This window comes from Schistocerca nitens, chromosome 10 (assembly GCF_023898315.1).
Source record: "Schistocerca nitens isolate TAMUIC-IGC-003100 chromosome 10, iqSchNite1.1, whole genome shotgun sequence".
NCBI lineage: Eukaryota > Metazoa > Arthropoda > Insecta > Orthoptera > Acrididae > Schistocerca > Schistocerca nitens.
The window spans coordinates 201,139,224-201,427,581 of record NC_064623.1 but is presented as its reverse complement, the minus strand read 5'-3'; the positions used below and the strand labels follow the sequence as shown (position 1 = coordinate 201,427,581).

Genomic DNA, 288,358 nt, shown 5'->3' with positions numbered 1-288,358 from the left:
CCCCACTCGATCAGTTTTCTTATTTCCTTAGCTACTATTTCCTTCTTGGACCAAGGAATGGAGTATGAGGCTCGACAGTAAGTTTTGTGAGGCTTTACCTCGATCTTGTATTGATATCCCTTAACAACTCCTGGTCGTTCAGAAAATACATCTGCATAATTAGATGATAACTGTACTATTTCCTTCTGTTGAATTGAATTTAAATTTTCGGACTGTGATACTTTGTTCACTAATATATCCATATTCGCCTTTGATTGATCACCTTGTACGTCAGGATAATAGAGATTCTGCCCTGGACAATAATTGTCTAATTGTAGTATCGATTGATTCCTACATTTTATATTTATGGCGTTACAATTAGGTACAGGTACCTCTTCAGATCTAAGCATGGAAAATTCTATTCTCCTACCAGCATTCATCAAACTTAATTTTCCCCGAGAAAGGTCTATTATTGCGTCCCTCTCTCTCAAAAAATCTACCCCCAAAATGCAGGCTACCTTTAAACCCTTTACTACCAGGAATGAGCTCGTTATGGCTTCTTCCCCTATATACATCTCTACCCGCACTTGGAGCTTAATTATTTGTCGCTGTGCACTTATGGCTCCAGTGACTCTACAATTATTCACGGGAAAAGTCAGCATACGCCTTTCCTTCCCCAGTACCTTGAATAAGTCCATACTCATAACACTAACAGTAGCACCTGTATCTATGACCACTTGCACATCAATATTGTTAATTTTAACTTCTATTATCACTTGTACATTGTCCTTGTGTTCCTTTATGCACGTGGATGGTTCGGTTATTAATTCATCTCCCATCTGTACCCCGTCATTATACCTAAGGATACAGATTGTTTTCGGTGTTTTGTTTTGTGTCGGGCTGCTCTCACTCCAAACCGTAGCCGACGATGGAGAGCGTATCTCGGCCGCATCTAGTTTGTTGAATTATTGCTAGTGGATGGGTGTGGCTGCTCTGTGTCATTGACCTCCACTATGTGCACGTTGTGTTGCGTCGGCCGCCACGGCTGCGCAATTGGCGCATTTTGTGGTGGCGGTCGGTTATTGTCATATCTATCACTGTTTTGCCGGTCCGGACTGGGCCTCTGGTTCTGTGGCCAAGTTCGGTTTGCATCATTATAAGTATTAGTGTTGTACGGCCCCCTGGCATTTTTCCATCTATGACTGCTTGGTGGGCCTGTTTCATACCGGTCATCGAACCTCCTTTTCCTATCATTATTCCCCGGTGGTCTATTTCCGTTCCGGTCTCTATCTCTATTTCCGTTTTGTGTATACCCTTGTCTCCTATTATTACCTCCGCCGTTTCTATTACTGGTTAGAGGCGTTTTATTTCTACCATTTCTATAACTATTTCCGTTACTTCTAATCTGTTCAGAGGCCGCCTTAATGTCCTCCTGAATCAGGTCAATTGCGTCCAGAATAGACAAGAAATGTTCCATATCATTTTCGGGCACGTGTATAAGCTTTTCCTTTACATCTATCGGCAAGTGTGATTTCAAAAGTCTGATCAAATCCCGAGATGAAATCTGTTCGTCCCAGTAACGGGTCTTATTAATGTACTTCTCAAAATATTTTCGCAAATTGCCTAATCGAGAATACGGCTCTGGATTATATACTTCCTTCCGTAATCTCTCCTGAATACATGTTGACCAATATTTGGCCAAGAATGCCTTTTCGAATTGCTCATATGTATCGCAACTGTCAGCTGCTTCGGTTGCCCATAACGCAGCATCTCCCTGTATGTAAGACATAACAAACTGTATTTTCTGGGTATGACTCCAAACGCTAGGCAAAATGTTTCTAAATCCCTTGATAAACACTACAGGGTGAACAGATTTCTTCTCCGTTGTAAAGATCTGAAACTGTCGGTTCCTAATCAGACTTTCTTCAATCACTACTTTGGAATGACATTTATTTGTTCCGCTTACATCGGTTGCCTGTCCTGTCTTGCAGTCACAATTGTGTACTGCTGTATTTATATGCCTATCATTGTTGGACTTGGCTGGCGTGACATACGCCAGCGCATCGTCTTGCCGCAAACTTAGCTCCATTTCGGCAAGACGGCGGTCCACACTCCGCTGCCACAGCGGAATGTCCTTTTGCACTATCTTTTTAAGATCTTGCACATCCGCAGTAGAATCCATCTCTCTGGCCTCAATTGCGGCGTGCACTTTCTCATCTAATTCCTTTATGAAGTTACGTTCTACTTTGTGCACATGTTCGATCACTTTGTTCTCAATTACGTGGGTTGTGTTAAGTTCTAGTTGTTCGACCCTATTAGTCAGGACACTGACTTCCTCTACGATATTGGCATTAGCCATTTGAATACTATTTAGTCCTTCGCTTAATGCTTGCACCGTTTTGGGCATGGTTTCATATTTTTGTTTCAAGTTAACAATGTCACTTTGCATAACTTCTAAAGCTTGCATCAACTGCAAGTCCCTCTCATGCATGCGTCGGTCACGCTCTGCTTGTTTGGCATCACGTTCTTTATCACGCTCTGCTTGTTTACATGCAAATTCAGCTACCAATCTCTGGTCACGCTTTGCTTGTTCGGCATCACGTTCTTTATCACGCTCTGCTTGCATTTGTACAAATTCAGCTTGGAAAGTGATCATGCGCTCAAACATATCTTTTAATGATTGCACTTCTGACATCACACCACTCTCTGGTCCGTGCCCAGTGCTTGCGGATGGCTCACTATTTACGCTATCAACTGAATCACTGGGTGGCAGTGGCAACATTTCTTGCCCTTCTGCCCCCAGATTCTCACATTGTACTTCCTGAGCTACGTCACTAACATTACTTTGTGTCCCATTTTCTAACTCGGTATCACTATTAACTAACTGTTGCTCATTATCCATGTGGATATCTTTCTGACTACGCAATCTAACCATAGTAAACAAAAGAAATAAAATCTGAACTAAGTATCCTAACACTTCAGGTTTCACTCACATAAGCACACAAGAAATGGACATTACCCAATACATACGTACTATATACTACAATGACTAACTACTTAAATGTCCTGTTATTTTAAAACAAAGTACTAACAACAAGCACACCACTAATGATCCGAGGACACTGCACGGAGGCTACCTTACTACCTACAGGACAACTACACTGTAGCTTTACCTTTTGGTGATCTATCTTGGGTGCTGCTGCCCCCTGGTATTGTGGAAGGTTATTAATTTTTCAAAATAATGAGCTCTCTGCTTCAGCTCCGGATACATAGTGTTCTCATGCAAAAAATCATACACAGGTATTACCACACAATATTGGTTAAGCAATACATGCAGTACATGACAAAATTATTAAATGTCCTGCAACAAAGTTCGACTATATTAATTCCCTAGGTATCTCAAGGGTATTTCGTGGCCACTGCATATTCGGGCCCCACGCTGGGCGCCATTTTAATGATATTTTCTTAAAATTGAATCGAGCTTCACGCTGGGTGCCATTTTAACGAAATTCCTGGAATGAATGATTTGAAATTTCGTAGAAATAAAAAAATAGAAATAATAATTTTATTTCTTGCTTAAAAGTTAATTTGCCTTAGTGCGAACTTTGTTGTAGAACCACTCTCTTCATTACGTGTGGTAATAAAAAAACAAATTTTACTTTCTTAAGGATTACGTACATTTAAAGGAAATTATTACGTGCACTCATATTAATTGGATAGTACTATCTGGATAAGAACTGAGTCTCTTAAATCATTCAGCCTTGGCATACACTTTCCAGAATGCAGTGGGTTTTTCTTTTTGTGAAATATTTTTACTGACTTTTATCCCGGCACTAGCCATAGAACACAAGAATATTTTAATTAACAGAAAATGTCTTAATTATTGCCAAGCCGACATTTATCACTGATCAAACCTACTACATTACGCATGTGATTTATAGATGACGTGGGCATGCTCATTTACATAAATAATTCACACTTTTAATGAATACTAATATATTTAGCCCAAACAACAAGTCAACTCACATTAATTCGTACGCTTTGATTAAAGGCGGCAAAGTCCCGACAGATACAAAAGAAGTACATCTTAACTCTGCTGGATAACCACGATGCATACACAACCTTTAGTGCCCACAATGCGGGTTAATGAATCAGGCGCGTCTAATGGGCGCGAGCGTAGCTGCACATCGCGTCTGCTAGAGCGATCAAGGATTAACACTTCCTCACTTCTTCCTCACTTCAGCTGCTCTGTCCACAACTGACCCTTCCTCACTCTAGCGGCTCTGTCCACACACTGACTCTTCCACACACTAGCTGCTCTGTCCACAACTGACCCTTCCTCACTCTAGCGGCTCTGTCCACACAACTAGCTGCTCTGTCCACAACTGACCCTTCCTCACTCTAGCGGCTCTGTCCACACAACTACAGAGAGTCTCCACATGCCAAAGATAAACAACGGCACGACTATTACGATTATTAACATTTCTTTGTAAATCGATTTCCAGCAAATATCGCTGATACCGCAAATACTGACACTTTTACATTCACATAATAAATATAGAAATTTCCTATCCTAATACAGAGAAATGTTACAAAAAAATATAATAAAAATAACAAACATATTTCATACCACATTCAGTAATATTAAGATATATATATATATATATATAACTTGCCCAGATCGGCGTATATGTTACAAATAAATTGTGAAAATGCCAGGGAACGTTACAACTGCTAGGAATATAGTCACAGCACTCCAAAGTAGATAATTGGTGTCGTGCCTGGAACTTGGATTGGGTGGTGCTCCACTCTGCAGTGACCTATAAAGGCTGACCATTGGAGGACTGCTTGAAAGTTGTCCAGTGTCACATGGCTCAAGGATGGGAGCTATGCCGTGGCTGTCACAGGCAAGATCATAGGCATTGAGTTTGGATTTCAGGCTTCTTAACATGGCAGCAACAGACAGCCGTCTGTTGTGTGGTGTAAGGATGGATTTTAAGGCAGCAGTCAGATGGTACATCACCCACTTGCACCTCAATCCTATTGCGTCTCCTATTCCGTCATGTTGTCATAACCATCCGCTTTTCTTCCTGCCCCACTTCTACAAAGAATCCAGCTGAGAAATATCCCACCCATTTGTCACTCATTCTCCTGGCTGCATCTACTCATCAGTAACTAAAGAAAGGAGAGTTACATTGCATGTGTTTGGTGTGGCAATTTTACTGTGTGAACAGCAAAAATCTTGTAAGCGATAAACATTTTTCCTATAACTTTGTGTTGGGTATACCTGAGAAAAATTCATGATAGTTTGAAATTGTGAGTGAAGCTTTTTGCTAGTCACTATGTTCTCTCTTTGCAAAAGACTGGATTAATATAGTGTGAGTATATGCCTGCAGTGAGTGAGGCTGCATATACAGTCTTATTCACTGTTTGTAACTGTAGAACTTGGCACAGTGAGTTAACTCTGTAACATAAGGTTGTGTGTTTTAATAAGCAGATGACTACAAGATTTAAAATTTTAAAATTTGTTCAGTAATGTTTTGAAATGTTGATGGTAAATGTTTGTTTGCCTTGAAGGTCTTCAGATAGCCAGCCTCCAACTGGAGTAAAGTTCTGGCTTTCTGGAAGTTTGTTAGTAATGTTGATTCTTGTGCATAATTGAGTAGATTAGATGCTGATCATTCACTTATCAGTAGGGATTTGAAAAGACTGACATAAATGATTCCATTCTCTTTCATTTTGTTTTGAAACGATCTTATTTTATTTGGTTGCTTTATGTTTGCAGGTAAAATGTTCGTTGCATTAACTGCAAATTTCTTTTTCTGTCAATCAGGACCTCTTCAAGAGGAGCTGTCCCCGATACTGGGGAATAGGGGACAGTCAGGCAGCACCCCTGAGCCTGGCAGAACACATGTGAGTTTCACCAGGAGCAAGAAAGTTAGATTTTGTAGCATATAATTCACATCACATTGCTTCCTGACCTCTTTCCACAAATTTAATCAGCCTAGAGGTTTCAGCCATTACAATACTTCCTCTTTTTGTGTGCTGTCCTGCACACTTCCAACTTACTTAATGAAGTAAACTCCTTTCTGCTCATCCTATTTACCACAACTTCAGTAACATTATGTCCAGCACTCCAGTTGGTTTCCTGACCCCAGAACCTTTGCAACTCCTTCTGCACTGGTAACTGAAATGTTACCTAAAGTCTAAATTCTCTATGAACAATCCAAAATGTTTATCAAAGAATACTGACATACTGCATCTTCATCTAGAAGAGAATCTCTCCTTAATAACTAAAGGCTGTACATAGTATATGGAATCTTAATGACAATAAACTTCATTTTCATTCTATTGATGTAATGGCAGTACTCACAGTGCTCACAGGTCTAAGGGCATGGCACATAACTGAACCAGATTGAGACGGCATGGAATAAACAACTCAAATCAGCTGATACAGTGAAGCACGATAAAGCAGCTATTGTCCCACCTTGCAGAAATGCTTCATTCACCTGCACCAGATTTCATGCACAAGAGAGAGAGAACTCCAAAAGCATATAAAAGTGTAAATCATTTATTTGAACTTAAAATTAACTTTATGGTAGCCACTGTCATTCATACGTACTATACACATTGTGAAATACATAACGTTACCAAAGTAATAGGTTATATGACAGTTTGTGTTATATATACACAGATTACAACCCATGAGCGAACAAAAAATTTTATTAGGTGGAACTAGGCCACCACTTAATTTTACAGAAAGATAAACTTTCTTCAAAACCAAAAGGCTTCTTCTCCTTCCAAAATTTTATAACAAGCCAAAGAATATGCCACCTTATTGAATCAAAATATTAGCAACTGAACTGAATTTCCATTCTTTTGTTGGGGTTTTCTCACAATGTTTTCTGGCAGATGACAAGGAAGTACAGGGGTGCAGTGTCTGGGGTCAGTGGCTGGCATAGTAAAGACGTGGCACCTGGATGTTCTGGCTGCATTGAAGTATATTCCAGGTGGCAGTCTGCGGCAGGTTGAAGGACGCCAGTTTCCCTTTCTTGCGGCTATTTAAGCCAGCAGCTCCAGTCTTCCTCCGCTGATTCCAGAGTGATGATTGGCAGCCGTTGGTGATCCCTGACTGGCAGATGGTCATATCATAGTGTGACCATCCGCGCCTGAAAAAGGCTCGTGCACATGCTTAGTTGGCGGATGATTGAATGTTTGGCGGGAACGCCTGTAGTGCTGGATGGCGAAAGGTGCCGGCAGTAAGTTGCAGGCGCCACTTAACTGTGCTGCGGTAGCCAACTGTTGTGTTTGTGTGCCTGCGCACGTCACGACAGTTAATATTCATTAAACATGCCAATTTCCACTTACAGTTCACAAAAATATTTATATGTATTGCAATTACACATCCAAGTACTTTGACAGAAGAGCCACTCCTCTTGATACAATTGTGGCCGGACAAACTTCCTAAAATCTTCTTAAAATACTTCACTGGTTTTTAAATCAATATCGCACACACTTCATAGACAGGTCTTATTGTCTCTGGGTATCAAGAGTTTCACACACATGTTGCTTAGTAATTCAATAAAACTGACTTCATGTTTTTAAGCTCATGTATCACAGCTTGTGCAGTGTAATGTAAAAGTAACTTTGTAGCTATGTAATATTCAGATAGGTCTCTGGTACATGAAACAGAATCAAATGATAATTCTTTTGACAATCTGACAGTTCTTGTACTGACTTCTTTATGCTGACAGGTGTCCCTCCAGCAATGACGCTATGATCAACACAGCTGCTGTCTGTCATAAAAATTACACTGTATAGTATCTGCCACAAGGAGTGCAATTCTAAAGGCAAGGGCTCATTCCACATTAACTTAAATTGCCATAGTCAATGTCAAATGTCTTGCATGTACTCACAATGGGCCTAATTAATCCAAATGAATAAAAATGTGATGAAGTGACAAACAATACAGTGCATTTTATGAAGCTGTAGACATCAGGGGCTGGTTTTACACTGTTCACAAGATGCTGGATGCTAGAGTAAACCTAAAGTTTTAACATCCTCATTGTTGTCAAGCAGTAGAGGTAATTGTGTTTCTTGCGCCACTGAGGGGATATTTTCGAGTAGTCACACTGTTGCTGCACCATTTCTATAGTGAGGATCCACCTTTCATAAATATCCTTGTGAGATCTTGCTGGAGCTTGATTGCTGGCCCTACTGAATCACAACGAAAGATTGTCCACAGAGAAACAATTAGTGATGATGTTTGCTGCTTCAATGTGGTCACTCTCTTTGTGAGCTGGTTGTAACAGACACCATTCTGCAAGAAAGGTTGCACAAGCCGTTTGTCATGTGACTGTCTTCAGTTGGTATTCCTCAAGTGTTGCACATACCACTATTCCACAATATTTGTTGGTAAGCATGATCTTAACCTGCTCCCAGAACTTTTCAATATGTCTTCTCTATATCTGCTGTGAAGGCAATGCAGTGCATTCAGAAACACAATATTATGGATTACAATTCCTGTTGAATGATTGGTCCTGTCATTAACAAACTGTTTAGTTACTGTCCCATGTTCAATATGGTAGAAAAATCAAACACTACTCTGTCAGTAGTCGATCTGCCACCGGTGCATGCACAATTGCTTGGAGCCTTGTTAAGCAGTGCATGAAATGCACTTGCACATGCCCTTGTCATTGATGGGAGTGCTAAGTTTCTTCCCACGTGTTTATACAAGAAACTGAGTGTTATTGTATCTGTTGCAAACCATATTAAAGGCCACATTAAAGTAAGTGCTAGTCACTAGAATATGAGCAGTGGCATTGTGAGCTTCACATTACTTAACTAAGCAAATGATAATGCTTAGCAGTGCCCTGTAATTCCTCATTATTTACCACAAGACTCAAAAATGTCATAAAAATGCCTGAACTGCATTACATCATCATTAAATGGTGGCAGTTAAGTGAATGGCAACTTGATGGTACTTTTGATGTACTCAAGTCAGATCCACCATCTAACGGAACCTTGTCACATGCATTGGCACATCACACTCACTGCAGTCTCAGGCAACTGAGACCACTCTCATACCATTACATCCTACCCTGGATTTTCATTGTTTGAATGTAGATCTCTAATAAGACCCCGATGGTTCATTGTAATAATAATAATTATGTTTCTTTTACTGAGGATTTCTTCATATTGTGCTCTGCCATAATTAATTGTTGTTTTTGAGACAGCTGACACCTGTGAACACCTCATTAGCAGGTTCATATGGGTAGATCCACAATATAAACCTTGGAACCAGAACATATCTTTTGGCAGATTGTTTAGCTTTTGCTAAATGAATAATATTTAAATAACATTCAAAACGATAAATTACTAGCTTGCAGAACATGGCTGACAATATTTATTTCACTGATATTGCCAAAAAGTTGGCACAAGTTGCAAATTTAATAAAACATTTATTGGTTAACACTAAAAAATATTTAGTGTGGACAAGGTGGATAGCCACTTGACCCTTTTTCAGAGACAAAAAGAGTTCAGATTATTGCTGGTGATTATGGTGAGAATGTAACAATAGTTGAATGTGGAGATGCTGTAATTGCAAGTATCCCACCTATAATTCTGTTCAGAGGAATGCTGTGTAAAGATGAAAGGCATTAAAAGTTCTGTGATGACACCTGTTTCAAAATAACAGAAAAAGCTCAATGACGGCCAGTATCCATGCAAAACCTTCCTACTTCTTAATGGAGCTAAATCACATCATGATGCCTAGTATTGTTGCTGCTGCTTGAGAAAACAAAATATTCTATTGCCTATAAAGGAATTAAATGTGAATGTATGCCAATTGATAAATATGTTTTCAAAACATGTGAATATTTTGGGATGTTGCTGACCTAATTCCTGGACATCTGGAGAAGTTGAGAGTTATAGATGTGATATTTGTAAGTGCCTGGCTGAGAGAAATGACACAAATGAGCCTGACTGCTGTTTCGAAGAAACAGAAATGTTTCCTTCCAATCTCTAAGTGATTCACAAGTCTAGATTTGCACCTTCAGTTTTTGCTGAGCATTCTATTGAAACAAATTTCAGCCATGATGCATCAAACTTATCATGTGATGATGAAGCAGTTGACAGTTCTCCCTAAGCTATTGATCTAATGTAGGGGGTACTTAATAGAATCACGTAGGGAATACTACCAAAGTAGTAGTAGTAGTAGTAGTAGTAGTAGTAGTATTTAGTAGTATGGTATTCTGCCTTACAGCAGCTCTTATCGTGGATTAAGCCTCTTGCACCTTTGTCCGTCCATAGCCAGTCTATTCATTTCTGAATATTTGCCTCCTTTCATATTGTCCAACATTTGAAATCTTCTTTTTCCTCTTCCCCTGGTTCCCTCAACTATTCCTTCTATTCCTTCCTTCAATAAACAGTCCCTCCTTAAACAATGTCCAATCCAGTTCTGTTTTCTCTTTCAGCTGACTTTGAGCATGTTTCTTTCTTCTCCAACTCACCTTAATACTTCTTCATTCCTTACTCGGTCTTCCCAGTTCACTTTTTCCTTTCTTCTCCATATCCAGATCTATAGTGCCTCCAATCTTCTTTCATCTTCCTTCCTCAATGTCCAGGTCTTTGCACCATATAGTGCAATGCTCCAGATGTGACATTTGGCAAGTCTTTTCCTCAGATCTTTGTTGAGTGGTCCATAAAGTAATTTGTTTCCTCTTGAATCCTTCTTTTGCCATTGCAATTCTTTTCCTAATTTCTGTTGAGCAATGCATATCATCCATTATTACAGTTTCCAAGTAATTGAAGTTATTCACTTGCTCTACTTCCTCTCCCCCTATTTCCATACAGAGTTTTGTCCCCTTTTCTCCAATTACCATGCTTCTTGTTTCCTTCTTGTTAATTTTCATTTGATATTCTTCTAATTCTGTGTTTAGATCATATAACATTTATTCCATCTCTCTTGTACTCTCTGCCATCACAACCATGTCATCTGCAAATCTTATATGCTCCGCTCTCTGACCCCATATATAAACTCCTCCCCTTCCATCATAACTTTCATTAATAATTTCCTTCAGGTATATACTGAACAGTGTTTGTGTTAAGCAACCACCTAGTCTTACACCTCTTCAGAGTTCAATTTATTCATTCATCACACCTCCTACTTTTACTCTTGCTCTCTGGTTCAAATATAGATTTTAATTAGCCATCTATCCATTCAGTCAGCTCCATGTTTCCCTAAGATTTCCATCAGTTAGTCCCATCTGACAGTGTCAATAGGCTTCTCAAGATCAATGAATGCAATATACACCTTCCTTTTCCTCTCCATGTACGTTTTCCCGATCACCTTCAGTAGCCCAATGGCACCTGTAGTCCCCACTCCTCACCTGAAACCAAATTGTTCATCTCCTAGTATGCAATTCAACTGTCCACATAGCTTTGTGCTGAGCATCCTCAGCAAGACTTCCGCTGTGTGTGTATCAGCCACACTGTTCTATGTTTCTCACACTTTTTGCTGTTCTTTTTCTTTTCTACAGGTATTAAGATTCTTTCTGTAAAGTCCATTGGTTATTTTCCTGTCATGAATATTTGATTACACAATTCAGTCAACTCCCTTTTCCCTTCTTTCTCCAATGACTTTATAGACTCTTAAATCTCACTAGTTAGTATTGCATTTCCTTTGTCATCATCTGCAACTTCATCTTCTTCTTCTTCTTCTATCCCAGTGTCTACTCCACTTGGTCAGCTGTTTACAGCATATAGCCATTTTATATATTCTTCCCATCTTATCAAAATTTCTTGGGGTTCACTCACCATTTTACCATCTGCTGCCTCTACTTCCTTCAGTCCATTGTCGTTTCTCTTTTCCCCTGAATGTCAAATCCATTGCTTCTTTGTACATGAAATCATATTTTCCTTCTTTCTCTAATTTCACTGTCTTGTCACACTCTCCTGTCAGCCATTTGTCCTTTGCTTCTTCTGTCTCCCTTCTTAATTCATTATTTAAACTTCTGTAGTTATGCTTCCCTTCTTCTGTGTCTACAGTTTTCCATTTCCTGCAATCACCGATCTTGGTTATCATAACTGGTGTTACCCATTCTTTTTTTATTATTTTCCTCTCCTTGACTCAGTGTTTCCTTAGCTGCATTTCTGATACTATTTTTAAAACGATCCTGCCTTCCTTCTGTGCATTCCATTTCCTGACTTTTCATTATGATTTCACAATATGCATTCTCCAATTTTTCACAATTGCCTTTGTCTTTGTTTCTCAAAGTTAATGTGCTCTCTCTTCTGTCCTTCCCAGGTTCCTTTCAATTAAACTAGAACATCAGCTATTACTAATATATGATATGAATAAGTATCTGCCCATGGATAGCTTTTGAGACTCTTTAGGCAATTTTGGTGGCTTTGTTGTATCATTATGTAATCAATTTGATATCTTTTGTTGTCAAATCGAGGTATCCAAGTACACTGTCATCTTTTGTGGTTACCAAATAGAGTATTTCCAACTACCATGAAATTTTCATTGCAGTATTCCAAAAACATTTGCCTTTTCTCATTTCTTTCACCCAGTCCATATTTTCCCAGAGCTTCTCCTTCTGGTCCTTCACCAACTACCACATTCCAATCACCCATTATAACAATACATGCATTTCTTTTCTCTCTGCTAAGTTTTCTATCATCTCACAACATTCTTATACCTCTTCATCTGAATGATTACTTGTTGGCATATAGACATGGATGATAAGTAAGTCTTTCTTTTTCTCTCTGTCTCATCATCAATATTCTTCCACTAACATATTTAACCTTGATTACCTTGTCCTCCACCTGTCAAAATTTCAACCTTATTCATTCCATTTTTATCTTCACCTGAATAGTACAATCAGAAGTCATCACTTCCTAGTTTTCCACAACCACCCCATCTCACCTCACACATACAGAGTATAACCAATTCGTTTCTTGTCACTTCATGTTTGGCGTTGCCTAATTTCCCTTCCTGGAGAAGGGTTAAAACATTCCAACTACCAAACCTCAATAAGTCTTCCTTCTTCTCCTTCCTTCCTTTTCCATTTTCCCAAATCTCTGGACTCCTCATTGTATTCGCCTCCTGGAGAACCGATTGAGGGGAAGCTTTACCTCTGGAATATTTTACGAAGAGATCAAGCCCATGAACATCTAGGGAAGTAATTCCAGTAGTGGTTTCCCATTTCCTTCCACTGTCCTCCATATCCTGTCAGCTTGCTGACCCAGTTCCCCATTGGCGTTGGTTACCCAACCGTCTACTGAGTTGCTCAGCTTAACAGGACCATGATGTGTAGGTAGGATTGTGGAGAATTAAGAGGAGAGAGGCTAAGAGAACTCTCTTGTTGTGTTCTTGTATTTGCATCTCACCCACATTTTTAGCCAGAGTTACAAGGTTGTAGCAGCGATCGGCCCAAGTAATCTCCCAGGCCTACCAAAGGATGACAGATAACTTCACTTCTCCTGATAATGAGGATGACCTATAAAATAAAGTTGCACATTGCGTTATCAACTTAACCTGGAACTTTCATTTTTCTGCTTGCATAATTATTTTCCTCTGTAAATTCTAACTGAAATTAGTATTCTTTAAGTAAGGGCCATGTGATGAATAACTCTGTTATTTGTACCGGAACAACTATGAAGTTCATAATTCACCTTCTCTACCCATCAAAGAGAGAGAGAAATTGACTGGCTAGTACTGTAGGAGGATTGCCATGAATTTCTAAATTAAAGAGTCAGAATGTACTGGCCTCAAAGTTCCTTGCTGTATAATGTCGAGAGTTACAGAAGGGATAGATTGCTGCTCATTGTAAATGTGACACATGACCTACTACAGGAAAGTGGAACACCCTGCACAACATGGAGATAAACATAACATGCCCAATTTCAATGGCTGCTTCACAACCCAGGCAATATGTGTTGTCGCATACACCACCAGCTTTTCTGAACTCTTGAGACTGGAGTTACCCTTAAAACACATACTCTGCTCCTGAAACCATCCCTGCCTCAACCTACAGTAACCTACTGTCTCCCTTCTTCTGCCAAAATGTTCCCTCCCACCCTCACCCCACTGTTCTATCATCTCCCAATTCACATCCCCACTGTGCACGGCTCTCTGCAAGTGCACCAACCAGTCCCTTCTCCTTTTGTGTGCTACTTTCCTTTCTGCTCCATTTTTCCCCTTCCTTTCCTCCCTCCCTCCCACCCAAAATCCCTCCCGATTCTAAACCAGATAGCCTCATCTGCCACCTCTAGTCCCTGCACACTCTGCTAAGTTGCACTGTTTCCTCCTCTTCAACCTGTATGGGATGTCCCTCTACCTGCTCTGCTCCACTATGGATTGTTAGTTCTGTTTAATATATTGGTCTGGCCTGAGCAGCTACAGATATGGTGGTGGTGGTGGTGGTGGTGGTGGTGGTGGTGGTGGTGTAGCTTCTTTTTCAGTAGTTGTAGTGGCAACTGCCTGTAACACAAGTTTGTTCTTGTAACATCTGTGAAAATGGCCTTGATGTGCTGGTACCATGAACAGCTGAAATCGTGGAGAAACTACAGCCATTCTTTTCTTGTTGCTGTGTAGCTCTTCTGTGTGACTTAACCCATCAAACCCAATTTATTTTTAGTCATTATATATTCTGTATTTTTGGGAAACTGTGTCCTCGCAAAAAGGTACCAGTAACACTTTCTATCTTGATGACCTCATTGTTGGACACCCATAAGATTCGCACACACGAGGGGACCAGAGTAAGTGTTCAAACTCAATGCAGTGTTTCCGGAGGCACTCGGCAGCAATTCTGGATATGTGGAGTGTCGCATTTACCTGCTGGAATTGCTGAAGTCTGTTGAAATGCACAATGGACATGAATGGATGCAAGTGGTCAGCCAGGATTCTTAAGTACATGTCACCTGTCTATCACATCTAGACATATTAGGGGTGTCCATCCCTGGTATTTGAGTGTTCAGTTCGACAGAATATCATACTTAACGGCCCAGATTCGATTCCTGGCTGCGTTGGGGATTTTCTTTGCTCAGGGACTGGATGTTGGGTTGTCCTTACATTCATAATTTCATCCCCATCAACACGCAAGTCACCAAAGTGGTGTCAACTCGCAAGACTTGCACCAGGCTAACTGTCTACTTGATGGGAGGCACTAGCTACGTGGCATTTCCATATCAGGGGTTCAATATCACTCAAATTGCACATGCCCCACACCATTACAGAGATTCCACCTCCTGTCTTGTGGGGTCTATGGATCCGTGAGGTTGTCTCCATACCCATACACTTTCATCCAAGTGATACAGCTTGAGATGACTCATCCAACAAGGCAATAAGTTTCCAGTCAAGTCCAAAACCAAGGTTTGAAGTGCAATTACTGATGTAGACGTATGATGCATTTTCACTTTTATATAACTTGTTGAACATAAACCAAACATCATGGTAAAGAATAGAAACACTAAAACCAATAATTCACAGTATCATTCAGTCGCTGGCCTAATTAAGCAAAATGATGCAACAAAATACTTGATTATATTCCAACAGGTCTCATCTGTCACAAGTGCCAAACTATTAGTTTACTTTCCATTACCCTGCTTGTGTATGACCCAGTGCAATATAGACATTGTGAAGTCCAGATCCACAGACAATTTTATGGCAAAAATGTCCAATTTCTTCACAGGATTTACAATATTATTCAGGTCACACATGGTTTGTACTGAACGACAGTTCTAGCATACTGTATATCATGTGGATGTGTGTACAATTATTTACAAGCAAATTAACAACAGACTAATTGCTCCAAAAAGAAACAATGAAAAAGCGAAGATCAGGAATATGATGGCGAAGTGAGCAGTCTTGCGATGGACCATCATACCAACAATAGTTTGTGGCACAGAGGAGTGAAGATGTCATGGGAGGGCTTTGAACACCTGCAAGGCCCTAATTACTAGTGACAAACATAACAAATAAACATAGATGAACAAATACACCATTGGCTGTCATCACTCATGACTTGGGTACAAATCAAACTGCTGATGTCTGCTTCACTGCGATATCCTTTTGGTGCTGATGGTGAATGGATGATTGTAACTGAGGTATTGTCAAAGGTGATTGACTTACATACAACAAATAGCATATTGATCCAGTTTTGATTTTGCTCGCATCATGCTAATAATGTTGAAAACAATTAAAGAAATTTTCTTGCCCAAATGGCCTGACCTCTATTGTAAGCTGTTACGGATTCGGCAAACATCTGAAGTATGCAGATGAATTGACTTTCGATCAATGCAGGTCATATATCTGGCACATTAATGAATTTCTAGGTACCCTCCATTCACACAAATACTATTATTTGGTGGGGACAGGTAATGTTAAAGCTATACAAATTCATCTCAAGGTCCCCCTGCAGGTACGGGGGTTAGAATAGGCCCACAGTATTCCTGCCTGTCATAAGAGGTGACTAAAAGGAGTCTCAAATGCTTCAACCTATATGTGATGGTCCCCTCTCGGGTTTGACCTCCATATTTCCAATTCTTCTGAAGAGCGAACCAATTGGGGAAGGGCACCTTACATGGTACATTGTGCCCATTGTGCATAGAGACCTCTAGCCAGCCTTCTCATCGTTGCACTGCCATTCTGTTCGTTCCCCATCTCTTCGGTGAGGATACATTCCTAGGTGCAATTTCCACCATGCACTGTACATTGTTGCTTTTTGCGGAGCTGATGACCAAGGACTTCCTTGCACCTAATATCCAGCATAGTAGCCAGTCAATTGTGGTGGAGCTGCCATGTACCCTGTTGGTTGTAGCCCCCTTACAACACAGGGATCACTCTGCTGATACTTGCGCCAACTCCCCACGTATGCCAAGGAGTAGAGGCCTATCTCCCTGGGGTGTCGGGACTCCCGGCGATGGCCATCCTGCCAGGTGGCCTAGAGGCTGGGTGGTGACCGTGGGGAGGGCCCTTGGTCGGAGTGGGTGGCGTCAGTGCAGATGACCCACAATGAAGCGTGGTACATCATCTCTTGCTGGTGGCCATCTACCAGCAGTCTCTAAGCATTCTTGGGCTCAGTTCAATGCTCAGAAATACAATCCCAAATCATTCCCCTCCCTGGCCACAGTGTGGGAGGAGTGTCTCAGGATGGCAGTGACACTTATTTGCTCTGGTTCCTAGTTTGTACAAGAGCTGAAGTCTTTCATGTCAAAAAAGTCTAAATTCTTCATAGGGCATTTAGAGTACATGTTTGGGGAGGTGGAGGGCTTGTCCAAAATGCGCTCTTGGTCAGTATTGACAAAAACAGCATTCTATGCCCAGTCCTGGAGATTACTTGCTTGTGACAAGTTGAGGGATGTTTCAGTTACTATAACACACCATAAGAGTTTAAATATGGTCCAGGATATTATTTTCCGTAGGGACCACCTTTTTAGTCAAATGACTAGCTGCACACCAATTAAGAACATCAAGGTGTTCATTTCATCTGGCACATACATTGGGGTCTGAAGGATAATCAGATCACTACTGGTGCCTTCATCTTAGCCTTCAAGGGTGATACATGACTGGAGAAGGTCAAGGTGATAGTCTACCACTGTGACATCAAGCCTTATATCCCTCCCCTGACAAAGTGCTTTACATGCTGCAATGTCGGCCATATGTCTTCCTGCTGTACTTCCAGCCTCACATGTCGAGATTGTCCAAACACCCCCTTGACCATGGGGGCACTACCCACCCTGCTGCTCCTGCTCCACCTACTTTGGGAGCAACCATCCCCTCCCCACACACCTATTGGATATTGGGGATGTTCGTCCCCACTTCTAAGCTAGAGAAATGTCCAACTTGTTCAGTTGCTCTCACTTGCAAGGGGTCCCTTGGGTCCCTCCCTTCCCAGTTTTCCACAAGTGGGAAAGATGACGCCCGGCAATGGCATAAGTGCCCACAAGCAGCTGGTTGTAGGGCTTTGTGATCCTACTCCATGCCGGAGACTGAATTGGTGAAGCCCTCCCAGCCAGTGAAACCCAAGGGGCAGAGAGAAAAATCCAAGAAGACCTCTAAGATGAAGGAACTTGTGATGGCATCTAGCCCACCGCAACCTACAAGCTCTGCATCTGAGGGCGAGGTAGAGACTCTGGCATACGCTGCGGACCTAGATCTGGCCTGACTCTGACACAATGGATGTCACTCACACAGGTGCTCAATCGGTGGCAGCAGGTGACCCAGTGGCGTAATCTGCCTCTTCGGTCCCTTCACACCTTTCTCAGCCAGGGGCAATGTCAGCCTCCGTTGGAACTGCAGTGGTTTTTTCCGCCATCTTGCTGAGCTCGGTCAACTTCTCAGCCTTGACCCTTTCTTCTACATTGTTCTTCAGGAATCTTGATTTCCGGTGACACGTACCCCTGCCCTCCATAGCTACAGGGATTATTATAGGAACAGGGTAGCTTATGAGAGGGTACCTGGTGGTGTCTGCATCTACTTCCATCACTCCCTTTACAGTGAGTCTGTCCCTCTACAAATGCCTTTAGAGGTTGTCACTGTTCGGGTGTGGATGCCTCTGGCTGTTACTATCTGCAGTCTCTCTCTTCCACCAGATGGTGATGACCTGCAGCATGTCCTGGCTGCGCTGATAGTCCAATTAATGCCATCTATCTGTTACTCGGCGACTTCAATGCCAATAAACCTCTGTGGGGTGGATCAGTGGCAACAGGCTGAGGCACCATCGTTGAACAAGTATTGGTACAGCTCGACCTTTCTCTTTTAAATAGTGGTACCTTCACACATTTCAGTGTGGCACATGGCACATAGTCAGCAAACGACCTTACCAGCTGCAGCCCTAGCCTATTACCATCTGTCCCATTGAGTGCGCTTGACAACTTGTGCAGTAGTGACCACTTTCCAATATTTCTGTCACAGCCACAGCATCACTCCTCTGGGCGCACCTGCAGATGGACTATGAATAAGGCTGACTGGGACCTGTTCACCTCCATTGCCACTATTGAGACTCATTCCAATGATGCCCTTGACGCCGTGGTTCACTCGGTCACCACCGGCATCATTACTGCCGCAGAATGTGCCATTCTGTGTTCTTCTGGGGCCCCTTGGTGGAGGACTGTGCCTTGGTGGTCGCCCGAGATGGCTGAGGGGATTAAAGATCTCAGGCGGGCACTCCAGCATCACAAGTGGCATCCCTCATTGGAACACCTCATTGCCTTTAAACGGCTTTGTGCGCAAGCTCACAGCCTAATTCGCCGATGCAAGCAGGAGTGCTGGGAAAGGTATGTCTCCACCATTGGCCTCCGTACCTCTCCATTGTGGGTTTGGGCCAAGATTAGGAGACTCTGGCTATCATACCCTCGTCAGTGTACCTGCACTTCCACTTATTGGAACAGTCTGCACTGACTCAGACACAATTGCAAACCACTTAGCAGAGCATTTTGCTCAGCGTTCCACTTCTGTGAATTACCCACTGTCCTTTTACTCCCTGAAGGAGTCGTTGGATCGTCGGAGCCTTTCATTTCACACGCGCCACCCTGAATCGTACAATGCTCCGTTCAGTGAAAGGAAATTCCAAAGTGCCTTAGCCACTTGCCCTGATACGGCTCCCGGGCCAAATGGCATCCACTGTCAGATGCTCAAACACCTCTCAGTGGACTGCCAGAGATTCCTCCTAGACCTTTTCAATCATATCTGCATTGAGGGTTAGTTCCTGTCACAATGGTGAGAAAGCATCGTAATCCCCATGTTGAAACCTGGCAAGAACCCACTGGAGTTGGACAGCTACCGCCCATTAACCTCACCTACTTTCTTTGCAAGTTGCTCGAACCCATGATGAGCCGGAGGTTGAGTTGGCTAGTTGAGTCTCAGGGGCTTCTGGCTCCATCTCAGGGTGGGTTCCGTAAGGGCCGCTCTGCCACCAATAATCTCGTATGCCTGTTGTCTGCCATCTGTACAACCTTTGCCCACCATCAGCATCTGGTCACCATCTTTTTTGACATGTGGAAGGCATACGATATGACATTGCAACATCACATCCTCTCTACACTTCATGGTTACGATATTTGGGGTCCCCTCCCAATTTTAATACAAAATTTTCTGTCGCTTGGTTCCTTCCGTGTGCAAGTTGTGGCCTCCTATAGTTCCTCCTGTGTTCAGGAGAATGGGGTCCCACAAGTATCTGTATTAAGAGGCTGCCTCTTTTTGATAGCAATTAATGGGCTTGCTGTGGCGGTGGAATGCCTGTCTCATCTTCCTTGTAGGCTGACGACTTGTGCCTGTACTATAGCTCCACTGGCATTGCAGCTGCTGAACAGCAGCTTCAGGGTGCTACCCAAAATGAGCAGTCTTGGGCTATAGCACATGTCTTACAGTTTTCGGCTGCCAAGACCTGCATTATGCATTTGTCAGTGACACGCTGTTCAACGTGAGCCATGGCTTTATCTTGACACCAAACCTCTCGTGTTGTGGAGACGCATCAGTTTTTGGGATCGGTTTTCGATACCTGGTTGACTTGGCTGCCTCATATTTGGCAGCTTAAACAAATGTGCTGTCGGCATCTTAATGCTCTTCATTGCTCGAGTCACACCAACTGAGGTGCCGATCGGTCTACCCTTCTACGGCTGTACCAGGCATTAATTCAGTCCTGCCTAGATTATGGAAGCCTGGCTTATGGTTCGGTAACACCTTCCGCATAGTGGTTGCTGGGCCCAATATTTCACAACGGGGACTGACTCACCACTGGTGCTTCCCTGACAAGCCCTGTCAACAGTGTACTTGTGGAGGCAGTTGTCCCTCCATTGTGGTTCTGACACCAACAATTACTGGCCACTTATGCTACACACATCTGTAGCTTGCCCGGGCATCCCACTTATCGTCTTCTGTTCCCTCATTCAATCGTCCACCTTCCGGAATGGTAGCACAGGTCAGGATGTACGCTCACAGTTTCCGTCAGAGCTCTTCTCTCTGGGCTTGATGTTTTTCGTCTTCCATTCTTTTCTGGGCCCCTCAGTGTATACCCCCAGGATGTGTGTGCCACCCATGGTGTTGGCTCGATTTGGCACTGGGCCTGAAGGACTCAGTCCTTCCTGAGGCCCTCTGTTGCAGCTTTCTCTCAATTCTTGCCACGGTTCAAGGCTGTGACATTGTCTATACTGATGGTTCAATGGTTGCTGGTCATGTCGGTCATGCTCTTATTCTACAGGAACATTATGAACAACACTCACTGCCAGCTGGCTGCAGTGTTTTCACTGCCAAGATGGTCACCATCTCTCGCACTCTAGAGTATTTACGCTTCTGCTCAGGTGAGTACTGCATTATCTGTAGTGACTCCCTGAGCGGTTTACGAGCTATCGACCAGTGTTTCCCTCACTCTCGTCTGGTGATGGCTATCCAGGCGTCACTTCACACTCTTGCCAGTAGTGGCCGCTCTGTGGTCTTTGTGTGGACCCTGGGTCCTGTACGCATGCTGGGAAATGAATGTGTTGACACAGTGACCAAACAGGCTGTCGGTGCACCAGCCATGGAGATTGGCCTTTTGGAGTGTGACCTCTGGTCAGTTTTGTGGCAGAAGGTACCTGGCACCTGGGGTGAAGAATGGCACGCCCTTCCTTCAGCCAACAAACTTCGGGCCATCGAGGAGGCTACCGGTGTGTGGCACTCCTCCTTGTGGGTCTCTCACATGGACTCTGTTGTCCTCTGCTGGCTGAGCATTGGTCACACCTGGATAACGCACAGCTATTTATTGCAGCATGAGGACCCACCTTTGTCGCTGTGGGTCACCTTTGACTGTGGTCCTCATCTTGTTGGACTGTTAGCTTTTAACACTGCTCAGGCAGATGTTTGCACTTCCTGATATGCTTCCTAAACTTTTATCAGATGATGTTGTGATGGCACAGTTAGTTTTGAGTTTAATGGATGCAGGGGGTTTTTATCGCTTGATCTAAGTGTGTGTCTTTTTTTTTTTTTTTTGTATGTGTAGAGTCTGGCATTTGGTCTACGATTTTAGACTGGGGTTTTTAGTGGGTTTCTTGGTGGTTGGCCTTTCGTTTTCCTTTTCCTTTTTTTTTTGTTTTTTTTTTGTTTTTATGGTCGGCCAACCACTGTCACACTCCGTGTGATTCTAATTCCTTTTGTCAGGTCTCTGTCTGTGTCTTTCCTGTCCTGTGTTGTTGTCTCTTGTCATCTCCATTGTTTGTTTTTATTCCTTGTGGTGGTTTCAAGTTCATGGAAAAAGGGACATATGGCCCTAGTAGTCTGGTCCCTTCAATCCCACAAACCAACCAATCATCTCAAGGATGACAATAGGAATGGAAGTTGCTGGAGTATTGGGAACTGTAGATTAATATCAACTTGTGTGATGGATGAATCTTTGGAATGTCAGACTCGTGACCCAATAAATGGATGGTATTAAGGACAAGCCATCAGCAACTAACATACATTACATGGGTTACATTACATGTGTATCTGCTGTAGCTGCTTCCGTTCTTCCTTTTGCTTAAGAATTCAAAATTGGACACATGTATATTAAAATGGTTCATCCTTGGATCAAATTCAAACTAGCTGCCTATGTCTTCTCAACTTAGTTCCATTTGCAACAAGGGAACAAGACAAACTTTTTCCCTTTATCTATATATCTTCTGAAGCATCAGACTCGGACACATCTGCTATAGTCACTGGCATTCAGAGACTCATCAGTACGGTTATCAAGTAATTATTCAAGGTAAGATAAGTTTCTTAAGAACTGGTTCATAAATTTTTATTTAGGGACACAGATACGAATAGATGTGCAAAAACTCAAGGAAGCATCACCTCTGTCAGAGGTGGGATTAAGACCTACAACCCCTGGGAAAGCATCTGTCTTGCCCTACACAGCCTCCACAGGCAGGCACCACAGCGGTTATGACCAGACAGTGATCAGCCTGTCACCACAGTCACACCTTTTCATGGCAGCATATTTACTTCTTCCCCAGGCATCAGCATGAAAGTGACAAGAAGAAATAACATTGCGAGCAAGTAGTTGCAATGGCTCACTGGTAGCATTCAGTTGGAGACAGTTGACACTCTGATTCAAGAATACAAGTTTTTGGTTTCAGATGCATGTGGGAGATATGGCACGCCACTGACTACTGTAGAGATATTGGAAGAATTATGTTGAAACAGGCACTACCAGCAGAATTCCTTGCTCGAGCAGGAAGAGACTGAGTGCAAAGCAGGGCCATATGGAGCTTGTGTGTAAGAGCTGTCCTCTCGTTTCCTAAATATGAAGCAGTTGAAGTGAGTGACGAACTTCAGTTCGAATGACACAGTTAACTGAAGGCTGAGGAAAGCTGTACTGCTTGCCCAACGATCAACTGTAAAACAGGAACTCAGTGAGGAAAATGTGCTACATTGGCTGGCAGTTGCAGAGTTCTGTCTGAATGCAGCATGGGAAGATTATTTTTCACACATAAGTATCTAATGATTTTTCATCTTCTGCTGATTACTTTTCTGTCCGAGAGCCAGTGGAAAATCCCTTGGTGACGGGAAAACATCAAACATGAGATGAGAAAATTTGAGCTACTTCTAGTTCACTTCATTCTTGTAACTGAAATAAACTACTTCCAAGTTATGTTTTGATTATTACATTCTGTTTACTTAATCTGTGCTTGCTCCATATCTTGATAAAGCACAGCATTGTTAAGAGGCCATCTGATCTCAACAATTGATCATTTTGCCTAGTTAGTGCTACATAACAATAGCAAGAGCAGGCACTAAATTTCCTTGCTAAGTGGCAATCTGTCTTACATTCCTGCACCTTTCAATAGGAGCAAATGATATGAGTAGTGGGGAGTAACCATAATGCCACTTGTCTCTGACACTTCATACCCTCATCTCTCCAAAAACATTGTTAAATTGATTATCATATATGTGAATCTGGCAGGAGGCATAGTATGATCACATCACAGCACACAGAGTTGGCTCCCACAAGGAAAGAGCACACCATTGGAGATGCTAGTAACCATGGGACATACTTCTGCAAGGGTTTCATCATCATCTACTATGTCTGCTCACAAGCGAACATTGAATGAGTTACAGCCACAGACAATTCTTCCATCAATGCCACAGTTCCTTGTTGTTTCTCATTTGGACGAAGGTCAAGACTCCTCGAAAGTCAACCCTTTCATTATTCAGAAAGGTGTCGACATGATTAATTGCAGTTCCTGTAAAGTCTTGTTCCCGATGACGAAATGGCACATTTTTGTTAGAAGCAGTCAGTGCCATTCAGGCACAAAAGTTGCTCTGAACTTCACTGCTACACACCTTCTCTGTCTGGGTGGAAGTGCAATGCACTTTAAATTCATCATGCAGCGTGGTTTATACACACTCACTCGATGGATTGTCCAATGAGGAAATACGATCTTGTCAGACTGGTAGTTTTGTAACAACTGTACATAGTCATGAAAAGGGTTGACAAGGACTTGGTACCAACCTGTACTATCTTCTTGATATTTGACAGAGTTCAACTTCAATCAAACATTAAAGTGGGCTACAAGATAATTTCATTTCACCCTTACATCCCAAACCTAGGCATTGCTAACAGTGTCAGTGGTTTAATCATACCAGCCAGTCGTGTTCAAATCCGGGCAAATGCTTTTCATGAGGCAAGGATGACCATGCTGCTTCCTCTCATGATTGCCCCATTTTCAAAGATGAACATCTTTTTCAGGAAATCAGAGGGAAGGAAAAGGTGTTGACACTTGCTGCTCGTAAGTTACTCTCAAGTCACAAGCCCACTGTGCCTCCCACAGGTAAATATAGCACTGTCCTTGCATCTCCTCAGCCTACTAAGGAGGGAGCCCCGCAGACTTGTGATCTCACCTTTGATGCCACAGTCATCAGATCGGCCAGCGCAAATATCGTCCATTCAACCTCCCCATTATCACCTGCTCACTCTAGTGACATTCGATGACCGTCACTTTCATAGCATCGACGATCAGGTCACTCATATTAAAGAAGTTATTCTTACAGCCATGGAATGTTAAATACCTCAGACATCCGATTTATCTTGGCAATTCCTTGGTTGAACGAGGCGTGAGTGGCAACATGCTCTTTGGGTTTTCCGCCACCATCCTACTTTGGCCAACTGTATCCACTATAAGCAGTTATGTGTGTGATTCTGTCGCATCATCCGCAATAGCAAGAAGGCAAGCTAGGACTTCTTTTCTAGCTCTTTTGACACCATCACTCCCTCCTCTGAAGTTTGGAGTCAAATTCGACAGTTATCTGGTGCACCTAGTTTCTCCCCGATCTCTGGGCTCACTGTCATGCGTGATACCTTAGTGGACCCTGTCGCTATTTCTAACTCATTGGGTCAACACTTTGCTGATATTTCAAGCTCTTTAAATTACCCACCAGCCTTTACCCTGAAGAAATGTATAGCAGAAGATCGACCCCTTGCCATCTCCTCTTTAAATGGCGAAATACTGTTTTCTCCATGCGGTAACTCCAGCACACACTCTCTTCCTCTCTCTCTTCCACCCCGGGACCAAATGGTATCGACATCCAAATGTTGCTGCATTTACCAGACCACAGTCTGTGCTACCTCCTTCGCCTTTATAATCGAATTTGGACCGAGAGTACTTTTCCCAGAAGATGGCAGGAAGCTATTGTCGTTATTGTTCTGAAACCTAGAAGGGACAAACATCTCCCCTCTAGCTATCCCCCATTCCTCTCACGAGTAGTGTAAATAAGGTTTCAGAGCATATGGTGGATTGCCGTTCAGCCTGGTGGCTAGAGCCCTGAAGTCTTTTAACACCTGCCCAGTGCAGTTTGAAAAAGCATCGTTATGCAGTTGACCACCTTGTTGCTCTCTCCACTTCATCATGAAAAATTTTCTCAGGAAACTCCAAACAGTAGCAATATTTTTGTATCTGGAGAGAGCATAAGATACCTGTTTGAGGACAGGCATCCTCCGCACACTGTTCTCTTGGGGCTTTCGAGGTCAGCTGCCCATTTGTACTCCCGAATTTATGGCAGAGCGAATATTTAAAGTGCGATTGAACACTACGCTCTCCCGTACTTTCTCCCAAGAAAACGGGGTACCCCAGGGCTCCATGCTAAGTGTTGTACTGTTTGCCATTGCCATAAATCCAATTATGGATTGTCTACTTCCCGATGTCGCGGGCTCCTTCTTTGTGGGCCATTTTGCATTCTACTACAGCTCTCAATGGACCAGCCTTCATGAACGAAGTCTTCAAGGATGTCTCAATCGCCTCCACTCTTCGAGCATCGAAACCGGCTTCCACTTTACTCCCAGTATGACCGTTTGTCAATTTCTGCCGTCGTACAGAGGTTCTCCGGCCTTCCCCACATCTAGGTCCTGTCAACAAACCATTTGCGGAGGTCGCTAATTCTTGGTTCTTACATTTGACAGGAAACTGAGCTGGTCCTCTCACATATCCTATCTTACGGCTCACAGTCTGTGATCCCTCAACATCCACTGTGTCCTGAATGGTACCTCCTGGGGAGCGGACTGAGTCGTCCTTCTCTGCCCCTATCGCACCTTAGTACGCTCTAGTACACTTGAAATTGGTCTGTAGAAGCATAGTTTACTCCTCTGCTGGGACGTCTATTCTTCTGCGTCTCTACTCTGTCCACCACTGTGGATTGCGTTTAGCATCTGGAGCTTTTTACTCCAGCCCTGTGGAAAGCCTTTATGCTGAGACTGCTGAACCTCTGCTGTCCAATAGGTGAGCTGTCCTTCTGACAATGAGTCATTATGCTAGCCATCTGCCTTCCATGACTGCTAATCTGGCCCATGACATTTGTTTTTGGCAGCTTCTTGGATTTAGGGTATGCAGGCCGCCCTTACTCTCTATTACCACCAGGAGTCCGCTTCTGTCAATTGCTATGTTCTCTTCCCTTCCACTTTCCTAAAACTTTGTTGACAATTAGGGGTAGAGCACCACCTTGGCTTCGCCCTGGACCTGCCTGCTCAGTGACCTTTGTCGGTTTCCCAAGGAAGGTACCCCTCCGTCTCTTGTTTATCATCAGGCATTTGCTGCTCTATGTGTACAAATGAAGGATGCCACATTTATTTACACTGACGGCTCCAAAACATCATTTGGTGTAGGGAGTGCTAATATTGTTGGTGACACCCCTAATAAATTTCGGCTTCCCGACCAGTGTTCAGTTTTAACTGCGGAATTTTACGCTGTTCTCCAGGCTGTCCAATACATCTGTTGCCATCATCAGATACTGTATATTATATGCTCAGATTCACTCGGCTCTCTCCTCAGTCTCAAAGCCCTCTACCCTGTCCACCCTCTGGTCCATCAGTTTAAGGACTGTCTTCACTTGTTCCATTTGAGGGCCATCTCTGTGGTGTTCCTCTGAATGCCAGGCCACGTTGGTATCCATGGAAATGAGGTGGCTCATATAGCAGCCAAGGCTGCAGTCTCTCTTCTTCAGCCTGCTGTTCGCACGGTTCTCTTAACTGATCTACAGAAGGTTTTATGTCATTGTGTTGCTCTTTTATGGCACTCACATTGGTCTGCAGTTCCCAATAATAAATTGTGGGACGTGAAAGCTCTTCCTTGTGCTTTGACCTGTTTCTCCAGACCTCATCATCAGGAGAAGGTAATTTTAACTAGACTCTGGATAGGGCACTGTCTTTTTAGCCATCGACATCTGTTAAGTGGTGGTTCTCCCATGCTTTGTCCCCACTGCTCTCAACTGTGGACGGTGAGACACCTTTTACTTGAGTGCCCCTATTTTACTCTGTTATGCATCCGTCTACAGCTGTCACCTGATATGTCTGCCATTTTAGCAGATGACACGAGCTCAGCTGATTGCAATCTCGAGTTTATTAGTATCAGTGAGATGACATCAGCCATCTGAAGCTCTTTTTGGGGACAAACAACCCACCTTGTATAGTGGTTTCCTAAGCTTCCCCTCTGTTTCTTAGTTTACCTACATTTTTGAGTTTCTACTCTCATTGCTCCTGATTTCCAGTTTGGTTCTTTACCTTTTCCTAAGCCACAGATTGGGCACTAACGACCGTAGCAGTTTTGCATCCTAAAACCATAACAAAACAGGCTGTTACAACCAAAATGGATATGCTTCCCATTCAGAGGATTAATAACTTACCACTGCTGTAACCCCACGGCAAACTGTGGACATTCATGGACCTGGTTAAGATATGTTGCTTTTATCTATTTCTCCAATTTTTGTTCCCATTTTAATTTTTCTCATTTTATTTATTGTGAATGTCATTGAGACCCCTAGCCCTTTGCCTGCCCCAGTCCACTTATGCCCCTGCTCATGTCACTACTCCACAAGCATTTCTTACTTGCAGTTTTGTGTTTATTGGACATGTTCACATTGGTCACATTGTGCTGCTGCTTCACATCACCTTCCATCTGTATTAGTGATGATCACAGAGGATACACCAGGCCAAAATACAAAGAAGCTTCGAAATTGCCCACATCAACTGCTCTAGCATCTTCCTGATAAAATGCTACAGTGTATCAAAAATGGAGTATGAATGCATTGTCTGTAGCTCTATCGAACAGTGATCTTACAGACTATTTTAAGCCTTCCATTTTGACACTTTGTATCTCCTCCAGGTGATGTAAGATTTCCCTTTTGCACATCACAGAATCCAAAATTACATTGCAGTTGGATTTTGTATAAATGTTTAATTAGCTATTTGTAATAGTTCTAACTACATATAAGGACTGCCTAATGTTAAATCATGACTACTGAGTACCACACTTGTTCATGGTAATTTGCTGGATAAGCTGGGTATCCACATGGACATGTGGATCATTTTGTTGCAAGATATAAAATTTTGGAGATGTTGGAACTCGCATACTGGTGTGCTGTTTCCTCACTCCCACTGTTCCTCTCTGCAGTGTCAATATGAATACATGTTAAGCTGTCACAATACTTTTGCATTGTGATGCCTATATCATCGATCCCACTGTCACATAGTCAACTCAAAGACATGTACACTATCTTCTTTGTAAATTAGACATACATTTCTCCATAGCACCTTAACGCCATCCACAGTATTAAGTGTTTGCTATGAAACACACAAGTCTCACTTCTTTATGTGTACAGCTACAATGCAGTGAGGCTGGTTCACTGATGCCAGTGGCCACAGATGAATGCCATCAACAGCTATTTGGATGCCCACAGTGCTATGTTTGTCACATTTGCAGTCTGCTGTAGCCACTTGAACTGCAGTAATTCACACACACACACACACACACACACACACACACACACACACACACACACACACACACAAAATACATATTTTCACATAGCGGGAAAATAACTTTCTGGATCCGAACCAACACTGTACCTTGTACTGTCTACGTGCATCAGTAAGAAGCAACCTAAAAGGGTTGCATGGCCCTCTATCTTAAGTATCCGTGACCACATCATCAACATGCTCCAAGACAGGTAATAGCATGTTAGATTCAAACATATGAACCCTGACAATGAATTATTCTAAGATGCAATTCTCTGGGACAGGTCAGTCTGTCCATAAATAGACAAATCTTATAAAATAATAATGTACAGTTGAGGTCAGTGTCCTCCAGTTGCATAGGTATGCAGTCATTACATTATTTGCAAAAAGATAACATTGCTATGATCGGGATTCACAGTGATCATGTGACCTTCAGTGCTTCTTCTCAGCATCACACTGCCAATAAAAAAGAAAGGGATTCATATATGAAGTTACAGTTCTAAGCTACCACAACTCTGCTACACAGTGTGGCGTATGTCTTGTGATGTCTGCTAAATGGGACTAGAACCACCAAGCCTCAAAAGTTGGGGATCTGTTGGTGATCAGTAACCTGGAATACAATGGAGACAATTATGTGCCATATCATCTCCTACCTCCTACCTCCTGACTGACAACCTGTAATTTTATAATGGTCTTTTACTCCTTTCCCTTTTCATGATCTCTTGGAGTATTTCACCAGGTCATAGCTGAGGTAGTGTTCATTTTTGCAAACTATACTGTATTTGTCACTGGGAGTATGCTTACACCAACCTTCAAACATCTGGCAGCTGAGGTTTGCATTCCCACCATGCAGACTTGCATTTCCTGGCCACCTTTGTCTGCTCTGTGACAGTGGCTGTACGTGGCAGCTGGCAGCTCTAGTGAATTCACATAATTGAGCTCACTTCAAACTCAAATATTTTGTGATTATTCACTTGGATCATTATGCAGTTTTCATAAATGTCACTTCAATAAACTTTCACATCTATCTACTTGTATCTGCACCTGATTTGTTATCTCCAATACTATTTTAATTTACCATCTTAGTAATACAGAGATGAGCATTGCAGTGACACGACATACTACTGCCATGTTCAAAGGCGTTTGATTTACACTTAAATTCAGTTCATATATATTATTGTTGTTGTTGTTATTATTATTATTATTATTATTATTATTATCTTTACTTTCTCAGACGTTAAGTCTGGTGAGGAATGGAGTGACGCGGACCTTTATCAAGCGTCACTTCCTTTTTGCTGTACGGTATATGTTATATTGCATTTAGGAACTTTCGGGTAATTGAACATGTATCAATAATTACGGATTTCTGTAATTGTATATATATGTTTGGATGTAGCTGTATTGCATTGATGTATTGGTGGATATTGTGTGGTATGACTCCTGTAGTTGATAGTATAATTGGTATGATGTCAACTTTATCCTGATGCCACATGCCTTTGACTTCCTCAGCCAGTTGGATGTATTTTTCAATTTTTTCTCCTGTTTTCTTTTGTATATTTGTTGTATTGGGTATGGATATTTCGATTAGTTGTGTTAATTTCTTCTTTTTATTGGTGAGTATGATGTCAGGTTTGTTATGTGGCGTTGTTTTATCTGTTATAATGGTTCTGTTCCAGTATAATTTGTATTCATCATTCTCCAGTACATTTTGTGGTGCATACTTGTATGTAGGAACGTGTTGTTTTATAAGTTTATGTTGTAAGGCAAGCTGTTGATGTATTATTTTTGCGACATTGTCATGTCTTCTGGGGTATTCTGTATTTGCTAGTATTGTACATCCGCTTGTGATGTGATCTACTGTTTCTATTTGTTGTTTACAAAGTCTGCATTTATCTGTTGTGGTATTGGGATCTTTAATAATATGCTTGCTGAAATACCTGGTGTTTATTGTTTGATCCTGTATTGCAATCATGAATCCTTCTGTCTCACTGTATATATTGCCTTTTCTTAGCCATGTGTTGGATGCGTCTTGATCGATGTGTGGCTGTGTTAGATGATATGGGTGCTTGCCATGAAGTGTTTTCTTTTTCCAATTTGCTTTCTTCGTATCTGTTGATGTTATGTGATCTAAAGGGTTGTAGAAGTGGTTATGAAATTGCAGTGGTGTAGCCGATGTATTTATATGAGTGATTGCCTTATGTATTTTGCTAGTTTCTGCTCGTTCTAGAAAGAATTTTCTTAAATTGTCTACCTGTCCATAATGTAGGTTTTTTATGTCGATAAATCCCCTTCCTCCTTCCTTTCTGCTTAATGTGAATCTTTCTGTTGCTGAATGTATGTGATGTATTCTATATTTGTGGCATTGTGATCGTGTAAGTGTATTGAGTGCTTCTAGGTCTGTGTTACTCCATTTCACTACTCCAAATGAGTAGGTCAATATTGGAATGGCATAAGTATTTATAGCTTTTGTCTTGTTTCTTGCTGTCAGTTCTGTTTTCAGTATTTTTGTTAGTCTTTGTCTATATTTTTCTTTTAGTTCTTCTTTAATATTTGTATTATCTATTCCTATTTTTTGTCTGTATCCTAGATATTTATAGGCATCCGTTTCTTCCATCGCTTCTATGCAGTCGCTGTGGTTATCCAATATGTACTCTTCTTGTTTAGTGTGTTTTCCCTTGACTATGCTATTTTTCTTACATTTGTCTGTTCCAAAAGCCATACTTATATCATTGCTGAATCCTTCTGTTATCTTTAGTAATTGGTTGAGTTGTTGATTGGTTGCTGCCTGTAGTTTTAGATCATCCATGTATAGCAAATGTGTGATTTTGTGTGGGTATGTTATTATTATTATTATTATTATTATTATTATTATTATCTTTTTTTTTCAGCTCCCTAAAAAGATAAGACTCGAGGAGCTGTTGGCAGGTGAGATTTTTGCTTTCTTCAGTAGCTTAATTATACATTAATAATAGCATGTAAATGTTTTCTTCTGTGGTACTTTCCTTTTAGTCGTCTTCTTTGACTTTAATCCTTTATTTGTGGTATGCTAAATTAGTTTAGTGAAACAGTTGTTCAAAATTTTATACTTGAACTTGACACTGGATATTAATTATCTAGTGCATAATTTATAGTGTATAATTGGCAGTGTCATCATAACTACAACAGATAGTTGTGTTCAAAATGTATTCTGTGGTAGACTGCGAGGGGAATGTGATCAAATATAAAGAAGACAAATTGTTAAGTATCAAACTGACATTTAAAAATAGCTCACAATGAAGATAAGTAATGATTGCTAATTGGCACACTACGATAAGCAGCAATGTTTAGACCCCACACACTTTATTCTGTAGTCATGGGGACTGGAAAAAGTCAACCACATTCACAGCTAGTGATTTGAAACCTCATTGCCATGTCTTGAAATGAAGAATAGTGTCCCTGTAATCTTTCTCCTCTCCCCCAAACCAGTATTTTTCCACGTGACTGATGTCTGAAATAGCCTGGTCCATTTGGGAACCACAATTGCTCTCAATCCGCATACGGCAAGCATGCAATTGACTACGCCGTGACAACATGCTGTTGTGCACAAGATGCCTGACTTGTTGGCAGCTTCACAACCTGTGGCCTGGAGACTCCACTCCCATACCAGCTTTCCTTATTTAAACATATGGGAATTCCCCTTAACTCATCCTTAAGTTACACAATCCTCCTTGCCTCAGTACTCACTAGCACCTATCCTGACCTTTCCTGCAAATAGCTCCATCCTGACCTCAGCTGATCTGCCCAACACAGGTCCTCACCCAGTTGGCCTGAAGGTTTAAGACGATATATCTGATTTGCAGATGGACACACAGTGGCAAATGTTATTCCAGGCTTAGCCTTTTACTGCCTGTTCCCATGTTAACCCTTTCATGACCAATGGAACATACTAAGTTGACGTATAAGACTATAGTACTGTCTTAAAGATCAGTAATAAACATGAAGGTTATGTATAATGGAGACTTCAGTCATCATTGGTAACATAATCTGCTTCACTGTTTACTACAGTCTGTAAATACTGGGGTAACATTCTGAATTAGCAGCTCTAGAAATAATATGGTTTTGTAGTGAAGAACTCGTGCAACAATGTTCACAATGTATTTTCACCCTGAGAGGAAGTTTAGTGAAGGTCATTCGACAGAGCAGAAAAGGTGAAAAAGGTGGGTGCAGAATGACTTCTGAACCCTACTCTGGTATAGTGTTTCTTGTCAATCTAGTAGAATGCTGGTGCGTGTTATTGTGGACTAGCATCACTTCACGTAGCCTTGCTGGTTGTTGTTCTTGATTGCATCTGCCAGAGGTCTGTTGTTGACAATAAATGTCAGCAGTGAAGATAACAACTCAGGGAAGAAATTTGTGGAACATCACATGATCTCAGTTCCACCAGTTGCGTAACATTATCTTTGGTGGTTGCACACATGTCTTTGTATGGGGATTTTCTGCTTTGTTTGGACTCGAGCATTCCTTTCCATTTTTCCTCTTACTTAAGCATAAATACATAATTTTTGGTCATCATTAATAATAGAGGATAGGAATGGTCAGTGCTGTTCAAATCCTAATCAACAACAAGCAAGCAGATCGGGCAAATACTGCCACCCTTAGCAATCAGAATACCAACCTGCCAAACAGAAACTATATGAACTTGGGTACCATCCTAATATTTCTAATTTTTTGTGGCTGGAACTAAAAGGCAATTAACATTTTAAAGTCATGTTTATCTCTTACCATTAAATCATCTTATTCATAAACACCACTGTTCTCATTTTACCCATTCAGCCATTTTAAATTAAAACCTAGCAGTGCTTTGTCAACATAATATCCATAGGTTGACTATTTGCTGAAGACAATATGTCCACATTATGTGAGAACAAGGTAATGTAATTTATAAAAATAGTGGAAAAGCACACTGTAACCTTTGGACAGTAGGCATATGAACTTGTGTTAGATCATGTGTAATGCCCCTAACAATAAAAGCACAAAGAATGGAAAGGCTGACTTCAGGCATGAATAATTTGCTCACCATTATTGGTATCAGGCTGCATAAATACCAATAACAGGGTTAATAGGATGCGCTAAAGATGTATCTCTTCTGTGTTCCAAAACTTGTCAATCTAATGGTGTACCAGCATCATAAAATATTGATGTTTTTTTCCACTAAGATATGTACAAAGGAAATAAAATTTGTGACCAGACTGAGGATATATTGGTAGATAGGACTCCGCCTAGAGCTTCACAGAACGTATTAGAAGTAACTTCAGCTGTGCTCCAGAGAAGTGTGTGGCCCTTGCTGGGGATGTATATTAATGATTTGGCAGACATTATTCTCCCACTTTTCTTTTTCCATCTGGGTCCACCAGTGACCACATGCAGTCTTAATGCTTCCACCTTTGTTCTTCTTCTTTCTTCTTCCTCCTGGTTTCATTCATCGTCTCGCTATGTATCCTTTTATCTCCTCAGGCAGTTACGACCCTGTTCTCTTCTCCCTCCTGCCTTGAATCCTTCAATTTGCAACATTTTCTTCTTAAGACTGTCTTGATGTTTCATCTCTTTACTTATACATCTTTGAAAATCTTTGCCAACTTCTTGAATCCATGCTGTTGTTGCTTTCTTGTTACAAATATATTTAAAAATCTATTTGGTTTACTTGTTGCTGTTTATTCAATACAAATGTCAACAAAATAGCAGTCATCTCTTCTGTAGCATTTGAACTAAGTTTCCTAATATCTACACCTCCATATTTCTTAGCACAGTGACTGTTTCAAATGATTCTTCTTTCTAGGACTTACAATTTGTGTAATTTGTAATTCAACACTAAACGTTCACATGGCTTTCCTACTGGGTTGTAGTGCTATATTTTCAAATTGTTAGACAGAGACCTTGTGTTGTAAACATTCATGGTTATACCACATGCTTTTTCCATTTATCGTCTCTCCCAAATATTTAAATTCATTAACCCTCCTTATCTCTCCATCTGTTTCTCGGGTTTCAGCGGCATTTCTCATGCTTGTCAGAATTTTTTTTTTCTACAGAAACTCTTAATGCTGCTTTGTTGCCTGTTTCTCTTGAGAGTCTGATTTGTATTTCTACATTTGTTGGATTTTTATGTACAATGGCATAATCATTTCCAAATGCTAGACAGTGAATTTCACTATTTATTTTCTTAGCATCTAGTCTTACTGGTAATACGTTGTGTTCTGTCAGTTTTTGTTTGCATTATCTTACTATTTTCTCTAGGATGAAGTTAAAGAGGAGTGGAGACAGGCTGTACCTTGCATTACACCTGTTTTTATTTAGAGTGCCTTCAATACTACACACCAAAACTGTACTTTTGCTTCATTGTCATTGTGAGTGTTTCATGAATAAGGTAGTTTAGCTTTAATGCCAAATTCTTGAGTCATTTTGTCTAGTGATTCCCTGTCAATCGAATCGATTGCCTTTTAAAAATATATAAATGTTAAAACTATGTCTTCTGAGTTTGTAGGTATGTGGCAGATTATGGACTTGATGCTGAAATTCTGATCTGAGCGAGTTCTGCCCTTTCTAAATCCACTCTGATATTCTCACAAGTAGCTATCAAGTGTTGCTTCTACCTGCTCACTGACAGTAGAGATATATCTCTGAAACTGTTTGCATCATGCCCATCGCCATTTTTGTGCACAGGATGGGTAAGAGTCACTTTCCAGTTTCCCATATTTCTTAAAATATGGTCTGAAGTTGTTATTTTTGGTTGGGACATTTTATAACTTTGTCCACTGGCTTTGTTGTTTTCCACAGTATTTATTAAGTTTTTTAAAATTTCCTTAGCTGTGGGAGGTAGATTTGCTTCTGTGTTTCCATGAAGATCTGGAAATCCTAGCTAATAGTTCATTTGTCCACAGTTGCAGAGTTGTTGAAAGTACCAAACTTTCTTATTAATTTACAGGTCTGGTTATTTGCTTATTTTACCATTTTCATCTCTGAAGTACACTACTGGCCATTAAAATTGCTACACCAAGAAGAAATGCAGATGATAAATGGGTATTCGTTGGATAACTATATTATACTAGAACTGACATGTGATTACATTTTCACGCAATTTGGGTGCATAAATCCTGAGAAATCAGTACCCAGAACAATCACCTGTGGCCGTTATAACAACCTTGATATGCCTGGGCATTGAGTCATACAGAGCTTGGATGGCATGTACAGGTACAGCTGTCCATGCAGCTTCAACACGATATCACAGTTAATCAAGAGTAGTGACTGGCGTATTGTGATGAGCCAGTTGCTCGGCCACCATTGACCAGATGTTCTCAATTGGTGAGAGATCTGGAGAATTTGCTGGCCAGGGAAGCAGTTGAACATTTTCTGTATCCAGAAAGGCCCGTACAGGACCTGCAACATGCGGTCGTGCATTATCCTGCTGAAATGTATGGTTTTGCAGGAATCGAATGAAGGGTAGAGCCATGGGTCGTAACGCATCTGAAATGTAACGTCCACTGTTCAAAGTGTTGTCAATGCAAACAAGAGGTGACTGAGATGTGTAACCAATGGCACCCCATGCCAACATGACGGGTGATAAGCCAGTATGGTGCTGATAAATACACGCTTCCAATGTGCATTCACTGCGGTGTCGCCAAACATGGATGCGATCATCATGATGCTGTAAATAGAACCTGAACTCATCCGAAAAATGACATTTTACCATTCGTGTACCCAGGTTCATCATTGAGTACTCCATCACTGGTGCACCTGTCTGTTAGGCAGCATCAAGGGTAATTTCAGCCATGGTCTCCGGGCTGATAGTACATGCTGCTGCAAATGTTGTGAAACTGTTTGTGCAGATGGTTGTTGTCTTGCTGACTCAGGGTTCGAGACATTGCTGCAAGATCTGTTACAGCCATGTGGATAAGATACCTGTCGTCGTGACTGCTAGTGATACGAGTCTGTTGGGATTCAGCACGGCATTCCATATTACACTCCTGAACCCACTGATTCCATATTCTGCTAACAGTCATTTGATCTCGACCAACGCGAGCAGCAATGTCGCGATGCGATAAACCGCAATCACGATAGGCAGCAAACCGACCTTTATCAAAGTCAGAAACATGATGGTACGCATTTCTACTCCTTACACAAGGCATCACAACAGCATTTCACCAGGCAATGCCGGACAACTGCTGTTTGTGTATGGGAAATCAGTTGGAAACTTTACTCATGTCAGCACGTTATAGGTGTCGCCACCGGTGCTAACATTGTGTGAATGCTCTGAAAAGCTAATAATTTCCATATCACAGCATCAGTTTCCTGTTGGTTAAATTTCACGTCTGTAAGATGTCCTCTTTGTGATGTAGCAATTTTAATGACCAGTAGTGTAAACACTTGAAGCTTGGTAGCCCTTTACGTGATTTTTAAAAATCCTACAGAAATTCTGGGTGTGATTTCTAACAAAGTTGTTTTGTATGTCAAGAAGTTTACATTCCCCAAAAGACCATTTAGCACCCTTAATTATTCTTTCAGTTTCTTTCCTTTGCACTTCAAATTCATCAAAGTGCTTAGTCTTCCGAGAACAATACCTTTTTTTCCTTTCTTTTGTTCTTTCTACAACTGCTTTTTCACACGTTTCATTCCACCAGAGTATCTTCATTTGTGTTGTTCCAATACATTCTTCACTTCCTTCTTGATTGCTTTGGATAATTCTTCCCATTTTCCTCATTTTTCTATTTTAATTTCTTCTTGAAAATGTTGTATTGTCTCTCTTTTGATGTTGAGCCTCTCTGTGTTGTATTTAATCAATTTTTGCTGTCTCTTGTGGTTTTTATTAGGGAGAAGTTACAGTTTAATTTGTCATGTAATGATCAGAGACAAATTCCCTCATTGTTACTTCCACATTCGTGATATCTTTAGTATTGTTTTGAGAAATAGCCACTTCATCTCATTGCAGTGCATCTAGTATTATATTTGGAGATATCCACCATTTTGCTTTCCTTGGCATTTTATGAAAGAAGTTGACATAAACTTCAACTGAGTTGTTTTATGAAGATTAGTAAGTCCTGAGCCATTTTTGTTCATTCTTTTATGCAATGGATATTCTCTTAAAATACTCTAGAAGCATCACAAAATTGGCTTTTGTAGCTTTTGATATTTTGTCTTCCAAAAGTTATCAGATACTGCTACTGCACTCGTATTTTTCTTATCGTCATCATTAAAAGGAATGTGGCAATTAAAGGGTATACTGTTTATTTTTGCAATTTCACTGTCAGAAGTGTGTCTTTCTGAATGAGATTGAAATTGTCACATTATATTCAAACATTTTATGAATGTAGAGGGCAGTAGCAAGTATTGGCATTCCTTTTATAATTTTTATTGCTGGTTTCTCCTCAATAAATTTAGTGTTTGTTTTCGATTCTGTATCATTTTTCTCCAAAAATTTTCTTGTACTGCTAAAATTTGTATGTCATGCTTGTCTAAGAGAATTTAAAGTTCTTCCTGTTTACCAAATTTTAATAATGAGTTCACATTCAAGGTGTCTGAAGAGTTTCCTTTTGAACTTGAATTTGGAAGACTACGAAGGTTGCTCTGACACATTCTTCCTGCTATCGTTGTTGTTGTTGTTGATGATGATTATAGTGGCAAACAGATGAGTTTGAGAACTAACTCTTTCATGTACCAAATTATTTGTATCCTTGGTTTACACCACAAGGCGCTTCTTTGTCGATATTCAACAAAATATCCCTGATTTCCAACAGTCACTGTTTTCAAGGACTAAAAAATTTTAATTTTCAATAATTCCTTTGAGCTAAATTATTTAGGGAACTTGAGAATGGCACCATGTACAGAAAATTTCAGACTGTCAGTTACGAGAATTTTAGAAAAGTGACAGTGTGCAGGAATAAGTGGTGTCACGAAATAGTATCTTAAGTAATTAATGATTTTGAACCACATAAATAATGTATAAATAATTACTTATTCAGTGTCTGGAACAACTGGTCTACAAAGCTGACTAGCTTATTGTTCTGTAAGTTTAAATTGCGACACATGTATTTTTACTTATTAATCAATGTACAGTATACTGAAATTGTATCTTAGATGATGAAACTGCAAAAAGGTGGGAATTTAACGAGATGGGAACTGAGGATAAATGGACTAAACCAGAGGTTGTAGAGAGTTTCAGGAAGAGCATAAGGGAACAATTGACAGGAATGGGGGAAAGAAATACAGTAGAAGAAGAATGGGTAGCTTTGAGGGATGAAGTAGTGAAGGCAGCAGAGGATCAAGTAGGTAAAAGGACAAGGGCTGGTAGAAATCCTTGGGTAACAGAAGATACATTGAATTTAATTGATGGAAGGAGAAAATATAAAAATGCAGTAAATGAAGCAGGCAAAAAGGAATACAAACGTCTCAAAAATGAGATCGACAGGAAATGCAATAGTGCTAAGCAGGGATGGCTAGAGGACAAATGTAAGGATGTAGAGGGTTATCTCAGTAGGGGTAAGATAGATACTGCCTACAGGAAAATTAAAGAGACCTTTGGAGAAAAGAGAGCCACTTATATGAATATCAAGAGTGCAGTTCTAAGCAAAGAAGGGGAAGCAGAAAGATGGAAGGAGTATGTAGAGGGTCTATACAGGGCGATGTTCTTGAGGACAATATTATGGAAATGGAAGAGGATGTAGATGAAAATGAAATGGGAGATGTAATACTGCGTGAAGAGTTTGACAGAGCACTGAAAGACCTGAGTCTAAACAAGGCCCCGGGAGTAGACAACATTCCATTAGAACTACTGGCGGCCTTGGGAGAATCAGTCCTGACAAAACTATACCATCTGGTGAGCAAGATGTATGAGACAGGCAAAATAACCCCAAACTTCAAGAGTAATATAATAATTCCAATCCCAAAGAAAGCAGGTGTTGACAGATGTGAAAATAACAAAACTATCAGTTTAGTAAATCATGGCTACAAAATACTAACTGGTAGAAATCGACCTCGGGGAAGATCATTTTGGATTCTGTAGAAATGTTGGAACACATGAGGCAATAATGACCTTACGACTTATCTTAGAAGAAAGATTAAGGAAAGGCAAACCTTCGTTTCTAGCATTTGTAGACTTAGAGAAACCTTTTGACAATGTTGACTGGAATATTCTCTTTCAAATTCTAAATGTGGCAGGGCTAAAATACAGTGAGCAACAGTCTATTTACAATTTGTATAGAAACCAGATGGCAGTAATAAGAGCCGATGGACATGAAAGGGAAGCAGTGGTTGAGATGGGAATGAGACAGGGTTGTAGCCTGTCCCCGATGTTATTCAATCTGTATATTGAGCAAGCATTAAAGGAAACAAAAGAAAAATTCCGAGTAGGTATTGAAATCCATGGACAAGAAATAAAAACTTCAAGGTTTGCCGATGACATTGTAATTCTGTCAGAGACAGCAAAGGACTTGGAAGAGCAGTTGAACAGAATGGACAGTGTCTTGAAAGGAGGATATAAGATGAACATCAACAAAAGCAAAATGAGGATAATGGAATGTAGTCGAATTAAGTCGAGGTGATTCTGAGGGAATTAGATTAGGTAATGAGACACTTAAAGTAGTAAAGGAGTTTTGCTGTTTGGGGAGCAAAATAACCGATGATGGTCAAAGTAGAGAGGATATAAAATGTAGACTGGCAATGGCAAGGAAAGCATTTCTGAAGAAGAGTAATTTGTTAACATCAAGTATAGATTTAAGTGTCAGGAAGTCATTTCTGAAAGTATCTGTATATAGTGTAGCCATGTATGGAAGTGAAACATGGCCGATAAATAGTTTGGACAAGAAGAGAATAGAAGCTTTTGAAATGTGGTGCTACAGAAGAATGCTGAAGATTAGACGGGTAGATCACATAACTAATGAAGTATTGAATAGAATTGGGGAGAAGAGGAGTTTGTGGCACAACTTGACTATAAGAAGGGACCGGTTGGTAGGTCATGTTCTGAGGTATCAAGGGATCACAAATTTAGCATTGGAGGACAGCATGGAAGGCAAAAATCGTAGAGGGAGACCAAGAGATGAATACACTAAGCAGATTCAGAAGGATGTAGGTTGCAGTAAGTACTGGGAGATGTGGAAGCTTGCACAGGGTAGAGTAGCATGGAGAGCTGCATCAAAGCAGTCTCAGGACTGAAGACTACAACAACAACATCTGGGATGAACTAATTAACAAAACTGGAAAACAATGTCACAAAATATGCAGAGTTGAAGGAAGTACAAATAGTGAACCAGAACTCCACAGACAAATGTCTAGACATTGTTCAGGGGTCCCTAAGTATTTTGGTATAAGGAACACACTGTCTACAGCAGCTTGTCACACAGTAAGTTTAATTGATTTAGTCTGTTACCCATATTACAATGGTTTCTATGAGAAACTTTTGCAAAAATGGCAGAGTTTGCGTATTTAAACATCAAAACACAAAACGCAGGTTAATGCCACTACACATTGATGAAACTGTGGTGTGGCAGCCTTTGCTGCAGGAATAATTCAGCACATTGTAATCATTCCACAGCATTCAATGAACCCATACCAAAACTACATATCGGCCAATTCTAAGTGAGCTATGTTATCCATAGTTTTGTGTGTCACTGCTCATGTAGAACTAATAGGGGTGGAAGAACAATCCTGAGACAGAACTGAGCAGTACTGAATGCAAGCTCAAAGATGAAGAGTAAGATATGCATTATGTTGCTAACAGTAACTACTGTTAATGAATGGAACAGATTTGTTTCCAAACACAAGACATGGTAGACACCATTGATATTTGTCGTGTTGTGCTGATGTATTCAGTACATATGAAGTGCTGAATGTGCACCTGTATCTATTAATCATTGGCCTAGTTCTTTGAAACCTTCACCAGAAACAGCATTAGAAGGACCTGTACCTTCAGCACACATGGCTACGAACTTTGTTGTTATACTGTTGTTTAATATGTTCAGTATCACTGAAATAGCTGTGTCAATTTGGGTTTTCTTACAAATGCATTGCTTTAAGTGAGTAGTTCCTGACTGGAAACAGAATAATGCAAAACAGTATATGCACATAGTTGACTTTCTGCTTTCATCCACAACCAATCATAATGTATTCCAAGCTTCACTGTTCAGATCCTCCCAATATAATTCATCAGTGTGTATGTATTGATACTAGTCTTTTCACAGCATTTTTCTCTCATGCTGCAGGATTATTTGCACACAAATGTGAAGATAGGGATGGTGATGGTTAAGGACTGTAGATACATTCAACATGTTCGGAATGAACCATTATCCAGGACTGACAAAAGAAATTTGACTTCTATGTGAATATGGCATTGATACTATTCAATAGTGGCAGTGAAAATTTCTTCTGTACCGGGATTTGGATAGTGATTTCTCACTTTACATGAGTGGTCACCTTAATCGCTGTTGGTGTCGGAGCATGTTTCCTATCTAGCCCAAATCTCCATATTACGTACCCAGTATGTTTTCTTCTTTGCTTGCAGGTCTACTGTATTTCTGCAGAATAGCACACAACATAATGCATCAGGACTGAAAGGCAAATATGCCATTAGGCATCTGTATTTATAAAGGTATGGTGTCTGTTGTTATGGATGTTGGACCAAAAGAACAGGCACTATATCTATACATTTTCTAGGTTCGTCACATTTTCTGTGCTTTGCTATGACAAGTGGTGTGGGCAGACTATAAATTTAGCCTCTGGTCACTTAATCTCACATTTTGTGCTTCCTTGTTGAGTTGTGGAAGACTTCAACACCTGTCAACCACAGCTTCTGTTTCATGTCTTTCTTTCTCCTAACACTACAGCCAGATGTTGCAGTGTAGCTATTTAATCAAATGACAAATTATCTTCTATACCTTATCTTCTATACTTTTCTGAAACTCTTTTATAATTACTTTAAAATTCATAATTAATGTCTTTGCTACACCACATTTTTATAAATAACTTACTATATTACTTTTGATTTAACAAATTATACTTTCCCTCAAAAAACCACACACACACACACACACACACACACACACACACACACACTCTTTCTCACACAAAAATGCTGCGATAGCTGTCCAGTGCAATTTGTGCACATTATTCCCTGACATACGTCACCACATACAAAATAGAAATAAATCTAATGAACAATATATGTACATTTATGTATGATATATTGTTTAATATCACTATTCTCATACTGTAATAATAATATTAAAAAAAATTAATTTATTTTTAAGAGGGCATAGGTCTGTGCATCACTCCTCTGGAGTGTCACATATAATCACAGTTCATAAAATTTCTGTCGCAAGGACAATGCTGGAAGCTTTCTTTCTTTCTTACTTTCTTTCTTTCTTTCTTTCTTTCTTTCTTCCTTCCTTTCTTTCTGTTGTACAAACATGCAATGAACATGGGTTTCTGTTTCTTAATAATGGCTGCTGAAATCTGTTGTGGGTTCAGTACAGCTCTGTGTATGTTAAAATACCCTTATATGCCAGTCATTGCAGTTATAATAGGAACACAGCATTAAAGCAGTAGATAAAGATTTTTAAAAGAAGTTTTCCTCTCTGTGTATTTACAGCTGGAGGTACTGGGGGTAAGGCCAGTCATCGTGATCGGGAACCGGAGGCCGGCCCCAGTACCAGGTCTCCAGCTGCAGACTCACCAGGTGAGTAAGAGCCCACAGTTGGAGGTTGGTGTTCCTATTCTACTCTACTCCTACTCCTACTCTGGAATCTAATGTATATGGGCACCTATTAATGGATTTCAAGATGGGGTGTGTCCACACTTCTCCTTTAAATGATTGAACTCATGTGGGGAAACTTTCATCCATTCTTCCTCGATAGTCGATACTGGAGAAGATGGAAATAGTGGACATTGGGTTTGGAGTGGAGCCACCTTTATATCTCATCCCTAAGATGAACCTTTGCTTTCAGGCTGGAACTTGGGCAGACAGGCACACTTCAGGAATGTCTCCGTCCATAAATAATTTCCTCGCAATTCCGCTTCATGACGGGTGGCATTGTTGAACTGATTCAAATGGTCATTGTCTCTGCAATCTTCCTCTGCTGTAGACAGTACACAGTACTGTCAAATATATGCTTATCCTTCTGCATTTAGCATTTTTTAAAGTGCCATAAGGGGAGAACAAGTTAACGAGGAGGACTGGCATATTGTATGACATGCCTCCTGTGCATGTCATTGATGGCACTAAGATGATGGCAGGTAAAGTAAGCATAGGGTTTCGCAAACTGAATCCAGCCATCAGATTGCCATGGAGGAGAGAATAATTTGTCACTTCACTCCAAAACACTAGAATATTACCGAGCGAGGTGGCGCAGTGGTTAGACACTGGACTCTAATTCGGGAGGACGACGGTTCAACCCCACGTCCGGCCATCCTGATTTAGGTTTTCTGTGATTGCCCTAAATCGCTCCAGGCAAATGCTGGGATGGTTGCTTTCAAAGGGCACAGCCGATTACTTCCTCGTCCTTCCCTAATCCGATGAGACCGATGACCTCGCTGTCTGGTCTCCTTCCCCAAAACAACCCCAACTAGAATATTGGAGATAAAAAATATGTGCTCATTGGGATAAAATACAGAGTAAATGTAGTTTCTTATTAAACACTAACCACATCTTTAAAATTGTAATTGGTTAATGCATGACTGTGTGCTGCACCCGTATGTTTGAAAAAGCTGTGTGTAAAAATGCAATTTTTGTGGGTCATATCTCAGGTTATGTTGATGAATGAACTAATGGTCCTGTGTTTTGGACAGACATCACTCTAGTGACATTTCCTATACCTGTAGGAAAAATTGTGATACTGCTACTATCCTACAGTACAGGGTAAAAAAGTAAATGTTAGCCAGCCGGGAACATCAAAACATTTATTTATAACATGACATGTTACTAAGAACCACTGGTTCAAAGTTGTCTTACTTTTGCTGCAAAATATGCTTGTAATTACTGGTCTTATGCATAAATGTAGTTTTGTCTGATGCCATTGCATGTGGCAAGGGTTCTAGGGCCAATTAATGATTTCTCAGGTCACAAAATTATGATTTCAGTCAGACTTTTTTCACTATGAAGCTTTACGATCACTCACTCTAAACAATGGTCACTTGATACCTATACAGATATGGTCAAAGTGGTATTGCAGTAAAAAGTAGGGTAACTAGGATCTTAATATATCTGGAAAGAAAAAGATGGCAAAAATCTTTTAAAACTAGAAAGACTGGAAATTCCATAAAATATTTCTAACAGTTTTACTCTTTTATGGTACAAATCACAAGCCAGATATTTTCAATGAATCGCAGTTGATGAGCAAAATATTGGAAAAAGTAAAACATTTGATAAAATGTTTTGTAACAAATGTCCTTCATTTGACTCCTGAGTGTGCTTTTATTTTGCACAATAATGATGTTGGGTTTATAGCCATTCTTGTGTGTATGTTGAAATGTTAAAATATGTCTGTCCTGCTGTGACATGTCATCACTGAAAAAACATATTTCTAGCTCCATAGACCAGTTGTGGTTTTCAACTGTGCACAATGTCATCCAGATTTCATATCTTAGACCAGTACTCACATCCTGCAATAAAACTCATCTTTTAAGACAAAAAATATTTTTTCGATAAGTCACAGACAGGTCACAGATATTTTAACATTTCAACATGATCTTGAAAAAGGTTATGAAGCTGAAATCATGACTGTGTAAAACAAATGAACAATTAACATTCAGGTGATGGAAATTTCTTTAGAGAAGTAGAAAAGGAGATATTAGTAGTCAGTGTGACAGTGGCAGTAAACACGGAGGAGAGGTAAATGGAGACAGTCAGTGGGAGAAAGAGAGATATGAGACCGTGTAGACAAAACAAAAGATGTGTGTGGACACAATATACAGGCTGTGTGGATGATGGAGGGGCAGATTCGGGACCCTCTAAGATCAGGGGGCTTGAACACATCGTTGTCGGAGAGCATATTTTCAGCTGAAACTTCACACACTAGTGCTTAAGAGGAAAAATAACTTGGATGCCCCAGAATTTTTGAACTGTTAATGTGTTGTGGAGAGTGTGGGAGTATCAAAGAAAGACAAAAGGAGACAGTGTAATTGAGAGAGTTGACAGTGATAGTAACAGTGGGATAAACTGTAAATCAGTGGGAGAAAATTGGAAAGTGGTAGAGAGAGACAGTATTTTTTGCATGAGATAATTTGCTCTAATTTTGCCAGCATTAACAGTTTGTGTTGCAGTAGGTTGATTCAGAGAATGTGGTAGTATACAAATGTGTGTCATCAACCCACTCTCAACAATACTAACTTGTGTTGTGTGTTACGTGCAATGCTCTCCTGTATTGCAGAACATGTGAACATTGAAGTTTGTCACTTTCCCCATTGGATAGAGGACAGGAATGAATAAATTACTTACCAATAATACAGTTTCTCCTAATGCTTCGTTTTCTGTGCTAAATCCAGTGCTCACCACCCTCATTTTAGATGCTTTTGCTTCACCTGCATTTTGTCCCACAGAAAAAAGGATTACTGATATTAGTCTCTTCCATGTGAAATTTGTTTACTTCATTTCAGGCATTAAAATACAGAACAATGTTCTTTTATGAAAGTAAGGAAATACAGAATTCCAAATTACAGAACTGACACGGCAAGTTAAATTTGCTGCCTCATAATATTATATTCCCCAAGCAGATTTTCTGAAACCATATTTGTGGTACTCCACACACATTTTCAGTCAGAATTTGAGTACACTGTGCTATCTACAAATTTAAATAACATTTATAAGTATATTTGCAATTTTCCTTGTATTTAATTATAATTAATTCACTGAAAAAAAACAACAAAAAAACTAGCATATCTGTGGTGAGCTTTTGCTAAGGACACACTCTAAATTTCACATTTGTTTTGCAGTGAAGTGCTTAAGGCCCTTTCACCACATCCCAGTGTAAGTGCGAGGGTTGGAACTTACAGTGGAAACACTACTGTGGAGGCACTAACGCATTACATTCATCCAAAGCAGACCATCAATGAACAGTATTACTGTTCATTTTTGGAGCATAGCCTGCAACCAGCATCACTAAAGAAGGAGCGACACTTTCTACACAACCCAACCATAATTTTGCACAACAATGCACAGGCACATAGGGTGCAAGTTCTGGCTGCTCTGTTCAGTCGGTGGAACTCGGACTTACTGTACCGTCCACCATACTCCCCAGTCACAAGTCCTTGTGACTTTGATTTGATTCTGAAGATGAAGGAACCACTTTGTGGCTTTCACTTCAGAACTATTACAGCGATTAGACAGGCAGTACACCACTCCATTCACACCATCAACAGAACAGGCTCTTCCAACAGTATACTATGCCTTCCGCATAGCTGGCAACAGGGGATACACGATGCTGGTGACTACTTAGGTCAGGTGCAAACGCGCAACTCTTTTGTATCAGTTGTGAACAAATAGTTGCCACTATTTAACATTGTGTTATTAAACAAAATGTTTAATTTTATGCCCCCATCATTTGAGAAAACTAGTAAGAGCTATTGTGATATGTCTTGTCTAATGTGTTACTACAATCAAAAATATTTGGAATTTAGTAAAACAAAACAAAAATCATAAACCATATCTCCAGTTTCCCCCAGTGGTCAATAGTGACATAAAATATATTTAACTTGAATAAATAAGTTTCTGGTTTTAACAAGAAATAATTTCCTTCCTTTAATGCACACCTAATGTAATTCAAGATTGATAAGAATTGCACTCGCAACGACTTTAGATCAGGGGGAATGGTGCCCAAGTTTCCACAAAGATACTGAAATTCAATTAATAATAGCTGAGTGTCTCACCTCAACATCAGTGGTAATATTTTGAGCTTCTAGTAATTAGCTTCTCCACTCAGTTGATGCCAAAAACTTTAGCTAAACAGATGGCATGATCAAACACCTGAAAGATCTCACATAGAACTCCCCATACCACAAGATGTTTCAGCTGACAAATTTAGCTTACTGAGAGTTTAAACAGCAATGGCAAGTGTACCAAAGTGAGCATCAATTGGTATTGCAGTGTCAAACTGAGCATTCCAGTGGGTATCAGATGTGGAATATAGTGTTTCAGAATTCCCTAATAATGTGGACTGCTACTGAACTTGTTTTAAATGTCAGATCTCTCCAATTGAAGTATACGGTAATGGCAACACTCAGTCACATAAGGTTAAGAAAAGCACATAAAGAAAATTTCACAAGAGGATTTCACTGAAGAAAATGTCAGAGCAACTTCATATGATCCTCTAATATTACTTCCCTTGCCATAACCATGTCTTCTGCCCAGGGGGCTCGCCACTCTTTGGCGGGTTTGTGCTTCGCTACCACGGGGCCCCAGCATTATCAATGTCTTTTTCCCTTCTGTTCTGCATGTCTGTTGTCTTGTTATTCTTTGCACTCTCCCTTGGGGAACATTTATTTCGTGTTACTGGGAATGTTCCTCATTGCTTGTCGCTGACATAAGAACCGTCTCACCACTGTTTTTCATTTCCTTTCCATTTCTTCATTTCCCTACCCCCTCTCGTTCCTCTGATTTGGCTTTTGAGGTTAATCTCCTCCTCCTCCTCCTCCTCCTCCTCCTCCTCCTCCTCTGTGTGCTCCTGATCGCTAGCACATGCATCCGACATGTAACATGTGACTTGGTACTGCATAATTCACAGGTCGACAGGAAGGCTTCGCACATAAACCCTGGTACAGGCCAGGCCCAGGGAGGGGTGATTGCCTGCGCTGCAACCTTCCCAAATTGCTGATTGGGCCATCTGTAAGGTGTTCAGTAGGTGTGACCTGAGGTTCAACCAATCACCTAAGGCGGGTGTGCTCCCTTGTGAAGGTGGCCCCCCAGTTCGAAGGAGCGTGCCATTGGAGACGCTATCAGTCATTCAGGATTTTGTCACAATGAGCCAGTCATCTTCACAATAAGTGTATACAAAAACCTAGACAGAATGAGGCTAATGATTCAATGACCTTTCCAGCTGCACCACGGTACCTCGTGGTCTCGCATACTGAAGACTATCAGCCCTTTGCCATGATACATCTGTTCATTATTCATAAGGGTATTTATGCAGTTGTTAACACTGTGAATCCTGCTCTCATTTATGGAATGGCTCTTTGCTTTTAGAGACTAATTCTGATTTTGAAGCACAACAATTGCTTCCGCCTCACTTCTCCACACCTATCCTGTTCATGTCCAGGCCCATAGAACTGAATACTTCCATTGGTGCTATTTACACTAGGCTGCTCTGTGGTCTGATTGAGGCTGAAATCCAATCTTACCTCTCTGATCATGGTATCATAGCTGTCCATCACCCAGCAAAATGTGTAACCTGTGGCAGGGATGTGCATGAGGGCAACTGTCTGCCCCCTTCTCCCCACTGTATAAACTGCAATGGTGGCCATGCCACCTCCTCTCTAGATTGTCCCATGTATCTTGAAGAGTGGGCTATCTGGGAGATCTGGGTAAAGGAAAAAGTGTCTTACTCAGTTTCTTGTAAGTTCTTGGCTAATCGGAAACTGTACAGTCTCCCATCTGGTACCTACAGTTTTTTCTTTTTACCCCTCGATCCATGAAGGACATGGCCATGCAGACATGAGATGACAAGTTCAGCTATCGGGTTGTGAAATCGCCCAGTTCAAAGGTAGCATCCCCATCTGCTGTCCAGCTGTGCATCAAGCCATCAAACTCACCTTCTACACAACCAGTAGGCTCGGAGGGACGGGATGAGTACTCTCCCGTGAAGACTTCCTCCGTCCCTCCAGCCAGACAACAACTGATTCTTCTTCTGCTAATTGGAAAGTCTTGAAGTCTACCAAAGGCAAATGGCCTTATCCTTCTCAGACTCAAAGATCCTCTTTGACAGTGTTGCCACATGAAGTCTTTGTCCAGATGGTCTCTGTGTTGCTGGTGCGCACTGCCAAATGCTTTCCTGTGTTGCACTCTACATACCGACATCACAAGCATACTGATGCTTCGGTGGACCCCACGGAGCAGGATCCTGCTGTTTTTGTGCCCTGTGGCAGCGACTATTTGCAGGCTGTCACTCGGTAGTCGCTGAGGTTATGCCCTTTCATCTCTTCTTTATCATGACTCTCCTCCAATGAAAAGTTTGTGACCTTTTGTCCCACAAAGGGGGCTTGTGGCTACTCTTAGCAACACAGCATCCCCTTGTACTCTGCCTTCAGGAAACACAATTGTGTCCTCACGACTGCTTTGAGCTTTCACATTTCTTCCCAGTTCCTTTTAACGTTTCCCTGGGTGTCATGCTGGTCATACTGGATGCTGGTCATACTGGATGATGATCATAGTCAACCTATTTAACTGATTACCCATCTTCAAGCTGTTGCAGTTCACCTTTTCCTTCCTCACCTGACTTTTTCCCTTCTAGCATTTATGTCCCTCCATCATTTAATGTCATCAGGGCAGGCTTCCTTCATCTTGTTGGGCAGGTACCTCACCCATTTCTGCTACTTGGTGACATAAATGTGCATCATCATCTTTGAGGTTCTCACAGAACCCGTCAGAGGGGTGCCCTCTTGGCTGATCATCTTAATAAAGTCAACCTCTTCTGCCTTAGAACTGGAGCGCCCATATTCCTTTCTGACTCTTCACACATCTATTCCCATTTGGACCTATCCTTCTGCACTGCCCAGTTTGCCCATCATCTTGAGTGGTACATTATTTCTGACACCTACTCAAGCCCAATTTCCCATGTGCTATCAATTTGCTGAATCCTACCCCACTTGCGTGCACACCCAAATTGCAGCTTACTAAGGCCACCTGGAGTCTTCACTCCTACCTGCCGACCTATGAAGAACAGGAATTGCCAGGTGTGATGACCATAAGGACTTATAAACATTAACCTTACTGCTGCAGAATGTCCCATTCCTCACACTTCGTCTTTATCTCGTTGTGTCCTAGTCCCTTGGTGAACTGAGGCAAGCTGCAATGCAATTTGCACACAGAGACGTACCCTCTGCCTTTTTGAAAGTAATCCTACGATGGCTAACTGTTCATTGTAAACAAATGTGTGCAGACTGTTGTCACATTCTTTAGGATAGCAAAGTAAACTTTATGATTTAATTCACTAGATATTTTAATAGTTGTCCACATTCAGATGTTGCAGCACCTTACTCTTATGGACAAGCCCTTTCTGCTTAACACATACAATTGCATCTGGGCATAGGGCATGTTTCCTGGATACTGGTGTGAAGCCACTGTCATGCCCATACCTAAGCACAGTGAGGACAAACAGTTCCCTTCTAGCCACCACCCCATCTCTCTTACCAGCTGCATTTTCAAGGTGATGGAACATAGGATTCATACATGGCTGGTATGGTGGCTCGTGTCTCACAATTTACTTATGATTGCCCAGTGTGGATTTTGAGCATGGTATTCTGTCATTGACCTTCTCATTACTTAGTCCACCCATGTCATGAATGGTTTTCTGCAGAAATCCCAGACTGTGACCATATATTTAGATTTTGAGATGGCCTAAGACAGCTCCACACACTTTATAGGTTGGGCTTCCATGGCCACCTGCCCTGTTTCCTCCAGTAAGTTTTTAAAGACAGTGTTTTCAAGGTGAGTGTGGGTCCTGCCTTGTCGGACACCTTTATCCAGGACAGTGTTCCATTCTTTGTGTCGTCCACTTTGCTATTGCCATTAACTCTATAATCGCCTGCCTCCCACTGGGCATCTCCAGCTCACTTTTTGTTGACGATTTTGCCATCTGTTTAAGTTCTCCACTGAGCTGGGTCACTGAGCAGTGTCTTCAGTGATGTCTTGATCATCTTTACTCCTGGAGTGTTGCTAATGGCTTTAAGTTTTAACTGACAAAACTGTCTGCACGAATTTCTGGCGGAACAAATGGTTTCTCCGTCCATTTTTATATCTTGGGCCTCTTGTCCTTTCATTCATTGAAACTGTGAAATTCCTGGGGCTCATGCTCAATAGGAAACACTCTTGGTCCTCCCATGTGTCTTACCTGGCAGCCTGCTGTGTGTGGTTCCTCAATATCCTAAAAGTCCTCTATGGTACTTCCTGGGGTTCTGATCGAACCACCCTCCTCCACTTGTTCCGGTCCATTGTCCGTTCAAAATTTGACTATGTGTGTTTTGTTTATGCATCTGCACATCCATCTGTCTTACGACTTCTCAGCACTATCCACCACCATGACATTCATTTGGCCATTGGTGCCTTTTACACTAGCGCAATTGTGTCTGTATGCTGAAGCAGCTGAAGTACCACTGTTCTACCGCCGTTACTTTCTCCTCAGCGGGTATGCGTGCCGTTTGTTTGTTATGTGTGGCCACCCATCCTATGCCTCCTTCTTTGATGATATCTTTGATCGCCAATATTGTTTGGGTCCCTATCCCGGAGTCCAATTTTGGCACTTGCTTAGTCAGCTTAACTTGACACTACCTGTAACTTTCCCAGTTGGAGTGCACCCTTCGCCACCACAGCTTCATGAAGTGGCCCATGTTAACCTTGGCATTCATTCACTTCGAAAGGTCACTACTCCAGCCTCGTTCTATCAGCTTCAGTGTTATGACCTATGCATGGAATTTTGCAACAGTTCCTTTGCGTACACTGATGGCTCTGTCAGACCATGGTGTTGGGTGTGCCTTCATTATTGGCACCCACATCTTTAGATATCAGCTTCTGGCACACTTCAGTATTTATAGCAGAGCTCTTTGCCCTGTATCAGGTGACGGAGTACATCCAGTGACACGGGCTTTCAATTGTTCTCTGCTCAGACAATCTCAGTTCCCTTTTTCTTTTCTTTCAATTTTTCCCAGGCTCTTCAACAATTCTGCTGGCAAATAATCAATTCCATATGCCTTCCTATTCATCATCCCCTTCAGCACCTTTTCTACTTCTGCTTCCAAGACTGTGAATCCCTTCCGATCTTCTGGCACATATTGTGCCCTGTACACCAACCATCCCTTAGTGCAATGGGTCCAGGGTAACTGTCACTTCCTCACTCCTTGTGGAGCCACTGTAATGTTTATGTGGGTTCCTGGTCATCTTAGTCTGCCAGGAAATGCAGCTGCTGACACTGCTGCCAATGCTGCAGTCCTCATGCCTCAGCCCACTAGTTCCTATATTCTTTCCAATGATATCTGTGTTGCTGTCAATCAGTCGGTGCTTTTTCCATTGGTCCTCCCTTTATGGGAATAAGCTCAGTACTAGTAAGCCTCTCCCAGGAGCTTGGACAACCACCTCCCAGCCCTCCTACAGGAGGAGGTCATTTTAACTAGGTTTCATATTCATCATTAGTGTTGTGCCAAAAGGAAGGTTTTCACATTGTAGTTCTCCAGGCTGTCCGGTCTTCTGTGTTCCTCTTCAAGTCCACATTATTTCCTCTCCCGTTCGTCATGTATCATCTTCTATCTCCTCCTTCCACTGTCTTCTCCCACAAACTAGTCCTTCCAAAGCATCTGCTAGAAAGCGCTCCCTTCTGCGTGAAGTCCCAACAAGTTCTTTTCCTTTCTCTTATAACCTTCAGCAGACATCCTCTCTCACTAACCCTCTCCAATACTCTTTGATTACTCACACTTTCATCCAGTTTTTTCTCTCCATTCTACTCCACACCAACATCTCAAATGCTTATAACCTTTTTTCATCCTCCCATCTCAGTGTCCATGTTTTTGCCCTATACTCCAGAGAAAACATTTGCCAAGCATTTTCCTTAGACCTGTACCTAATTTGCCACATAATCCTCTGTTTTCTTTTGAATGCATCCTTCACTATGGCAATTAGAGTTTTCATCTCCTGGTGACATCTGAAGTCTTCAGTTATTGTGCTTCCAAGATATTTAAATGCACTTACTTGGCTAATGGTAGTGTCCTATTTTAATATTTGACAGTCTGTGTCTTGCACTGATGACCATACTCTTTGCTTTTTCTGTGTTCATTTGCATCCCATATTCCACACAAGCTTCATATAGATCTTTCAGCATATTATTCACTGTCCACTCACTGTCTACCACTAATTCCATGTCATCAGCAATTCTATTCTCTTTCCACCAATACATATTCTTCTTTTGTATTTGAGAGTTATGCAAAAATCTCTTAAAGGTATGCATTAAACATTAGTGGGGAAAGGCAACAACCTTGTCTAATACCTTGTCCAATGCTGCTTCCTTCTGACATTTCATTTCCAATCCTTATTCTTACTCTCTTGTGTAAATACAGATTCTTTATCAGTTGTCTGTCTGTTTGTCCAATCTGCTCCTTTCTTCTTGAAGATGTCCAACAACTTGTTCCACTGAACTCTGTCAAAAGTTGTTGTCTAAATCTATAAAAACAGCAAAGATTTCTCTACCGTTCTCCATATATCTTTCCGCTATAGTTCTTAGCAGACCAATAGCATCTCTTGTTCCTTTTCCTATTCTAAATCTGAATTGCTCCTCTGCTGTCCCTCTATCCAGCTAGCCGTATACCCTTCTGTTAAACACTCTCAGCAACATGAGAAATTAGACTGATTGTCCTATGCTCTTTGCATTTTTTACTGTTTCTCTTTTTCTCTATTAGTATCATAACTGTTGCAAGGTAGTCCTCAGGCCATTCCCCCTTCTCATGTATCTCATTACAGACGTAGACCTTTTCTTTTCTTGCCTTGTTTCCCAAAATCTTAAACAGTTCTGCTGGCAAATCATCAATTCCACATGCCTTCCTATTCTTCATCTCCTTCAGTGTCTTTGCTACTTCCACTTCTAAGACACTGAATCCCTTTCAATCTTCTGGCATATATTGCTCCTCTTTAACTTAATTTCATTTTGTTTTTCATACCCCTTATACAGACATTAAATATAATCTTGCCATCTGTTCAAAGCCTCCTGAGTTTCTTCTGCTAGAGTACCATCTGCTCTTTCTATTTCCATCTTATTCCTCTTTCTCTTATGTTCAAAACCTCTCTCACTAACCAGTCTATACATCGTTTTATACTTCCCTCTTTCTCCATTTTCTCTATTTTGTTGCATTTCTGTGTTATCCATTTTTTCCTTGCTTCTTCAGTTTCCTGTACCTATTTCAGTTCCTACATTTTTCCACATTCTCCGTTCTTCTAACTTTTTTCAACATGTCTTCTGTTACCCATTCTTTCCTGGTACTTTGGGATGCTCTAATCCTACTACTTCTTAGGCAGAGTCCATGAGTCCTTCCCTCATTTTTATTCATTTGTCATTAACACTTTCATCAACACTACCTCTTTCATATTTTTCCATCAATCTGTTTTCTAAATCTGATGCCTTTCCTACCTCTTTGAATCTTTCTATGTTTATTTTACCTTTTGCTTTACCTCTCTAGACATTTATCAACTTCATTTGCATTTCTCCCACTACTAGGTAGTGGTCTGAATTTATATCCGCTCCTGGATAAGCTTTGGCATTCTTCAAACAGTTCTTAAACTCTTTTGTGTCAGGATGTAGTCCAACTGATATCTTTCCCTATTCAAATTTGATAGCCATGTGTAACATCTCCTTTTGTGGTGTTCAAATAATGTGTTAGACCACTACTAATGAATTATCTTTACAGAAACTCATAAGTCACTCACCTCTAATTTCACATTGCTAATTCAAATTTTCCTACTGTATATTCATCACTCCTCTACCTACCACTGCATTCCAGTCCATCCTTGATGATGAAGCAGGCATTTCTATTTTCTTTATTGATGAGTTCTTGTGTTTTCTCAAAATATTTTTCACAAACATGTGGTTCCTGAAGAGGGGCAGCAGCCTTTTCAGTAGTTTCAAGGGCGACAGTCTGGATGATTGACTGATACAGCCTTGTAACACTAATCAAAACGGCCTTACTGTGCTGGTACTGCGACCGGATGAAAGCAAGGGGAAACTACAGCCGTAATTTTTCCTGAGGGCATGAAGCTGTACTGTATGGTTAAATGATGATGGCGTCCTCTTGGGTAAAATATTCCGGAGGTAAAATAGTCCCCCATTAGGATCTCCGGGCGGGGACTACTCAAGAGGATGTCGTTATCAGGAAAAATAAAACTGGCATTCTACGGATCGGAGCGTGGAATGTCAGATCCCTTAATCAGGTAGGTAGGTTAGAAAATTTAAAAAGGGAAATGGATAGGTTAAAGTAAGATATAGTGGGAATTAGTGAAGTTTGGTGGCAGGAGGAACAAGACTTCTGGTCAGGTGACTACAGGGTTATAAGCACAAAATCAAATAGGGGTAATGCAGGAGTAGGTTTAATAATGAATAGGAAAACAGGAATGCAAGTAAGGTACTACAAACAGCATAGTGAATGCATCATTGTGGCAAAGATAGATACGAAGCCCATGCCTACTAGAGTAGTAAAAGTTTATTTGCCAACTAGCTCTGCAGATGATGATGAAATTGAAGAAATGTATGATGAAATGAAATTATTCAGATAGTGAAGGGTGACGAAAATTTGATAGTCATGGGTGACTGGAATTACAGAGTAGGAAAAGGAACAGAAGGAAACAAAGTAGGTGAATTTGGATTGGGGCTAAGAAATGAAAGAGGAAACCACCTGGTAGAATTTTGCGAAGAACATAACTTAATCATAGCTAACACTTGGTTCAAGGATCATGAAAGAAGGTTGTATACATGGAAGAACCCTGGAGATACTAAAAGGTATCAGATAGGTTATATAATGGCACGACAGAAATTTAGGAACCAGGTTTTAAATTGTAAAACATTTCCAGGGGCAGATGTGTACTCTGACCACAATCTATTGGTTATGACCTGTAGATCTAAACTGAAGACACTGCAAAAAGGTGGGAATTTAAGGAGATGGGACCTGGATAAACTGAAAGAACCGGAGATTGTAGAGAGTTTCAGGGAAAGCATAAGGGAACAATTGACAGGAATGGGGGAAAGAAATACAGTAGATGAAGAATGGGTAGCTTTGAGGGATGAAGTACTGAAGGTAGCAGAGGATCAAGTAGGTAAAAAGACAAGGGCTAGTAGAAATCCTCAGGTAACAGAAGATATATTGAATTTAATTGATGAAAGGAGAAAATATAAAAATGCGGTAAATGAAGCAAGCAAAAAGGAATACAAAAGTCTCAAAAATGAGATTGACAGGAAGTGCAAAATGGCTAAGGACAAATGTAAGGATGTAGAGGCTTATCTCACTAGGGATAAGATAGATACTGCCTAGAGGAAATTTAAAGAGACTTGGAGATAAGAGAACCACTTGCATGAACATAAAGAGCTCAGATGGAAACCTAGTTCTAAGCAAAGAAGGGAAAGCAGAAAGGTGGAAGGAGTATATAGAAGGTCTATACAAGGGCGATGTACTTGAGGACAATATTATGGAAATGGAAGAGGATGTCGATGAAGATAAAATGGAGATAAGATACTGCGTGAAGAGTTTGACAGAGCACTGAAAGACCTGAGTCGAAACAAGGCCCTCGGAGTAGACAACATTCCATTGGAACTACTGACGGCCTTGGGAGAGACAGTCCTGACAAAACTCTACCATCTGGTGAGCAAGATGTATGAAACAGGTGAAATACCCTCAGACTTCAAGAAGAATATAATAATTCCAATCCCAAAGAAAGCAGGTGTTGACAGATGTGAAAATTACTGAGCTGTCAGTTTAATACGTCACAGCTGCAAAATACTAACACACATTCTTTACAGAAGAATGGAAAAAATAATAGAAGCCTACCTCGGGGAAGATCACTTTGGATTCCGTAGAAATACTGGAACACGTGAGGCAATACTGACCCTACGACTCATCTTAGAAGCTAGATTAAGGAAGGGCAAGCCTATGTTTCTAGCACTTGTGGACTTGGAGAAGACTTTTGACAATGTTGAATGGAATACTCTCTTTCAAATTCTGAAGGCGGCAGGGGTAAAATACAGGGAGCAAAATTCTATTTACAGTTTGTACAGAAACCAGATATCAGTAATAAGAGTCGATGGACATGAAAGGGAAGGCAGTGGTTGAGAAGGGAGTGAGACAGGGTTATAGCCTGTCCCCGATGTTATTCAATCTGTATATTGAGCAAGCAGTGAAGGAAACAACAGAAAAATTTGGAGTAGGTATTAAAATCCATGGAGAAGAAATAAAAACTTTGAGGTTCGCCGATGACATTGTAATTCTGTCAGAGACAGGAAAGGACTTGGAAGAGCAGTTGAACGGAATGGACAGTGTCCTGAAAGGAGGATATAAGATGAACATCAGCAAAAGCAAAACGAGGATAATGGAATGTAGTCAAATTAAATCGGGTGATGCTGAGGGATTTTGATTAGGAAATCAGACATTTAAAGCAGTAAAGGAGATTTGCTATTTGGGGAGCAAAATAACTGATGATGGTCAAAGTAGAGAGGATATAAAATGTAGACTGGCAATGGCAAGGAAAGTGTTTTGTGAAGAAGAAAAATTTGTTATCATAGAGTATAGATTTGTCAGGAAGTCGTTTCTGAAAGTATTTGTATGGAGTGTAGCCATGTATGGAAGTGAAACATGGATGATAAATAGTTTGGACAAGAAGAGAATAGAAGCTCTTGAAATGTGGTGCTACAGAAGAATGCTGAAGATTAGATGGGTAGATCACATAACTAATGATGAAGTATTGAATAGAATTGGGAATAAGAGGAATATGTGGCACAACTTGACGAAAAGAAGGGACCGGCTAGTAGGACATGTTCTGAGGCATCAAGGGATCACAAATTTAGCATTGGAGGGCAGCATGGAGGGTAAAACTCGTAGAGGGAGACCAAGAGATGAATACACTAAGCAGATTCAGAAGGATGTAGGTTGAGGTAGGTACTGGGGGATGAAGAGGCTTGTACAGGATAGAGCAGCATGGAGAGCTGCATCAAACCAGTCTCAGGACTGAAGTCCACAACAACAACAACAACAACAACAACAACAACAACAACAATATTCTTCAACTTTCTCTAATGCTGGCTGGTTGAAATATATATCTGTATTAACCCCAAATCTTTTGAACTACCCTTCAGTCATATCATCAGTCTTCCATCAATATATTGTACCTTCATTACGTTTTTCACCTTTTGTCCTATCAATATGTCTATTTAGTTTTCATCACTCTTGATTTCCCCTGAGTAAAAGAGCTTATAATCTCCACTTCCAAAATCCCCATTCTTTGCCCATCTCATTTCACATAAACCAAGGGCATCTAATCTGTTGCTTTCATCTCCTGTTTTGCATTCTCTAGCTTTCCTGCTTTTCATATTGGGCACTGCCTTTTTAGTCATAGTCATATGATAAGGGCTGCTGCCCCACCACTATGTACAGCTGTCTCCTACTTACTGACGGGATGTTCATTTTTGAACAATTTATGTTCCCGTTTGGGTTTCCCATCCAAGACGATTTAGCAAATGAGGTGTAGGCTATCAACAGAGTTTCACTTTTTATCCACCAAAGCAATATGGTGAAGGTCCTCTGTTTCTGTAAGGTGTCTTCTGTAGCCCATTCTCCATGCCCATGCTTTTAGCTGTCTTGTTCTATATCATTTGGGATTGATGTTCAGTGGTGCAACTCCTCTGTTTTTGTGTTTCATAGTTTCAATGTGGGTGCTTATGACCTCCGGTGTTTTAAGTTTCCTAAAACAAAACAAAACAATCATGTCTGTGGCATTCATTAGTAGGAATTGAATGTTCCACATGCGTTGATTGAAATATGTGTGGAATAGTATTTCTTGTTTTTTGATTACAATCTACAAATTCCAAAAATCAGTCATGTGTTTGACATTTATCACACTCCTTATCACAGAAAAGGTAATTCAGGGTGAATATTGTTTTCCAGTGTGATTTGAATCAGGAATGGCAGCAACAGTAATTGAGAAATATGTTTTATTTTCTCTCTGTTCCAATATGGCACCAGTGACATGACGACTAGAAATAGGTTCATTGTGAGCATCACATATCAGATAATGCACATGTAAACACTTTCCACGCACTTATTGGCATCTGACCATGCTTATGTATTGGATTATTGTTTGTATCTTCAATTTTCTGAGCTGAACCTTTGCATGCCAAGCCTCTTCAACCAATAAATAATATCGCATCAAGTAACATGAGAGCTCCAATGCAAGTTGGCTATTCTACAGATGAACAGAAAGCATTACCTCTCCATTACCAAGCACTCTTTCATGTCATTTCATACCTTCACTTTCATGATTCTTCCGTGAAAAGTATTTACAAATGCAGGTATTCCATTTGATGTTTGCTCTTGAATGAAAAATATATTCTATGTACTTGTTTTTCATTCATTGAGGATGTTTAGAATTTCAAAACTGAATACCTTTGTACGGCCTATTAGAGTAGAAACTGAAATGAAATATTGGGGGTGTGAATCTAGTTTATCACAAGCTGTAGCTGATAATTTCAGCACTACCCTATGAACTATTTGCTACAAAGATTTTCAGAGGCTCCCTTAAACCTTCTGTGAACCATTGGACTTAAGGGACCTGCCAGAATGTTTGTTTCACAGTCCCTGCATCTGAAGGAATGTCTAATTTCTGTGTGGCATTGTGATGTGTTGAGTTTTAATACTATTTGACCACAGAGGCTGACAGCTGGTGTTAGAAATGTATATTTCTGGTGTATTTCTACAAAACTGAGCACTGTATGTTTTGTGGAAGGAGCTTCTTATCTTTCCCTTCTTTGTGGGTGGCAAAGTCAGTGAAGGTATTATACTGCAATATTTGCTACACTTCTAGTCATGGATGTATATGTTCACTGATGACTTATTCTGGAAGAGAACTTACGTCTGTGTCTTGTAAGTACACTGTTCAGAAAAATTAACATTCTGACCATTTCTTTACATCAAAAACTGTTCCTACATTTCTCATAGCTACCACAGCTAACACTAAGTAACAATGGCTGGACATGTCTGGCATTGCGGTAATAGGTTATAAAAACCAACCTTGCTAATTAACCCGTGTGTCTATTAATGAAAACCATGTGAAAGTCCTGACTGTAGTTTTAGATTAGCCCTCACAAATGTACAGATACTGTACTCCAATGTTCTATTTTTTCTTTCTTCTTATGAGATGGTGTAGTGGAGACAATTGTATTTTTCCATTATTTTGTCTTGGATGTCATGGTAGTTTCTTGGAATTGCATCAGTCTTGACAGTCCTTTATGGAGCAGTCTTTTGAATAATGGGTAGGGCTTATGAAGAATCCAATCACAAGAAATAAGATATCTATGATCTACCTTATGATTCATGAGAGCTCATCACCTCTGCAATGAAGACGTTGGGAGTAAGTAGTATAGTAGTAACAACTGACGCACATAGGATAAAAGTGTTCACACATGAGAAGAGAATGGCTGATAAGAAGTATCCAAAGATAATGTACATACAGTAACACTTCTTTCCATCTTGATTTATCTGGGATGCCACTGGATTTGCTCATAAAATTTTTCCAATTTTGCCTTTCATATACATCTACATCTACATTTACATTTATATTCCACAAGCCACCCAACGGTGTGTGGCAGAGGGCACTTTACATGCCACTGACATTACCTCCCTTTCCTCTTCCACTCGCGTATGTTTCGCGGGATGTATGACTGCCAGAAAGCCTCCGTGCGCCCACGAATCTCTCTAATTTTACATTCATGATCTCCTTGGGAGGTATAAGTAGGGGGAAGCGATATACTAGATACCTCATCCAGAAACACACCCTCTCAAAACATGGACAGCAAGCTACACCGTGATACAGAGCGCCTCACTTGAAGAGTCTGCCACTTGTGTTTTCTAAACATCTCTGTAATGCAATCATACTTACCAAATAACCCTGTGATGAAATGCACCACTCTTCTTTGATCTTCTCTATCTCTGTCAACTCGACCTGATACGGATCCCACACTGGTGAGCACTAATCAAGTATAGGCCAAACGAGTGTTTTGTAAGCCACTTCCTTTGTTGATGGACTACATTTTCTAAGGACTCTCCCAATGAATCCCAACCTGGCACCCACCTTACCAACAATTAATTTTATATGATCATTCTGCTTCAAATCATTCTGCACGCATACTCAAAGATATTTTTCAGAAGTATCTGCTACCAGTGTTTGTTCCACTGTAATATAACCGTACAATAAAGGATCCTTCTTTCTATGCATTCACAATACATTACATTTGTCTATGTTAAGGGTTAGTTTCCACTCCCTGCACAAAGTGCCTATCCACTGCATATCTTGATGTGTTGGCAGAAGAGCCAACACCGTGCTGCTAGAGGAGGCCGAAATTCACGCGTTTAATTACACGCAGACTGGCGTGTGGTCTGGAACAGGTCAGAGAAATAAGACTAGCAAAACAGGAGGTAACTGGTATAATACTTAACTTTAATCCACAATTGGTGAACATCAGTCTGACAGTACAGGCATCACAAGTTAAATATCTATTGATAATGGCGCTTTGCTAGGTCGTAGCAAATGAGAGCGTAATTTCTCAGTTAACCGTCGCTAGCAAAGTCGGCTGTACAACTGGGGCGAGTGCCAGGACGTCTCTCTAGACCTGCCGTGTGGTGGCGCTCGGTCTGCAATCACTGACAGTGGCGACACGCGGGTCCGGCGTATACTAGCGGACCACGGCCGATTTAAAGGCTACCACCTAGCAAGTGTGGTGTCTGGCGGTGACACCACATATCTTCCTGCATTTTCTGCAATATTCTAATATTGCAACTTCTCTGTATACTACAGCATCATCCGCAAAAAGCTGCATGGATCTTCAGACACTATCTACTAGGTCGTATATATATATATATATATATATATATATATATATATATATATATATAGTGAAAAGAAATGGTCTCACAACACTCCCCTGTGGCACGCCAGAGGTTTCTTTAACGTCTGTAGGTGTCTCCATTGAGAACACCATGCTGTGTTCTGTTTGCTAAAAACTTTTCGATCCAGCCACACAGCTGGTCTGAGATTCCATCGGCTCTTACTTTATCAGGCGACAGTGTGGAAGTGTATCGAACACCTTCTGGAAGTCAAGGAAAATGGCATCTACCTGGGAGCCTGTATCTAATATTTTCTGGGTCTCGTGAACAAATAAAGCGAGTTGGGTCTCACATGATCGCTGCTTCTGGAACCCATGTTCATTCCTACAGTGCAGTTTCTGGGTTTCCAGAAGTGACATGATACACGAGCAAGAAACATGTTCTAAAATTCTTCAACAGATCGATGCCAGAGATATAGGTCTACAGTTTTGCACTTCTGCTCGACAACCCTTCTTGAAATCTGGGACTACCTGTGCTCTTTTCCAATCATTTGGAACCTTCCATTCCTCTAGAGACTTGCAGTACATGGATGTTAGAAGGTAAGCAGTTTCTTTCACATACTCTGTGCAGAATCGAATTGGTATTCCTTCATGTCCAGTGGACTTTCCTCTGTTGAGTGATTTCAGTTGCTTTTCTATTCCTTGGCCACTTATTTCGATGTCAGCCATATTTTCATACGTGCAAGGATTTAGAGAAGGAACTGCAGGGAAGTCTGCCTCTGTGAAACAGCTTTGTAAAAAGGTGTTTAATATTTCAGCTTTACGTGTGTCATCATCTGTTTCAATGCCATCACCATCCCAGAGTGTCTGGATATGCTGTTTCAAGCCACTTACTGATTTAACATAAGACCAAAACTTCCTAGGGTTTTCTGTTAAAGTTGGTACATAGAATTTTACTTTCGAATTCACTGAACGCTTCACGCATAACCCTCCTTACGCCAACTTTGACATCATTTAGCTTCTGTTTGTCTGAGAGGTTTTCGTTCGTTTACACTTGCAGTGAAGCTCTTTCCTTTCGCCATAGTTTCCTAACTTTGTCGTTGAACCACGGTGGGTTTTTCCTGTCCCTCAGAGTTTTACTCTGCATGTACCTGTCTGAAACGCATTTTACGATTGCATTGAACTTTTTCCATAAACACTCAACATTGTCAGTGTCGGAACAGAGATTTTTGTTTTGATCTGTTAGGTAATCTGAAATCTGCCTTCTATTACTCTTGCTAAACAAATAAACCTTCCTCCATTTTTTTTATATTCCTATTTACTTCCATATTCAGGGATGCTGCAATGGCCTTATGATCACTGATTCCCTGTTCTGCGCTTGCAGAGTCAAAAAGTTCAGGTCTGTTTGTTATCAGTAGGTCCAAACTGTTATCTCCATGAGTCAGTTCTCTGTTCAATTGCTCGAGATAATTTTCGGATAGTGCACTCAGTATAATGTCACTCGATGCTCTGTCCCTACCATCCGTTCTAAACATCTGAGTGTCCCAGTCTATATCTGGTAAATTGAAATCTCCACTTAAGACTATAACATGCTGAGGAAATTTATGTGAAAGGTATTCCAGATTTTCTCTCAGTTGTTCTGCCACTAATGCTGCTGAGTCAGAGGTCGGTAAAAAGAGCCAATTATTAGCCTAGCTCGGTTGTTGAGTGTAACCTCCACCCATAATAATTCACCGGAACTTGTAACGTAGGCGTGGGGCACACAATACTCTTTAAAGCCTGTATTATGGTAAGTGAGCGGCGTTCACTTTATGAGAAAGAAATTTTGCATAGATATTGACCACGTGTACCTGAATGGTGGCAAATCAGACTTACACCCACTTTGTAATAACAACGATCTGTCAAGTGAGTTCGAAATGCAATTACACATCAGGATGGACCAAAAGCAACCCAGAAGATGCTACCAATTAGATAATAATATGGTCAACAGCCTAATTAGGCAATAACTGAGTTTATTCCCTGTACAAGTTGGTAAATATTCATGCAAAACAACAAGTAGTAACACTTGCATAATATCGTAGAATTTTAGAACCAGAAAATCTATTGAACTGATAGTTTCACATTCTGTACTGATATGGAAAAACCATGAATACATAACACTACACTATAATGTATACTACAAAACTTCGTACTGTCTATTGATTTGATTAAAATCGGGCATAGGTTACCCTAGAATTGAGCTTTCATGCCACACACAAAATGTAAATTTTGATAAAGATAAAACACTGATAAATTTTGACTTTTATATTGACTTTAACTTTTGCTGGTCAAACCAGTTTAGAAAACTTCAGAATTCAAATGAATAAAAAACTGTATTTAAAAAAATTGATTACTGAAATTATTATGCGTTCAAGATTTCCAGTATATGAGTTACTACTTTTTTTTTTTTCTTTCTCTCTTATTTACTGTTTATCTAAATACCTTTATATCTGTCTCGAAATAATTAAACTTCATTACTATATCAATATTAAAGTTATCTTTCAATTTCCATAGACCTTCGTAATTCATTAACTGGTTCATTAACAAAACAGTTCTTTAAACACCATTCTAACATAGCTAAGTCTCAAAGTAATTATTATTAACACAAAATTCAATTTTTCATTTCGGGACACTCGGATTGCACAACATTTGGACAGGACCCTGTTTAGGTTAGTTGTGAGGATAATTAAATGATGGGAAAGTTCTGGTAAAATTTAGGTTATTATTGAACCGTTCACTCTCTGGTCCATACGAATACAGTACTAACAGTTTCAACCTGCTTGTATCGATGCGGCAGTTGGCGGACAGCGAAATGGCAAGGCATGGAGCACACATACAACCACAGCTATGGCTCCTGACGTATCGGCACTTTAATTCTTTATAGCGTCACAATACTTTACCATTTATGACCTATGGAATTTGGCCATGCTGTGTGAGCATTGGAATGGCATACCCGAGGCTCAGTGATACTAGATCTTCCAGGAGGAGTTGTTCAAACCGGTGCTAAACTCCAACTAAGCCTGTTGTGGCTTGCAGTGCCCGCGTGCATTTACCCGCGCTCGCCTGCCATCCACCTTTTACCGCTCCCTTACAGACAGGGTATTCACCCAAGGTTTTGCATTCTACATATCCTAACACATTGCCTACGTATGGACCAGATGCACAGTTACAATTTTAAACATCTTACAACAGTCTCAACATTTGTGACATTTCAATTCTATTACAATATTGCTTGACATTTGAAATAAACATTAATATTCACTTTGAAACTTATTTACAGTTTTCTTAACATAATGACATGAAACAAAAAAAGAAATGAAATCAGAACATCAATTACACAAGTTTGTCGAAAAATCAGAAGAAAAATAATTATTTATATGTACAATAGTACAGCATCATTGTTGTGACAAACTATTGACTTCTACTTCACTACAGGATAAACTACTACTAACAGTGACAAACACACCACCATTGGTTGCATGCAATCTATCCTTTCTAAACACCGTCTGTGCCTTTGTAAAAATTTTGGCAAAATTCATCTCTGGCTTCAGCTAGCTTTCCGTATCTATAACGATTTCAGCTTCGGTGCTTTCTATCAATGCTTGAAGTTCTGGTACTTCACCAATGCAACTTCAACAGTTTACAATTACAATACTGATTTCTGCTTGGTCCCCGCATGTCCTGACTTTGCCCCGCAACCGTTGAGGCTGTTGCCCTTTCTATACTTGCCCGAGGCCATGTAACCTAAAAAACCGCCCAATCCACACCAAACAACCCCTGCTAGCCGTGTAGCCACGTGCTGTGTGTAGTGGACTCCTGACCTATCCAGCAGACCTGAAACCCCACCACCCTATGGGGCAAGTCGAGGAATCTGCAGCCCACACGGCGGTCGCAGAACTGTCTCGGCCTCTGATTCAGACCATCCACTCCGCTCTGTACCAAAGGTACGCAGTCAGTCCTGTCGACGATGCTGCAGATGGTGAGCTCTGCTTTCATCTTGCTAGCGAGACCGGCAGTCTTCACCAAATCAGATAGCCACCGGAAGTCAGAGAGGAATTCCTCCAATCCATAGCGACACACATTATTGGTGCCGACATGAGCGACCACCTGAAGATGGGTGCACCCTGTACCCTTCATGGTACCTGGTAGGACCCTTTCCACATCTGGAATGACTCCGCCTGGTATGCACAGGGAGTGCACATTGGTCTTCTTCCCCTCTCTTGCTGCCATATCCCTAAGGGGCCCAATTACGCACCTGATGTTGGAGCACCCAACTACCAGTAAGCCCAACCTATGTGATCGCCCAGATCTTGCAGACTGAGGGGCAACCTCTGGAACAGGACAAGCAGCTATGTCCAGCTGAAGATCAGTATCCGCTGGAGACAGAGCCTGAAACCGGTTCGCCAGACAAACTGGAGAGGCCTTCCGTTCAGCCCTCCGGAATGTCTTTCACCCCCCTGCCACACCTCGAGACGACCTCCCACTCTACCATGGGTGAGGGGTCAATGTGGGCAGTATCCCAGGCAGCTACAGCCATAGTCGCTGGCCGCGGTGGTCTCGCGGTTCTAGGCGCTCAGTCCGGAACCGCGCGACTACTACGGTACTACGGTCCTACGGTCGCAGGTTCGAATCCTGCCTCGGGCATGGATGTGTGTAATGTCCTTAGGTTAGTTAGGTTTAAGTAGTCCTAGGTTCTATGGGACTGATAACTACAGATGTTAAGTCCTATAGTGCTCAGAGCCATTTTGAGCTACAGCAATAGTCAAATTGGGGGATGCATGGGACGAGCTGGCCGTCCCAGACAAATCCCCATCTGGACCCCTACAGTGATGCCCATTGGCAACAGCTTCAAGCTGTGAGACCAAAGCCAACACTGCCTGAAGCTGGGAGCAAAGGGATGCCAAATCAGCCCGCATCCGAACACAGCAGTCACAGTCCCTATTCATGCTAAGAACATCTGAACTAATCTACAGAGAGCACAAACAATTTGACACAAAATTTAAACGGTTATCAAAATACAAGACTGCCTAGTGAATGCAGTAATGCTGCTACTTGCACACTGCTGACACACTGCTTGGTGGCAGAAGGAGACTTCGCAATTTTACACTATTCAGATACAAAAACGTGATGCTACAACTCTCAAATACTGTAATACACCTGAAATTTATGAATTAAACAATGCAAGTACCCAAAAACGCACAAATAAATTAAGAATTGAACTATGTAACAAATTAGTGAGCTAAGAGTATGAGTTGCTGCTGGCAGCTGCTTATCCAATGGCAGCAGCCTTTCACTACAGCCTGTTACCAGACCAATGTATTTGTCATCCTGCCTCACCTTCCTATAGGGAGTCCAACAGGGAACTCCCTTGCCCAACCTGTCACCTACACTCATGGTCCTATGTACCACCAATTGTGGATGATCCATGCACAAGAAGAGAAATGTGCTCAGGTAGCCATGAACATCAGAACTTTATTGTAATATGGAAGGTAAATCAGTAAACACTTCCGGGCTAAGTTGCCATGGTCGATCTGTAGAACTTCTTCCCCCCTGACGTTCGTTCTCAACTACAGAGAACATCTTCCGAGGTGAGTCGACTCACCTCGGAAGATGTTCCCCGTAGTTGAGAACGAAACGTCAGGGAGAAGAAGTTCTACAGATCGACCATGGCAAATTAGCCCGGAAGTGTTTACTGATGAAGACGCCGGCTGTGAAAGACTACATGGAATGATGGAAGGTAAATGATAACTCAGCAAGTGAAACAGCTTCCTAATGAAAGCAATATATGAATACTCCAGACAGGCTGTAAGGTTGTCACTAATGAGAATCATTCTTGAAGGTGCAAGCTGAGCACTGCAATGTGCACTGGTTGTGTCCTATATTCCAATGTTGTGTGCTGTACTCAGGGGTAAAGTTTTCACTGTAACAGCAGCAAAAAATATGAAAACTGTTATTCCCATGGAGGAGATGGCAGTGACATGAAGGAGGTACAGACCTGGAAGAAAAATACAGCAATCAGGCCAGGACATCTTGAAGGAGGGATTATGTGGTGGAATGACACTGGCAGAAAGATACCAGAATGAAGGAATGAAGTGGCACAAGACACACACAAGATAAAACAGGTGAAAATGAGGCAAAGAATCACAGAACATGAGAAAACAAAAGTGTATAGTCATCTGCAACCCAAAGGAAACAGAAGCAATGTTACTTAAACATGGAGCAAAACCATGTAAACTTGGTGTGGATGCACATGAACACAGATAAGTAGGTTACCTGATGGAATACAAGACACTGGTAATAAATTTTCAGAGATGGAAAAGTAAAGAAAAATGCACAAGAAAAGAGATGTTGCCGAGTAGCCAAGAAGAATAGAGCTTCATTGCAACACACATTGTATATGGTAAAGTGCAGCAAATGAAACAGCTTTCTAGTGAAGGCAAGGTAGACATCCTGATCCACTAAAAGATTGGCACTAATATGAGAACTATTGCTGAAGCTTACAGTCCCACACTCTGTCATCTAACATCTGACAATCACTGCTGTAGGCACCATCATTATAGGTTGGACTTGAAATACCAATATTGTGTTAAGCACTCCTAGGAATATAGTCATGACACTCCAAAGTAGATAATTGGTGTAATGTCTGGAACTTGGATTGGGTGGTGCTCCACTCTGCAGTGACCTATAAAGACTGACCATTGGAGGAATGCTTGAAAGTTGTCCAGTGTCACATGGCTCATGGATGGAACTACGCCGTGGCTGTCACAGGCAAGATGATATGCACTGAGTTTGGGTTTCAGGCTTCTTAACATGGCAGCAACAGACAGCCGTCTGTTGTGTGGTATAAGGATGGATTTTAAGGCAGCAGCCAGATGCCAAATCACCCACTTGCACCTTAATCCAATTGTGTCTCCTATTCCGTCATGTTGCCATAACCATCCGCTTTTCTTCCTGCCCCACATCTACAAACAATCCAGCTGAGATACACCCCACCCATTTGCCACTCATTCTCCTGGCTGCATATACTTATCTGTAAGTAAAGAAAGGAGAGTTACATTGTATGTGTTTGCTGTGGTAATTTTACTGCGTGAATAGCAAAAATGTTGTAAGCGATAAACATTTATCCTATAACTTTGTGTCAGGTATTCCTGAGAAAAATTCATGATAGTTTGAAATTATGGGTGAAGCATTTTGGTACTTGCTATGTGCTCTCTTTGCAAGAGACTGGATTAATATAGTGTGAGTATATGCCTGCAGTGAGTGAGGCTGCATATACAGTCCTCCTCGCAGTTTGTAACTTTAGAACATGCCACAGTGAGTTAACACTGTAACATAAGGTTGTATGTTTTAATAGGCAGATGACTACAGGATTTAAAATTTTAAAATTTGTTCAGTAATGTTTCGAAATGTTGACGGTAAATGTTTGTTTGCCACTGAAGGTCTTCAGATAGCCAGCCTCCAACTGGAGTTAAGTTCTGGCTTTCTGGAAGTTTGTTAGTAATGTTGATTCTTGTGCATAATTGAGTAATTATATGCTCATTATTCACTTATCAGTAGGGATTTGAAAATACTGAAATAATTTATTACATTCTCTTTCATTTCATGTTGAAACAATCTTATTTTATTTGGTTGTTTTACTTTTGCAGATAAAATGTTCGTTACATAACTCAAAATTTCTTTTTCTGTCAATCAGGACCTCTTCAAGAGGAGCTGGCCCCAATACTGGAGGAGGGCGGAAGTCCAAGCAGCACCCCTGAGCCTGGCAGAGCACATGTGAGTTTCACCAGGAGAAAGAAAGTTAGATTTTGTAGCATATAATTCACCTCAATTCCTTCCTGGCCTCTTTCCAGGGTGCTCACAAATTTCATCAGCCCAGGGGTTTCAGCCATTACAATACTTCCTTATTTTGTGTGCTGCCCTGCACACTTCCAACTTACTTAATGAAGTAAACTCCTTCCTACACATCCTGTTTACCACAATGTCTTTATCAATATGTCCTGAACTCCAGTTGGTTTCCTGACCCCACAACCTTTGCAACTTCTTCTGCACTGGTAACTGAAATGTTACCTAATGTCTTAATTTTCTATGAACAATCCAAAATGTTTCTCAAAGAATACCCACAAACTGACTCTTCATTTAGAAGATAGGCTTCCCTTAACACATTGGAGACTAATGTGTTGGCAAACCAATTGATACCCATATCATGAGGAAATTTGCTATATGTTTTTTTTTTTTTTTTTCTTTTTTCAAATTTACTAATCAATTTACCTCTTTAGGCAGTATATCAGCTTAACCTACCATCCTTCCTCTTTATGGATATGTATAGGCCTATGGTTAGCACAAATAAATGACACAGTGATTTGTAGATATTAGTCTAAGGATACCAAATTATCAGTATTTTTATTTTTCTGAGAGGTGGACAAAATTTTCATAATTCATAGGAAATAATAGGCTATTGATTTAAAATCATTTGTCAGCAGGAAATACTAAGTAATTCAGTTATATGTAAAGTGTTTTGTTGTGAAGTACTTCTCATTTTTATGAAGTAGAGAGAACTTCACTCAGATATAAAATCTTTCCACACACACTATAATACAAATGCCTCTTTTTACATGGGCTATAGTAGTATCTGGTCTCTTTAGTCACTACCTTTCCTGCAGCTTTCCCTTGTTCCAAACAGACATTGCATCTTCTATCTGGTTTTGTTTTCTTTTCTGTTGGTGGCAGTATCTCATGAAAATGTCATGTTGTGAGCTTATTTGCCATTGCAACTCAAGATGCTGAATGTGTGTCTCTTAGTTTCCCCCCTCCTTATTGGACCAATTGCTTTGCTAATTTACAGACAAAATCTGCAAATTTTTGATGTTTTGATATTTTGAATAATGTTGGCATCCACTACTGCCCTCTGTAAAATGGTGGAAAAAGATTTTCTTCCACATTTTTGTCTTTCACTCGAAGGGATAGTAACTCATCAGCTGGTCTTCTGTCAACATGTGTTTCAGACAAGTTGTAGTCTAGTACAATGTCTGGCTTTAATATCGTAACATATCCTCTCTTGGGTATTACACTGACATGCAAAGCAGTCATTTTATGCTGTGTTGACAACATCTGTACATCACATCTTTCTTCCAGTTAAAGCAGAAAAGGTGTCCTCTGCAACAAAATGTCATTTCTCCTTTCTTTAGTTTTTGATTTATTTCATATCTAGGCAAGCCCATCCTGTTCATCACCACAGTTCCGTCTCCCAATGTATTTCATTCCCATAGTTTAAGAACTGCTTGACTTTCATAAAATCTGTCCATGTATACCACATGTCCTTTTCCCAAGTAAGAGGACCATAGCCTCTGCAGCAGGGATTTGACAGAATCATCAACATTTCCTTTTCCTACATTTAAACTTCAACATTGCACATATAACCTGTTTGAGCATCACTTAAAAGATACAGATTTATCCCCTATTTTTCTGGTTTGTCTTTCATATAAATATGGCACCCAATTCTTCCCCAAAAAGGACATACTGCTTCATCCACAGTCAGATTTTGAGATGGTAAGAATTTTATGCATCTTTCTGTGAAAAAGTCCCAAACAGGTCTTATTTTATGCAGAGGGTCATCTCCTGGTACTTGTTGAGATATCCATAGTGCATTATTATTCACATGCAGCTTCCTGAATATGGCAAATATTCTGTCTTGTGACATTGACTGAGAAGCAAATGATGAAGCAGCACAGGGTCTTCAGACAAATAATCCCTACATTTAGGTTTCTTAAAATGATTGCAAAAAATTGATGTACTTCATGTATCCTCTCTACTGTCCATTTCTTCCATAAAGATTTTAGTTTGATTCTGTTCTGACAGTGAAGTTCAGAAACAGTATCAGTAGCATAAATATTTGTCTCTGACTTTACTTTTACAAACATTCTGTGATCAAATAATCGCAACAAACAGTCTAGTTCTCTTGATAACCTGAATCCGTCACTTCTTCAACTGGAGGTAATTCAGGGAGGGCATCAAAATCACACCATTTATTGTCAAGGGCAGGCGGTTGTACCAAATTACAAACATGATTAATAGACACTTGTCCATTAGCTTCTTCATACTCACTACCATTGTTCCTATAAGCAGCACAGGTTTCACTCTACAGCTCACGTCAATCATTGTCTGCTTCCGAAAAATTGCCTATGTATTGCCATTACACATCCAAGTACCATTCTAAAATGATAGAAGAGCCACTTCTGTTGTTACAGTTGTGCCAGATGAACTTCCTAACATCTTCTTAAAATACTTCACTGGTTTTTAAATCAATGTCACACACATTTCATAGACAGGTCTTATTGTCTCTGGGTATCAACAGTTTGACACACATGTTGCTTAGTAATTCAATAAAACTGACTTCATGTTTTTAAGCTCATGTATCACAGCTTGTGCAGTGTAATGTAAAAGTAACTTTGTAGCTATGTAATATTCAGATAGGTCTCTGGTACATGAAACAGAATCAAATGATGATTCTTTTGACAATCCGCCAGTTCTTGTACTGACTTCTTTATGCTGACAGGTGTCACTCCAGCAATGACTCTATGATCAACACAACTGCTGTCTGTCATACAAATTTCACTCTATAGTGTCTGCCACAAGGAGTGCAACTCTTAAGGTGAGGCTTTATTCCACATTAACTTCCATTGCCATAGTCATTGCAAAATATCTTGTATGTGGTCACAATGGGCCTAATTAATCCAAATGAATAAAAATTGGATTATGTGACAGACAATACAGTGCATTTTGTGAAGCTATAGACATCAGGGGCTGGTTTGACACTGTTCACAAGATACTGGATTCTAGAGAAGCCTAAAGTTTTAACATCCTCATTGTTATCAAGCAGTAGAGGTAATTGTGTTCCTTGCACCACTGAGGGGATATTTTCAAGTAGTCACATTGTTGCTGCACCATTTCCATAGTGAGGATCCACCTTTGATTAATATCCTTGTGAGATCTTGCTGGAGTTTGATTGCTGGCCCTACTGAATCACAACAAAAGATTGTCCACTGAGAAACAATTAGTGATGACGTTTGCTGCTTCACTGTGGTCACTCTCTTTGTGAGCTGCTTGTAACAGACACAATTCTGCAAGAAAGGTTGCACAAGCCGTTTGTCATGTGACTGTCTTCAGTTGGTATTCCTCAAGTGTTGCACATACCACTATTCCACAATATTTGTTGGTAAGCATGATCTTAACCTGCTACCAGAACTTGTCAATATGTCTTCTCTATATCTGCTGTGAAGGCAATGCAGTGCATGCAGGAACACAATATTATGGATTAGAAGTCCTGTTGAATGATTGGTCCTGTCATTAACAAACTGTTTAGTTACTAATCCATGTTCAATATGGTAGAAAAATCACACACATTCTCATTCAGTAGTCGATCTACCTTTCTCAGAGACAGTACTATGTGCCATGTAATACGAAATGGCATCTGTAATGACTACTGGTTGCTAAGTCTTTGTAGACCCTCATAAACTCTGCATAGCTTTCTTTAAACTTTGGTTGTCTCACTAGTTTCTATTCAGTCTGAGAGAAGCATTTTGCTGCAGTGTGAAAAGAATTGAGTACTGACTCATCTCTTCCCAAAACAGAAGACAAGCAATGAACCGACCTGTGGAATCTATATTTGTGTGTTTAACAAAGTGTGCTTTTGCTTTGCTGCTCTTCTCATCATTACAATATGATTTAGATCTTCTGTCTCCAAGAATCTGTTCAAGGAAGTTTGAGCATCAGTGTAAGTTTTTTCAAAGCATAACATGACTGAATACCCTGATGTGCTCTACCATTTGACACTGCCCTGACATATTCTGAAGCACAGGATGATCACTTCCTATGGAGACAATCCTTGCCTTCTAATAGCAATTTAGATTTGTCTCCAAGGACCTAAGTGCTTGGCATTGGAGGGAGACTGCTGTTTGTTCCCAGGTGTGCTGTGCCATGGTGGTACTGTAGTCTTGTGATTTGCAATGATTCACATTTATTTTTGAGGAAAGCACTCTCTCTTCAGCTGACAGGGAGCTATTGGGATCAAACTAGCTTCAGATTTTGTTCTTACAGACTGGTCAACTTTTTCTTTCAGGGGCTGTAACATAGTCATGTCTTGCATGGATGCATCTAGTTGTTATGCCACCAGTGCATGCAACAGTTGCTTGGAGCCTTGTTAAGCAGTGCATGAAGTTCACTTGCACATGCCCTTGTCATTGATGGGAGTGCTACGTTTCCTCCCATGTGTTGATGCAAGAAATTGAGGCTTATTGTATCTGTTGCAAACCATATTAAAGGCCACATTAAAATAATTGCTAGTCACTAGAAGATGAGCAGTTATGTTGTGAGCTGCACGTGATACTTATGTAAGCGAGTGATAATACTTAGCAATGTCCTGTAACTCCACATTATTTACCACAAGACACAAAAATGTTGTACAAATGGCTGAACTGCATTACATCATCATAAAATTGTGGCAATTAAGTGATGGGCAACTTGATGGTACTTCTGAAGTACTCCAGTCAGATCCACCATCGAATGAAACCTTGTCACATGCATTGGTATGATTGATCTTCATTGCTATGTTTTTCTCCAAAACATCAAAGATCACATTTTCAAAGACTTCACTGTTGTCAGCAATATATCCTGTGTTTGTGTTACCCCCTGATCCCAAAATTTTTCATCCACCTACCTCCTTGTTTGCTCCCAATCCAGCACTACACAACTTTCTATTCCACCAGTGCACCCACTGTTTCCTCCCCCCCCCCCCCACCCCCAACTGCACTACCCTGTCCCCAGCACATCTCTGTATGCTCTCACAACCAGCACTTCAGTCACCCACCTCTACCCTGCCAGCCCTCCCGCTCCCCAGCTCAGCCTCCTCTGTACCTTTACCACCGAGACTGCTTCTCCTATCCTGCACAGCTGCTTGCAGTATGATCTCGGGGCTGAGTAAAGTTGTAGGGGTGTGTGTGTGTGTGTGTGTGTGTGTGTGTGTGTGTGTGTGTGTGTGTGTGTGTGTATATAATATATCAGTGTGGTGCCTGTCTCACATGTTTATCAGTGTGGTGCCTGTCTCACATGTTTATCAGTGTGGTGCCTGTCTGATTCATCTCCACTCTCTAGTGAGTAGCAATCTACTGTTTTCATATTATCATCATTATTCCATCCTGGATTTTCCATTGTTCAAATATTTGCTTATGAATATACTGACATGTCTTGCTGATAACAAAAATTGTTGATCTATGTTGGTAGTGATACTGTAGTAGATAGAGATACTGTGAAATGTTGTTTGGTAGCATGTGCAATAAAATGTGTAATTTCATCATTCTCAAAATTTTCAGCCAGAGTCTGGTTTTATCAATTGAAATGAATTGCCTCCTGTTTCACTTCAATTCCTTTTCCCAAATTTTTATCCAGCTCTTATCTTCCATTTGCCTTTGTTTGGTCTTTCCTTATTTTAGCCTTGTTTGTGGATTATGCATCTGATTTTTTCAGTATCTTCAGTTGCAGTTTTTTGTGTAAAACATAAATCGGAGAAAAACTGTTGGCGTATTACTGAATGGTGTCTCCTCTTTTTGGGACATAAAATGTGTATTTATAGTTGCTGGAAATCAATGTTTCACCTAATTTGTGGCCACCAGGGGCTCAGCATTCATCTGCTGAGTACGGGCTTGGCGACCCCGGGGTCCTGAGCTGGGGACTGGTCAGCACCGCCAGTCTCCTGTCACCGTAACCCCCGGAAATGCTTCAGCGACCACCGTATGGTGTGGCGGTGGAATGTTGTGTGCTGCGGGGAATGGTAATCCTGGATTGAGCAACTGGATTTTGAGGAAGGCGAACCTCTATAAAAACCCCTCAATCTTATGGTGTGTTCCGCACCTGTAAGATGCATGGCTGTTGGGCTGGAACAGTAGCAAGCGGGAAACGTCTGGGGCACCTGCCGCACCCCAGTTGTATAAGGCTTACTCAGGCACGCGGGGCTCTGTCTGAGTGGACCTTTAGTTCCCTAGCTGCTTGTGGGACTGCAATGGACCCCCTTGACCTCTACATTTCCCCCTACCAGTGGATCGGATGGGCCACTGGTAGGAAAACACACCCCATCAAAAAAGCGACTTAGTGCTACGAGTCCTCCAGCGCCTGGTGTGCTGGAGATTCATCAGACTTTCGTAACAGAGCACATGCTGATAATCAGAATGTGTTTTTGATTATTAAACGGAAGGAGGGTAGCTTTGAGAGGGTTTCTCCCTTTTACATCCACAAGGGTCTTGATGGAATTGCAGGAACACTGAAATCTGTGAAGCGACTGTGCAGTGGGACTCTGTAAGTTGAGACTTCTAGTTTCTGTCAAGTCACTTCTCTTCGGAAAGCAACCGGTCTCGGAGAGTATGCTATCGAGACCGAGCTCCACTCCACTTTGAATTATAGTAAGGGTGTTATGACATGCAGGGACTTTGTGGATATTCCCACAGACAAGTTAAAATCTGAGTGGGCTGACGACGGTATTGTTGACGTGCAGCATATTATGAAAAGAGTCGATGGGGACCTCGTCAAATCCGACTTGTTTATTCTCACGTTCAGTTGCCCGAGACTCCCAGAGCATGTTAAAGTGGGGTTCTTACATTTGCCAGTACAACCATATTTCCCCAACCCAATGCGCTGTTTTAAATGTCAGTGCTTTGGGCATACTACGTTGGGGTGCAATGGGATAGCCACTTGTGGTAAATGTGGTCAGCCTGCCCATGAAGGAGCCGATTGTTCATCGCCTGTGAAGTGCGTGAATTGCTCTGGGAGTCACACTGTCTGGAGCTGGGTCTGCCCCATCTATCTTGAAGAACAGAAGATACAGGAGATTAAAACATCTAAGTGCATCCCCTGTGGTGAGGCCAAGAAGCTCTTTAAGGCCATGCAACCTCCGGTGTTTACAACATCTTTCGCTTCCGCTCTGAAAAACCCGGTACAAATGGCCACTGTTGCTATACAAACAGAGTTTGCTAGTGTTAGTACTAATATGTGCATTTGCCAGTGCACTTGTGCTGCTGCGGTTGTTTTGAAACCTGTGGCTCTTGCCGCAATGTCGGACAAGGCCGTGGTTGCTGACATTGGGGTACTTCCTGCCTCTCCCATGTGGCGCCATCTGCCCAGGCGAGTACAGCTCCAACTGTTGATATGGCTCTGCATTCTAAGCCCCCCAAGACAAAGATGCCGAAGGTGAAGGTTTTGTCACCTGAGGAGACTAGTCAGGGTAGGTCTGATGACGAGGCCATCATACTGACTGACATCTCCCGTGGGTCATCATCGGAGCTGATGGACATTGATGTCGACCGGGGGTGATCTTCTCGCCCCAGGAATAAATCTCTGGCCAGTACGGGCTCTCCTCCAAAGCACAGAGGCAGGGTGAAAGTTCAGCGACCCTGATCACTGGCTCCCATATTACAGTGGAACCTGAATGGGTTCAGGACACATGTGGCCGAATTACAACTCCTTGTACGAGAGTGCCCTTTGTGCATATGTCTCCAAGAGACACATTTTTGGGCCACTGCTGCTCCTTTTTTACAGGGCTATACCGTATATCGAAAAGATGCTCTGACAGAACAAAGGGCAAAGGGTGGTGGTGTGGTTTTTGTCTGTGACATGCACCACTCATCTGAACTCCCTCTCATTACAGACTTGCAAACAGTTGCAGTTGATCTTCTTGTGGGTCGGAGGCTCACAGTCTGTTCAGTTTATTTACCGCCTCAGGATGCAATAGACCCTGATGCTCTCACTGACCTTATTAGCCAACTCCCCCCCCCCATTTCTTCTTCTTCTTCTGGGGGACTTCAATGCTCATAATGTCTTATGGGGATCTTCGAATACTTGCCCCAGGGGTCGCATTCTGGAAACCCTCATGACGTCTGAAGAAATGTGCATCCTCAACTCTGGTGCTCCCACTCTTTTCTGTACTGTTTCCAGATCGTCATCAGCTATTGACCTTTCCTTTTGCTCTCCAGCACTCGTGGATTCTGCTCTGTGGGAGGTTGCTGCTGACCTCCATTCTAGTGACCACTTCGGCCTTTGGATTTGCCTCCTGGATGAGGCTGTGGCATTACCACTGGCGCCCCGGTGGCACCTCTGCAGAGCCGTGCCAGTGTCCACGAATGGGTAGATCATGTTACAGCTGTGATCTCCCATGCTGCTGAATTGTCAATCCCACCCTCATCCGGTCATCCCAAGAGGCGTCCTGTCCCTTGGTGGACCACTGAGTGCCGCTCAGCCATCCGAGACCGCCGTGCCACTCTGCGCCGCTTCAAGTGCCGTCCCTCAGCTGACAATCTTGTGACCTTTCGGGTGGCAAGGGCCAAAGCACGCAAGTGATTAAAGAGAGCAAATGATGGTCATGGCAATCGTTCTTGAACTCCATCTCCCGCTCCACTAGTTCTACGAAAGTATGGGAATCCATCAGGAGGATTTCCGGGAAGCTCGGCCAGCTACCTGTCACGGCATTGCTGCATCAAGGATGTCTCCTCACGGCGCCAAGAGACATTGCCCAGACACTGGCCATGCGTTTTGCAGAATCTATTAACTGTGATCCAGATTTCTGCCGCTACTGCACTGCCATCAAGAGGGGTCACTTGGACTTGGCTCATGATACTGCGCCTGGTCATGATCAAATCCGGTACAGAATGTTGGAGCACTTGTTGCTGCCATCCAAGGAAGTTCTCCTGAATTGTTTTAATATGATTTGGTTATCCGGCACATACCCTGACTCGTGGAGGGAGGCGATTTTGATTCCCCTCCTCAAACCGGGGAAGGAACGAATGCATCCCAGTAATGATCAAAGTATTGCTTTGACGAGCTGTGTCAGGAAGATGTTGGAACACATGGTCAATCGTCGCCTGGTTTGGCTGCTCGAGACCAGGCAGCTCCTTAGCCCCTCTCAGTGTGGCTTTCGGAGATGTCGTTCCACTATAGACAACTTGACACTGCTTGAGGCGGCCATACAGCAGGCCTTCCTGTGTAACCAGCATTGTCTAGGTGTATTCTTTGACATTAATAAGGTGTATGACACTACCTGGCGCCGCCTTATCCTCAATCAACGTCATCAGTGGGGCTTTCGTGGCCGTTTCCCCATCTTCATTCGGTCCTTTCTTTCCCACCGCCTCTTTCGATATCAGGTTGGCAATGTGCTATCTGATTTTTACGTGCAGGGGAATGGTGTTCCTCAAGGAAGTGTTTTAAGTGTCACCCTCTTTGCTGTCGCCCTTAACAGTATCACGTCCACTATCCGGAGTCCTGCCCAATGCTCCTTGTTTGTGGACGATTTTGCTGTTTTCTGTTCTTCCTCCAGTCTTGTCGCTGCTAGTCAGCAGTTGTAGCTTACGATAAAGTGATTAGAGGCATGGGCTGCGAAGATGGGTTTTACCTTTTCTGCAGACAAATGTGTGTGTGTGTGTTTTCATTTTAATCATTCTCGACGTCTTTTTACCTCCCCTGAATTGTGTCTGAGGGCCACCATTCTTCCTTTTAGAGACACTGTGAAGTTCCTGGGCCTCACTTTTGATTCCAAGTTGTCATGGTTGCCTCACTTTAAAGACCTCAAGGTGCGGGCCCTGAAGGCACTGAATATTTTGAAGTGTCTGAGCCATCGGTCCTGGGGAACGGATCGGCCGTGTCTGCTGTAGTTTTATAGGGCTTTCGTCCTATCGCGTCTTGACTATGGTTGCACCATGTATGGGTCAGCAAGGCCTTCATATCTGAAGATCCTTGACGCAGTACACCATGAGGGTATCAGGCTGGCCACTGGTGCCTTCCGTACCAGTCCCATCCCCAGCCTGTATGCTGAGGCAGGGGAACCGCCGCTCGCCATCTGGCGGAAACTCCTCATGGTGTGACAGGTGTGTCAATTCCTTGCCTGTCTTACCTCCCCTGCATACCCTACCATTGCCTGACCGCGTATGGAACGTCTCTTCTACAGTTGTCCCAGGGCAACGAGACCATTTGGGATTCGTGCCAAGCATTTGCTTGAGTACCTTGGTGTGGAGCGTGTGCCCCCCTCCCCCCCCCACTCCAGGTGGGACAAAAAGAGTGTGTACATAAGAGAAGAAACTTGAGGATTATGTTATAGAAAGAGAGAAGAAAGGAGGTGAACATGATATGAGGGATATGCGGAAGCTAGAAGAATTTGACAAGGCACTGAAAGACCTAATTGGAAACAAAGTTCATGGAGTAGATGAGTCAACCCAAATAATTGAGACCCATAGGAGAGCTAGCTAGGTGCTTACAGATATCAATAATACTGAACCATCACTCTGTCACAGTACAGAAGAATCAAAAGCTGATAGAACATTATCTCTGGGAGGGATCACTTTGTTACTGAATAAATGTCAGTGCTGGCCTTAAAACTTACCAAAAAAGTAACTTGAAGGAAGACAAACCCACATTTTTATCATTAATAGATTTAGAGAAAGCTTTAAAAATGTTGATGGGACTAGACTCCTTGAAATTTGGAAGGTATCAGGGATAAAATACAGCAAGCAAAAACTAATTTGCAACTTCAGAAACAAACTGTAGTTATGAGAGAAGGAGATAAAGAGGGGCATTGTACATCATAAGAGAGCCTACTCCCAATGTTGTTCAGTATACATCCACAGTTATTCTTTCTGCAAAAATCTGGGTAGTGCATGGTGGAAGGTACTTTCCATTAGACCAGGTTTATGGCTTTTGCCTGTTCCATTCATGTATAGATCTTGGGAACAATGATTGCTTAAATCATATGCATCTATTTTAACTAGTCTAACTTTGTCTACATGATTTCTATGGTAGTGATATGTAAGAGGTTGTAACATTTTTCTAGCAACATTTTAAGAGGGTTTTTATGAGGTAGTCCTTATGTCTTCAAGCATCAGCCAGTTCAATTCTTTCAGCATCTTTGTGACACTCTCCAGTGGGTTGAACAAACCTGTGATTATTTGTGCTACCCTTCTTCATATCCATTCAATATCTTACGGTAGTCATATTTACTGTTCATCCTATGCATTTGAGGAATAATCTAGGATGGGCTACATGAGTTTCCTGTATGCAGTCTCTTTCCTGCACTGATTTAATTTCCTCCGTTATTCTACCAATGAACTGCATTATGCCACGTGCTTTACCTCTGACAGGTTCTGTTTCATATACCTTCAGATTGTTTCACCCAGGTGTCTGGAAGAGTTGACAGATCCCAACTGAGTCATTGATATTACAGAATACCATGTTTTTCCTACTTGTTCAGTGCACAATTTTACATTACTGAACATTCAAAGTATGTACCAAAGGTTTCATGATTTTGAAAAGATTTCAGCATATGACTGAATACTTCTACAGCTTCTTTCAGACTACTTAACTATAGATAAATGCACAATCTGAGGTTAATACTGATAACACGTGACAGTTCATTAGAATACAACATTAACAGCGTGCTAACTTCCTGTGTTGTACCTACCATAAAATCCCTAAACCAGTCATAAATTTTGATCAGTTCCTCACATGTTCATGCTTTGATATTAAGCTTAGATGTGGTATAGAGTCAATAACTTCCCAGAAATTCTGCATCTACCTGACTTTCTTGATCCTTGGCTTGCAGTATGTTGGTTGCATTAATTGTGAGTTGGGTTTCATACGGTCACTGTTTCTGGAATCTGTGTTGATTTTCATGGAGGAGATAAGTCTATTACAGATAATTTTTATGTAAGTCAGAACATGTTATAAGATTGACAAATGGCTGTACAGTGAGCAAATTGTGAAGGAAACGAACAAGAAATTTGAAGGAAAAAAAAAAAAAAGAAAAAGAAATTGAAGTTCAGAGACAAGAAATAAAAATTTGGAGGTTTGCATGTGACGCGGTCATTGTGTCGGAGATAGCAAAGAATTTAGAGATGATGTTGAATGGAATATTAAGGTCCTTGAGAAGAGATTGAAAGTTGAACATCCACAAAAGTTAAACAAGGGAAATGAGGTGATGTTGAGTGAGTGAGATTAGTGAATTTTTCCTAAACATATGAATTTGTTTTGCTATTTTGACAGAAAAATAAATGACCACAATAGAGAGGATATAAGATGCAGACTGGCAATAGCAAGATAAGCATTTGTGATCCCCCAGGGGGTCCACAACTCTTTTGTGGACACGTGCGTAGCGAGCACGGGACCCCGAGCTAATGTGGCCCTCCTTCCTTTCCGGGCTGCATACCTTCCCTTTCCTCATCCTTCCCCATCCCCCATCTTCGCCCCCCCCCCCCCTCACCTCTGGCTCCTTCCTTCCCTTTCTCCCCCTCTGGGAGTATGGTTTGTGCCTACGTCCGGAGACGGACTCTCGAAACTGTTACAAATTCCTTGCTTTCAACACTTGCAAGTCTTCGTCCTTCCTCTGTACTTCTCTTTTCATTCCCTCTTCTCTTTGCCCTTTTCACCGCTGCAGCGTTTGAGACCCCCTCTACTTTCCTTTCCCTCCCTGTGCGTGTCTGAAGGCCGACCCATGCACTTCCATGCATAGCCGGTGACGGGGTAACGCGTAATTCCCCACCCCGGGTAGACAGGTAGGACACGTACGTACACCCTGGTAACGGCCAGGCCCAGGGAGGGGTGATTACCCGAGCTGATACCTTCTGAAAGTGCCGATTGGTCCCTCCGTCCATTTGTCGGGGGGTGGGACCTGAGGTGTGAACAATCACCTAAGGCGGGAGTGCCCTCAGTGAGGGCCCCCACAAGGGAGGAGCGCGCCATCGGAGATGCCGGTAATCATGGGGGATTCTTCCGCAATGGTTTCCTCACCTTCCACTATGTCTGCTCACAAACGTAAGTTCACTGAGTCTCAGCCACAGACAGTTCTTCCATCGTTGCCACAGTTCCTTGTTGTTTCTCGGTCTGACGAAGGTCACGACTTCTCCACGGTCAACCCTTTCATTATTCAGAAAGGTGTTGACGCAATTGCAGGTCCTGTAAAGTCTTGTTCCAGATTACGGAATGGCACCCTGTTGTTAGAAACAGTCAGTGTCCTCCAGGCACAAAAATTGCTGCGTACTTCTCTGCTCCACACCTTCCCTGTCCGGGTGGAACCACACCGTCCCTTAAATTCCTCGTGTGGAGTCGTTTACACATGCTCCCTCGATGGATTGTCTGACAACGAAATTCAGAACTACCTGTCTGACCAAGGCGTAATGGCTGTTCATAGGGTTATGAAAAGGGTTGACACAAAAATCATTCCAACCTGCACTGTCTTCTTGACATTTGACATAGTTCAACTCCCATCGAAAATCAAAGCAGGCTATGAGATAATTTCCGTTCGCCCTTACGTCCCAAACCCTACGCGTTGCTATCGATGTCAGCGGTTCAATCACACCAGCCAGTCGTGTTCCAATCTGGCCAAATGTGTTATGTGTGGCAAGGATGTCCATGAGGGTGCTTGTCCACCTCCATCCCCTCGCTGCATCAACTGTATGGGTGACGACGCTGCTTCCTCTCGAGATTGCCCCGTATTTAAGGACGAAAAGCTCATCCAGGAAATAAGAGTGAAGGAAAAGGTGTCGACCTTTGCTGCTCGAAAATTATTCGCCAGTCGACAGCCCACCGTGCCTCAGACAGGAAAATACAGCACTGTCCTTGCTTCTCCTCGGCCAACAAAGGAGGCGGCCACGCAGACTTGCGACCTCACCTTTAGTGCCACGGTCGTCAGATCGGCCAGCGCAAAGGTCGCCCGTTCCACCTCACCACTTTCGCCTGCCCACTCTATGGCTCACCCTTCATCGGGTTCTGCTAAATCTCGAGCACAAAAGTCAGACACCAAGACTTCCAAAAAAGAGCATACTCGTGAAGAGTTTTTACGTACAGCAACTTCACAACCATCAGTTCCTCCTTCATCTAAACATCATACTTCCAAGAAGGCTACAAAGAAACCCAGTTCCTCTCCTCCTCCGCCAAGGCGTGTCCCATCTACAGCAGCACCTGGCGGAAATCGCCCTCGGCCGTCTTCTGTGTCGCCGAGGCGCACTGCTGGTGTCCGGTCAACTGGCCGATCGCTGGTGGCAGGCGCTGCTTCTGACCAACCTATGGATCAGGATCTTCTGCCTTCGGCTGAATGCCATTCCATGCTGTCGGTCGCAAGCTCTGAGCAGTCGTTGAGTTGACAGCGACCTTGGTCACATTCCTCCATTTTCTGTTCACCCTATGTCCATTATCCACTGGAATATCCGTGGCATTCGAGCCAATAGGGATGAATTGTCGATCCTCTTACGATCCTACTCGCTGGTCATCTTCTGTCTTCAGGAAACAAAGCTGCGTCCTTATGACCGCTTTGTTCTCCCTCATTTTCAGTCCGTCCAATATGATCTCCCCTCTGTTGAAGGCACTCCAGCACATGGAGGACTCATGATTCTTCTCCATGATACTCTCCATTATCACCCAATCCACTTAAACACTTCCTTCCAAGCTGTCGCCGTCCGTCTTTCCCTTTCCGGATACACGTTCTCTCTTTGTACTGCATACATTCCATCGTCCACACCAATGGCACGGGCTGATCTCCTTCATCTTCTTGGTCAGCTTCCACCCCCCTATTTGCTGGTTGGGGACTTCAATGCCCACCACCCGCTTTGGGGACCTCCACATCCTTGTCCACGTGGCTCACTATTGCTAGACGTCTTCCACCAAGCGGATCTAGTTTGCCTCAACACTGGGGTCCCCACATTTTTGTCTGCCTCCACGACAAATTTATCTTATTTTGATCTTGTGGTCGGTACTGTTCCTCTAGCTCAGCGCTTCGAATGGTTCGCCCTTGATGATACACACTCGAGTGACCACTTTCCATGTGTCCTTAGACTGCAGCCTCATCTGCCATATATGCGCCCGCGATGCTGGAAGTTTGCCCAAGCTGACTGGACCGTCGCTTTCCCAGCGTCGACGATGAGGTCACACATATTACCGACGTTATTCTTACCGCTGCGGAACATTCAATACCACGCACCTCCGAATTGCCCCGGCGCCCCCCAGTTCCTTGGTGGAACGAGGCATGCCATGACACAATACGTGAGCGGCGACGTGCTCTCCGCGTTTTCCGCCACCATCTTACTTTGGCCAACTGTATCCGCTATAAGCAGTTCCGTGCGCGATGCCGTCGCGTCATCCGCGATAGTAAGAAGGCAAGCTGGAAATTCTTTACTAGCTCATTTAATACCTTCACTCCCTCCTCGGAAGTTTGGAGTCGGCTTCGACGGTTCTCAGGCGCGCCTAGTTTCTCCCCGGTCTCTGGGCTCACTGTCGCGCATGATACATTCGTGGACCCCGTCGCAATTTCTAACTCGTTGGGTCAGCACTTTGCTGAGATTTCGAGCTCTTCAAATTACCTGCCTGCATATCTCCCGAAGAAACGTGCAGCGGAAGTGCGACCTCTTGCTTTCTCCTCTCAAAATCGCAAAAGCTATAATACTGTTTTCTCCATGCGGGAACTCCAACATGCACTCTCTTCTTCTCGCTCCTCCGCCACAGGACTGGATGGTATCCACGTCCAAATGTTGCTGCATTTATCAACCCATAGTCTGCATTACCTCCTTCGCCTTTATAATCGAATTTGGACCGACAGTACTTTTCCCAGACGATGGCGGGAAGCTATCGTCGTTCCTGTTCCGAAACTTGGAAAGGACAAACATCTCCCCTCTAGCTATCGCCCCATTTCTCTCACGAGTAGTGTCTGTAAGGTTTTGGAGCGTATGGTGAATCACAGTCTAGCGTGGTGGCTGGAATCCCACAGTCTTTTAACACCTGCCCAATGCGGATTCCAAAAGCATCGTTCTGCAGTTGGCCATCTTGTTGCTCTCTCCACTTACATCATGAACAATTTTCTCCGGAAACGCCAAACGGTAGCAATATTTTTTGATCTGGAGAGAGCATACGATACCTGTTGGAGGACAGGCATCCTCCGCACACTGTTCTCTTGGGGCTTTCGAGGTCGGCTACCCCTTTCTCTTCGCGAATTTATTGCAGAGCGCACATTTAGGGTGCGGGTGAACACTACTCTCTCCCGTACTTTCTCCCAAGAAAACGGGGTACCCCAGGGCTCTGTGCTGAGTGTTGTACTGTTTGCCATTGCCATAAATCCAATTATGGATTGTCTCCTTCCTGATGTCTCGGGCTCCCTCTTTGTGGACGATTTTGCGATCTACTACAGCTCTCAACGGACCAGCCTTCTTGAACGTCGTCTTCAAGGATGTCTTGATCGCCTCCACTCTTGGAGCGTCGAAACCGGCTTCCGTTTCTCTCCCAGTAAGACCGTTTGTGTTAATTTTTGGCGACGTAAGGAGTTTCTTCCGCCCTCCTTACATCTAGGTCCTGTCAACCTTCCGTTTTCAGACGTCGCTAAATTCTTGGGTCTTATGTTTGACAGAAAACTGTGCTGGTCCTCCCACGTTTCCTACCTTTCGGCTCGCTGTCTGCGATCCCTTGACACCCTCCGTGTCCTGAATGGTACCTCCTGGGGAGCGGACCGAGTGGTCCTTCTCCGCCTCTATCGCGCCTTAGTGCGCTCGAAATTGGATTATGGAAGCTTAGTCTACTCCTGCTCAGCCGTCTATTCTTCGGCATCTCGACTCTATCCACCACCGTGGATTACGTTTAGTGTCTGGAGCTTTTTACACTAGCCCTGTGGAAAGCCTTTATGCTGAGACTGCTGAACCTCCGCTGTCCAATCGGCGAGCAGTCCTTCTGAGTCGTTATGCTAGCCATCTGTCTTCCATGCCTGCTAATCCAGCCCATGACCTTTTTTTCGACGCCTCCTTTGATGTAGGGTATGCAGGCCGCTCCTCCTCCCTACTACCCCCGGGAGTCCGCTTCCATCAACTGCTCCATTCTCTTTCCTTCCGATTTTCTAAAACGTTCATGACAACTTGGGGTACAGCACCGCCTTGGATCCGTCCCCGGATCTGCCTGCTCCGTGACCTTTGTCGATTTCCCAAGGATGGTAACCCTACACTTGTTTATCGTCAGGCATTTGCTGCTCTATGTGCACAAATGACGGACACCACATTTATTTACACCGACGGCTCGAAAACATCGTTAGGTGTAGGGAGTGCCTATATTGTTACCGACACCCCAAATCACTTTCGGCTTCCCGACCAGTGTTCGGTTTATACTGCGGAGCTTTACACTGTTCTCCAGGCTGTCCACTACATCCGCCGCCATCAGCAGATACAGTACGTAATCTGCTCAGATTCTCTCAGCTCTCTCCTCAGTCTCCAAGCTCTTTACCCTGTGCACCCTCTGGTCCACCGGATTCAGGACTGTCTGCGCTTGCTCCACCTGGGGGGCGTCTCGGTGGCGTTCCTCTGGCTCCCGGGACACGTTGGTATCTGTGGAAATGAGGTGGCCGATATTGCAACCAAGGCTGCAGTCTCTCTTCATCGGCCAGCTATTCCATCGATTCCTTTCGCCGATCTACGGAGCGTTTTATGTCGTCGTGTTGTTCATTTATGGCACGCGCATTGGTCAACACTTCCCCATAATAAATTGCAGGAAGTGAAAGCTCTTCCTTGTGCTTGGACCTATTCCTCCCGAACGCGTCGTCGGGAGGAGGTGATTTTATCTAGACTCCGGATAGGGCACTGTCTTTCTAGTCATCGACATCTTTTAAGCGGCGATCCTCCCCCACTCTGTCCCCACTGCTCTCAGCTGTGGACGGTGAGACACCTTTTAATTGAGTGCCCCTATTTTAATCCGTTACTCTCCCATCTACAGCTATCGCCTGATCTATCGTCGATTTTAGCAGATGACACGCGCTCAGCCGACCGCGTTCTCCAGTTTATTAGTGCCAGTGAAATGACGTCAGTCATTTGAAGCTTTTTTTGGGGACAACCAACCCCCTTTCTGTAGTGGATTTTCATGCCTTCCTTCTGCTTTTAGTTTCTCCAATTTTATGACTTTGTTCCCATTGCTGCTGGTTTTCAATTTCGGTTTTTTACTGTTTCCTAAGTCATGGGCTGGGCGCTAATGACCATAGCAGTTTTGCGCCCTAAAACCAAAACAAAAAAAAAGGCATTTGTGAAAAAGAGGAATTTATTCACATCTGATGTGAGCTTCACTGTTAGGGACTTCCATGCAGATATTATTCTGGAGTAAATGGAAATGAGGATGATAGGCAGTTAAGACAAGAAGTGAACAGAAGGTTGTTAAATGTGGTGCTACAAAAGCATGCTAAAAATTAGATGGATAGATCGAATAACAAATGAAGCATTGAATTGCATTGAGGAAATGAAACTTATGGTATAATTTGACTAAAACAGTTCAATGTTCTCAAAACCGCTCTTTGGGAGACACTGATGCAAAGGAACCTATTCTAACAGAAAGAGAATGTGTCATATAATACTAACATTTAAATTTGCTAAAGAGCGAGATATCTTAAGAGAGCTTATGAAGTTGGTCAATAATAAATATTTGCCAAAGTGTTGTAAGCATTGTAACAGTGGTTTGAGTTATACAGATACAGTGACAAGTTTGAAAATTATTTTTTATTCACTATTACTACAGTTTAAGTGTCTTCTACTATTGACACTTTGTACAGTACCTACATTGAAACTAGTCTCTGCGATTACAAGGCAGTAGTACAAACAATGGTCAGCAAACTACAAAGGGCAACAAAAATAGGTAGAAAACTTTTTTCAGACAATGGTAATCCAGGACTGGGTAACAACTACGTTATGAAAAGGATGGGTTGCTACTCACCATGCAATTGAGGTGCTGAATCACAGATATGCACAAGAAAAAGACTACTAAACACACAAGCTTCCACCAGAAGGCCTTCTTGTGAAGTAGACCACATGCATAAGCATGCATGTATCTGTTTCTGCAAATGCTGGTCACACCCGTCTCTGGCTGCTGAACCATACTGCGAGTAACTGCTCGTGATGGGTGAATCAGTCTGGGTGGTGGGCATGAGGAGGAGGCTGGGGCAGGTAGGGCAAGAGGGAGAGCAGAGTACAGGTGTTGGATGGTAAAGTGCTATTTGTAGGAGCATACAAAAATAAGGTGATGAGGGGGTTGGGCAGTTAGGTGCAGTAGGAAGTTTAGCTGGTGGGTGGGAGGGAGTGCGGGGAAGGAGAGAAGGCAAGATACTTTGGGCGCTCTTGAGAAATAGAAGGTTGTGTGGAGATGGAGTGGGAACAGGGGAGCAGTTAAGTGTGTGAAGGACAATGACCAATGAATGAAGGTTGATTGCAGGAGAGTTATGGAAACATAGGCTATAGTGAAGGGAGGGTTCCCACATGTAAAATTCAAAAAACTGGTGTTGGTCTGGTGTCCTGGTCTGAAAGTTTGGACAGCCTTCCAGACGACAGTTGCGAGGCAGTGCCCTTACAAAGTGCAAGCTTGGTTGTAACCACCAAAGCACTGCGTGCTTGCTGTACCTCCTGCACCAGCCTGTCTGCACTGTCCACTGATCGATGCTGTTCAACCACCACTGTTGAGTCAAACTCTTCAGCCTTCTTCTTGATGACGGTGTTGTGATTGGTCACTTTCAGGTGCATCAGTGACACCTGAGCAGCCAGTCTTGCCACGTCAGTGCTACCAGCAGGGATGCCTTCTTGCACTTCCTGTTTTGTGTAGCACCAATGGGCAAGCTACCCTGATCATTCTGCACACTGAACACCTTATGGTAAGGATGGACATCACTGAACTGTTTGCCATTGGCCTTCAGATCAGACTAGCCCTACTCCTAACTTGCAACACATTACAGTGCATGAGCTTTGGGCCATGGTTCACCAGGGATTTCCTTGCACCCCCAAGTTTCTTATTGATCTCAGGATTGCCTTTCAGGGCATTGATTTCAAAGTCTACATGGGTATTTATATGATCAATCTTACAATGTACTCATCTGGGCACCAGGCTTTGGCCCTACCCTTTTGCAAGTTGGTTGTGTATGGTGACAGTTGTATGCCCCTCAGATGGTCAATTCATCACTACAGCCACAAATAAGATGGTTACATGGCTGCCAATGCTGTAAGTTGTCAAAGTTCATTCCAATGGCAACATTTTTAGCCTGGATGCTTTTTCAGTGTACTGGTTCTCCATCACAGATAAAGTACACATCATCTCTGACATTGTTCCCTTCCAGGAACTTAGTGACTTTTGTGCTGCTTTTGCACATGTTTGAGCCTGGTTTTGGGTGTGCCACACATTTCTTTACATCCAGATGCAGTGCCCTCATCCTGTCATGTCCATCCTCTTTGTCTCCTTATGGACGGCCGTTACGCTAGAGCTTCATTGCCCTAAAGATGATGGGGTCATATAATTGGTCAAAACCAGTGCTTTGCCCACACATCTGGCTGTAGTCCAGCAACCAAATGGTTCCCTCTGGCTTTGTGGAGATTTCACGTTGGCAATCAATGCGCAAGCTCTCGTGGAAACCTGCACCATACTCCGTCAACAGAACATCTTCTCTCAGCTTGTTGGAGGTGAATGTTTTTCTACAATAAACCTCACTGATCCTTGCTTACATATTCAACTCGATGAGGAATTGCAATACATTGTCATCAATAAGCCTTTTGACTTATACAGTTACAAGTGTTCACCTATTGGAATCTCTTCTGCTTGAGTGCTCTTTCAGAGATACCTGGTACAGTTAACTATGTCCATCCCAGCTTGTTAAAAATACCTGGATGACTTAACTGCTATGGGTGCTATGCACCAAGACCAACTCCATAGCCTCCATACCCTCTTTACTACACTGCGTGATGAAGGGCTAAAGTACCATTTGCACAAATTACAGTTTTTCCAGGACTACCTGGGACATTTTCTCACCAAAGAAAGGGTTCAGCCCACTGATGGTAATGTTTCTGCTGCTAATTATCTCCTGCATCCAAAAAACCTCCAACAGTTGCAGGCTTTTTTTGGGGAAAGTGAATTATTATTCAAAGTTCCTTCTACAAGCAGCACACATGAGGCACGCTCTCGACCAGTTGTGGAAGAAAGGCATTCTGTTTCACTGTCAGCATCCTGTGAGCAGGCCTTCACACAGCTGAAGCATATGTTAAGTTCCACATCCTGCCTTTTTCTCTGTTGTGCCCCCTTGTTTTGGCTTTGTATGTTCCTCACTATGGCATTGGTGCAGTGCCGTTTTGATGATTGTATGGAGCAATCCATCACCTATGTATCCAAAACACTGATGCTTGTGTAACACAGTAATTGCCAGATGGAGAAAGAGGCACTGGCAATCAACTTAATTGTGAAGAAATTCCACGTGTGTGTATTTGGGTCCATGGTTACACTCATTGCAGACCATAATCCACTCTTAGCGCTCTCTGGGCCTTGCTCTTGGCTTCCCAAGTGGATGGCCCAGAGGCTTCAGTGTTGGGCTTTTTTCCTTGCCTCCTAAAACTACACTATCCGCTACGAGCACACAGAACAACTTGCAAATGCAGATGCCCTCTACAATTGCCCTCAGGACGAGACCCGGCGTTTGACCAACTGGTACTCCCCTGTTTTCACATCAACATGGATCAACATCATAACTTGGGAGAGTTTCCCATTGCCACTACTCATGTGGTGGCAAATACACGCCACAACCCCATCTTGCAGTTTTTCGTACACTATGTCCTGCATGGGTAGCCAACTTATTTTTCAAAGTCTGGTGCTCACTAGCTCTGGGGAGGGCTCGCCTCTCTCACAGCTTTCCCATCTTCTCTGATGGCCTCCTGCTGGATGCAGGGACAGGTATCCCTCATGCTGTCATCCTGACTACCTTACATACTCACGTCTTGGACCTCCTCCATCGTGGACACTGGGGTATGTCCCAGATGAAAGCCTGTGCCAGGTGACATGACCACTGTCCTAGTCTGACAAAGGATGTGGAGGCTATGGTGAGCTACTGTTCTGTCTGTGCTAAGCATAGGCTGCTCCACTCCAGTCTTTAGCCTCTGGCTGACTCCCAGTGGCCCTTGGGATTGCATTAATTTAAATTTTGCTGGCCTCTTCCCTGGCGAGATGTGACTTATTGTTGTAGATGCTTATTGAAACTACCCTACACGGTCAGCACGGTGGCCACCACCACCACTGCGGCCACACTCAATGCCGTTCCACAGATTCTCACCATTGAAGGGCTTCCCTGCACCATCGTTGCAGACAATGGGCCCCAGTTTTACATCTACAGCATGGGAACAGTTCTGCACTGCTAATTGCAACAAACATCTGTGTAGCCCTCCATTTCACCCCTTCTCGAATGGCAAAGCAGAGTGGCTGACGCACACACTTACGCAACAAATGTTGAAGGCCATGGGTGCATATAACAAGGCAGCAGCTCTCACAATGTTCCCAAGCCACCTACAGGTCCACTCCTATCCATGACCACAGCGCGACAGAACTCCTTCACAGTTGACAGATGTGTACACTCCTCCATCTTGTAGCACTCCAAATCGAGGAACCCCAAACCTGACATACTGGATGACATCCTCCTGGTTCATCTGCTAAGGCATGTTCGTATGGGACAAATACCTCACGGATGCCAGCTACTGTGGTGGTGACTCACGTGCAGCACCATGAAACGATTGATACCCCGAGAGGTTTGGTGAGTCGGCACATGGACCATCTTTGCCCTGCCTCCAGCCTACACCTTCAACAGAGGATAATTTTGAGTTGGTCTCCCTGCCCTCACACGTCCCTTCTCCTCATGAGTACTATTTTCACTCCAGAACAGTGTTAGCAGCTCCCGTAGGCATGAGTATGGAGGTTGAAACATCACCACTGCATCACTCTGCACCTCGGTCACCAACCACGCTGCAACACCCCAGCTCAGTGCTTAATGTCTAGTGTTCCTTCTCCCAGCTGGTGGCTTCCACTGATGGGAGACCAACTGTTGACCTCCAAAAGTATTCACTGGGGCCGTTTGGGCCCTATGCACCCATTTTGAGAGGTGGCCTATGGTGTCCTGTTTAGACAATTTGGACAGTCTGTCAGAAGGCAAGGACATAAATGATAGCCACTAGGGGCCACCTTCATAACCAGTGAGTGCTTCTGTCACCGCCACAATGCTGTGTGCGAGCCACGGCTTCCGTGCCGGCCTATTGGTACTTGCAGCGGCTCTGTAATGCTGGCAATGCAGTGGCTCTGTCAGTTGAGTTCTGACTGAGCTCTCGTCTTGTATACCTTACGCACTGTTGTTTGTTCTCGAACCTCACCATGTTTCGGTTCTCGATCTGGTTTACTCTATAGACTTGTCTACTGCCATGTGCATTCATGGTGGTTGATGTTATCATTTGCCATTTCTGTCTGTGGTTGCTGTCATTGTCCTGGTTGTCATCCATATCTTTCTTAATATGGGTTTGTGGCCCTCACTGTCTGCACCCTTGGCCAGTCAGCCTGTGGCTTCTGATATGATCGCCATTCCTAGAGTTGGTAGGAAGCACATGTCAAATGCTATGATGCAGTCCTTAAAATAAATAACACATTGTTGGGCAGCATGCTCAACAACTGTGTGATCCAGTTGTTTTTTGGCACAGTTGGTCATCCGTCAGACAGCTTGTTGGTTGTCATGCTCAAGTAGAACACAGCACATTTCTTGCAGTTTAGCTTGTATATCACAGTACTTGGTTCACAGGTAGCCTTGACTGTGTTGCCTCTGACAGGACTGGAATAGGTGGTGGTGGGAAGATGTATGGCACACGTCTAGCATCCAGTTACATTATAGGTATATGGGCCATTAGACAAGGGTTTGGGAGCAGGGGTTGCATAGGGATGGATGGAGGTATTTTGTAGGTTTGGTGGGCGGCACAATACCGCTGTTAGAGGTGTGGGAAGAATAGTGGGTAGGACATAGCTCATTTCAAGCCATGGTGAAAGGTCATGTTGGAGGATGTGGCTCAGTTGTTTTGGTCCTGTGTGGTACTGAGTAACAAGGGGAATGCTCCTGAGACTCAAAGAGGTGGTGGGTGACTGAAGAGATGTAGTAAAGAAGATGTCTCCAGTCGCTCACCAGTTCCCAAACTCCCACTGTACAGCCACAGAGGAGCATTCCCCTCATGTCTCAGTACCACCGAGAACTGGAACCGCCCCCCTGCAGGTTCAGGGTTAGAATAGGCCCGCAGTATTCCTGCCTGTCATAAGAGGTGAATAAAAGGAGTCTCAAATGTTTTGGGCTATATGTGATGGTCCGCTCTCGGGTTTGACCCCCATTTTTCCAAATACTTCCAAAGAGTGAGCCAATTGGCGAGGGGCACCTTTCATGATGCGTTGTGTCCATCGTGCATTGAGACCTTTAGCCAGCTTTCTCGTCATCTCATTGTAGTCCCGCTCATTCACCATCTCTTGGGCAAGGATGCATTACTGGATGCGATTTTCACCATACACTGTGCAGTGTTGCTTGCAGAGATGACGATCATGGACTCCCTTGCTCCTAATATCTAGCATGGTAGCCAGTCAGTTCTGGTGGGACCACAATGTGCCCTGATGGTTGTAGCCCACTGACAACACAGGGATTAATCTGCTGATGCTTGTGCTGTTAACTCCGGACATATGCCAAGGAGTAGATGCCTATCTCCTTGGGGCATCCGGACACTTCGCAATGGCCATCCTGCCAGGTGGCCCTTGCTCAGGCTGGGTGGCACCCATGGGGAGGGCCCTTGTTCAGAGTGGGTTGCATCACGGCGGATGAACTGCAATGAAGGGTGGTATATCATCTCTTGCTGGTGGCCAGCTACCAGCAATCTCTAAGCATCCTCGAGCTCAATTCAATGTTCAGAAATATGATCCCAAATCGTTCCCTTCTCTGACCACACCGTGGGAGGAGTGTAAGGCTCAGGATTGCAGTGACACTTATTCGCCCAGGCTCCTAGTTTGTACAAGAGCTGATGGGGAGTCTTTCATGTCAACAAAGCATAAATTCTTCATAGAGCATTTAGAGGACAAGTTCGGGGAGGTGGAGGGCTTGTCCAAAATGCGCTCTGGATCAGTATTGATAAAAACAGCATCCTCTGTCCAGTCATGAAGGTTACTTAGTTGTGACAAGTTGGGAATGTTTCAGTTACCATCACAACCCATAAGAGTGTAAATATGGTGCAGGGTATTATTTTCCATAGGGACTTTCTTTTGCAGTCTGATGACGAGATAAGAGACAATTTAGAGCATCAGGGTGTTCCTTTCGTCTGACGCTTTCCTTGGGGTCCAAAGGATAATCAGATTGCTACCAGTGCCTTCAGCTTGGCATTCAAGGGTGATACATTACCAGAGAAGGTCAAGGTGATAGTCTGCCACTGTGATGTCAAGCCCTATATCCCTCCCCTGATGCAGTGCTTGAAGTGCTGGAACTTCTGCCATATGTCTTCCTGCTGTACTTCCAGCCTCACATGTCGAGATTGCAGATGCCCATCACATCCCAATACTCCATGTGCCCTGCCTCCCATCTGTGTCAACTGCAGAGAACCTCATTCACCTTGCTCACCAGACTGCAGGATCTTACAGAAAGAGCAAAAAATCATGGAATATAAGACCCTGGACCGACTGACCAATGCTAAGGCTAAGGAGGGGACCCTTGGGTCCCTCCCTTGTCAAGTTCCACAAGTGGGTAGGATGATGCCCGGCAGTGGCATAAGAGCCCACAAGCAGCTGGTCGTGGGGCTTCACGATCCTCCTCTGTCTCCGAGACAGAATCGGTGAAGTCCTCCAAGCCAATGAAACCCAAGGAGCAGTGAGAAAAGGCACCAAGAATAAGACCTATAAGAAAGGAATTTTCAGAGGCACCCACTCCACTGCAACATAAAAGCTCTGCATCTGAGGGCGAGGTAGAGATTCTGGCGTCTGCTGTGGACCTAGGATTCGCTGGAATCTCGGATGCAATGGCTGTCACTCACACAGATACTCAAACAGTGGCAGCAGGTGACCCAGCGGCGTAATCTGCTCCTCGGTCCTTCATGACTTTCTCGGCCATGGACAATGTCATCCTCCAGTGGAACTGCAGCAATTTTTTCCGCCATCTTGCTGAGCTCCGACAACTTCTCAGCCGTCACCCTTTCCTCAGCATTGCTCTTCAGGAAACTTGGTTTCTGGTGACGTGAACCCCTGCCCTCCATGGCTATCGGGATTATTACAGGAACGGGGCAACTTATGAGAGGGTAACTGGTGGCGTCTGCATCTGTTTCCATCACTCCCTTCACAGCAAGTCTGCCCCTCTACAACCACCTTTAGAGGCTGTCGGTGTTTGGGTGTGGATGACTCAGGCCGTTAGTGTCTGCAGTCTCTATCTTCCACCAGAAGGTGATGTCCCACAACATGTCCTAGATGCACTGATAGCCCAATTGTCACCACCTTTTCAGTTACTGGGCAACTTCAACGCCCATAACCCTATGTAGGGTGGGTCAGTGGCAACAGGCCAAGGCAGCATTGCTGACCAAGTATTGGCACAGCTAGACCTTTCTCTCTTAAATAATGGTCCTGTCACACATTTCAGTGTGGCGCATGGCACCTCCTCAGCCATCGAACTTCCGATCTGCAGCCCTAGCCTATTACTGTCTGTCCTATGGGGTGTGCATGATGACTTGTGTGGTAGTGACAACTTTCCTATCCTTCTGTCACTGCCACGGCATCACTCTTCTGGGCACCCCTGCAGATGGGCTATGAAAAAGGCTGACTGGGACTTGTTCACATCCATTGCCACTATTGAGCCTCTTTACGATGATGCCATTAATGGGGTGGTTCACTCGGTCACAACCGGCATCGTTTCTGCCCCGCCCTAGGGGTCGGGGGGTTAGAATAGGCCCGAGGTATTCCTGCCTGTCGTAAGAGGTGACTAAAAGGAGTCCCTCCCCCTCAAGGGGGTAGTTTGCATCTGCGTTTGGAGACGGACGGTTCCACGACTTATATTTGTGGTCATTTTGGTTTTTCACTTAGTCTGGTTTCTACCTTCCTTTGTTTGGTTCCTTTCTTTGTCCTTCTCCCTCTCACTGTCTTCCTTAATTTTTCCCTTGCCTTCTTCTCCTTGCCTTCTTCTCCTTGCCTTTTTATCCATCCTCTGGTCTCCACCTCGGCGTTTGAGACAGTCTGTCCTTTCTCTCCATCTCTCCCTTCATTTTTCCTCTTCTTCTTTCCTCCCTGTGCGTGCCTCAAGGCCAACCCACATGTTGGCACGTGTAGCCGGTGATGGGGTAACGCGTAATTCCCTGCCCTGGGTAGACAAGTAAAACACACACGTACCCCCTGGTAAAGGCCAGGCCCAGGGAGGGGTGATTGCCTGAGCTGATACCTTCTGAACATGCCGATTGGTCCCTCCGTCTGTTTCTCGGGAGGTGTGACCTGAGGTGTAAACATTCACCTAAGGTGGGAGTGCCCTCTGAGAGGGTCCCCACAAGGAAGGAGCGCGCCATCGGAGATGCTGGCAATCATGGGGCATTCCTCCGCAATGGATTTCTCTCCATCTCTCTCGACTTCTGCCCAAAAACGGAAACTTGACCAGCCACCAGTGACAAAAGTACTACCGCCTGCCCCACAGTTCCTCGTCGTTTCTCGATCTGAGGACGGAAAGGATTTCTCCTCTGTCAACCCATTCGTTATACAGAAGGGCGTCGATGCCATAGCCGGATCTGTCAAATCCTGTACCAGGTTGCGTAACGGTACCTTATTACTCGAAACTGAGAGCGCCTTTCAGGCACAAAAACTGCTTTGGGCCACACTCTTGTACACGTTTCCTGTCTGGATGGAGGCTCACCGCACTTTGAATTCATCTCGTGGTGTGGTCTATATTCGATCACTTGACGGATTGACTAACGAGGAGATTCAGTCTTTCCTCGCTGAGCAGGGCGTGATGGCTGTCCATAGGGCCATGAAAAAGGTCAACAATGACCTTGTACCGACCCGGACACTTTTCTTGACCTTTGACAGTGTTCAGCTGCCATCGCGTATCAAAGTGGGCTACGAGGTTATTTCTGTTCGCCCCTATGTCCCGACACCTACGCGCTGCTACCAGTGTCAGCATTTTAAACACACTCGCCAGTTTTGTTCCAATGCGGCTAAATGTGTCACTTGTGGCAGGGATGCCCATGAGGGTGACTGTCCACCTCCGTCTCCTCATTGTGTGAACTGTCGGGGTGACCATGCAGCGTCCTCCCGTGACTGTCCCATCTACAAGGAAGAACGCTGTATCCAAGAAATTCGGCTCAAAGAGAAAGTGTCCACCTCGGCTGCTCGCAAGCTATTTGCTAGTAGAAAGCCTGCGCTGCTCCCAGCGGGAAAGTACAGTACTGTCCTCACCTCTCCTCGGACTACCAGGGAGGTGGCGACGCAGACATGCGATCTGACCTTCGGCACCACAGTCATCCGTTCGGCCAGTGCTAAGATCGCGCGGTCGACGTCTCCTCTTCCTCCCGTCACCCCTCCAACACAAGCACCTTCATCAGCTTCTGCTAAGAAGAAGATCCAGAAATCAGATGCACAGGCCTTCAAGAAGGAACCGTCCCGTGAAGACTTCCTACGTACCTCACACTCCCAGCCGTCGACCAGTACTTCCACTAAAAGACCTTCCAAGAAGGCTCATAGGAAGCACAGTTCTCCTTCTCCTCCATGGCGCATTTCTTCTCCTGTGCCACCCAGCGGTTGCCGTCCCAGGCTGTCATCCGTTTCGCCTGGCCGCACCGCTGGTAGCCGAACATTTGGCCGTCCATCGGCGGAGGAAGCTTCTCCTCCCGGCCATTTTAACGAGATGGCCGATGAACCTATAGAACCAATGGACGATGACTGTCCGCCTACTGATAGCGGCGGCAGTACTTGCTCGAAGCCAGGCCCTCAGCGGCCTTCGAGGTGACCACTTTTTTCATCTTCCTTTTCTTCTCACGATGGCACTTATTCACTGGAATATTCGCAGCATTCGCTCCAACCAAGAGGACTTGAAGTTGCTGCTTCGCTTGCACTGTCCGCTCATCGTAGCTCTCCAGGAAACGAAGCTCTGCCCATGCGATCACATTGCCTTGGCACACTACACCTCTGTGCGTTTTGACCTACCCCCTGTGATAGGTATTCTGGCTCATGGAGGGGCTATGTTGCTGGTCCGGGATGATATTTACTACGATCCCATCACATTGCACACCGGCCTGCAGGCAGTTGCCATCAGAATTACTCTCCCCACTTTTACATTTTCTATTTGTACCGTTTACACTCCATCGTCGTCTGCCGTTACCAGGGCAGACATGATTCAACTTATTGCTCAGCTACCTGCACCATTTTTGTTAACTGGAGACTTCAGTGCCCACCATCCCCTTTGGGGCTCTCCAGCATCCTGCCCGAGGGGCTCCCTGTTAGCAGACCTTTTCAACAGACCTCAGTCTTGTCTGCCTCAATACTGGCACCCCTACTTTTCTTTCGGACACAACTCACACCTATTCCCATTTAGACCTCTCTACATGTACTACCCAACTACCACGCTGGTTTGAGTGGTATGCCCTTTCTGATACATATTCGAGCGACCACTTCCCGTGTGTTATCCATCTCCTGCATCATACCCCCTCTCCGTGCTCAGCTAGTTGGAAAATCTCCAAAGCCGACTGGGGGCTCTTCTCTTCCGGGGTGACCTTTCAGGATCAAACCTTCACAAGCTGCGATAGTCAGGTCGCACACCTCATGGAAGTCATTCTCACTGCTGCTGAATATTCCATCCCTCACACCATTTCTTCTCCAAGTCGCGTACCGGTCCCCTGGTGGACCGCAGCATGTAGAGACGCTTTACGTGCTCGTTGACGTGCTTTATGCACCTTTAAATGCCACCCTACAGTGGCACATTGTATCATTTATAAACGATTACGTGCGCAGTGCCATCGTATTATTAAAGAAAGCAAGAAAACCAGCTGGGCTGCTTTCACAAGCACCTTCAACAGTTTTACTCCTTCTTCTGTTGTCTGGGGTAGCCTGCGCCGGCTATCTGGCACTAAGGTCCACTCACCAGTTTCTGGCTTGATGGTCGTGAATGACATCCTTGTGGCCCCGGAGGATGTCTCCAATGCCTTCGGCCACTTTTTCGCAGAGGTTTCGAGCTCCTCTCATTACCACCCTGCCTTCCTCCCCCGAAAACAGGCAGAGGAGGCTAGGCCACCTAACTTCCGCTACTCGAATCGTGAAAGTTATAATGCCCCTTTCACCATGCGGGAACTCGAAAATGCACTTGCCCGGTCCCGGTCCTCCACTCCAGGGTCTGATTCTATTCATATTCAGATGCTGAAGAACCTTTCTCCTGCGGGTAAAGGTTTCCTACTTCGTACTTATAATCGCATCTGGATTGAGGGACATGTTCCCGCATGCTGGCGCGAGTCTGTTGTTGTACCAATTCCTAAGCCGGGGAAGGACAAGCACTTGTCTACCAGTTATCGACCCATCTCCCTTACCGGCTGTGTCTGTAAGGTGATGGAGCAAATGGTTAGCTCTCGTTTCGTTTGGCTGCTCGAATCTCGGCGCCTACTTACCAATGTACAATGTGGATTTCGTAGTCGCCGCTCTGCTGTTGACCATCTGGTTACCTTGTCAACCTTCATTATGAATAACTTCTTGCGGAAGCGCCCGACTGCGGCTGTGTTCTTTGATTTGGAGAAGGCTTACGACACCTGTTGGAGGGCGGGCATTCTCCGCACCATGCATACAGGGGGTGTTCGCGGTCACCTCCCTCATTTTATTCGTTCCTTTTTAATGGATCGACAGTTCAGGGTATGTGTGGGTTCTGTCCTGTTGGACACCTTTCGCCAGTAGAATGGGGTGCCACAGGGCCAGTTTTGAGCGTCGCTCTCTTCACCACAGCAATCAATCCAATAATGGATTGCCTCCCAGCTGATGTATCAGGTTCCCTTTTCGTGGATGATTTTACCATCTATTGCAGCGCGCAGCATACATGTTTCCTGGAGCGCTGTTTTCAGCGTTCTCTTGACCATCTTTACTCCTGGAGTGTCACCAATCGCTTCCGTTTTTCTGCTGAGAAGACGGTCTGTATTAACTTCTGGCGCTACAAAGAGTTTCTCCCACCGTCCTTACGACTCGGTCCCGTTGCTATCCCATTCGTGGAGACAACAAAATTTTTAGGTCTTACATTTGACAGGAAACTTAGCTGGTCTCCACATGTCATATTTGGCTGCCCAGTGTACCCGTTCACTAAATGTCCTCAGTGTTCTCAGTGGTACGTCGTGGGGAGTGGATCGAACCGTCCTACTTCGCCTGTATCGGTCGATCGTCCACTCCAAGCTGGAGTATGGGAGCTTCGTATACTCCTCTGCACGGCCGTCCATCTTACACCGCCTGAACTCCATACAACATCGGGGTTTATGTCTTGCGATCGGAGCATTTTATACTAGTCCCGTCGAGAGTCTTCATGCTGACGCTGGTGAGTTGCCACTGCCCTACCGGCGCGATATACTGCTTTGTCGGTATGCCTGTCGCCTACTGTCAATGCCCGACCACCCGTCTTATCGTTCCTTTTTTGACGACTCCGTCGATCGTCAATATGGGTTGTATGTCTCTGCCCTGCTACCCCCTGGAGTTCGCTTTCGTCGCCTCCTTCTACACCTTGATTTTTCACTCCCTGCAACCCTTAGAGTGGGAGAGAGCCACACACCACCTTGGCTCCAGACTCAGGTTCGCGTCCACCTTGACCTCTGCTCGCTCCCGATTCAGTCTACCACTCCCGTTTTGTCGAACTTCGTTCGAAGTTCATTAATATGACCTTCATTTATACAGATGGCTCTAAGACCAATGACGGGGCCGGGTGTTCTTTTATTGTCGGGGCACAAAGTTTCCAATATCGGCTCCATGGCCATTGTTCGGTCTTCACAGCTGAGCTCTTTGCCCTCTACCACACTGTTCTTTACATCTGCTGCCACCGACATTCTGCATATGTCATCTGCTCTGATTCCCTGAGCACCATCCAGAGCCTCAGTGATCCGTATCCGGTTCACCCTTTCGTGCACTGGATCCAACACTCTCTTCAGCAGCTGGTGGACGACGGTTCTCCGGTTAGTTTTATGTGGGTTCCTGGCCATGTCGGTATCCCTGGGAAGGAAGCGGCAGATGCCGTGGCCACGGCTGCGGTCCTCCAGCCTCAGACAGCTTTTTGTTGTGTCACTTCATCAGATTGTAGCAGGGTCATTTGTCGGCGCATTTTATCGCTGTGGCATGCCGATTGGGCTGCACTTACGGACAACAAGCTTCGGGCCTTGAAACCTCTTCCTGCGGCTTGGACGTCCTCCTCACGCGCCTCTCGGCGGGAGGAGGTAGTTTTGGCCCGGTTACAAATTGGACACTGGTGGTTCAGCAATCGCCATCTGCTGACGGCTGCGCCGGCGCCGTTCTGCCCATGTGGGCACTTGCTGACGGTCCGCCATATTTTAACGTCCTGTCCAGATTTTACTACACTGCGTCTTGATCTTGGCCTGCCATGTACTCTCGATGCCATTTTAGCAGATGACCCAGGAGCAGCTGCTCGCGTTCTTCGTTTTATCAAATTGACTAACCTGTCTAAGGACATTTAATTATGCTGCTTTTTTTTTTTTTTTTTAATACCATATGCCTGTTGATCTTTTATCGTGTTTTCCCTTTTAGTTGCTGTTTTAAACTTGTGCCTCGCGGTGCATTCCTAACGTAGTCTGGGCGCTAATGACCATTGAAGTTGTGCGCCCTATAACCACAAAAAAAAAAAAAACTGTCTTGATAGAAAGTGAAGAAACAGAAACAATTCCTGATAGTCACTGGTACATTAGATAGGCTATAGTCATGGTTCCATTTAAATGGTCTGAAGCTTAACATATCAAAAACAAACTTGATTCAATTCAGAACCAAATAGCTAAAATACCAGGAAATTAGTATAAATCATAAAAGTGAAGAGTTAACAGAAGTGCATTCCACCAAATTTCTAGGTCTACACCTCAATAAGAATTTAAACTGGAACACACATATTGAGTACCTGTGCAGCAAACTGGGTAGCTTTGCATGTGCCATGCATGTTTTATCAGGTGCTACTAACATGTCCACTCACAAAGTAGCATATCTAAGTTACTTTGAATCAGTGATAAGATATGACATTATTTTCTGGGGGAGCTCCAATAATATATCTCATGTACTGAATCTCCAGAAGAAAATTATCAGAAATACGTGCACTGCACAGCAAAGAGGGTCATGTCTTCCATTATAACAGAAAGTAAAAATTTTGACTGTCCCCTCCCTATACATATACCAGCTAATGATATTTTTACACAACAAACGGGAATTGTTCATTAAAAACCAATTTGATCATCCATACAGTACAAGGAATAAAGGTACTTTATGCTTCCTGCCCATAGGTTGAAATTATATGCTGAGACCCCATGATATAAGGGCACGAAAGTCTACAACGAACTTAAAGGCAAAAACATTCTAAACATGGAACTAGGAATACTAAAAAAGAAGTTACATGAAATTCTTTTACACAAATGATATTACTCATTAGAAGAATTCATGGAAGATGAACTGATAATTTGAGGAGAATCCAACCACAAATTGGCATTATATAGTGGGGGAAAAAAATTGTCCATTATCAAGAAAGATATTTACCCAAGCTGGAAAATAAGAAAACATATACTGCTACATAGACTAAATATAGTTTTAAAAATTAATATTAGATTCTAGTTTGTTATTTTTGACATGTTTCCTGTACCATAATCACATGATTTGTAAGTGTGTGTTAAGAGACTAATAAATCACAATTCACAATAGTTAGGTTTATGTTGTTCCATGTCTTGGGGAGTGATGACCTCAGATATAAGTCCCACAGTGGTCAGAGCCATTTGAACCATTTTTAAGGAAATAAGGTCTGGCTTGCATGAAGGGAATGTGTTAGGATCCTCAAATTTTATGGTAATGAGTAGAGAAACAAAATTAATAGACATTGTCTTTTCACTGGTGAGTTATCTGTGATGTACTGCATAAATATTGTCAGGTGTTAGTAAACTTTTGAAGTGATGCAGTGGTTGTCAAATTGCTTTGAATGTGACATAGTATAATATTAAGTAATTTTTGTAAGTTTTCTAATTTTTTTTCATATAACTTATATAGAACCAATTTGTTTCAGAGATACGAAATCCTCCTCCATGATTGGTGCCCAGTGCTAATAGAGGGACAACTCCATTTGGAAGGAATCAGGTATAGTTAAAGGACACTACATCTGATAATGACCATTCTTCATTTATTATTTTTTTTTAAATTTGCTTTTCCCCTTAGATTCAGATGTGTATTTAGAAATGCTTGCTGTTTTTCTTCTTACCTCCAGTCCATTTTGCTGATTAGCTTCAATGTTCAAAAAGATCACAAATAACTGTGATGCTGTGTGGACAAAAATAAAATTGAGTTGATCACAATCTTAATCTCTCTTCAAAAGGAGCCTCACACATTGTTGGGGTTCCATGATGAATACTGATGCCACCTATTAAAAAAGTAATTCACATACCAAAATGAATATGTTTGAATAATTAGTTATGGATATTCAGGTCAAAACATGGGAAAAAAAGGAAAAATATTTCTAATTTTCTGGAATATTGTGAATTTTCTAACACTTACTTACAGCAAGGAGAAGAGTCTGTTGATATGGAATTCCACTGTACCCATTTGTCTGTTTACATCCAAACTGACAATAAAAATACAGGTGTGATTTTACAGTGTTTGGCAATATCTTAGATTTTACAATAACTGCCAGTACTTGACTACAAAGGGAAATTATCATTTGTTCATCACTGAAACAGAACGAGGAGACCGATGGTGTGTATGCAAGTATTAAGGTACGCATTGGATCTCTTGCATCTGGAACTTTTCAAATCTACCTTCTTTGTGTGTAATATCTTTGCCTATTTGTATAGTGCATACATATGAGGCACTCTCCATTTTGGAAGCTAACTCAGTAGTCCTTTGATTACTGAAGAACACACTCTTGTAGCAGCAGTCTTCCTTTATCAACAGCCATGTGATAATATTTTTGGGATAGAGAAAGGAGTGAGCATGATCAGTATTAGTTCTTGTTTCTATTAAGACCTACATTAGAAATTGGCAAATCAGGGTAAAAAATCTATAATCAGGAACAAAAAGAAACCACTGCAGCAAAAACATTTCACCATTACATACTGCTTCTGGATGCTGTTCTTGCAATACGTGTTGAATTCACTGTACAGATATAATGGTATATAATTGATAATTTGTCAACATATATCATATCATAGCACACAATAACGTAAAAATTTAGCTATGTTAGATTCACTTGAATGGTATAGTTCCTAAATGAACCAGCAGGTAACTTTTATGTTATATTTTACTCAATCTTATTTTTTTGTGAAAAGCTTATTACATTGGATAATCACAAAGACTGGTTGTGGGTAATAGATGTGGTAGTGAATGAGAATTTCCAGGTTTAATTTAAGAATGATTTGTTCATGGTACAATTTCACAATGAAATGTTGTTTGGATAGCCAGTGAAAGATCATTCATGATCACTTGAGAGTAATATGAATCCTGAGGGAAACCTCATCCTGAGTCACTGTTAGGTGAGGTGTCCACGGGGTGGGGCAGGGGGCAGGGGGCAGGGGGCAGGGGTGCTGGAGCACACTGTGTGGTTTACTGTGAAGTAGTGTGGTGGTGGTGCAGTGTAAAATGGAGCATCCGGGCTGGTCCCTGGCAGTTGAGATTGATGGTTATGAGGCATAGACTGTTCATGGCCTGGCACTGAGGAAACAACTGAATACTGTCACAGGAGCTTGCACTTCACTTTAAGTATCCATCAGGTGGAAGTGTGTACATTACAAAGTCACATGCAGAAGGAGTGTGCTTCCTCAATAGCAGTGCCACCCGTTTCCTGAAGCCTGTGCTACTCGGAAACCTGACCGGTGCAACCAGGGCGCACCTGTATCTACTAGCATATCAACAAACTGTTTGTACTGTATCATGTCCACAACGTACAATGCCTTTGAGGTATTTATAAGTATTTACTGGTGGAGAGATGCCTTTGGGGTGAGGGTAGGCAAACTGTTTTGGGGGAGACATAGTGCTGGAACCATAATGTAGTCAGCTTGCAGCTGATATACAATTGTTGTAAAGAAGGTGATGAGATATATGATTAAAAGTAATAAACATTGTCCAGTTTGGAACCACACAAAAATCTATACATATGATTGGTGAGGATGAAATTAAACATCACCAAAAATGAGAATCTATTGTGGCTTAGAACACAACCTTTAGAGCACTCATAAATGAACACATGTTAAAATTACAGCTAACCCTATGCCCTACTTAAATGTGCTTGAAAAGCACTGTATATTATTGTTGAAAGTCATCAGTCTTCAAAAAGAACTCGGGCTGAGCACTTCTGTGTAATGTATTTTCCATGTCAATCAATGATTTGACTCGAGTAGTGGCAAGTTGTACATAAACAAGTAGTATACCTTTGCTTCATTGGATGTGAAGGATAAAGACAAATGTGAAAACAGATTTGAGCAAGTCCAGTAATCAATACATAGTTATGAAATATATTTGATAGAAGATAAAGAGAAGTAATAACCAAATAGTTTTCTGTAAATCAAAGTAGTTTAAAGGAGTCTGTCCCCTCTAATGTGTCCACAGTATGCTGACCATTTACAGCCCTGTAGTACAGCATATGAACAATGACTCTAAAATACCTAACGAGCAGAAACTTGAGGTGTGTATCATGCCTTGTCAGTGATATTTTATTTCAAACTTGACAGGAGTAGCTGCTCCTAGTAAATGACATTCCACATACGGGCAGTTTTTTCTGCTTTTTAAACCCACCACTGGGGCACAATTTTTGTAGATTGCAACAGACATCTAGTGACATCTGTATTTTTCCCGCTGTATTTTCCATAGCAGTGTGGCAACTTCCATTATTAAAGAGCACGTGTGTGCGTGTGTGCGTGGGGAAGAGAAATAATGTAGAATCAATTTAACTGAAACAGATTTCATGTGCTGCTATGGTACATCCTACCGTTACAGATCAGCACCATTACTGCTATGAAAGGGGGATCAGTATGGCACTCCTCAGTGTCCAGAAGAGTCAGAAAGCACAGGATTGTATTCTGCACAGCAGAACAAAGCATGTTCTTAGGTATACTCGCTACCTGTCTCAATGTGCTGTGCTTCAGATCAGCACATGTGTAAACCCTGTCCTTCAGGTAGTCCCACAACCATAAATCACAGGGAGTGAGAGCAGCTGATCATGCCGACAAAGCATTTGGAAACAATTGGTGATAATTTGATCATTTCAAATGCGTTTTGTAGAAGCAGATGAACTTCATGAGGCAAGTGCAGTGGGGCCACATCTTGTATTAAAACTGTTGATTTCAGTATGTCTCTCCTGCAGGACAGGTATGATGTTCTGGCAAAGCATACAGCATCTGGCAACGCAAGGATACAGCATGTAGGGTGCTAATGCGACTGGTTATAAAGTGCTGCTAGTGTTCAGGATCTGCACCAGGTCAAACTATAGGAAGTAACATCAAAGTAGTTTAGAGGCAGGCTGCCAGATATCTTACCAGTAGACTCAAACACATGCAAGTGTACGTGTTACAGACATGCTTTGGTAACCCAAATGAGAATTCCTGGAGGGAAGGACCATGAAGATAACATAACATATGAGAAACTAGGCATCGTATGAAGGCATATAGAGTGTAATTCTTCCCCCCCTCTAACTGTCTGTGAGTGGAACAGGAATCGAAACAACTAGTAGTGTCACAGGGTACACTCTTCCATGCACAGTATGGTGGCTTATGGAGTATGTTTGTTGATGTGGATGTAAATGTAGAACCTGTCTCACTCCCTGCTCAACCATTGATTTTGTAACTGCCATTTTGATTCTGCACAGATTTTAAATAAGCTTTTTGCACTTTGTGGCCGGCCGAAGTGGCCGTGCGGTTAAAGGCGCTGCAGTCTGGAACCGCAAGACCGCTACGGTCGCAGGTTCGAATCCTGCCTCGGGCATGGATGTTTGTGATGTCCTTAGGTTAGTTAGGTTTAACTAGTTCTAAGTTCTAGGGGACTGATGACCTCAGCAGTTGAGTCCCATAGTGCTCAGAGCCATTTGAACCATTTTGCTCTTTGTGTTTTACCCCCTACTACCTTCAGAATTTCAAAGTATTCCAGTCAACATTGTAAAAAAAAAACCTTTTTCCAAGTCTAGAAATGCTGTAAATGTAGGTGTGTATTTCATTAACCTCTCTACCAAGAGAAGTTGTAGCGTCAGTATAGCCTTGCATGTCAGTGTATTCATCTGGAATCCAAACTGATGTTGTCCATGGATGGCTTCTACCAAGTTTTCCATTATTTCATAAATTGTTAGTTTAGTATTTAGTAACTAAACTGACAGTTCAGGAATACTCACAACTGTCAGCACCTGCTTTCATTGGGATTGAAAGTATTGCATTTTTCTTGAAGTCTGAGGGTATTTCACGAGTACCATAAATCCTGCACACCCGATGGAGTAGTTAAGTCGTAGATGGCTCTCCAAAGGCTATCAGCTCCTGAAAGTTTGTGGCCTCAATCTGTGATAATCCACTGTACTCAAACCTTCCATCCAACAGTTTCCATCTCCTCTATCATATTATTTCCTTGCAATTATCTCCCGCCCTCTCATGTGCTACCATCTGCTAGTGCACCTGCTGTCTTTCGGCTTCCCTGCTCCACTCCATTCTTGCTCATTTCTGCCCCCTCCCTCCCTGCCCCACAAGCTAAAAGCTCCCAACACTGTGCCTGGTACCTGCACACTCTGCCAGACAGTGCTCTTGTCTCCTCACCCATGCACTACTTCTCCCTTCAACCCCACCCCCCACTTGTCCCCCCCCCTCCCACCACTGGCACGCCCCACCCCTGTCGGCAGCCCCACTCCCACCCCAGTATTACTTCTATGACATGGTCAGACATTGCTTTGTTATAATTAGTGCCATCATACTGAGGACATGAGAGAATGCATCAAGCATAGGAATGTCATGTCCAGAGTGTGACTTCAGGCAACATGAATGCACACAAAACAGATAAACAGATGTGGGTGTATGCTGGCCAGATGAGGCATGTAACGTTGCTAGAAGTGTAATAGTGACTCCTACATGGCTAGTGGAATGGGAATACAGCTGGCAGTAAGAGAATGAAGTTTCACATGAGGGGAAATGTGGGTGATGGTAGCCACTGTGTGGTGCGGGTGGCACTGAGGGAGGTGACAGGGTGGAGAGGAAGTGGCCTGGACAAGTGCAAGGCACATGACTTGAAGCTATTAGTAATAACAGGAATTTGACTGTTGAATGAGGTCACAAAGTCAGTGTTCAACAGGCCTCAAAGTGAATAGGATAGCCATTTAGGAGCGAAGTTGCAATTAGCTATTGGGTTTGAAAATCACAATTCGTCTCCATAAACAAAGTGCCATCACACAAACAAGAGCAGGATTTTACAGTGCCTGCAATTGCATCAACACATTTCTGAATAATAAATGGATTAACTATAGCATAGGACTGACCTCCTCCAGTATGTGATCCATTAGCAAATGAGGTGCATCTGGGAGATTCCAAGAATCTTAGCCTTATTCTGTTTACTTTTACAAGACGTAGACTGAGATGTAAACATTTTCCTTTTTCACTGTTGTATCTGTTGAAATGGTGACCAGGCAGTCTCATTCTGAGAATGTCTGATGTACCTCAATGAACAGGCCATGCAAGAGATCTGGGTGAAGGGGGAAAGTGCCTTACCTCATCATTCGTGAGTTGTTGGTTAGTCAAAAACCATATGTTTTACCACCTGGGGCTAACCACCTTACCATTCTTTCTGTGCTCCCTGAAGGACATGGCCATGCAAACTTGTGACCTCAAATTCAGCACCACAGTTGTAAAATTGTATTGTATCGAAGTACCATCCCCGTCTCCTTTTCTTCCTCCTCCTCCTCTTCCTCCTCCTCCTCTTCCTCCTCCTCCTCTTCCTCCTCCTCCTCCTCTTCCTCCTCCTCCTCCTCCTCCTCTTCCTCCTCCTCCTCCTCCTCCTCCTCCTCCTCCTCCTCTTCCTTGTCCTCCTCTTCCTCCTACTCCTACTCCTGCTGTGCAACAAGCCACCAAATCCTCACTCAGCGGTAAAATGACCTGATATACAACTGAACAGCCAGAGAAGACATTAAGAATACCCCCTAAGAAGACTTGTTTGTTGCTCGAGCCAACAAACACCTGAGTTTTTATCTGCCAACTACAAAGGCTCCAAGAAATCAAACAAACGGTCCACACCTTCCCCAACTTGGAGATCCTCTTCCACTGTATTGCCACATGACACCTTCACATGGACAACCTCAGTTTTGTCACATGATACCCTCATCCAGCCAAGCTCAATTTTGCTGGTGTGCATCGCCTACCAGTTCTGTCCTCAAATCCTCAGACTGGGCCAATGAGAATACTGGCACCTCTGTAGATCTCATGGAACAGGATCTCCCAGTAGCAATAAGTCTTTAAGGCAGCCGTCAAGGTGACTAGCCTTCCTTTGTTCCCTCTCCCCAATCCCCATTATGATTCTTCTAAAATGGAATGTTGTTGTTGTTGTTGTTGTTGTTGTTGTTGTTGTTGTCTTCAGTCCTGAGACTGGTTTGATACAGCTCTCCATGCTACTCTATCCTGTGCAAGCTTCTTCATCTCCCAGTACCTACTGCAACCTACATCCTTTTGAATCTGCTTAGTGTATTTATCTCTTGGTCTCCCTCTATGATTTTTACCCTCCACACTGCCCTCCAATGTTAAATTGGTCATCCCTTGATGCCTCAGAACATGTCCAACCAACCGGTTCCTTCTTCTTGTCAATTTGTCCCACAAACTCCTCTTCTCCCCAATTCTGTTCAATACCTTCTCATTAGTTATGTGATCTACCCATCTAATCTTCAGCATTCTTCTGTAGCACCACATTTCTAAAGCTTCTATTCTCTTCTTGTCCAAACTATTTATTGTCCATGTTTCACTTCCATACATGGTTACACTCCATACAAATACTTTCAGAAACGACTTCCTGACACTTAAATCTATACTCGATGTTAACAAATTTCTCTTCTTCAGAAACACTTTCTTTGCCATTGCCAGTCTACATTTTATATCCTCTCTACTTCGACCATCGTCAGTTATTTTACTCCCTAAATAGCATAACTCCTTTACTACTTTAAGTGTCTCATTTCCTAATCTAATTCCCTCAGCATCACTCGAGTTAATTCGACTACATTCCATTATCCTTGTTTTGGTTTTGTTGATGTTCATCTTATATCCTCCTTTCAAGACACTGTCCATTCCGTTCAACTGCTGTTCCAAGTCCTTTCCTGTCTCTGACAGAATTACAATGTCATCGACAAACCTCAAAGTTTTTATTTCTTCTCCATGGATTTTAATACCTACTTCGAATTTTTCTTTAGTTTCCTTTCCTGCTTGCTCAATATACAGATTGAACAACATTGGGGAGAGCCTACAACCCTGTCTCACTTCCTTCCCAACCACTGCTTCCCTTTCATGCCCCCCTCGACTCTTATAGCTGCCATCTGGTTTCTGTACAAATTGTAAATAGCCTTTTGCTCACTGTATTTTACCTCTGCCACCTTTAGAATTTGAAAGAGAATATTCTAGTCAACATTGTCAAAAGCTTTCTCTAAGTCTACAAATGCTAGAAATGTAGGTTTGCCTTTCCTTAATCTTTCTTCTAAGATAAGTCGTAAGGTCAGTATTGCCTCACGTGTTCCAACATTTCTATGGAATCCAAACTGATCTTCCCTAAGGTTGGCTTCTATCAGTTTTTCCATTCATCTGTAAATAATTGGCGTTAGTATTTTGCAGCTGTGACTTATGAAACTGACAGTTCAGTAATTTTCACATGTGTCAACACCTGCTTTCTTTGGGATTGGAATTATTATATTCTTGAAGTCTGAGGGTATTTCACCTGTCTCATACATCTTGCTCACCAGATGGTAGAGTTTTGTCAGGACTGGCTCTCCAAAGGCCATCAGTAGTTCTAATGGAATGTTGTCTACTCCCGGGGCCTTGTTTCGACTCAGGAATGTACGCAGCATTAAATCCAAAAAGAAGGAATTAAGTCTGCCCGTGGAATTGCAGTGTCCACCTGTTCTTTACCTCCAAGATACAAAATTGTATCCTTGTGACCACTTCGACTATGTGCCTCCATATGAAACGTGTTTTCTTGTACCTTATCTTTGTAGTCCTGACGTGAAATATATGTTGGCAGCAGTGGGATCATTCTGGAGTCAGTTTCAGATGCTGGTTCTGGAAACTTTCACAGTAGTGTTCTTTGAAATGAATGGCTTATTCTCTACAGGTATTCTCACTTGAGCTCTAAAAGCAGATCCATAACACTTGCATGCTGATTGAACCTATCAGTAACAAATCTAGCAGCGCCCATCTGAATTGCTTCACCTTCCAATCCAGCCTGGTGCAGATCCCAAACACTCAAGCAATACTCAAGAATAGGACACACAAGCATCCTATATGCAGTCTCATTTACAGATGAACTATGCTTTTCTAAAATCCTCCCAGTAAACTGAAGTTGACCATCCGTCTCCCCTACCATATACCTCTCTCTCTCATGCTCATTCCATTTCATACTGGTTCACAACATTGTGCACAGATATTCAGATGATGTGACTATGTCAAACACAACACTATTAAATATAATAGAGGGAAACATTCCATGTGGGAAAAATATATCTAAAAACAAAGATGATCTGACATAGCAAACGAAAGCGCTGGCAGGTCGATAGACACACAAACAAACACAAACACAAACATACACACAAAATTCAAGCTTTCACAACCAATGGTTGCTTCATCGGGAAAGAGGGAAGGAGAGGGAAAGCCGAAAGGATGTGGGTTTTAAGGGAGAGGGTAAGGAGTCATTCCAATCCCGGGAGCAGAAAGACTTACCTTAGGGGGGGAAAAAGGACAGGTACACACACACACACACACACACACACACACACACACACACACACACACACACACACACACACACACTTGTAAAGGCAAAGAGTTTGGGCAGAGATGTCAGTCGAGGCGGAAGTACTGAGGCAAAGATGTTGTTGAAAAACAGGTTGTATTTCAACAACACCTTTGCTCAGTTCTGCCTTGACTGACGTCTCTGCCCAAACTCTTTGCCTTTACAAATGTCTGCTTGTGTCTGTGTATGTGCGGATGGATATATGTGTGTTTGCGCGAGTGTATACCTGTCCTTTTTTCCTCCTAAGGTAAGTCTTTCCACTCCCGGGATTGGAATGACTCCTTACCCTCTCCCTTAAAACCCACATCCTTTCATCTTTCCCTCTCCTTCCCTCTTTCTTGATGAAGCAACCATTGGTTGCAAAAGCTTGAATTTTGTGTGTATGTTTGTGTGTCTATCGACCTGCCAGTGCTTTCGCTTGGCAAGTCAGAACAACACTATTAAAGTCATATATGAACATTAGGGGTATGTTTTTCCTTCTCATCTGCATTAACTTATATTGTTCAACATTGGGAGCCAGCTGCTATTCATCACACCAGCTAGAAATTTTGTATAGGTCGTCCTGTATGAAGCTACAGTCACTTATCTTTGACACCTTCCCGTACATCACAGCATCATCAGTGAAAAATCACAGATTGCTTCCAACCCTGTCTGCTGGATCATTGATGTATATAGAAAATAGCAACAGTTCTGTCACTGTTCCCTGCATCACTCCTATGTTACCACAGTCTCCGATCAGGACTTGCCATTGAGAAAATCTTACTCAGTGCTAGTACTTAAGAAACCTTTGAGCTACTCGTATATCTGGAAGCCTATTCCATATTCATGTACCTTTGTTAAGTCTGCAGTGGGGTACATGTCGAATGCTCTTTGGAAATGCAGAAATACAGAGTCTGCCTGTTGGTCTTCATCCATAATTTGCAGAATATCATGCAAGGAAAGGGCAAGCTCAGTTCTGCACGAGCAATGCTTTCTAAACCCAAGCTGATTTGCAAATACGAACTTTACAGTCTCCAGGAAATTTATTATTTTTGAACACAGAATGTGCTCTAGAATTCTGCAGTAACTGATGTTAAGGTTATTGTTCTATAATTTTGTGGATCTGTTATTTTACCCTTCTTATATACAGGAGTCAACTGTGCTTCTTTGCTATCACTTGGCACTTTCCTCTAGTCAAGAGATTGGTGATAAATGTAGACTAAGGGGCCAATGACACAGAGTACTCTTGATAAAAACGAAGAGGGATTCCATCTGGACCTGGTGAATTATTTGTTTCCAACGCTTTTTGTAGTTTCTCTATGCCATGGATGCTTACTACTGTTATCCATACAGGATTATGTGCAGTGGTCAAACAATAGTACATCTGTTAATATTATACTGTGTGAAAGATTTCTTAAATGTGGCATTTAAATCTTTTGGCTTCCTTTTGCTGTCTTCTAGTGTCAAACCAAACTGGTCAACAAGTGACTGAATGGAAACATCCACTTAGAGATTTTACGTATGAGCAGAATTTGTTCCCCACCAGATCTTTAGCCAAGGTATGATGGTGATACACTATGCGCATAGAGGTTTTCATAATGTACGTGTCCTAAGTGGTACTTCCTGGGGAGTGGATTGGACTACCCTCCTCCATTTGGACTTATCCATTGTCCGTTCAGAACTGGACTATGGTTGATTCTGCACATCCCTCCATCTTATGCTGTCTTAATGTAGTCCACCATCATGGAATCCTTTTGGCCATTGTCACCTTTTAAACTAGCCTAGTTGAGTCTCCATGCAGAAACTGCTGAACTCCTGCTGTCGTACTGGTGTGGGCAGCTTAACTTCGTACTACCTGCCACTTTCCCAATGAAGTGAACCCTTCACCAGCTTGGCTTCATGCAGCAGCCTATGTATGTCTTGAAATTGACTCACTTCCTAAGGAAACTACTCTGCATTTGATCTATTGTTGTAAGTTTCTCAACCTTCATACAGAACTTAGCGATAGTACCTTCATGTATCTTGATGGCTCTAAGACGGACAATGGTGCTGGATGTCCCATCTTAATTGACACCAATTTTTGGTATTTGACTCCAGAACATTGCTCAAAATTTATAGCAGAGCTCTTTGCCCTCTATCAGTCCACCCTGCACATCTGACGAGACAGGCTTTCTAATTGTCATATGCTTATATTATTTCAGTGCCTCTGTGCACTGTACACAGTGCATCCCTTACTGCAACAGGTCCAGGAAAACTTCCTTCGCCACTCTGATGTTTGTGGGTTCCTCATCAAGTCAGTCTGATGGGAAAAGGATGCTGGTGACAGAGCTGCCAGGTCTACTGTCCTCCTACCTCGGTTGTTGCCATCTGCTAGCAGGTGGTACACTTTGGCACCACCACTGGTCTTCTCTTCATGAAAACTAGCTCCAGGAATCAAACTCCACCCAGCAGCTAGGCTGACTTTATCTTGGCCATCTCATCATGAGGAGATCACTTTAGCTGAGCATTGTTGTTTTAGGGAATTGGAGATCACTTTAGCTGAGCATTGTTGTTTTAGGGAATTGGAAAAAAAAAATAGGCTACTTGACATGCAAAGTGCCTTTTCAACCATCTTAGATTTTGCTGAAATTTATATGTAGAGTACCACATGTCCCATACTAATGCTGGTGAAGTTCCTGATTCTCCAGTGGACAAATTTCAATAAGTTGCAGAAGTTTCCAATGTGCAGTACCAGTTTTCTTGGCATTGTGCCACCATGTTTGTTCAGATGCGTACTATTTTGACTTCGGGTGTTCTGTGGAGTCTATTGTTGTATTTGGTGCATTCTGTGGTGGTGGTTGACAACATTTCCTGAATCTATCACAAATTCTGAATGTACACATAGTACACAGATTTTCAGATTCACACTGGTATTAATTTTTTGATTCGCTTAAATCAAATTGGATGTAAGTGAAACAATTGATAATGATTATTCTATAGTCAAATGCAGTGTTGTTCACAAACTGTTGTCAAGATGCCACCATGTCTCAATTTATTCGAACAAAATTGGGCTCATTTCTGTAAACAGCCTATCAGAAAATAAAAAATTACTTACTATTTGTTGATCAGAAGTTTAGCTTCTGGACAATGACCAGATCTGCTTGCATCACCAAGGAAATCACTGCCAAAAATATAAAATGAGACAAAAGTCATGTTGCATTCCATTTGAAAAGCAGAATCCCGTTGTTGAAGTTGGTTTGTTAAAAGTTACTTTACCCATATCCAAGTAATTGAATAAGGTGACCAAATGAATGTAAAGCCAGGTCAGAAAATTTAAATAAAGTGCAAAGCAAAATACATTTCTATGGCTGAGGCCCCATCAACTTTATCTTCAGATGATTTTGATCCAAATACTTTAGTTAGTTTGGATGAAAGGTTGGGTGTTTTAGACACTTATCCATTGATAATTCAAAGAGTAAGCAGCACAGACAAAACTGGTTACTTGAAACGAAAGGTTGAATGTGTGCATAATAGAAGAGCAGAAAAAAGTCTCTCTCTGGAATGACTGAAAACAGTGCACAACGAATCACTGAGCTGAATGCAGTCTGTGTAATGATTACAGTGATCTTATTAAAGGAATGAGAGCAACAATTGAAATATCCAGTAGATCAACAGAAGTTCAATTACTATGGCCTTGAAATAAGGAAAGGAAATGCACATTTGGCATTTCTTAATGCAGGGTCAAAACAGCGTGGGAAGTTACGGCAGAAAAAGGTATTGGTGCATTACTTGATGCAAAGGTTGTCAAACCATTGCCAAACAAAGTCTCTGATAGATTCAACAATTTATGTGAAGCTGACAAATACAATGTGTATGTCCTGGCAAAAAGACAGTTTCCATTCAGTTTGGTGGCATTAAACTACAAAAACATACCTGCTGTGCAAACTTGAAGAGCTTTATGTTGCATATTACAAAAAATATGGAGCTGAAATTAGTTTCTCCAAATTCTTAGATCTCAAGCCAAAGTGGGGTGCAACTGTTGGTGTTTCAGGCATGCATTGCATTTGTGCGTTCACCATACATCAAAATGTTAAGCTCGTACCGCAAAGTGCTAATATGAAGGATGACTATAAGATGCTAATAGAAATGCAGTGTTTGATCTGTGTGCCAAGGACTGTATTCTGCATCATTATAAAAGCTACCCTGGTGAACATGTAGTTAAACTTTACTTACTGGGATGCAAAGGAATTAACTGAGTTCAAACAGTGGAGTCAGTGACTGTGAAGCACTAGAAACTAAAGTCTCAGCAGGGAGAACTTTATTGAAAAACTCGCAGGCATGTTTTGTAAGCTGACAGGCCAGCATTTTGCTGGAAAACACCAGAATGTGTACTTGAGTCACTGAAGATGACTTAAAAGAAACAGATTTGATTGTTCTGATGGACTTTGCCAAAAACAACTCATTTGTAGCCAAAGATGCTGCCCAGGGCTACTATTCGGATAATTCACAGGCACAGTACATACATTTGTTGCTTATGATGTCAGTAACATTGGCACCTTGCAAGTTGTTAACTGTTGCATGGTTTCTGATAAACTGAATCACGATAGTGTACTACATGTGTTGAATAAATGTGTTGAATTTTGAATTTTTGGTGACTCGAACAAATGTTACCAAATTTCAGTGGTGGCTCAGCAGCACAATATAAAAGCTACAAGAATTTTGTGAATCTATGCAACCATAAAACTAATTTCAATATTGAGGCTGAATGGAACTTCTTTGGAAATCTGGAATTTGGAAACAGGAAATCTCCCTGTGATGGAGTTGGTGGTACAATTAAATGGTTGTCTGCATGGGAAAACTTCCAAAGACCTTCATCTACCGTATTTACTCGAATTGAAGCCGCACTTTTTTTCTGGTTTTTGTAATCTAAAAAACCGCCTGCGGCTTAGAATCGAGTGCAAAGCAAGCGGTAGTTCTGAAAAATGTTGATGAATGCCGCCACAACTACCTTCTGCGTCGAATATATGTATCGCTACACAGGCATGCTTTGTAGGCACAAAGATAAATACCGGCGCCAAAACCTCTGCGTCAGTAAATAAATTTAAAACAAGGTGAAAGACGAGCTTTTTTTCTCCACCCTGAGTTTCGACCACTGCATTTTCATACATTATCCAACGAAGTAAATACAGATTCCGTATTGTTCATCTTCGAATGTGGCAGTATTTCAATGTACTATGAAAATCTGACAGGCAAGTCTGTTTGGGATGTTTGTCAATATGGCCAACTCTACGTTCTGAATTTTTTCCAACCTGTGAGAAGAGATGGTTGCTAATAGGAACTTTTATGAATTGTGAATCACATGCAGTATTCTCTTCACCATAAGAATAATACAAGTATCAACAATTTGCATTGTTTTGTTTCGTGTTTGCTACTATCTCATTTAAATCATGCCTGCCTAATAAACTATGAAACTAGAGTGAGACAACAGCAAATGCGGAAGAATATACATATCATGTCATGTTTATATTCGTATTATTCTTATGCCTAATAATGATACAGTCAGGAATGAAGCACGGAAATTGACTAGATTTTTAAATCTAAGATGACTCTAAATTCTGTGCAGAATGTAATGTACTAAAGAGGGGCCTGCAAAGATTTTCAAACGGAGAAAAATTTTCGCCAAACTCTCGCTCAGAACATCTTCTATCATACGCAGTCTATTATTTGGTTCTTGTTGATCATTATCAAAGAAAGCAGCAGTGTAAGTAACAACAAATAGCAGTCTCTTGCCACTGTTTCACTAATGAAACGATTCCCCTCTTTTTTTTAAATTGTAAGCGGCGGTAGCACGCACAAAAGCAAGCCATGCCGCTAGCGGTGACAGGCCGTAAACATGCACTATCAGAATGCGACAAACAATGCATGACACAGTACAGTAATGCAGTTTTAACTTAGAGTGACGTAAACACCTATAACAAAGAAAACGGCGCTTATCAGATCAAAGAAAAATAAGCAATCAATTCAAACCAGACGAAGCACGTGAAAAAGGAAGGGTACCCATATAAATACGGACGGAACACCTGACGCATAGCAAGGGCTACCTGGTAAAGCTTAACTGCTAAGCTTACGATTCGAACTAAACTACTGTAGCTGTATCGGCATTCATTCGTTCTAAATTGTGTCTCATATTACAATGGACCAACTTTGTTTCGATTTGGAGATGCGGCCAAAAACTTTTATCTCCCCTTGAATTTCATGTCTCAAATTTCAGGTGCGGCTTAGATTCGGGAAAATTTTTTTTCCTTAATTTCGAGCCTCACTTTTCAGGTGCGGCTTAGATTTGAGTGCGGTTTAGATTCGAGTAAATACGGTTACCAAATATTAACCCCACAGGATCTCTTTGACTTTTTTGATCAAAATATAAATGGAATGAAATATAATTTTGCCACAAAAACTGAAATTGAAGAGAGCAGAAAGTTTCAAGAAGAAAGATGGTGAGAAAGCAACACAGTAGCTGATATGAGAGAGCATAACCAACTTGTGCCAGTAAACGCAAACTCAATTTGTGTCTGCAAAATTTCTGATACAATATATCTACTTGACAGAATTTCTGATACCACTATTATGTATTTGAAACTACCTGAGCTTCCCCTCAGTCGATACATTGCCTGTATTTGTGTCAATGAATGGATTGGCAGTGTTATTGAAGTTCCAGTTGAAGGAAATGATGCACTGATAAAATTTATCCATCCACCAGGTCCTGTTCATTTATTTATTGGCCATAAATGTAATACATACATTGGATTCTGGAGCAACAGCTCTTTGTCACATTGTCTGGCCAGCAATTTCAGTATCCAAAAACTGTACTGAAGGAAGTAGCTTGTAAATGTAACAAAATGGGAAGATATATTACTGTCGATTAAAATCGGGCTGTGGACATCAGCGCAGGAACCATGAGAGATATAAAGTTTAGTATTGACAATGTAGGAGATGATGTTTAATCATTGGCTTTGGAAACAGGTAGACACTCACTGAAGGCCTTGGAATCTCCAGTAAGAAACCTAATTACAGGCTTGGGAACCTGGACTAAGAAATCCACCTGTGGCTGGTATCACACGGCTATTGGCCTAGGGGTTGACAGTTAAATTTCTTGAACTGGTAGCAATGATGTCACTATGGAACAACACAATAGAATACTGATAATTTCTCAATAAAAAGCTTTAAAAGAAGTATGAAGCAAAAAAGACAGAATTTGAAGATTAAAATAAAAGCTGTTATACTGAAATGCTCCTTACTTTGATCTTTCATTAGGGCACTGGATGCCAGTGTTCTTCAATCAAATCAACTCTTGTAGGAGATTCAGAAGTGCTCTACCTCATGAGAGTGGTTCTAGAATATTTCTAGAAGATACGTTTTGCAACATGGGATTGGAAAAACCTATTTTTAACCTTTTTACAATAATTGTAAATGTTGCTCTAAATTCTTAAAGTAACAATAAATTATATAAGAATAACTTCCTGAGATACTGTGCATAAAATTTGACATCTATTACTTAATTATTTAATTAGTTACATGCAACTTTGAACTTTTAAAATTTTAGAGTGACAATTTTATGGACGACTTTGATACAATTTATCTACTTCTGGTGAACATTGAAATAATAATTACTATTATTACCATTAAATAGAGCACAGAAGTTGTATGAACCAACCAAGTTTCAAAAAAAAAAAAAAAAAAAAAAAAAATGAGATATTAGGTCTCAATGTTGGTGAAATCTGTGTCATACTGTATGTGGTCAGGGTACAGGGTCAAACAAACAGCTGTATCTTGGCAAGTATTCCACTGGTGAATCAAAAACTTAATCAAAGTCAGTTTGAAACATGTGGTACTCTACATACAAAGTTTCAGCAAAATCAGAGATGGTTGAGCAGGGAGCCCTAGACCACTCGACACAGAACAATCCTTTATCCATTGCCTTTTGATAAGTCATTGTTGACAACCTCCAACAGTTTGCCATTTCGGGGGGGGGGACCTTTGCTGTCTGTACTGCATATTTTATGGACTTCTCTCCATGAAGCAGTCCCAATTAGTAGCTCACTTTCCTCGTTTCAATTGGACTTAACTTACTCATTTTAAGGTTCTTTCAGTTCTCAGTGATCTAAGGTTATATCATGGGTGCATGTGACATTAGTTTGTTTTGTGTCCTAAAACAAACAAAACAAACATTGTCATGCAAGAGTGTAATGCCTCTCGTCAACATCCCATGTGTTTCGCTCTGGATCACTGTCTTCAGATTTTTGTACATTTGACAATACAAGTCAGCATTTACAGTCTCCCCTCATGGTAAAAACTCCTACAGGAGGAAACCATGTCAATCCCAGAAGGCATTGAACACCTGTTTTTGACACTCTGTCTGCTTAAAATTGGGTTGTACATGTGAACCACTAAGCTACCAATGTGTGGATTGTTGTATTGTTTGCGGTGTGCCATTTGACACACATTTCATCTGTAGTGACAATACGGTCAATAAATTTGTCATCTCTTTCTGCATACCACTACATTGCCTCGGCACCCATCCTGCACTCACTGTAAGAAAACCAAGCCACCAGGAGACAATTTCACATGATGATGAGCGAGACATTTTGGGAATTGGTGAGAGTCCTGAAACAGTGAAGCATCAGTTCCACAAAATTTCCTATCACACTTTCTACCTGTTCTTGTGTCACTGTGGATGGCTGACCACTACAGTCTCTACTATGAATATCAGTTCACCCTCCAGTGAACTGCCCATACCACCATCTGACTGTACTGTCACTATCTGACTGTACTGTCACTCATAATTTCCATAAATGTGGCACAGTCAGTAATGGATTTCTGCCAGAGGCTTCTTCTGAGCATGCAAATATTGGATAACTACACAAACATCACAGCTGGCAGGAGGTAATGTTGAGCAGTCATTTTATCCTAGGGCTGTGCAGTAAACACTGCTGTCACAAGGCTGAAAATGCACTGCATTATTCCCCCATACTTCCTCTCTACTCCTGTGCATGTGCATTCCTATCAGACTGTTTGCACCATGTTTGGACATAATCGGAACATACTTTCTGGATGCACCTTGTTTGTTGTTAATCCTTATAATATTCAGCTTGAATATGTGTGGTTCTGACATTAATAATCACTTTCACCTCCATCATAACGTGCCAGGAAATACTCAAATATCCTTGGCTGCTCTCTGCAGATAACAGCCAAAATACATCATCTGCATTGACGTAGAAGCATCAGTGAAGGTAGGTCACTGGATTGTGTTTGTGCACTTCCTCGGCAAACTGAAGATGGAGCCAGTGATTCCCACTCGATCTACCCCACTATGTCACAAGAAGCAACTATGGGGCATTCCATGAAGTTATACTGACCCTCCCAATGCACCTTATGAATCTCTAGCATCACAGTGCACAAACATGTCTAGGGAAGGTCTATTGCTCAAAAAATGTGTTGATACTACATTGATAGGGAGCTATCAGTTCCTAGTAATACTAACATAAGAAACACACACAGATACAATCTGTGTAAATATCTGCACAATGTTCTATAGTACTAGATCAGAAATTGAGTTTTAGCCATCCGTTATGGCAGCTCAGTGTTTTCTCCAGGAAGGCAACTTCCACCACTACAAGGGGGTGCTCAACTGGCAGTTCACAAACTACATCTCCTTGAATGAGTATTTATTCTACATCTGTATTTACATATGTACTCCGCAAGCCACCATATGGTGTGTGGCAAAGGTCTTACTTGGGCCCCTGTTCCACTAACAAATTGTGAAGAAAAAATGACCACCTGGATACCTGTGTATGACCCCTTACTTCACATACCTTCACAGTCCTTACACAAAATGTACATTGGTGGCAGTAGAATCTCTCTATAGTCAGCTTCAAATGCTGATTCCCTAAATTTTTTCAGTACTATTCCTTGAAAAGCATGTCCCTTCTCTCTAGGAATCCCCATTTGAGTTCCCAAAGCATCTCTGTAATACTTGTGTGCTGTTTGGATGTAATGGTAACAAATCTAGCAGTACACCTCTAAATTGCTTTGATGTTGTTCTTGAATCTGAACTACAGCAAATCCCAAACACATAAGCAGTCTCAAAAGCAGTTTGCACTGGTGTCCTTTAGGCCTTTCATTTATAACTGAATCACATTTTCCTAAAATTCACCCAGTAAACTAAAGTTAGTCATTCAGTTTCCCTATTACAATCTTTCCATGCTCATTCCATTTCATATAACTTTGTAACATTACACCCAAATACTTAACCAACTTGACTGTGTCAAATAGCACAATATTAATATCGTACTTGAATATTACGAGGGACTTCTTCATACTCATCTGCATTGACTTACATTTTCTACTTTTAGAGCCAGCTGACATTAATCACACCAGCACTTCATCTTGTGTTCTCCTACAGTCACCCAGTGATGACATTTTCCCATACCCCACAGCATAATCAGTGAACAGCCTGAGATTTAATAGGACCATTATAATTTTCTATATATGTAAATGACCTTTCGGACACGGTGAGCACCACTTCCACGGGCCACACTTCGCTACACTGTTGTCTCTAACGAACACTCACCATTGAGGACAATTAACTGGGTTCTGTTATTCAAGAAGTCTTCTAGCCACGCACATATATGGAAACCTACTCTGTATACTCCCATCTTTAACAGTCTGCAGTTGGCTACAGTGTCAAATACTTTTCAGAAATCTGGGAATAAGAAATCTATAACCCTTCATCCACTGTCCACAGGATATCGTGTGAGAAAAGGGCAGGCTTTGTTTCACATGAGTGAAGCTTTATACACTCCTGGAAATGGAAAAAAGAACACATTGACACCAGTGTGTCAGACCCACCATACTTGCTCCGGACACTGCGAGAGGGCTGTACAAGCAATGATCACACGCACGGCACAGCGGACACACCAGGAACCGCGGTGTTGGCCGTCGAATGGCGCTAGCTGCGCACCATTTGTGCACCGCCGCCGTCAGTGTCAGCCAGTTTGCCGTGGCATACGGAGCTCCATCGCAGTCTTTAACACTGGTAGCATGCCGCGACAGCGTGGACGTGAACCGTATGTGCAGTTGACGGACTTTGAGCGAGGGCGTATAGTGGGCATGCGGGAGGCCGGGTGGACGTACCGCCGAATTGCTCAACACGTGCGGCGTGAGGTCTCCACAGTACATCGATGTTGTCGCCAGTGGTCGGCGGAAGGTGCACGTGCCCGTCGACCTGGGACCGGACCGCAGCGACGCACAGATGCACGCCAAGACCGTAGGATCCTACGCAGTGCCTTAGGGGACCGCACCACCACTTCCCAGCAAATTAGGGACACTGTTGCTCCTGGGGTATCGGCGAGGACCATTCGCAACCGTCTCCATGAAGCTGGGCTACGGTCCCGCACACCGTTAGGCCGTCTTCCGCTCACGCCCCAACATCGTGCAGCCCGCCTCCAGTGGTGTCGCGACAGGCGTGAATGGAGGGACGAATGGAGACGTGTCGTCTTCAGCGATGAGAGTCGCTTCTGCCTTGGTGCCAATGATGGTCGTATGCGTGTTTGGCGCCGTGCAGGTGAGCGCCACAATCAGGACTGCATATGACCGAGGCACACAGGGCCAACACCCGGCATCATGGTGTGGGGAGCGATCTCCTACACTGGCTGTACACCACTGGTGATCATCGAGGGGACACTGAATAGTGCACGGTACATCCAAACTGTCATCGAACCCATCGTTCTACCATTCCTAGACCAGCAAGGGAACTTGCTGTTCCAACAGGACAATGCACGTCCGCATGTGTCCCGTGCCACCCAACGTGCTCTAGAAGGTGTAAGTCAACTACCCTGGCCAGCAAGATCTCCGGATCTGTCCCCCATTGAGCATGTTTGGGACTGGATGAAGCGTCGTCTCACGCGGTCTGCACGTCCAGCACGAACGCTGGTCCAACTGAGGCGCCAGGTGGAAATGGCATGGCAAGCCGTTCCACAGGACTACATCCAGCATCTCTACGATCGTCTCCATGGGAGAATAGCAGCCTGCATTGCTGCGAAAGGTGGATATACACTGTACTAGTGCCGACATTGTGCATGCTCTGTTGCCTGTGTCTATGTGCCTGTGGTTCTGTCAGTGTGATCATGTGATGTATCTGACCCCAGGAATGTGTCAATAAAGTTTCCCCTTCCTGGGACAATGAATTCACGGTGATCTTATTTCAATTTCCAGGAGTGTAATACAGTACTGATTTGTGAACAGAACTTTTTCCATCTTGAAGAAATTTGTGTTAATATTATGAAAAGGACAGTTGCTACTCACTGTATACTGGAGATACGGAGTTGCAGATAGGCACAACAAAAAGTTTCTTTCTTGTGCCTATCTGCAGTTCTGAATCTCCACTACATGGCTAGTACCAACCATCCTTTTCATTATATTTTCATTATTCCATCCTGGATTTTCCATTGTTCAAAGAAACTTATTATATTCGACTTGAAAATATATTCAAGAACTTTGTACCAAAGCAATGTTATGGATATTGACCTCTAACTTTGCAGCTCTGTTCTTCTACCCTCCTTATATACAAGTGCCAACAGTGCATTTTTTCTGTTGGTTGGGAGTTTGTGGTGGGCAAGAGATTTGCTATAAATGCAAGCTCAGTAAGGGACCAATGTCATAAAGTACTTCTTGTAAAACAAAATAGAGATTCGAGGCAGTTCTGGTGACATATTCATTTTAAATGCTTTCCATTGTTTCTCTATGCCAGGATGCCTATTACTATGTGTTCATTGTGGGAGTCTGTGCGAAGGCCAAACAAAGTTACTGGTATGTTTAAACAATACTTAAGCATGAACAATTTCTTACATATGAAATTTAAAATGGTGTGGAGGTGGGGGCAGACAATTGTCCTCGTGATAATTCCTACTGCAAGTAGCATATTTGGCCATGTTTTGATAGGACGTGAGGGTGTGGTTGTAACACTGATGCTGGTAGCAAAGCATCTTGTTTGGAATGTATGGTCAAACCATGATGACTTGATAGCCTGCTTTGATCTTCAATGGAAGCACTACACGATCTAACATAATTTGGTCTAAGCATACAGTTAGACAATCACAATATTCACACGAATGTGTACCAAATGTGAATGGAATGAGACTAATGATACAAAGACCCTCCCAGCAGCACCACTGTTCATGGTTTCATGTATGAAGATGGTCAGTCCTTCACTATGTTAAATCCATTTGTTCTTCAGAAAGGTGTTCATGCAATCTCTCAGCTCATGAAATCCTGCACTTGTTTACATAATGGCACTTTGCTTTTGGAGGCTACTCCTGTTTCTTGACCACAACTACCACTTGCAGCTTCACTCCTCCACAGTTATCCTGTTCCTGTCATGTCCCATAGAATGCTGAATTCTTCCTGTGGTGTTATTTACATTAAGCTGCTAGATGGTCTGACTGAGGAATAAACACAAAGGTACCTCTGGTCAGGGTGTATTTGAAATCCAACAGTACTGTGTATTCATGACCGCTTTCAGGCTTTGCATTTCTTCCCAGTCTGCCTTGACCTTCTCCCAGAGGACAGCATTCCATCTCATGAAGAAGTCCTCTGGGATGATGTCCATAGTCAACACACCTCCTGACTATCCAGCTTAAAGCTGTTGCACTCCACATTTTCCTTCCTCACTTTACCTTTTCCCTTTTGTTCTTTTCCCTTTGCACTGTTTACATCCCTCCATCATTCAGTGTCACCAGTGCACACTTCCCCAAGCTTACTGGGCAACTCTCTCACCCATTTCAGCTGCCTGATGACTTTAATGGCACCATCTACTTTGTGGCTTGCTCAGAACCTATCAGAAAGGTGCCCTGTTTGCTGACTTTCTCAATCAACTGAACCTCATCCACCTCACCATGGGAGCAACCATACTTCTTTCAGCCACCACTCACACCTACTCTCATTTGGATCTCTCATTCTGCACTGCCCAGCTTTCCCATCATCTTGAGGGGTCCATTCTCTCTAACACATACTTGAGCAACAATTTTCTATGTGCTATTAGATTGCTAAGTCCTATCACACCTATGTGCACACCAAAATTTTAGCTTTCTAAGGCTGACTGGAGGCTTCTCTCCTCCCAGGCAACCGTAGACAAACATTTCACCAGTTTTGTTGACCAGATAGAATATCTTAAACATGTTACCCTTATCACCACAGAACGTTCCATTCCTCGTGCTTAATATTTACTGTGCTGTTTTCCGGTCCCTTGGTAGACTGAGATGTGCCACGATGTAATTTGCATGTGAAGACATGCTTCCCGCATTTTGAATCATCCTACAATGGCCAACTGCATTCATTACAAACAGTTGCTTGTACATTGTTGTCGTGTTCTTTGAGATAGCAAAAAAGATAGCTGCACATGCTTTACTAGTTCTTTCAACACTTTCATGCCATCTTTAGTTGTGTGGGCCAAGCTCTATGCCTCTCTGGGACCAAGGTCCATTCCTGACTTTCTGGCTTGACAGTAGCAGAATTTGTCATTGTGGACCCTACTGCTATCTCAAACACCTTGGACCTCTATTTGTTGAAGATTTTGAGCTCCACCCATTATCTACCTGCCTTCCTACATTGGAAGCGCTTGGAGGAGGTTCAGACAATACCCTTTTCTTCATAGAATCATGAAAGCTACAACACCGCCTTTACTGTGAAGGAGCTAGATCATGCTCTCACTTGATCCTGATCCTCCAACATGGGGCCAGATGTTTTCCACATTCAGATGTTGCAGAACCTTTCTCTTGTGAGCAAGCACTATCACCTTCATAGGTACAATCGCATCTGGGCAGAGGGCACGTTTCCCAGTCACTGAGGTGCTGCCAGTGTCATATACATACCTAGGCCCAGTAGGGACAAACTCCTTCCTTATAACTACTGCCCCATTTCTCTCACCAGCTGTGTTTGCAAGTTGATGAAACATATGCTTCATGCCCAGCTGGTACGGTGGCTTGAGTCTCACAATTTACTAACCACTGCACAGTGTTGATTTTGAGTGCACTGTTCTGAAGTTGACCACCTCATCACTTTGTCCACGCATGACATGAATGGTTGCCTGTGGAAATACCTGGCTGTGCCATGTTCTTAGATTTGGAGAAAACCTACGCTACCTACTGGAGGACAGGTATCCTCCATACTCTCTACGCATGCGGCTTCTGTGGCCACCTGTCCCATTTCCTTCAGGAGTTTTGTAAATATGTAGTTTCCAAGGTATGTGTGGGTTCTGCCTCGCAGACAGCTGTGTTCAGGAAAATGGTCTGCCTGAGGATCCCATTCTGAGTGTCATCCCGTTTGTTATCGCCATTAACCCTATTATAGCCTGCCTCTCACCGGCCATCTACAGCTCTATATTCGTTGACAATTTTACCATCTATTGCAGTTTTCCATGAACTTGTCTCCTTGAGTGGCATCTTAGATGATGTCTTGATCTTACTTACTCGTGTATCATTGACAATAGCTTTTGCTTTTCCACTGACAAAACTGTTGTAAGACTTTCTGGTGGCTCTATGGGTTTCTTACACCGTCTTTACATCTTGGGCCTGTTGCTCTTCTGTTTGTTTGAAAATGCAAAATTCCTGATGCTCATGCATGATGGGAAACTTTCTTGGCACTCCCACATGTCTGACCTGGCTGTCCACCATCAGTGTCATACATACCAGAATGAGATTTTCACTCTGCAGCGGAGTGTACGCTGATATGAAACTTCCTGGCAGATTAAAACTGTGTGCCCGACAGAGACTCTAACTCGGGACCTTTGCCTTTCACGGGCAAGTGCTGTACCATTTGAGCTACCGAAGCAAGACTCATGTCCGGTCCTCACAGCTTTACTTGTGCCAGTATCTCATCTCCTACCTTCCAAACTTTACAGAAGCTCTCCTGCGAACCATGCAGAACAAGTACTCCTGAAAGAAAGGATACTGTGGAGACATGGCTTAGCCACAGCCTGGTAGAGCACTTGCCTGCGAAAGGCAAAGGTCCCGAGTTCGAGTCTCGGTCGGGCACACAGTTTTAATCTGCCAGGACGTTTCAGTGTCATAGATGTTCTCAGTGGTACTTCCTGGGAAGTGGACCAGACCACCCTACTAAATTTGTATCAGTCCCTTGTCCAATTAAAACTAGCCTGTGTGTTTCGTTTGTGGATCTGCATGTTTGCCCCTCTTATACTGTCTGAATAGGGTCCACCATCATGGCATCTATCTGGTCATCGGCAACGTTCACACTAGCCTTGTTGAGTCTGTATGCACTGTCATACTACCACAACTTTATCCTCGGCTGATATGCATGCCACTCGTCTTCCATGCCTGGCCACCCATCCTAAGCCTCCTTCTTTGATGACTCTTTTGGTAGCCAGTATGGGACACGTCCCTCCTCTTTGTTACTTCCTGGATTCAACTTCTGGGTCTTGCTCCAGCAGCCCGAGGTTACCTGCTACTTCACTGACGGGCGTGAACCCTTCACCACCTTGGCTTCATGTGGCAGCCAGAGTTCACCTCGGCCTTCTTTCACTTCCTAAAGATACTACTCCAGCTTCACTCTATCACCATAAGTCACAAACTTCACAGGAACTTCTTGATAATACTTTTGTGTGCAATGTCTTTTGTGTCTGACTGTGATGTCAATGTGCCTGTATCATTGGCACTGATGATTTTTGGTATCAGCTTCCAGAACACTGCTCATTATTTATGGCAGAGCTCTTTGCTCTGTATCAGGCCTCAGAGTACATCCAGTGACACAGGCTTTTCAATTAGGTCATCTGCTCCAACACTCTGTGCCCTTTGGAAGCTCAGTGTGCTTCACACCGTCCATCCACTGGCGCTGTGGGTACAGGAAGGATGTCACTTGCTCATTCTTGATGGAGTTACTGTGGTATTTATGAGGGTTTCTTCTCACCTCAGTCTGATGGGGAACCAATTCTGAAGACGCTACTGTCAAGGCTGCAGTCCCCATACCTTGGCCCACTTGTTATTCCACTACCTCTGATGATCTCTGTGTTGCTGTCTGTCAGCAGGTGGCATCACATTGGTATAACCACTGGTCCTTTCTTCATAGGGATAAGCTCCATGTAATCAAGCCTCTCCCATTGGCTTGGATGACCACCTCTTGGTCCCTCTCCATGTGAGGAGATCATTTTTGCTAGGTTGCATATTGGGCATTTTGTTTTTAGCAAACACCATTTGTTAAGTGGTGCTCTCCCGCCACTATGTGCTCATTTCCCTCAACCTCTTACAGTTCATCATTTCCCAGCAAACAGGTTGGGAGTCATGCTTGGGTAGCTCAGTCAGTAGAGCACTTGCCCGGGAAAGGCAAAGGTCCAAAGTTCGAGTCTCGGTCTGGCACACAGTTTTAATCTGCCAGGAAGTTTCATATCAGTGCACACTCTGCTGAAGAGTGAAAATCTCATTCTGCACACATTTTGCTAACTGTCTAAACCATGAATGCTAGGCAGATGTGCAGTCAGAACCAATTGCAAATAATGAGTGTAATATCTGTTCTTCTACATACATGTTACAATCTGAAATGTTTCCCTAAGAAATTAGTGATGTCTAAGTTTTAAGAACAAAAAATACATAAACACTGGGTAAATACAGGTATTAGGATTTCCAGTGTAACCATGAGAAGACCAAATCAACTCTGATAACAAATCAACAACTATATGGGAAATTACATGAACTGAAACTGCTTTAATTTGAAAAAGGATGAAATAACACTCAAAATAGTGAAAATCATAATACTAAAAAGAAGGAAATGATACTACAGTAATAACTACTTTTGAATAAATGGCATTCACTAAACTTAAAATTTATCTCATAGGGTTGCCTGCAACATAAACATTACGTCAAAAAATGGATAGGAAGTAATTAGGGTGACTAGGAGCTTACAACCAAAAATGTCATCAGGTGTACATGAAGTCCCATTTTAGTCATCATGAAGACTACAGTCAAGATCGCAATGCCTTTAGCAGACATTGCAATGCCACCCATTAGTAAAGATGTGCTTCCTCAGCAGCTAAAGGTCTCAAAAGTCAGACCACTATTTAGAAATGGGGGCACACACAAAATAAACAAAAACTGTAGCATACCACTTCTTTCTCCTTCCTCCAAAATACAAGCAAAACTAATGAAATTTAGTCACTGTTTAGCTAGACAATAGTGAAATTAGAAATTCCAGTCAGCAAGGTTTTTGTAAAAAAAAAAAAAAAACACGGCACAGAAATTGCAGTCTTACACTATGCCCAAGAAATATTTAAAATTTTCAAGACAAACTAAAATGTAGTAGGCATCAGTTTAGATCTGTCTGAAGCTTTTGATTCCATCTTCTTCCTTGATTAGCAGGAATCAATTAGGTATGAGAGGAAGAGCTAAAATGTGGTTTGCCATATCTAAAGAAACAGATTTCAGGTTGTAGGTCTCACCATTGACAATCCAAATAAAACGAATGTCTGCTTCAAAAACAAAAGAAGTTCTCTTAGGAGTATCCCAGTCCACCATCTTACGACCACTACTCTTTCCCATACATGTGTATGATTTGCTGCTATAATATAATACAATCAAAATTGTAAATAAACTTTTACTGAATTCAAGGAAAACAAATTTCATAGTGAAACTTCCTGGCAGATTAAAACTGTGTGCCCGACCGAGACTCGAACTCGGGACCTTTGCCTTTCGCGGGCAAGTGCTCTACCAACTGAGCTACCGAAGCACAACTCACGCCCGGCCCTTACAGCTTTACTTCTGCCAGTATATCGTCTCCTACCTTCCAAACTTTAATCTGCCAGGAAGTTTCATATCAGCGCACACTCCGCTGCAGAGTGAAAATCTCATTCTGGAAATTTCATAGTGTTTCGTAAAATGTTTCAAGATGGAGAAATTAATCTAGAACTAGATGATATATATGAGTTGGCAAAACTGTTACAAATGTGTATGTGTATAGATAAAGGTATGAACTGGAAATGTCATGTCAGATTCCTTACACACCGTTAGCTCAGCCTGCTTTGTGCTTAAGATTTACCACAACTGTTTGTGCTTTAAAAGATATGAGAATGGCATGATTTGGATATTTTTGTTCTGTTGCCTCATGTGGAATGACATTGTGGAACAGCTCAAAATCAAATAAAAAAAAAGGTAGAAATACAGGCTATTCAAATAATTACCCACAGCCCTAAACAAGCTCGCACGGACCTCTTTTTCCAGGAATTAGGAATACTTAACCTGCCAAAGCTTTAGATTTGCTTTTGTTAAGAGTACACATTTAAATATATAAACAATTTCCACACAAATGCTTACTGCCCAACTATAATACTAGGAAAAGGAATGATCTCTACATAAAACAAATAAACAGAGCATGAACTTGGAAGCATGTAAGCTATATGGGTATTAAGCTCTACAATGTATTGCCTCAGTACATTAAAATGTTACTTGTCAGTACATAAATACATAAAAGATAACAAAAATGATGTTATAAACTAATCTGTGACAAAGGTAGTGCTGTTGTGTGATAAATCATGTGAGGCGGTACTATTTTTGTGTTTCAGTTCATGCTACACTTCTAGATTACTTCACTGTCTACACTACTATTTATTCTACATGTAGTTACTACTAAAAAACAAATTCTTTTACGTCTTTCACATGAAATTAAATTTTAAATTTAATTTTATGTTCTAGGAAAATTCATTCTGTACACTAAACATTTTTAATTTCTATATAAGACAAGTCCACTATAAGCAGGAAATCAGGGTGCGATTCTTGCCATTGGTAAAAATTTTCATTCACTGCTTCAATGTAGATACATAATATTATATCTTTATGATACCAGTAAGGTCCTGCCCCCATGAACCATGGACCTTGCCGTTGGTGTGGAGGCTTGCGTGCCTCAGCGATACAGATGGGCGTACCGTAGGTGCAACCACAATAGAGGGGTATCTGTTGAGAGGCCAGACACATGTGGTTCCTGAAAAGGGGCAGCAGCCTTTCCAGAAGTTGCAGGGGCAACAGTCTGGATGATTGACTGATCTGGCTTTGTAACATAAAACCAAAACGGTCTTGCTGTGCTGGTACTGCGAACGGCTGAAAGCAAGGGGAAACTACAGTCATAATTATTTCCCAAGGGCGTGCAGCCTTACTGTGTGGATAAATGATGAGGCGTCCTCTTGGGTAAAATATTTCGAAGGTAAAATAGTCCCCAATCGGATCTCCGGGCAGAGACTAGTCAAGAGGACGACGTAATCAGGAGAAAGAAAACTGGCGTTCTACGGATCGGAGTGTGGAATGTCAGAGCCCTTAATCAGGTTAGAAAATCTAGAAAGGGAAATGGGTAGGTTAAAGTTAGATATAGTGGGAATTAGTGAAATTCAGTGGCAGGAGGAACAAGACTTTTGGTCAGGTGAGTACCGGGTTGTAAGTACAAAATCAAATAGGGGTAATGCAGGAGTTGTTGTTGTTGTTGTTGTTGTTGTTGTTGTTGTTGTCTTCAGTCCTGAGACTGGTTTGATACAGCTCTCCATGCTACTGTATCCTGTGCAAGCTTCTTCATCTCCCAGTACCTTCTGCAGCCTACATCCTTCTGAATCTGCTTAGTGTATTCATATCTTGGTCTCCCTCTACAATTTCTTACCCTCCACGCTGCCCTCCAGTACTAAATTGGTGATCCCTTGATGGCTCAGAACATGTCCTACCAACCAGTCCCTTCATCTAGTCAAGTTCTACCACAAACTCCTCTTCTCCCCAATTCTGTTCAATACCTTCTCATTAGTTATGTGATCTACCCATCTAATCTTCAGCATTCTTCTGTAGCACCACCTTTTTAAAGCTTCTATTCTCTTCTTGTCCAAACTATTTGTTGTCCATGTTTCACTTCCATAGATGGCTACACTCCATACAAATACTTTCAGAAACAACTTCCTGACACTTAAATCTATACTCGATGTTAACAAATTTCTCTTCTTCAGAAACACTTTCCTTGCCATTTCCAGTCTACGTTTTATATCCTCTCCACTTCAACCATCATCAGTTATTTTGCTCCCCAAATAGCAAAACTCCTTTACTACTTTAAGTGTCTCATTTCCTAATCTAATTCCCTCAGCATCATCCGACTTAATTCGACTACATTCCATTATCCTCGTTTTGCTTTTGTTGATGTTCATCTTATACTCTCCTTTCAAGACATTGTCCATTCTGTTCAACTGCTCTTCCAAGTCCTTTCCTGTCTCTGACAGAATTACAATGTCATCAGCAAACCTCAAAGTTTTAATTTCTTCTCCATGGATTTCAATACCTACTCAGAACTTTTCTTTTGTTTCTTTTACTGCTTGCTTAATATACAGATTGAGTAACATCGGGGAGAGGCTACAATCCTGTCTCACTCCCTTCCCAACCACTGCTTCCCTTTCATGCCCCTTGACTCTCATAACTGCCATCTGATTTCTTTACAAATTGTAAATAGCCTTTTGCTCCCTGTATTTTACCTCTGCCACCTTTAGAATTTGAAAGAGAATATTCCAGTCAACATTGTCAAAAGCTTTCTCTAAGTTTACAAATGCTAAAAACGTAGGTTTGCCTTTCCTTAATCTTTCTTCCAAGATAAGTCATAGGGTCAGTATTGCCTCATGTGTTCCAATATTTCTACGGAATCCAAACTGATCTTCCCCGAGGTCAACTTCTACCAGTTTTTCCATTCATCTGTAAAGAATACTCTTTAGTATTTTGCAGCTGTGGCTTATTAAACTGATTGTTCAGTAATTCTCACATCTGTCAACACCTGCTTTCTTTGCGATTGGAAGTATTATATTCTTCTTGAAGTCTGATGGTATTTCACCTGTCTCATACATCTTGCTCACCAGATGGTAGAGTTTTGTCAGGACTGGCTCTCCCAAGGCTGCCAGTAGTTCTAATGGAATGTTGTCTACTCCTGGGGCCTTGCTTCGACTTAGGTCTTTCAGTGCTCTGTCAAACTCTTCCCGCAGTATCATATCTCCTATTTCATCTTCATCTACATTCCTTCCATTTCCACAATATTGTCCTGAAGTACGTTGCCCTTGTATAGACCCTCTATGTACTCCTTCCACCTTTCTGCCTTCCCTTCTTTGCTTAGAACTGGGTTTCCATCTGAGCGCTTGATATTCATGCAAGTGGTTCTCTTTTCTCCAAATGTCTCTTTAATTTTCCTGTAGGCAGTATCTGTCTTACCCCTCATGAGATAAGCCCCTACATCCTGACATTTGTCCTCTAGCCATCCCTGCTTAGCCATTTTGCACTTCTTGTCAAGCTCATTTTTGAGAGGTAGATGAAGATGAAATAGGAGATATGATACAGCATGAACAGTTTGACAGAGCACTGAAAGACTTAAGTCGAAACAAGGCCCCGGGAGTAGACAACATTTCATTAGAATTACTGATAGCCTTGGGAGAGCCAGTCCTGACAAAACTCTACCATCTTGTGACCAAGATGTATGAGACAGGCGAAATACCCTCAGACTTCAAGAAGAAAATAATAATTCCAATCCCAAAGAAAGCAGGTGTTGACAGATATGTAAATTAGTGAACTATCAGTTTAATAAGCCATGGTGGTGTCTGGTGGTGACACCACATCTTCCATTCATTGGGATAATTTTGTGGAAGTGTGAATCATCTGTAAAAGAGACTTCTTGGGGGTGTTCAAAAAGTCTTCCCCACAGTGCCTTATGATTGTTAACCATGCGTACCGTATGTCTCGGTGAATATACTGAAATGAAACTTGGTGAAATATAAGTTATTAATTTATTGAATATTCATTATTTTTTACTTTCAACATCTAATGTGAAAATTTGTAAGTGTCCCCGACTTGAAGGGAAGTAACCCAGACAGGTGAACAATCAAATGGCATGTGCAGCTGACAATCACACGGCACTGCGGAGAGACTTTTTGAATACCCCGTAGAACACTACTGTGATCCATTCTTGAGTACTGATTAAGTGTTTGGGTTCCCCATCAAGTCAGATTAAAGGACAATCTGAAGCATTTGTTACCTGGCTGTTCAGTCAACACACAAGTAATACAGAGATCGTTCATGAACACAAATTGGAATACCTGGAGGGAAGACAATTTTTATTTCATAAAACACTACGAAGAAAGTCTAGAAGCAGAGTTTGAATCTGACTGCAGAACAATTCTGCTGCTGTCAACATAAATATCATTTAAGGACCACAAAGATAGAAATAAGCCCTTGTATGAAGGTATATAGATCATCGCTTTCCCCTCACTCTATTTGCATGGGGCCCACAAAATAATAAACTGGCTGTGGTAGATGGTACCCCCTGCCACACACTGTTTGTTGGCTTCAGGAGCATGGATGTAGACATAGACTTTAATGACAGTGAACTATGGGTTAAAGCTAACCAGTTTTATTTTTTTCAGAGTTGTATCAACAGGACTTCTGGTAGTGAATGAAATTTACTTTAATAATCAATACAGTTTTCTGGGTCAGTTATGAGCATAGTTCATTTTCAACATAGGAAGCAGTATATTACCTGCTGTCGCCTTGAAAGATGCCTTAAGAGGACTGCCACTCCCTTCATCTTACAGATCTCTTTATGTAAATGAATGGGTAAAGAATCTACTCAGAAAGTGGCAGAAGGGGAACACGAACACAGAAAGGTTTAACTTTTACAAGCTTCCAGAGGCAGTGGCTGCTTCTTCTGGCAGAAGAATTTAAGGGGAAGGAAGAGGGGTGAAGGAAAAGGGCTGGAGAGGTTTGCGGAAAGGGGTACAGTTCAGATAAGTCACCCAGAGCCCCAGGTCAGGGGACACTTAACGGATAGGATGAGAAGGAAAGAAAGACTGTTAATGACTGTGCTGGATGAGATTTGAAAACTTGAGAGCTTGAAGGTGGAAGATAGGGTAAAATAAAAGACAGAACTTACTACTAAAAGAGCATGCACAATTTAATAAGTGTGGAAAGCTCAGTACACTGTGTATGACAAAGGTGGGAAGTGGAACAGTAATAAATAGCAATAGACAGCTCATAAAAAGAAAGATGTAGAAAACGAACAGGGTGAAGAAAGTAGTAGTTACTGGGTAGAAATGCTGAGACAGAAGGAATTAATGCCCATAAATGCCATGAGGGTGGCAAGAAACAAGGACATGTTGTAGTACTCGTTCCCACCTGCAGAGTTCTGAGAAACTGATGTCTGGGGGAGAATCCAGTTGATGTGTGTGGTTAAACAGGCATCAAGATCAGACTGTCAAGTTGTACAGCTTGCTCTGCAACATGATATTGTGTTTTGCCTGTATTCATCCTCTGGCTATGTCCATTCACCCTAACTGATAATATGGTAGTAGTCGTGCCAATGTAAAAGGCCAAAGAGTGTTAAAGTAGGAGCCGGTATATAACATGTATTGTCTCACATATGGCTCTCCCTTTGATAGTACATGTTTTGCCAGTTACAGGGCTGGAATAGGTGATGGCAGAATAGTGCATAGTGCAAGGACGGTCACTGGGATAGGAGCCATAGGGCAGGCAGATGGGTGCACAATGAGCATAGAGTCTGATAAGGATATTGTGGAGATCAGGAGTGTAATGAAAAGCTATTGTAAGTGTGGTGGGCAAAATTTAAGACTGAATGGATCTTACTTCAGCCCGTGTTCAGTATTTTTACACTGGCACTCAGTTATGTCAGGATGAATGGGCATAGACAGAGGGTGGATGTGGGCAACACACAATATCCTGTTGCAGAGCATGCTGTACAACTTGTCATGAGCTCAGTGCCCGTTTCACCACACACTCTGCATTGGTTCTTCTCCCAGGCACCAGTTTCTCAGAACTCTGCAGGTGGGAACTAGTACACAACATGTCCTTGGTTCTTGCCACCAACATGGTGTTAATTCCTTCTGTCTAAGCATTTCTTCACTCCATTTTAGTTTTCTGCCGCTCTCATTTTCTGCCCTGTCTATTTCTTGCTGACCTCCCTCCCACCTTCATTATATACACAACTGGCCATTAAAATTGCTACAACTAGAAATGCAGTTGACAAACGGGTATTCATTGGACAAATATAATATACTAGAACTGACATGTGATTACATTTTCACGCAGTTTGGGTGCATAGATCCTGAGAAATCAGTACCCAGAACAACCACCTCTGGCCATAATAATGATCTTGATACATCTGGGCATTGAGTCAAACAGAGCTTGGCTGGCGTGTACAGGTTCAGCTGCCCATGCAACTTCAACACGATACCACAGTTCATCAACTGGCATATTGTGACAAGCCAGTTGCTTGGCCACCAAATGCAGATGTTTTCAATTGGTGAGAGATCTTGAGAATGAGCTGGCCAGGGCAGCAGTCGAACATTTTCTGTGTCCAGAATGGCCCGTACAGGACCTGCAACATGCAGTCATGCATTATCCTGCTGAAATGTAGGGTTTTGCAGGGATGGAATGAAGGATAGAGCCACGGGTCGTAACACATCTGAAATGTAATGTCAACTGTTCAAAGTGCTGTCAGTGTGAAAAAGAGGTGACCAAGACATGTAACCAACGGCACCCCATACCATCACGCCGGGTGATACGCCAGTGTGTCGATGATGAAGACACGCTTCCAATGTGCGTTCACCGCGATGTTGCCAAACATGGATGCGACCATCATGATGCTGTAAACAGAAACTGGATTCATCCGAAAAAATGATGTTTTGTAATTCGTGCACCCAGGTTCGTCGTTGAGTACACCATCGCAGGCGCTCCTCTCTGTGATGCAGCATCAAGGGTAACCTCAGCCATGGTCTCCGAGCTGATAGTCCATGCTGCTGCAAATGTCATCGAACTGCTTGTGCAGATGGTTGTTGTCCTGCAAACATCCCCATCTGCTGACTCAGGGATTGAGACGTGGCTGCACGATCCATTACAGCCATGTGGATAAGATGACTGTCATCTCAATTGCTGGTAATACGAGGCCATTGGGATCCAGCACGGTGTTCCATATTACCCTCCTGGACCCATGAATTCCATATTCGGCTAACAGTCATTGGATCTCAATCAACATGAGCAGCAATGTCGTGATACGATAAACTGCAATCATGATAGGCTACAATTTGACCATTATCAAAGTCAGAAACTTGATGGTACACATTTCTCCTCCTTACATGAGGCATCATGACATCGTTTCACCAGGCAATGCCGATCAACTGCTGTTTGTATATGGGAAATCGGTTGGAAACTTTCCTCATGTCAGCACATTGTAGGTGTCGCCACCGGCGCCAACCTCGTTTGAATACTCCGAAAAGCTAATCATTTGCATGTGCCAGCATCTTCTTCCTGTCAGTTAAATTTTGCATCTGTAGCAAATCATCTTCATGGTGTAGTAATTTTAATGCTCAGTCGTATACAATGCACTTAGCTTTTCACTCATATTAAATCATGCACAATATTTTAGTAATAATCTCTGTTTCGCATGTTGCCCTGTTTTCCACCTTGAAGCTCTTAGATTTCCAAATCTCATCTGGTGCAGTCACTAAAAATCAGTCATTTGTTCTCATCCCATCCATTAAGTTTACCCTTGCCTAGGGTTCTGGGCGACCTCCTGGAACTGTACCTCTTTTCCTAAACCACTCCAGTTAATTTCCCTTAATCCTTATTCCTTCCCCTTCAAATATTCTGCCAGGAGGAGGAGCCACTGGCTCCAGAAGCTTGTAAAAGTTAAACCCTTTTGTGTACTTGTACCATTTCCACCACTTCGTGAGTAGATATTTTATTTATCCATTTACATTATATTGCCAATAATTGATTATTTTCATTGACATAGATAAATTTGTGTGTAAATCACCACAGGTCATATACATTGAAATTATTTACAGGCCCAAGGCAGAAACATGCAGATTTGCTGCTCATCACTCATGGCAATAAGCAGCATTACTCTGGGATAAAGTACATTTCTTGGCCTATTTCATCCCAATTAAGTAAACACCATGGTGGGCAACATTTGTTGTAGATGCTTGAATAAATTTTACATGTAAATATGTGATTCACATGGCAAACTGTGGCATGCAATTAGAAGTGAATGCATAAAATTGGCAGTCCATATAATTATATTAACCCTTTTTTTATATAAAAATTTGCTTTTCCACTAGTTAGTATAGTTTTTAGTATTTGCCGACTGCTGACCCACAATAATTGGGGACGCTTGATAAATATGTTACTTGTAACCCACGTTACATTGCACCCTCGTGATGACAATTCTACTCTCACTCCACACTTGGCACACTAGTGAGTAACAAGGATGTCACTGTGTAAGATGTATTCAAGTATCTACTTTAACCCAGAGTAATCCTGCTTAACACCATGAGTGACAAGCAGTAATTCTGCATGTTTCTGCCTTGGATCAGCAAATAATTTGCAGAAGTGAATAGGAGCTATAATTTAATGTGCTGTTACTTTATCACTCATGTTCTGTGCAAAATAAATCTATATACATTAAAAAACAAAGATGCTGTGACTTAACAAACGAGAAAGTTCTGGTAGATACACAATAAAAAACACACACACAAATTTCAGGCAACCCATGGTTGCTTCATCAGGAAAGAGGGAAGGAGAGGGAAAGACGAAAGGATGTTGGTTTCAAGGGAGAGGGTAAGGAGTCATTCCAACCCGGGAGTGGAAAGACTTACCTTAGGGGGAAAAAGGTACACGCACACGCACATGCACACGCAAATGCACATATACAGTCACAGGCACACATATGTAAAGGCAAAGAGTTTGGGCAGAGATGTCAGTCGAGGTGGAAGTACAGAGGCAAAAATGTTGCTGAGTGACAGGTGACGTATGAGGGGTGGCAATTTGAGATTAGCGGAGGTTGAGGCCTGGTGGGTAACGGGAAAAGAGTATATATTGAAGGGCAAGTTCCCATCTCCAGAGTTCTGACAGGTTGGTGTCAATGGGAAGTATCCAGATAACCCAGACGGTGTAACACTGTGCCAAGATGTGCTGGCCGTGCACCAAGGCATGTTTAGCCACAGGTTGATCCTCATTTCCAACAAACACTGTCTGCCTGTGTCCTATGTGGGAATGACCAGCAACAAACTGTCCATTCACATGAACGAAACCTTCACAGTGTAGGCAGGTCAGTTGGTAAATCACGTGGGTGCTTTCACACATGGCTCTGCCCTTGATTGTGTACACCTTCCGGGTTACAGGACTGGAGTAGGTGGGGGTGGGAGGGTGCATGGGACAGGTTTTACACCAGGAGCGGTTACAGGGGTAAGAGCCAGAGGGTAGGGAAGGTGGTTTGGGGATCAAAATGGCTCTGAGCACTATGGGACTCAACTGCTGAGGTCATTAGTCCCCTAGAACTTAGAACTAGTTAAACCTAACTAACCTAAGGACATCACAAACGTCCATCCCCGAGGCAGGATTTGAACCTGTGACCGTAGTGGTCTTGCGGTTCCAGACTGCAGCGCCTTTAACCGCACGGGTTTGGGGATTTCATAGGGATGAAGCAAGAGGTTATGAATATATAATATGTATGTATGTATGTATGTATGTATGTATGTATGTATATGTGTGTGTGTGTGTGTGTGTGTGTGTGTGTATATATATGTGTGTGTCTGTGTTTTTAAACACTGAAACATTGTTTGTGTGATATTTCTCATGGCAGTTTGCATGTTCCTTGAAATTATTCTTGCGTGATTTAAGAGACTCTGTTCAGGAAAATTTATATTCATTTTGAACGTTAATAACGGAATGTTTTAATGCAACACCTCTCAGGAATTTGCTATGTGGAGATCCTCCACTACGAGGATTGGAGACGTATGTGAACATGTGAAAGTGCAGCATTTAACTTAATATTTCAGTTGACTCTCTCACCTCAAACTCTGTTAACCTCAACTGTAAACAGTTATAAATAAATTTCTTGTACCAACAAGTGAGTGAAGTGGTTGGAAATATTACATTGTTTCTACTCCATAAATGTATGACAGTTAGGTCACTAGCAGCACACATTCTTGTATTCGCAAACTTGCTGCCCAGCATTACTTTAAATTTAATGGAGGGCTATTGAGGATTCCCTCATTCACTCATTACAAAACATACATTTACAAATATAAGAGTATCACACTAACTGGCCTTATTCCCCCCAGGGGGTCTTTTGTGGATACGTGTGTAGCGAGCACGGGACCCCGAGCTAATGTGGCCTTCCTTTCTTTCCGGGCTGCATACCTTCCCATTCCGCATCGTTCCCCATCCCCCACCTTCGCACCCCCCCCCCCTCCCCCACCTCTGGCTCTTTCCTTCCCTTTCTCCCCCTCTGGGAGTATGGTTTGTGCCTACGTCAGGAGACGGACGCTCGTAAATGTACCGCATTCTTTGCCTGCCTTCCTTGCTTGTATGTCTTCATCCTTCCTTTGTCCTTCTCTTTTCCTTACCTCTTCTCTTTACCCTTTTCTCCGCTGTGGCGTTTGAAACCTCTCTTCTTCCCTTTCCCTTTCTCTTTCTTCTTCCCTGTGCATGTCTGAAGGCCGACCCACACCTTTTTGTGCGTCGCCGGTGACGGGGTAACGCGTAATTCCCTGCCCCGGGTAGACACGTAGAGCACGTACGTACCCCTGGTAATGGACAGGCCCAGGGAGGGGTGATTACCCGAGCTGATACCTTCCGAAAGTGCCGATTGGTCTCTCCGCCCGTTTGTCGGGAGGTGTGACCTGAGGTGTGAACAATCACAAAAGGCGGGAGTGCCCTCAGAGAGGGCCCCCACAAGGGCTGAGCGCGCCATCGGAGACGCCGGTAATCTTGGGGGATTCTTCCGCAATGGTTTCCTCACCTTCCACTATGTCTGCTCACAAACGTAAGTTCACTGAGTCTCAGCAACAGTCAGTTCTTCCATCGTTGCCACAGTTCCTTGTTGTTTCTCGGTCTGACAAAGGTCACGACTTCTCCACGGTCAACCCTTTCATTATTCAGAAAGGTGTCGACGCAATTGCAGGTCCTGTAAAGTCTTGATCCAGATTACGGAATGGCACCTTGTTGTTAGAAACAGTCAGTGCCCTCCAGGCACAAAAATTGCTGCGCAATTCACTGCTCCACACCTTCCCAGTCCGGGTTGAAGCGCACCGTACCTTAAATTCCTCGCGTGGAGTCGTTTATACACGCTCTCTCAATGGATTGTCCTTATGAAAAAATTCAGCACTACCTGTCTGACCAGGGCGTAACGGCTGTTCATAGAGTTACGAAAAGGGTTGACACGAACATCATTCCAACCCGCACTGTCTTCTTGACATTTGACAAAGTTCAACTGCCGTCGAAAATCAAAGCCGGCTATGAGATAATTTCCGTTCGCCCTTACGTCCCGAACCCCATGCGTTGCTATTGGTGTCTGCGGGTCAATCACAGTAGCCAGTCCTGTTCCAATTCGGCCAAATGAGTTGTGTGTGGCAAGGATGCCCATGAGGGTGCTTGTCCACCTCCATCCCCTCGCTGCATCAACTGTATGGGTGACCACGCAGCTTCCTGTCGAGATTGCCTTGTTTTTAAGGACGAAAAGCTCATCCAGGAAATCAGAGTGAAGGAAAAGGTGTCAACCTTTGCTGCTCGAAAATTAATCGCCAGTCGACAGCCCACTGTGCCTCAGACAGGAAAATATAGCACTGTCCTTGCCTCTCCTCTGCCAACAAAGGAGGCGGCCACGCAGACTTGCGACCTCACCTTTAGTACCACGGTCGTCAGATCGGCCAGCGCAAAGATCGCCCGTTCAACATCACCACTTTCGCCTGCCCAGTCTATGGCTCACCCTTCATTGGGTTCTGCTAAATCTCGAGCCCAAAAGTTAGACACCAAGACTTCAAAAAAAGAGCACACTCGTGAAGATTTTTTACGTACCCCAATTTCACAACCATCGGTTCCTCCTTCTTCTAAACATCATAATTCCAAGAAGGCTACAAAGAAACCCAGTTCATCTCCTTCTCTGCCAAGGCGTGTCCCATCTACAGCACCTCCTGGCGGAAATCACCCTCGGCCGTCTTCTGTGTCGCCGAGGCGCACTGCTGGTGGCCGATCGCTGGTGGCAGGAGCTGCTCCTGAACAACCTATGGATCAGGATCTTCTGCCTTCGTCTGAATGCCACTCCATGCTGTCGGTCGCAAGCTCTGAGCAATTGTTGAGTTGACAGAAACTTTGGTCACATTCCTCCATTTTCTGTTCACCCTATGTCCATTATCCACTGGAATATCCACAGCATTCGAGCCAATCGGGATGAATTGTTGATACTCTTACGATCCTACTCGCCGGTCATCTTCTGTCTTCAGGAAACAAAGCTGCATCCCCATGACCACTTTGTTCTCCCTCATTTTAGTCCGTCCAATATGATCTCCGCTCTGTTGAAGGCACTCCAGCCCATGGAGGACTCACGATTCTTCTCCATGATACTCTCCATTATCACCCAATCCACTTAAACACTTCCTTCCAAGCTGTCGCCATCCGTCTTTCCCTTTCTGGATACACGTTCTCTCTTTGTACTGTATGCATTCCGTCGTCCACACCAATGGCACGAGCTGATCTCCTTCATCATCTTGGTCAGCTTCCACCACTCTATTTGCTGGTTGGGGACTTCAATGCCCACCACCCGCTTTGGGGATCTCCACATCCTTGTCCACGTGGCTCACTATTGCTAGACGTCTTCCACCAAGTGAGTCTAGTTTGCCTCAACAGTGGGGTCCCCACATTTTTGTCTGCCTCCACGACAAATTTATCTCATTTGGACCTTGCGGTCGGTACTGTTCCGCTAGCTCGGCGCTTCAAATGGTTTGCCCTTGATGATACACACTCGAGTGACCACTTTCCATGTGTCCTTAGACTGCAGCCTCAACTGCCATATATGCGGCCGCGACGCTGGAAGTTTGCCCAAGCCGATTGGACACTTTTTTCGTCTCTAGCGACATTTGATGACCGTCGCTTTCCCAGCGCCGATGATGTCACACATCTTACCAACGTTATTCTTTCAACTGCGGAACATTCAATACCACGCACCTCCGAATTGCAAGGGGGCCCCCAGTTCCTTGGTGGAACGAGGCATGCCGTGACGCAATACGTGAGCGGCGATGTGCTCTTCGCATTTTCCGCCACCATCCTACTTTGGCCAACTGTATCCGCTATAAGCAGTTCTGTGCGCAGTGTCGTTGCGTCATCCGTGATAGCAACAAGGCAAGCTTGAAATTCTTTATTAGCTCATTTAACACCTTCACTCCCTCCTCGGAAGTTTGGAGTCGGCTTCGACAGTTCTCAGGCGCGCCTGGTTTCTCCCCGGTCTCTGGGCTCACTGTCGCGCATGACACATTAGTGGACCCCGTCGCAATTTCTAACGCATTGGGCCAACACTTTGCTGAGACTTTGAGCTCTTCAAATTACTCACCAGCGTTTCTCCCGAAGAAACGTGCAGCGGAAGTGCGACCTCTTGCTTTCTCCTCTCAAAATCGTGAAAGCTACAATACTGTTTTCTCCATGCGGGAACTCCAACATGCACTCTCTTCTTCTCGCTCCTCTGCCCTAGGACTGGATGGTATCCACATCCAAATGTTGCTGCATTTGTCATACCATAGTCTGCGTTACCTTCTTTGCCTTTATAATCGAATTTGGTCTGACAGTACTTCTACCAGACGATGGCGGGAAGCTATCGTCGTCCCTGTTCCGAAACCTGGAAAGGACAAACATCTCCCCTCTGGCGATCACCCCATTTCTCTCATGAGTAGTGTGTGTAAAGTTTTGGAGTATATGGTGAATTGCTGTTTAGCTTGGTGGCTGGAGTCCCGCAGTCTTCAAACACCTGCCCAATGCGGTTTACGAAAGCATCTTTCTGCAGTTGCTCTCTCCACTTACATCATGAAGAATTTTCTCCAGAAACGCCAAACAGTACCAATATTTTTTGATCTGGAGAGAGCATACGATACCTGTTGAAGGACAGGCATCCTCCACACACTGTTCTCTTGGGGCTTTCACGGTCGGTTGCCCCTTTTTCTTCGCGAAATTATGGCAGAGCGCACATTTAAAGTGCGGGTGAACACTACTCTCTCCCAACTTTCTCCCAAGAAAAGGGGGAACCCCAGCACTCTGTGCAAAGTGTTGTACTGTTTGCCATTGCCATAAATCCAATTATGGATTGTTTCCTTCCTGATGTCTCGGGCTCCCTCTTTGTGGATGATTTTGCGATCTACTACAGCTCTCAATGGACCAGCCTTCTTGAACGACGTCTTCAAGGATGTCTCGATCGCCTCCACTCTTCAAGCATCGAAACAGGCTTCCATTTTTGTCATAGTAAGACCGTTTGTGTTTATTTTTGGCATCGTACGGAGTTTCTTCCACTCTCCTTACATGTAGGACCTATCAACCTTCAGTTTTCGGACGCCGCAAAATTCTTGGGTCTTATGTTTGACAGAAAACTGTGCTGGTCCTCCCACGTATCCTATCTTTCGGCTCGCTGTCTGCGATCCCTCAACACCCTCCATGTCCTGAATGGTACCTCCAGGGGAGCGGACAGAGTGGTCCTTCTCCGTCTCTATCGCGCCTTAGTGCACTTGAAATTGGACTATGGCAGCATAGTTTACTCCTCTGCTCGGCCGTCTATTCTTCGGCGTCTCAACTCAATCCACCACCGTGGATTACGTTTAGTGTCTGGAGCTTTTTACATCAGCTCTGTGGAAAGCCTTTATGCTGAGACTGCTGAACCCTCGCTGTCCAATCGGCGAGCTGTCCTTCTGAGTCATTATGCTAGCCATCTGTCTTCCACACCTGCTAATCTGGCCCATGACATTTTTCTTGACGTCTCCTTGGATTTAGGGTATGCAGGCCACACTTCCTCCCTACTACCACCGGGAATTCGCTTCCATCAACTGCTCCATTCTCTTTCCTTCTGCTTTCCCAAAACTTTCTTGATGACTTTGGGTACAGCACCGCCTTGGCTCCATCCCCAGGACCTGCCTGCTCAGTGACCTTTGTCAGTTTCCAAAGGATGGTACCCCTTCACTTGTTTATCGTTGGGCATTTTCTGCTCTATGTGCACAAATGAAGGAAGCTACATTTATTTACACTGACAGCTCAAAAACATCGTTTGTTGTAGGGAGTGCCTATATTGTTGGCGACACCCCAAATCGATTCGGCTTCCCGACCAGTGTTCGGTTTATACTGCGGAGCTTTACGCTGTTTTCCAGGCTGTCCACTACATCCGCCGCCATCAGCGGATACAGTACGTAATCTGCTCAGATTCTCTCAGCTCTCTCCTCAGTCTCCAAGCTCTCTACCCTGTCCACCCTCTGGTCCACCAGATTCAGGACTGCCTCCACTTGCTCCACTTGGGGGGCGTCTCGGAGACGTTACTCTGGATCATAGGACACGTCGGTATCTGTGGAAATGAGGCAGCCGATATAGCGGCCTAGGCTGCAGTTTCTCTTCTTCGGCCAGCTATTCGCACGATTCCCTTCACCGATCTACAGAGTGTTTTATGTCATAGTGTTGTTCTTTTATGGCACGCGCATTGGTCGACACTTCCCCATAATAAATTGCGATGTGTGAAAGCTCTTCCCTGTGCTTGGACCTCTTCCTCCCGAACGCGACATCGGGAGGAGGTAATTTTAACTAGACTCTGGATAGGGCACTGTCTTTTTGCCATTGACATCTTTTATGTGGCGATCCTCCCCCACTTTGTCCCCACTGCTCTCAGCTGTGGACGGTAAGACACCTTTTACTTGAGTGCCCCTTTTTTACTCCGTTATGCACCCGTCTACAGCTGTGGCCTGAAATATTGTACATTTCAGCAGATGACACGCGCTCAGCAGATCACGTTCTCGAGTTTATTAGTGCCAGTGAGATGACGTCAGTCATTTGAAGCTCTTTTTGGGGACAACCAACCCCTTTCTGTAGTGGTTTTTTAAGCTTTCCATCTGCTTCTAGTTTCTCCAATTTTTTGAGTTTCGTTCCCATTGCTGCTAGTTTCCATTTTCGTTTTTTACCTTTTCACAAGTCCCAGACCGGGTGCTAAGACCATAGAAGTTTTGCGCCCTAAAACCAAAACAAAAAACATCCAGAATCAGTGCAGAGTGGCTCCAGGAACACTATTCAGAGTTTAAACACTTGGACATCATTGAGCATATCTGAGATACCTTGCAACACGCTGTTCAGAAGAAATCTCCACCCTCTCATACTGTTATGGATTTATGGACAGCCCTGCAGGGTTCATGGTGTCGAATCCCTCCAGCACTACTTCAGACATTGGTAGAGTCCATGCCACATCATGTTGCAGCACTTCTCCATGCTCGTGGGGGGAGGACTTACACAATATGGGGCAGGTATACTGGTTTCTTTGGCTGTTCAGTGTAGATTAAGCTTTGTAGCTTGACATGTCTATAAATCAAGAGCATGAATGAATAAATAATGATCACGAATATGACAATGAGTCGAGGGATTTGCCTTCATTGTCACTTCATGATGGGAAATGGTAACATCACTGCCATTGGGTAGTCTTCTGCACTTATCATTGCAGGCCAAAAAAATTCCAGCTATGGAGAGGGAGGAAATCCCTTGCAAGAAGTTCTGTAAAAAAAAAAGTAGTATACAGATATCTGAGTATATGTACTGTACTTCAAAGAACCTAATGTGTGTGTAGAATTACTTGTGATCTACATTCATTGCAGAGTTTATGTCCTTTTTTTTCTTGCAATTAGCATTTGATGCTGCAGCAGTGGTGAGTATTAACACAAGCTATTCAACTTTGAATAACTCGCATACAAAGTGCCAATGTTCCACAATAATATTTATTGGTTTGTTAGGAATCAGCTTTCAGATTCTTAGACCATTGTCAGATATTTTAACATTAAATGGAAAGTCCACACAACTTCAGCAAGAATTTATAGCTGTACAAAGTCATGTGGTAATTTAAGTGTATCAATAGAGAACGACAAGTATGATGCAACAACTAAAGAGACTGAACAAATAAACCCTACATTACAGAATATTCACATATTAAAACAGTGTGAATGTTATTGCTGTTGTTGTGGTCGTCTTCAGTCCTGAGACTGGTTTGATGCAGCTCTCCATGCTACTCTATCCTGTGCAAGCTTCTTCATCTCCCAGTACCTACTGCAACCTACATCCTTCTGAATCTGCTTAGTGTATTCATCTCTTGGTCTCACTCTACGATTTTTACCCTCCACGCTGCCCTCCAATGCTAAATTTGTGATCTCCTGATGCATCAGAATGTGTCCTGCTAACTGATCCCTCCTTCTAGTCAAGCTGTGCCACAAACCCCTCTTCTCCCAAATTCTATTCAATAGTTCCTCATTAGTTATGTAATCTACCCATCTAATCTTCAGCATTCTTCTGTAGCACCACATTTCGAAAGCTTCTATTGTCTTCTTGTCCAAACCATTTATAATCCATGTTTCACTTCCATACATGGCTACACTCCATACATATACTTTCAGAAAGGACTTCCTGACAGTTAAATCTATACCCGATGTTAACAAATTTCTCTTCTTCAGAAACGCTTTCCTTGCCATTGCCAGTCTACATTTTATATCCTCTCTACTTCGACCATAATTAGTTATTTTGCTCCCCAAATAGCAAAACTCCTTTACTGCTTTAAGTGTCTCACTTCCTAATCTAATTCCCTCAGCATCACCCGACTTAATTCAACTACATTCCATTACTCTCGTTTTGCTTTTATTGATGTTCATCTTATATCCTCCATTCAAGACAATGTCCATTCCATTCAACTGCTCTTCCAAGTCCTTTGCTCTAACACAATTACAATGTCATTGGCGAACCTCAGAGTTTTTATTTCTTCTCCATGGATTTTAATACCTACTCTGAATTTTTCTTTTGTTCCCTTTACTGCTGGCACAATATACAGATTTAATAGCATCAGGGATAGGCTACAACCCTGTCTCACTCCCTTCCCAACCAATGCTTCCCTTTCATGCCCCCCTCGACTCTTATAGCTGCCATCTGGTTTCTGTACAAATTGTAAATAGCCTTTTGCTCCCTGTATTTTACCTCTGCCACCTTTAGAATGTGAAAGAGAGTATTCCAGTCAACATTGTCAAAAGCTTTCTCACAAGTCTACAAATGCTAGAAATGTAGGTTTGCCTTTTCTTAATCTAGCTTCTAAAATAAGTCGTAGGGTCAGTATTGCCTCACGTGTCCCCATTTTTCTATGGAATCCAAACTGATGTTCCCCAAGGTCAGCTTCTACCAGTTTTTCCATTCATCTGTAAAGAATTTGCGTTAGTATTTTGCAGCCGTGACTTATTAAACTGATAGTTCGGTAATTTTCACATCTGTCAACACCTGCATTCTTTGGGATTGGAATTATTGTATTCTTCTTGAAGTCTGAGGGTATTTCGCCTGTCTCATACATTTTTCTCACCAGATGGTAGAGTTTTGTCAGGACTGGCTCTCCCAAGGCTGTCAGTAGTTCTAATGGAATGTTGTCTACTCCCAGGGCCTTGTTTCAACTCAGGTCTTTCAGTGCTCTGTCAAACTCTCCACGCAGTATCATATCTCCCATTTCATCTTCATCTACATCCTCTTCCATTTCCATAATATTGGCCTCAAGTACATCGCCCTTGTATAGACCCTCTATATACTCCTTCCACCTTTCTGCTTTCCCTTCTTTGCTTAGTACTGGGTTTCCATCTGAGCTCTTGATATTCATACAAGTCGTTCTCTTTTCTCCAAAGGTCTCTTTAATTTTCCTGTAGGCAGTATCTATCTTACCTCTAGTGAGATAAGCCTCTACAACCTTAAATTTGTCCTCAAGCCATTCCTGTTTAGCCATTTTGCGCTTCCTGTCGACCTCATTTTTGAGGCATTTGAATTCCTTTTTGCCTGCTTCATTTACTGCATTTTTATATTTTTTCCTTTTGTCAATTAAATTCAATATTTCTTCTGTCACCCTAGGATTTATATTAGCCCTCGTCTTTTTACCTACTTGATCCTCTGCTGCCTTCACTACTTCATCCCTCAAAGCTACCCATTCTTCTTCTACTGTATTTCTTTCCCCCATTCTTGTCAATTGTTCCCTTATGCCCTCCCTGAAACTCTGTACAACCTCTGGTTTAGTCAGTTTATCCAGGTTCCATCTCCTTAAATTCCCACCTTTTTGCAGTTTCTTCAGTTTTAATCTACAGTTCATAACCAATAGATTGTGGTTAGGATCCACTTCTGCCTCTGGAAATGTCTTACAATTTAAAACCTGGTTCCTTAATCTCTGTCTTACCTTTATATAATCTGTCTGATACCTTTTAGTATCTCCAGGGTTCTTCCATGTATACAACCTTCTTTGATGATTCTTGAATCAAGTGTTAGCTATGATTAAGTTATGCTCTGCGCAAAATTCTACCAGGCGGCTTCCTCTTTCAGTTCTTACCCCCAATCCGTATTCACCTACTACGTTTCCTTCTCTCCCTTTTCCTGCTACCAAACTCCAGTTGCACATGAGTATTAAATTTTCGTCTCCCTTCACTATCTGAATAGTTCCTTTTATCTCATCATACATTTTTTCAATTTCTTCGTCATCTGCAGAGCTAGTTGGCATATAGACTTGTACTACTGTCGTGGGCGTGGGCTTCGTGTCTATCTTGGCCACAACAATGCGTTCACTGTGTTGTTTGTAGTAGCTTACCCGCATTCCTATTGTTTTATTCATTATTAAACCTACTCCTGCATTACCCCTATTTGATTTTGTATTTATAACCCTGTATTCACCTGACCAAAAGTCTTGTTTCTCCTGCCACTGAACTTCACTAATTCCCACTATATCCTACTTTAACCTATCCATTTCCCTTTTTAAATTTTCTAACCTACCTGCGCGATTAAGGGATCTGACATTCCATGCTCCGATCCATAGAACGCCAGTTTTCTTTCTCCTGATAACGACGTCCTCGTGAGTAGTCCCCGCCCGGAGTTCCGAATGGGGGACTATTTTACCTCCGGAATATGTTACCCAAGAGGACACCATCATTTATTCATACAGTAAAGCTGCATGCCCTCGGGAAAAATTACAGCCATAGTTTCCCCTCTCTTTCAGCTGTTCGCAGTACCAGCACTGCAAGGCCGTTTTGGTTAGTGTTACAAGGCCAGATCAGTCAATCATCCAGACTGTTGCCCCCTGCAACTACTGAAAACGCTGCTGCCCCTCTTCAGGAACCACACGTTTGTCTGGCCTCTCAACAGATACCCATCCGTTGTGGTTGCACCTACGGTATGTCTATCTGTATCGCTGAGGCACACAAGCCTCCCCACCGATGACAAGGTCTATGGTGCATGAGGGGTGGGGGGAATGTGACTGTACAACACAGAAATGACGAGTGGCAGAAGCCACCCTGTCATATGGACAAACTGATGAATGTGATAGAGAGACCAAATAAAGGGAGGTGGAGAAAGAATTTTGTGGTATATGGATGTGGAACAGTTATAACACTTTTATTATCTAATGGTAAGAGGAGTAACAAGTGGCTGCTACCTTGATAAGAGTGAGTGATGCAACTGTTTTAGGTAATTAAGGACCAGGTCAAGATTCTTTGATTGGTGTTTATTAATGACTGGAATTTCAAGTAATGTAGTAAATTAGATAATAAGATTGTTACAACTATTCCTTTCCCACATTCCATGGATGTCTTTCTCCCCGTCCCTTTATTTTCTCTTTTGATCACATTCACCAGTTTGTCAGTATGACGTGATGGCCTGTGCCACTGCTCACTTGTCAAACATTTCTGTGTTGTACATTCACATAGTATTATTATTTGAATATACTGTAATGTAGGGTTTATTTGTTCAGTCTCTCTAGGTGCTGCATCATGGTTGTGTTTTGTGTCAATATACTCATAAATTATCACATACACTCCTGGAAATGGAAAAAAGAACACATTGACACCGGTGTGTCAGACCCACCATACTTGCTCCGGACACTGCGAGAGGGCTGTACAAGCAATGATCACACGCACGGCACAGCGGACACACCAGGAACCGCGGTGTTGGCCGTCGAATGGCGCTAGCTGCGCAGCATTTGTGCACCGCCGCCGTCAGTGTCAGCCAGTTTGCCTAGGCATACGGAGCTCCATCGCAGTCTTTAACACTGGTAGCATGCCGCGACAGCGTGGACATGAACCGTATGTGCAGTTGACGGACTTTGAGCGAGGGCGTATAGTGGGCATGCGGGAGGCCGGGTGAACGTACCGCCGAATTGCTCAACACGTGGGGCGTGAGGTCTCCACAGTACATCGATGTTGTCGCCAGTGGTCGGCGGAAGGTGCACGTGCCCGTCGACCTGGGACCGGACCGCAGCGACGCACGGATGCACGCCAAGACCGTAGGATCCTACGCAGTGCCGTAGGGGACCGCACCGCCACTTCCCAGCAAATTAGGGACACTGTTGCTCCTGGGGTATCGGCGAGGACCATTCGCAACCGTCTCCATGAAGCTGGGCTACGGTCCCGCACACCGTTAGGCCGTCTTCCGCTCACGCCCCAACATCGTGCAGCCCGCCTCCAGTGGTGTCGCGACAGGCGTGAATGGAGGGACGAATGGAGACGTGTCGTCTTCAGCGATGAGAGTCGCTTCTGCCTTGGTGCCAATGATGGTCGTATGCGTGTTTGGCGCCGTGCAGGTGAGCGCCACAATCAGGACTGCATACGACCGAGGCACACAGGGCCAACACCCGGCATCATGGTGTGGGGAGCGATCTCCTACACTGGCCGTACACCACTGGTGATCGTCGAGGGGACACTGAATAGTGCACGGTACATCCAAACCGTCATCGAACCCATCGTTCTACCATTCCTAGACCGGCAAGGGAACTTGCTGTTCCAACAGGACAATGCACGTCCGCATGTATCCCGTGCCACCCAACGTGCTCTAGAAGGTGTAAGTCAACTACCCTGGCCAGCAAGATCTCCGGATCTGTCCCCCATTGAGCATGTTTGGGACTGGATGAAGCGTCGTCTCACGCGGTCTGCACGTCCAGCACGAACGCTGGTCCAACTGAGGCGCCAGGTGGAAATGGCATGGCAAGCCGTTCCACAGGACTACATCCAGCATTTCTACGATCGTCTCCATGGGAGAATAGCAGCCTGCATTGCTGCGAAAGGTGGATATACACTGTACTAGTGCCGACATTGTGCATGCTCTGTTGCCTGTGTCTATGTGCCTGTGGTTCTGTCAGTGTGATCATGTGATGTATCTGACCCCAGGAATGTGTCAATAAAGTTTCCCCTTCCTGGGACAATGAAAGACGGTGTTCTTATTTCAATTTCCAGGAGTGTATCTTTCTACAGCTATGAATTTTTGCACAACTTACGTGGACTATCTGTTTAGTGTTAAATTAAAAATCTGGAGATGACGTGAGAAGCTGAAAGCTGGCTCATAACAAACTATTAAATATTATTGGGGGACATTAGTACCCTGTATTCAAGTTATTAATGTGTCTACATTCCTCCAAGAATGGACTGAATATTACATAAGAGTTAAATTTTTTAAAAACTTACTTGCTGTTCCGGAAAAGCATTCACAGTTGCTTCAGAAAATGTTTAAGCCTTGTTAAGTGTACTGGGAGCGAAAAGTGGGTTACATTTTTCCAGTCACTTGCTTACAGGCTTGAACAGCCTGTATGAGCATGTTGAGTAAAACAGTTTTAAACAAAAAAAAATTTTTTTTTCTGGTCATTTTAGCAGTGTTGTACATTACTATATGCATTCTTAAATTTCACTTAAAGATGTCAATTTGTGTAGTGTCAAACATCCTTCATCTTTTATGTCGCACACTTCAGCTCACTGAAACATAGTAGCCCATGACCAACAAGCTTTTTGCCTCCTTTTACACAGAAAATACTATTTGAATGATCATAGGTTTTGAACATGGATACCATTGGTGTCCCATTCAAGTCTATGGAAAATGTCTGCGTGTCAGTGAGCTGTGTGTCATCTGTTTGCACACTTGATTACACTAAATGGTATTCATCTGTTAAGACTGTGTTGTATGTTGGGATAATACATCTCTCCTCTCCAAGCACCATGAAAGAAACACTTCTAAGGCTAAAACCTCACATTTTCACTAACGGAACTTTGTACTAATGTATTTAGCTAGTGCTAACTGAATAAACACTCAAGTATAATTAAAGCTTATATTGATGTTTTTGAAGAAAAGTGTTTATTAGTTTCAAACAAAATTATTACTTCAGTAACATAGTTTTTAATGATTTTTTCTGTTTGGAGCAATCAAATACAACACTAGGTGCTGCATTCCTTAACCCTCTAATGTTTGACATTGTAATCTTACTCTCCCACACATCATCATTTAATTCTTCTTAGTGTCTTCATTAGTTTCAAAAGCTTTGAGAGGTTTAAGACATACAAAAGAGAAACTTTTTACTTACCTTCATTTTCTCTTCTTGTTGGATGCAGTACTCACATCTAGGGGTACATTCTTGAGGCTATAATTTTTTTGTAACATTATGCGGTCCTGTTGAACTGAACAATTGATGATATTCTTTCTGTTGCTATGACTATTTTACCCCATCCTTCTATGTCACACTGACCCCCACAATCCCCATTTTAAAAAAAATCAAAGATTACATTGTTGTTCACAAAAATGAAAAATAAATGCATTTCCATCAGAGGCATGCCCACTACTACTCACTCATTCTGAGGTACTTACAGTACTCAAGACAGTTTACAAAGCAAAAGAATTTACAAAATTTTTTGACAAAAGTAGTATTTCACAAAGTTAAATCATTATTTTATAAATGGTTCCAGAAATAAACTTAGTAATTAGTGTTAGAATGAGCAATGAATAATATGAATTTTAAGTATGCCAGACATTCCGTAGTTTCAAATATTTCTAAAAGGAGTAATTTTAACTGTACATATTTATTCTAACAATTAATTTCTTTTTATACATTTTAGCCTGAAATATAATACATCATACAAAAATTGTATGAAATTCTTTTAGTGAAACAGCTGAGATAATTGAAACCTATGTAAGATTTACAATACCATTTGGTATCACCTATTTATACAAAGAAGGTTGTTAGAAAATAGTGTCCTTTTAGAACACACATCAACCATCTTTAGCACTTTCATAATACAAATTAGGAAATTTTGCATACATGTTGTATATCTGAGTGTAAATGTCTCTCTATAATCATGTTGAAGGTTAACAGATGGTTCGAAAGCATTGTTCGAAAACATCTTTGCATCCATTCACTTGCAGTGATCAAATTTACCAGAATTATTTGCGGGATTCATTTTACAGCTTGTCTGATATATCAAGGTGATATATGAGTATGATATATCAAGGTGATTAAAACTGCAACACTGCTTTTAAAGTCCATACATAATTTGAAGAAGGCAGTAGTGGTACATGTTTGAGCAAATTCCATGAAATAAAGGTTAATGGTAATGCAACCCATCTGTTGATAATGTTTAATAATTTCAGACATTCTTGATCATTTACAGAAATGGGTGGGACCTTCCATATTGATTTGTGAGTTAAAAGATTGTGTGTTTCATCAGTGCCTTGGATGTAAAAGTTACTCCCTGTAGCATTTTCTGTGAGAATTAATTCTTGTTTCATGTTAAGAGGAACTTTCTGCATACCTTCAAAGTATCCCATTAAAATTTCAGCACATTAAAGTCATATGTGGATGCTGAAACGTAGGTCTTGGGAGTTGACGTCACAACCGCAGGAAAAAAAAATCGATCTATCTCCACCATGTTTGGTTCCTTCAAAAAGAAATAAAAAAGTATTATGTATTAGATCCGATGTTTTTGTATCAGATCCATCCATGTGTATGATTTCCTTTTGATCTATAAATAGAATAGAATATTCATGCTAGATTGTTATTCTTATCCTATCAAAATTACTAAACATTCTTGATGCATAAGGTTTGTGTGAAACATACTCGTACCACATAACTAACTCATTCATCATATTCTGTGGGCAGTGCCATAGAAAATAATACATTTTTCAGACTTAATGATTTAAGGTACAACTTGTAGTTTACCTGTGCTAATACAATCTGTGTACATCTACATCCATACTTAGCAAGCCACCTGACAGTGTGTGGCAGAGTGTACCTTGAGTATCAGTTCTCCCCTCTATTCCAGTCTCGTATTGTTCGTGGAAAGGAGGATTGTCGGTATGCTTCTGTGTGGGTTCTAATCTCTCTGATTTTATCCTCATGGTCTCTTTGCGAGATATACGTAGGAGGGAGCAATATACTGCTTGACTCCTTGGTGAAGGTATGTTCTCGAAACTTCAAGAAAAGCTCGTACCGAGCTACTGAGTGTCTCTCCTGCAGAGCCTTCCACTGAAGTTTATCTATCATCTCTGTAACGCTTTTGTGATTACTAAATGATCCTGTAATGGAGCGCGCTGCTCTCCATTGGATCTTCTCTATATCTTCTATCAAACCTATCTGGTACGGATCCCACACTGCTGAGCAGTATTCAAGCAGTGGACAAACAAACGTGCTGTAACCTACTTCCTTTGTTTTCGGATTGCATTTCCTTAGGATTCTTCCAATGAATCTCAGTCTGGCATCTGCTTTACCAACGGTCAACTTTATATGATCATTCCATTTTAAATCACTCCTAATGCGTACTCCCAGATAATTTATGGAATTAACTGCTTCCAGTTGCTGACCTGCTATTTTGTAGCTAAATGATATGGGATCTTTCTTTCTATGTATTCACAGCACATTACACTTGTCTACATTGGGATTCAATTGCCATTCCCTGCACCATGTGTCAATTCGCTGCAGATCCTCGTGCATTTCAGTCCAATTTTCCATTGTTACAACCTCTCAATATAACACATCATCATCCGCAAAAAGCCTCAGTGAACTTCCGATGTCATCCACAAGCTCATTTATGTATATTGTGAATAGCAACGGTCCTATGACACTCCCCTGTGGCACACCTGAAATCACTCTTACTTCGGAAGACTTCTCTCCATTGAGAATGACATGCTGCATTCTGTTATCTAGGAACTCTTCAATCCAATCACATAATTGGTCTGATAGACCATATGCTCTTACTTTGTTCATTAAATGGCTATGTGGAACTGTATCGAATGCCTTGCGGAAGTCAAGAAACACGGCATCTACCTGTGAACCCATGTCTATGGCTCTCTGAGTCTCGTGGATGAATAGCGCAAGCTGGGTTTCACACGACCGTCTTTATCGAAACCCATGCTGATTCCTACAGAGTAGATTTCTAGACTCCAGAAAAGTCATTATACTCGAACATAATACGCGTTCCAAACTTCTACAACTGATAGACGTTAGAGATATAGGTCTATAGTTCTGCACATCTGTTCAACGTCCCTTCTTGAAAATGGGGATGACCTGTGTCCTTTTCCAATCCTTTGGATCGCTACGCCCTTCTAGAGACCTACGGTACACCGCTGCAAGAATGGGGGCAAGTTCCTTTGTGTACTTTGAGTAAAATTGAACTAGTATCCCGTCAGGTCCAGTGGCCTTTCCTCTTTTGAGCGATTTTAATTGTTTCTCTATCCCTCTGTCATTTATTTCAATATCTACCATTTTGTCCTCTGTGAAACTATCTCGAAAAGGAACTACAGTGCAGTCTTCCTCTGTGAAACAGCTTTGAAAAAAGACATTTAGTATTTTGGCCTTTAGTCTGTCATCCTCTGTTTCAGTACCATTTTGATTAGTGTGTCTGGACATTTTGTTTTGATCCACTTACCACTTTGACGTAAGACCAAAATTTCTTAGGATTTTCTGCCAAGTCAGTCCACAGAACTTTACTTTCAAATTCATTGAGCACCTATCACACAGCCCTCCTCACACTACATTTTGCTTTGTGTAATTTTTGTTTGACTGCAAGGCTTTGGCTATGTTTATGTTCACTGTGAAGTTCCCTTTGCTTCCGCAACAGTTTCCTAACTCTGTAGTTGTACCACGGTGGCTCTTTTCCATCTCTTATGATCTTGCTTGGCACATACTCATCTATTGCATATTGTACAATGGTTTTGAACTTTGTCCACTGATCCTCAACACTATCTGTACTTGAGACAAAGCTTATGTGTTGAGCCGTCAGGTACTCTGTAATCTGCTTTTTGTCAATTTTGCTAAACAGAAAATCTTCCTACCTTTTTTAATATTTCTATTTATGGCTGAAATCGTCAATGCAGTAACCGCTTTTTGATTGCTGATTCCCTGTTCTGCGTTAGCTGTTTCAGATAGTTCTGGTCTGTTTGTCACCAGAAGGTCTAATATGTTATTGCCACGAGTTGGTTCTATGTTTAACTGCTCAAGGTAATTTTCAGATAAAACACTTTAAAAAATTTCACAGGATTCTTTGTCCCTGCCACCCGTACAAATGTTTGAGTCTCCCAGTCTATATCCGGCAAATTAAAATCTCCACCCAGAACTATAACATGGTGGGGAAATCTACTCGAAATATTTTCCAAATTATCTTTCAGGTGCTCAGCCACAACAGCTGCTGAGCCAGGGGGCCTATAGAGACATCCAATTACCATGTCTTAGCCTGCTTTAACCATGACCTTCACCCAACACAGAAGTGTTGCCCTGTTGGGTCCATATACTGCCTTTGTCGTACCCTCATTCTCTCTCTCTCTCTCTTAAAAAAAGGAAGTAATCATACAGTTATTCCTGTATTCATACAGTTGGCCATCAACAACATTCAGCTCAAGTTTATCCTATGCTACTGCAGGATGGAAAGAAACGTAAATTGTATTTAACAGTGTGTGTGTGTGTGTGTGTGTGTGTGTGTGTGTGTGTGTGTGTGTGTGTGTGTGTGTTGGTTGGTTGGTTGGTTGGTTGGTTGGTTGGTAATATATGTATAGGCAGTTCAACTCATTCACCTTCTCAGCACTCACTGCTAGATAACCTATTGAACCTTCCTTTGTAAAGTCAGTGCCTTGTACAGCTGCTCATATCTCTGCTTTAAATGGACATAATTTGAAGACTTCTATTTTCTGTTTTGAGTATGTGTTTAAATCATCATCATCATACATAACACATGGAATTTGAACATCACCACTTGTTAAATGTAGTTTACAGTTTGATGATGTGATATTTGGAATAGTTATATGCTTCAAAAGTTCTCGATACAGTATTAAATATTTCTTCGCTCAGGTCTAATGGAGAATGAACTTCCTTTTAATATTCATTCATTTCAATCCAGTTATCATGTGATGATGGGAATCTGAACCACTGAACCAGTTTTCCATTTCATACTCACCTAACAACTCTTTCAATGAGAAACACACCTATTTCATTTATTTCCTGTGTTTACTCCATGTAGAAACTTCTCCACTATTTCATGACATTTTCTATCTATCAGATTAGAAGTCTGGGGGTTTCTTCACTGTACTTTCAAAACTGTAAATATCTCAGTCAATGAGTGTGGTAAATATGATTCATCAAATGGTGTCCTTAATGAGGACATTCAGATGAAATTGCCGACATTAAATCTCTGATTGTGTAAATCAGCCATTATAATATGACTGTATACTGTATTTAGAAGTGTATTATCATGAGTATGAAATGATTTCACACACCCATATGATGTATGGTGAGGTTAAGCTGTAGAGATAAGTGAGGAGGTATATTAGTCCATTTCTACTATCAATGTAAATTTAGTTGTTGCCACATAATGGCATTTTATAGTTCTATTCAATTGCTCCATGGGGGATACTTTCTGTGTGAAAACATTGAATTGTAGGATATTCCATAGTATTTCATCACAGTTGCAAAGCAGTGATTGTAAAATCCTCCACTGTGATCTTTCTGAAGATCTTTGGAACTATATTGGTTCCAGTGTGCTATAGTTGTTCCATTATCCATGCAGCTAAATTTCTTGTCTTTGTTTTTACAAGTACAGCCCATGTAAATTTAAAGTATGTTTCAATGATCATAAGAATATACCTGAAACAACAGTTTTTTTTAATTTGTTTCCTATGTACAAGATCTGCCTGCCATAAATTGTCCAATTGCTGTATTACAGGACTTCATGAAAAGTTTTTCAATGCAAGTCGGTGAAGTTTGTTAGTTATAATGTCCATATTTATTCAATAATGTTTAGTTCTCATAGTTTGGAAATATCTTAAATGTTGTACGAACTTATTGGGCTTGTAGTAATATATGAACTGTGCAGGGAAAGTATTCAGTTTCTTATGCTGAGTGTCAATAACTGTACCACCACCACCACCACCACCACCACCACCACCACCATCACCAAGACCAACATACTGTTCAATGCAAGATTAATAACGTTTTTATATTTGTTGCTACACTTACTTTTTATTTCATTCTTGTCTTCCCATGTACTTTTTCCATGTGTAGTATTCTGGCAAACATTTTTACCTATTCTAGTGTGTAGCTATTGAGTTCTGATAACTTCTTTAAGAGTATCAGGATAAGTAAACCAGGTTTAGATACAAACTCGGTCTCCATTATATATTGATTTCCTGCCTAATTTTATTGGACATTTGTCATGTCTGTCTGGTCTTTCAATGCCTGCACTATATGTGCAAATTAAATCTTGCAGCTCTATGCTGTTTATTATATTGACTGATCATTTCACCATCCTCATGATTAGTTGTATTATTAAGTGACATGTTCAGTGCTTACGGTTACAGGTTTAAATTTTTCTTTGAGGTACTCATCTCCAGTCTGCTGTTCATGTGTTAACAACCATGATTTTTTTTGTACGATATGTGACAAGAATTTTCTATTATGTTGACATGCTGACACATACTAAACTATTACAGCGTGTCATCAATTGTTTAGGTATTTTGAATGTCTCAGAATACAAAATACAGCTGTCTCTCAAAGTGGGAATAATTTTTAATCTGATTATGTTTCTTGCGTGGAACATAGTTACACACAGACTGAGTTTGGTTCCACCTTATCAGGTAGTGGTGCTGCTGTGTTATCATGTTATAATTCAAATGTTGCTACTTTACTTCCTGTCCCAATTTCTTTTAATAGCTGATACTAGGTCTGAAAAAATATTCTGGAACTTCGTCCACAATTTTTTTTCTACACTTACCCTTTACTTATAGTGCATGGACACCCTTGATATACTCTCCTCCACAGTTGATACACCACTCCCAATGCTGTTAACACTTCCAGAACCAGTCTCGGTGCACCTCTTGATGGATCACATGAAGTGCCATCGGGAAACTTTTTTATCTCATCTATTGTTGCAAAGCTTTATCCTTTCATAGAGGTGTTCTTGTACCAGGATGCGTAACGGTACCTTGTTGTTAGAAACTAAGAGAGCCTTTCAGGCACAAAAACAGCTTCGAGCCACACTCCTGTACACATTCCCTGTCTGGGTGGAGGCTCACCGCACTTTGAATTCGTCGTGTGGTGTGGTATATATTAGATCCATCGACGGATTGACTGACGAGGAGATTCAGTCTTTCCTGGCTGAGCAGGACGAGACGGTTGTCCATAGTGTCATGAAAAAGGTCAACAATGACCTTGTACCCAACCGGACACATTTCTTGACCTTTGACAGTGTTCAGCTGCCGTCGCGCATCAAAGCTGGCTACGAGATTATTTCTGTTTGCCCCTGTGTCCCGACACCTACGCACTACTGATAGTCAGCATTTTAATCACACTCGCCAGTCTTGTTCTAATGCGGCTAAATGTCACTTGCAGCAGGTTACGCCCATGAGGGTGACTGTCCACCTCCATCTCCTCATGTGAACTGTCAGGGTGACCACGCAGCATCCTCCCACGACTGTCCCATCTAAAAGGATGAATGCAGTATACAGGAAATTTGGGTCAAAGAGAAAGTGTCCACCTCGGCTGCTCACAAGCTATTTGCTAGTAGGAAGCCCATTCGGCTCCCAGCGGGGAAATAAAGAACTGTCCTCTCCTCTCCTCGCACTACCAGGGAGGTGGCGACACAGACGTGCGATCTGACCTTCAGCACTACAGTCGTAAGTTCGGCCAGTGCTACGATCGCCCGGTCAACATCTCCTCTTCCTCCCGTCACCCCCAAGACACTAGCACCTTCATCATCTTCTGCCAAGACGAAGATCCAGAAGTCAGATGCACGGGCCTTCAAGGAGAAACCGTCCCGTACAGACTTCCTACGCACCTCGAACTCCCAGACATCGACCAGTACTTCCACTAAATGATGTTCCAAGAAGGCTCATAGGAAGCACAGTTCTCCTTCTCCGCCACGGCGCGTTTCTTCGCCTGTGCCACCCAGCGGTTGCCGCCCCAGGCCGTCATCCGTTTTGCCTGGCCGCACCACTGGTAGGCGAACATCTGGCCGTTCACCGGCAGAGGAAGCTCCCCCTCCCGGCCATCTTAACAAGATGGCCGACGAACCTATTGAACCAATTAATGATGACTCTCCACCTGTTGATAGCAGTGGCAGTGCTCGCTTGAAGCCAGGCCCTCAGCGGCCTTAGAGGTGGCCCCTTCTTGCTTCTCCTTTTTCTTTTTCTTCTCATGATGGCACTTCTTCATTGGAATATTCATGGCATTTGCTCCAACCAAGAGGACTTAAAGTTGCTGCTATGCTTGCACTGTCTGCCCATCACAACTCTCCAGGAAACGAAGCTACACCCATGTGATCAAATTGACTTGGCACACTATGCCTCTGTGCGTTTTGACCTACCACCTGTGGCAGGTGTTCTGGCTCATGGAGGGGTTATGTTGCTGGTCCAGGATCATATTTATTATGATCCCATCACATTTCACACTGGTCCACAGGCAGTTGCCGTCCGATTTACTCTCCCCACTTTTACATTTTCCATTTGTACTGTTTATACTCCATCGTCGCCTGCCGTCACAAGGGCAGACATGATGCAACTTATTGCTCAGCTACCTGCACGATTTTAGTTTACTGGAGACTTCAATGCCCACCATCCCCTTTGGGGCACTCCAGCATCCTGTCCAAGAGGCTCCCTGTTAGCAGACCTTTTCAACCACCTCAATCTTGTCTGCCTCAATACTGGAACCCCTACTTTTCTTTCGGACACAACTCGCACCTATTCCCATTCAGACCTCTCTATATGTGCTACCCAACTTGCACGTCAGTTTGAGAGGTACACTCTTTCTGATACGTATTCGAGTGACCACTTGCCTTGTGTTATCCATCTCCTGCATAATACCCACTCTCTGTGCTCAACTAGTTGGAACATCTCCAAAGCAGACTGGGGGCTCTTCTCTTCCAGGGCGAACTTTCAGGATCAAACCTTCGCCAGATGCGATAGGTCACACACCTCACAGAAGTCATTCTCACTGTTGCTGAATATTCCATCCCTCACACTACTTCTTCTCCACGTTACGTACCAATCCCCTGGTGGACCACGGCATGTAGAGACACTTCATGTGTTCGTCAAAATGCTTTATGCACCTTTAAACACCACCCTTCGATGGTGAATTGTATCAATTATAAACGATTATGTGTGCAGTGTCGTCGTGTTATTAAAGAAAGCAAGAAAGCCAGCTGGGCTGCTTTCACAAGCACCTTCAACAGTTTTACTACTTCTGTTGTCTGGGGTAGCCTGCGCCAGTTATCTGGCACTAAGGTCCACTCACCAGTTTCTGGCTTGACGGTCGCGAATGACGTCCTTGTGGCCCCTGAGGATGTCTCCAATGCCTTCGGCCGCTTTTTCGCAGAGGTTTCAAGCTCCATTCATTACCACCCTGCGTTCCTCCCCCGAAAACAGTCAGAGGAGGCTAGGCCACCTAACTTCCGCTCCTCAAATCGTGAAAGTTATAATGCCCCATTCACCATGGGGGAACTTGAAAATGCACTTGCCCGGTCACGGTCTGCCACTCCAGGGCCTGATTCTATTCATATTCAGATGCCTGAAGAACCTTTCTCCTGTGGGTATAGGTTTCCTTCTTTGTACTTATAATCGCATCTGGATTGAGGGGCATGTTCCCGCATGCTGGCGTGAGTCTATTGTTGTCCCGATTCCTAAGCCGGGGAAGGACAAGCACTTGCCTTCCAGTTATCAACCCATCTCGCTTACCGGCTGTGTCTGTAAGGTGATGGAGCGAACGGTTAACTCTCGTTTGGTTTGGCTGCTCGAATCTCGGCGCCTACTTACCAATGTACAATGTGGATTTCGTAGGCGCCGCTCTGCTGTTGACCATCTGGTTACCTTGTAAACCTTCATTATGAATAACTTCTTGCAGAAGCACTCGACCGTGGCTGTATTCTTTGATTTGGAGAAGGCTTAAGACAACTGTTGGAGGGCGGACATTCTCCGCACCATGCATACGTGGGGCCTTCGCGGTCGCCTCCCTCTTTTTATTCTTGCCTTTTTAATGGATCGACAGTTCAGAGTACGTGTGGGTTCTGTCCTGTCCAATGCCTTTTGCCAGGAGAATGGGGTGCCACAGGGCTCACTTTTGAGGGTCGCTCTTTTCGCCATAGCGATCAATCCAATAATGAATTGCCTCCCAGTTGATGTATCAGGCTCCCTTTCGTGGACGATTTTACCATCTATTGTAGTGCACAGCGTACATGTTTCCTGGAGCACTGTCTTCAGCTTTGTCCTGACCGTCTTTACTCCTGGAGTGTCGCCAATGGCTTCTGTTTTTCTGCCGAGTAGACGGTCTATATTAACTTCTGGCCTACAAAGAGTTTCTCCCACCATCCTTATGACTCAGTCCCATTGCTCTCCCATTCATGGAGACAACAAAATTTTTAGGTCTTACATTTGACAGGAAACTTAGCTGGTCTCCACATGTCATATTTCGCTGCCTGTTGTACCCGTTCTCTAAATGTCCTCCGTGTTCTCAGCGGTACGTCGTGGGGAGCGGATAGAACCATCCTACTTCACCTATATCGGTCGATCGTCCGCTCAAAGCTGGATTATGGGAGCTTCATATACTCCTCTGCATGGCCGTCCATTTTACACCGCCTCAACTCTACACAATATCGGGGTTTACGTCTTGCGATCGGAGCATTCTATACTAGTCCCATCTAGAGTCTTCATGCTGAAGCCAGTGAATTGCCACTAACCTACCGGCGCAATATACTGCTTTGTCGGTATGCCTGTCGGCTATTGTCAATGCCCGAACACCCGTCTTATCGTTCCTTTTTTGACGACTCTCTCGACTGTCAATACGGGTTGTATGTCTCTGTCCTGCTACCCCCTGGAGTTCGCTTTCGTCGCCTCCTTCGGCACCTTGATTTTTTACTCCCTGCAACCTTTTGAGTCGGCGAGAGCCAAACGCCACCTTGGTTCCAGGCTCAGGTTTGCATTCACCTTGACCTCAGCTTGCTCCCAAAGGAGGGTACCCCAGCTTCGGTATACTACTCCCATTTTGTTGAACGTAGTTCAAAGTTCATTAATATGATCTTCATTTATACAGGTGGCTCTAAGACCAATGACGGTGTCAGGTGTTCTTTTATTGTCGGGATACACACAGTTTCAAATACCGGCTCCATGGCCATTGTTCGGTCTTCACAGCTGAGCTATTTGCCCTCTACCAGGCTGTTCGTTACATCTGCCACCACTGACATTCTACTTACGTCATCTGCTCCGATTCCCTGAGTGCCATCCAGAGCCTCAGTGGTTCGTATCCAGTCCACCTTTTTGTGCACCGGATCCAACGCTCACTTCAGTAGCTGGTGGATGATGGTTCTCCGGTTACCTTTATGTGGGTTTCTGGCCATGTCGGTATCCCTGGGAACGAAGCTGCAGATGCCGCGGCCAAGGCTGTGGTCCTCCAGCCTCAGACAGCTTCTTGTTGTGTCCCTTCATCAGATTGTAGGAGGGTCATTTGTCAGTGCATTTTATCGCTGTGGCATGCTGATTGGGCTACACTTACTGACAACAAGCTTTGGGCCTTAAAACGTGTTCCCATGACTTGGACAACCTCTTCACACCCTTCTGGGTGGGAGGAGGTCGTTTTGGCCTGGTTACGAATTGGACACTGCCGGTTCAGCCATCGCCATCTGCTGACGGCTGCGTCAGAATCGTTCTGCCCATGTGGGCAATTGCAGACGGTATGCCACATTTTAACGTCCTGTCTGAATTTTAATACACTGCACATTGATCTTGGCCTGCCATGTACTCTGGATGCCACTTTAGCAGACGACACAGGAGCAGCTGCTCGCGTTCTTCGTTTTATACACTTGACAAACCTGTCTAAGGACATTTGATTATGGTGTTCTTTTAATTCTTTGCCTGTTAATGTCTTTCATAGTGTTGCCTCTTTTAGTTGCTGTTTTAACCTTGTACCTCGCGGTGCATTCCTCACTTAGTCTGGGCGCTAATGACCATTGTAGTTGTGTGCCCCAAAACTACAACAAAAAAAAAATAGAGGTGTTCAGCTTTGAAAATAAAGTATTCTGCAGGGACTAGTTCTGGAGAGTATGGAGAATGATGCAGCACAGGGACTTTGTCTTTTGTGTAATAGTCACACACCGATGGGAATGAGTGTACATGTGAGGTATCGTGATGCAAGAGTCGGGAATTATCTGACCACATTTCAGCCTGTTTCCTTGTCACATTTTCTCACGGTCATTGCAATGTGCCCCAGTAGCATAGTTGATTAATAGTTTATTCCTGTGGCACAAATTCATTATGAACTAATCCTTCAAAGACAAAGAAATCTCTTTCCTGACCCATTGTGAAGATTGAACCTTGGTCTCAACATCATTACAGTAGAGCCACATCTCATCACCACTTACACTTCTCTTAAGGAATGTCTTGTTCTCATTTGCACAATCCAAAAGCTCTTCACTGATTGTGAGGTGACGGTCTTTCTGTTCTTGACTCGTGAGCCATGGGATGAAATTGAAAGTGACAAAATTATGCATTCCAAGATGCTGCTGAAATGTTACTCTTTGGCAGTCTCTTGGACAGCCAGTCTTTAGTTGGCACACAAATTTTTATTGATGTTCCTGACACAGGCACCATCAGTGGGTGTCAAAGGGCGTAATGAATGAGGCTCATCTTTAACTTCCAGCAGGTCATTTTTAAACTGTGTGAACTATTTGTAATGCCAAAGTATGGTCTAAGCACTTACCACTGCAAGCTTTCTCCACCCTTTTGTGTAGCTCTGTAAATATTTTCTTGAGTTCCATGCAAAATTTAATGCAGATATGTTGCTCCTCTAACTCTGACATGTTAGCATTCTCAAACTGTGTGACAGTGCTCTCCTCAATAGAGCACTGAACAGCAACAATCAGACATACGACAATGAAACTTGTGGCAGTTACAGGCATGTGCAGGAATGCTGACCACATCTCATTTCAACACACCATTGCTGCAAAATTGCAAATGTTCTGGAATTTTTTGAACAGGCATCTCATGAAGATGTGGAAAAGTTTTTTAAAGAAAATATATATGTATGTTCAAAATGAAGTTGATATGAGTGAGTTGATAATGTCAGGACATTTTCTTTGCTATAGTCAGCCAGGCCTAATATGACTGAGCATATATTATTAGGTAGAAAGGGATCATTTCTATTCAAATTCTTTTCCCCAGTACTGACCAGTCAGTTACAATAAGTTCTTATTTTCTTTTGTGAGTTTATGTAGAAGACACTGCAATTTCTGTAAAAATTAGTCACATCACTGCATGCAATCGTGTATACCGAGACAATAATAATATTATGTTGTTGTAGCTATACACAGCAATTTATTTATATATTTATTTATTTATTCATTCATTCCATGTGATCTGATGGTACACAGTGTGTTGCAGATGTCTGAAAATATCAGTTAACATTGTTGACATATATTGACATAAAGTATCCTAATGTATTATATTGCGAAGATTGGTTAAGTTTACTTCACTCAAATTGTGAAATTTCTTCAATATAACACAGATCGCAAGATTGCTGTTTTAAGTATTCATTTATAGAGTAAAAACAGTGACACAACAAATGTGACATCACAGCTTTGCTAAATTTTATGTTGTCTTCAGTGGACTCAATACTAGTGGGAAGATTGTTGAAGAGTTCGAAGCCCATATGGAAAGATCCCTTCTTTCACAGTTGAGTGTTTCTCATTAAAACATGCAGATTTGTGTTTTTCCTGGTGTTGTGGTTATGTATTTCATTATTCTTTGACTCTGGAGTCAGTTGGCACTATGTGGTTTCTGAAAAATTTGAGAGTCCCAAGAATGTGTAGGAAAGGCAGTGAGAGTATTTCCAACTTTTTGAAGATGTATTTGCAGGAGTCACTGGGTTTGCTCCCAGTAATAATCCTCATTGCTCTCTTCTGGATTTTGAATGTGCTTGGAGCAGTTGAAGAATTTCCCCAGAATATCAAATCGTATTTTAGATGGGCATGTATGTAAGCATAGTACGCACTGGGTAATGTTTTCAGGCTAGCACACGATTTCAGTACACTCAATGCATAACAGCCAGTACTAATTCTGGTATTTACCTTTCTTGTATGTGTGTTCCATTTCAGGTTATCTTGACCCACAGATCCAGGAATTTGAAAACAGTGTCAGTATCTTTTGGCTGGTTATTTACAGTGATAAGTGGCTGAGAGGAATTAGCATTTTGTGTTGTGTGAAAGTTCATGGAAGCTGTCTTTTTGGTGTTGATAGTTAATCTGTTGATTTTAGCCCAGTTGCTGAGTTGTTCAGGGGCCAAGTTCACTGCTTTTTGCACAGCCTCTGTATTATCCCCTTTGGAGAGTACAGTTGTGTAATCAGCAAATATTATTGTTATGTGTGCATCTTCATTCAGGCTCAAGTCATTGATATACAGGAGGAAAAGTAGGGGTCCCAATACTGAGCCTTGTGGTATACCTTGCCTTACAGTTTTATTACTTGATAGGATTTCGGGTATTGAGTTGGTTTTTTCTATTAGTGTATTTCATGCTGACTCTCTGCATCCAATTGGTTAGGAATGAAGCAATCCAATTGTTTGCAATTCTTCTGATACCATATTGTTCTATTTCTTCCAGCAATATTTTGTGGTCAACAGTGTCAAACACCTTGGACAGATCCAGAAATATGCCTGTTAAGGGTTGTTTTCTATCTAACAAATCTAATAGCATATTAATGCAATCATACACTGCAGTTTCAATAGATTTTTTGCTTCTGAACCCATGTTGAGCTAAACTTAGTAAATCTTTTTTTTTTATAATGAAGTCCATTAGTTAGTTTGTATATTATTCTTTCAAAAACTTCAGAAAAGCAGGATGAGATTGAGATAGGCCTGTAGTTATTCATATCTTTATTATCACCTTTTTTTGAAGATAGGAATTACTTTAGAAAGCTTCAGAGCTTCAGGGAAAGTACCTGCCAGGAAAGAACAGTCACAGAGGTTAGTTAATGGTTCAGCAATTGTGTGTAAACAATTTTTGATTACAGTTGCTGGGATACCATCAGTTCCAGCTGAATATGAATTTCTTAACTCTCTCAGGGCTTTTGCAACATAATTTTCAGTGACTTTGGTAATGAAAATTGACTTTGCACGTGTGATATTTTTGGTCTGCTGGTTGGTAGTTTGTGTTAGGATTATTTTTGACCAATTTTTCAGCTATGCTCATAAAGAAATTGTTGAAAGAGTTCACCACAACTTCCAGATTAGATACATATTCATGGTTGAGTTTGATTTCTATGTTTGTGTGTGTAGCTTTCATTTCCCCTCTTTCCCTTTTTATGATATTCCACGTTGCTTTTACTTTATTGCTGGATTTGTCAATGTACACATCATTTTGCATTCTTTTGGCTTGTCTTACCACTCTTCTTAGGATACATGTGTAGTTTTTATAGTATTCTGTTAGTTGGGGGGTCATTACTTTGTTTACATAACATGTGGAGTATTCTTTTATGTTTGTAAGAGATTTTTATAGCTGATGTAATCCAAGTCTTGTTTCTCTTATTATTATTTATTCTTACTGGTTTTTGTGGAAAATCCTCTTCCAAGTGGTGAATTATTTTGTCAAGAAATATGTTGAATTTCATGTTGACAGCATTGGCTGTGTACATCTCTGTCCACTTTTCTTTACTGAGGAGCTTATTCAAGTTATGTTGAGTGAAAAACCTTCATAAGGTTTCAGGTGGCACTGGGTTTGAGGTATCTTTGCGAACATCAACCTTTAGAATGACAGCTTGTTGGTCACTGAATCCTGCATTGTATACTTCAAGAGTTGGGTTAAGTTTATTTCTATTTGCAAAAATTTGATCTAGAGCTGTCTTGGATGTGGGTGTTATTCTAGTGGGCTCGTTTACAAGGCCATGCAGATTATAAGTTTTTGCAATGTTAATCAATGTCTCCCTGTTTCGTTTGTGGATGGGAGAGTCTATATTAAAGTCACCATATATTATCACATCCTGTTTGCACTGACTTACTTTGGGTAGAAACAAGTCCATTTGTAACAGAAAATCGTTAATACTACTGGAGGGGGAGGGTAAATTGTAGCTACAATTAGATTTAGATCTGTAAGCTTTATGGCTGCACATTAAACGAACTAATCTGTTGTTGTTTCCTTTAAGATAGGAAGTGGTCTATATTCTATGTGTTCTTTTAAGAAGATGGCAACCCCACCATGTCCATCATTTGATCTGGAGTAGTGTTCACACAATTTGAAATTTAGTAGTGAGGTTAACTTAACTAAGTGCAGAGCCAGTGCTCTGCTAGCCATACTACTGAGATACCACTGAATCACTGGTCAGCAAAATGCTTAAGTCATCAGTTTTGTTGCTCAAGGACATTGTGATAACAGATTTGCAGGTCTGAGTGGGGTTTACTCAGGGGGCTCAAAGCCATATTTACTGTGGCACTGACCTTGAGTTTAAATTGTGCTGTATATGAGGTATGTTGAAATCTTGTCATGAACTGATGGACTGTTTATGCAGCTTATCTCAGATAGTAGTTCATTATAGATAACTGTCGTCTGGAAAAAGCCTGATTTTACTATTAATACTGTCTGCAAGGTATTTAATATACAACATGAATGGCAGGAGTCCCAAAACAGTTCTCTGGGGCACACCTGAAGTTGCTTCTTCGTCTGATGATGACTTTCCATCCAGGGCAACATTCTGTGTCCTCACTACCAAAAAGTTCTCAGTCCACTCACAAATGCCACTTGATATGACATAGGATTGTACATGTGTGGTACTGAGACAAATGCTTCTTTGAAATCAAGAAACACTGCATCTACCTTGTTGTCTTTACCCAAAGCTTTCAGTACATCATGTGCGAAAAGTGCGAATTGGGTTTCACCTGATCAATATTTTCAAAAACTGTGCTGGTTTTTACTGGGGAGGTCATTGTGTTAAAGATACCTCATTATGTTTGACCCATAGTATGTTCGAATTTTCAACAATAAATCAATGTGAAGGATATGCGACAGTAGCTTCTTTGTGGGTGACTTTTACTACCCTTCTTGTAGATGGTTGTGACCGGTGCCTTTTTCCAAGAACTGGGCACTATTTTTTTGTTCAAAGGATCTATGATAGACTATAGTGAAAACAAGTCCTAACTCAATCACAAAGTCAGTATAGAATCTTGCAGAAATTCCATTGGAGCTTTGTTCAGCTGTAATGGTGTCAGCTGTTCCTCAACACCACTGACATGAATAATTATTTCATTCTTGTTTTCAGTGGTATGATGATTAAATTGGACAGTTCTCATTGGTTTTCCTTTGTAAAGGAACAGTTGAAAATGTAGTTCAGCATTTCAGCTTCTGCTTTGCTAACCTGAATTTCAGTTCTTGGCTCATTTGCTAGATACTGGACACTAGCTTTGATACTAGCAACAGCCTTTACATACGACCAGAATTATTTTGGGCATTTTGTGACATATCATTTGATAATATTCTTATATGGAAGTCATCGAAGACATATTGCATTGCTATCTTGACTGTCAAATGTCCATTCATCATCTCTCTACCTATAGTCCATTGCTTTGTTTTACTTCTATTATGCGGTCATCTCTGTTTCTTTTGAAGTTTCTTTGCAGTGGACTGTATGCCATGGAAGCTCTCTCCCATTATGCACTGTTCTATTAGGTACATACCCATCTAGTGTGTGGCCAACAATTCTTTCAAACTTGAGCAATAGTTTATCTACATCTTCCTGACCTGTGCTGAAAGTTAAAGTTCCTCATTGAGCTGAAACATTACTGATTTTTTTTTTCTTCCTAATTTACTTAACATATGTATCTTTCTGTTAGTTAGAGTGGTCCTTTGTACTTTCGTAATAATTGTAGTCACAACTGCATCATGCTCACTGATATCAGTTCTGATGTGACCATTCTCAAAGAGGAAGCATCTCATAGATGAAATATGTGTGTGAGATTACAGCTCTCAGCAACCTCTGGAACATGAACTATAAACTGCCGGAGATCTCCTTTACACACAAACTGTTAGCCTCTATTTTCTTGCCAAAACTGAATGCTTTTGGAGAAAATTAAACTATTTGTGCATGGTGACATAGCTTTATGGTCAAACACTATGGGTCTATGGGCCCCAAGTAGGCAACACATACCCCAAATGGGGATAAATATATCACAGTATTTTACACATGAAAGAGACAATTAAAATGTTTTTACTTGATACCAAATTTTTGTATTAATTAATTAATTAATTAATTAATCAAGTAACACAAAAGAAATGCAAATTTTTGATTAAATTACATGATAATTAAGATAAGACCACATGCTGGAGCTCAAACCTGGAACGTTGAGGCTCAAGAGCTTAGAAATAGTTTGTGGTATTATATGCACTTGAGCACTTGAACTATAAGATTGCATAACATTTCTTATGACTGTGCGGGTCAGTTGCATGGATATGAAAGTAGGTCAGGCCAGATGTGGAGGCAAATTGCCCAGATGTGACAGCAGTTCAGGCCAAAATGTCCTGTCAAACTCCTAGTGATATGTGCATCTCATTCCATTCACACACATCATGAATCCCAGTAAACCAGATAGTGGACCAATGAGATTCATCTGACTCTCATTATGTTAATAGCTTGTTTATTGTGAAGCAGATAAACATGTACTGTCTAAGTTGTGTATGCTTTTTCAGCCATACATGATGAATAGCAGTCATCATAGAACAGTCATAAGCTATTAATTCATAAATTCCAGAAGGTTTCATAAATGTGCAAAATTGCGTGAGAATTTCAAATGGAATAAAGATGCACTTGAAAAGTCAAGTAATTTGGTAAACATTGTGACAAACCAAATGAAAAGTGTAGATAACTCATAAATCAGCATCTTGTGAAATTATTACACACTAATCAAATGATTCTTGCATTTTGTTTTGTATGTTAAATGACTTGCCTTTACGAGGAAAAACATACTGAAATGCTATTTTTGATGAATGATCACAGTTTAGAGGAAGGGCAAATATTTCCAGAATTTTCGAAGCCATTTTGCTGTTATCGAATTCACTGTGTGTATTTCAGTCTTACGAAATTACAAAAATTACTCCACAGAAGTAAGAGTGCTCGAAATGTGAAAAACTGTTCCAAAGTGTCTTGTGTTGATGTACATATGAAGAAATGTCCTATTCAAATTTAAGTGTTGTAATTGAGAAATCTTGTTAATAATGTATTTGATAGTCTGTTTTACATTAATAATCTACTACACACCAATAATAAGTAAGAGATGCCATTTTAGGAAGTAGCATTATCAAAAATTAGTTAAAAGTAAAAGATACTGTGAAACCGAAGCTTTTGGCAACTAACACAGATTTCCATTTTCTAGGCAGGAAAAATTTTTAGACATGAAAGAAACTGTTTGTTTGCAAATATTGCTACAGTAAAAGTCCGCCTTCTGTGTCGAGGTAAAAGACTGCATGCAGCTGATGATGTGTGGGCAGACAAGTCTGCCTGCTATGTAATATATTTTAAAAACTTATTAATTATATTCACCACAGGCCTCTGTAGCTGAAGAATGAAAAATTTCTTCCAAATACCTATGAAACATTATACATCCCTTAAAAATGTAGAACTCATAATATTTACAAAATTTGTACTCATGTCGGAAAGCAACAAAACTAGTCAAAAATGGCTGGATCAGCTTATGGCAGATTCTACTGCACATTCATTTGTGTGATTTTAAAATCACTTGCAAGACTGAAACACTGACCAGACCAGAAAACATTAGTTACTAGGTATAATATGCTCCAGATACAACTCTGTCTTCAGCAATTGGGTAATGAAATCTTATAGAACCATTTTGAGAGCTGCTCTAAATATGTCAAATGTATTTCTAAATGAACCCAAATAGAATAACATTCTGAAACCAACTATAGAGTTTTGTTATGCATTAACCTACTGGTTGAGCATGAGCAAGAAGAGAATTTGATTTCCATGTAAATCAACATGCAAATTGATGTTGAAACTGGTGGTAGTGGTTGAAAAGTGCAAAAATTGTAATGTTATGAAAGAGAGAGAACTGGGGTTATTATGGGACCGATAGGAAATAATGTAGATGCTTGGAAAATCTGGGAATCTAAAAACAATTTACACTGATGTCATACTTTCAGCTTGTTTATATTTATGATCTTAATCAGGTACTAAAAGAGATTTGTAGGAACCAATGGAGAAAAGATGCATGTCCTAAAATTTCTAATATTTTGTGGTTACTGAGGTGAAATTGCACCTCCAATATTCAATGCCACAATTGTGGGGAAAGCATTTGTACTGGAGAAACAACAAGAGCTCTGGAGCCAGTGGAAAGTATTCTCTTCTCTTATGTGTTTCTAGGTGCCATGCACTACAGATAAAGTGCTGAAATTGTAGATAAATTTTTATAATGAACCCATACCCAAGGTGTTACCATTTGGACATAAAATGAGTTCCTAGACTGAACCACTTTCAAATCTCTGGCTACATGGTACACACAAACTGAGAAGAGCATGTCATTGTCAGTCCCTGTCATAATTATGACACCACATACCATTTTCATATGCCAAAAACAGTGGCTGTGAGAATGTGGTATATTTACAGCTAGGAGGATAATTGGTGTTCTGTGGACATCCTTCACTATTGAGTTGAAAGAGTACCTCCTTCATCACTCAGAAGGGAACCCAGTGAAAAATACCCAAAACATTGTCCACACGTTGGGCTCCTGTTCGGCCCACAGAGCAGAGGTACTCATTTCTGTTATTTATGTACCCTGAAGCAGGAGATTTGAAAGTGCTGCAGTTCTCAACCCAAGTTTCATGATTATTAAGTTTCAGTGAAGTATTTTGTACTTAAATTTTCCTATTATTTTCTTTTCTTGCATGTCATTTACAGTAAAGTAATGTACACATCTAATTCTCTTTGTGATGTTCATTAGATACATTGGCAGAAACAAAACAAAATACCTGACTGCAGCTGTGACATCAAGAGTGGGTCAGAGCTGCAGTCAGGTCAGGCTCAGTGGTGGCAACACCTGCCAGCTGGTCGGCGAACTTCATGATGTTCGTAATTGTAAGTATTCCAATAATTACATATGTCATAAGCAGCTGTACTTTTTAGAAATGTTTGTATTTAGACCTTGCTGTCTTTCTCCTGTTCAACTTTTTATTTGTTAATTTTTCTTAATCCTACAATTAATTTACTCATTTGTGTAATGATGTCTGAAAACTAAAAAAGTTTACAGATGGGAAATTAGGAAATGCTGAATAATTAGGAAGATAACCAGGTATTTGTGTTTTCTTTAGCATCCTGCAAGTTGATCAGGATCAGAGCTGACTAATGTTAATTTGCATTTGTGTAGTTGGCTCTTCCAACTCATAGCATTGGTGTCTAAAATTACAAGCTGGATGGTTTCCAGCTAGGGAACTTGCTGCAAAATGATAAGGAAATTTTGAACAAAATATCTAATGCCAGACAGCTGTGTATGATAAACTGGGATTAATCCAATGAGGTAATAACACAATGACATTGTATAAGGTGTGATCAAACAGTGGGAATTTCTTAATTTTGTAGGCTTTATACATCGTATTTTCATCTTTTATCTTGTTAATACAAACAGTTCGTGATGTATTTTTGAATTTTCAGCTGTTCTGAATATTTAGTTTCTTGTTGACAGCTGAAAAAGTGATACATATTTTCTAGTAATCGACGAAAGATGGATAAATGAATTTGCATTAAAATCAGTTTTAAAACAGAATGAAGTACAACAAAATGTTGTCTGTGGGTTTTGGCAAATATACTACCAAATAGGAAAGAATTTAAAAGTGATTTAAATGTTTCAAAGAGGGTTGAAGGTATTGAAGACAATGACCACCCTGGATGCCCAACCACACCAATAACTGATGACAGTGTGAAGGAAGCAAACAAAATGGTTCTGGAAAATCTGAGAGTTTGCTGATGATGTTGGCATATCCTTTGACCCATTCCAAGCAAATTTTTTGAATGTTTTGGGCATGAAACCTGTAGGAACTAAGTTTTTCTGTGAAGTTGTTAAATTTTGACCAAAAAGAAATTGTGTAACACTGCTCAATAATTGTTGAATTGGTTCAGCAATGATCCAGAACTTCCAAAGAAAGGTATAATGGATAATGAAACTGAGGAACTGAGCCCAGCAAAGAAAACTGCCTGAAGAGCCAAGACTGAAAAAAATTCTAAAAATTTAATCTCATGTAAGAGTTCCCCCACTCTTTTCTTAGATTAAAATGGGATATTGCATCAAGAGTTCCTGCTTCATGGTTGTACAGTCAGTAAGTAATACTACCCTCAAGTTAAGCCCCATTTGTGTGAAGCAATACACAGAAAATGACCAGAACTGTGGAAAAACTAGTCACGGAAATTGCATCATGATAATTTTCCCACTTGCACGTCAATGCCTGTTAACGGTTTTGTTTTTTCTTGCCACAAAATTGTGGTGTTGACTCAGGTAGGGTATTTTCCAGTCATAGCCACTGCAGTGTTTTTCTATTCCTGAGGCTGAGGAGAACTGTGTAAGGATGTTGTTTTGCCACTATGAGGTAAAAACAGAATTGCTGAAGGAGCTGAACGACACAACAGAAAGTGAATTCCATAAGAAGTTTGCAGATTGGATAAACTGCTGGTACAAGTGTTTTATAGCCGAGGGCAATTACTACCAAAGGTACAAATTTGAAATTGATGAATAAATAAATATTCTGTGATAAAATCAAGAATTCCCATTACTTAAACATCTTCAATATTGTACAATCCTGTTTCTACCCTGTGCATCTAAGTGCTGTGAGAAAGTAAGCCCCACTCCTGAAGCAGAGCATAGCAGTTCCTGTGTCTAAGGCAAGCAGTCATTTGAATACCTCACAATGCATGTTGCAGTGTTTATATTGGCTCCCAAATGTGACACCTATGGATTGCATGCTGCATATATCACCTGACCTTCTTCCATCCCAGCTTCACTATTTATAGCCATGTAGTCTTCCTGTCCTTAGCCAAAGAACAGTTTCTCAGCAACCTGGTTGACATAAAGTTTCACTTCTGCATGTACACATTATGCCATATTATTCTTTGAAACTACTCAAGGTACCTAATGTAAATCATTTGCAATACTTGCCCCTTGAGTGAAAGTCTTGTAGTCTGTTCTTGGACTCCAAAAATATTTCTGTCAGTTTTATGTAGGACACACACACACACACACACACACACACACACACACACACACACACACACACACACACACACACACTTTTATCTTCATTACATAATTAATTTTTAATTGCTCTATAAATCCTTTAATATACGGATTAACCTCTCTATACATTTAATTCATCTCTTTCCAGTAACCCTAAATCTTTCACCATATAAATTTACCAGTATGCATAATGAATTCATCTTTTTCAGTCAATCATAGTCATTCAATACATTAACATACTATAAAATGCAATCTTTTATCTTGAACATAAAAATAATTGTTTAATCTGATTTGCATGTAATCATCTTCAATACATAAATCTACAAACATTTATCATTCTCTTATCATGAATAACACACAGTACCCATATACAGTACAGGATTATTGTGATTTCAATATGAATACATTCAAGTCTTTTAAAACCACTTATTTTCATCTCTTGCCTATTCTTGACATAAACATCGGTGGTTCACTTCTCTATACATCCCCTAAATATTGCCTTCACACATTGTTTATTTCAGATGTTACATCACTACTACATACTTCATATCTAATGGGTGTTCTTCCAAACACTTCTTCCCTATTCTCTCTGAAATGTCTTCAGCAGGTTTATATTTGATCATTTCTCTTTTAGGACAGTGATTCACTATTGTACCTCCACACATTTATAGCCTGCAACTCTAAACGGAAATGAAAAACCCCCTCAGGAGGCTTGCCACTCCTTGGCGGGTTCGTGCATGGATAGCATGGGGCCCCAACCTTTGCAACACTTTTCCCTTCTATGCTGTATATCTATCCTCTTCCTGTTCTTCTTCTCGTCCATTGGGGAACATGTCTGGGGTAGTACTGGGAACATTCTGCATTCTGTCGCTGACCTGTGAATGCTCTTGACTTTATTTTAAACTCCCTTTTATTTGTTCCCTTCCCCCTCTAGTTCCTCCACTTCAGCATCAGAGGATCCTTTTCTTCTTCTTCTTCCTCCCTGTGCACTTCTGAAGGCTGGCCCAAGTGTCTGACACACAAAAGGTGACTGGGTAATGCATAATTCCCAGCCTCGGGTCAACAGGTAGGTTTTGCACATACCCCCAGGTACAGGCAAGGCCCAGGGAGGGGACTGCCTGAGCTGTAACCTTCCTGACTTGCAATTGGTCCCTCCATCAGTTGTTCAGTAGGTGTGACCTGATGTGTGAACAATCACCTAAGGTAGGTGAGCCCCCTTGTGAATAGGTCCCCCAGTTGGAAGGAGCATGCCATTGGAGATACTGGAAATCATCTGGGACATCCTCATGATGAGTCAATCATCCACTCAATTGACATTGAGGAAACGTAAACTTATTGAGGCTACTGATCTACAGACCCTTCAGACTGCACTGCGGTTCCTTGTCATATCACATACTGAAGACAGTTGGTCCTTCGCCCCAGTCAATCCGTTTATTATTCAGAAAGGTGTTAATGCCATTGCTGGCTCTCTGAAATCCTGCTCTCATTTATGAAATAGCACTTTGCTTTTGGAGACAGCTTCTGATTCTCAAGCACAACAACTGCTTGCTGCCTCGCTTCTCCATGGCTACCCTGTTCGTGTCAAGGCACATAGAACTTTGAATTCTTCCCATGGTGTCATTTACACCAAGCTGCTTGACGGTCTAACCGAGGCTGACTTACTTCTCTGATCAGGGTGTCATTGCTGTCCATAGTGTAATGAAAGAGGTAGATTCCTCTGTGCTGACCACCCACACTATTTTACTCACCTTTGATAGGGTGGTGCTGCAGTCCTAGATTAAAGCAGGCTCTGAAATTATCACAGTCCGGCCGTACATTGCGAATCCAATGCACTGCTATCAGTGACATTGTTTAAACATACTCAAACATCTTGTCAAGACCAAGCCAAAGGTATAACTTGTGGCATGGATGCACACAAGGGCAAATGTCTGCCTCATCCTCCCCACTGTGTGCTAAGGTGGCCATGCCGCCTCGTCCTGGGATTGTCCCATTTATCTATACGAGTGGGCTGTTCAGGAGATATGGGTAAAGGAAAAAGTGCCTTATCCACTAGCTCGCAAGTTACTGGCTAGTTGCAAACCCCGTGTTCTCCTGTCTGGCATCTATTGTTCCATTGTTGTTACCCCCCTCGCTTCATGAAGGACATGGTCACGCAGACATGCAACCCCAAATTTGGCTCTGATATTGTGAAGCCACTCAATGTCAAGGTAGCATCACATCCCCCCCCCCCCCCCCAACCCACTGAGCAACTAACCATTAAACTCTCACCTAAAGGGGCAAAGCTACCCACCATTCAACTAGCAGGCAGAAAAGGACAGGTGGAGTACTCCCAAGAAGGCTAACTTTCTCCCTCCAGCCAAACAACACCCAAGTCTTCCTTTGACCAGAAGGGCTTGAAGAAGTGCATTAAGGGCAAACAGTCTTCTCCTTCACCCACTCAAAGGTCCTGCTTCACAGTGTCGCCACGTGATCACGTAGCCTGGAAGGCCTATGTCTCTCTGGTGCACACCACTGACCGTTTTTTCGGCACTGGACTCCACAGACTGACCTCACAAGCATTCCAATGCTTCTGTGGAACATGTGGAGCAGGATACTTCTGCTTCTGTGCCCTGTAGTAACACCTCCACACCAGCTGTCCCTCGGCAGCCGCCGAGTTGACACCCCTACGTCCTTTGACCTCATGACTGTCCTCCAATGGAAAGTTTGCAGCCTTCAGTCCCACAGAGAGGATTTATGGCTGCTTCTGGCATCAGAGCATCCCCTTGAACTCTGCCTTTAGGAAACAAAATTTCACCCTCAAGATGGCTTCGAGCTTCCACATTACTTATCGATCCATTTTGATCTTCCCCCTGACATTAGCATCCCATCTAATGGGGGTGTCATGCTGCTCATACGGGATTACCTATGCAGCCATCCTGTCTCCCTGACTACCCATCTTCAAGCTGTTGCCATTTGCCTTTTCCTTCCACACCTGACTTTCTCCCTCTGTACCATTTATGTACCTCCGTCCTTCGATGTCACCAGGGCAGACTTCCTTCAGCTTATTGGGCAGGTACCTCACCAATTTCTGCTTCTTGGGGGCATTAATGGGCAGCACCCCTTTAGGGGTTCTCACAGAACCCATCCAAGAGGTGCCCTCTTGGCTGATCTTCTTCATCAACTAAACCTCTTCTTCCTGTCAATACAATTTGTGCATGGAGATGTGCCACTCTACCCTGGAAAACTGTATTTATTGTAAATAGTTGTGTGCAAAGTATCGAGTTTTTCAGGATAGCAAACTAGCTAGCAGGATATCATTCACTAATTCCTTTAACAGTTCCACACATTCCCCTGTAGTGTAGGCCAGCTTCTGATGGCTCTCTGGAACCAAGATACGTTCCCCCATTACTGGTCTGACAGTAGGTGCCAATGTCATCGTAGGCTCAGGCAATACCCTTCCCTTCTGCAAATCATGAGTGCTATAATGACGCATTCACTATTAGGGAGCTGGATCATGCTCTCAGTTCATCTCAGTCCTCCGCCCCAGGGCGAGACTCCATCCACATTCAGATGTTGCGGCACCTCTCTCTTGCAGGCAAGTGCTTTCTGCTTAACACACACAACCGCATCTGGGCTGAGGGCACATTTCCAGGATGCTGTCATGAAGCCACCATCATACCCAAGCCCGGTAAGGACAGAAACCTTCATTCTAGCTACCACCCCATCTCCCTTACCAGCTGCATTTGCAAGGTAATAGAACATATGATTCATGCCCAGCTGGTGTGGTGGCTAGAGTCTCGCCATGTACCCACAGATGCACAGTGTGGATTTCGTGTTTTCTTTGCGCATTTTTAAAACGCTGAGTTTTCAAGTTGCATGAGTGCTGTGCCTTGTTGGACACCAATATTCAGGAAAATGGTGTTCCTCAGGGTTCCGTCCTGAGTGTCATCCTCTTTACTATCGCCATTAATGCTATAATAGCCTGTCTCCCACCAGGCATCTCCTACTCCCTTTCTGTCAATGATTTTGTGATCTTTCGCAGTTCTCCATGGACCTGTCTAACTGAGCAACGTCTTCAGTGCTGTCTTTATCATCTTCACTCCTGAACATCACCAATGGCTTTCACTTTTCCACTGACAAAACCCATCTGTATGAATTTCTGGTTGCACAAATGGTTTCTCCCACCATCTCTACATCTTGGGCCTGTTACCCTTCCATTCATTGACACTAAGAAATTCCTGAGGCTCACGCACATTAGGAAACACTCTTGGTCCTCCCATGCCTCTTATCTGGCAGCCCGCTGTATGCTGTTCCTCAATGTCCTCCATGCCCTCAATGGTACTTCTTGGGTTACCAATTGAACCACCCTCCTCTGTTTATACCAGCTCCCTCCAGCGTCTTTGTGCACTGTACACTGCTCATTCCTTAGTGCGGAGGGTACAGGGAAACTGTCACTTGCTCACTGTTGGTGGAGCCAATGTCTCTTTTCTGTGAGTCCCTTGTGATGTTGGTCTGCCAGGCTGCAGTGCTCAGACCCCCGCCCCCCGTCCACGCCGCACACGCTGTGGGTCGAGAGGCTAGAATAGCCTGAGGTATTCATGCCTGTTATACGAAGTGACTAAAAGGGATTTCACACATTTCGGCATTTATGTGATGGTCCCCTGTAGGGTTTGACCTCCATTCTTCAAAATTTTTCTGAAGAGTTAGCCAATTCCGGAAAGGCACCTTAAAAGGTGCATTGTGTCCATTGTGCATTGAGATCTTTAGCCAACTTCCTCATTGTCACATTGCAGTCCTGCCCACTTTTAGTCTCTTGGGTGAGGACACTTTCCTGGGTGTGTTTTCCACCATGCACTACGCAGTGTCGATTTCTGCGTCAATAATAACCATGGAGGTATTTGCACCTGATATCCAGAACGGTAGCCAGTCCATTGTGGTAGCACCACCGTGTACCCTGTTAATTGCACCCCCCTGACCACACAGGGATCACTCTGCTGATGCCTGCGCTGTTAACTCCCCACATAGGCCAAGGGGTATATTCCCACTCCCTAGGGCATTGCATTCGGACTGCCAGCAATGGCCATCCTGCCAGGTAGCATTTGCTGCAGCTAGGTGGCGCCCATGTGGAGGTTCTCTGGTCGCATTGGGTGGCATCATGGCGGATGGTGTGCGATGAAGCATAGTCCATCATCTCTTGCTGGTGGTCAAACACCAGCAGTCTCCAAGTGATCATGAACTTAATTCAGCGCACAGAAGTACAAATCATTCCCCTCCCTGGCCACACCATGGTAGAAACGTCAGGCTAAGGATGGCAACAGATCTTATTCACCCCGGTACCTTGTATGTTTGAGAGCTGATGGGGAATCTTTCATGACGGTGGATCTTCAGTTTTTTGTCGAGCATTTAGAGGACAAGTTCGGCAAGGTGGAGGGCTTGTCCAAAATTAGATCTGGGTTAGTCTTCATCAAAACAGCATCCTCTGCCCAGTCATGGCAGTTAATCACTTGTGACAATCTGGGGGAAGTTTCTGTAACCATCACACCCCCTAAGACCTTAAATATGGTCCAGGGTATCATATTTCACAGAGACATTCTTTTGCAGTCTGACTATGAGCTGCACACCAATTTAGAGGGGTGAGGTGTACATTTCATCCAGTGTGTCCACTGGGGTCTGAAGGGTTGTCAGGGTGCCACCGGTACCTTCATCTTGGCCTTTGAGGGTGATATATTGCCTGAGATGGTCAAGGTGATGGTGTACCGGTGTGATGTAAAGCCCTATATCACTCTCCCAGTGTGGTGATTTAAGTGCTAAAAGTTCAGCCATATGTCTTCCCGCTGTATTTCCAGCATCACATGCTGAGACTGCGGACACCCATCACTTCCCAATACTCAATGTGCCCTGCCTCCCATCTGTGACAGCTGTGGAGAGCACCATTCGACTTGCTCGCCTGATGGCAGGATTATCAAGGAAGAAAGGAAAATCATGGAGTACAAGACTCTGGATAAACTCACCTACACTGTGGGTAAGACAAAATTTGAGCCTCTGCGTATGACATCGTCTTTCGCTGCCGCTACAACATCTCTGGCACCATCAGCTCCGCCAAACCAGGTCACCTCTCAGAGCTGGAACACTACATTTTCCCCCTTGATGGTGGGGGAATTTCCCTCCCTGTTGCTCCTGCATCATCTACTTCGGGAGCAATAACCTCCCCCCTCCGCCCCCCCCCCCACCACCACCCCCACCCACCCACAAACCATCAGGGACGTCCGACCCCACTTGTGAGCTGGAGAATCGTAAGTAGTCTTCGGCTTCTCTCACTAGGAAAGGGACCTTTGTGTCACTCCCTTCCCAGGTTTCTCCTAGTGGGAAATATGTCACCTGCCAGAGGCTGAAGAGCCCAAAAGCAACTGGTCGTAGTGCTTCACACTCATTCTCAGTCCTGGAGGCTGAGCCAGTGAAGTACTCCCAGCCAGAGGAAACCAAGAAGCAGCAAGAGAAATCAAAAATAAAATCCCAAAGACTGAGGAAATTGCTATCTACAAGCTCTGCGGCTGAGAATGGGGTGGAGATTTTGGTGTCCGCTGAGGACCTAGATCTCATAACACCCTCAGACACAATGGATATAGACTGCTCAGGCAATAAATCAGTGGCAGCAGGTGACTCTGAGGTGTAAACTGCCTCATTGAATGTTCCATGCCTTCCCACTCTCACTATGACGTCATCCTCCAGTGGAATTGCGGCACTTTTTCCACCACCTGGCTGGGCTACAGCAACTGTCAAGCTTTACACCTGCGATCTGCATTGTCCTCCAGGAAACCTCATTCCCAGCAATGTGGACCCCTGCCCTTCATGGCTATAACGGATATTACAGGAACCATAGTGACTATAATGGTGTGTCTGGTGGAGTTTGCATTTATGTCCTAAACTCGGTCTGTAGTGAACACTTGCCCCTTCAAATCTCTCTTGAAGCTGTGGCTGTCAGAATAAGGACGACACAGGAAATAACTGTCTGCAATGTATATCTTCCCCCAGATGGTGCAGTACCCTTAAATGTATTAGCTGCAGTGATTGATCAACTCCCTAAAGCTTTCCTACTTCTGGGAGATTTTAATGCCTATAAGCCCTTGTGGGGTGGTACCGTGCTTACTGGCCAAGGCAGAGACGTCGAAACTTTACTGTCGCAATTCGACCTGTGCCTCTCAAATGCTGGGGCCGCCACACAGTTCATTGTGGCTCATGATACTCGGCCATTGATTTATCAATTTGCAGCCCAGGACTTCTCCCATCTATCCACTGGAGAGCACATGACGACCTGTGTGGTAGTGATCCTTTCCCATTTTCCTATCACTGCCCAAGCATCAGGCACATGGATGCCTGTCCAGATGGGCTTTGGCAAACTGGAGAACTTTCACCTCTGCTGTCACCACTGAAACTCTCCCCTCACGGCAACATCGATATGATGGTTGAGCAGGTGACTAGCACAATTGTTTCTGCGGCAGACAACTAGATCTCTCACTTTTTAGAGTGCCTGCAGTATAAGGCAGTCCCTTGGTGGTCGCCAGAAGTCGCTGAAGCAATTAAGGAGTGTTAGTGAGCTCTACAGTGGCATAAGTGGCACCCTTCCCTGCAGCACCTCACAGCCTTTAAACGTCTTTGTGTCAAAGTTTGCCAACTTACCAGATGACGGATTCAGGAGTGTTGGGAGAGATACGTCTGCACCATTGGGTGCCACATGGCACCTTTCCAAGTCCGGGCAAAGGTCAAACATCTTTTCAGGTACCAGGCCCCAACAGCTCTCCCTGGCGTTACCACAAATGGCGAGTTATGTACCGATGCAGACACGATTCCTGAGCACTTTGCTCGAGCCTCTGCGTCAGAGAATTACCCCCCAGCCTTTCGCACACTCAAACGGTGGCTGGAACGGAACGTCCTCTCATTCACTACATGCTGCATTGATTCCTAGAATGCCCCATTTACAGAGTGCGAGCTCCTCAGTGCTCTTGCACATTGCCCCAACACAGCTCCTGGGCCTGATCGTATCCACCGCAAGATGATTAAACATCTCTCATCAGACTACAAATGACATATTCTGTTCAGCTTCAACTGGATCTGGTGCGATGGCATCTTTCCATTGCAGTGCAGGAGAGCAGCTTGATGTGGATAGCTATTGGCCCATCAGCCTCGCCAACGTTCTTTGTAAGCTGCTGGAATGTATGGTATGTCGGCGGTTGGGTTGGGTCCTGGAGTCACGTGGCTTGCTATCTCCATGTCAGGGCGGCTACCGCCAGGGTCGCTCTACCGCTGATAATCTTGTGTCCATTGAGTCTGCCATCCGAACAGCCTTTTCCAGATGGCAACACGTGATTGCCATCTTTTTTGACTTATGTAAAGATTACTACATGACTTGGCGACATCATATCCTTACCACATTTTATGAGTGGGGTCTCTGGAGACCACTTCCAATTTTTATCCAAAACTTCTTGTCTCTCCATACTTTCCATGTCCATGTTGGTGAGTCCCAGAGTTCCATCCATATCCAGGAGAATGGAGTCCCGCAGAGATCTGTATTGTCTCTCTATTTTTAGTGACCATTAAGGGTCTAGCAGTAGCTGTCGGGCCCTCCGTCTCACCTTCTCTGTATGAAGACGACTTCTGCTTTTCGTACTGCTGCTCCAGTACTATTGTTGCTGAGCAGCGTCTCCAGGGAACCATCCACAAGGTGCAGTCATGGGTACTAGCCCATGGATTCCAGTTATCAGTTGCAAAGTCGTGTGTCATGCACTTGGCATTGTACCATTCATCCGGAACCTGCATTTTACCTTAATGATGATCCACTCACTGTAGTGGAGACATATCAATTCCTAGGGATGGTTTTCAATGCTTGATTGACTTGGCTCTCTCATCTCCGGCAGCTTAAGCAGAAGTGCTGGCAATACCTCAATGCCCTCTGTCGCCTGAGCAACACCAATAGGGGTGCAGATTGCTGTACGCTGCTACAGCTCTACACAGCCCTTGTCCAATCCCGAATTGACTATGGGGGTGTGGTTTATGGTTCAGCAGTGCCTTCAGCATTGCATTTACTCAGTCCTGTGCACTACTGTGGGGTTCGATTAGCAACAGGAGCTTTTAGGACCAGTGCGGTGACGAGCGCACTGGTGGAGGCTGCTCGCCAGTTACGCAGCACACATTCGTAGTTCCTCTGAGCATCTGAATTACTGTCTCCTTTTCCTGCCCATGGTAGTCCATCTCCCACATCGGTGGCCCAGATCAGGGCTAATGATTGTGGTTCGCGTACCGTCCCTTCTCTCCATACTGCAGTCCTTCCCTTTACCATCTCTACATGAAGTCCGTTCACGTACGCCTCCATGGTGTATGCCTTGGCTGCAGCTTTGCCTGGACCTTTTGCATGGCCCTAAGGACTCCGTTAACCCTGTGGCGCTCTGCCATTACTTCCTCTCAATTCTTGTTGAGATCGGGGGCCCTGAAGTGGTTTACACCAACAGCTCAATGGCTGATGGTCACGAAGGCTTCACATTTGTTCATGGAGGACATGTTGAGCAGCACTCCTTGTCAGTTGGCTGCAGTGTTTTCACTGCAGAGCTGGTGGCCTCATCTCATGCTCTTGTGCACATTCACTCATGCCCTTGCGAGTCATTTCTCCTGTGTACTGACTGAGCAGCCTACAAGCAATTGCCCAGTGTTACACTGACCACTCTCTGGTAGCGTGCATTCAGGAGTCTGTCGGTGCTGTGGAACAGTCCTGCCATTCTGTGGTGGTTGCGTGGATCTCAGGACATGTCAGAATCCCCGGCAACGAATTTGCCAACAGTCTGGCCGAACAGGCAATGCAGAAACCTCTTCTGGAGATCCGCACTCTGAAGCCGACCTGCATTCTGTCTTACACTGCAGTGTTTTCTGGCTTTTGGAGATGGAATGTCATAACAGCACACATAATAAACTGTGTGTCACTAAGGATACTATGAATGTGTGGAAGTCTTCCATGGAGGCCTCTCGCAGGGAATCAGTTGTCCTCTGCCGGCTCCGCATTGGCTGTACGTGGCTAACGCATGGTTACCTACTCCATCGCGAGACCCACCTCAGTTTCACTGTGGCTCCAAAATGACAGTTGTCCACCTCTTGCTGAACTGCCTACTTTTAGCCGCCCTGCAGTAGAATTTTAACTTTCCCAGCACCCTTCCTTTGGTATTGGGTGACAATGCCTCCACAGCTTTAGTTCTACGTTTTATCCATGGGAGTGGGTTTTATACTACTATGTAGGTTTCAGTGCATGTCCTTTGTTCCTCTGTTTTAATGTATTGCAGAGTGGCTGGCTTTCCCTTTTTATTCTCGAGGTTGGCCAGCCACTGTAATCTGCTTTCATGTTTTACTCCCTTCTGTTTCTAGCTTCTGTTTCCTTGTCCTCTCTTGTACATTTTAGTATTTGTTGCCTTCCCTTTGTTCTTGTGGCTTTTCATTTCTTTCCGTTTTGTGTTATATGTTTCGTCCATTTTACTCTCACACTTGTGACATTTATTTTTTAGGACCAAGGGACCAATGACTACATGGTTTGGTCCTTCTCCCACCCTAAACCAACCATCCAACCAAACTCGTACCTCAGCCCACGAGTACCTCTGTTCTCCCCAATGATCTGAGTTTCTGTCTGTCAGGAGGTGGTGCCCATTTGGCATCACCAGTGTTCCTCCTTCATGAGAATAACCTTAGGCTTATTAAGCCTCTCCCAACACCTTGGACGACCTCCTCTCGGCCCTCTCACCGGGAGGAGAATATTTTAACTCGGCTGCGTATTGGGCACTGCCTTTTTAGTCATTGTCATTTGATCAGTGGTGCTGCCCCACCACTTTGTACACATTGCGCCCAAATTTTAACTGTCCACCACAACCTGTTGGAATGCCCTTTCCTTTTTTTACCAATAGACATTCCAGCGTGGATTTGCCATCTGATTTATCAGCGTTTTAGCGAATGCCTTGTGGGTGGTCAACTGCATTTCACTTTTTGTCTACTGAAGCAATACGGCAAAGGCCATTTAATTTTTAGTTTTAGACCTCCACTTTTGTATACTGTTTTTTTAGTCCTTTTTTCACATGCCTTTTTTAGCTGTCTTCTAATGTCCATTGAAACTGACGCAGTTGCTTCCTTCGTGAAGTCAGGGAAGAAGCCAACTTTCAGAATGACTCTTGAGATTTTGAAGAGTTCCAGAAAGCAGTCATTGCTTAATGAACTGTTTATTTCATCATAAAGGGATCCAGCAGTTTCTGTGGCCAGTTTTTTATTAAACGGTCAGACAAACCATCAGTACCACAAAAGCATGAGATATTTGATTCTCTGATAATTTTTATAACCTCTGCAGCTGGCGCTGATGTTAATAAGATTGACCTGTCTGATTTTTTAGCATTATTTCAAAAAGTTTTTGTTGTTGTTTGGTCATTCCTGAAGAAGGAATACTCACATTATTTGTGGCATGTGCATTAAAAAATTTGCTTATTTCTTTACAATCTGATATTCTTTCCCATTCTCACTTAGAAAATAAGGCAGTGGTTGTTTAGATTTGTTCTTGTAGTACCATTGACAACTTTCCACACAGCTTTATTTGTGTTGATTGAATTTTTAATTTACTGGTTGACTGAGAGCTTATCTGACTTGGATATCAGTTCCTGAAGAACTTTCTCATATTTTTTGAAATAATTAAGAAAACTGGGGTGTCTGTTACTTTTTCTTCCCTTGTACAGTCTTTGCTTAGTTGTGTAGGAGCTGAATATTCATTGTGTTATCAACCCTTCGTTTTCAGTTTGAGTGTCAACAAAATTCTTAGCCTTTTTATGAGTGAGTGTCTTCTTCCAGGTAAACATTTACCAAAGACTGTGTTTTACCAAATCCTTAAATAATTGCTAACTATCAGGATCATAAATGCACCTCCAGAGAAATATTTTGAGTGAGGTGGACATGGAATTTACTTCATATTGTAGGCTTACATCTAACAGGAGGTCTTTGCCATCAGAGAGACCATTTGACAAGTTCTCAAGTTTTATTACTGGGGCAGAGTAGGGATTTACAGTGATAGTGTCAATGGAAGAAAAGAAAGTTGGAGTTAGTCTAGTAGGTTCTTCTAGAGTATTTTCCATTGAGAAAGTTGCTAGTTCTTTTCTTAAATCACTGGCTTCATGTGACACCACTGCTAATTTCCATTAAAATAAAAGTACAGAATAACTTTTTTTCCATTTTGAAATGTAATAAGTAATTGAGATTACAGACTTTTAGAAAGTGAACAATGTTTCCATCTGTTGATCTGTAGCTGCAAGTAATGACTGTTTGCTGTATTATTCAGTCACCACCCCTTTCAGTGGCTCTGTGATATCTAGTGCCACGAGATAATTTGGAAAATTAAAAATGAGAGCTCATTAGCCTTCATCCAGTGCTCAGAAAGGAATATAATACCTACAATGGGAAGATTGGACAAGCAATAAGTTTCAAATTCTAGGAAATTATCTCACGGTGCCTTAGGGTTCGGTGGGGTGTGCGGGGGGAGGGGGAGGGGGGATGGGAGGAGAAACAAATATTTGCTTGCATATGCTATTCTGATCACTTTTAAGTGATCATTACTTAATGTTGCTTGCTTCATTTTGTGTATTGACATTTGGCATCATGAATTAACATCATTTCCTTGCCTTGGGCTATATGAGTATAACAAGTTACTGTTTTGTTTGCGTCTACTTCAATAGGAAGGGACAAAATATTGTGAGGAATGACTTTATAAAGATCAATTATTTTAGGCACCTGGAGTAACTGTTGTACCCTGCAAGTTCTATTAGGAATGATTTGTCTCAAATGTCATCCTTCACAAGTTTCCAATATTTAACTAATGGAACATGAGTATAAATGGGGGCTATAAAATATCCTATTGTGTATTTACAGTTGATGTAATTCGCAGGTAATATTTTATAGTTTAACAATGAAAGTAATCAATTTAAATTCTCTTCTGGTGCAGTCTTAAACAGTCTGTCTTTCCTTCTCACCCTATTTGGTAAGTCTCCCCTGACCTGTGGTTCTGGGTGCCTTTGTTGAACTGTAATCCTTTTCCTAAATTTCTCAAGTCCTCTTCCTTCACTGCTCTTCCTACAACTTCAACTCTTCCACTGGAAGGAGTTACCACTGGCTTTGAAAGCTTTTATAAGTTTAACCAGTGTGGGCGTGTGGGCGTGTGGGCGTATTTCTGTTATTAAATATACATCAGTGGTATCAATATAACAGCTCTTTGCGGCACTTGATAAACGATGTTTTTGAATTGTACTGTATGCAGACTGAGCCTTTTCAGTCCTTGACTAATAATTTGGTCACATCCTTCCATAAAACTTACTATATAATTGACATTTGTTAATGTGGCCCTTGCTATCATTATCTGTTGCCTGGTCAACCTCAACTGGAATACATATGACTGTGAGTCGTACCAGTGCTTTCCAAATGCATAAAAAGTGGTTTTTCCAGGGCTCTGACTTTGGGGTCTATTGGTGACAGAAAGTTAGGGTCAAGTGTTTTGCATAGCCCTTGGGCTAGGAAGCATTTGTGTAACTATAACTATCCTGCAGTACAGGGTCAGTTTTTTAAATATTACACAAGTTTTTCAGGTTAGGAAAATGGAGCAAATAGGTTGGTTGTTTTTGTGTTCAATGTGGTCTACAGTGTGCCTTAAGTAGCTCATGGAGGAATCAGTTAGATCATTTGTGGTTCCTGCAAAGACCCAAAACAAAAACAAAAAACGTTTCTTAGCATTTGTTTGTCAGTTCTGGATAAATTAAATAACAAGATCAAACTGCTGAAGTTTTAAGGATATAATCTCTATGCATTTATCTAGAAATACCATCTTCCTGTTTTCAAATATCAGTGTCCATTATCATGAAATACCGCAAAAATGTGATTTTTGAGTATAAAATTCAAGCCACGGATTCCAAGATGGCTATGTACAGGAAATGGCTGTAATTTTTATGACACATTCTTAAGATTCCAGCCCTGAAAAAAGTTGAAAATTTTATAGATATCTGTAACCATTTCCAAGATACTGTGTTTCAAAGTTAGCCTACTTGTGCTTGTAAAATATGCACATAAAATGCAGGGTGAGGCAAAAAACATTGTTTACAAAGTGAATAAAGTGACTTAGTAACGGAGAAGTGAAGTGTCGGTTGTCATCAGAAGGGTTATGGAACCTAAACTTGTAATATTTGAGCACATATGACAGTTTTGTGCATGTAAATTCTGGACTGAGGTGTAAATTTACCTTTGAATTACTCGGTTTCACAGAAGCAAAATCTCAAAATGTTACTGACCCATGAAATACTTGTCATACAAGTGATATTCGTTTCAATAGCAGGGAAAGAAGGGAAACAGCAGTTAAATGCTGGAAAAGTAATAAGTAATGGATGATATTATACAATGGTTGTGGTATAGAAAGGGTGGAGTGAAATAGACAATGAGAGTTTGAGATAAAGAGAGGAACAAAGTGGGAGTGGAACACACATGACAGTGGCAGAAGAGTGCAAAGAAAATAGTAAAAGACAGTTCCGTTAGGAGAAAATTCCACAGAAGAAGAAATTAGTATGAGTGAGAATGAGTGATATTCAGAGACAGTCAACAACAATGGCAACAAAGAAGAGAGAAGATAACAGTAGTGAGAAGACATTTACAATTGAAAGGATAGAATGAGACATTAGCAGTAAGAGGGAGTGGCAGTGAAAGGAGATAATAGCAGGAGGACAGAAGGAAGGGAACTAAGACTATGACACAGGGGACAATTACAGAGATAGAGAGAAAATGACAATGATTGATGGGTATAACCGACTTGGTGTGATGGCTAGTGAGTGTAAGCAAGTTACGGTTAGGGGAGCTTGTGGGAGTGAGAGGTGAGGTGCATGTGAAAAGATAAGGATATGTTCAAATGCCAAAATTTTTGGGAAACATTTTAAAAGTGGTGTGGAAGATACACACACATGCATGCCCGAGGCAGGATTCGAACCTGCGACCGTAGCGGTCACACGGTTCCAGACTGCAGCGCCTAGAACCACACAGCCACTTCGGCCGGCTGCGGCAGCTGGTACCCCACTTTTTAATCAGTTTATTAAACAGGAGCATATTTGCCTTTTTGTGCTCAGATAGGAGCATTTTTCTGTTGGCAAGTGGTTTTGTTGCCCTTGTATTACCCCGGTCTATGCTTCAAAATAAGATGCACCATTTTCATCTAGAACTCCAAATTGAGTTTACATATTACTCAGAGGGAATTCATTGCCTCCCGGGTTCTTAATTTTTCACATGTCTACCTGGTTGTCCAATTATATTTTGTGACTTTCTCTCTTTCCACCAGTGTCATTTTGAAGTCTGTTTTGCACCAGCACACTCAAAGGTACTCATGATAATGAAAATGATTCTCCTAACAAGAGTCTACTGCTCTCTTTTGCAAGTACCCCCATGGTTTCAAATTAGTTCCTCAATTTCACCAATTTAAAATTACTTAGGACACTCTATGATAGGGGGTTATATCAATTTATTTTCAATATGATACCAATGTACACTAATACATATGTGGGCGCACTCAGATAACTTCTTCAAACCATTCAAATAAAAATTCTTTAATTTCAAATCCAACCAAGCATTCACTGCATCATCATTGTAAAATCATTGTTCTTTGAGGTCATTTTCAGGTTTGGAAAAAGAAAAGACTTATGGAGCCAAATCTGGTGAATGTGGCAGATAATGTAAAAATTCAAACCCACTGTCAGTGTTGCGAGGGCTTTGTGTGCTGATGCATTGTCCTGATAGAAAAGAACTCCATGTGCCAATTTTCCACACATTTTTCCTTTATCTCTTCTCTCAAATGGTGCAGGAGGGTGCAATAGTATGATCCACTGATAGTTGCACACTTTCGCAAGTAATCTGCTATGTTTACCAATTCTGCATCCCAGAAGACCAATGCCAATAAGTTACTGGCTGATTTTTGCACCTGGAATCTTTTTGGGGTAGGGGATGAAAGATGTTTCCATTGTTGTGACTGCTGTTTTGTCTTCGAATCAAAGTGGTGAACCAACATTTTGTCCATTATCACATTCCTTGCAACAAAGCTGTCTTCATCCACTTCAGATTGGTGGACGATTTATTCATAATGCTGCACATGTTCCCACCTCTGATCTGCATTGAAGTCTTCCAGGACCAACTGAGATGAAACTTTGCATTCCCAAAATATGAACAACAATGTTGTGAGCATGTCCATGAAAGATTCCAAATGTGGTTTCAGTGTGCTGCAATGTTGTTCGATGATCCTACAAAATCGTACCATGAATTGCAGTCACAGTTTCATCAGTGGCAATGGTGATAGGGCTTCCACTGCTTGTCATGTCTTCAACACTCGTTCTTCAATGTTTGAAGTTGGATACCCAGTTTCTCACTGTTTCATAAGACAGAGCACAGTCCTTACATATATTCCACATGTCCTCCACAATTTCCTTGGGTGTCACTCCCTTCAAATGAAGATACTCAATCACAGCACAGTTCCTTATTCTCTCAACATTCACCATTTTGCTTACACTAAGATATAAAACACATCCAAGTGGCAAAACTAACAAAGCTGGAGATGCGAAATTTGACTTGCATACCCAGAAAGGGTCACCATAAAAGTAGGTGGTGGTATTTGTGCAAGGCAATATGGTAACTAACTCAGGCTATAAAATTTTTGACCACCCCTCATATATCTTGCTGGAAACACTGACTCCCCTACTGCTGGCGTAGTATGATCCTCGGGATGAACAGACTAAGATAACTTACAGATCTGGATGATACTCCACAATTGGACCAAAGTAATCCTGAATTCTGTTACGGTTATTCTCACTTCCAGAATGTGCCTCTGCCATCCTCTGACCATAAGAAATCTTTTTAGGTCATTTGTTTGCCCTCCATAAGATATTTATTCTCTCATATTAGAATTACTACATTGGATCATTTAATGTGTTTCTCAGTATAAGGGCCTTACAATGGCTGATTTCCCTGACCTCCTATGTCACACAGTTTCATCAAATAAAAGAACATTTGTGCATTTTGGATGCTGTGTAATGTAGCAAGTTGTGTTTCCACTGGCAACTCTCATTTGTGGCTGTTCTGAGGTACCAACTGTAACCTAAGACCTGACACTTCGGACAACATGACTACAGAACTCTCTTCAGATGCAGGGGCAACTGTATTGGGACAGGACAAGAGATTCCCAGTGAGACTGGCCAAGGGCTTATGAAGGTTATGCGTAAAAGACATGAAGATCACAGAACTAATGGCAAAGATAAAAGCTTTCTGTCGTTTAAGCTCAGATTGAGATAGAAAAAATTTAGTTCTGTTGGAGGGGATAAAAAGAATAAAGGTAGAGTTAAAGACAGCGGTTTGGATAATTCCCTTATTTTTGAGCAAAAGAATGAATACAGCCTGTTACCTGGTTGAGGGCAGGAAACTGACTGAGCTCTAGAAGAAAGTAAGGTGCAGCATACTATTAAATTTTTATTATGATGCACATCAGAAATGAGGTGAGCAGGAAAAGCTAGATCTCACTGCTAGGTAGCAATCAATTGGGAGGTGTAAATTTGTGTGCGTTTGAGAGAGAGAGAGAGAGAGAGAGAGAGAGAGAGAGAGAGAGAGAGAGAGAGAGAGAGAGAGAAATAAAAGGTGTCTTGTGAACAGAGGTATATTGCAATTGCACCTTTGGTTAAAATTGCTGTATGCAAGGTAACATAGCTTAAACAATGTTCATACATCTGATCTGACGTAACGTGAACCCAGTTTGACAGTTGAATGACAGTTCTAAAATTGACTGGCCTAACACACATCTTCAAGACAGGATGCTGTAGCACAGAATAATGTAATGCTCTGCAGGCACTGTGCTGTGAGTTGTCCTGAGGCTGCAAGTACTATTCTGTCTTGAACAAGTGTGGTGTCCATCCCTATCAGTTTACATACATGAAAAATAACAAAACTTCTGACCAGTCTACAAGCCTAATTCCATTAATAGGTATATGTTGGGTAACACATAACATTACCAAAGTTATCTAAATATTTCATTCAAATACACTGCCTTGAGACAAGTCCAGATAAATGAATCTTTATACATAAAAGAAACTTATTTGAGTAAGCTGTGATGCATCGGATTGTTACAGGCCCCAATAGTCAGTCCAGCATAAGGAAAGTACTTGTAGTTTGGAATGCTTTGGACAGTTTAAAAAAAATCAGAATGATAGCCTTCAACAGAGTAATAGCAACACACAGGCTTCTCTGTAAAGACATTCACATGTTTGACTCGTTTTATCTCGTGAGGTAGGTGGGTGAAGCAGCAGCACCACCCTGTGCACTGCATTTGTCCACAATCCAATCCAGCATTTTACCTGTGACCCTGCTTGCACCTACATCTGCATCTGACACATACATACCCCCCAATTTCCCCCCCTCCCTCCGCTCTATGTCTACCTCTACCTCTACCTCCACCTCCCACACTTCGACCACCTTACACTCAAACCTCTACATGTACATTTCTTCCACAACTCCTCCTTTCCCTCTCTCCATCTCATCCTCCCTGCCGCTGCCTGCCCATGTACTACCCCTCCAGCAGCCAAAGAATTGAATAAAGAGACTGATACTACACAGACATGACATGCCAGCTGTGCTATCTGCCCACATCTCAGCCTCAGTGTCAGTTAGGGGTTTCTAACACCCACACTGCAAATACCTGTGAAGCTTGTTGTTGGTGTGCCAAATGTGGTTGGAACTGATCCAGGGGTTTTGGACATCATGTAAGTTTGCAGCATGTTGCCTTATCTTTGACTGAGAATGTGTATTGGCGATATAAACTTAACTCAGTCTGCAGCCTAGTTAGTGGTCACATTTGAAGCCACCAAACTTGCCAATAAGTCAAGCTGTTGAGCTAGTTCAGTGGTAAATATAAGTACACACTTCTGACCTTGAAATGGTCATCTAAATCCAGTTGGTTCTCATACTGAAGTAGAATTTCAAGATAAGAAAGCTGACAATACGTGTAGATACATACAGAAACCCAGTTGATAAATTATTCAGTGGCACACATTAATCAGTCAAGTTGTATGTTCACAAGAAGCTAGTTACATTCACATTTTCCTAATTCTTTTCTTTTTTTTCTGGTTGGAGTCAGTGAACTATTATAAAGCAGAGAGATTTATTATATCTCCAATGAGATTGGAATAGACAGCTGAAACAACATTTTTTTCACAAAGTGACCATGTAAACTCCAGTTAGTGACCGACTTCTGCATGTGCCCTCTCTCATCACCATAGTGATATCACGCATTTCAGGTGTGAAGTAGAGCAGACAGCCACCAAAACAGCTGCACGCCAAAGTGCTGAACTGAAAGGCCAACAGGTTCTGTCTCTATTTCTATGATCATGATTAGGGACTAATGCATGTTTAAGAATATTCCTTGTACTGAAAATTGAAAAGCTCAATGGCCAGGTGTGATACGCTGTTTCGTAGAAACACCAGTGGTTACACTGTAAACATTACAAATAGATAAACTAATTTGTTTTTGATTACTATATGCTGTAAAACAATTTCTGATGAGGGTAATTTCATTGACTCTGTCCCAAAAATGAAGGAATGCAAATGAAAAGACAGCACATGACAGCAGACAGAATGCGATTTTCTGCAGAGAAATTTTTTAAGCCATGAAGAACACACACCTTCAAATCCAGAAAATGGACTGTGCAGGTCAACTGTGCATAATGACATAAAAGTTTGGTTCAAGAAGCCATTGAGAAATGAAACCAGTAAATTTGTGCAGTCCAGTTTCATGCCAGCATCTGTGATGATGAAAGAATGAGGGGGAGTTGCCATTAGAAAATGTAAAATGGATCACAGAACACTGACACAAACTTCTAGAATATGCCATTTGTAAGCAGAACTGCCATTCGCTCTATGGTATGGGGAAGTGGTTGTAAAATTCTAATTATTCCCTCAAAAACTATACTCTTCTTGGTTCTATATTTACCACATTGAGTCTGAAGAAGACACAATAGCTTTAGTGTCTTAATCAGCTCTACCAGTGTCATTCCTACTATTGTTGCTCATCTCTTTTGACTTATTGATCACTGAAAGTGCAAACAACATGTTCAGCATCTGAAGCAGCAGCATCTTACTTACTTGGAATCCATTCGTCTGCAGAATTTTCTTCTCCGACATCCGTAGTTTCAACAGTAGACAATTACTTTATGGTATAGTCTTCTTTGATTTGTCACTTAATCTGCTGTATTCGGATTCAGAGAATCCTTGTATACTGTCCACAAGAGTAGCCAGCAACAATTCGACTATGTTGTTGTAACGATTTTGTACATACACAATTGTGCATGTACAGTACCTCACTTGGGTTACAGTGCTGAACTGATTATAGAAGAAGGCCTTTTTTTTTTAAGGCAGAAAGGTTGATATTTTTTCGAATTACATATTCCTTGACAGATACCTCAGTTGTAGAAGTCTGCATTTTGATCGTTCAGAAAATGTTCCACCCTAAAAATGGACTCTGTTCCATTTGAAAAATCGCTGCCACCCAATGGTTTCTATGTCTGAGGAAAAAATCACTAAGTGGAGAATATGGGGATGAGGCAAAATTTGTTAGCTGAAAGAGACGACATGTCTGTTCTGTACAGAATGAGCTGATACATTGTCATTGAGCAAAAATATGACCTCATTAAGCTTCTTGTGACACTTCACCCTGACAGCCTCGCATTACCTCATTTGGAGATTTCACCAGTATGTGGAGGTTTTCTCCTTGTCGTTATAATCTGACAGCAACACACAATGGCACTTTCAAAGAATACTCTGCATCAACTTACCTGATGATGTTTGCATCTTTGCTTGTTTTATTGGTCATGAATCCATGTTTACCCTGCTTTCTATGCTCCTTACTTTTGGGGTAATGACTGGGAGTGGTGCAATATGCCTTCACCATGCACTGTGTGGTGGTGTGTGGATTATGTGCTTCAGTTTGGTGGGCTTTTTCAGTAAGTGTTCTTCACACTATAGCAGCCAGAGACTGTGTGTGTGTGTGTGTGTGTGTGTGTGTGTGTGTGTGTGTGTGTGTGTGTGTGTGTGTGCGCGCGCTATGTGGCCTAATATAATGTGTTCTAATACAATTTCTCAGGTCCTGAAATGAGATCCATTGTATGTAAAATTTTGTTCTCCACATCTAGAACAGCATTTTGCCACCCTCCCAATATCTGCAATATTCTTGTCAGACCCTGTGCTCCTTTTGCACCCATCTCCCTACCCAATGGCTCCTACCCTTCAACTGCCCCAATGCAAGATGTACCATGCCACATGCACCCTCCTACCATCAACTGTTCCAGCCGACACATGTCATACACAAACTGTTACGTAAATACTGTTCGGCCTTTTATCAACAAATTATCAATTAGGATGAATGGGAGTAGGTAGAGGGTGTATACTGACAACTCACAATATAGTGTTGCAGAGCATGTGCTACATCATCACAGTTGTGACCTCGGTGCCTGTTTCACCACATGTACTGTTCGGAATCTTCCCCCAAGCAACAGTTTCTCAAATTTCTGGAGGGGGAAACTAGTGCCAAAACATGTCCTTGCTTCTTACCACCCATCTGGCATTAATTTACGTTAAATTCTTCTGTCTTGGCATTTATTCACAGTAAGTTCTCCTTCTGTCACTCAGTTTTAGTTTTCTACATCTTTCATTGTCTTACCTGTCTATTTTTCACTGCACCATCTGACCTCTGTTACATACAATCCACTTATCTTTTCACTCTTATTAACTCATGTGTGATGTTTAATCAGTAATCTGCATCTTGCATATTATCCAGTCTTCCACCTTTCAGCTCCAAAATTCTTAAATCTCATACAATGCAGTCCCCAGCAGTCAGTCTTTCCTTTTCACCCTGTGTGGTAAGTCTCTCCTGACCCACAGTTCCAGCTGACCTTCCCAAAATCTACCTTTTTTTCTAGACCTCTCCTCCCCTGCGGGTTCGGGGGTTAGAATAGGCCCGCGGTATTCCTGCCTGTCATAAGAGGCGACTAAAAGGAGTCTCAACTGTTTCAGCCTTTAATGTGATGGTCCCTATTGGGGTTTGACCTCCTTTTTTCCATATTCAACAGAAGTACGAGCCTTTTGGGGAAGGACACCTTACGTGGTGCACCATGCGTCCTCTGTGCTCTAAGACCTTGGCACTCATTATCGTCTTGGCGTCATAACTGCACCCTCCATCCCTCATTTTGGGCTTACACAGCTGATGGATAGTGTAAGTTACGCCCTTAGTGCGTCACCATCTGCACCCACGATCACTATGGACTACCCATGGCACCCAAAATCCAGCACGGTAGCCAGCCCATTGTGGTGGGGTTTTCATGTACCCTCTAGGTTGTAGCCCCCTGACAACACAGGGATCGTACTGCCGATGCCTGAGCTGACACCTCCCCACGTAAGCCAAGGAGTAGATGCCCGTCTGTCTGGGGTATCAGGACTCCCAGCAACGGCCATCCTGCCAGGTGGTCTTTGCTGTGGCTGGGTGGCGCCCATTGGGAGAGCCCCTGGTCGGAGTGGGTGGCATCGGGGCGGATACCCCGCAATGAAGCAGGTAAAGTCTCAATCCGGTGGTCGCACGACCACCAACGTCTCTAAGCGTGGTAAAGTCGACTTTAACGCTGTGGTATATGACCCCAAATCATTCCCTTCCCTAACCACGCCCTGGGAGGGACGCAGGGCTGCGGACAGACAGGAGCCATATTCACCGTGATACCTTGTGCGCAGCAGAACTGATGGGGATTCATTTTTGGGGACGAAGCCTCTGTTCTTTGTGACCCATCTTGAAGATAAGTTTGGGGAAGTGGCTTCTCTTTCCAAAATGCGGAGCGAGGCCATTTTGATACAAGCAGCTTCCTCTGCACAGTCAGGGCGTTACTCGCCTGTGCGAAGCTTGGTGACATACCCGTCACCGTCACTCCCCATAAGTCACTAAATTTGGTCCAGGGGATTATCTTTCATAAAGATCTTCTGCTACAGTCTGATGACGAGCTACGGGAGAACCTGGCACGACGAGGTGTACACTTCGTTCGTTGTGTCTTTAGGGGACCCAAGGATAATAGGATCGCTACCGGTGCTTTCATCCTGGCCTTTGAGGGCGACTGCTTGCCTGAGAAGGTCAAGGTCATGATCTACCGGTCTGATGTCAAGCCCTATGTCCCGCCCCCCTATGCGATGCTTCCAGTGCTGGAAATTCGGACACATGTCCTCCAGATGCACTGCCAGCCCCACGTGTCGAGATTGTGGACGACCTTCTCATCCCAATGCTCCGTGTGCTCCGCCTCCCATCTGCGTTAACTGTGGGGAGCATCATTCTCCCTGCTCACCAGACTGTGCAGTCTACCAACGAGAGCGGAAGATACAAGAAATTAAGACCCTGGACCGTTTAACTTACCAAGAGGCGAGGAAGAAATTAGAACGGCTCAACCCCACACCTATGGTGAGGAGTTATGCTGCTGTAACACTGCCGCCACCAGTTCCTGCAAAGATTCCTCTCACAGTTGGTCCACCGAACAGTCACGTTACGCCTGCCCCACCACAGGTGGGGGCCACTCTCTCTTCCATTGCTCCCAACACACCCAGTTTGGGAGCAGTGCGCCCCGAACAACTGGGGACGTCAGTCCCCACCTCTCAGCCGGAGAGGCGACAGACCTATCTGGCTTCTCAGCCGGAGAGGCGACAGCCCTCTCTGGCTTCTCAGCTGGGGACGCACGGGCCTCCTCCAGCCTCACTTGTTCAGAAGGGATCCCTTGGGGGAGTCCCTTCCAAGGACTTCCCCAGTGTCTCACAAGACACTAGCCAGTGGCTGAAGAAGCCACCAGCTGCTGGTCGAAGGGCTTCACGCTCTTCGTCTGTTCCTGATAATGCGTCAGGAAAGCACTCCCAGCATGTAAACCCTCCTCCAAAAGACAAGAGAGAGAAGAGGAAGCTCTCTAAGAAGCCTAAGGACCCAGTTGTTCCAGCGCCACTGCTTCCTGTCAGCTCAGCCTCTGAGGATGAGTTCGAGCTCTTTGCATCCCCTGATGACCTAGATCTCACCGTCTCCTCAGAAACGATGGATGTAGCGACGTCCGTCTCTGTCGATGGCAGCATGTGACCCTGCGAAGTAATTTGATTTTTCAGTGCCTGCATACCCCTACAGGACACGCTTTGTACAATCCTCCAGTGGAATTGTGGCGGTTATTTTAGCCATCTACCTGAGTTACGTCAGCTTCTAAGCATAACACCTGCTTTCTGCATTGCCCTCCAGGAAACCTGGTTCCCGGCAATGCGGACCCCTGTCCTTCGTGGATACAGGGGTTATTACTGCAACCGTAGCACTTACAATTGTGTGTCAGGTGGAGACTGCGTGTATGTCCTTACCTCTGTATATAGTGCTCCTGTGCCCCTTCAAACATCATTGGAAGCTGTGGCTGTCCGCGTAAGGACTACCCAGGACATAACCGTCTGCAGTGTCTATCTCCCTCCAGGTGGTACAGTCTCCCTGACCGAATTGGCTGCACTTGTCACCCAACTTCCCACGCCTTTTCTTCTCCTGGGGGATTTTAACGCCCACAATCCCCTGTGGGGTGGAACGAAGATTACTGGCCGAGGCAGAGATGTCGAGAATCTCATCTCCCAACTCGACCTCTGCCTTTTAAACACTGGCGCCGCCACACATTTCAGTGTGGCGCATGGCACGTTCTCGGCCATAGATCTGTCGCTTTGCAGCACAGGGCTTGTACCATCAGTCCACATGACGACTTGTGTGGTAGTGACCATTTTCCAATCTTCCTTTCACTACCCCAGCGTCGCTCCCATGAACACTTGCCTAGATGGGCATTTAGCAAGGCAAACTGGGAAACGTTCTCCTCTGCTGCCACTGTTGACTCTCTCCCCCACGGTACCATCGATGTGGCGGTTGAGACACTGACTGCAGCGATTGTTTCCACTGCGGAACGTACCATTCCTCGTTCGTTAGGGTGACCCCGGCGAAAGTCAGTGCCTTGGTGGTCTCCAGAGGTCGCTGAAGCCATTAAAGAACGTTAGTGGGCTCTTCAGCGACATAAGGGGCACCCGTCTTTGGAGAACCTCATTTTTTTCAAACGTCTCCGTGCTCAGGCACGGCGGCTCATCAAAAGGCGGAAACAGGAGTGCTGGGAGAGGTACGTTTCCACTATTGGCTCCCGTACTTCACCCTCCCAGTTGTGGATGAAGATTCGGCGCATCTTTGGATTGCAGCACTCTACAGGTGTAGCAGGGCTTACCCTCAACGGGGCGATATCCACCGATGCTGATGCAATCGCCGAGCATTTCGCACAGCACTATGTTCGGGCCTCTGTGTCGGGGAATTACCCGCCTGCATTTCGTGCACTCAAACGCCGGAAGGAAGGCACACTGCTTTCTTTTGCTTCTCGCCACCCTGAGGCGTATAATGTCCCATTCAGTTTGTGGGAACTCCAGAGCACCCTGGCACAGTGCCCCGATACAGCCTCTGGGCCAGATGGCATCCACAATCAGATGCTCAAACACCTGTCCCCGGACAATCAGCGGTGTGTTCTTGCCATCTTCAACCGCATATGGGGCGATGGTGTCTTTCCGTTGCAGTGGCGGGAGAGTACCGTCATTCCGGTGCTGAAGCCTGGTAAGGACCCGCTTAATGTGGATAGCTATCAGCCCATCAGCTTGGCAAATACTCTGTGCAAGCTATTGGAACGCATGGTGAGTCGACAGTTGTGTTGGCTGCTCGAGTCTCGGGGTCTTCTGGCTCCATGCCAGAGCGGCTTCCGTCAGGGCCGTTCCACCGCCGATACTTTGGTCTTTCTTGAGTCTGCAATCTGCACTGCTTTTTCCAGGCGCCAACACCTAGTCTCAGTCTTTTTCGATCTCTCCAGAGCATATGACACGACGTGGCGGCACCATATTCTCGCCACGTTGCACGGGTGGGGTCTCCGGGGCTCTCTCCCCATTTTTATTCAGAATTTTTTATCTATTAGGACATTCCGCGTTTTAATTGGCACATCCCATAGTTCACTTCATATCCAGGAGAACGGCATTCCACAGGGCTCTGTATTGAGCGTGCCCCTTTTCCTTGTGGCCATTAATGGCCTTGCAGCAGCAGTAGGGTCGTCTGTCTCACCCACGTTATATGCTGACGATTTCTGCATCTTTTTCAGCTCGTCCACCATTAGTGTTGCAGAACATCGGTTGCAGGGAGCCATACGCAAGGCGCAGGCGTGGGCCCTAGCCCATGGGTTTCAATTTTCTCCTGCGAAGACTTGTGTTATGCACTTTTGTTGGCGTCGCACTGTCCATCCCCACCCTGAGCTCTATCTTCAGGATGCCATGCTCAGGGTTGTTGACACTTACGTTTTCTGGGATTGCTGTTCGATGCCCAGCTTACTTGGCTTCCACATATTCGTCAGCTCAAGCGTCAGTGCTGGTGGCATCTGAATGCCCTCCGCTGTCTCAGCAACACAACGTGGAGTGCAGATCGTAATACGCTGCTGCAGCTCTACAATGCCCTCGTGCTGTCTCGACTGGATTATGGGAGTGTGGCGTATGGCTCAGCGTCGCCCTCAGCGTTGCGGCTGCTGGACCCAGTTCACCACTGTGGGATTCGACAGGCGACAGGAGCATTCCCCACCAGCCCTGTTAATAGCCTCCTTGCTGAGGCTGGGGTTCCTCCACTTCGTATTCGGCGTCAACAGCTGTTAGCCAACTATGCTGGCCACGTCCGTTGTTCGCCCCGTCACCCTAACTATCGTCTCCTTTTCGCTAATGCAGCAGTCCATACCCCACACAGGCGGCCATGATCAGGCCATACGATTGGGATCCGTGTTTGGTGGCTCCTTAATGAACTCGAGTGTTTGCCTCTTCCATCTGCTTTCCAGGTCCGCCCACATACACCACCTTGGTGTATTCGTCGGCCGCAGCTTCTGCTGGAACTTTTCCGATGGCCAAAAGATTCAGTTCCTCCTGCAGTCTTGCGCTGCCAATTCCTCGCTCTCATAGGTGCATACCATGCCTCAGAGGTTATCTATACCTATGGCTCGATGGTTGATGGCCGTGTGGGGTACGCTTACGCTCATGCGGACTATGTCGACCAGCGCTCCTTGCCGGAAGGCTGCAGTGTTTACACCGCAGAAGTGACAGCCATTTTTCGTGCCCTTGAGCATGTTCGTACCAGCACTGGAGAGCCTTTTGTCATTTGCAGTGACTCGCTCAGTGGTCTGCAGGCTCTTGACCAGTGCTACCCACGCCATCCCATTGTTGGTGCCATCCAGGGGTCCATTCACACTCTTGAACAGCGTGGTCGTTCAGTGATGTTCATATGGACCCTGGGACACGTTGGGATCGCGGGAAACGTACTCGCCGACAAGTTAGCCAAAGAGGCTACCCGCAAACTGCCGTTGGAGATCGGCCTCCCGTCAACTGATCTCCGAACGGTTTTGCACCGTCGGGTCTTTGCGTTGTGGGGAGACGAATGGCGCACTCTGTCTGCACCCAACAAGCTGCAGCAGGTAAAGGAGACCACGACTGTGTGGGGTTCCTCCATGTGGGCCTCTCACAGGGATTCTGTTGTTCTGTGTAGGCTCCGCATTGGCCACTCTTGGCTGACGCATGGTCATCTGCTGCGTCGAGAGGACCCCCCTCATTGTCGTTGTGATGTGAATATGACGGTGGTCCATATATTGTTGGACTGTCCTCTTTTAACCGCTCTCAGGCGAACTTTTAATCTCCAGGGTGCTTTATCATCTCTTTTAGGTGACAATGTCTCTATGGCAGATCGTGTTTTAAGTTTTATTCGAGCAAGTGGCTTTTATAGGTCCCTCTAATTTTACTGCATCACCCTCTTTTGAGCTGTATATTTTACTTAGTTTTGTGTTGTCATCTGACTCCACCCTAAACTTTCAGTCTGGGGGTTTTAACGTGTTGCAGTGTGGCTGGCTCATCCTATTATTTTCGTGATCAGCCAGCCTCATTCCTCTGCTGTACAGTTTTACTTCCTTCTGCCTTTCTTCTCTGTGTTGTTTTTGTTGCTATGCTCCGTTTTCCATGTTTCTTTATTATTGACCTTGGGGATTTTCTTCCCCTGGAATTTTTATCTTGTGCTTCGAATGACTAATGGATGGTTTCCCTGTGCTCTGTGTGTTTATGAAACAAGGGACTGATGTCCTCTGCAGTTAGGTCCCTTTAATCCTCAAACCAACCAACCAACTTTCTAGACCTCTCTAGTCCTTTCCCTTAAGCCATCTTCCTTCCCCTTCAACTGTTCTGCCTGAAGGAGGAGCTACTGGCTTCAAAAGCTTGCCTAATTACAACTTTCTTTTATGTGCATTTTCTGCCACCACTTGATTAGTAGATTTATATCTATGTAATTAGATCATTGTCATTTTCATACTGTGTGAAAGTTATTTGTTGCTAGCCAACCTTTCAGGTCATGGATTACACCTGTTTCTTATAGAATCAATTTTTATTGTAGGTTTTAATGGGACTCCATATCTGGCAGTACAGATTCCTTGACATACTGGTATTATAGTGGTCAAAAGTCTTTAGCCAGTAGACTGTCACCTAGGTAGCATACAATAGTGTTTTCTGATTTACACAGTAACATTTGGCAACTGCCTCTTAAGTCTCCTTCCTATTCATCAGGGCATTGTGCAAATTCCTCCTCAGGGTGGAGAATGCTTACATAAAACAAATGAGGAAGGATGAAAACACAGTCTTAATACTTCTAGAACATACACATCTCTGGGGATAACATATTTTATGGGATTGACAGTGAGTGCTGGATCTTCCTATAATAGTTGTATAAATCATTTAACTCCAGTGAGTACATGTTTCATTGTAGTTTCACCTTATATTTGGAAATATTTATTTTCTACATGGTTGTTTTTTCACTGAAGATGCAGCTGGAAGTGTTCTGAAACTGATAGTGTCTAAGAATAAAAGGGTTTCACAGCTTAAGCAGTTTCATTTCTCAACATGGTTTGTCAAGGCTATGGTCTACATCTACATCCACATCCATACTCTGCAAGCCACCTGACGGTGTGTGGCGGAGGGTACCCTGAGTACCTCTATCGGTTCTCCCTTCTATTCCAGTCTCGTATTGTTCGTGGAAAGGAGGATTGTCGGTATGCTTCTGTGTGGGCTCTAATCTCTCTGATCTTACCCTCATGGTCTCTTCGCGAGATATACGTAGGAGGGAGCAATATACTGCTTGACTCCTTGGTGAAGGTATGTTCTCGAAACTTCAACAAAAGCCCGTACCGAGCTACTGAGCATCTCTCCTGCAGAGTCTTCCACTGGAGTTTATCTATCATCTCCGTAACGCTTTCGCGATTACTAAATGATCCTGTAACGAAGCGCGCTGCTCTCAGTTGGATCTTCTCTATCTCTTCTATCAACCCTATCTGGTACGGATCACACACTGCTGAGCAGTATTCAAGCAGTGGACAAACAAGCGTATTGCAACCTACTTCCTTTGTTTTCGGATTGCATTTCCTTAGGATTCTTCCAATGAGTCTCAGTCTGGCATCTGCTTTACCGACGATCAACTTTATATGCTCATTCCATTTTAAATCACTCCTAATGTGTACTCCCAGATAATTTATGGAATTAACTGCTTCCAGTTGCTGACCTGCTATTTTGTAGCTAAATGATAAGGGTTCTTTCTTTCTATGTATTCGCAGCACATTACACTTGTCTACATTGAGATTTAATTGCCATTCCCTGCACCATGCGTCAATTCGATGCAGATCCTCCTGCATTTCAGTAAAATTTTCCAGTGTTACAATGTCTCGATAAACCACAGCATCATCTGCAAAAAGCCTCCGTGAACTTCAGATGTCATCCAGATTGTAAAGTTTTTAAACAAAAAAACTCAGAAAGTGTCTGTGGCATCTGATAATTGCATCCTGTGATGACACAATGTCATATACTTCCACTAAATTTCGGGTTGTAGCAACATTATCCTCCTTTAAATGCAAAAAATGCTACACAATTTATCAGGCCTGCAGAGATTTGCCTGGAAACAATCAAACAGTTATTATGTAATTTTATTTTTTCAAGGTAGTGATTAAAATGTCATGACTGCCTCTTCTGTGCTGGTGTCAGATACTGCTCCCTAACAAATCTGTACTAATGTACCTATGGCAGCTGACATATTAGGGTTCAGTTTCTACTGTTACCTCATCCAATGTGCACTTTTCTGACAACATAATGCAGTACTAAAACTGATAATAGTGCCATACTTGGCAAAAAGAAAAAGAAGAAAAGAACCTTTATTTATTCTGCCTTGGAGTAGGAAATATTGGTTAGTGAAGGTTGAGGAAAATGGGGCATCTCACTCAGATCTCAGACTGAGTGGACTGTGCTGTGAGGAGAAAGTGTCACAAAGTTTGGTTTGGTTCCATTTTTTACATGTTCTGTGGATAACTTTTGTGAGAGCTTGTCATGCTTGTGTTGGTTCAAGGTGATGGTGGTAGTGTTTGGAATTTAATGCAGGACTCTCACACAAATAAGTCTGCAAGACCTTCATGCCTCCACCTCTTCTCTCCTTGCTGGCTAAATACTAACATTGAAGTTCTTCTCCACCACCAGGATTCAAACCAGCAAACCTTAGCATTGAGCTCCTACAGAGATGTGCATTAGCTTTCTTGTCTACAGAGGTAAATAAATCGGATAATATTCTTACTACACATGTCTGTGAAATACATTGTGTATTGCATAGAACTGACCCAAAAAATTATTTCATTTGACACCAATGAATGGAAGTAGGTGATGAAAGCTTCACAAAATTAGCTTACTTCGCAAAAGTTTGAAATGATGCAGAGAGCAAAGTTTCTGAAACTGAGGGTTACTGAACATCTATAACATGTGATTTCCAGTTAAAATTAAAAGGGCACTGAGGAATTTTCAACAGCTGGTTGTGCAGGTTATCTTGCCTGATGTCCCATATTCTTGATTGCTATGATGTTCTTAACTTGTACATAACTGAATGAATTGTACCTTTTAAAAGCTATGTGATATACTTTTACTAAAAATCAGTTAGTGATACCTTTTAACATTTCATTTATGGGGCATGGTGTTGTAGCTTGGATTATGACTTTTGCATCATACAAAAACAGTACTCTTTCTGCTTTACCAGTGTAAAGTGGAAGATTAGTTACATGAAACAAGAACAGGAGTGGTTCTGCAGTTGAATCCTACAGGACAACAGTAGCAATTTGTCCCCTCTCCACTCAAGATGCTTTCATGATGAATCTTCTATCTGACACAGTACTTTGCGTCCTTTTGGTTAAGTAAGAAGTGGACCACTTACTCATTGTACCTCAAAAGCATCTCAGTTCCTCATGTTGTTGTTGTTGTTGTTTTCATTGTTCTTCTTCCTGTTCTTATTGTTCTTGTCTTGAGTCCGAAGACTGGTTTGTTACAGCTCTCGGTGTTAATACAACCTACACCCTTCTGAATTTGCTTGTGTTCATCACTTGATTCTTGGTTCCCTTCCCAGATTATTACCAGTCCCCTCCCCCCTGCTTCCCTCCCCACCATACTGGAGACACCTTGATGACCCCAAATGTGTCCTATCAACTCATCCCTTCTTTTGGTCCAGTTGAGCCCCAAATTTGTCTCCCCAAATATGTTCAGTACCACCTTATTAGTTACATCATCCACCCACCTAGTCTTCAACATTTTCTGTAGGACCACATTTCATAAGCTTCTATTCCCTTTTTTTCCCAACTGTTGATGGTCAATGTTTCACTTCCATACATGGCTGCACTCCAGACAAATAGTTCCAGGAAAGACTTCCTCACACTTTAAGCTATGTTCAATGTTAACAAATTTCTCTGAAATGCTCTTCTTGCCATTGCCAGTCTACATTTCATATATTTTGTATCCTCTCTACTTTGGCCACCATTAGTTACTTTGCTATCAAAGTGGAAAACTCATGGAGTACTATAGGTGCCTCATATTCTAATCTGATTCCCTTAGCATCACCTGATTTAATTCAACTACCATATTTACTCAAATCTAAGCTGCACTCGAATCTAAGCCACACCTGAAAAATGAGACTCGAAATCAAGGAAAAAAAGTTTTCCCGAATCTAAGCCGCACCTGATATTTGAGACTCTAAATTCAAGGGGAGAGAAAAGTTTTAAGCCGCACCTCGAAATCGAAACAAAGTTGGTCCATTGAAATATGAGACAGTTTAGGACGAATGAATGACGATACAGCTATAGTAGTTTGGTTCGAGTTGTAAGCTTAACAGTTAAGCTTTACCAGGTAGCCATTGCTTTGCGTCAGGCATTCCGTCCGTATTTATATGGGTACCTTTCCTTTTTCACATGCTTCGTCTGGTTTGAATTGATTGCTTATTTTTCTTTGATCTGATTAGTGCCGTTCTCTTCGTTATATGTGTTTACTTCACTTTAAGCTGAAAATGCATTACTGTACTTTGTCATGCATTGTTTGTCGCTTCTGATAAGAGTATTTACGGCCTGTCGCCGCTCGCGGCATGGCTTGCTATTGCGCATGCTACAGCCGCTTACAATAAAAACAAGAAAGAGAGAGAGAGGAATCATCTCATTAGCGAAACAATGGCAAGAGACTGCTATTTGTTGCTACTTAACACTGCTGCCTTCTTTGATAATGATCAACAAGAACCAAATAATAGACTGCGTATGATAGAAGACGTTCTGAGCGAGAGTTTAGCTAAAATTTTTCACCGTTTCAAAATCTTTGCAGATGCCCCTTTAGTACATTGCATTCTGCACAGAAATTAGAGGCATCTTAGATTTAAAATCTAGTCAATTGCTGTGCTTCATTTCTAACTGTATCACTATTAGGCATAAGAAGAATAAGAGTTTCATGACATGATATATATATACTTTCACGTTTGCTGTTGTCTCACTCTAGTTTCGTAGTTTATTAGACAGACAGGATTTAAATGAGATAGCAGCAAACATGAAAGAATATGTGACAAAATGTTTATATTTGTATTATTCTTATGGTGAAGAGAATACTGCATGTGATTCACAATTCACGGAAGTTCGTATTAGCAACCATCTCTTCTCACAGGTAGGAAAAAATTCAGAACATAAGAGTTAGCCATATTGACAAACATCCCAAACAGTCTTGCCAGTCGGATTTTCGTAGTACATTGAAATGCTGCTACATTCAAAGATGAACAATACAGAATTTGTATCTATTTCATTGGATAATGTATGAAAATGCAGTGGTCGCAACTCGGGGTGGAGAAAAAAGCTCGTCTTCCACCGTTTTATTTTTAAAATTTTTTTAAAATTTATTTACTGACGCAGAAATTTGTGCCTGCAAAGCGTGCCTGAGTAGTGCTACGTATATTCGATTCAGAAGTTAGTTGTAGCGGTACCTACCAATATTTTTCCGAATCTCTGCTTACTTTGCACTCAATTCTAAGCCGCAGCTGGTGTTTAGGATTACAAAAACCAGAAAAAAGGTGCAGCTTCGATTAGAGTAAATACACTACATCCCATTGTCCTTGTTTTGCTTTTGTTGTGTTCATCTCATATCTTCCTTTCAAGACAGTGTCCATTCTGTTCAGCTGCTCTCCCAAGTTCTTTGCTGTCTGACCCAATTATAATGTCATTGGCAAACCTCAGATTTACTCTCCTTGAACCTTAATTCATACTCCAAATATTTCTTTGATTTCCTTTACTGGTCATTCAATATACACACTGTATAACATCAGAGATTGGCTAAGATTCTGCCTCATTCCTTCTCAACTACTCCTTGTCTTTCATGCTCCTTGACTATAGCTTTTCACTCCTTGTACTTTACCCCTGATGTTGGAATTCCAACGAGAGTTTCCCAGGCAATATTGTCGAAAGCTTTGTCTTAGGTTATAAATGCTATGAACATAGATTTGCCTTTTCTTAATCCATCTTCTCAGGTAAGTCATAGGGTCAGTATTGCCTCATGTGTCCCTACAGTTCTCCAGAATCCAAACTCATCTTCCATGAGGTCAGCTACTACTAGATTTTCCATTCTTCGGGAAATAATTCATGCCTCATCCAGATAACAATAAAAATAAAAATAGTGCAAATGAATTTCTCATTCAGGCATTATAATACATAGTCAGTGAAATTGGTATTGTATATGGCACTTTCAGTGGGGACTACATCCTAAAAGAAAAAAGGCAACCAAAATAGAAACTTCTGTTTGCAGTTTTATATAATCTTCAAACTGCTGTTAAGTGCATGGCACAGGATACTTAGCACTGTAATATATTAAGTTTTCTTGCCATTCAAATCATATCTGAAGTTTAGGTAGACTGACTACTTAAATGGCTCTGGAGTTTAATTAAACTAATCTTGCTTTTGCAATCCCTACTGGTGTGGTACATAGAGGGATCAGGAATATCCCCATATTCTTCACTTAATTCTGGACCTGAAAACTTCATAATTAGGTAGTTATGGGGTGAATCTAGCAATTTGTGTGACGCTATCCAGTAAGTCAAACTAACCTGAAAAAATACCTGCTATTATCTTTGTATACATTCCATATCCCATGTTAATCCTATTTGGTAAGAGTCCCACACAAATGAGCAGTATTCGGACTTGATATGGACTCATCAATCGTACAGTGTCTCTTTTGCAGATGGACTCCATTTTCCTAGTACCCACTCAATGAAGTGACATGTACCATGTGCCTTACTTATTATTAAGCCTAATGCCCATTCCACTTGATACCCCCAATGAACTGCTACACTCAGATATTTTGTCTGAGTAAACTGAAGGCTGTTTTCTGTAGTGAATGTCACAGTCATAGGATACAACATTTCGTTTTGTGCAGGACACTGTTTTATATTTCTGGACCTTCATTACAAGTTACCTGTTGTTGCAATGCTCTGAAATCTTGCCAAGATATTTCTGGATATTTGTGCAGCTTTCTCCAGACAGTACTTATAGATAACTGCACCATCAGGTTACTAGTTCTAATGTCTTCCATGTCATCCATACACAACACAAGCAGCAACAGACCCAACACACTTCCCTGGGGAAAGCCTGAGGTTCCTTATAATTCTGTTGATGTGACTCTCCATTCTACATAACATGCTCCTTCTTTCCTACCTACATATCATCAATGCGGAAACAAGTTTTGTTTAATAACACCCACTGTCACACTTTCATTAATAAACATTCATGGTGTAGAGAGTCAGATGCTTTTCAGAACTAGAGATACACTGCATCTACATCTACATCTACATTTACATCTACATGGTTACTCTGTAATTCACACTTAAGTGCCTGGCAGAAGGTTCATCGAACCATTTTCATACTACTTCTCTGCCATTCCACTCTCGAATGGCGCGTGGGAAAAAGGAACATATTAATCTTTCCATTAGAGCTCTGATTTCTCTTATTTTATTATGATGATTGTTTCTCCCTATGTAGGTGGGTGTCAACAAAATATTTACACAATTCGGAAGTGAAAGTTGGTAATTGAAATTTTGTAAACAGATCTCGCCATGAAGAAAACCGCCCATGTTTCAGTGACTGCCACCCCAACTCGCATAGCATATCGGTGACACTGTCATCACTATTGCATGATAACTCAAAACGAGCTGCCCTTCTTCGTGTTTTTTTGATGTCTTTAATCAATCCTACATGGTAAGGCTCCCATACTGCTCGGCAATATTCTAGCAGAGGATGGACAAGTGTAATGTAGGTGTGTTGCATGTCCTAAGTGTTCTGCCAGCAAAGCGCATCTTTGTTTAACCTTCCCCACAATATTATCTATTTGGTATTTCCAATTTAAGTTGCTCGTAATTGCCATAGTCCCTGGTTTTCAGGACACAATGTAACAAAAGGAGAAATTGATGTTATCCCCATCAACCAGTGTCCATATAATGATGGTGCTGAGTTCATGCTCTTTGAACTCAAACATGACATATCTCAGTGTTCTACAACAGATGGGTATTAGTAGATTGGATATAAGTTTTGTAGGTCGCATATGCTACCCTTCTCAAGACAAATTTTACCTGTGCTTTCTTTCACTAGCTGATTACATGTTTTTTGTTCAAGGGATCTACAGTATATAACAACTAAAACAGGAGCTTATTCACTTGTGAATTTTGTACCAAATCTTACAAGGATTCCACTGAGTTCTGGAGTTTTGTTTGGTTTACTACCCATTTCCCATTCCTTTCATGCATAAGTTTCTGGATACTAATGTTGGTGCTACTAACAGTGTTCATGTATGAACAGAATTAACATTGGTTTTGTGGCAAGTCTTTCAATAAAGTTTGACTGTGGTAGTTTTTGATGGCAGCATGTCTCTGTTTATAGCTCTAAGCTTTGTTCTACATGTTTTTATGCAGTAATCTGTTAGTTTTGAAGTTTTCCCACAGCGACGCCATACCATCAAGTCCCCCCTGCGGGTCCGGGGGTTAGAATAGGCCCGAGGTATTCCTGCCTGTTGTAAGAGGCGACTAAAAGGAGTCCATCCCCCTCAAGGGGGTAGTTAGCGCCTGCGTCCGGATACGGACAGTTCCACGACCTATATTTGTGGTCTTTTTGGTTTTTCACTTCCCGTTTCTTCCTTCCTTTGGTTGGTTCCTTTCTTTGTTCTTCTCCATCTGACTGTCTTCCTTACTCTTTCCCTTGCCTCCTTCTCCTTGCCTCCTTCTCCTTGCCTCCTTCTCCTTGCCTCCTTCTCCTTGCCTCCTTCTCCTTGCCTCCTTCTCCTTGCCTCCTCCTCCTTGCCTCCTCCTCCTTGCCTCCTTCTCCTTGCCTCCTTCTCCTTGCCTCCTTCTCCTTGCCTCCTTCTCCTTGCCTCCTTCTCCTTGCCTCCTTCTCCTTGCCTCCTTCTCCTTGCCTCCTCCTCCTTGCCTCCTCCTCCTTGCCTCCTCCTCCTTGCCTCCTCCTCCTTGCCTCCTCCTCCTTGCCTCCTCCTCCTTGCCTCCTCCTCCTTGCCTCCTCCTCCTTGCCTCCTCCTCCTTGCCTCCTCCTCCTTGCCTCCTCCTCCTTGCCTCCTCCTCCTTGCCTCCTCCTCCTTGCCTCCTCCTCCTTGCCTCCTCCTCCTTGCCTCCTCCTCCTTGCCTCCTCCTCCTTGCCTCCTCCTCCTTGCCTCCTCCTCCTTGCCTCCTCCTCCTTGCCTCCTCCTCCTTGCCTCCTCCTCCTTGCCTCCTCCTCCTTGCCTCCTCCTCCTTGCCTCCTCCTCCTTGCCTCCTCCTCCTTGCCTCCTCCTCCTTGCCTCCTCCTCCTTGCCTCCTCCTTGCCTTCTCTGGTCTCCGCCTCGGCGTTTGAGACAGTCTGTCCTCTCTCTCTTCCTTTTCCTCTTCTTCCTTCCTCCCTGTGCGCGCCTGAAGGCCGACCCACGCGTTCGCACGCGTAGCCGGTGACGGGGTAACACGTAATTCCCCGCCCTGGGTAGACAAGTAAGGCACGCACGTACCCCCTGGTAAAGGCCAGGCCCGGGGAGGGGTGATTGCCTGAGCTGATATCTTCTGACCATGCCGATTGGGCCCTCCGTCTGTTTCTCGGGAGGTGTGACCTGAGGTGTAAACATTCACCTAAGGTGGGAGTGCCCTTTGAGAGTGTCCCCATAAGGAAGGAGCGCGCCCTCGGAGACACTGGCAATCATGGGGGATTCCTCTGCAATGGATTTCTCTTCTTCTCTCTCGACTTCTGCCCACAAACGGAAACTTGACCAGCCACCAGTGACAAAAGTAATACCGCCTGCCCCACAGTTCCTCGGCGTTTCTCGATCTGAGGACGGAAAGGATTTCTCCTCTGTCAACCCTTTCGTTATCCAGAAGGGCATAGATGCCATAGCCGGATGTGTCAAGTCGTGTACCAGGTTGCGTAATGGTACCTTGTTATTAGAAACTGAGAGCGCCTTTCAGGCACAGAAACTGCTTCAAGCCACACTCCTGTACACGTTCCCTGTCCGGGTGGAGGCTCACCGAACTTTGAATTCGTCTCGTGGTGTGGTCTATACTAGATCCCTCGACGGATTGACTGACGAGGAGATTCAATCTTTCCTCGCTGAGCAGGGCGTGACGGCTGTCCATAGGGTCATGAAAAAGGTCAACAATGACCTTGTACCGACCCAGACACTTTCCTTGACTTTTGATAGTGTTCAGCTGCCATCACGCATCAAAGCGGGCTACGAGGTTATTTCTGTTCGCCCCAATGTCCCGACACCTACGCGCTGCTACCAGTGTCAGCGTTTTAATCACACTCGCCCATCTTGTTCCAATGCGGCTCAATGTGTCACTTGTGGCAGGGATGCCCATGAGGGTGACTGTCCGTCTCCTCGTTGTGTGAACAGTCTGGGTGACCATTCAGCGTCCTCCCGCGACTGTCCCATCTATGAGGAAGAATGCTGCATCCAAGAAATTCGGGTCAAAGAGAAAGTGACCACCTCGGCTGCTCGCAAGCTGTTTGCTAGTAGGAAGCCCACGCTGCTCCCAGTGGGGAAATACAGTACTGTCCTCACCTCTCCTCGGACTACCAGGGAGGTGGCAACCCAGACATGCGATCTGACCTTCAGCACCACGGTCGTCCGTTCGGCCAGTGCTAAGATCACGCGGTTGACGTCCCCTCTTCCTCCCATCACCCCACAGACACAAGCCCCTTCATCAGCTTCAGCTAAGACGAAGACCCAGAAGTCAGATGCACGGGCCTTCAAGAAGGAACTGTCCCGTGCAGACTTCCTACGTACCTCGACCTCCCAGCCATCGACCAGTACTTCCACCAAACGACCTTCCAAGAAGGCTCATAGGAAGCACAGTTCTCCTTCTCCGCCATGGCGCATTTCTTCCCCTGCGACACCCAGCGGTTGCCGCCCCAGGCCGTCATCCCTTTCGCCTGGCCACACCGCTGGTAACCGAACATCTGGCCGTTCACCGGCAGAGGAAGCTCCCCCTCCCGGCCATCTTACCAAGATGGCCGATGAACCTATAGAACCAATGGACGATGACTGTCCGCCTACTGATAGCGGCGGCAGTGCTCGTTCGAAGCCAGGCCCTCAGCGGCCTTCGAGGTGACCCCTTCTTTCATCTTCCTTTTCTTCTCATGATGGCACTTATTCACTGGAATATTCGCAGCATTCGCTCCAACTGAGAGGACTTAAAGTTGCTGCTCCGCTTGCACCGTCCGCTCGTCGTAGCCCTCCAGGAAACGAAGCTACGCCCATGCGATCAAATTGCCTTGGCACACTACACCTTTGTGCGTTTTGACCTACCCCCTGTGGTAGGTATTGCGGTTCATGGAGGGGTTATGTTGCTGGTCCGGGATGATATTTACTAAGATCCCATCACATTGCACACCGGCCTGCAGGCAGTTGCCATCCGAATTACTCTCCCCACTTTTACATTTTCCATTTGTACCATTTACAATCCTTCATCGTCTGCCGTTACCAGGGCAGACATGATGCAACTTATTGCTCAGCTACCTGCACCATTTTTGTTAACTGGAGACTTCAATGCCCACCATCCCCTTTGGGGCTCCCTGTTAGCAGACATTTTCAATCAGCTCAATCTTGTCTGCCTCAATACTGGCGCCCCTACTTTTCTTTCGGACACATCTCACACCTATTCCCATTTAGACCTCTCTATATGTACTACGCAACTTGCACACCGGTTTGAGTGGTATGCACTTTTTGATACATATTCGAGCGACCACTTCCCGTGTGTTATCCATCTCCTGCAGCATACCCCCTCTCCGTGCTCATCTAGTTGGACCGTCTCCAAAGCAGACTGGGGGCTCTTCTCTTCCAGGGCGACCTTTCAGGATCAAACCTTCACAAGCTGCGATCGTCAGGTCGCACACCTCATGGAAGTCATTCTCACTGCTGCTGAATATTCCATCCCTCACCCTACTTCTTCTCCACGTCGCGTACCGGTCCCCTGGTGGACCGCAGCATGTAGAGATGCTTTACGTGCTCGTCGATGTGCTTTACGCACCTTTAAACGCCACCCTACAGTGGCGAATTGTATCACTTATAAACGATTACGTGCACAGTGTCGTCGTATTCTTAAAGAAAGCAAGAAAGCCAGCTGGGCTGCTTTCACAAGCACCTTCAACAGTTTTACTCCTTCTTCTGTTGTCTGGGGTAGCCTGCGCCGGCTGTCTGGCACTAAGGTCCACTCACCAGTTTCTGGCTTGACGGTCGCGAATGACGTCCTTGTGGCCCCTGAGGATGTCTCCAATGCCTTCGGCCGATTTTTCGCAGAGGTTTCGAGCTCCGCTCATTACCACCCTGCCTTCCTCCACCGCAAACAGGCAGAGGTGGCTAGGCCACCTAACTTCCGCTCGTCGAATCGTGAAAGTTATAATGCCCCATTCACCATGAGGGAACTCGAAAACGCAGTTGTCCGGTCACGGTCCTCCACTCCAGGGCCTGATTCTATTCATATTCAGATGCTGAAGAACCTTTCTCCTGTGGGTAAAGGTTTTCTTCTTCGTACTTACAATCGCATCTGGATTGAGGGACATGTTCCCGCACGCTGGCGTGAGTCTATTGTTGTCCCGATTCCTAAGCCGGGGAAGGACAAGCACTTGCCTTCCAGTTATCGACCCATCTCGCTTACCAGCTGTGTCTGTAAAGTGATGGAGCGAATGGTCAACTTTCGTTTGGTTTGGCTGCTCGAGTCTCGATGCCTACTTACCAATGTACAATGTGGATTTCGTAGTCGCCGCTCTGCTGTTGACCATCTGGTTACCTTGTCGACCTTCATTATGGATAACTTCTTGCGGAAGCGCCGGACCGCGGCTGTGTTCTTTGATTTGGAGAAGGCTTACGACACCTGTTGGAAGGCGGGCATTCTCCGCACCATGCATACAGGGGGCCTTCGCGGTCGCCTCCCTCATTTTATTCGTTCCTTTTTAATGGATCGACAGTTAAGGGTATGTGTGGGTTCTGTCCTGTCGGACACCTTTCGCCAGGAGAATGCGGTGCCACAGGGCTCAGTTTTGAGCGTTGCTCTCTTCGCCATAGCGATCAATCCAATAATGGATTGCCTCCCAGCTAATGTCTCAGGCTCCCTTTTCGTGGACGATTTTACCATCTATTGTAGTGCACAGCGTACATGTTTCCTGGAGCACTGTCTTCAGCTTTGTCCTGACTGTCTTTACTCCTGGAGTGTCGCCAATGGATTCCGTTTTTCTGCCGAGAAGACGGTCTGTATTAACTTCTGGCGCTACAAAGAGTTTATCCCACCGTCCTTATGACTCGGACCCGTTGCTCTCCCATTCATGGAGACAACAAAATTTTTAGGTCTTACATTTGACAGGTAACTTAGCTGGTCTCCACATGTCATATTTGGCTGCCCAGTGCACCCGTTCACTAAATGTCCTCCGTGTTCTCAGTGGTATGTCGTGGGGAGTGAATCGAACCATCCTACTTAGTCTATATCGGTCGATCGTCCGTTCCAAGCTGGATTATGGGAGCTTCGTATACCGTATTTACTCGAATCTAAGCCGCACTCGAATCTAAGCCGCACCTGAAAAATGAGACTCAAAATAAAGGAAAAAAAATTTCTCGAATGTAAGCCGCACCTGAAATTTGAGATTCGAAATTCAAGGGGAGAGAAAAGTTTTAGGCCGTACCTCCAAATCGAAACAAAGTTGGTACATTGTAATATGAGACACAATTTAGGTCGAATGAATGACGATACAGCTGCAGTAGTTTGGTTCGAGTCGTAAGCTTAGCAGTTAAGCTTTACCAGGTAGCCATTGCTATGCGTCAGGCGCTCCGTACGCATTTATACGGATACCCTTCCTTTTTGACGTGCTTCGTCTGATTTGAATCGATTACTTATTTTGCTTTGATCTGATAAGTGCCGTTTTCTTTGTTATAGGTGTTTACGTCACTCTAAGCTGAAAATGCATTACTGTACTGTCATGCATTGTTTGTCGCATTCTGATAGTGCGTGTTCACGGCCTGTCGCCGCTCGCAGCATGGCTTGCTTTTGTGCTCGCTACCGCCACTTAAAAAGAGAGAGAGAGAGAGAGGAATCGTCTCATTAGCGAAACAATGGCAAGAGACTGATATTTGTTGTTACTTACACTGCTGCTTTCTTTGCTAATGATCAACAAGAACCAAATAATAGGGTGCGTATGATAGAACATGTTCTGAACGAGCGTTAGGAGAAAATTTTTCTCCATTTGAAAATCTTTGTGGCCGCTTTTTTAGTACATCAAATTCTGCACAGAAATTAGTCATCTTAGATTTAAAAAGCTAGTCAGTTGCCGTGCTTCATTTCTGACTGTATCACTATTAGGCATAAGAATAATACGAATATAAACATGACACGATACGTATATTCTTCCACGTTTGCTGTTGTCTCACTCTAGTTTCGTAGTTTATTAGGCAGACAGGATTTAAATGAGATAGCAGCAATTGCAGTGGTCGAAACTCGGGGCGGAGAAAAAAAGCTCGTCTCCCACCTTTCTTTTTTTCTTTTTTTTTTTTAATTTATTTACTGATGCAGAAGTTTTGGCACCAGTATTTATCTTTGTGCCTACAAAGCATGTCTGTGCAGCGCTACATGTATTCGACGGCAGAAGTTAGTTGTGGCGGCACCTACCAACATTTTTCCGAACTTCCGCTTCCTTTGCACTCGATTCTAAGCCGCAGGCGGTTTTTTGGATTACAAAAACCGGAAAAAAAGTGCGGCTTAGATTCGAGTAAATACGGTACTCCTTTGCACGACCATCCATCTTACGCTGCCTCAACTCCATACAACATTGGGGTTTACGACTTGCGATCGGAGCGTTTTATACTAGTCCCGTCGAGATTCTTCATGTTGATGCTGGTGAATTGCCACTCACCTACCGGCGCGATATACTGCTTTGTCGGTATGCCTGTCGGCTACTGTCAATGCCCGACCACCTGTCTTATCGTTACTTTTTTGATGACTCTCTCGACCATCAATACTGGTTGTATGTCTCTGCCCTGCTACCCCCTGGAGTTCGCTTTCGTCGCCTCCTTCAACACCTTAATTTTTCACTCCCTGCAAACTTTCGAGTGGGCGTGATCCACACGCCACCTTGGCTCCAGGCTCAGGTTCGCGTTCACCTTGACCTCAGCTCGCTCCCAAAGGAGGTTACCCCCGGTTCGGTCTACCACTCCCGTTTTGTCGAATTTCATTCGAAGTTCATTAATATGACCTTCATTTATACAGATGGCTCAAAGACCAATGACGGGGTCGGGTGTTCCTTCATTGTCGGGGCACAAAGTTTCAAATACCGGCTCCATGGCCAATGTTCGGTCTTCACAGCTGAGCTCTTTGCCCTCTACCAGTCTGTTCTTTACATCTGCCGCCACCGACATTCTGCTTATGTCATCTGCTCCGATTCCCTGAGCGCCATCCAGAGCCTCAGTGATCCGTATCCGGTTCACCCTTTCGTGCACCGTATCCAACGCTCTCTTCAGCAGCTGGTGGACGACGGTTCTCCGGTTAGTTTTATGTGGGTTCCTGGCCATGTCGGTATCCCTGGGAATGAAGCTGCAGATGCCGTGGCCAAGGCTGCGGTCCTCCAGCCTCGGACAGCTTCTTGTTGTGTCCCTTCGTCAGACTGTAGCAGGTTAATTTGTCGGTGCATTTTATCGCTGTGGCATGCCGATTGGGCTGCACTTACGGACAACAAGCTTCGGGCCTTGTAACCTCTTCCCGTGGCTTGGACGTCCTCCTCCCGCCCTTCTCGGCGGGAGGAGGTCGTTTTGGCCCGGTTACGAATTGGACACTGCCGGTTCAGCCATCGCCATCTGCTGACGGCTGCGCCGGCGCCGTTCTGCCCATGTGGGCAGTTGCTGACGGTCCGCCACATTTTAACGTCCTGTCCGGATTTTAACACACTGCGTCTTGATCTTGGCCTGCCATGTACTCTAGATGCCATTTTAGCGGATGACCCATGAGCAGCTGCTCGCGTTCTTCGTTTTATCAACTTGACAAACCTCTCTAAGGACATTTGATTATGCTGTTTTTTTTAATCCTATGCCTGTCAGTCTGCCTTTTATCGTGTTTTCCCTTTTAGTTGCTGTTTTAAACTTGTGCCTCGCGGTGCATTCTTAATGTAGTCTGGGCGCTAATGACCATTGAAGTTGTGTGCACTAAACCCCCCCCCCCCCCAAAAAAAAAAGATACCATCAAGTGTTCATCCATCGGGAATGGTTCTACTATGTACATATATAACCAGCAAATGGTTGACTTTCCTTCTAAACTTCAGCCACAGCCCTTCTACATTCTCCAGCCCAGAGGTAATTCTTTTGAAATCCTCTTAGAGATATGACACGGCAGCGACTCTATCTAGTTGGTTGGATACATAGTGTTTCCTGCTAGTTCTAGCTCACCTTTGTAATTTGGGGTTTGAGACTCCATGAATGCGAAGCAGTTGTAGTGACAAAAGATCATAACTGTGTAATGTCATCTAGTTAAATATATATTTTCATCATGAGTTGGCTTTTGTGGTGGTTAACAGGATGTTATGTCATACTGACATATTACAAAATGATGATTTTCTCAAATGGTTGGTGGGTGTTTAAAGCTTCCCCCAGCAATGACAGTGTGATTGAGTAATTTATGTGCTAGTGAACTGTTTTCTCTGAAGCTTTTGTTAGATATGAGGTACCTTGGTGATTGACGGAAAAGTCTAATTACATGTATGTGCTCACACTAGATACCAAGTCTTGCTCAATCAATCTTGCATGCATATTCACTTCCCACTTGGCTAGGTTTGATTGTCAAATTTGACAAATATACCACCCCAAACAACTCAAATTCTAGGTTGGAATATCAACAACATTATAGAAAAGACAGAACGCTACTTACCATAAAAGTGACACATTGAGTGGCAGACAGGTACAACACAATTACAGTTGCACTTAACTTTTGGCCAAAGCCTTTTTCAGAAGAGAAACTCAACACACATTCTCACAAGCGAGAACATATTGCCCAGTTGTAACCACTACCTCTGGCTGCTGTGGCCAGAATGTGATAATCATGTTGAATGAAAACAGCAATTCAAAGTGGGCTGTGGAAGGGAGAGGGATAGCAGTCTGCAGGTGGGGTGACATAAGAATGTCATTTGGTGGAGCAAGCAGAGGCTAGATGGCGGCACAATAAGGATACCAGGTGCACTATCAGACAGCTGTGGGGAAGGGAGCCTGGAGAAAAGTTAGTGGAGGAGGTGTGGAGCAGAGAAGGCGAAAAATACTGGTGGGTAGATTTTCAGAGAACAACATTCTGGGAATGAGGGGACATGATAATTTCAGAAGTGGAGATGGTTTGTAAAGATAATTCCCATCTGCCCAGTTAAGAAAAGGTGGTGGTAGAGGGAAGAATCCAGGTGGCCCAGGTTATGAAACAGCCACATTAAGCTACATGTAGCTTCACAGGGAGGTCCACATAACTCTTGGCCACAGTTTAGTGGTGGCCTTTCATCCTGGTTGACACCATCTATCAATATATGTGGGGGGTACCCAGAAAAAAAAACGGGGCAATCTCGAGAGGAAGCAACGTGGTCACCCATACAGTTTATGCAGCGAGGGGATGGAGGTGGACAAGAACCCTAATGGGCATCCTTGCCACACATAACACATTTGGCCGGATTGGAACAGGACTGGCTAGTGTGATTGAACCGCTGACACCAATAGCAACGCATAGGGTTCGGGACGTAAGGGCGAACGGAAATTATCTCATAGCCTGCTTTGATTTTCGATGGGAGTTGAACTTTGTCAAATGTCAAGAAGACAGTGTGGGTTGGAATGAGGTTTGTGTCAACCCTTTTCATAACTCTATGAACAGCTGTTACACCCTGGTCAGACAGGTAGTGCTGAATTTCTTCGTCAGACAATCCATCGAGGGAGCGTGTATAAACGACTCCACACGAGGAATTTAAAGTGCGGTGCGCTTCAACCCGGACAGGGAAGGTGTGGAGCAGTGTAGTACGCAGCAATTTTTGTGCCTGGAGGGCACTGACTGTTTCTAACAACAAGGTGCCATTCCGTAATCTGGAACAAGACTTCACAGGACCTGCAATTGCATAGACACCTTTCTGAATAATGAAAGGGTTGACCGTGGAGAAGTCTTTACCTTCGTCAGACCGAGAAACAACAAGAAACTGTGGCAACGATGGAAGAACTGACTGTGGCTGAGACTCAGTGAACTTACGTTTGTGAGCAGACATAGTGGAAGGTGAGGAAACCATTGCGGAAGAATCCCCCGTGATTACTGGCGTCTCCGATGGCGCGCTCCTCCCTTGTGGGGGCCCCTCTCTGAGGGCACTCACGCCTTAGGTGATTGTTCACACCTCAGGTCACACCTCCCGACAAATGGACAGAGGGACCAATCGGCACTTTCGAAAGGTATCAGCTCGGGTAATCACCCCTCCCTGGGCCTGGCCATTACCAGGGGGTACCTACGTGTGCTACCTGTCTACCCGTGGCGGGGAATTACGCGTTACCCCGTCACCGGCTACGCACAAAAAGGCGTGGGTCGGCCTTCAGACACGCACAGGGAGGAAGAAAGAGAAAGGGAAAGGAAAGAAGAGAGGTCTCAAATGCCGCAGCGGAGGAAAGGGTAAAGAGAAGAGGTAAGGAAAAGAGAAGGACAAAGGAAGGATGAAGACATACAAGCAAGGAAGGCAAAGAATGCGGTACATTTACGAGCGTCCGTCTCCGGACGTAGGCACAAACCATACTCCCAGAGGGGGAGAAAGGGAAGGAAGGAGCCAGAGGTGGTGGGGGAGGGGGGGAGCGAAGATGGGGGATGGGGAAGGATGTGGAATGGGAAGGTATGCAGCCCGGAAAGGAAGGAAGGCCACATTAGCTTGGGGTCCCGTGCTCGCTACACACGTATCCACAAAAGAGTTGTGGACCCCCTGGGGGGGATGGATGGAGAGGGGTGTGGTCAGAGACTACATTATAGATAGTACATTGGTAAACACTGTGCCTGGTTTGCTGCAGAGATGACAGGTTGATAAGTAATCATGGATTATGTGGGAGAGGCGTAGTAGTGTTTTTATGAGTGAGAAAAGAAAGAGACACTGGGTGGGCAGGGAGAAGAACAAAGGCAGAAAAGTAATAAACTAAATAATAAGACTTGATAAAAAGGAAACGTGTGAAACCCATTGAAATGATGATAATGTAGAATTATGGCAGGAATATGCTAACAGAGGTTAAGTACTTTTAGATATAGATATGTAGGGATGTGTTGCAGGGTAATTTCCCAGTTCTTGAGTCCATGGAAGCCTATAAGGTAGGAGGGCCTGTGTACTCCATGAGCCTCAGTGCTTGATGTAAGACATGGGCTGTTTGGATCCTCTCACTAGACAGTAGTTCTTATGGACTCCAGAGATGAGACCTTGCCTCCCACACATCTCGACATCCCTCCATTTACACAACCCCTTTTTCACCACCACCACCACCACCACCACCACACCTTTCCTCCCTCTCTCTATCCAACTCTTCTCACCCACTCCAATTTTTGATTGTATTACTCATGTCTCACCTTCCTCATATTCTTTTTTTAAGGGGTACAGCTCATAACAAAGTACAGAGAGTACAGACGGAAACTTACAAAATCCAAAACTCACAACAGCGGTACTTTCGGGGGTAAATCGGACCCAATCCAGAAAATAGTGAAGTGGATAATGGAGGTAGTATTTGCACTACTCACCATGAAGATGACACACTGAGCTGTAGATGATCACAATGGAGAATGTTTGCTTTCAGCCAAAGCCACCTTCAGAATAGATAATGCACATTCACTCAAGCAAGCATACATTATTGCTGTCTCTGGCTGCTCCAGCCATAATTCAGCAGTCACATCAAATAAAAGCAACAGGAAGGGTGACAAATAGCAGCATACAGATGTGGTGAGGGAAGAGCACTGTCTGACAGAGTGTGCAGGGTCTAATTGGTAGCAGGACAAGGCTGCTGGAACAGCATCTGGAGGCTGTTGTGGAGTGGGTGGGGAAGGATATGGGAGGAAAGGGAGTGGAAAAAGAAGAGGAGCAGAGAAGGGGAGAAAGACCAGTGGGTGCACTGGCAGAGAGCAGCACACAATGAAGGTGAGGGGACATGAATAGAGGGTGGTGTGGGACAGATGCAGCAGAATCTCTTGGGTAGAGTGTGTGGGAACAACAGGGAACAGAAGATTGAGGAAAGGATAATTGTGAGAGTGGATAAAGTGCTGAAAGGGTAACTACCAGTGCAGGGATGCTGGTGATGGAGAGCAAGATCCTGTCGGCACAGGTTGTGAAGTAGCCACATACAGTAAATAGAGCACGTTATAGACAGCTGCATGTCATTTCACATGGTGAGCCACATATCGCTCAGCCACAGATGGGATGTGGCCATTCATTCAGGCTGACTCCTGGTCGCTAGTTCTACCAATATAAAAAGCTGTGCAATGACAACAGCAAAGCTGGTATCTGATAAGGCTGTTTCCACATGTGGCCTGTCCTCTGCTGGGGGGTGATAAGCCTGTGACAGGACTGGAACTGCAAGTGCTTTGTTGGTGGATTGGGCAGGTTTTGCACCTAAGTCAACCTCAGAGGTAATATACGAGGTGTGGCTAGAAAAAAACCGGACTAGTACTGGTGAAACAATAAAACGAATGCAATAAGGCTGAAAGTCGCGTGGCCTGTCACGTGACTCTCGCTCCGCCTACTGCTCGAGTTTCATCTGCCTCCTGCACTCAGTCTGCCCGTGGCGTCTGTTTTAAGTAGTTGACGTTTTGTCTGTGCGTCGCAAAATGTTGAGTGTACAGAAAGAACAGTGTGTTAACATCAAATTTTGTTTCAAACTAGGAAAATCTGCAATTGAAACGTTTGTAATGTTACAACAAGTCTACGGCGATGATTGTTTATCGCGAACTCAAGTGTTTGAGTGGTTTAAACGATTTAAAGATGGCCGCGAAGACACCAGTGATGACACTCGCACTGGCAGACCATTGTCAGCAAAAACTGATGCAAACATTGAAAAAATCGGTAAACTTGTTCGACAAGTTTCCTTGTCAACTCCTGTTAACTCAGGCACTGCTCTGATTGTTAAACAGCGATCATGTCGAACAAGTTTACCGATTTTTTTCAATGTTTGCATCTGTTTTTGCTGACAATGGTCTGCCAGTGCGAGTGTCATCACTGGTGTCTTTGCGGCCATCTTTAAATCGTTTAAACCACTCAAACACTTGTGTTCGCGATAAACAATCATTGCCGTACACTTGTTGTAACTTTACAAACGTTTCACTTGCAGATTTTCCTAGTTTGAAACAAAATTTGATGTTAACACGCTGTTCTTTCTGTACACTCAACATTTTCCGGCGCACAGACAAAACGTCAACTACCAGTACTTAAAACAGACGCCACGGGCAGACTGAGTGCAGGAGGCAGATGAAACTCGAGCAGTAGGCGGAGCGAGAGTCACATGACAGGCCACACGACTTTCAGCCTTATTGCATTCGTTTTATTGTTTCACCAGTACTAGTCCGGTTTTTTTCTAGCCACACCTCGTATCTGCAGAAAGGAGATGGAATTGGGTATGCTAAGGGAATGGACAATGATGTTGTGGAGATTTTGTTGGCACATAAAATCACTTTAGGAGGGTTGGGAAAAATCTGTGTTAGGATGTGTCTCATTTCACAGCACAATGATAGACAATCAAAGCCCTGTTAAAGTGCTATAGCTCTCCTCATACGCTGAAATGAGGTACTTCCTACCCAAGATGCCTCCTACCTTTCCAGAACAGTTCTCCACTGCCCACCCTACCCCTGCAACATCTTAGTGCATCCCTACGCCAATTCCCAGTCCCCAACACATGCCCCCCTGTGAAAGACCTATGCGCAAAATCTGCACTATCCAACCACTGAGCACTTCCTAGTCTAGACCTGTCACAGGACTATCCCAACCCATCTGAGGACAGGCCACAAGCACAGATAGCCTTATCATATAACAGCTCTGATGTGCTCACTGCACAGCTTTTTTTTGAGGGGGCACAAGAAAAAGGAATTATTTCTTAAATGCTATTTAGTTTCAAGTCGTTTACAAAACAACCTTATTCCTTTCAAAATACTCTCCATTACAATTGATACATTGTCATGATGGAAGAACCAGTCTCCTGCCTGCCACAAATTGGGACATTATTGTGCAATTTTCTTAACACTTCCAAATAAAAGGTTTGATTGACAGTCTGACATTGGGGGAACAAATTCTGATTGAGCTATGATCTTGGCATCAAAAAAGCAAATTTTCATTGTGTCAATGTTCGATTTGACTTCACTACTTTTACTGGACAAGGTGGCGATGACTTCTTCCACTGGCTTGACTCTTGCTTTGTTTCTGGGTCACAATCGTAACACCATGATTCATCATCCGTATGATCTTTGACAGAAAATCTGTATCATTTTCAAGCTGCTGTTTCAAAAAATGACATGTTTCAACTTGGCGTTCCTTTTTATTGTCCGTCAGAACCTGAGGAACAGACTTGGCAGCAAAAAGCTCATCCAGGAAATAAGAGTGAAGGAAAAGGTGTCGACCTTTGATGCTCGAAAATTATTCGCCAGTCGACAGCCCACTGTGCCTCAGACAGGAAAATACAGCACTGTCCTTGCCTCTCCTCGGCCAACAAAGGAGGCGGCCACACAGACTTGCGACCTCACCTTTAGTACCACGTTCGTCAGATCGGCCAGCGCAAAGATCGCCCGTTCAACCTCACCACTTTCGCCTGCCCACTCTATGGCTCACCCTTCATCGGGTTCTGCTAAATCTCGAGCCCAAAAGTCAGACACCAAGACTTCGAAAAAAGAGCACACTCGTGAAGATTTTTAACGTACCCCAACTTCACAACCATCGGTTCCTCCTCCTTCTAAACATCATCATTCCAAGAAGGCTACAAAGAAACCCAGTTCATCTCCTTCTCCGCCAAGGTGTGTCCCATCTACAGCACCTCCTGGCGGAAATCGCCCACGGCCGTCTTCTGTGTCGCTGAGGCGCACTGCTGGCGCCCGATCAACCGGCCGATCGCTGGTGGCAGGAGCTGCTCCTGAACAACCTATGGATCAGTATCTTCTGCCTTCGGCTGAATGCCACTCCATGCTGTCAGTCGCAAGCTCTGAGCAGTCGAGTTGACAGCAACTTTGGTCACATTCCTCCATTTTCTGTTCACCCTATGTCCATTATCCACTGGAATATCCGCGGCATTCGAGCCAATCGGGATGAATTGTCGATCCTAATACGATCCTACTCGCCGGTCATCTTCTGTCTTCAGGAAACAAAGCTGCGTCCCCATGACCGCTTTGTTCTCCCTCATTTTCAGTCCGTCCGATATGATCTCCCCTCTGTTGAAGGCACTCCAGCCCATGGAGGACATGATTCTTCTCCATGATACTCTCCATTATCACCCAGTCCATTTAAACACTTCCTTCCAAGCTGTCGCCGTCCGTCTTTCCCTTTCTGGATACACGTTCTCTCTTTGTACTGCATGCATTCCATCGTCCACACCAATGGCATGAGCTGATCTCCTTCATCCTCTTGGTCAGCTTCCACCCCGCTATTTGCTGGTTGGGGACTTCAATGCCCACCACCCGCTTTGGGGATCTCCACATCCTTGTCCACGTGGCTCACTATTGCTAGACGTCTTCCACCAAGCGGATCTAGTTTGCCTCAACACTGGGGTCCCCACATTTTTGTCTGCCTCCACGACAAATTTATCTCATTTGGACCTTGCGGTCGGTACTGTTCCACTAGCTCGGCGCTTCGAATGGTTCGCCCTTGATGATACACACTCGAGTGACCACTTTCCATGTGTCCTTAGACTGCAGCCTCAACTACCATATATGCGGCCGCGACGCTGGAAGTTTGCCCAAGCTGACTGGACACTTTTTTCGTCTCTAGCGACCGTCACTTTCCCAGCGTCGACGATGAGGTCGCACATATTACCAACGTTATTCTTACAGCTGCGGAACGTTCAATACCACGCACCTCCGAATTGCCCCGGCGCCCCCCAGTTCCTTGGTGGAACGAGGCATGCCGTGACACAATACGTGAGCGGCGACGTGCTCTTCGCATTTTCCGCCATCATCCTACTTTGGCGAACTGTATCCGCTATAAGCAGTTCCGTGCGCGATGCCGTCGCGTCATCCGCGATAGCAAGAAGGCCAGCTGGAAATTCTTTATTAGCTCATTTAACACCTTCACTCCCTCCTCGGAAGTTTGGAGTCGGCTTCGATGGTTCTCAGGCGCGCCTAGTTTCTCCTCAGTCTCTGGGCTCACTGTCACGCATGATATATTAGTGGACCCCGTCACAATTTCTAACTCATTTGGTCAGCACTTCGCTGAGATTTCGAGCTCTTCAAATTACACGCCAGCGTTTCTCCCGAAGAAACGTGCAGCGGAAGTGCGACATGTAGCTCTCTCCTCTCAAAATCGCGAAAGCTACAATACTGTTTTCTCCATGCGGGAACTCCAACATGCACTCTCTTCTTCTCGCTCCTCCGCCCCAGGACCGGATGGTATGCACGTCCAAATGTTGCTGCATTTATCAACCCATAGTCTGCGTTACCTCCTTCGCCTTTATAATCACATTTGGACCGACAGTACTTTTCCCAGACGATGGCAGGAAGCTATCGTCGTTCCTGTTCCGAAACCTGGAAAGGACAAACATCTCCCCTCTAGCTATCGCCCCATTTCTCTCACGAGTAGTGTATGTAAGGTTTTGGAGCGTATGGTGAATTACCGTTTAGCTTGGTGGCTGGAATCCCGCAGTCTTTTAACACCTGCCCAATGCGGATTCCGAAAGCATCGTTCTGCAGTTGACCAACTTGTTGCTCTTCCACTTATATCATGAACAATTTTCTCCGGAAACACCAAACGGTATCAATATTTTTTGATCTGGAGAGAGCATACAATACCTGTTGGAGGACAGGCATCCTCCGCACACTGTTCTCTTGGGGCTTTCGAGGCTGGCTGCCCCTTTTTCTTCGCGAATTTATGGCAGAGTGCACATTTAGGGTGCGGGTGAACACTACTCTCTCCCGTACTTTCTCCCAAGAAACGGGGTACCCCAGGGCTCCGTGCTGAGTGTTGTACTGTTTCTCATCGCCATAAATCCAATTATGGAGTGTCTCCTTCCTGATGTCTCGGCCTCCCTATTTGTGGACGATTTTGCGATCTACTACAGCTCTCAACGGACCAGCCTTCTTGAACGACGTCTTCAAGGATGTCTCGATCGCCTCCACTCTTGGAGCATCGAAACCGGCTTATGTTTGTCTCCCAGTAAGACCGTTTGTGTTAATTTTTGGCGACGAAAGGAGTTTCTTCCACCCTCCTTACATCTAGGACCTGTCAACCGTCTGTTTTCAGACGTCACTAAATTCTTGAGTCTTATGTTTGACAGAAAACTGTGCTGGTCCTCCCACATTTCCTATCTTTCGGCTCGCTGTATGTGAACACTCAACACCCTCCGTGTCCTGAATGGTACCTCCTTGGGAGCGGACCGAGTGGTCCTTCTGCGCCTCTATCGCGCCTTAGTGCGCTCGAAATTGGACTATGGAAGCATAGTCTACTCCTCTGCTCAGCCGTCTATTCTTCGGCGTCTCAACTCTATCCACCACCGTGGATTACGTTTAGCGTCTGGAGCTTTTTACACTAGCCCTGTGGAAAGCCTTTATGCTGAGACTGCTGAACCTCCGCTGTCCAATCGGCGAGCGGTCCTTCTGAGCCGTTATGCTAGCCATCTGTCTTCCATGCCTGCTAATCCAGCCCATGACCCTTTTTTCGACGCCTCCTTTGATGTAGGGTATGCAGGCCGCTCCTCCTCCCTACTACCCCCGGGAGTCCGCTTCCATCAACTGCTCCATTCTCTTTCCTTCCGCTTCCCTAACACCTTCTTGACAACTTGGGGTACAGCACCGCCTTGGCTCTGTCCCCGGATCTGCCTGCTCCGTGACCTTTGTCGATTTCCCAAGGATGGTACCCCTACACTTGTTTATCGTCGGGCATTTGCTGCTCTATGTGCACAAATGACGGACGCCACATTTATTTACACCGACAGCTCGAAAACATCGTTGGGTGTAGGGAGTGCCTATATTGTTGGCGACGCCCCAAATCACTTTCGGCTTCCCGACCAGTGTTCGGTTTATACTGCGGAGATTTTCGCTGTTCTCCAGGCTGTCCACTACATCCGCCGCCATCAGCGGATACAGTACGTAATCTGCTCAGATTCTCTCAGCTCTCTCCTCAGTCTCCAAGCTCTTTACCCTGTGCACCCTCTGGTCCATCGGATTCAGGACTGTCTGCGCTTGCTCCACCTGGGGGGCGTCTCGGTGGCGTTCCTCTGGCTCCCGGGACACGCTGGTATCTGTGGGAATGAGGCGGCTGATATAGCAGCCAAGGCTGCAGTTTCTCTTCCTCGGCCATCTATTCAGTCGCTTCCCTTCACCGATCTACGGAGCGGTTTATGTCGCAAAGTTGCTCATTTATGGCATGCGCATTGGTCAACACTTTCCCGAAATAAATTGCGGGAAGTGAAAGCCCTTCCTTGCGCTTGGACCTCTTCCTCCCGAACGCGTCGTCGGGAGGAGGTAATTTTAGCTAGACTCCGGATAGGGCACTGTCTTTTTAGCCATCGACATCTTTTAAGCGGCGATCCTCCCCCACTCTGTCCCCACTGCTCTCAGCTGTGGACGGTAAGACACCTTATAATTGAATGCCCCTATTTTAATCCGTTCCGCTCCCGTCTACAGCTATCGCCTGATATATCGTCGATTTTAGCAGATGACACGCGCTCAGCCGACCGCGTTCTCCAGTTTATTAGTGACAGTGAAATGACGTCAGTCATTTGAAGTTTTATCGGGGACCATCAACCCCACTCTGTAGTGGACTTTTAAGCCTTGTTTCTGCTATTAGTGTCACCAATTATTTGAGTTTCGTTCCCATTTTTGCTGTTTTCCATTTTCAGTTTTTATTATTTCCTCAGTCACGGACCGGGCGCTAATGACCATAGCAGTTTTGCGCCCTAAAACCACAAAAAAAAAAAAAAAAAAAAAAACTAGAGCTGACAAAACAAAAACTGTAAGGGGACTGTGCCTACTCACACAATGTTGAAGTATTTTTAGACATTCAGATTGCTTGCAGTGTTACTCACAGAGAGAAATTTTAAAATAATATCACAAATAGGTTTTTATAGCAGCTATCAGTATTATATAGAATCTCATGGCTGACAAAATCATTTCAAAACATGATACCTTTCAAACAATTTCCTTCAAAAAAAAAATTGTGCCAATTTGAGTAGTAGTTTTAGTATGGTGCCATTTTCTTTTTAAATAAACAACAAATATGCACCTAAATGTGTTCAAACCATTACACAGAATCTGTTCTTGATTTTTAGCATGTTGTCCAAGCTTCTATGGAATGTCACTAGCAGTTGTATCTCGTGGGATCTGAGGAATGTGCAAAAACAGTGATTTTTTAATTTTTGAAATAAAAGATGAGACGTGGTTTTAAATGGTACTTCAACTTACACAATGGAAACTCTAGTGAGGAATATTTAAAGTGTTGGGAAAGACAGATAGCTACTTCCTGTAAAGAAGACACATTAATTTGCAGACAGGCACAATTGAAAGGCACTTAAATAAACCTTTTGGCCACAGCCTCAATCAGTAAGGGAGACACACATCATTAGTATACACAAATAAGGACACTACATGTACACGACTGCCGAATCGGGTATCTCAGACCAGAGTGTTGATGGAGTTGATGGAGCTGGCAGTCATGTATCTGTCTTTTCCTACATTGTTGATACTTTAGCTCAGGGCAGTTACATTTGACAAGAAACTCATGGGACTTCAAATGAGGTTTGTGCAGTAAGTTTCTCCATGATAGGCCATGTGGATAGACAGATCCTAAATGTTAAATTTTTGTAATGATTACCCAGTATACCACTTAGACTGTGGCTGTTTTTATGATTTTGTGTGATCTATTTACCTGAAGATACCATCCAGTATAACAGAATAAGGTGGCCCGTTCACAGAAGTCTTCTCAAAATAATGGAAACAGTTTATGTTGATGCACAGACAATACTCAGTGTGTCCAGACCTTGTATCTCCTAATGTACTCTGACACTCTGGTCATAGAGCTTACTTCAGAGCAGGACTTTATCACTGAAGAAAACTCTAATCCTGTCAATGAGATCCCAGGAAAAAGACATGTTAAGAGATGCTGAACACTAATTTTTCAATCTTTATCCCAGATTAAATTCCAGATCTTCCCACAGTGTGAGGACAGACTACAGCCTTCTGTCAGATGGGGACTTGATGCTTGGTAGTCCTGTTGGTGTCAGTGGAGAGTTGTAGGCTACGTGCCGGTACTGTGTTATTTCTTCTTCTTCTTCTTCCTTCTTCTTTATTTCTCCTTACTTCTTCTTTCTTTCTTTCTCCTTCTCTCATCATCAAATATCTCTCTCTCTCTCTCTCTCTCTCTCTCTCTCTCTCTCTCTCTCTCTCTCTCTCTCACACACACACACACACACACACACACACACACACACACACACACACACACTCTCCTGTAGAACCAGTGACACCCAAGCAATGTTGCTGTAGGCTTACTGGACCTGGAGCAATCATTTTCATTCATAAATGATAGTTCAAATTTTTCTACCCAAACATCCACTGAATTTTTTCTCCTCCACTAGTGAAAAGAAAACATTCACGAGAGAATGTAGGCAGGAAGTTGACTTTAAAAATTAAGTACACAAGGTAGAAAGCTTAACAAAACAGGAATCTTTATTCAAACCAAAGAGTGAACAAAATGAGTACAGAAGATCAAAATGTAAACTTAAATGAGTCTCAGTGTTACAAAGTGGAGGAGGGTGATGATAATGACAATAATATAAAAGCTGGGTTTGTTAATGCCCTGTTAGCATCAGTGGTATCAAGGGTTGATAAGCATTCCCCATTTGTTGTACATGACGATTGTTTTGTTGTTTCAGGTGAGGACTAATCACAGAGGGGTAACTTTTTAAATGAAAGGTTTGACACCAGATCACTGATTACTTGTTCATTTATTTAATACAGATCACTTGCATTTTTACTGCTATGAACAAATTTTCATAACTGGTGAATGGGCTGGCTAGTATGAAATTCTGGTTAAATTAATTTGTGCATATCTTGTCTGCTACAACTCTTTGTTTTGCTAATGGGGGAACTCTTTATTTGAAGTATTTGTCACCTTTTGTATCTTTTTATGTCTGTCTGGCACAAAGCATAATTAAGCTCTGAGTCTTGTTGATAATTATTGATATGTCTTTATTTACATTTTCAGGTTTGCCTTATGAAATCAAAAATAAATTTAAATTCGGAATACCTAGATTCTGGAAGTTACATACAGATAATTGGAGAATGAATGAAGGTAATTAAATTAATTTTTTGTTTTTGCTATTTTGAAGGTCATTTATTTACAGTTTGTAATGAACTCAGTATTGGCAAAACATTCTGGATTACTCTCCCATTTTGATCTGCCAAGGGGAGGGACACTGTGATAAAATGATAGAATAACCAATTCACTGTAAGGCTTACATTAAGATTTTGTATCACGTGATACATACACAAAAATTACTAAACTACTACATACCATCATTTCAACACAGGTCTCAAATATAATACTGTACAACACAAACGGTGCTGGCTATAGGTGAATATTAAGTTCTGTTATACAATTCACTAATCATCAGCGTCAGACCCATGGCCCTTCCCTGTATGTCATAAGAGGCAACTAACAGGAGTTTCTTCAGATTGGGTAAAACTTTTTACCTTGGCCATGTGACAATTCTTCAGACATTCGAAGGTTTCACTCTTTTTCACTTTCCCTTTTTTATCTCTTTTCCCCCTCACATTCTTTGGTTTCTGACATTCTGGTCACCTTTTTGGGTTTGACATGTGCTTTCCAAATGTGCAGGCCATTTGGGGAAGGAAGCCTTACTGTGTTGCATTACCTCTCCACTGTGCGTTGTTGTCATTTGTACCTATCAATAAAGTGGATCTACCTCTGCACCCAAAATCCAGCATGGTAGCCAGTTCATAATTGTTCAGTTGTCATGTACCTTCTCACTAGTAGCTCCCTGATAACACAGAGATTGCACTACAGATGTCTGAGCTGTGAACTCCACATGTCAGCCTAGGAGTAGGTGCCTGCTCACTTCAGAGTACTGAGACTCTGTGAAACGGCTATTGAGCCAGGTGGCCTTTGCCTCAGCGGGCTGCCACTCGTGGGGAGAGCCTCCAACTGAATTAAGCAGTATTGGGGCGGATGATCTGCAATGAATGAATCAAACTTAATGGTGTTTGTGCAAACATGGCTCTCTTATCAATCAGGAACAGTGATTTTAATGCAGAAGTTTACAATCCTACAGGATTTCTATCATTGACCAAGCCTCAAGATGAGCGCCAGGTGAGGAGAAATGGAAGTGGACATTGTGCTGAGATCTCAGTTCATTCACAAACTGATGGCAGCTCTATCCCTGTGATGAGGCCAATCTTTTTCATTGAAAATATTGAATATTGGTTTGGAGAGATTGTAGCAATAGAGAAGATGAGAAATTGACCTTTGTTGATCAAAACATCACCTGCCAACCAGTCAAGGACCTGTGTCAAGTTAAGAAAGATACCAGTCACAATTTCTCCTCGTAGTAACCTCAATAGAATTCTAGATGTGGACTTCCGTTGAGACCTAATACTACAAGTTGATGAAGAGCTGCATACTAATCTGCCATGGCACGGAGCCCATTTTGTTCGCCACATCCAGAAGGGACCCGAGGATAACAAAGCACACTGGAGCTTTTATCCTTTCCTTCAGTGGGAACATTTTACCTGAGGAGTCTATGGTCACAGTTCGTAGGTGTGATGTCAGGCCTTGTATCCCTCCTCTAATACAATGTTTTAAATGCCAAAGGTTTGGTAGGGTGTGTGGATGTGTGCCCCATGAGGGCAACCATTGTGACACACCGTCTATGTGTGTGAACTGTCCTGAACTGCATCCTCCTCATTCATCATAACGGTTACTGTTAGAGAGGGAGAGGAAAATAAACATTGATCACTTGTCTTACCAAGATGCAAGGAAAAAGTTTCAAAGACTTCATATGACTAATATGGCTTCAAATTTTGTGACTGTGATGTCCACACCTCACATAATAAAGTGTTGGATGACACCTCCTTGTCATGGTCATATTCCAGCGACTGTCCCACATTTTGGAGGAGAGAATGTCAGTTACATTATCTACTCACTCTCATCAGAGGCTCTCCCCCTGAGTGCCACTCTGCCGTGTCAGGGGCTACCTGGCATAGTAGCTCTTGCCCGGAGACCCAGTACCCCGAAGTGGACAGACACCTACTGCTTGACTGACACATGTGAAGGTGGCACCCTCACAAGTCAAGAAACAACAGCCACAGGCTGCTGGCTAAAGGAAAGTATGCTCTTCTTGAACTCAGTATGCAGCCCAATTATCTTATCCCTGATTCAAAGGCACATCCATGGTGATCTTTGCGACTACAACCATTTTCATATATTTCTCTCCCTCTATAATAACAGATATCTAGAATATTCTCACTGTTGGTCATTTTTGAAAGTTGAGTGGCAGGCCATCTCCTCTGCAATCACTTTTGCAGCCAATTGTGTGATGGATATTGACAAATTGGTATAGGACACTATCACCTGTGCTGCATCAGAAACAGTACTCTATACTTCTCAGGCTCATCCTGATGGCCACCAGTGCTGTGGTGGTCTGAAGATGTAACTGCAGCTATCAGGAAATGCTACAGACAGCTTCAGTGGCACAAGCACCAGCCCACTATGGATAATTTAGTAGCATTTGAGAGACTTCAGGTGAACGCATGGTTTTTAATAAAGAAAAGGAAGCAGGAATGTTGGGAGCAACATATCTCAACTATGCAATCCCACAGCCCATCGTCCCAAGTATGGATTGAACTCTGCTGTATATACAGCAATCCACCACCCATGGTGTCTGTCAGTGGTAACACTAGCACTGATCCAGTGGTACTTGCTAAAAGTATTGCAGCACACTTCACTGAAGTGTCCACTTCCAGTAATTACAATCCTCATTTCCTGACCTGGAAACATCTTGTTAAGTTCCACCTGCTATCTTTCCAAGTACATCTTTATCATACAGTGTCCCCTTTACTGAATGGGAGTTTCACAGTGCTTTGGCAGTGTGCAGAGATACAGCCTCTGGACCTGAATAAATTCATTAGCAAATTCTCAAACATCGTCTTGCCAGCACCATGAAACATATCCTCAAGCTTTTTAATTGGATTTGGCAGGAGGGAGTATTTCCCTCTCAGTGGTGGAAAAGTGTTATTATTCCTGTCCTGAAACCAGGAAGGGACTAGCATATTTTCAAGGAAAGACTAACTATTGGCCAATCTCCCCGTTAAATGGACACTGTAATTTATTTGAATGAATGGTTCATCATTTTGTTGGTGCCTTGAAACCAGAGGACATATATTGTGATTCCAAAGTGGTATTTGGGCTTTCCAGTCTACCACAGATCATCTGGTTCATTTGAAATCCATAGTGTGCAGTGCTTATGTGAATCACCATCATCAGATTGCTGTGTCCCTTGACCCACAGAAGGCATCTGGTGACATTACATCGTATCTATGCTGCACGAGTGCAGATTCCAGGGCAGTTTACTCACTTCCATCCAGAATTTCCTATCTCTCCAATTTTTTCAGCTCTGGATAGGTTAGACCTTCAGTATCCAATATGTGCAGGAAACTGGAGTTCCTCAGGGATTGGTTCCTAGTGTAATGCTGTTTGCTATCTCATCAATGGTATTGTAAATTCAGTAGGCCCCACAGTCTCTGCATCAGTGTATGTGGACAATCTTGGCCCTCAGGGGCTGTCTGGAGAGCACATGGTTGGGACCTGAATCACAGCTATCAATTTTCTGCTGCAAAATCACAAGTTATTCATTTTTGTCAACTCCAGTCTGGGCACCTGCGCTCATAAATTTACCTTGGTGACCAGTTACTTCAAGTCGTTGAAGCTTTCCAATTGTTATGTATTTTATTTCACCACAGGCTAACTTGGCTGCCACATGTCTGCTGACTTGAGGCAACTTGCACGAAGAAACTGAACGACCTCTGTTTACTTAGTCTCTCTTTGTGGGGCACGGGCTGCACAGTACTTAAGAGATTTTACAAAGTACTGATTTTATCCCACTTGGACTACAGATGTGCTGCCTATGGGCGAGCAGCACCATCTGTACTGAACTTGCTTCACCCTGTTGTACACACAGTTGTGCGGTTGGCTTTAGGGGGCTCCTGTATGAGCCCTGCTGACAAATTTCTAGCTCCGGTCACTCAATTCTGTTCCACAACTAGCAGTCCAAACTGTTTTTGCATCACCCAAAACTGGGAAGGTTAGCTGTGTTTAGACTTGATATTGTAATGAAGGACCTCCAACAGCATCCATTAGTCTGGGTCCCTAGAGCTCCCTCTCAACACACCTGTAGCCTGTATTCTGTCCAGTGTTACGGATGGTCCTCCTTTGTAACCCCAAGTAGGATGCTGATCCTACACTTCTCAAACACCTTCTTCTTTCAGTATTTCATGATTATTGTAATTAAATATGTATCCACACAGATGGCCCAAAAGTACAAGACAGAATCAGTTAGTTTTGCACATGAGGGGACATTAGAAGCACTGGTGCTTGTGTTACCCTCATCATTTCATCATTATTCGTGAAAGTGCTGAGATTGGACAGTGTAATGACTGGGAACGTCTACAGCTGCTGATAACTGTTCATTTAAGCACCCCACAAACTAGTAATCATCATAATAATCATCATCATGAGATGCACTCACTGCCAAGTGCCTGCAGTGTATTCACTGAAGAGGTGGTTGCTATTTCTCAGGCTTTGCAGTACATCAAATCCCAAGCCACAACGAACTTTCTCATCTGTATTGATTCCATGAGTTGCTTAAAGGTAATAACCCTGTGCTATCCCAAGAATCCTTTGGTCACCAAATCCAGGCACTACTTGCCGATTCTGCACCTCTGGAAAGACAGTGATCTTTATCTGGCCACCAAGACCCATAAGTATTCCAAGAAATGAACTTGTCAACTGCCTAGCTAAAGATGGAACTACAGGAGATCAATTTTATGTCAAGACAGCAGGCACAGACCTGAAGATTACATCTTCAACAAAATATCGTGAAGCTCTGGGAAGGGTTAAACAAATTATTGGGAGACCTGCAATCAAATAATGCAGGTGGCACATGTAAAATTCTTTTGTAAGTCCTAAAATCACAAGAGGAGGGGGTTGCAGTGTTGGAAGGGGGCAGGGAACTGTACATTTGGAACACAGAAATGTATAGAAGTCAAATACATACTATGGGAAAACCAGAAATGAAAAGGATCAAAGTGTTTGAGATGTGATTCTACAGAAGACCATTGAAAATTTAGTGGACTGATGTCATAAGGAGTTTCACCATAGAAAAATAGACAAGAAGGAACAAAATGATAGGCCATGTGTTCAGAGAGCAATGAGTAACTTCCATCATACTAGAGGGATCTATAGAGGGTAAAAACTTCAAGGAGAGGGCAAATATTGGAATATACCTAGAAAATAATTGGGTGCTTTACACTCTGTGATGAAGTTGTTGGAGAAGGAGATGAGTTCATGGTGGGCTACACGAAATGACTTGGAAGACCGTTGAATGTCACCATTCTCTGTGAACTCTCATGAATCATGTGCAACAAATTTTATAAGAGAAGTCTTGTTCTGTAAACCTTTAGATAAAATACCTAACACCTTAATCAGTTGTCTAAAAGATAATCAAAGGGAAAATACCACATGTTATTCTTATGGCATCCTATTGTACAATTAAGTCATGGTTGTTGTTGTTGTCGTTGTTGTTGTTGTTGTTGTTGTTGTTGTTGTCTTCAGTCCTGAGACTGGTTTGATGCTGCTCTCCATGCTACTCTATCCTGTGCAAGCTTCTCCATCTCCCAGTACTTACTGCAACCTACATCCTTCTGAATCTGCTTAGTGTATTCATCTCTTGGTCTCCCTCTACGAATTTTACACTCCACGCTGCCCTCCAATGCTAAATTTGTGATCCCTTGATGCCTCAGATCATGTCCTACCAACTGGTCCCTTCTCCTAGTCAAATTGCACCACAAACTCCTCTTCTCCCCAATTCTATTCAATACCTCCTCATTAGTTATGTGATCTACACATCTAATCTTCAGTATTCTTCTGTAGCACCACATTTCAAAAGCTTCTATTCTCTTCTTGTCCAAACTATTTATCATCCATGCTTCACTTGAGTACATGGCTACACTCCCATACAAATACTTTCAGAAATGACTTCCTGATACTTAAATCTATACTCGATGTTAACTAATTTCTCTTCTTCAGAAACGCTTTCCTTGCCATTGCCAGTCTACATTTTATATCCTGTCTACTTCGAACATCATTAGTTATTTTGCTCCCCAAATAGCAAAACTCCTTTACAACTTTAAGCATCTCATTTCCTAATCTAATTCCCTCAGCATCACCCAACTTAATTCAACTACAATCCATTATCCTCGTTTTGCTTTTGTTGATGTTCATCTTATATCCTCCTTTCAAGATAATTTCCATTCCATTCAGCTGCTTTTCCACGTCCTTTGCTGTCTCTGACAGAATTACAATGTCATCGGCAAACCTCAAAGTTATTATTTCTTCTCCATGGATTTTAATACCTACTCCGAATTTTTCTTTTGTTTCCTTTACTGCTTGCTCAATATACAGATTGAATAACATCGGGGAGAGGCTACAACCCTGTCTCACTCCCTTCCCAACCACTGCTTCCGTTTCATACCCCTCGACCCTTCTAACTGCCATCTGGTTTCTGTACAAATTCTAAATAGCCTTTCGCCCCCCTTATTTTACCCCTGTCACCTTCAGAATTTGAAAGAGAGTATTCCAGTCAACATCGTCAAAAGCTTTCTCTAAGTCTACAAATGCTAGAAATGTAGGTTTGCCTTTCCTTAATCTATTTTCTAAGATAAGTCGTAGGGGCAGTATTGCCTCACGTGTTCCAACATTTCTGCGGAATCCAAACTGATCTTCACCGAGCTCAGCTTCTCCAAGTTTTTCCATTCGTCTGTAAAGAATACGCGTTAGTATTTTGCAGCTGTGACTTATTATCTGATAGTTCGGTAATTTTCTCATCTGTCAACACCTGCTTTCTTTGGGATTGGAATTATTATATTCTTCTTGAAGTCTGAGGGTATTTTGCCTGTCTCATACATCTTGCTCACCAGATGGTAGAGTTATGTCGGGACTGGCTCTCCCAAGGCTGGCTGTAGTTCCAATGGAATGTTGTCTACTCCCGGGGCCTTGTTTCGACTCAGGTCTTTCAGTGCTCTGTTCACGCAGTATCGTATCTCCCATTTCATCTTCATCTACATCCTCTTCCATTTCCATAATATTGTCCTCAAGTACATCGCCCTTGTATTAATTCTCTATATACTCCTTCCACCTTTCTGCTTTCCCTTCTTTGCTTAGAACTGGGTTTCCATTTGAGCTCATCATATTCATACAGTGGTTCTCTTTTCTCCAAAGGTCTCTTTAATTTTCCTGTAGGCAGTATCTATCTTACCCCTAGTGAGATAAGCCTCTACATCCTTACATTTGTCCTCTAGCCTTCCCTGCTTAGCCATTTTGCACTTCCTGTCAATCTCATTTCCGAGACGTTTGTATTCCTTTTTGCCTGCTTCATTTACTGCATTTTTATATTTTCTCCTTTCATCAATTAAATTCAATATTTCTTGTGTTACCCAAGGATTTCTATTAGCCCTCATCTTTTTACCTACTTGATCCTCTGCTGCCTTCACTACTTCATCCCTCAGAGCTACCCATTCTTCTTCTAGTGTATTTCTTTCTCCCATTCGTGTCAATTGTTCCCTTATGCTCTCCCTGAAACTCTGTACAATCTCTGGTCTAGTTAGTTTATCCAGGTCCCATCTCCTTAAATTCTCACCTTTTTGCAGTTTCTTCAGTTTTAATCTACAGGTCATAACCAATAGATTGTGGTCAGAGTCCACATCTGCCCCTGGAAATTCTTACAATTTAAAACCTGGTTCCTAAATCTCTGTCTTACCATTATATAATCTATCTGATACCTTCTAGTATCTCCAGGCTTCTTCCATGTATAAAATCTTATTGAACCAAGTGTTAGCTATGGTTAAGTTATGCTCTGTGCAAAATTCTACCAGACGGCTTCCTCTTTCCTTTCTCTCCCCCAATCCATATTCACCCACTATGTTTCCTACTCTCCCTTTTCCTACTCTCGAATTCCAGTCACCCATGACTATTAAATTTTTGTCTCCCTTGACTACCTGAATAATTTCTTTTATCTCATCATACATTACATCCATTTCATCATCATCTGCAGAGATCGTTGGCATGTAAACTTGTACTACTGCAGTAGGCATGGGCTTCATGTCTATCTTAGCCACAATAATGCATTCACTACGCTGTTTGTAGTAGCTTACCCGCACTCCTATTTTTTTTATTCATTATTAAACCTACTCCTGCATTACCCCTATTTGATATTGTATTTATAACCCTGTATTCACCTGACCAAAAGTCTTGTTCCTCCTGCCACCGAACTTCACTAATTTCTACTGTATCTAACTTCAACCTATCCATTTCCCTTTTTAAATTTTCTAACCTACCTGCCCGATTAAGGGATCTGACATTCCACGCTCTGATCCGTACAACTCCAGTTTTCTTTCTCCTGAAAATGACGTCCTCTTGAGTAGTCCCTGCCTGGAGATCCAAATGTGGGGACTATTTTACCTCTGGAATATTTTACCCAAGAGGACGCCATCATCATTTAACCATGCAGTAAAGCTGCATGCCCTGGGGAAAAATTACGGCTGTAGTTTTCCCTTGCTTTCAGCCGTTCTCAGTACCAGCACAGTAAGGCCGTTTTGGTTTTATGTTACAAGGCCAGATCAGTCAATCATCCAGACTGTTGCCCCTGCAACTATTGAAAAGGCTGCTGCCCCTCTTCAGGAACCACATGTTTGTCTGGCCTCTCAACACATACCCCTCCATTGTGGTTGCACCTACAGTACTGCCATCTGTATTGCTGAGGCACACAAGCCTCCCCACCAATGGCAAGGTCCATGGTTCATGGGGGTAGGAAGTATTGCTTATGTAATCCAATTCTCTCAGAACCGCCATCTTCGATAAAACGACATCCTGTTACACTTTTCAGACTTGGTAATCTGTCTAAAAGACACTATCCACTCTGTTCAACTGATCTTCCAAATACTTTGCCCCCTATGACAATTCAAATTCATTTGCAAACCTAAAGTGATTTTTTCTTCTTCTTCTTCTTCTTCTTCTTCTTCTTGCTTGTTGTCTTTGTCCTACAATCTATAGCTGTGTAAACCATTCTATGTGAGTCCATTGCTGTGGCCAAGGCCATTGATATGGGCACATTACACGAGATTGGTTTCAGTGCCCTCCATGCGTTCCTTGAAATGGTATTGTATTCTAAAGCTACACTTTCTGAACATTATTTCAAATTACATGCCTCTGTTTGTTAAAAATATCCACGTCTTTTCATCATAACTTTCTTCAATTAGCCTAGCATCTAACTATGGAACATTCACATGAATGTCACAGATCCTTGTTTTTTTTTAGAAGTTAACCTATCCCATTACCTATATGTACCTTTGCTTTGCAAATGGAGCAATTTTGTTCCTATTTTTTTGTGTCTAAAAATTTGTTTCTGACTTGTAGTTGCCTGTACTAAACTTTTAGTAATCCCATTACTGGGACATACTTTTGATAATAGGCTTAAGAGCTGAATAATTATTCATCACTTACACATATTTTAAAGTGCATTAATGTAGCTTGTGGGGAACGACAATAATTCCTGTCCTGATACTCCATAACCAGGACTGCAATCCCAGCTTGATTATGTATGTTCACTTCTGTACCTACTTAACCTCTACACTGAAATACATTTTGTACTATACACCATGAGGGAATCAAATGAAGTATATAAATGGTCATTTTGTATGGAAGACACCTGGGGAATGAACTACTCATCAAACCAAATCATTTGGGAAAGGAAGTTCTTGACCACATTAGATATATTATGAAGGTAGGCCCTTTCTATCTGCTATTTTTTGCTGACCTTTCAAATTGACCAGCCTGACCTAATGTCAGATTGTATCTTTCGACTGGGTTCGGTAAATTTTAGATTACTATGAGTGCCTGTTGCATCTAGTGGGTGATATAAGTGTGTACAGCATTTAAGAACCACTGTTAGAAAAAATTCTCTACAGTGCATGGTATTGTTTCATAAGTCTCTACCCCCTCTCTCTACCGGCACCCCCTCTCTCTACCGGCACCCCCTCTCTCTACCGGCACCCCCTCTCTCTACCGGCACCCCCTCTCTCTACCGGCACCCCCTCTCTCTACCGGCACCCCCTCTCTCTACCGGCACCCCCTCTCTCTACCGGCACCCCCTCTCTCTACCGGCACCCCCTCACTCTACCGGCACCCCCTCTCTCTACCGGCACCCCCTCTCTCTACCGGCACCCCCTCCTCTCTACCGGCACCCCCTCCTCTCTACCGGCACCCCCTCCTCTCTACCGGCACCCCCTCCTCTCTACCGGCACCCCCTCCTCTCTACCGGCACCCCCTCCTCTCTACCGGCACCCCCTCCTCTCTACCGGCACCCCCTCCTCTCTACCGGCACCCCCTCCTCTCTACCGGCACCCCCTCCTCTCTACCGGCACCCCCTCCTCTCTACCGGCACCCCCTCCTCTCTACCGGCACCCCCTCCTCTCTACCGGCACCCCCTCCTCTCTACCGGCACCCCCTCCTCTCTACCGGCACCCCCTCCTCTCTACCGGCACCCCCTCCTCTCTACCGGCACCCCCTCCTCTCTACCGGCACCCCCTCCTCTCTACCGGCACCCCCTCCTCTCTACCGGCACCCCCTCCTCTCTACCGGCACCCCCTCCTCTCTACCGGCACCCCCTCCTCTCTACCGGCACCCCCTCCTCTCTACCGGCACCCCCTCCTCTCTACCGGCACCCCCTCCTCTCTACCGGCACCCCCTCCTCTCTACCGGCACCCCCTCCTCTCTACCGGCACCCCCTCCTCTCTACCGGCACCCCCTCCTCTCTACCGGCACCCCCTCCTCTCTACCGGCACCCCCTCCTCTCTACCGGCACCCCCTCCTCTCTACCGGCACCCCCTCCTCTCTACCGGCACCCCCTCCTCTCTACCGGCACCCCCTCCTCTCTACCGGCACCCCCTCCTCTCTACCGGCACCCCCTCCTCTCTACCGGCACCCCCTCCTCTCTACCGGCACCCCCTCCTCTCTACCGGCACCCCCTCCTCTCTACCGGCACCCCCTCCGCCTTACTGTATCTGTTGATGTTTAGCAAATTGGGTTCTAGTTCTATATTATAATTATTGGCTTACCCTTTAGTATCATGTCACATCTTGTTCTTCTGGGGGTAGAATTCATACAGAGCACTTTTACACAGCTATACCACCAACAGTTTACCCACAAATAAGTTTGTTAGTGAGGCATATTACACTACTTACTGTTTTTTTAAACTTGTTATGAGACTGTGAGCTGCTAAAATGAAAAACGTTTGAATCTCGTGCTCGTCATCTCCTTCTTGAGCAACAGAAGAGAGATGACAGTTCAGAATTCTGCAAGCATGGCTGTTGTGACTGATAGTTACAGGTTCTTGACCCCCTCCTCCTTTCTCCACTGCTAATGCTCTTTCACCTCATGCCAGAACAGATTTTCCTAGTAACAACTGAGACATGGAACTAAATAAAATTAAAACAGTCAGTATTAACATATGGCATAAGTCAATAAGTTCTTTATCTCCAGTGTACTTACAGGATAAGAATTTCAATTCCATATGAATCACATTTCAGTTAAATATATCAACGGTATTACAGATGCACTACTTAAACTTTTCAGAATTGTTTATTGTACCTCTGAAATATTTTAGGCTTTATTTTTATAACAAATAAACTTACAGCTAAGTAATAGTATACTAGTAAAATGGAGCATTACATAAAATATGTCTTTGTCTTACAGAAATTGGTAGGAGCCTTACCTCTCCAAGGAAACGTGATCGTTCACTGGCTAGGTAATGACACAATCCTAATTTGTTGATTTTAAACAGTTTTATGATAGATGTTCAGAGATATGTAATGGTTTTTACAAAAATTATTGATCAGACTGAGAGGGGGGGGAGAGGGGGGGGGGAGAGGGGGGGGTGAATGGGAACATTACAAAATGACAATAATTTAAAGAGAAAACAAAAGTCGTGTTACGACTCGCCAATTAAATTGGGATTCCTTAGCCTTTACATAGAAATACAAATCCATTACAAAATTTGTTCATTGACCTGACACCTAGACTACAACTTAATTCTAAGGGAGGGGGGAGGTCATGCCTGATCATATGCACCAAGGTTGACAGGTAGATTCAGGTATGATATTCATCTTCAGGTTGTGGGGGTGGTACTACTTCTTGGCAGGAAGTGAAACATTTGCCAAACACTCTTTTACAGATTATCCAGGATACTATAATCAGAATAATTACAGTGATGATTACCGAACTAGCGCTGGGTAATACAACAGTGGTTAGTTGCTTGGTTTGGTGCCAATCAGCAATATGTGAGGCCACTCCGTCAAGAGCAACTTGGTTATGTTCCTGGGTAAGGAGATGATTGATCGATTGGAGTAGATCTGAATCATTGGTATTTGGTAAATTCTTTAGCTTCTCATGGTGATGGAGTTTAAGAGAGAGTTCAGGAACGTATAAGGTAAATGTGGGAATGGTGACATGAAAGGTGGAGTGCAATTGAGATGATATCCTCATAGAAGCAGCGTACACGTCACATCTTCAACTATTATACACTAGGCCACTATTATTCAGTGTTACCCGGTACAATTCAGTTTGACATTGAACGGTGGCCCACCAGGGTGGTAGTGACAGTCTGTGGAACAGCGAATAGAAAACTGTTGCAAACAGGTTGAATTATTGGTTGACGAAGTGAGACTAGAACATGAGGACATGGAGGTGTAGTAGTTTCAGCTAAAAACAGTGACATCTCGCACTCAGTAGTGTTAGTGTGTAAAATTAGTGTGGAGCATAAGTAATGTGTTGTATGGATGCAACTGGATAGTTCAGCGCGAGAGAGAGTGGCGTGGGTTTGTCGATCCCGACTAACTATTAAAAGTTCTTGTGTCTGCCAAACAACATGGTGGTGAAGGGTGGCGCAAGAGACTGGAAAAGTGTATATTTGATAGCACTCGTATCCGCAATTTGCGCACTTGATTGGCATCCTCATTCACATCCGAATACCATCCGAATTACAGGTAAGTCAGACATCCAATGCAGCATAGTAAAATTTGAGGTTGCTTTCCCACACGGCATAAAGCATTTGTTTAGGGGCCAAAATTGGTGACGATACATTGTGTAGGAGGTGCAAGAAGGGCTCTGAGGGTATCAGGTGTGGACTGAGTTCTCCTTGCAGTCAGAGTAGAATGGCTGAGTGTAACATGTGTATATGTAACTGTGCTGTGTGTGTACTAAATAAAAGAATCTGCGTGGTCTTCACAATGTGCAATGTGATAGTCAGATTATTTAATCCTGAGTGAAGATGAGTCCACTCTCGGTTAAAGGATTGTTGAAGTGCACCATAGTGCCGTGTTAATCTGTCAGCTACAACTTGTATTTGTCTAGTTGTGGCTAACAGGTTATTCTCAAGATGTGTCAGGTACACCTGTTGATGTACCAACACTTCGTGATAAACTTGTGTTTCCGAAAGCGCTTGCTGTGTGTCCAAATCCCAGCATTTTGCATCTGTTTCGTAAGGAGACCCAAAGACAGTTTTTAATAATGTACCTCCAACGGGCAACCAGGCTCGTTTGAAATGAGGCCGTGGTACTGCATCCCTAATACTGTTCATATAATTCTAGCCACTTCCCACAAAGATTGGAGAAACTCGTGTTCCCTCATCTGCATCAAAAAGGTGTCATATTTTGACAATTGCTGAGCTTTATCATATAAAGCATGCTCTTCCTTTTCTAATAATGTTAAGATAACATCAGCTAACACAAAAGCATAAGTCGCTGGAAAAATATTTCCATCCTGCTATGGCACGAAGGCCAAGTGTCGTTAATTAATTTGAGGTTCTGTAGGAAGAAAGTTTTTTCTTTTTTTTAAACCTGCACAGCCAAGGCATCTCCCATGCATTGACCACTACGCAGGGGCATGTGCCCCACTGAGGCTCGACATGGAAAGTAATTAATAAATTTCAGAAATAATATTGAGTGATTTTTCAGCTGTAGAAAGCCCGAATGAGGGTAGGACACCTCAAGTTAACTCGATAATGATAGGATCTTTACTTACAGAAGTGGTCAATAGGGAGATTAACTGTGCTGAAGTCAGAAATGAATGTTAGTGAGTGCGAGTCTGTTGCTCGTGAATACAGGGGCTGCTGCATGAAGCTGTGGAGGCAGCGCAGCACAGCATGGCTGTATCAGTGCTGAGCCGGCAGAGTGCTGAGCTCTGATAACAGCGTCGGAGAGTGCTAGAGGCTCTGCGTCCATGGCTAAGACATTGTAAGTGAAACTTAAAAGCAACAGTTTATTGCAAACAATAATAAACAAATAGCTGATGTCACAAAGATGTTTGAATCCATGTTAACAGAACAACTTAAGTGTTCAACAGGTAAATTGATATTGAATATTCAACGTTGTTGATTAAAAGAAACTGCTACTGAACATAACGTACATACGTACGTACTTCTCTTTCCCCTTCTGAAGAGCGAAGGGCATAAACGATAAAAGCCTTGTTCGTGTACTTAGTATATGACAATAGAGGTCTGGTAACATCAACAAGTTACACCAAGGTAGTTTGAATATGTACAGTATGCGTGTGTTGTAAGTGTGAAGTGTTGTGTAAATGTGTGACTAATGGTAGCTGATGGCGGATAAAAATTGAAGGCCAATAGGTGCTATCAGAGATACTTCCAGTCGAGAAAACAATGAAAATTAAAAGGGAATACTGAATATGGCACAAAAATAACCCATAACCATAAAGTGTACAAAAGATGAATCATCACTATAAATTGATAACAACAATACATAACAGTGGAGTAATAATAATTGACAAAAAATAATCAATGGAATATTTCCAGGATATAAACTTATGAATCGGATAAGAAATACCTCAGGGGATGTTGTTTTTAGTCAGTTGATGAAGTGCATAAGGGACTAAGTCAGTAGAATCCGACAGTGTGTGTATATAACAACAATGGCATTGTATAAAATGTAATAAGATTGCCTGGGGCTCAGTTCATTTGTGATTAAGTGCCAAAGGCATAGTGTGTAGAGTGAAAATTTTCTCATGGTAATTGATGTATGAATTGTTTTATGTTCAACCGAGAAGCCTAAAATTCGGTGATGTGTAAGTACATGTTCACGGTGCGAAATGAGCTACCTGCGAGTGACTTGATTAATAAGTTCAGCAGTGAATTAGAGCAATCTGCAGACTTGAATTGATGATTACATAATTTGCAGGGCAATGGAGCAACCTGCAGACAGTGCTAAGGCAACCTGTCTAATAATTGATGGGTAGGCAGTGCATTGGAGCTATCTGCGATACCGTGGTTCAGCGGGCCTAAGGGCGTCCGTCTGACTTAATAAAGAATTAGTGCAGGCACATGGGTCTCCTGTGATACATGGAATAAAAGTATCAGCAGTGTTATTAGCGACCTGCTGTACTAGGAAGATGTTGACTGTTCAAGCAATAAAAATAGCTTTGAAGCTAGAATAGCATGCATGCGTAAATAGCATCACTTTTTGTGCGCACAGTACATAACAATACATGAAATGACAATCGTGAACTATAAATTACTAGCTCCAGCATAATGACATAATTAAACACAATGACATATATTGGCAGGAAAATAAAAACACAATGATGTATAATAACAACGCTGTAAGTAGTCAGAAAAGATAGTATGAATGGTAGTACCGGCCACTATTGAAGCGACAAATATCACGTGCTTAGGGTGTACAAGAAACAATGGTGAATTAGAAATTGCTAATCAGGTAGAATAAGAGTTTTAAAAAAGCTGTTAGTTATATAAAATGATGTTAAGTGCATTGTAGTGTCATACACATAGGATAGGACAGTAATTTGCAGTTTGTTTTTGTAACTACTCGGACGCGCCGCGTGTCGAGACGCTGGAGATGGCAGTGCTCATGGTGATAAGATAAGTCTTCGCATGGAGTGCTGTTACTGGCTGAGAAACAATGATGGCTGCTGGCCAGTTATAGGTGAGGAGAGGGGAAATGAGGTGCAAGGAGGAGACAACACTGAAGAAAGGAGGGGAGGCGACAGCTGATGTGTTGCCCCGCCAACAGCTGGTCCTGTAAACAAAGCATACGATGAGTATGCATTCAAAGTCCTGGCTTTTTCTGTTCTGATTACTTATGGTTAGCTGCAGCAAATACATAACTACGACATATAGTACAATACAGTAGAATTCGACGTAACAAGTATTAAGAAAAACTTGGAGTAAAAACACTCCACATGTACTGGTTTGCCAAATAGATGGAAATAGATGAAATTGAAGAATATTATTCAGAGTTAGCAGCCATGGTACTGCCAATGCCAAGTGTAATGGTTGCATTTGAAGCAAGTCAGTTGTGTGACATCTAATACGTGGCATTGCTTGCAAATCATAAAACATAATCGTACATGTAAAAATGAGCAAAAATACATGACAAGACTGGAAACTGACAACTGAGAATGGCTGGGAACTCCGTGGTGGCCAGGCATGTCTTGCTTCAAAGTCCCAGGAAAAAATGACTTGAACTAAGCTGCAGTAAAACATAACATAAAACACTAATTAGGCATAATTAATCACGCCATCTCAAAGCATAAGGGTGTCGATTCTGCAAAGCGTATCTAGGACAACCCTGTGGAGGTAATCTCCTCCGTTTTTTCTTTCATCTTTTTCCACTTGAGGTGGAGGTGACACAGGCAGATCGAGGGCTGTGACCTGTTGTGGTGACACAGCCTTACCGTGGTAAGGTTTCAGGTGGTCAAAGTGCACTATCACTGTACGATCGGTTAATTGCAGTTCTGCATTGACTGGTGAGGTCAACCATATAATCCGATATGGGCCTTCAAAGCGGGGAGAGAACTTTTTACTTCGTCCCTTTTTGATTGCCAGGTTTCGTAAGAACACTAAATCACCTGTTTGATAAGTCTGGTAAAACAGCATTTTTATTCTGCCTGTGCAACTGTTTATTAGTAGCTTTGATATTATTCCTCTTTTCCTTATACCAGATCACTTTTAGCCAGCTGGCTAAACCTTTTACTTCCTTTATTTCTACACCCTGAGGTAGTTTGTCTATTTCGAACGGCAAATTTTTCAGCCATCCAAACACAGCTTCGTAAGGCGTATACCCCGTGGATTCATGCATTCAGGTGTTGTATGCAGAATTAATATACAGTACATATCTGTCCCAATCAGCACGCATTTTTGCAACATAATAGGATAACATTTTACAAATTGTAAGGTGTATGCATTCAACGTGACCATTGGCTATAGGATGAAAGGGAGTTGTACACCATTTTTTGATTCTTAGCAATTTACAAACTTGTACAAATAGAGCAGACATGAAATTGGTTTCTTGGTCTGTTAAAATGGCATCAGGACTCCCAAAAGGTAGTATCACACAATTAACAAACTATCTCACCACAGTTTCAGCTGTCGTGTTGGCAAGGGGAACCAAAATGTATTTGTTACCTTGTTGTGACTGTGCAAAAGTAACTAGGATATCTAAAGCAAGAATTTCAAAAGGTTGAGATGCCTGAGGAAGTGTTTGCAGCGGCACTTGCGGATGAATATTTTGTTCTCGTTGTGCACATTGCAGGCAAGATCTTACATACCTGTCCACATCACATTGTCAGTATTGCCACCAATAACGTGTTGCAATTTGAGTGCTTGTAGTGCGTTTTTTGCTGTGACGTGCTTGGATTGTATAATGGCATAATGGCATTGCCATGTTAAATGCTGCTGCAAGCATTCCGGTATTACCAAATGATTTCCATGGGGACCTTTTTCAATACAAAAGGTCGTCTATTACTTCAAATTCTGGCAATGAGGCGTATCTTTGACACTGAACATCCACCTGCTGGGCTTCTTTTAACTCTTCAATTGATACATCATCTGATTGAATGACGCGCACTTTTCTACTTGACGCATCAGCATTTTGATGCAACCGACCAGGCTTGTGCCCAATTTCAAAATCATATTCTGACAATTTCATGGCCCAGTGCATAAGTTTGCTGCTAGGGTCCTTAAGATTCAATAACCACTGCAGAGCAGAGTGATTGGTAAGAACTGTAAACTTGTGACCATAAAGGTAACATCTAAAATAACTAATTCCAAAAAGAAGGGCAAGCAATTCCTTTTCTGTAGTACTGTAATTACTTTCTTCTTTATTTAGTTGATGAGAGGCATACCCAATAGGTTTTTCCTCACCATCATACACTTGGCTTAGAACACATCCTACAGCAAAATCAGATGTGTCACAAGATAAAATAAAAGGTTCAGTGAAGTCTGGGTAATCAAGTAGAGATTAACTGGTTAAAATAGTTTTCGCTGTTTGAAAGGTGGTCAAACATTCATCCATCCACACAAAAGGAGTATCCTTTTTCAACAATTTAGTAAGAGGTTTGGTAATAGTAGCATAATCTTCAACAAAACAGCAGTAATAATTTGCAAGACCAAGGAAGGATTGTAATTCCTTTAAATTTGTTGGAACAGGAAAAGTGTCTACTGATCCAGTTAATTGTGGATCTGGTTTGACTCTGCTGGAACTGATGACATGACCTAAATACTGCACTTGTGATTGAGCAAAAGAACACATTTCTAATTTTAAGCTTAAATTAGCATTTTGCAATCGCAACAGTGCACTGTGTAGACGTTCAGCATGTTCAGCATGTTCAGCAATAGATTTAGAAAATATAATTATATCATCAAGATACACAAGGCACATAGTAGGTTTCAACCCACATAATAGCAGGTCTGCAAGTCGCTGAAAGGTTGCTGGCACATTGTGAAGCCTGAAAGGCATCCTTAAGAATTAATATAAGCAACCAGGAACTACAAAAGCTGATGATACCCACTGCGCATGCCTAATGTTGTAAAGTACCGGCAATTGCCCAGATGATTGAGTGTTTCATGTATCCGGGGTAATGGATAATGATCTGGGGTAGTAACCTTGTTTACTGCTTGCATGTCTGCACAGAGGCGATAGGATTTTTCTCTGTCCATAGATTTCTTTGGAACGACTACAATTGGGCTAGACCACACACTAGAAGAGGGTTGTATTATTCCTGCTTCTAGTTGCTGTTGTATAGTTTCCTCTACCACTGACTGAAGATGGTAGGGGATTCGGTACCCATCTTGAGCTATTGGCCTAGCATTTCCAGATGGAATCTCATGTTGGATTAGATCTATTGCTGGTAAATATTTCCTGTCTTCAAACAACCATGAATACTCATTCAATACTTCATTTATTAGCTTTTGTTCATGCAATGGTAGGTGACTAAGCTTAGGTTTAAACTTATCTGTCAGATGTGACGTGATTGTCAAAAGGTGTTGAGAGACAGCAGCAGTCTTTTTCCTTTTTCTTGTTCAGATAAGGGGTTTTCATTGGCAACTCATATTCTGTGATAACCTGTAAGCTGGCTAATACTGTACCACATGGTATTAAAGCTTGCTTGTGACTAAAATTGTCTAAACACACGGGTACACAGTTTTCTATTTGTACTTGATGCGCTTTGCACAGGCTATGTTTTACGTGGACCTGCATCTGGTCAAGAGCTTCATTCTGGCAGAGTGGATCTACCAAGAAATGAAACTCTTCAGATTCATGTATCCCAACAGGCACCCAAAGGATCTTTCCTGTGTCTCCTGGTATCTCCATGGGGTTATCGGCTTTTAGCATCATTACAGGAGACTCTGAAACTTGGGAAACGGATCCTTTTTTCCCCAGTTTCACTCACCCGCAACGTGCAGTCTCGTCCAAAATGGTGCACATTGGTGCCGAATTGGACGGTATTTAACCTATAGTCAATAACCCCCTGGAAATTATGCAGTAAGTCACTTCCCAGGATGATGTCGTAATCCATGCACATGTTCCGTACAACCTCCATCATAAAAGCATATTCTGTGGAGTCCAACATGAACTCAACACAACTGCTGCCATCAGGTTTCACTATGCTGGGACCAATACCACTGTATGGTACCATGGTGGTTGCAATGTTCTTTTATCTCTCTTCGATAAAAATGCGAAGCTGATCTGTGTGCCTGTGCCAATTAGCACGCGTATTGGTTTGTTGCCTCTAACACCATCGACAACCACGCTTGCCACCTGTGCGATTCCCTTATCAGCTAGTGGCGTCACTATTTTTAATGGGGGCTGGGGGGAGTGCCACTTCCTGCCACGCAGCCATTTCCCGAATTCTGCGTTTGGTTTTCATTTCGCCTGGAGTTTGCAGGCAGTTGTAGCCTACTGTTTGGACAATGCACGCTTTGGTGACCCATGTTCCTGCACCGATAACAATATGGCACACGACATTGCGCTGCCACATGTCCTTGTCTATTACAGTGCCCACACTTGGTGTCGTTCGAAAAGACACGTCAGTGCTCACTTTGCTGCGTGGAGACAGCCGCAAATTGGCTCACCACCTCTCTCGAGAGTACTAATTCCATGGCTTCTTGTAAGGTGTGAGGGGGAAGCTAACTTGATTTCACCCCTATCTGAGGGTTTATGTCACGAATAAAAACGTCTATCACACGACATCCTGATTCTTCCAACAAAAACTTGTCACGAGCAGAATTGGCACTTAGTGCGTATGTATGGCATGCAATTCTTCTAATCTTGCCTGCGAATGCTTCTAAATTCTCACCCGTTTTTTGCTTAAGGTTGGAAAGCAAGTCACGATAGTAACTAGTACTATGTTTGTCTGTATACCTTTCAATCAACCCTGTTGCAAGGGACTGGAAGGTAGGGGCATTTTTTCAAGTTCTCGACAGACTGCACGTAGATCTGCACTTCGCCGGTGAGTTTCATTTTCATCACGTTTAAGAGAAATTCATCTGGCCAACCACAAAGCTTTCTGATGTCCTGGACATTCTGGACAAGCGTTTGAATATTCTCGTGTGGCTTTCCAGCAAACGCCATGATAAACGCTACTGCTGGAAAGCTTTGCACCGAAGTAGAGGTGGCTACTGCCACAGCTGAATCTGCACTAGTGAGTGGTGGAGTCACATGCTTCGGTGGTTCCTCCACTAGCACTTGCTTAACAACATTAGATTGTGGAGAAGCCATTTGAAGACCATCTATCTGTTGCTTAAGCTCTGCGTCAGTTAAAATTAATTGATTTATCTGGGTCTGCAGTGTCGAGGGGGATCTTTATTCTCTTTGGCTACTCCTGTCTCCAATTGCTACCTGGTGGTTGGAATGTTACAATAGTGTGGGCATCCACACCACCATAGCATTGCTAGCGACTTACATTATTTGGTGGTGTGCAGACAACAGACGGCGGCAGTGTCGACGAGCGGTGGCAGCAGGCGCGTTGATCACGCGCAGGGGCAGCAGCAGCAGCAGCAACAGCAGCAGGAGGCGGGTGATGGCATGGACAGCTGAGATGGCGGGCCAGCACGAGGGCCACACCCCATACCCTGGCGCAGGTGGCGACCCATGGCAGCTATGACGGCGGTGGCAGCGGCGGGCGTGACTGCATCGCGGACCCTCCTCGGCTCGCATCCGGTGGTGAACTGAATCATGGTTGTGGCGCGCTAGTGTGCTTCCACACACGTTTGCCAATGCAGGCAACCGGCTGGCATGCTGCAGCCTCAACACGTTCAGTATAGTGTCCTTTAATTAATCAAAAGTCTATCAACAGGTCCTGGAAATTTAGAGTAATATGTCTATAACTGGCACTAAAATTCTGGATCAAGTTTAGCTTCAATTTATGAATATCCATTAAGATGATAGTTATGTTTACTGAAAAGAGGAAAAATAGCACTTTAATTTGAAAGTGATAATTCCTTCCAAATATACCTATTAACTCATAAGACTTTGCTTAATTTATGAACATCTTCATCAGAATTTTGAAAATAAAATTACCAAAAGGCTTATGTGGATCTTAATACTTGATACGGGAGGGGTGCTGTCACCTCATATCTCAGTCCATTGCTGAACTAGTGATCCTTTAATGTCTTGGAATGCATCCTGTCAACCAATCATTTCTTTTAGTCACCTTGTGCAGGAAATTTCTTTTCTCTCCAAGTCAATTTACTCACCTAATCTTCAGCATTCATCTGCAGCATCACATTTCAGAAGCTTCTATTCTCATCCTGTCTATGCTGTTTGATATCCATGTTTCACTTCATATATGGCTACAATCCGTACAAATATTTCCAGAAAAATCTTTGCAACACCTAAATCTGTAAACATTTTGTGAATATTGCAGTTCTCTTTATTTCTGTGTCTAAGAAAATTGGAGAGAAATTTCCCTTTTTCCAGGCATGTGTGTCACTTTGTTTTCACACAAAGCCATTCCAGCACTTTCTGTTCTATGTCAAGATAGCAAAAAAAGTGCTGAAACACATCTCACTGAAAACAAAGCTACAAAGGTGTCTTGCATCAGGTGCAATTACTCTAAAAACTAAGTTTATATTCAATGTTACAAAATTTCTCTTCTTCAGAAACACTTTCCTTTCCATTGTCTGCCTACATTTTATATCATCTCTTTCATCCATCATTAGTGATTTTGCTGCCCAAGTAGCAAAAATCGTCTACTAATTATTTGTCTCATTCATTAATCTAATTCCCTCAGCAACACCTAATTAGACTACATTCCATTATCCTTTTTTTTTTTTTTTGCTTTTGTTGATGGTTATCTTATATCCTCCTTTCAAGACACTGTCCATTCCGTTCAGCTGCTCTTCCAGGTCCTTTGCTGTCTCTGACGGAATTACAATGTCATCAGCAAACCTCAAAGGTTTTTATTCCTGTTCTGAACTTTTCTTTTTTTCCCTTCACTGGTTGCTCAATATACAGATTGAAACACATGGGGGATAGGCTATAAACCTGTGTCACTCACTTCCTAACCAGTGCTTCCCTTTCATGCCCCTCAACTGTTACAGCTGCCATTTGGCTCTGTAAAAATTGTAAATAGCCTTTTTCTTCCTGTGTTTGACCCCTGCTTAAGAATTTGAGAGTATTCCAGTCCACATTGTCAAAAGCTTTCTCTATGTCTTCAAATGGTAGAAACATAGGTTCACCATTCCTTAATGCATCTTCTAAGATAAGTTGTAGGGTCATTATTGTCTCATGTGTCCCTTCATTTCTCCAGAATGCAAAGTTATCTTTTCTGAAGTCAGTTTCTGTTGGTTTTGTGTTCCTTCTGTAGAGAATTTGTGTTCATATTCTGCAACCACAACTTCTCAAACCAACAGTTTGGGAATATTCACACCTCTTACTACCTGATTTGTTTGGAATTGAAACTATTACATTCTTTGTGAAATTTGTGGGTATTTCATCTGTCTCGCACATCTAGCACAGCAGATGGAATAATTTTGTCATTGCTGGCTCTCCAAAGGCTATCGGTAGTTTTGACAGAATGTTGTCTACCCTTGGTCTTTGTTTAAGTGTAGGTCTTCAATGCTCAGTCAAATACTTATCACAGGATATCTCCCATGTTATCTTCATCTGTCTCTTCTTCCATTTCTATAATGTTGCCCTCAATTATATCTCCCTTGTATAGACCCCCTACACACTGATAAGCCAAAACATCATGACCACTGCCCATCGTGATGTTGGATGCCACCTGATGGCATTACAAGCACACGACACACTCACAAGGGTATGTAAGTGGGGCTCAGATGCGTATCTGGGATCACCCTTGTTGTGTCGATTCCCTAAGGTCTCGACACAATGAGTGGCTAGGTGCACGCGAAACTAACGCAGACGGGCGTAAATTCTGAAACAGGAGACTGGATGAAAACTATAAAGAAAAGAAGAGAGATTTTAATATACTTAACTTTAATGTAGTCTTGTTCTTGTTGAAATACATCTCTTGCATAGTAGTAAGCAATTAGCAATGATACACATGGCGCCTTGCTAGGTAGTAGCGATGGACTAGCTGAAGGCTATTTAATCTGTCTCTCGGCAAATGAGAGGAATACTTGGTAGGTCTAGTCGCAAGCTATGTCGTCCGTACAACTGGGCGAGGTCAAGTCCGTGTCTTGTGACCTGCCATGTGGTGGCGCTAGGATTGCGATTACACAGTGGCGACACGCGGGTCCGACATGTACTACAGGACCGCGGCCGATTTAAGTTACCACCTAGCAAGTGTGGTGTCTAGCAGTGACACCACATTCCTCCCCCGCAAATCGGCGAACGGTCGTGAGATAAGGCTTCCGCCCGCCGTGGGGAGGACCCCATGTTGATGTATGCGATGAGGTGGGGAGCCTAACAACAGGCGAGGCTGTGCCACCCGCACCCGGCCATTCGGTCCGAGGGGAGCTAGGAAACGCCTGCAAACCTAGTCCAGGGTGCACGTCAACATGAGGTGTATGCGCACGTAATGAGACAGAAGGGTCGACCTCCATGTGGTCGGAGCACCCGACGGGCGAAGACGACATCTGGTCCGGAGCGGGCAAGAAGTCCATGGCGGAGGACGGCTGGTCACGGGAAGCAAGCGGCGGCGCGTGACCCAGGGAGGCGCCATGCGGTTGCAGCGAAGCGTCCGCTGCGGGCGGCGCCGGCGGCGGCTGCGGCGGCGCGACGCCATGAGGCAAAATGGAAGGCATCGTCGGTAACACCTGGGGATGAGGCGAGCCAGTAGATGGGTCCCCAAGGCGCTGACCGGACGGCTCCGTCGCTGAAAGCAGACGGGGAGCGGCAGAACCCAGGCGACGACAGAGGCGCAGCTGATTGAGATGCCGACGCACCTCACCAGAGGCCCCCAAAACCAAATACATCGCGCGGCCGAGGCAGCGAAGAATGCGCCCTGCGAGCCAACGCCGTGAACCGCGATAGTTGCGATAATAGACAACGTCGCCAGGAGCAAAAGCAGGAGACTGCCGCAGCACAGGAACCTGATGTGGCGGATGCAGCAAAGACATCAAAGTTCGATGAGAACGACCATGAAGCAACTCAGCCGGCGAGCGACCATCGCGAGGCTGAGAGCGATATGAAGACAAAAAGAGCAACAAAGCGTCCTCCCGAGAATGCGACTCTTTCAACTTCAACATCTGTGACTTGAAAGTCCGGACCAATCGTTCAGCGGCACCGTTTGACTGAGGCGAAAACGGCGCGGATGTCAGATGTTGAATACCATTGGCTTTGCAGAATGACTGAAATTCTGCGGACATGAATTGTGGGCCATTGTCGGAAACAATAGTCTGCGGAAGACCTTCAATGCAAAAGATAGCAGACAAGGCTTGGATTGTGGCAGAAGACGTCGTGGAAGACATCCGGACAACAAAAGGAAAATTACTGAAAGCATCGACCACAACCAACCATCGAGCATTCCAGAATGGACCAGCAAAATCGATGTGCAAGCGTTGCCAAGGGGAAGTGGCTTTCGGCCATGCAAAGAATTTCCGCGGCGGTGCGGATTGTTGTTCGGCACACGCCACGCAAGAGGAGCACATATTCGTAATCGCAGCATCGATTCCGAACCAAGTACAGTGCTGACGAGCAAGCTGTTTCGTTCGCACTATACCCCAATGTCCTTGGTGAAGAAGCTTTAAGACAGAGGACTGTAACGAACGTGGGACCACGACTCGGGATTGATCATTATCGGAACGCAACAACAAAACACCACGTCGGACAAAAAGTCTCTCCTTGTGAGCAAAAAAACGGCGAACCAAAGGATCCTCGATCCGTGACTTTGACAAGGGCCATTGCGTAGCAACAAAACGCAAAACGGAAGCAAGGACAGGGTCAGCAGCTGTGGCAGTAGCTACACGACGAAAATCAATCGGAAACGATGCGACCACGTCATCGGCTTCCGAATCAATGAACATGCAAGCAAGTTCGGAAGAATCGAATGCTTTATCCTCAGCAACAGGCAAACGGGACAACGCATCAGCGTTTCCGTGCTTAGCAGTGGACCGATACAAGATATCGTAGCGGTACTGCGAGAGAAAAAGAGACCAGCGAATGAATTTCTGCGCTGTACGTGGAGGTACAGGCTTGTTCGGATGAAAAAGTGATGTCAAAGGTTTGTGGTCCGTGATGATTGTAAAGTGACGACCATACAAGAAATCGTGAAACTTTGTTACACCAAACACAAGAGCCAAAGCTTCCTTCTCTATTTGGGAATAATTTCTTTGCGCAGATGAGAGCAATTTTGACGCAAAGGCAATAGGGCGATCATGCGAACCATCTTTGTGCGCAAGCACAGCACCGATCCCGAAATCCGATGCATCTACCATCAACAAAAGGGGTTTTCGGGGATCGAATGGCGTCAGGCAAGTATTGGAAAGTAACGCCGATTTCAACTGGCGAAAGGCGCGTTCGCATTCCGTCGTCCAGACGAACGGAACACCTTTACGGCGTAAGCGATGAAGCGGAGCTGAAATGGAAGAAGCATTGCGCACAAACCTATGATAATAAGTGACCTTACCCAGCACACTCTGTAGCTGTTTTAAGTTCTGCGGTGACGGCAAGTCCTGAATGGCACGAAGGTGCTCTGGACTCGGATGTATACCTTGGGCGTTAAGGACATGGCCCAGGTACGGTAAGTCACGAGCAAAAAACACACATTTGTCCTTCCTCAAGCGAAGACCATTCTGACGCAATACCTGAAATAATGTTCGGAGATTTTGCAAATGTTCTGCTTCTGTCTTTCCGGAGATTACAATATCGTCCAGATAGTTCGCAGCCGTAGGGACCGACGCACAAATAGTTTGTAAATATTGCTGAAATAAAGCAGGGGCGGATGCACACCCGAATGGCAGTCTTTTGAAGCGATACAAGCCAAGATGCGTGTTTACCACCAAGACGCGCTGGGATTCTTCGTCCACAGGTATTTGCAAGTACGCATCTGCTAGGTCCAATTTCGAAAAATATTTTCCCGGGCACAGTTTGTCAAAAAGATCTTCCGGGCGGGGCAAAGGAAAAGTAGCAGTCACAAGTTGTGGATTCACAGTTGCCTTGAAGTCCACGCAAAGTCTCAGTTTTCCGGAAGGTTTTGGCAAAATGACTAAGGGTGAGGCCCAGAGAGAAGCCTGCACACGTTCAATTACACCTTGAGATTCTAATTCGGCTAATGTTTTTGCGACCTCATCACGCAATGCGTGGGGAACATTGCGCGCTCTGAAAAATTTTGGTTGCGCGTTGTCTTTCAGTTCCAAATGCGCTTCATAGTTCGTAGCGCAACCAAGGCCCGGTGCAAAAATGTCTGCAAATTCTTCACAAAGACTAGAAACACTGGCGGAAGGCACAGTCTGATTCACTGATAGGACCTGATTTACAATAGACAAATTAAACAATTGAAACAAATCTAAACCAAACAAGTTCACTGCACTAGAGGAACGAAGAACATAAAATGACACAAGTTTTGTCTGTCCCTTGTATGTTGCAATAAGGCTGCACTGTCCTAACACAGGTATATGCTGTCCTGAGTAACTAGTTAACGTAACATTTGCGGCACGCAATGGCGGTTGGCCCAGTTGTTTGTACGTGTCGTGATTGAGCAATGAAACAGCAGCTCCGGTATCGAGCTGGAATGGGATCACTTTTCCTGCAAAGTCTAAGTCCACAAAAAGTTTATTGTCTTGTTGACGACAAGAGCGACTGTCTCGTGCAATTTGAACGGAGACAGGTACAGAAGCACTTGCGACTTTACGGGATTTCCGGCGACGTCGACGCACACTTTGGGTGGGACGAACACAGTCACTGTTAGCTAAAGTGTCACTGGACGGGTGGGAATGAACCACATGAATGTCCATGGGCGAAGGTCCACGAGCCTGATTGTCCTGGGTTCGATTCCTGCGCGAAGCAAAGGGCCTGGAATTTGTGTTATTGTCTGATCTTAACTTTTTCTGGCAAACACTTTGTACATGTCCTTTCTTGTGACAGTAAAAGCAAATAGCTTGGCGTGACGGGCAATGTTCACGCGAATGTCTAGTGGCACACCGCGGGCAAGATTTCACTGCATTTGCTTGCTTACGCGGCGCACGTGGTTGCAAGCTAGGCGGCCGCAGCGAAGTCGGGCGCGAGGGCCGCTTAGCGTCCCGTGCAGCGGGCCCGGCGGGCCGATTAATGTGACACACTGCTGGCGAAGTTGCAAATGATTCCTGAGCAAAGTCAAGCGTGTCTTGCCTGTCCAATATGTCTATCACTTGTTGCAGGGAGGGATTAACGAGTTTCAAAATCTGTTCCCGTATGCGAACATCAGAAACGTTCTGTGCAATTGCATCACGCACCATAGTATCTGAATATGGGAGGCCACATTCACAGGCAAACGCGCAGTCTCTAGTAAGGCCTTGCAAAGTTGCAACCCACTCCCGATTAGTCTGACCGGCCGTACGTTTTGTACGAAAAAACGTATACCGTTTTGCAACAACATTAACTGTTTCTTTGAAATAGGCATCTAAAGCCGACAAAATTTCCTCGTAGGTCAGAGTTGCTACGTCGCGTCGGGGAAACAATTTCACTATCACACGGTAGGTAGACACACCGACACAAGAAAGCAAAAACGGCTGCCGCTCTTTACCTTGAATTCCATAAGCAGTGAGGTGGAAGTTGAACTGATCGGCCCACTCAGTCCAGCTTTCGGTTGTGGCCTCAAAGGGCCTAAATGGCGGTGCGACAGCGTTGTGTGGCTGCGGTAGCGAAGAAGCGGCGGGTGCCGCATCGGTTTGCAGCGCACGTTGACCCTGGACGAGCTGTCCAAGGGCTTCCAATAACGCCTGCGTCTGCTGATTCTGCAAGCGAAAAAATTCGGACAGTACATCTGGAGAATGCGGCGAAGCCATGACACAAACAAATTAGAGCAAGTATAACACAAAGACTGCAACGTGGGCGTGGCATCCCATCCTCGTCGCCAAAATATTGTTGTGTCGATTCCCTAAGGTCTCGACACAATGAGTGGCTAGGTGCACGCGAAACTAACGCAGACGGGCGTAAATTCTGAAACAGGAGACTGGATGAAAACTATAAAGAAAAGAAGAGAGATTTTAATATACTTAACTTTAATGTAGTCTTGTTCTTGTTGAAATACATCTCTTGCATAGTAGTAAGCAATTAGCAATGATACACATGGCGCCTTGCTAGGTAGTAGCGATGGACTAGCTGAAGGCTATTTAATCTGTCTCTCGGCAAATGAGAGGAATACTTGGTAGGTCTAGTCGCAAGCTATGTCGTCCGTACAACTGGGCGAGGTCAAGTCCGTGTCTTGTGACCTGCCATGTGGTGGCGCTAGGATTGCGATTACACAGTGGCGACACGCGGGTCCGACATGTACTACAGGACCGCGGCCGATTTAAGTTACCACCTAGCAAGTGTGGTGTCTAGCAGTGACACCACAACCCTAGTGAAGATATGGGTTGCAAATGGGAAAATACACTGAGATAAATGACTTTCACAGGGGGCAGTATTCAGGTGAATCACTTTAGCTGGGCTGCTATTTCCAAGTCAATTATTAATTATGGTATTTGAATTTTCAGTACACTTAGGATACAATAAGAGCAGTTAAAACAGTGACTTTTTCATTCAGTACATACCTTGAGATTACCACGTGACGTGTCTCATTACAGCATTCGCTGTCCAGCATAAAGTGTGATCTGGCCACTATTTGGGCATAACTGGACTCCCTGCAGCAGGAGGCTGTACAATCAGAGCTAAGCACCACAAGGAAAGAGAGCTCATCCAGGAGACAACTGAACAGATCAGACTCCCGTAGGAGCAGCTAACACAGATGGTGAGTAGCTGCAGCAATCTCTATTGTGTAATACGTACTATTTCATTAAACTTTAGTTCCACAAGAGTTGTTGGTCCACCTCTATCTGTGCACAGATAAGGCAAAACGTAATGATCACTGTCCAGAGTGACACAGAATGTTGCCTGGTGGTATTGCTGGCGCATAATGTGGCAAGGGAAGTATACAAGGAGAGCAGATATGAATGAGGGATCATTCTGGTGGTGATAGGGGTCGAAAATAAGGAAATTGTCTGGAGAAAGTGACTTCAAAAGAAAGCAGTTCATTGTGGCTGGCCCATGGGACAAATTCTCGTAAACAGTGAAGCTCGTGTGCTGCTGTTGTGTCTGTGGACCGGGGGATGATGGAAGGTACGGTGGGAGAGTAACAGATGCGATCGAGTACACGGTTCGGTTAAGCGGTCGTTCGGTTGACCGACGTTCCGATAATCGACGCTCTACTGTACTAGGAAAGTTAGTGAGCAGGATTTTTGTCTATGTTGAGAGACCAGACACCAGCTAAAGTGAGAAATTGTGGAGCAAGATAATGAACTGACTCTGAAGTTAATACCAATAAATTTGGCTGATACAAAACTGATGGAAGTACTCTATGGTACTTTTGGGTATCACCTGTGCACCCCTGAAAGAGGGACACTAAAAATTCATCACTAGAGAAGTCTATTCCTGTTTAGAACACAAATTCATACCAGTATATGAAAATGCACAACTAAGAAATGGAAAAACGTGCATTTTTGAAGATGCCGTGTTGTCCTACCCATAGAAACACTAGACAAGATGAGACTGTGCTAAATCCCTACAGCATTACATGGGGCTGCAGATGTTATTAAAATGGTGGTCATAAAGTACTTTAATGAGAATGGAATTGTAGTAATTACACCAAAAAAAAAATTCATTAGTGGGAGACAAGCCTTCAGCAGTTTCATTCATAAACACTTCATCTATGGTTATGGATAAAATATGACAAGCCTGTCTGTGTAACAAATATATCAAATAAGAGATGATTCTCGAAGAGCAGCATTCTGCAGCTTTTTCAGAAATACTTCACATTGTGTAATGGATCGAATGTGATGACTTTCTTTTTCCAGCCACTTTGTGTCCAGACAGCAGTGTGAGAGGAGCTTTCTGCAGCATCTTTCACATACATTTCACATAGGGTGATGGATTGAATGTGATGACTTTGTATTTTTTGTCACTGTGTATCCAGATAGCAGTGTGAGAGGAGCTTTCTGCAGCTTCTTTCAGAAATATTTCACATACGGTAATGGATCGAATGTGATGACTTTGTATTTCTAGCAATTGTGTGTCCAGATAGCAGTGTGAGAGGAGCTTTGTGCAGCTTCTTTCAGAAAAATTTCACATAGGGTAATGGATCGAAAGTGATGACTTTGTATTTGCAGCCACTGTGCGTACAGAGGCTGTGTGAGAGGAGCTTTCTGCAGATTCTTTCAGAAAAATTTCACAAAGGGTAATGGATCGAAAGTGATGACTTTGTATTTCAATTCATTGTGTGTCCAGATAGCAGTGTGAGAGGAGCTTTCCGCAGCTTCCTTCAGAAATATTTCTCATAGGGTAATTAATCAAATGTGATGACTTTGTATTTCTAGTCACTGTATACGTAGATGGAAGTGTGAGAGGAGCTTTCTGCAGCTTCTTTCAGAAATATATCACATACGGTAATGGATCGAATGTGATGACTTTGTATTTCTTGTCAATCTAAACATAGATAGCAGTGGGAGAGGAGCTTTCTGCAGCTTCTTTCACATATGTTTCACATAGGGTAATGGATCGAAAGTGATGACTTTGAATTTCTAGTTACTGTGCGTCCAGATAGCAGTGTGAGAGGAGCTTTCTGCAGCTTCTTTCAGAAAAATTTCACATAGGGTAATGGATCGAAAGTGATGACTTTGTATTTCTAGTCATTGTGCGTCCAGATAGCAGTGTGAGAGGAGCTTTCTGCAGCTTCTTTAAGAAATATTTCACATATGGTAATGGATCGAATGTGATGACTTCGTATTTCTAGTCAAGGTAATCATAGATAGCAGTGTGAGAGGAGCTTTCTGCAGCTCCTTTCTGAAATATTTCACATACGGTAATGGATCGAATGTGATGATTTTGTATTTCTAGTCACTGTAAACATAGATGGAAGTGTGAGAGGAGCTTTCTGCAGCTTCTTTCAGAAATATTTCACATAGGGTATTGGATCGAAAGTGATGACTTTGTATTTGTAGTCATTGTGTGTCCAGATAGCAGTGTGAGAGGAGCTTTCTGCAGCTTCTTTAACAAATACTTCTCATAGGGTAATGGATCGAATGTGATGACTTTGTATTTCTAGTCACTGTAAACGTAGATGGAAGTGTGAGAGGAGCTTTCTGCAGCTTCTTTCAGAAAAATTTCACATAGGGTAATGGATCGAATGTGATGACTTTGTATTTGTAGTCACTGCGTGTCTAGATAACAGTGTGAGAGGAGCTTTCTGCAGCTTCCTTCAGAAAAATTTCACATGGGGTAATGGATCAAAAGTGATGACTTTGTATTTGCAGCCACTGTGCGTACAGAGGCTGTGTGAGAGGAGCTTTCCGCAGCTTCTTTCAGAAATATTTCACATCCGGTAATCGATCGAATGTGATGACTTTGTATTTCCAGCCACTGTGCGTACAGAGGCCGTGTGAGAGGAGCTTTCTGCAGCTTCTTTCAGAAATACTTCATACGGTAAAGGATCAAAAGTGATGACTTTGTATTTCTAGTCATTGTGTGTCCAGATAGCAGTGTGAGGGGAGCTTTCTGCAGCTTCTTTCAGAAATATTTCACATACGGTAATCGATCGAATGTGATGACTTTGTATTTCTAGTCATTGTGTGTCCAGATAGCAGTGTGAGAGGAGATTTCTGCAGCTTCTTTCAGAAATATTTCACATAGGGTAATGGATCGAATGTGATGACTTTGTATTTCTTGTCAATCTAAACATAGATAACAGTGGGAGAGGAGCTTTCTGCAGCTTCTTTCACATATGTTTCACATAGGGTAATGGATCGAAAGTGACGACTTTGAAATTCTAGTCCCTGTGCGTCCAGATAGCAGTGTGAGAGGAGCTTTCTGCAGCTTCTTTCAGAAATATTTCTCATAGGGTAATGGATCGAAAGTGATGACTTTGTATTTCCCTTCTCTCTAAACATAGATAGAAGTGTGAGATGAGCTTTCTGCAGCTTTTTTCACATATATTTCACATAGGGTAATGTATCGAAAGTGATGACTTTGTATTTCTAGTCATTGTGCGTCCAGATAGCAGTGTGAGAGGAGCTTTCTGCAGCTTCTTTAAGAAATATTTCACATATGGTAATGGATCAAATGTGATGACTTCGTATTTCAAGTCAAGGTAAACATAGATAGCAGTGTGAGAGGAGCTTTCTGCAGCTTCTTTCAGAAACATTTCACATTGTGTAATGGATCGAATGTGATGACTTCGGATTTCCAGCCACTGTGCGTACAGAGACCGTGTGAGAGGAGCTTTCTGCAGCTTTTACCAGAAATATTTCTCATAGGGTATTGGATCGAAAGTGATGACTTTGTATTTGTTGTCATTGTGTGTCCAGATAGCAGTGTGAGAAGAGCTTTCTGCAGCTTCTCTCAGAAATATTTCTCATAGGGTAAAGGATCGAATGTGATGACTTTGTATTTCTAGTCACTGTAAACGTAGATGGAAGTGTGAGAGGAGCTTTCTGCAGCTTCTTTCAGAAATATTTCACATACGGTAATGGATCGAAAGTGATGAGTTTGTATTTCCATCCACTGTTCATACAGAGGCCGTGTGAGATGAGCTTTCTGCAGCTTTTTTCACATATATTTCACATAGGGTAATGTATCGAAAGTGATGACTTTGTATTTCTAGTCACTGTGTGTCCAGATAGCAGTGTGAGAGGAGCTTCCTGCAGCTACTTTCAGAAAAATTTCACATAGGGAAATTGATCGAAAGTGATGACTTTGCATTTCCAGCCACTGTGCGTACAGAGGCCGTGTGAGAATAGCTTTCTGCAGCTTCTTTCAGAAAAATTTCACATCGGGTAATGGATCGAAAGTGATGACTTTGTATTTCTAGTCATTGTGTGTCCAGATAGCAGTGTGAGCGAAGCTTCCTGGAGCTTCTTTCAGAAAAATTTCACATAGTGTATTGGATCGAATGTTATGACATTGTATTTCTAGTCACTGTGTGTCCAGATAGCTGTGTGAGAGGAGCTTTCTGCAGCTACTTTCAGAAATATTTCTCATAGAGTAATGGATTGAAAGTGATGACTTTGTACTTCTAGTCACTGTGCGTCCAGATAGCAGTGCGAGAGGAGCTTTCTGCAGCTTCTTTCAGAAATATTTCTCATAGGGTAATGGATCGAAAGTGATGACTTTGAATTTCTTGTCACTCTAAACATAGATAGCAGTGTGAGAGGAGCTTTCTGCAGCTTTTTTCACATATATTTCAGGTATGGTAATGGATCGAAAGTGATGACTTTGTATTTCTAGTCTTTTTGTGTCCAGATAGCAGTGTGAGAGAAGCTTTCTGAAGCTTCTTTCAGAAAAATTTCACATAGGGCAATGGATAGAATGTGATGACTATGTATTTATAGTCATTGTGTGTCATGATAGCAGTGTGAGAAAAGCTTTCTGCAGCTTCTTTCAGAAAAATTTCACATAGGGTAATGCATCGAAAATGATGACTTTGTATTTTTAGTCACTGTGCTTCCAGATAGCGGTGTGAGAGGAGCTTTCTGCAGCTTCTTTCACATATATTTCAGATAATGTAATGGATCGAAAGTTATGACTTTGTATTTCTTGTCACTCTAAACATAGATAGCAGTGTGAGAGGAGCTTTCTGCAGCTACTTTCAGAATTATTTCTCGAAGGGTAATGGATCGAAAGTGATGACTTTGTATTTGTAGTCACTGTGCGTCCAGACAGCAGTGTGAGAGGAGCTTCCTGCAGCTTCTTTCAGAAAAAATTCACATAGTGTAATGGATCTAATGTGATGTCTTTGTATTTGTAGTCACTGTGCGTACAGATAGCAGTATGAGAGGAGCTTTCCGCAGCTTCTTTCAGAAATATTTAATATAGGGTAACGGATCGAAAGTGATGACTTTGTATTTCTAGTCACTGTGCATCCAGATAGAAGTGTGAGAGGAGCTTTCTGCAGCTTCTTTCAGAATTACTTCACATATGGTAATGGATCGAAAGTGATGACTTTGTTGTTCTAGTCACTGTGTGTCCAGATAGCAGTGTCAGAGTAGCTTTCTGCAGCTTCTTTCAGAAATATTTCTCATAGGGAAATAAATCGAAAATGATGACTTTGTATTTCTTGTCACCCTAAAAAAAAAATAGTAGTGTGAGAGGAGCTTTCTGCTGCTTTATTCAGATTCATTTCACATGGGGTAATGGATCGAAAGTGATGACGTTGTATTTCTAGTCATTCTGTGTCAAGATAGCAGGGTGAATGAAGCTTTCTGCAGCTTCTTTCAGAAATATTTCACATGTGGTAATGGATTGAATGTGATGACTTTGTATTTCTGGACACTGTGTGTCCAGATAGCAATGTGAAAGCTCCTTTCACACAGGGTAATGGATCGAAAGTGATGACCTGGTATTTCTAGTCAATGTGTGTCCAGATAGCAGTGTGGGAAAAGCTTTCTGTAGCATCTTTCAGAAATATTTCTGAAAGGGTAGTGGATCGAAAGTCATGACTTTGTATTTCTTGTCACTCTAAACATAGGTAGCAGTGTGAGAGGAGCCTTCTGCAGTTTCTTTCACATATATTTCACATAGGGTAATGGATCGAATGAGATGACTTTGTATTTCTATTCACTGTGCGTCCAGACAGCAGTGTGAGAGGAGCTTCCTGCAGCTTCTTTCAGAAAAATTTCACATAGGGTAATGGTTCGAAAGTGATGACTCTGTATTTCATGTCACTCTAAACATAGGTAGCAGTGTGAGAGGAGCTTTCTGCAGCTTCTTTCAGAAATATTTTACATATGGTAATGGATCGAAAGAGATGACTTTGTATTTCTAGTCACTGTGCGTCCAGACAGCAGTGTGAGAGGAGCTTCCTGCAGCTTCTTTCAGAGAAATTTCACATAGGGTAATGGTTCGAAAGTGATGACTTTGTATTTCACGTCAATCTAAACATAGATAGCAGTGTGAGAGGAGCTTTCTGCTGCTTCATTCACATATATTTCACATAGGGTAATGGATCGAATGAGATGACTTTGTATTTCTAGTCCCTGTGTGTCCAGATAGCAGTGTGAGAGGAGCTTTCTGCAGCTTCTTTCTGAATTACTTCACATATGGTAATGGATCGAAAGTGATGACTTTGTATTTCTAGTCACTGTGTGTCCTGATAGCAGTGTGAGAGGAGCATTCTGCAGCTTCTTTCAGAAATATTTCACATCTGGTAATGGAATGAAAGTGATGACTTTGTATTTTTATTCACTGTACGTCCAGATAGCAGTGTGAGAGGAGCTTTCTGCAGCTTCTTTCACATATATTTCACATAAGGTAATGAATCGAATGACATGACTTTATATTTCATGTCACTGTAACCAAAGGATGCAGCGGGAGAGGAGCTTCCTGCTGCTTTATTCAGATACATTTCACATAGGGTAATGGATCGAAAGTGATGACGTTGTATTTCTAGTCATTGTGTGTCCAGATAGCAGTGTGAGTGAAGCATTCTGATGCTTCTTTCAGAAATATTTCACATAGGGTAATGCATCGAAAGTGATGACTTTGTATTTTTATTCACTGTACGTCCAGATAGCAGTGTGAGAGGAGCTTTCTGCAGCTTCTTTCACATATATTTCACATAATGTAATGGATCGAAAGTGATGACTTTGTATTTCTAGTCATTGCGTGTCCAGATAGCAGTGTGAACAAAGCTTTCTGCAGCTTCTTTCAGAAAAATTTCTCAAAGGGTAATGGACCGAATGTGAAGACTTTGTATTTCTAGTCACTGTGCGTCCAGATAGCAGTGTGAGAGGAGCTTTCTGCAGCTTCTTTCTGAATTACTTCACATATGGTAATGGATCGAAAGTGATGACTTTGTATTTCTAGTCACTGTGCGTCCAGACAGCAGTGTGAGAGGAGCTACCTGCAGCTTCTTTCAGAAATATTTCACATATGGTAATGGATCAAAAGTGATGACTTTGTATTTCTTGGCACTCTAAACATCGATAGCAGTGTGAGTGGAGCTTTCTGCAGCTTGTTTCACATGTATTCCACATACGGTAATGGATCGAAAGTGATGACTTTGTATTTCTAGTCATTGTGCGTCCAGATAGCAGTGTGAGAGGAGCTTTCTGCAGCTTCTTTCAGAAATATTTCACATAGGGTAATGGATCGAATGTGATGACTTTGTATTTCTTGTCAATCTAAACATAGATAACAGTGGGAGAGGAGCTTTCTGCAGCTTCTTTCACATATGTTTCACATAGGGTAATGGATCGAAAGTGATGACTTTGAAATTCTAGTCCATGTGCGTCCAGATAGCAGTGTGAGAGGAGCTTCCTGCAGCTACTTTCAGAAAAATTTCACATCGGGTAAGGGATCGAAAGTGATGACTTTGTATTTCCAGCCATGTGCGTACAGAGGCCATGTGAGAATAGCTTTCTGCAGCTTCTTTCAGAAAAATTTCACATAGGGTAATGCATCGAAAATGATGACTTTGTATTTTTAGTCACTGTGCTTCCAGATAGCGGTGTGAGAGGAGCTTTCTGCAGCTTCTTTCACATATATTTCACATAATGTAATGGATCGAAAGTTATGACTTTGTATTCCTTGTCACTCTAAACATAGATAGCAGTGTGAGAGGAGCTTTCTGCAGCTTCTTTCAGAATTATTTCTTGTAGGGTAATGGATCGAAAGTGATGACTTTGTATTTGTAGTCACTGTGTGTACAGATAGCAGTATGAGAGGAGCTTTCCGCAGCTTCTTTCAGAAATATTTAATATAGGGTAACGGATCGAAAGTGATGACTTTGTATTTCTAGTCACTGTGCATCCAGATAGAAGTGTGAGAGGAGCTTTCTGTAGCTACATTCAGAAATATTTCTCATACTGTAATGGATCGAAGGTGATGACTTTGTATTTCATGTCACTCTAAACATAGATAGCAGTGTGAGAGGAGCTTTCTTCAGCTTCATTCACATATATTTCACATAGGGTAATGGATCGAATGAGATGACTTTGTATTTCTAGTCATTGTGTGTCCAGATAGCAGTGTGAGCGAAGCTTCCTGGAGCTTCTTTCAGAAAAATTTCACATAGTGTGTTGGATCGAATGTTATGACATTGTATTTCTAGTCACTGTGCGTCCAGATAGCAGTGCGAGAGGTGTTTTCTGCAGCTTCTTTCAGAAATATTTCTCATAGGGTAATGGATCGAAAGTGATGACTTTGTATTTCTAGACTTTTTGTGTCCAGATAGCAGTGTGAGAGAAGCTTTCTGCAGCTTCTTTCAGAAAAATTTCACATAGGGCAATGGATAGAATGTGATGACTTTGTATTTATAGTCATTGTGTGTCATGATAGCAGTGTGAGAAAAGCTTTCTGCAGCTTCTTTCAGAAAAATTTCACATAGGGCAATGGATAGAATGTGATGACTTTGTATTTATAGTCATTGTGTGTCATGATAGCAGTGTGAGAAAAGCTTTCTGCAGCTTCTTTCAGAAAAATTTCACATAGGGTAATGCATCGAAAATGATGACTTTGTATTTTTAGTCACTGTGCTTCCAGATAGCGGTGTGAGAGGAGTTTTCTGCAGCTTCTTCACTTATATTTCACATAATGTAATGGATCGAAAGTTATGACTTTGTATTTCTTGTCACTCTAAACATAGATACCAGTGTGAGAGGAGCTTTCTGCAGCTTCTTTCAGAATTATTTCTCGTAGGGTAATGGATCGAAACTGATGACTTTGTATTTCTATTCATTGTGCGTCCAGACAGCAGTGTGGGAGGAGCTTCCTGCGGCTTCTTTCAGAAAAATTTCACATAGGGTAATGGATCGAATTAGATGAATTTGTCTTTATGTTCACTGTGCGTACAGATAGCAGTGTGAGAGGAGCTTTCTGCAGCTTCTTTCATATATACTTCACACAGGGTAATGGATGGAAAGTGATGTCTTTGTATTTCTAGTCATTGTGTGTCATGATAGCAGTGTCAGAAAAGCTTTCTGCAGCTTCTTTCAGAAAAATATCACATAGGGTAATGCATCGAAAGTGATGACTTTGTATTTCTAGTCACTGTGCGTCCAGACAGCAGTGTGAGAGGAGCTTCCTCCAGCTTCTTTCAGCAAAATTTCACATAGGGTAATGGTTCGTAAGTGATGACTCTGTATTTCATGTCACTCTAAACATAGATAGCAGTGTGAGAGGAGCTTTCTGTGGCTTCTTTCACATATATTTCACTTAGGGTAATTGATCGAAAGTGATGACTTCGTATTTCTAGTCACTGTGCGTCCAGACAGCAGTGCGAGAGGAGCTTCCTGCAGCTTCTTTCAGAAATATTTCACATATGGTAATCGATCGAAAGTGATGACGTTGTATTTCTATTCATTGTGTGTCCAGGTAGCAGTGTGAGAGAAGCTTTCTGCAGCTTCGTTCAGAAAAATTTCAATTAGGGTAATGGATCGAATGTGATGACTTTGTATTTCTAGTCACTGTGTGTCCTGATAGCAGTGTGAGAGGAGGTTTCTGCAGTTTCTTTCTGAATTACTTCACATATGGTAATGGATCGAAAGTGATGACTTTGTATTTCTAGTCACTGTGTGTCCAAATAGCAGTGTGAGAGGAGCTTTCTGCAGCTTCTTTCACATATATTTCACATAGGGTAATTGAATCGAATGAGATGACTATGTATTTCACGTCACTGTAACCAAAGGAAGCATTGGGAGAGGAGATTTCTGCTGCTTTATTCAGAAACATTTCACATTGGGTAAAGGACGTATGTGATGACTTTGTATTTCTTGTCACTGTGCGTCCAGATAGCAGTGTGAGAGGAGTTTTCTGCAGCTTCTTTCAGAATTACTTCACATATGGTAATGGATCGAGTGTGATGACTTTGTATTTCTAGTCACTGTGTGTCCAGATAGCAGTGTGAGAGGAGCTTTCTGCAGCTTCTTTCAGAAATATTTCTCATAGGGTAATGGATCGAAAGTGATGACTTTGTATTTCTTGTCACTCTAAACATAGATAGAAGTGTGAGATGAGCTTTCTGCAGCTTTTTTCACATATATTTCACATACGGTAATGGATCGAATGTGATGACTTTGTATTTCTTGTCACTCTAAACATAGGTAGCAGTGTGAGAGGAGCTTTCTGCAGCTTCTTTCAGAATTATTTTACATATGGTAATGGATCGAAAGAGATGACTTTGTATTTCATGTCAATCTAATCATAGATAGCAGTGTGAGAGGTGCTTTCTGCAGCTTCTTTCAGAAATATTTCTCATAGGGTAATGGACCGCATGTGAAGACTTTGTATTTGCAGACACACTTGCGTCCAGATAGCAGTGTGAGAGGAGCTTTCTGTGGCTTCTTTCACATATATTTCACTTAGGGTAATTGATCGAAAGTGATGACTTCGTATTTCTAGTCACTGTGCGTCCAGACAGCAGTGTGAGAGGAGCTTCCTGTAGCTTCTTTCAGAAATATTTCACATATGGTAATGGATCGAAAGTGATGACTTTGTATTTCTTGCCACTCTAAACATCGATAGCAGTGTGAGAGGAGCTTTCTGCAGCTTGTTTCACATGTATTTCACATAGGGTAATGGATCGAAAGTGATGACATTGTATTTCTAGTCATTGTGTGTCCAGATTGCAGTAAGGGAAAAGCTTTCTGCAGCTTCTTTCAGAAAAATTTTACATAGAGTAATGGATTGAATGTTATGACTTTGTATTTGTAGTCACTGTGCGTCCAGATAGCAGTGTGAGAGGAGCTTTCTGCAGCTTCTTTCAGAAATATTTCTGAAAGGGTAATGGATCGAAAGTCATGACTTTGTATTTCTTGTCACTCTAAACATAGGTAACAGTGTGAGAGGAGCTTTCTACAGCTTCTTTCACATATATTTCACATAGGGTAATGGATCGAGAGTGATGACTTTGTATTTCTAGTCACTGTGCGTCCAGATAGAAGTGTGAGAGTAGCTTTCTGCAGCTTCTTTCAGAAATATTTCACATATGGTAATCGATTGAAAGTGATGACGTTGCATTTCTACTCATTGTGTGTCCAGGTAGCAGTGTGAGAGAAGCTTTCTGCAGCTTCATTCAGAAAAATATCAATTAGGGTAATGGATCAAATGTGATGACTTTGTATTTCTAGTCACTGTGTGTCCAGATAGCAGTGTGAGAGGAGGTTTCTGCAGTTTCTTTCTGAATTACTTCACATATGGTAATGGATCGAAAGTGATGACTTTGTATTTCTAGTCACTGTGTGTCCAGATAGCAGTGTGAGAGGAGGTTTCTGCAGCTTCTTTCACGTATATTTCACATAGGGTAATTGAATCGAATGAGATGACTATGTATTTCATGTCACTGTAACCAAAGGAAGCATTGGGAGAGGAGATTTCTGCTGCTTTATTCAGAAACATTTCACATTGGGTAAAGGACTTATGTGATGACTTTGTATTTCTTGTCACTGTGCGTCCAGATAGCAGTGTGAGAGGAGCTTTCTGCAGCTTCTTTCAGAATTACTTCACATATGGTAATGGATCGAGTGTGATGACTTTGTATTTCTAGTCACTGTGTGTCCAGATAGCAGTGTGAGAGGAGCTTTCTGCAGCTTCTTTCAGAAATATTTCACATATGGTAATGGATCGAAAGTCCTGACTTTGTATTTATAGTCACTCTGCGTCCAGACAGCAGTGTGAGAGGAGCTTCCTGCAGCTTCTTTCAGAAAAATTTCAGATAGGGTAATGGATCAGATGACTTTGTATTTGTATTCAATGTGCGTACAGATAGCAGTGTCAGAGGAGCTTTCTGCAGCTTCTTTCAGAAATATTTCACATATGGTAATGGATCGAAAGTGATGACTTTGTATTTCTAGCCATTGTGTGTCTAGATAGCAGAGTGAGAGGAGCTTTCTGCAGCTTCCTTCAGAAAAATTTAACATGGGGTAATGGATCTAAAGTGATGACTTTGTATTTGCAGCCACTGTGCGTACAGAGGCTGTGTGAGAGGAGCTTTCTGCAGCTTCTTTCAGAAATATTTCACATCCGGTAATCGATCGAATGTGATGACTTTGTATTTCTAGTCATTGTGTGTGCAGATAGCAGTGTGAGAGGAGCTTTCTGCAGCTTCTTTAAGAAATATTTCACATATGGTAATGGATCAAATGTGATGACTTCGTATTTCTAGTCAAGGTAAACATAGATAGCAGTGTGAGAGGAGCTTTCTGCAGCTCCTTTCAGAAATATTTCACATACGGTAATGGATCGAATGTGATGACTTTGGATTTCCAGCCACTGTGCGTACAGAGACCGTGTGAGAGGAGCTTTCTGCAGCTATTACCAGAAATATTTCTCATAGGGTATTGGATCGAAACTGATGACTTTGTATTTGTTGTCATTGTGTGTCCAGATAGCAGTGTGAGAGGAGCTTTCTGCAGCTTCCTTCAGAAAAATTTAACATGGGGTAATGGATCGAAAGTGATGACTTTGTATTTCCAGCCGCTGTGCGTACAGAGTCCGTGTGAGAGCAGCTTTCTGCAGCTTCTTTCAGAAATATTTCTCAGAGGGTAGTGGATCGAATGTGATGACTTTGTATTTCCAGCCACTGTGCGTACAGAGTCCGTGTGAGAGGACCTTTCTGCAGCTTCTTTCAGAAATATTTCACAACCGGTAATGGATCGAATGTGATGACTTTGCATTTCCAGCCACTGTGCGTACTGAGGCCATGTGAGTGGATCTTTCTGCAGCTTCTTCCAGAAATATTTCTCATAGGGTAATGGATCGATATTGATGACTTTGTATTTCTAGTCATTGTTTGTCCAGATAGGAGAGTGAGAGAAGCTTTCTGCAGCTTCTTCCAGAATGTTTCACAAAGTGTAATGTATCGATTGTGATGACTTTATATTTGTAGTCACTGTGTGTCCAGATAGCAGTGTTAGAGGAGCTTTCTGCAGCTTCTTTCAGAAAAATTTCACATAGGGTAATGGATCGAATGTGATGACTTTGTATTTCTAGTCATTGTGCGTACAGTGGCCGTGTGAGAATAGCTTTCTGCAGCTTCTTTCAGAAAAATTTCACATCGGGTAATGGATCGAAAGTGATGACTTTGTATTTGTAGTCACTGTGCGTCCAGACAGCAGTGTGAGAGGAGCTTCCTGCAGCTTCTTTCAGAAAAATTTCACATAGTGTAATGGATCTAATGTGATGACTTTGTATTTCTAGTCACTGTGCATCCAGATAGAAGTGTGAGAGGAGCTTTCTGCAGCTACATTCAGAAGTATTTCTCATAGGGAAATGAATCGAAAATGATGACTTTGTATTTCTTGTCACCCTAAAAAAAAATAGTAGTGTGAGAGGAGCTTTCTGCAGCTTCTTTCACATATTTCACATAGGGTAATGAATCGAATGAGACGACTTTGTATTTTTAGTCACTGTGCGTCCAGATAGCAGTGTGAGAGGAGCTTTCTGCAGCTTCTTTCAGAAAAATTTCACATGTGGTAATGGATTGAATGTGATGTCTTTGTATTTCTAGTCATTGTGTGTCATGATAGCAGTGTCAGAAAAGCTTTCTGCAGCTTCTTTCAGAAAAATTTCACATAGGGTAATGCATCGAAAGTGATGACTTTGTATTTTTAGTCACTGTGCGTCCAGATAGCAGTGTGAGAGGAGCTTCCTGCAGCTTCTTTCAGAAAAATTTCATATAGTGTAATGGATCTAATGTGATGACTTTGTATTTCTAGTCACTGTGCGTCCAGATAGCAGTGTGAGAGAAGCTTTCTGCAGTTTCTTTCAGAAAAATTCTTATAGGGCAATGGATAGAATGTGATGACTTTGTTTTTCTAGTCATTGTGTGTCCAGCTGGCAGTGTAAGAAAAGCTTTCTGCAGCTTCTTTCAGGAAGATTTCTCATAGGGTAATGGATCGAATGTGAAGACTTTGTATTTCTAGTCACTGTGCGTCCAGACAGCAGTGTGAGAGGAGCATGCTTCCTGCAGCTTCTTTCAGAAAAATTTCACATATGGTAATGGATCGAAAGTGATGACTTTGTATTTCTTGTCACTCTAAACATCGATAGCAGTGTGAGAGGAGCTTTCTTCAGCTTGTTTCACATGTATTTCACATAGGGTAATTGATTGAAAGTGATGACTTTGTATTTCTAGTCACTGTGCGTCCAGATAGCAGTGTGAGAGGAGCTTTCTGCAGCTTCTTTCAGAAATATTTCACATATGGTAATGGATCAAAAGTGATGACTTTGTATTTCTAGTCATTGTGTGTCCAGATAGCAGTGTGAGAGATGCTTTCTGCAGGTTCTTTCAGAAAAAATTTCACATAGGGTAATGGATCGAATGTGATGACTTTGTATTTCTAGGCACTGTGTGTTGAGATAGCAGTGTGCGAGGAGCTTTCTGCAGCTTCTTTCAGAAATATTTCACATATGGTAATGGATCGAAAGTGATGACTTTGTATTTTTAGTCACTGTGCATCCAGATAGCAGTGTGAAAGGAGCTTTCTGCTGATTCATTGAGATATATTTTACATAGGGTAATCAATTGATATGATGACTTTGGTATTCCAGCCACTGTGCGTACAGATAGCAGTGTGAAAGGAGCTTTCTGCAGCTCCTTTCAGAAATATTTCTCATTGGGTAAGGGATCAAATGTGATGACTTAGTACGTTTAGTCACTGTGCATCCAGATAGCAGTGTGAGAGGAGCTTGCTGCAGCTTCTTTCAGAAAAATTTCACGTATGGTAATGGATCGAAAGTGATGACTTTGTATTTCTAGTCATTGTGTGTCCAGATAGCAGTGTGAGAGGAGCTTTCTGCATCTTCTTTCCTATATATTTCACATAGGGTAATGTATCGAATGAGATGACTCTGTATTTCATGTAACTGTAACCAAGGGAAGCATTGGGAGAAGAGCTTTGTGCTGCTTCATTCAGAAATATTTCACATAGGGTAAGGGATCAAATGTGATGACTTAGTACGTTTAGTCACTGTGCATCCAGATAGCAGTGTGAGAGGAGCTTGCTGCAGCTTCTTTCAGAAAAATTTCACGTATGGTAATGGATCGAAAGTGATGACTTTGTATTTCTAGTCACTGTGCATCCAGATAGCAGTGTGAGAGGAGCTTTCTGCAGCTTCTCTCACATATATTTCACATATGGTAATGGATCGAAAGTGATGACTTTGTATTTCTAGTCATTGTGTGCCCAGGTAGCAGTGTGAGAAAAGCTTCCTGCAGCTTCTTACAGAAAAATTTCTCCTAGGGTAATGGATCGAATGTGATGACTTTGTATTTCTAGTCATTGTGTGCCCAGGTAGCAGTGTGAGAAAAGCCTTCTGCAGCTTCTTTCAGAAAAATTTCACCTAGGGTAATGGATCGAATGTGATGACTTTGTATTTCTAGTCATTGTGTGTCCAGACAGCAGTGTGAGAGGAGCTTTCTGCAGCTTCTTTCAGAAAAATTTCACTCAGGGTAATGGATCGAATGTGATGACTTTGTATTTCTAGTCATTGTGTGTCCAGATAGCATTGTGAGAGTAGCTTTCTGCAGCTTCTTTCAGAAATATTTCTCATGGGGTGATGGATCGAATGTGATGACTTCGTATTTCTAGTCATTGTGTGTCCAGATAGCATTGTGAGAGTAGCTTTCTGCAGCTTCTTTCAGAAATATTTCTCATGGGGTGATGGATCGAATGTGATGACTTTGTATTTCTTGTCACTGTAAATATAGAGAGCAGTGTGAGAGGAGCTCTCTGCAGCTTCTTTAATATACATTTCACATCGGGTAATGGATTGGATGTGATGATGTATTTCTAGTCACTGTGTGGACAGAGACCAGTGTGAGTGGAGCTTTCTGTAGCTTCTTTCAGAAATATTTCACATTGGTTAATAGATCGAATGTGATGAGTTTATATTTGTAGTCACTGTAAATGTAGACTGCAGTGTGAGATAAGCTTTCTGCAGCCTCTTTCATAAATATTTCACATAGATGTGTGGATCGAATGGGATGATCGTGGCTTTCTATTTAATCTAACAAAAGAGAGAAGTGTGAGAAAAGCTCTCAGAATGCTTCTTTCAAGATGAATCGGTAGGGGCTTGTAGTATCTTTTCCAACAGGGACAATGGTATGAGAGCGGTTTTCTGCAAATTCTTTCAGAAATATTTCAAATTGGGTTATGGATCGTGCAAAGATTCTGTGGACTTTACATGACTAAAAATGGAACTAAGTCATTTTGAAGTAGCAAGAAAGCGAAGTAAATGGTATTTACAGTTAAAGCATGTGATAAATTCTAGGTCACTTAATCTTTTGTATTGCTACTCACTTTCTTTTGGACAGCAGCGTTTCTTCTTGCACAATTTATTAGCTTCTCTCCTTCTCCTGCTACAGAAATTACTTTGTCTGTTAGGGCAGATATGGCTAAATGTTTAAAATATTATCAGAAACAGATGGAATACTATTTAAAGCTCTTTTTATTTAACACTATGACTGGTTTTGTGTACTGGCAGAAATGAAACTGAAGAAAGCTTCTGAGTTGTTCTCCCATAGCTCATTTTGTCCACAAAATGCAAAATTTCTATGTTTAACCCCCAGTATAACATGCAATTTTAATCTGCTAGCAACCTTCATATTGGCATACACTCAGTTCAGAGTTAAAAATTAATTCCTAGGTCACTTGAACTGGAAGGGTCATTTTGGTCAAGATACGTATCATAAAACTGCTTACAAACAACAAAGAGACGTAAAAGAGAGAGACTCATTACTTTTCCAGTGCTGCAGGCAAGGAAACAAAACCCGGCCCCTGGTACTATGCTTGAGCCCCGCCTGTCTCACTAGATCCTCATCTAGGAAGTGTTCTGTGATTGCTATATGACAAAGAAATTCTGTAAAGTGCTGCTGTTCACTAGTGTTTTACTTAATTATGAGTTCAGTTGCTCTATAACTAAAATCCATAAATTATTTTATATGTGTAACAAATTCTACAAAATAAAATAGTGCACCCGTAATATGCTGATGGATTACACATTTATGTTTTAAATTTAAATCACTAGTTTTAATATACATCAAAAGAGCATATTTGTTGGGAGGAAAGGGACAGTAGGAAGAAAGGAAAGGTGCACAGGTGCTAGATGAAAGAAAATGTGTCTTAGGAGGCAGAAAGTGTAGCAAAACGCCCAAAGTAAGGCCCATTTTCATGGTTGGTAACATTTGTTTTTGTTTTTATTATGTGGTACACCTATATTTGTACAGTGACATCAGAAATTAATTTGCTTGTCTTAGAAGTACACCAGACATAAGTAAGAGCATAGTAGTATTGATTATTTTAATTTTACGAACCTGAATTGTTAGTAGGACACTCAGTTTGCCTGTTGGGGAGGGGGGCAGCAGCACACACTGACAACTATTATGCTGTAGTCACAACAGGTAGACCTACAGGATTTCAGATTGTCATCTCTTGTCAGTTGCTCCAGAAGAGACAAAAGGCAGCAAATTCAGATATTTTATATTTCAGCGACTCAAAAACCCATTTGAAGAGTCTAATTAATTAATAAGAAATTGAGAAGTGTAATGTGTCTGACTAATGAAGTGTTATTGGTATAAACTGTGCAAAACATTCCCTGTAGGAATTCCATCACAGAAGAGCATCTCACAAATATATAGAGTATGAGCAAGAGTTGTCACAGAAAAGGCAGGGTAGAATTGTCAAATGGAGATCAATAATTTTAATAAGGAAATAAAAAAGAATTTGGCAAACATCAAATAGATATGGAAATGTGAGGGGGCCAGGAGTTAACATAGTAGGAAGCTCATTGAAGTGGAGAAGAGTGAAGACGAGATGTAGGTGACAGTACCACTCAGCACATGCTGTAGAGAATATTTCACAACTGTGATTCTTATCCCTGTGCCTTAAAATGTCTTGTGTACCTAGTGAGTAATTTGAATGTGCTTTCATCTTAATCACAATTTTAGTGATTGTCACACTGATATGGACTGAGAATATCTTAGTAGGGAGGATGCAGCATGTTATCTCAGATGCAGTGTCACCAACATGTATAGAAGCAAGTTGGGGTGTACCCCAGAGAAGTGTGTTGGACCTTCACTGTTCATGTTGTATATTGATGATCTTGCAGACAGTATTAATACTAGCTTCAGACTTTACATAGATAATGGCGTTATATAGAACCAAGTAAAGTTTGAAACTGTATCAAGGTCTGACTGAATGTATGTACAGCTTTGTTCAAAGTGAGGAGGATGGATGGATGGATCGATTTTGATTGATGGGGTTAAAGGGATCATTGGTTGTTGGTCCCTCATTCTTTTGTGTATCAGACTGTGAATAGCCCAGATAGGAAGGACACAAAAGAAAAATACCAATGGACTTGACTGTACCCAAGAACAAAGGAAGCAAAGACATAGAAGCAAGTAGAAGTGAGAGAGAGGAAGGTAGGAGGGTTAATCTGCCCAGAAAGCAGCTGGAGATCATGGGACACAGTATCTGACTGGAGACATTCTCTGCATCTCACAGTTGCTTCCACATCCTCCATTACCACAAGAAAACTAGCTACACAGACAAGATAGATTCATCATAATTGTTCTCTTTCCTGGGATTTTGTCAACCATTGATAGGTGTCCCAGAATAAGAAGAATTTTAGGGGTGGGAAGGGCAGGAGCCAGGGTGGACCTCTGAGAAAGGATAGCTGTGGGACCCTCGGGTTGGAGCAGGCTGCAGCACTCACACCTCCAAATTCACAAGTGACCGACAAGGCTGTTGTGCACTAAGACACAGAGAGGAATAAAAACCACTTTCACAGATACAAAGCAAAACCAAATCAGCCACTTTGGTGTTGTCTGATAGCACCAGAGGTAGGTAGTGTGTCAGCAAGTGTAAGGCTTCATTTTAAGGTGCCAAATTGGGCAACCTAGTAGGATGTGGTCCACCGTGAGACCCTTGAGCAGGCCTGACATTCTGTATAGTCACAACTAATGGGTGTCGGAGATATCAGATAGCACTGGTCACCAGCCTGTAGATTAATCAAGGAGCCACTCCCAATTAAGAATGGCTTGCGACTGTGAGAACGAAAGTGGCTGAGAGATCAAGCAACGGCCAACAATCCTGCAGTGAATATACTGCATCTAACTGTCAGGGAGTGAAGTTCACTGTATTGTGATTGTATGCAGCCAAAACTGGTTTGTCAGTTTGCCATTAAGCCATTAATGTATGCAAAACCTGAGTGTGTAAATGCGTGAAGAATGTCTGGGAACAGGCGGCAGAAAACCATAGGGTCTACTCTAAAACTATATTATTGAGGGGATATGATGGTGGGATGCACACCATTGGGGCGTGTGGTATTACTGACTGACAAAAGCTGCGTGGGAGCAGAAATAGTGACACACCAGTCGGTAGTAATTTATTTACCTGTCCTGCAGGGTTTCAGGCTAGGCTGAATCCACACACTTTTCTTCCAGTTAAATTAGAAAAAAACAGAATGGAAACAGTTTAGAGGGAAATAGGGCTTACTAATTTTGTCATTAAATGAGCCAGAAAAATGCCATTTGAGATAGTTCCCCATAGCATTGGTTTCATCACATTAATTTCCAAAAACAAATACTATCTGTAAGGCACTATCCAAAGTTATTTGATGGGCATTTACTTGGAGATAGGGTTGATCTAAAACATATTATTGTTAACACTATGAAAGTGTCAAAAACATAGTTCCACACTTTTGTAGTTCTGGGAAAGTGAACATCTTGTGTATTAGCCAAACTTAGACATAGAAACATCTATAAATGTAATTAAGTTCTTCAGCATCCGCTGGTTCTCATCTCCAACTAGAAAGGAATGAAACATAATGTTGCAAGTTTTTACTGCAGTCTATCCACAGCACACTCTCATCTTAAATTAATTTGTTCTTCTGTTTTTAAATGGAGACAGATATGTGTCAGTACCATCTGGAACATTTATTTGAACTTCCAGCTATATTTCTGTTGCAATAATGTATGGTCTAAAATGTATCTAAGAGTAAGTTACCCATTATCAAACACCCTTATTACACTATTTGTAAATCAACTGCATGTTGTTGACAAATAGTGTCATTTCATAATGACTGTTATGAATCATGAGAAGTAAATGTTTTTTAAGAAGTGAAGCTGCTACACTACCATGTGTAGAATAATTTGATTAATTGCATTTTTTTTAAGTGGCCAATTTACATTATGAAATAAAAAAAATTTAATGAAAAGTACACTTTTTTACAATGAAGTTAATCATTTATGGTAATTAAAAGTTCATTGAATGATGTGCCATAATTTTATACATCACCAAGAGCTTTTTCAGGATGTGGATTTTTCCACTCCTTTGTCCTCATGGTCCAGCACAAAGTGTGAACGTCAAGGATGGCTGCCTGAGCCAGCTAGGTGGGGCTCATCTGGTACATTTCAACCAGGCCCAGTGCACAGTGTGAACACAGCTTGATGGTGTGACCAGAAAGTTTGCTTAAGTTGGCAAAGATGGGATAGCCACATCAGCTGATCATCAAAGACCAGTCGTAAAAGGCAATAAGTCACCACCAAATTGAGTGTTTGGTCCTCGAGGTAGAGTTCTGGTTATGGATAGACAATATGATAGTGTGATAGTGACAGAAGGGCCTGACATGTATTGCAAGTGTAAAACTGGAAGCAATGGGTGAGAGCCCAGGACTGCACATTTCCTATGGTACCCACAGTTGAGGAGCCATAGTAGATGCAAATTTGTCAGCATACAGGGAGGATTACAATGTAGACCCCACAGCTGCAGCTAGACCACTGATATTTGCTACAAAATGGAGCACACTCATTACAGAGCCCTGTGGACCTCTTTTTCTTGTATGTGGGGAGTACTGTGGGAAGCACCAACTTTAACCTAGAAAGTATGGCAAGACAAGATGTTCTGGACATAAATTGGGAATTGGCACCAGAGACTCCACTCATTGAGGGTACCCAGGATGTGGTGATGTTGTGTGGTGTGTTGGGCCCTATGCAAGTCAGACAACAGCTGCAAGATGTTAACACCAGAAGAAGCTGACCAAGTGGCAGACTCCAGGCGGTCCAAAGTTTCAGCAGTAGAATGACCTTTGTGAAAACCACCTTCGGACAGAGCCAAAAGGCTCCAGGACTCAAGGTACAAACACACCTGTCTGCTCACCATATGTTCCAGGAATTTGCATAGATATTAAGCGAGGCTAATTACACAATAGCTGTTGTTTTCAAGGGGGTGTTTATCAGTTCCAGTACTGTGACAATCATACTTTCTCACCACTGTGACAGGAACACCACCTCACTCCAGATATGGTTGAAAATGGCAAGTACATGACATTGGGCATCCATTTATAAGTCATTGAGCATTTAGATGTTG

At 42.8% G+C, this 288,358-nt stretch overlaps 1 protein-coding gene across 1 annotated transcript; it reads right to left on the bottom strand.

Annotated features, from left to right (window-relative positions):
• Window positions 1-90,324: 90,324 nt before the first annotated feature.
• Window positions 90,325-224,027, bottom strand: LOC126209996 (uncharacterized). Its single transcript, XM_049939104.1, has 4 exons — window positions 224,000-224,027; window positions 216,333-216,922; window positions 162,172-162,303; window positions 90,325-90,642 (listed from the first exon to the last, which is right to left on the bottom strand). Exons 1-4 carry the CDS (start codon window positions 224,025-224,027, stop codon window positions 90,325-90,327), a joined length of 1,068 nt encoding a protein of 355 aa, XP_049795061.1.
• Between the last annotated feature and the right edge of the window lie 64,331 nt (window positions 224,028-288,358).

Excerpts from the sequence above, each read along its gene's own strand:
- LOC126209996 (XM_049939104.1), bottom strand. The coding sequence starts at position 224,027 with ATGGAGTCTCAAACCCCAAATTACAAAG. Across the intron at positions 162,304-216,332 it reads AAGGAGGCAAGGAGAAGGAG|TATGTTGGTCTTGGTGATGG; the intron begins GCAAGGAGAAGG and ends TGCATTGAACAG. Across the intron at positions 90,643-162,171 it reads ACTACAAGCCCAATAAGTTC|GAAGTGCAAGAAGGCATCCC; the intron begins GTACAACATTTA and ends TACACAAAACAG.